This window comes from Dromiciops gliroides, chromosome 3 (genome assembly GCF_019393635.1).
Source record: "Dromiciops gliroides isolate mDroGli1 chromosome 3, mDroGli1.pri, whole genome shotgun sequence".
NCBI classification, from domain to species: domain Eukaryota; kingdom Metazoa; phylum Chordata; class Mammalia; order Microbiotheria; family Microbiotheriidae; genus Dromiciops; species Dromiciops gliroides.
In genome coordinates, this window is record NC_057863.1 from 435371181 (window position 1) to 435659538 (window position 288358).

A 288358-nucleotide genomic window follows, 5' to 3' on the forward strand; every position below is an offset into this window, starting at 1 on the left:
AATATATAAAGGAGAAATGGAAGAAGGGGTATGCTTGCTTAATAAATGTCTATTAATGGATTGATATTTAGGTTTTATTTGTATGATGTAGTGGAAAGAGTACTATATTTTGAATCATAGTATCATAGCTTTCAAAGTGAAAAAGACCTTAAAGATCCATTTTCATAATAATCATTTGTAAAAAGATCGACATGAAGATGATTTGTACTTGTGTGTGAGATCTGTCACTAAATATGTGACCCCAGACAAGTGACTTAACCTTTCTGGGCCTCGATGTCTTCATCTGTAGAATGAGACTGTGGAGGGATAGCTAGGTGGCGCAGTGGATAAAGCATAGGCCCTGGATTAAGGAGAACATGAGTTCAAATCCAGCCTCAGACACTTGATACCAGCCATGTGACCCTGGGCAAGTCACTTAACCCTCATTGCTTTGCAAAAACAAAACAAAAATCTATGTGTCATTGCTATGGAGGTTGTGTAGGAGAATCCAAAAGGAAGAGGGATTTCCTAGAGGTGATGAAGCCTTCAAATGCTTTTCTTTGGGGATGGAACTGTGCTGATTATATCAAGCTCTGGAATGTTGCAGTCTCCTAAATGAGATTTTTAATCACTCAGGATTTTGACATAACTATACACTCAGGAAAGAAAAAAATCAAATGGTGAGAGAATGCCTAATCATCCAAGATATGATATGCAATTGGATGGTCAACCCACACAGCTGGTTCATTGACATATATGTTGGATTTATACTTCATATGGACAGTGAACTGGGCACATAATGAAGGAATAGAGTGGGCAGGATTGCATTTGGAAATTACATTGTGAATTAAGACTTTGGGATTCACACTGTATTCTTCCAGTGATGGTTTTTATGGTTTTAAGTCATGGAATGGCACCTTCTTCAAAGAACTAATGGTCACACAAAGGGCACTGTAGAGGCCCAGGGTGTCATGAGAAAGCAGCCATATGTATTCCTTTCCCAGACCTGTTATTTCATCAGTGTGAGGAGCTCTTGTGAGACATTCATTCTACCAGTGCAGATCTGCACCTGGTCTGCAATTTATAATCTTAGAGAGTTGCTTGGTTGGGGGGAGGGGAGAAGCCTACTGCTTGCCCAGCATCACACAGCCAGTATGCATCAGAAGCAGGACTTGAACTCAGGTCTTCTTGATTCTGAAGCCAGCTTTCTGTCCACTATGCCATGATGCCCCTTGGTAGTATAGTATCAGTGAAAAATTGTCAGGGAGAAATGGTATAAAGGTCATTATTAGATAGCTGTATGGTAGGAAAAGGAAGGGAGCCAGTCATGAGATCAAGGGATAAGTGATGGACAACTCATGCACTCCATATAAATCCATACAATGTCAAGAGATCTAATGGAAGGCTACCACTCATCATATGGAGGATGGATGGAAGTACATGGCCAAGAGTTATAGGGAATGAGAAGACAGGGATGCATTGGATCAGCACTACTGGAAGGAGACCAAAACTGAGAATACAGATCAATCAAATAAATTCCTAGTAATTTCCCTTATGGACCTGGCCATCAGGAAGACCAGGGTATAGGTTCTTCCTCCAACACATACTAGCTCTGTCATCATAGGGAAGTAATTTAATCTCTTAAAATCCCAGACAACTCTTTAAATTATAAAAAATGCTATTTGCTTTGGTGGGGTAACTTTCTACACTAGGAGTGTAGAAAGATGGCACGGATTTCTCTATAGCAGATAAATCTTAAATCTTTAAAAGTGGTTCTTAAGAAACAGTCACCAAAAGCTTCTTAAAATGATCAATAGTTGTGACCCTGGGTAAGTCACTTAACCCCAATTGCCTCACTTTTAAAAAAATGGTCAACAGTCAATAAACATTTATTAAACACCAACTCTGTACCAGGCACTCTGCTTAGGGATAATCACTGTAGAAACAAATGAACAAAAACAACAACAGTTCCTGCCCTCAAGGACCTTACAATCTGTAAGAAACAGGTAAACTGAGGCAGGACCCCCAGTCTGGTGCAAAGCAGGAAGGCCATTTATTCTCAGTCTTGCAAGAATGGGCAAGCACCCCAAAAGGGTACTGTGATTTGTCCCAGTGAAGTCCTCCTTTTTATCCTAGATCTAACACAAGGTCCCTCCCCCATCTGGGTTCACATTCTTCACAACACTTCTAAACATGTAGACCACCCCCTCTCAGATGTGGCAACTCTGCTGCCCCCACCCCATGGGACAGCCAGACCCTGAGATTTTACAATCCTTTGCTCTCTAACTTTAGAAAATCTCTTTTGACTCAGCAGGGAAAAGGAAGGTAAATTTTGGGGAGTAGGAATAAGATTTTAGGGATTGGATTATGTAGTTTGTTTTTATCTGAGAGAAACATGCTCTACTGGTTAACTGTTAACTCAGCAGGAAAAAGGAAGGAATGGTGGAGATGGGGGGGGAGGGAAGCCCCCAGGACTTGAATAATGTGTCCTACCAACTGAAGCAGACACACCGTTCCTATCACAATCTGATGAAAGAAACCAGTATACAAAAGGAGGTTGAAAAGGTGGGGGAACATCAGAAGTTACCTGGTGTGAAGGCAGGTATGATTGGAGATGTGACATTCATGGAGTCAAAACCAAGCAGAGCAGCAGACAGAAAATGAAGTTAACTGGAAATATCTGAGTCTTCTATATAGGGAAGGTTCTAGGAAGAGTTCATTGCTCTGCCCCTCCAACCTCCAGTGAGAGGGGAGAGGCAACTGAAAGCTGCGTCAGTTTCCATGCTGATAAGATTTCAGGTGATGAGCTCATCCTGGGGGAGGCATGATGTTTCATGAAGTCAAAACCAAGCAAAGAAGCTGATGGAAAATGAAATTAAAAGAGAAAACATCATAAGTGGGAGTAGAAAATTAATGACAAACAGCCTCCTGGTTAATCTCCCTGTCTTAAATCTCTGTTCTCAGATGCATCTTTTTTCCAGCTGCCAATCAATGTTCCTGGGACTCAGGTCTGACTATGTTATTCTATTCCCTTGTTCACAAAGCTCTACTGGCACCCTTTTGCCTCTAGGATCCAATGCAAATACCTCTGGTATTTAAAGCCTTTTAAAATCTGACTCCTGCCTACATTGACAGCCTTGCTGGACATTATTCTCCTGTACACCCTGTATATTAAACCTAACTTGCCTGCTTACCGTTTTCTATATATTCCATTCCATCTTGAATCTCCATGCCTTTGCAGGGATGTCCCCAAGGCCTGGAATGCACTCCCTCCTTACCTCTCCCTCTGAGAATCCCCAGCTCCTTTCAAGGCTCAAAGGCAGCACCACTTCCTATGTGGCATCTCTTCCCAAAGTACTTTATATTTACCTTGCACATAATTTTATTTACTAATCTGTATTGTTTCTTCCCCAATAAGCAGTAAAACTCCTTTTAAGGGTTCACACTGTTTTGGTTTTTGTCTTTGAATCTCTAGCATCTAGAATAGTGCCTGTCCCATGGCAAATGAATTAATGAATGATCAAAATATATTAGACTTTGTACTCTAATGTAAAGGTAGTTTCAACATTTAAGAGTATGCTCTTGGGGCAGCTAGGTGGCGCAGTGATAGAGCACCAGCCCTGGAGTCAGGAGGACCTGAGTTCAAATATGACCTCAGACACTTAACACTTACTAGCTGTATGACCCTGGGCAAGTCACTTAACCCCAATTGCCTCACAAAAAAAAAAAAGAGTATGCTCTTCCCATTTTTATTTCTTACTACCTGAAGCAAGTGTTTACTGAGCCAGCTTCAACTGACTCATGAAAGATGGTTGTTAAATTTTTAGTATAAATATTTACACCTTAGAAATCAGCAAATGTCACAAATGAAGACTTGGTTTATTGTTTTGGTGATTGTCCAGCTTTAAAAAGTGATGAAGAAAAGGTTAATAATGCAGATTAAATTTGACTGTTTTGTACACTTTTTGGAGAGCTAATTGTTTTTTGTTTGTTTTTGTTTTGGGGGGAGCAGGGTAATGAGGGTTAAGTGACTTGCCCAGGGTCATACAGCCAGTGTCAAGTGTCTGAGGCCAGATTTGAACTCCGGTCCTCCTGAATCCAGGGCCAATGATTTATCTACTGTGCCACATAGCTGCCCCCAAAGAGCTAATTGTTAAACATTTACCAGCACACCCTGCCTCTAAGTCTCATGAATATCATATAATAGACTCACTGTTTAGTTTATTTTACCTTACCCAAACTAGAAGTAATTTGATGTTTGTATTACTATAAGCTCTCTTTCAAAAGGTATTGATACTTCAGTTATTGTCATTTTAATATGACTATATATGTGTGTGTATGTGTGTGTGTGTGTATATGTATGTATATATGTGTGGGGCAATAATGAGGGTTAAGTGACTTGCCCAGGGTCACACAGCTAGTAAGTGTCAAGTGTCTGAGGCTAGATTTGAACTCAGGTCCGCCTGAATACAGGGCAGGTGCTTTATCTACTGTGCCACCTAGCTTCCCCCAATATGACTATATTTTTCTCTAAAATTGGCTACTCATCTGGTCTATCAACAGAGGGGTAGATATTCCCATCAGTCTCTCAACACATTTTAATCACCAGGTGCTGCTGGTAGCCACTAGCCTGTGCTTATTCAACAGCACCAGTCACTGCACAGTGCCATATTACTCTGGAAATGATGTATTCTTTCTCACTAAATTCCTGTGGTTCTTAGGGAATAAATGTTCTTCTTTGCATTCATCTCTCTGATGGCTTCACCATCCAATCAATGGAGGAGCATGGTTAGTAGGAATTTACCCAATCATAATGAACTCTCTAGCCCCCATCCTAATGGCAAAACCCTACCTCTTTCCTGAATTTCTTCTGTCACTAAGCCTTCCTCATATGGCCTCATGGCCTCATCATAATAGTCTGACTCCTCACAGGAAAGGATAGAACATGGTGTTTTTTTTGGGGGGGGGGGGGAGGCAATGAGGGTTAAGTGACTTGCCCAGGGTCACACAGCTAGTAAGTGTCAAGTGTCTGAGGCTGGATTTGAACTCAGGTCCTCCTGAATCTAGGGCCAGTGCTTTATCCACTGCACCACCTAGCTGCCCCAGAACATGCTTAACTGTTTACAGTGCTTTACTCTGGGCAAACTCTTACCCTCGGAAACAATAAAAGGAATGAAACAATTCATGGTTAAATATATCTCACCTGGCTGCATGCCTGTAGCTTTTTTCTGTGTTCTTAAGCCTCTCAGACAGTGCATGGGCTGCTCTCAAACGTGGAATTCTAGGAAAGAGAACATCTGGTTCAGTTCTCAAAGCTGTTATTTCCAGAAGAAAAAGAACAGAGGAAACACAGTAGAGTTACCCCTTCCACATTGAGACTTTCTCTATTGTGGTTTTGATGCATTGTGCATTGGCATAAGAAATTAAATGGGAATTTTGGGGGAGTTTTGCAGAAGACACAGACAATTCTAAGTCTGTGAGCAGATACTTAACCCAAATTTTTACAATAAGGTATTGTAAACACCCCATAAAAGAAAAAGTCAGACTTCTCTGGTACAAAGGGACAGGCAAAAAAATTTTACATGGATTTTCCAGATCAAGAGGGGGCACTGTAACCTTAGCCCCCACTGTGTGGAAGGGATAACTGTATACTGCACCAGGAATGTTCGAATCATGCTTCCAAAAGATGACAAGTCAGGAGCCCTAGATTTAGGTCATGGTTCCTCCTCACGGTACAGGGCTTTGACATGGAAGCCATTGCTTTTCCATTGGGCATTCTGTTACCAGCAAGGACTTCTAAATTCATTTTTGCCATAAGTCCTTATAGAGCAATGGGGGTATACTCAACAGCAGGACATTTCACAGAGAACCCTACTGATGCCATCTCACCCTGGCACCTCTGATCTTGAGCCCTTCTATTTAAGTTTCTGATGGCTGAGACGTAGGTTAACTCCTGTTACAGTGTCTTCATCTTTGACCTTTATCTCTATTGTCTCTCCTGTGCTGCCCATTTCCTTATTATTTGTACTTGTACAATCATTCTCTTGCTTCCTGTATGCTATAGAGGGGGAGCCAAAGAGCCAGATGGGCAAACAACATGATCGTGCACATGGGCACATGCATCCCTTTGTTCTTTACACACACACACACACACAAACACACACACACACATCCCATTGTCCTTTACAGACAAAGTTCATGCACTTCAATTTGATTTTCTGATAATGATGACTTTGCACAAATCCACCTGCACTGTATTGCCTAATCATTAAGTACTGTTAGAAGTATTGTCAGTAGCTGCGGAAGACAGCAAGACAACTGGTCTTTGTCGGAATACGATTTTCAACCTTGGCCTCATTAGCACCAGTCTGTAACCAACAGAGCTAGCAAAGCAGTATGTTCCTTGCTTATAATCTTAGATAAACAAAAACACAAATACAAAATGGTGTCATGATCGACATGGAAAAAAAATGTACTAACCAATTTTTGAGCTTCCTTGATCTTGAATATCCATAAAAGGATGTTTCTGTAATGATAAAACACCACTAGAAGAAGAATTAAAAGCCATGATAATAATTATGTCTCTTTGTAGATTTAAGGTGTTAACAGGGAAGCACTCAGATTTCTTAAAAATGAGTATTAGTATGTGAACTGTATTATATCTGCTTTGCCCCTTTCCACTCATAAAGCTGGTTATAGAAGAACTCAATAAAAGATAAACAGTTTACCTCTTCCTGATAATTCCCCTTAGCACTACATTCCAATCTTGACTATGTGTGTATATGTTGAGACTTTGGCGGCTCGCTCTGAATTGTTGGCCAAGAGTGGTCTCTAAAGGGACCTCACAAGAAATTTTCTATTTCAAATTCAAACCCAATGGCACATATTACATCAGGGGATCCTTTTTATCAGCAGGATATTCAGAGGGGACAATTGATTTACTCACATAATCTCTTGAAATACCTACCAGGAGAGAATCTAGGGCTGAATTTATGGCTTTTTTCCCCATCTTTGAGCCCTCAAAAAAAAAAAAAGAGCAAATTCCTCTATGAAATCTGAAACTCTCATCACTGATTTTCTAGCTGATGCAATTTCAAAGGCATGTGTTGCCCTATGATAGGCACAGCAGGGCTCTGCCTCTCTTTGGGGGTTTCCATCTGTTTGCCATCAGAGAATACCTCTCTGGGGAGCCAAGTTAAATGCATAGCACCCATCCTTCCCACTTGGAAATCCTGGAGTCTTGTAGTAACCTCCCTTATAGTCTTTTAGGGCTGTGTTAGTTACTAGTCAAATTGGAGGATGCTCAAGGTTTTCAGGACAATATTTACTTGGATAAAAAACACTTATACCATTAAATTATCTTCACTCATGGTTCACATTCATGTCACTAAGTTTGAGTTATCTTTATAAAGTATTATATAAAAATCTTCTATATGTATGAGAGCAAGTATACTTAAGTAATAAAAACTGAGAAGGTAAGAACTGAGATTCTTTCTTTCTGAAGAAAATGTTTTTCTAAGTAAAATCTCTATCATCATTCATTTTTAAAGAGGTACCTTCCTTTGTTCCTTCCCTCCTTTCTTCCTCCTTTCCTTCCTTCCCTCCTTTTTTGTTTTTTTTTGTTTTTTTTCATTTGAGACCAGGTCTCCCTATATTGCCCAGATTGGAAGTACAGTATCTATTCAAACACAGATCCCTATGCTGATCAACGCAGAAGCTTTGACCTACTTTGTTTTTCCAATCTGGATATATTCACCCTTCCTTAGACAGCCGGGTTGCCTTCTCCTCCTGGGTATTCACCCTATTAGTGTGAGACAATGTGAATTATGGATCAGCTCCAGCCCTCCTGTAGCTAAGAACTCTAGAACTCAAGGAACTTACCATCTTCAGCCTTCCCATCAGCAAGGACTACAGAACATTCACCAGCACACTTGGCTTTAAACAAGTTGTTTTCAAAGCCATTTTCTCTGGCCCATTTAGTGGATTTTCCCCCTGCTGGCTAATCTGCTTCTTTTTCAGGGCCTGTTGGGCTGGAACTTCAATGATTCTTTGTTTTTGGTGATTGTTTTTGTTGTTGTTATTGTTGTTGGGTTTTTGGTTTTTGGTTTTTTTGTGGGGCAATGAGGGTTAAGTGATTTGCCCAGGGTCACACAGCTAGTAAGTGATTTCCCAAAATCCAAAAATAGGATAGGAGGAACCCATGACCTAAGACTCTAAAAGGGAAGTTGCTTAAAGATAATGGTGGGGATCTTAAAATAAACATTGACAACACAATCACAATTGATTCTGATATGGAGCAAAATGGGGAGGGAGGGTTATGTAAAAAGACAGATGCTACAAAGTGGGGCTGTCATCCATCAACTCAGATTTTAAGAGGATATATACACGAGATGGGTAAAAGGGCTAGGTAACTAAAGAATACAAAAAAAATATTGACTTACTATTGGGATAAAATCCAAAGCTTGAAATAATTTATAGAGACCTCAAAAAGGACTTTATCCTAAGGAAATGATCAAAGAAGAGAGAGGATTGCTGCTTGAATCAGATGGAAAGAAAACACACAATGGAAATAGGAAGTATTCAATATTTATTTTGCTTCTGTTTTCCATACCAAAGAGAATGATCTTCAGACTGGAAAGGCTAGAACAAAAAAAAAGGTAAACAGGGAATTAAAACTCAAGATTAGTGATGAGATAATGAGTACATTTCATTGTCCTTAATAAGCTCCAGTCACTGGGTCTGGACAAACTAGATCCCAAGGTACTGAAAGAATTTGTGGACGTGATTACTGAATTGGCATAGGTTATCTCTGAGGAATTGTTGAGAGCAAAGAGATCCTAGAGTCCTGGAGGGAGGAAAATGTCATTACAGCTTTCAAAAAAGGAAGAAAATGGATACATCAAACTATAGGCTACTGAACCTGACTGATTCCTGGTAAAAAATAAAAATTTAGAATTGGTTATTAAAGGGACAGTTTTTTATCCATAGAAAGGGAAGAGATGAAGAGATGACAGTATAAGGGAAAACTTTCTCATAATTAGTTATTAAAAAATGGAAATGGGGCAAGTTTTCCATTACTGGAAAACTTTACATTTAAGTATAGACAGTATGGTGCAGTGGGAAGAGTATAGGAATTAGAGTCATAGGACCGGGGTTCAGATCCTTGTCCTGCCACTTCCTGGATTACTTTAGTCATCATCTAATCTCTTTGGAATCTTATCTTTATCTATCTTATCTTTACTCATCCTTATCTTTAAAATGAAGGGATTGGACTATATGGCTCACATGTCTTCTCCAGCTCTAAATCAATGATCGTATGTTAAAGATTGGATTGATGAGTTGCCCAAGCAATAGATGGGGTGAGCTCTGGAGTCCTTCCTCATTCTAAAATTTTATGGCCCTTTGACTTATATAAAAATAGATTGGCTTTTTTCCCCTGTATTCCTTGGTAGCCAGTTTTTTGTTATTGCTAATGTTTGTTTTAAATCTGAATCAACTTTTCATGAATGTTAATAAAAGTGAAGATACTATGAACATCAAAACACTCTCTCACCTCTTTTCACCCCTACGTAGGCAGACATGCCAAAGTAAAACATAGTCACTATGACATACTTCACAAGATTCTTTAGAAATTGCAGCTGATAGAAGTACTGCTGTAGTGTTTACGGCAGCAGGGATGGTAGAGGGAGGGGGATAGGAAGGACAGCTGATAGAAGTTTGCCTGAAAAGGTAAAATAAAAAATAACTCAGCTTTGCAATATCCTTCAAGTCTTAATTCCTATGGGTAAAAAAGAGTAAGATAAGTACCTTTTTTATTTATTATGTCAAAAGCCAGTTTGTGTCAATATAGACTCCTGCCTATATTGACACAAGAATGAGATCCAGTTCCCAAGTGGGAAAGAAGGGGTAGAAGTTTCCATGATGGGATGAGAAAAATGGTATGTGAGTACCTGAGACTGAATGAAGCATAGTGAGTGGACAGGAAGGGGAAATGGAGAAAATTTGGGGGATAAAAGCAAAAGAAGAAAGAAAAAACTCAGAGAATGGTGCTTTTGTGCTTTCAAGGGAAATTCGAATTTACTATGTACATGTGGACTGACATTTCAGTCCTATTACCACTCACTTCTGAGCTCACATCCCTACTTCCAAAATGAAATACAAGATTTCACAGAAAAAAATTCATACCTTTTCCATCCATAGTTGTACGAATCAGTAAGTATTGAGTGCCTACTATTTATCTAGCATTGAGCAGAAAAACAGATATATGTGTTGCCGAGAGAGATGATAAAAACCAACCTCTCAAATCAGAATGTTAGTTCAGTTTAGTTTTGTTTGTTCAGCTTTTTCTTAACCTAGAAAAAATTACGTTGGTAAGGTACAAACTTCATGCAAATTATAAAGTCCTATTCTTTCCCCACAAATGCAAGAACTTCTGGCCTTTTTGTAGGATGGCTAGCTAATCTGTCCAGTAGAGGGAGTCTCACTCTGCTTTCTCAACATTCATCTATCTGAGGAGCACATCTGGACTTAGTTCCTGCAACTGGATGGCCCCTCCATCTCTTTGTTTAACTGGCAGCCCATCTTTTCTGTTAAAAAAAAATATGTAATCACAGGATTAGCCCCTGGCTTAATCAGGCAGCTGTGGTTGCACCATCACATTTCATAACCACATTCATTTGTAAAATATCTATCTTTAGGTTTGCCAAGGGCCTCTCCATAAATCACCTTGCTAAAGTTAAGAATCAGTGTATATTATGATCCCTACCTTAAGCTTATCACTATGTCTTTACTATTTCCTGTGCTGCCCACCCAGCAGGTCTTTTCAGTTGAATTCAGGGTGCTTTTCAGACTGTATTTATGAAAAGGAACCATTCCTACAAATGTTCATTGGCCTATTTTTATTCCAAGACTTATACTTGTATGCAGTGTTCTTTAAAATAGATGAGAGAGGGGGCAGCTAGGTGGTACAGTCGATAGAGCACTGGCCCTGTATTTAGATGGACCAGAGTTCAAATCCAGCCTCAGACACTTGACACTTACTAACTGTGTGACCCCGGGCAAGTCACTTAACCCCCATTGTCTCACCAAAACAAAACAAAACCAAAAAAACTAAAATAGATGAGAGGTTTAATTTGAATTTAAAAAAAAACACTTTTGCTTGTTTGAACTATTTTTAAATACTCTATGGCTAAATTTGACCTTAACTGAAGATATATGTAAGTGTGAACAAATATATGAAAGCATGAACATACACCTAGCTAAGAATTGGTGGATAGAAAGAAAATAAACTACAGACCCACAAGTTTATACGTACCTCTGGACCCCTTACCTGCACTTTCCGTCCTACCCTGTAATGCGTCTGCTTTGGCTTTTCAATAATAAAGCTTCCCATTTTTCAGGATATTGCATTTGAGTTCAGGAAAACCCAGACATCATGTAATCATGGATTGGAATAATAGTGTATCTAATAAAAGTCTACAGAACTTGCCAAAAAGAAAGAAAAAAATCCCCAGAATCTTATTAAGAGGCATGTGCTTGTTAAAAGAGAAAAATAAAAAAGAAACCTCATGAAAGTAAAATCTAATCATGAAACTCCATTGTCTCTAGACCCAGAGGTGCACAGGGTGTTCACATACGCTTATCATCAGCATGGCATAGTAGTGAAGTGAGCACCAGACTTAAAGGCAGGAACTCTGTCACTTACTCACTAACCATTTAACTTCTGGTGCTCTGCTTTCTTACTGGTAAAATTAGAAAAATATTAGTTGTACTGTCTACGTCATAGGGTTGTCTATAACAGAAGTGTCAAATATGTTACCCATTGACCAAACGCTGCCCACAATACTCCCAAACCAGATTAAAATGTAATTGACAAAGTAAATAAAAATACAATAAAATAAAGATAGTATAAATACGTGATTTTCTAATATGTAGCCTTTGGGAATCTTTATGTACTCCATTTCTATGTGAGTGTGACACCACTAGTCTGTAGAATAAGGGCTTTAGACTTGGTGATCTCAAAAGTCCTTTCCAACTCTATATCTATGATCCAATGGTCTTATAGTCCTCCAAATGTCCAGGTCATTCTTAAAGGACTCCTGTCTGTGGTAGAGACTAGAATGGAACAGAGTCACACTATTTCAAGGACCACAGATTGTTACCCTGGGATCCCTTTTCTTTGTAAATTATAAGGCTCTATTTAAATGAAAGTCATTGTTTAATCAGACCCGCAAGCATTTATTAAGTATTTACTGTATGCCAGGCATAGTGGTAGTAATACTCTCCCCAAATGAGAAAATCATCCTTTGAAGAGATCAAGAATAAGGACAGCAACAGACAACAAAAATGTGAGAAGTAGCTTTGTGAGAGACCAATTATTTCCAGAAACAAAGATCAAGAAGTCCTTAAGAGTGCAAATATTCCAGGGGCAGCTAGGTGGTGAAGAGGATGGAGCACCGGCCCTTGATTCAGGAAGACCTGAGTTCAGATCTGGCCTCAGACACTTAACAATTACTAGCTGTGCAACCCTGGGCAAGTCACTTAACCCCAATTGCCTCACCAAAAAAAAAAAAAAAGAGTACAAATATTCCAGTCCATTGCATCACCCCACCTTTTGTCAGCAGTTAAAACAGTTCAGAGATGATAACCTGTCTTTTTCTTAAGAATTTCCCTAGACAGAGATGACACAATCCCCACATAGTTATTTATGGTCAAAGGCAGGCCTATAAACTTAGTAACAGATTTCCTAATCTGAAAATTTTTGTTGTTTTTCTTTTTTTATTTAAAATTATTTTTCTCTCCTTCCCACTCCCCAAATTCTACCCCATTGAAAAAGAAAAAAGAAAAATAAAGCCACTGTAATAAATACATGGTCAAGCAAAACAAATTCCCATATTAGCCATGTCTAAAAAGGCATGTCTTATCCACATCTTAAGCCCACCACTTCTTTGTCAGGAGGTTGGGAACATGCATCGTCATAAGTCCTTTGGAATTCTGGTTGGTCATTGCATCGATTGGAGTTCTTAAGTCTTCCAGAGTTGTTTTTGTATATTTTTCTGCTCTCTTCATTGTGTACTAGTTCATACAAGTCTTCCCAGGTTTCTTTGAAACTGTGCCTTACAGTGCAATATTATTCTATTTTATTCGTGTATCATAATTTATTCTCCCACAGATGTCAATATTGATGTCTTAGAATCAAATAAACTCCAACTTTAGTATCAAGTTTATGCTTTTTTTTTTTCTCCAACTGTCCTAGTAGGAAAAAGAAAAACTGATTGCTACCCTCTTCATCACACTCTTTTTCAAACCTGAAGATTACCTTGTAGTCTGCACTCTAAGAAGCATCTAATGCTGTGAATATGACATTGGAATTAGGGCCAGGAAAACCTGGGTTCACTCCTGATATTTACTAGCTGTATGACCCTGGGTAAGTCATTTAATCTTAATGTGCTTCTGTTTCCTCATATGAAAAATGAAGGGGCTGGGCTCAATGACCTCTAAGATTCCTCCCAATTCTAAATCTATGATTCTCTTATTCTCTCCTAAGGTTAAGGAATCTCAGCACATGGTATCATACTGCTTACCTTCTCAATGAGGAGGGGCAGGGATGGAGAGAGAGAATTTGGAACTCAAAAGTTTTCAAAGAATGAATGGTCAAAATAAATCAGTTGGGAATCCCAGTTTACTTAGTCTTTTCTCGAGAATTTTCATGGTCTAATAAAGAGAATATTGCATGGGAGTCAGGTATCCAGAGATACAGACTAACTCCGTCATTTGGGTGTGACTTTCCTTGGACATATTTACGTTCCTGGGCCTTCTGTTTCCTCATCTATAAAATGATAGATTTGGGCTACATAATCTCTAAAATGCCTTTTAGCTTTATGATTCTACCTCTTAATCTATTATTTATTGGTGGTGGTGTTACTTTTATCAACAAAAATAATAACTAATATTCATAGAACTCTTTTAGGTTTGCAAAGTGATATATATAATATTATATATGTAATATATGATATACACATATTATATGTGTTTGTGTGTATTATATGTGTGTGTATACACATGTATATATACATGTGTGTATATATATATGTATGTATGTGTATATATAGATAGATAGATATAAAATTTTAAATCTGATTTACCTCTCCCAAGCCTTCTCTAGGATCTTCATGTTCCTCCTTGGCTGTGAAATTTGAAATTGAATAAAATCCTTAAAGGAAAAAATGCCCCGGAGTTCCTCAACCTAAATCAGCCGACGGCCTAATTCTAATGGTCTCTCCCCATTTCTCTTTTCCCCAGCCACTTCCCACCTTTCTCTCACAAAGAGTATTAGAGCTGAGAGTCCTTGGAATATTAATTTATTATTTAAGCCCTGGTGTTGACATTAGGTCTCCAGGACTCACTGAGGGGCAGGTTAGAGTTATAAATAATTGAAAGCCTGGGGATTCAGCATCTCCTGAAATATTCTTCAGGAAACATGAGAGTTATGCAAGGAATGCGTGAGCAGGGAGGCCTGTTTCCTGTTGGGCAGTGAGGGATGTGGAAGAAGTACCAAATCTCCTGTGAGAGCTCAATAAATTTTTATTGATTGACTAGGAAAAGCGAAGCAGTGTGGTAGGATTGGCCCTGCAGTCAAAGGCCCTACATTCAAATCCTGTCTCCGATGCTTACTACTTATATAAGCTAGGTCGAATTGCGTAGCCTCCACAGGCCTCAGTTTCCTACATCTGTAAAATGAAGGCATTAAACAAGATGGCTTCTGAGGTCCCTTCCAGCTGTACATCTATGATCTTATGCACAGAACTGAGACACAGGTTGAGTTTCTGATGTGTCTGTGTGAAGAAAGTCTATATCCATCCTAGACCAGCATCTAATGCTCTCCTCTACCAAAGTGCCTCCCATGCATATGCCAAAATCACACAAGATTCCTTGAAAGTACAACCGGAGATAATTTTGTCCAACAAACTTCCAAATAGCACTTTCAAGTGAGGCATAAGACAAGGCGATTTGTTTTCCAAAAGGGTTCATCATTGTCATAGAGGATCTCTTACCCAGAGTCCAAATGGAAGTAGGGTTCCCTATAGATACTGAGGGACCCTAGATGCTACATTTTGGAGATGACGGTGAGCTGCCTGCATCAAGGCCCAGAATACTATATGGTCTTCTCAACTAGATCTGCAACCATTCACCTGAGATGGGTCTAATAATCCATGCAGGGGAAAAAATAATAAATGGATGAAGAATGTTCATTGTCCAGATTGTGACATGCCATTAGAAAGGCAATCTATGGGGTCAGTCCATCAGTGCATATTATTTCAGGCTGGTATTACAAATGGCCTCAAATACAATAGGGAGAAGAGTATAGGATGGATTGTTTTGGGGAAACTATGTAGTATTGTCAACAGTTTTAAGCTGCCCTCTGGTGCATGAGCCCATTTTGAAAATTCCAATATTCTTTCAGTCAGGATTAATTCAGTCAGGTTTAATTCAGTCAGTCAACAAGTATTTATTAAGTATTTATTTAGTATGGGGCCAGGAACTATGCTGAGCACTGGAGATAGAAAGGCAAAAGATAGTCTTCACTCTAAGAAACTTACAAACTAATGGGGGAGATAACAAGCAAACAACTATGTACAAGAAAGATATGCATGAGATAAATTGGAGACATTCAATAGAAGGAAGACATAATTCAATAGTTGACAAATCATACAACACAGTTTCCAAGGTATAAGAATTGTGGGCCCACTAAAGAATGATGTAGAAATAAATGTATGACAGGCATAAACTTATGGCATTGTAATACTAATGATAACTTGTATAGGAGAAGTGGTATAAAAGATATTGACCAAGAAGAAGTTTATGCTTGGAAAAGGAAGTGGGCTGGTCATGTGATGGGGGGAAAATGGAAAAACCAATGCATAACTCAAGGACTGCTCTGGTGTTTCAGGATTGTTAAAAGAACTAGAGACAAGCCTTCAATATTTGGGCCACAACCCTGATGAAGGATTTATGGAAGGAAATGGACGAGAACCAGCTATGATCTATGACACTGGAAGGATCATATCATCATGATCATGGATCCATTGAAATACTGAAGCAAATTAGCAAAAAATGACTATTCTTTCATAAAAGGTTGCCAGTCCATGAGTGAGATTATTAGAAAGCGAAGCGTCTGGATCCTGTTCTCTTAGCTCCCAGGTTTAATGCTATGCCATCAACTTTTATAGAGGATCTGCATAATAAAGTCCAATTAGAAGTTATTTCCATGTCATTTACAAAAGGGTAGTTGAACAAATGCCTTGCCCATATTACAGCTGTCCCAAAAGTCTCAGAGCCGTCTTAAGCTTTCATAGTTTAAAACTGCATTGACTTTGGGGAGACCCTATATTAGGCAATGTCCTTTATATGTATAAGAATCTAACTAGCAAATCCTTTCTAGAATTCAGCAAATCAAGTATTTATTAAGTATGCATGTGCTAGGCACTGTGCTAAGCAAGGGTGGGGGGAGCAGAGTTTGTCTAAGCAGAGGAACATATTTACTTCCTTTCATCACATAATGAGAACTATATAAGCCAATGTATTTTCATTTCATTTTTTACTTAGCTCAAAGCTAGATTCAGTGCTCAGCTGCAGCAAAGTGTCTTGAAATCATAAAGAGCTCTGGAAGTGTGAACTATCCCAGGCACCTGGTGCAACTATTTCTCTGCTCCTTTTAACTGGTTTTAGTTTATTTTTTAATTGTCCTGCTTTATATTGTGCTTAATTTTTAATCCTCGGAAACAGTCAGGGTATAAATAAAATGTTTTAAAGAAATTTATTGTACAAGACGATGGAGGACCCTCTCCTTCTCAAGACCCCTTCCCTACCAATAAATTTTAACTAAGACTTTCTAGAAATGGCACCCTCACATTTGTTGTCTGATTCAAAAGTGGTAGCCTAATGATAGAGTTTCAAGTCTTGTTTGATACACAGCATAAAACATTTAGCTATAGGGGCGGCTAGGTGGCGCAGTGGATAAAGCACCGGCCCTGGATTCAGGAGTTCCTGAGTTCAAATCCAGCCTCAGACACTTGACACTTACTAGCTGTGTGACCTTGGGTAAGTCACTTAACCCCCATTGCCCAGCAAAAAAAAAAAAAAAATTTAGCTATAGTCAATGGAGAAGGGCAGCAAGCCCTAACAAGGGGCATACCCACCCCCAACCCCCACCAAATCTGGAAACAACTCAGGAAAATGTCACTGTTTGAAACAGAATCAGCATAAAATAAATATATGGCACTGGCCTGCTTCAAAATGAACTCACCCTAAGAGATTGGTGGAATAGCTGAGAATCATTAACTGAGCAAACAGACTCTGGTTTGATACACACAGAGGCAGCAGCAGGGCCAGTCTTGAGTCTGTTAACCAAATAAACAAGCCTGAGGTCACAAGGAAGAGGAGTCCAGAGAGTTGTTACCGTCAGTAATTGAGCAGCATTGAGTCATAGCACACACATGGCATTTTTTAATGCTTGTTTTTATTCTTTAATTTTTAAAATTAATATCTTAATGTTGCCATTGTGACCATTTTGAATATATTCCTCCTCCTGCAACTTCCACTGCCAACCCAGTGAACTCTTTCTTGTAACCAAGCAACTGAGAGAGTAACCAAATTGGCCATCATGGGCAGCATTTTGTACCTGTTGTCCCCCTTGACCCTTTTCTCCAAAGGAGGAAGCTACATTCCCTTGTAGCCAAGATTGGTCATTACAGTTATGTAGTGCTTGGGTTTATTGTAGTGTGCTTTTTATTTGCATTTGTTCTTCAGTCATTTTTTAGTTGTGTCTGATTCTTCATGACCCCATTTGGAATTTTCTTGGCAAAGATACTGGAGTGGTTTGCCATTTCCTTCTCCAGTTCATTTTACATATGAAGAAACTGAATGACTTGCCCAGGGTCACACAGCTAGTAAGTGTCAAGTGTCTGAGACCGCATTTGAACTCAAGTCCTCCTGAATCCAGGGCCGGTGCTTTATCCACTGTGCCACCTAGCTATCCCATGTCTCTGCTTTTAAGAAAGACTGGCCTAGGGGCAGCTAGGTGGCGCAGTGGATAGAGCACCGGCCCTGGAGTCAGGAGTACCTGAGTTCAAATTCGGCCTCAGACACTTAACACTTACTAGCTGTGTGACCCTGGGCAAGTCACTTAACCCCAATTGCCTCACTAAAAAAACAAAAATAAAAAACAAAAGAAAGGCTGGCCTAGTTTGGCTTATGCAAACTATGTTTATCTAATGTCACAGGCTGGTGGGTGCAGATAGATTGAGTGCTTTGTCACCTCCAGAAACCTCCTCATAGAGTATAATGCTGCTGACTGAAACTGGAGAAAATCACAAAACCGTTCTAGGTCCTCTACAAATTTCCATTATATAATCCCAACTGGGTTCTCACTGTGGCAAGGCACTCCTTTTTGCCTCCCTAATCAATTCACTATCCCATTCACCATTGCAGCTTTTACAAAGATTTTCATTCCTCATCAAACCTGCCATGGCTTCCCCTATCCCTACCCCTACCCTCTCAGCTGAGAACCTCATTTCATATTTCAGTGAAAAAAAAGAGTCCATTCACCAAGAGTAGCATCTTCTCCCCTCCTCCTCATCTCACATCACTCAGAAACCTTCTGCCACTATATCCTCCTTGACTTTCATTTTACATGAAGAGGTGCCCCTTCTCTTTGCCAAAGCAAACCTCTCTACATGTGCAAGTGACTCCAGTCCATCTCATTTCTTCTAGCACATTGCCCCTTCTATCATCTCCACTCTTTCAATTATCTGTAGTTTTTCCCTATTGGCTACTTCCCTACTGCCTAAAAACATGCCCACATCTCTCCCAATGTCAAAAAACCTTCATTTGGTCTGTCTATTCCCATTAGCTACCATCTCATATCTCTCCTCCCTTTTATGGCTTTAATCCTTGAGAGAGCTATCTACAATAGATGCCTCCACTTCCTTTTCTCCCACTCTCTTAATTCTATGCAATCTGGCTTCCAATTGCTCTTTCCAGAATTACCAATCTCTTGATTGCCAAATTTATGTTTTCTAAGTACTCATCCTTCTTGACCTCCCTACAGCCTTTGACACTGTTCATTGCACTCTGCTCCTATATATTATTTTCTCTCTAGGTTTCTGTAACACTGCTCTATCCTGGTTCTCTTCCTACCTGTTTGACCATTCCTTTTCAGTACCCTTTGCTGAATCTTCAGTTCATGCCTGTTAACCATAGATGTCCCCCCAGAGCTCTGTCCTGGGATCTTTTCTCCCTCTATGCTATTTTTCTTGGTGATCTTATCACTTCCCATGGTTTCATTGATCATCTTTAGGCTGACGATTCTCCCATCTACTTACCTAGTCCTAACCTCTATAGTAATATCTGCAATAGTCTATTAGATATCTTGAACTAGATGTCCCTTAGACATCTTAAATTCAATGTGTCCAAAGCTGAGCTCATTATCTTTCCCCTGAAACCTTCCATCCTAATGCACTTCTTTATTATTGTGGAGAGCACTCCCATTCTTCCTGGCTCAAAAGCTAGATGTCATCCTCTACTCCTCACTCTCTCTCACCTGTCATATCCAATCTGCTGCCATTCTGTCCATTTTGCCTTCCCAGCATCTCTCATATTTGTTCCCCTTCTTTCCTCTGACACCATCAGTATCCTCGTGCAAGCCTCCTCTACTTCATGCTTGAATTATTGCAAGAGTTTGCTGGTTAATCTCCTTGCTTAAGTCTCTCCCCAGTGGAACTCATCCTCCATTCAGTTGTCAAACCGATTGTCCAAAAGCACAGAACTGACAGTGTCACCATCACCGCTCCCCATCCAAGAGACTCCAGTGATTCCCTATCACCTCTATGATCAAATACAAAATCCTCAGTTTGACATTCAAAGGCTTTATAACCTGGCTTCCCCTTCCCTTTACAATCTTATTATACCCTACTCACCCCCATGTACTCTGTGATCTGGTGACACTGGCCTCTTTGCTATTCCTTGTAGAAGACACTTCACTTTCTGACTCTGGGCATTTTCACTGACTGTCCTATGCTTAGAACTCTCTCTGCCCCTTCTCTATTTCTTGGCTTCCTTCAAATCTCAGCTAAGTGTCCACCTTCTGCAGGAAGCCTTTCCTGATCCTCTTTAATATAGGGCCTACTTACTGTTCATTATCTCCAATTTATCCTATGTCTATGTTATTTTTATGTAGTTGTTTGCATGTTATCTCCTCTATTAGACTGTGAGAGTAGAGGCTGGTTTTTGTTTTGTCTTGTTTTCTTTTTTGCCCCTCTTTATATCCCAGCACTTATCCCAGTACCTGGTACATAGTAGGTGCTTAAGTAATGTTTGTTGACTTGACAAACAACTTGGGATCTAGTCAACTATATTGTTACATGAGATTATGTTACATTTGGGTGAATAACAACCTGTTGTCTACTCATTCAAGAAAATCCCTAGATCCTCCTGGATTTTCCCCCAAAGGGAGAACAATTCATCATGATACCCAAGCTCCTTGTGCATTAGCCTTAAGAACATCCATTTTCCTCAACTCAGATTCCATAATCATCAAACACACTTCTGGTGTTGTGGCCTCCCGGGTAGAAGGACAACCATGACTCCTCCCTCCACCCCTGAAGCACCTTTCTTTTATCAGTGAGATCTTCCTGGAGCCTCCATTTTGACGAAGGAACCAGATCAGCCATTCTTTATTCTCTGAAATTTGACACCTTGTCCCTGTCACCTCCATCCCAGACCTCCGATTTTAGTCCTCTCATATGTGTTGTCTTCTGCTATTGGAATGTAAACTCCTTGACTACCTTTCTTTTGCTTATATTTATTTTCCCAGTGCTTAGCACAATGCTGCCCATACTGGATGCTTACTAAATGCTTATGAAACTTGTGTAACTTGTAACTGTCAGGTGGGAGTGCCCAGTGCAAATGACCAGCACCTGTTCACTTGCATGTTTTCCCCCCCATTGCAAATTAATAAGCTAGCACTAAATCAATGTTTTAGTAGTTGCTTAGGTGGCACAGTGGATAGAGCACTGGCCCTGGATTCAGGAGGACCTGAGTTCAAATCTGGCCTCAGACCCTTGACACTTACTAGCTGTGTGACCCTGGGCAAGTCACTTAACCCCAATTACCTCACCAAAAAAAGCAAAACAAAATCAGGTTCCTGAACCCCGCAAGTTTTACAAACGGAGAAGCTTTCCACCATCTAGGTGCTGCCGGTACTGTCCCCTCTGCCATCCCTCCTCTTCTTTCTTTCTTTCTCTCTCTCCATTTTTATCTGTGACTCTGACCAAATGGGTAGTTAGTCAGTAACCATTCATGAAACACCTACTATGTGCCAGGTACCATGCTAAGTACTGAGGATACAAAGCAAGGTAAAAGATGGTCCCTGCTCTCAAGAAACTCTCAGAAGGCAAAGGGGCCTATTTGTCTCTGTGCATCCTCCTAGGTGATGCTGATAGTCAGTAGAAGAAAGGGTAGCACACAGAAAGAGAGAGCCTGTTATCAGCTACTATTCAGTCAACAACCAGGGAGTTTGAGGGTAAGAGCCTGGGTTGGCACTGTTCAGAGTGTTGTTCACCAGGTGTAGGCTGGTTTGATATCTAGCTCTAAATCAGGGTAGGCAGCTAGTGGTACAGTGGATATACTGCCATGTCTGGAGTCGGGAAGATTCATCTTCCTGAGTTCAAATCTGGCTCAGACACTTACTAGCTGTGTTACCCTGGACAAGTCACTTAACCCTGTCTGTCTCAGTCCGTCATCTGAAAACACGGGCTGGAGAAAGAAATGGCAAACCACCCAAAATATCTTTGCCAAGAAAACCCCAAATGGGGTCATGAAGAATTGGACATGACTGAAAATGATTCTTCAACAACATCTAAATCAAGGCTGGAGGGAAAGGGTCGGATGGAGGGAGCAGGATCCAAATTTTGGGAATATTCTCCCTTTGGCAGCTACAGAAAGAAACTTCAATTAACTCCAGGAGAAACACACCCATTTTCCTGCAGTACAAAGATGTCCACATGAGAATCCCCTTGTAATAAGGCTCAGGGCAGCAGCTGCTTTCCTGGACACAAACAAAAGGCCGGGTCTTAGGACCCAGCACGTCCTTTACTCCCTGTATTAGGATCCTACTTTGCATACAAGGCAAAGGGGCCTATTTGTCTCTGTGCATCCTCCTGCTTCACACCAAGACACTTCCCTTGAAGGACACTGAGAGGACTAATCTAAATGTCAAAAGCATCTTTCCCTAAAAGGGCTACAGATTCTTTCAATAAAGCTGCTTTCAAAATGAACAGGAGCCCCGAGGGTCTTGGAGAAGAGCCTCTTTCTGCCAGCTGCTATGCACAGGCAAAAGGGTTCAAGAACAGTTGAACCATATCTGAATTGCTTCCATCCCTGAAGAGCTCGGAAGAATAGGGAGACCTTGGGTTATCTCTATACCTTACTCTACTGTAGCATCAAAGCCCAGGGCTGCTGGGGCTGGAGCCCTCTGTTTAAAGTAAAAGAGCAGCTCAAATCAGGATCACACATTTAGAACTAGAACAGACCTCAGAGGCCTTCTAACTCAGGCCTCTCATTTTACCGAGGAGCATGAGGCCGGGTCACATAGAAAGTACCGGTCCTGGAGTCAGGAGGACCTGAGTTCAAATCCAGCCTCAGACACTTGACACTTACTAGCTGTGTGACCCTGGGCAAGTCACTTAACCCTCATTGCCCCATCAAAAAAACAAGATAATCAGACATTTATATTAAGAAGAAAACATCAGAAGTCATCTAGTCCCACTGTCTCATTTTACAAATGAAGACACTGCAGCCCATAGATGTCATGTCCGGCTCAAGGTCACAAAAGTGACCTTAGATTGGAATGTAGGTCCTCTGACTCCCCAATCCAATGTTCTCTCCACAGTTCCATGCTGCCTCCCAACCATGGAAAGTGTCCAACGGTAGCTATCTGGGGAGAGGGGAGGGAGAGAGAAAGACAGAGAGAGAGAGAGAGATCAAGGAAGAAAAAAAAAGAAATTTATATAACTTTATTATATATTTAAAAGTGATAGTAAATTGTACATAATAGATTTGTAGTTTCATGTTCAATCTTTTTTATTATAGTATGTTAAGCAAATTCTTGTTTTATTCAAAAATTTAAAATAAAATCAATAAATATGAGAAGAAAAAAGATAGTAATAAAAAAGCAAGAAAGAGCACAAGATTAGGAATTAGGAGAGCCCAGGAATTAGTCCTCTGGCCACCCACTAACTACCGCTATGAATTTGTACAAGTCCTAGGATTTTTGATTTAGAACTGAAAGGCACCTCTATGTTCACCACCTTTTCTTTGTCATGGACCCTTTGCAGTCTGGTGAAACCTATGGCTCCCTCATCAGAACAATGATTTTAAACGCAAAAATAAAATACATAAGATTGCAAAGAAAAGCAATTACATTGAAATTCAGTTATCAAAATATTTTTAAAACCAAGTTCACAGACCCCCAGGTTAAGAACCTATAGTCTAGTCCAAACCCTTCATTTTCCAGGTGATGAAATATAGACCCAGCAAGCTTAGTTGACTTGATTAATATCACATGGATTGTAAGTAGGGCGCCAGACTTCAGACCCAGGTGTTTGAATTCAAATCAGAAAGCATTCTACCGCACCACCCTGTCTCCCAACTCACTGATCTTCAGTTTCCTCGTCTGTAAAATGGGAGTAAACATACACTTTCTCTGCCTACCTCTAAGAACTGTTGTGAGGCTCAAATGAGAAAATGTAAATAAAGCATTTTAACCATTGTAAAGCACTCTATAAATACTTGGTACTATTATTATAAACCACACTACAAGGCTATTCTGTGATTTTTATGGCACTTCTGGTTGGAACTGCAGAAAGGGGAATCCCTCTGGTGATTTTTATTTTTGAAACAGGAGGACTTAAGTTTGCCTTCTTGCCAGGAATCTGATTCCTGGCAGCAGCTGTTTATTCCATTTCAGCAGCTATACACATATGGCAACACCCAGCCTCCTGCAGAGCTGACAATATGCACTATTTAGTTTGATCACATCAAGGAAAATCTTCCCCCTGCAGCCTCTATCCAATATTTTTCCTACTCATCTACCTTGCCAAGTATCACACCTAGGAAATAAAGACTTTCAACTGAAGCTCTGCAACATTATGTACATATATATGTGTATATATAGACATTTATATAATCACCTAGCAACCAGAAATAGCCCATCAAATTCCCACAACAAAAACAGCCTTCACTTCAGTGAATTTAAAAGACAGCTGCCTCTCTCTTTTTTTTAAGTTTTGTTATGGTTAAAATAAACAATGACATTAATATTTGTCCTCAGGCCAAGCTTTGGAGCAGTACTGACTCATTCGGCAACAGATAAATATTTCACTTTCCAATTTATTAGCTTAGAGACTGACCTGGCCCTAGTTCGACAGGGCCCAGCTCTCTGCAGAGATAGTGCTGGGTGCATCGATGGCTCTGCAGTTACCTGCATTGGGGCATTTCATGGCAGAGATGCAGGTTGCTGTTCCGATGAGTTCTTTGAGATCAAGACCCTAAGGAAGAAGTGCTACACACTTGTAAATGTCAAGAGGAATTACTGGTATTTATAGAAAAGTAACTGCTTTACCATTTCTAGTTCTGTGAAGCAAAATATGCTGTGTATTTAGAGTTCAGCACTGGTAGCTCCACTGTGTCTGCAGTCTTACAGATTATAAAATCAGAAATTAATTAGATGACCCAGAAAGTGTATCTCTGACTCTAGCATTTCTGAATGATTATAAAACCTTAGGAAAAGGCAAACATGTTCTAAGACTAAGGTAAGGCGTAATAGACCCACACAAATGGAGAAAAGAATACTGGACATGGCCCTGGGGGACATTGCCCAGTTGAAGACTTTTGCAGGCTTCATGCACCCTAAAAGAGACGGCAAGGCCAAGAAAAGGGAAATGGAGAAAACAGGTTAAGGTTTGACACTTGGAGAGAACTTGCTAGTCTCAGATCTGAGCTGAGACCAAGGAGAGGAAAGAAAAGAACTCATTGAGAAGGCTAGACCTGACAATAAACACATCCTTGCAAATCATGGTTGTCTAATTGAGTGCACCACCCGAAAGGCTTTGCATTTTAATTTATCTGTTTCTTTTTAATTGACCAGATTAATTATTTCCACCTTGCCACTTGGCAGGTAGGTCACTGCTCCTTTTCACAGCATTAATGAACTAATTCAGTTTTTCTCTATGTAATTAAGACTGTGAGTTACAGATCACATTTTAAAATTGGTTTAGTGTACAGCTAACGTGCTCTTTATTAAACAAAATATATGACATCAAGGATTTCTCATTGTAAAAGGGTGTTGAATTTCCACTGTTTATTTTCATCCTATAGGGGGAAAAATCTTTCATCTTTATTTTTTTCTTTCTTATCCTTTCTCTCTCTCTCTCTGAATATTTCTTTCTTCCATTCCTTTGTCTGTTTTTCCACTCTTTTTCTGATTATTTCTTTTTGGTTGTTTTCTTTCTCTCTGATGTTTTCTTTTTCTTTTTCTGATATTTTTAATTTCTCCATCACTTTTTCCTTCCTTTGATTCTTCCTTTTTGATTTTTTTCCGATGCTTTCTTCACTTTTTCTGGTCTTTCTAGTGATTCATTCTCTCGCAATGATTTTTCTCCCAGATTCATTTTTTTCTTTCTTTCTTTTTAGTAATAAATCCAGTCTGGAGAAAGTTATAACATTCCAAATGTGTGTTCCCTTCTTAATGTGCTCAAGGTCTGCAGATTTAAAGGGCAGCTGATGGATTCATGTTCAAACATTCCAAGTGCCGCCAAATTTCTGACCAAGGTCTTTCATGAACCATTTGAAAAGAAATAACTTTGAGTACACCATTAAGTTAGTTTAGTGAAATATATTGCTGTCTTCTGTTAGCTTTATTTTGAGGCCATTTAGAGGAAACTGGTGAAACATTAAGACTTGCTCCATTCAGTCAACATGGTAGCCGAACATAGTAGGGAAAGTTTGTGGTGTCTATAGCACCCTAGAGACCAAGCTTTAATTCACGGTAACCCAAGCTGTCCCCTAAAAGACAGAATCTTAGGAGGGATTTGTATGTCTCAACATGCTTTCCAGAGATGCCAAAGGTTAGGATGCCTTAATTGGGCAAGTACCTAAATGGGATTTTTCTCCTTTAAAATGCATCTGGTGGAGCCTGTACAAAGGGAAAGACTTCTTGGTCAAATAGAATGGCCAGATTTGACCCTGTTTTTATTTAAGCAATCAGTAGTTCCTTTTGACATTCCTACAGACAACTGATCAGAGGTGATCTTTGTTGTAGGCAGAAAAATAATAAATGAAATTTAATAATAGTGTACTATGTTTATTTTTAAAATATATGGAATGCCTATCAAGTCTGGATGAACGCAATGAGACTGGGAACAAAAGTAGAATGATAAATATTTCCCCAAATCTTATTCAGTTTCTCAGTGGAAAGCTTCTAGCAACAGCTAATAACTAAGAGGCACTAATCTGCTCTGTGACAAACTGCTAAAGTATGTGATATAACGTTGTTCCTGATTTTTTTTTTTTAATGGAAGCTACATGTTGCAATCTCCTCTACAGTTGTAAAATGTTATGGTGTTCTCCTTTTGTCTACTGAGAGTTCAGGTGGTTAACTGCTGGATTTCACCTAAACAAAACATGTGACTTGAATAATGACAACCATGTGCTTCAGGCAAAGCCTGGCTGCGGTTGCATTTTTAATAAACACACATGCATTCAGACTCACCCACACATATACACAAAGTCTTAGTAGCTGCAGTAAGTACAGCACTCTACCTTGTTGTATTGTAGGGCAGACACAGTATGGATGACAAAAAGCATGAGGGCAACCAACCTAAAGTAAAGCCCCTTCCCTGGGCTCTTTGAGGGAGCTTCCCAGGGACCCTTGCACAATCTTGAGATGTTCCCAGGGGCTCCCATGTAAATGATCTCTTTAGTTGTCCCAGGTGCCACAAGCCTTTCTGAGAAAGGGGCATGGTCAGAACAACTTTTGAAACTTCAAGTAATCGAAAGCCCATCATAGACTGATGGAGCCCCTCTGGGCTGGCTACCCTTGGATGACCCAAGACTGGGCAATCATAAGAGGTAAAACTGCCCCAGTGAAATGTGCCTGTGAACCTCCATGGTGCTCACTGACCCTGATAAGCAACAATGACTGAGCTTGGGGCTGACACTGATTCTGTTCCAGGGCCTAAGAATGGGTAGTCAGGAAGCTAAATCACATCTGCTATGGGGAAATCTTCACTGGCAAGAAAAGTTTTCTGCTTCCCCCTTTCAAGAGGCAGCTTGCACCAGCCAGCCACGGTATGAATGAAACTTGGGTTCTGTAATCGTAGATGCTCCGCAGGCTAGCGTTAACGGTCTGGTAAGGGGCTCAGTAACCACAGTCTATTCATTCTCTTTTGTCCCGTCTCCTCCCTCCCCTCACCACCACACCTTCCTCTTTAGCTTCCTTCCATTTCCAAGAAGGGTTGTTTTATTCACTGGACTGCAAAACCTCACTCCCACTCAGTGTATTCATCCAGACCATCAGGGGCTGGAGGAAGAAATAGGGAAGGGTGAGGAGGAGGTTTTGACAGAATTACAACTTCTTAAGAGATTATCTACTCCCTCCCACCCCACCCCCAAAAGTATGTTTAACCCTTTTTAAATGATATAAGATCCTCTCAGAATGAGTTGTCTTTCTTTATGGGGGGGGGGGGCAGATTCCAATTTTGAACGTGTAAATCAAAATTGATTTTCATCTCCAACAAAAACACAAGGATTGTCCCTGTTTAGCCTCATAAAATGCATGCTGCCAATTGGTCTGTTTGTAAATCTGCTCGAGGCATTACCTGGCATTGGTAGACGAGCACACAGAGCTGTCCATGGGAAGGGTTTGATCAGTACCACCAGGCTCTGCTACCCATCCCAACACTGATGCTACTGTTCACTAAATGTGAAATAAGCCTTGCAAATAGACTCGGAAATCAGTGTCAAGTCCACCTCAATTCTAACCAGATGGCCCACTTTTCATTAGACTTTCTGATATGTCTAGTATCCCAATAACTCAGTTTTCTTAAAAGAGTATGGGGGGCAGCTAGGTGGCGCAGGGGATAAAGCACCGTCCCTGGATTCAGGAGGACCTGAGTTCAAATCTGGCCTCAAACACTTGACACTTACTAGCTGTGTGACCCTGGGCAAGTCACTTAACCCCCATAGCCCTGCGCAAAAAAAAAAAAAAAAAAAAAAGAGTATGGTACCATTAGTAAGACTAGAGGTTTCCACTCGCATAAGAACTTAATCCACAACCACAGAGTGGTTTGGTGTCTGGTCAGGTTTGTCTTTATATCTGCTCTCTCTCAGGTCTGTGCCCACAAATGTGTGCTAAATATTTGGATATTTAGCAGCCATTACCCAAGGTCCATATCCTGTGTTAGGAACTCACTAATCCTTTAAGCCTGTCCCCTCTGGAGGCTTCCTGAGTAACAGAAGAGGCTGAGTAGATTTCTAGTAAAACCAGAAAACTAACCAGGGTAACTCTAAATACATTTTTCTCCCTTTGGATATTTTCCCTTTTCATTCTTTCTCTTTTTTAAAAATTAGTTTTCAATTTCCCTTTTTTCCCAACTTCCCAATTCCTCACTGGAGAAAAAAGCAAAAGGAAAACAAAGCCCCTGTAATAATCATTGATAGTCAAACAAAACAAATTTCAATATTAGCCATGTTTTGAGGCAGCCATCTTGAGGAGTAGAAAAAGCAATGATGTGAGAGACCTGGGTTCTAGTCCTATCTCTGTCGCATAAATAAGTCACTTCACATCTCTGGAACTGTTTTTTCATACATAAAATGAGAGGGTTGGACTGGATGGCGTTAAAGGTCCCTTCAACACTAATGATTAGATCCTATGATTCAAACAAAATGGTCAGTGATTCTCTCTAACTTTTTCAAAAAGCAATTCCATGCCCATTTAGACTGAAATGTTCCATACACACTCTCAAAACAGAAAGTAGTAAGAGAAAAAAGTGAAATGGGTATCACATATTTGGCACATGGTGTAGGTGATGGAGCTTTGATTACATTTTTGTCATAATGTGTCTGTCTTTCCAAATAATCATTTTTACAATTTGGAATGCTCACGAGGTGGAGGTAAGATAGAGGAGACCCTTTGTGATTGTATTATTGAAGTAATTCTTGTTAAAGGTCTGTTTTGAAAATCCAACCAATATGCAAGGATGAGAGAGGAGGGAATTCACTGTGTCATGCATAGAACAGAGTTATATAGTACTAGAATTAGAAAGTCAGGAAGACCTGGGGTTCAAATCCTGCTTAGATTCTTAGTGATGAGACTATGGGTAAGTCAGTGTCAGTTTCCTTGTCTGTAAAATGGAGATAATAATGCCTGCATTAAAATGTCCTCAAAGTTGACCATTGTCATGAGGTTTAAAGGAGATAATGAGTATAAAGTAATCTGAAAACCTTTCAGTGTTATTCAAATTTCAGTTATTATCATCTCAGACCAGATACTTTTCAGGAAGATTTAATAATGCCTTTCAATGACTGTTGGGAGTAGAATTCTGGGATGTCTGTCATATGGCACGAGGAACATTGGTACCAAGTATCTTCCCATTTCCTTACTGATGTTACATGAGAATTTTATAAGTATGCTCTGTGTAGAACATGGTCTAGATATCATCAGAGATCAGCTAAGAAATATGCATGATTCTTTCAGAGATTCCAGTGCACATTTAGCTCAGAGGCATCAAACATGCAGCCTATGGGCAGCAGGCAGCCCAGAACACTGTCAAGTGCTGCTTGAATTAGATTAAAATGTAATTTGGAAATATTTGACAAAAGAAATAAAAATACAATAAAATAGAGATCATTTTACATTTAAAAACTAAGTGAATATAAACCCTTCAGGGATCCTTAAGTTGTTTGTCCTTCATTCTGGAAGAGGACGATGAATGACATCCAGGTGCTGTCATGACTTGCACTGAATTGGATTTAAGTGAGGGAGGGCTGTGGAAGGTCACCACTCTTACTCTCTCCCCCAGAGCCATCTGGGTCCAGTGGCAAGATATATATCGGGATGACTGGAGATGGCCCCGGATGTTTAAGGCAATTGGAGCTAAGTGACTTCCCCAAGGTCACACAGACAGTAAGCATCTGAGGTGAAATTTGAACTCAGGTCCTCTAGACTCCAGGGCCAGTGCTCTCTATCTACTGTGCCACTTCACTGTCCCCTGGGATCCTTAAGTGGCCCCCATTTCTATTCAAGTTTGATGGCACTGATTTAACCAACAGCAATAGCTCTTTCAATTAGCCCATATTCAGATTCTGTGTTCACCTATGTGGTCAAATTTTGAGTGGTAACAGGAAAGTATACCAGAGATAGCATCTCTACCAAACTTTCACACTGCATAGAATTCCACTGTTAGTAATTCCTTCCTTTGGGTTAAGCATTTCAAGAAATGTAAATATTCCTGAGAGAAGTAATTTGATGTATGTAAGCTTCTTATCAGGGCAGCTAGGTGACACAGTGAATAGAGTGCTAGGCCTGGAGTCAGGAAGACTCATCTTCCTGAGTTCAAATTTGGTCTCAGACACAAATTAGTGGTGTGACCCTGGGCAAGTCACTTAACCCTTTTTTGCCTCAATTTCCTCATCTGTAAGAATGAGCTAGAGAGGGGCAGCTAAGGTGGCACAGTGGACAGAGCACCGGCCCTGGAGCCAGGAGGACCTGAGTTCAAACCTGGCCTCAGACACTTGACACTTACTAGCTGTGTGACCCTAGGCAAGTCACTTAACCCCAATTGCTTCACCAAAAAAAACCCAAACAAACAAAAAACAACAACAACAAAAGATTGAGCCAGAGAAGGAAATGATAAACCATTCCAGTATCTTTGCCAAAAAAAACCCAAATGGGGTCATAATGAATCAGACATAACTGAAAATGACTGAACAACAAAAGCTTTTATCAGCAACTAATTCCTTAATGTGAAATATGTAGTTTATTGATTTGATTTACTCTATGACAAAAGGGACTAGGGAAAGCATGAGTATCCTCTTCATTTATATGGAATGCTGTAGGAAGAAATAATAAGGAAGGGAAATTCCAAAAAGGACACCACCATCTATTTGGTTAACCATCCTCTTGGTTATCCAGGCTTGTAAGAAGAGTCATCAAAAAGAAAGAAAGAACAGTTTTGTTTTGTTTTTCCCCAGGGTCAGTACTGATTAGCAATAAGCTTTTCTCACTAGGATTTTGGAGTGGTAGTATGACACATAATGGGAGACTACATTTAGAGCCAGGGGTGAGCTCAAATCTTGGCTTAACTACTTATTACCCATGTGACCTGAAAAGTAAGAGCTCCCTGGGTCTTAGTTTTCTCTTATATAAAATAAAGGGGTTGAACTGAGTGATCTCAAAAGTCCCTTCTAACATTAAATCCTATGATCTTCTATGACCCTGGCTTTCTGATGGATACTGAAGTGAATTGCATTGGCTTCAATCCAACCAATATTCTTTATATAGGACCAACAACCCAGCCCAGAACTGGCCTTTAAAGCTCTAATCTGATCCAAAACCATCTGGAAACATGCCTCAGATGTCTGCATCTGACACCTAAAAGCAGATTCTGCCTTATTCTGTCTGTCACCAGACATTCTACTGTTGAGGGGAAAATTCAGTTAATCATCCAGATGTTTCTAAATATCTTAATGCTTGAGATCATGTAGTAAATCCAAAAGCAAGGTATAATTTTTCACTCTTCTCCTGGGTATTTTGTCACTGTCAAAGTACAACCTCTGATACCTGATGAAGCAAAACTGAAATTCCCAGGGTAAAGAATGGGAACTTGGGTCCCTGGAAATATGGGACCAAATTGCAGAGGTATATGCTGGTCTACTTATACTCACAATGTAACATGAGCAATGTTTTGAGGGGAAGCAGTAATATTAATTTATGACATGTTGGATTTTTACACTTAATACCTTCTTAACCCAAGACCACATGCGAACTGAAAGGTTCCCTACTCAAAGCCATTACAAGGTTTAGAGTGAAATCCATAGGAGCTGACTTAACAGATGTGGCACACTTTGCCCTCTCACCTCCTTGAAATGTGTGGGATCAACACATATAATAGAATTACAGTATCTCAGAATTTAGAATTGGAAGGAACCATAAAGGTCAACTAAGCCCAACTCATGCCATAAAAGAACCCACATTATAACATACCTGCCAATTGGTCACCTAGCCTTTGCTTGAAAATAGTCATAGAATAGTGGAAAGAGCATTGGGGGAGGAGAAAAAGAAGGGAAGGGAAGGGAAGGGAAGGGAAGGGAAGGGAAGGGAAGGGAAGGGAAGGGAAGGGAAGGGAAGGGAAGGGAAGGGAAGGGAAGGGAAGGGAAGGGAAGGGAAGGGAAGGGAAGGGAAGGGAAGGGAAGGGAAGGGAAGGGAAGGGAAGGGAAGGGAAGGGAAGGGAAGGGAAGGGAAGGGAAGGGAAGGGAAGGGAAGGGAAGGGAAGGGAAGGGAAGGGAAGGGAAGGGAAGGGAAGGGAAGGGAAGGGAAGGGAAGGGAAGGGAAGGGAAGGAAGGGAAGGGAAGGGAAGGGAAGGGAAGGGAAGGGAAGGGAAGGGAAGGGAAGGGAAGGGAAGGGAAGGGAAGGGAAGGGAAGGGAAGGGAAGGGAAGGGAAGGGAAGGGAAGGGAAGGGAAGGGAAGGGAAGGGAAGGGAAGGGAAGGGAAGGGAAGGGAAGGGAAGGGAAGGGAAGGGAAGGGAAGGGAAGGGAAGGGAAGGGAAGGGAAGGGAAGGGAAGGGAAGGGAAGGGAAGGGAAGGGAAGGGAAGGGAAGGGAAGGGAAGGGAAGGGAAGGGAGAAGGAGGAAGGAGAGGGGAAGAAAGGAAGGAAGGATCATCTTAACTTCTATGTGTTCAATTACTATCTTTATGCAGATGATTCCCAGATCTATGTATACAATTTTCATCTGTGTCTTGAACTACAGTTACACATCATCAACTACCTCTTGTACATCCAGAACTAGAATGCCTATGGGCATTTTGAATACAACATGTCCAAACAGAACTCATTATTTTCCCCAAAAGATTCTTCCTTCTTCCAAACTTCCTTATTTTAGTAGAGGACACCACCATCCGCTTGGTTAACCATCCTCTTGATTATAAAGGCTTGCAATCTTGATATCATCCTCCACTCCTCAGCCACCAAATCCTGTCATTTCTATCTTTACAACATCTGAAATCTATATGACCTTTTCTCTATTCATTTAGCCACATCCCTACTTCAAGCCCTTATCATCTCTCACTGGGACTCTTGCAATATCCTTCCAACTGATCTCCTTCCCTCAAGTCTTTCTCTATTCCAATCCATCCTCCATTCAGCCACTAAGGTTATTTCTAAAGTGTAGGACTAGAAGCAGCTAAGTGGTACAGTGGATAAAGCACTAGCCCTGAATTCAGGAGGACCTGAGTTCAAATTTGGCCTCAGACACCTGACACTTATTAGCTGTGTGACCCTGAGCAAGTCACTTAACCCTCATTGCCCTGCCCCCCACCTCAAAAAAAAGAAGAAAAGAAAAAAGAAAAGAAAGTACATGATTACCAAATAATAATTTAAAAAAATAAAGTGTAGGACTGACTATCTCACACGGCACCCCCATTCAATAAATTCCAGTGGCTCCCTATTACTTCCAAAACCAAAAATAAACTCTACTGTTTGGTATTCAAAACTCTTCATAACCTTTACTCTTTTTACTTTTATATTCTTATACTTTATACCATGCCCTCTTTGATCCAGCTTATACTGACCTACTGCAATGTAGACACAATGTTTTTCCCCATCACCTTCATGTTTGGGTTTTCCTGGCTTCGTTCAAGATTCAGAAAGTCCCACTTTCAGCAGGAGGCCTTTTCCAGTCTCCTTCAGCTACTAATGATTTCTCCTCTCAAGATTACCTTCCATTTACTCAGTGTATGGGCAACAAGGTGGTGCAGTGGATAGAGTATGGGGCCTGAAGTCAGGAAGACTCATCTTGCTGAGTTCTGTTAAGGGCTAAAATTCTAGCTAAACTGTCTAAAATATCTAAGGAGTGGTCGCCAATAAATTATAAGCTTTAGCAAGAGTTAGACTTTTAAGCATTTATTAAGGAGAATAAGAATTTGGTAAAGAGAGAGAGAAAGGCCTAGATTCCTATCTATTAAAGGGAGAGCACATTTCTCGCTCCCTTCTCCACCAGAGTCCAGAGGAAAGAAAGCCCGAGACTGAGCGCCAGTCTCTTCCTTCCTCCTCCCACTAGCCTGCGTCACTTCCTGACGCCAAAGAAAAGACTCCTGGTCTTGCCCTCAAAGACCTTCGCTTCATGGGCAGAACTCTTCTACAGTAAGTCTCCAGCAGGTGGCGTCATTCCAATCGTTACAGTTCAAATCTGGCCTCAGGCACTCACTAGCCTTGTGACCCTAGCCAAGTCTCTTAACCCTATTTGCCTCAGTTCCTTATCTATAAAATGAGCTGGAGAAGGAAATAACAAAGCACTCCAATATCTTTACCAAGAAAACCTTAAATGGGGTCCACAAAAAGTGAAATACGACTGAACAACTTACTCTAAACTGTTCCCTGGTAGGGTTAAGCTCAGGGCACATTAATCCACAGACAAAGAATTGAGGTAAAGACCCCAGATACTCTCACTGGCTGGAGAAATTCTGATTGTGCTATCAATAAGACTGTGAGCCTGAAAGGTCTTGCAAGGCAAAGCAAGACAGACTCTGCTAAGCAGGGGAATGGAAAGAATGATTTGAAATGAGAAAATGAAAAAAGCTATTGGTCAAACAGATGCTCCTCCTGAGCTCAGACAGATACTGCCAAAGCTTTTATCTCTTTTAAGGAGTCGTAAGTGAGAGGGTAATAAAGCTTGCTACCCAAAGTCCTTTGGCTCAGAGACACACTTGAAAAAAACAAAATATTACTTGCTACATTAATTTCTGTTGTCTTTGAATCCTTTGGCTCAACACATGCAAAGTTAAATAAATATTAGAGTTTCCTCAAGACCACACATGCTTTTGTAGTAGGTTCCCAAGTTCCTAAAAGGAGGAAACATGGCATAGGGGAGAGACTGACTTTGAATCCAGGCCTGTGTGACCCTGTGAAGGTCACTTATCTTTTAGGACTCACTCTCCTTAGTTGTCAAATGGGTATGTTGGACTAAATGACCTCTAAGGTCCTTTCCAGCTCTAAAACAATGATATTATGGCATTTCTTTGCTTTAAGACCATTTAAAAAGCTGGTTTTAAATTAATGGGATTAATGGCTTAAATACTCTCTTACTGGTATAATTTCAACCCCAGACAAGTCTGCATTAGCCAAAACAGGAAGAAGAGCCTTGAATTATAACAACTAAAGAAGCCAAGGACAAGCACTCCTACTGACCCTACCACAAAAGGCTAAATTTCTTTATTAACAGCAGTATGATCATAAGAAAAGTAGCAATTAAGGGTGGGATCAAATCAGAAGTCCTTGGAAAGTACAAAACTTTCCAAAAGAAAATGTATCAAACTGGTGCAGTTGGAGAGTGGCTCTTTGCAAAGAAAAGAATAATTCAGAAAAAAAAATAGCTAAGAGTATATGTATGTAAGTGCCATACACTGGATATTTTTCTCTAAATTTCAAGAAGTCCTGCTGACCCCTGGGATTTTCTTAGCTAAATCCATAACTCACTACTGTGCTGAGAAGCAAAAGGAAAAACAATCAAAGGGTAGCAAGGAATAGTGTGCTAATTTCAAAAAGGCAAGGAAAATGACTGATTAAAATCTATTCCAAAATGAACAGTTTCATACGTGCTTGGTCACGCCCACACGTAAACACATGCATATTTATGTCGACATTTCCTTCTAAATTAGACCTATCCACGGAGCCCAGCTAAGGCAAGGAGGAGCAAAGACGTGCTATTGTTCTAAGCATCCAAGGTCCAGATTCCTAGAGGGTAGGTCACAGAGATTGGGAATCTAGACTAGAAGACTAAAGAACAAAGTCTTCAGGCACTCAAACAAAGATACAGGGTCTTACCTGTGAAGTTTAAAATCTAAATTGTGGTCGCCTTATATTAGAAGCTTTAGCACCAGTCCTTGGGCATTAAACATTTATTAAAACATACAGATATCCCCATGGAGTTCAGAAAGTAAGAAAAAAGCCTATTTAGCCTAGAGTTCCAGCCTGGTCTGGTTCTTCCTCAAGTCCTCTGCCACAAGCCTGCTTCAATCATGAACTCTTTCTCTCTCACAAACTGATTGTGGAAGCTTTTTATAGGTCTGGAATAGAGGCGGTCCTTACACACTGCTTCAAGCTGATTGGTTGGCATCATCCAAATCCATTGGTTCTGAAGGTGTTCTCAAGGTGTGATTACAATCCAGTTAACTTGAAGTAGGCTAATCAGCAGTCAATCACTCTCACTTGATTCAATCAGTCTAGATTAATCTCCAGGTGGGTCTTTGAGTATCTGCTAAATCTCATTATTTCATCACATACCACAGTGAAGAAAACAGGGCAGGTGAGCCTATAACCCTGGTTTTTTTTATCTGCTGGAATTAAGCAACCTCACTATAGAAGGAGCTTTGTACCTTTGTCATATCTACTGGTAGTATTCACACTATGTAATGGAGAATTTTAGCAAATGAACACCGGAGAACCCTAATTGTATGCAACGGAGGGTGGGAAAGAAAAGGAAAGAAAGAGGGGGAGAGAAAGACTGCTATGAGCTGGAACTACAAACCCACACAAGTTGGACAGTTCCTAACCTCAAAGTGCTTATTCAAATGGGGGAAGACAACGCATAAAGGGGATCTGGAAAGGGGACAAGGGGTGCTACAGGTATTGGTTTTTGAGCTGGTGGGCAGCGAGTGAGAGAACAGGATGTCCTGGTTAGCCATGTTTAAGGGGTGGGGGGTGTGAGGGGGGGAAGAAGAAAGCCTTTTCATTGGCTTCCTTCATGCTATCCTTCCTCCTTGGTTAAATATAGTAAAAAGAGCTTTGGACCAAGTGTTAGAGGAAAAGGTTCTACCATGAATTTTTTGTGTAACCATGATCAAATCACTTCCCTTCCCTAGGCCTCTTCCAACATCTGTGAAATAAAGGCATTGAATGACATGACCTCTAAGGCCCTTTCCAGCTCAAAACATTCTTTGTCTCTGTCATTTTTTCCTTTTTCATTTATCTCAAGCATCTCCAGTTCTGCCATGCAGGAAATTGTTCTACTCATAAAATGAAGGGACCAGCTAATTCGACATTACAATTAGGATTTATCCTATAGCATTGGACAGTTCCAGGTTTCAGGTTTTTGTGGGAAAAGCTGGACAAACTCTTCCAAAACCTACTGAATATCCAGTGAAAGCTAGGTGGGATGTGTGTATGTATGTATATGTGTGTGTGTGTGTATTATATGTGTATATATATATGTATATGTATCTGTAGGTATTCATATATATATATGTATCTGTGTAGCTATGTGTGTATATGTATATATGTTCATTTGTGGGCATATTTTCTGTCAATTTATGTTTTTATTTTATGCCCGTCTCATACAGAAAAAAAAACAGATCAGAGAAATTATTTTCATTATGTCTCCTACAGGATAAACAAGATCAGAGACAGACAGAAAAAACATAGTATCAGTTTATTTGTCTCAAGAACAAGCAGGCATGCATCATGCAGAGACCCCTTCCAAAGAAGGAGCTCAAAGACTCCCTCTTTTTGAAGTATATAAGGTTTCTTTGTTCACTAGTTACAGGATATTATCAGTTTCATTAGCATAATACAAATCAACTTAAAAGCAAATACTATGACAAAAATGGACACAATGCAGATCAGTTTAACAATTTCAGTTATAACAAGAATGTAGGAAATACCAATCAGTTTGATAATTTGACTTAACAGAAACACTATGATAAGATTTTATGATTCCCAAAAGAGGTTTGGCAAGGAGGAGGATGCCCAGATGTTTTTATTGGGGTTTTTGTTTTGTTTTGTTTTTTGCAGGGCAATGAGGGTTAAGTGACTTGCCCAGGGTCACACAGCTAGTAAGTGTCAAGTGTCTGAGGCCGGATTTGAACTCAAGTCCTCCTGAATCCAGGGTTGGTGCTTTACCACTGCGCCATCTAGCTGCCCCGCCCAGATGTTTTTAAAAGATAGGGACTTAGGGGCAGCTAGGTGGCACAATGGATAGAGCACCGGCCCTGAATTCAGGAGGACCTGAGTTCAAATCTGGCCTCAGACACTTGACAATTACTAGCTGTGTGACCCTGGGCAAGTCATTTAACCCTCATGCCCTGCCCCCCACCTCAAAAAAAAGAAGAAAAGAAAAAAGAAAAGAAAGTACATGATTACCAAGTAATAACAATAACCAACATTTATGTAGCACTTTCAGATTTACAAAGTACTTTACATGTTATTTTATTCCATTCTCACCACAAACCTGGGAGGCAAGTGCTGTTATTATCCCCATTTTAAAGATGAAGAAACAGCTCAAAGAAGTTTTAAGTGACTTACTCCAAGGACAGACAGCTAGTAAGCACCTGAAGCAGGACTTGCACTCAGAGCTTCCTGATCCTAGATCCAGCACTCTATCATATTACCTAGCCACCTCAGACTTCTAGCTTGTATGTGTTTATGGCTTGTTCATTGAATCAGATTAATGAACTAGGTCATACAGCTGAGTTCTAAAATGGTCTTGGACCTGAGACATTTTTGCCATGCTGCAAAATTTGCATGGGACCTGTTTCCATTTCCTCATGGTGCCTTCTCACTCTCCACAAATGCACTCCTCATCCCTGCCCCTCAGGTGACTGGCAGAAAGACACAAACATCTGCCCAGAATAACAACGTCCCTGAGTTCCCTCATATGCCCAGAAACCCCCAAAGACAAGAGAACAGAAGTAGAGCCTGTGGGCACAAAGAAACTTCACTAATCCAGCCCATGAACATCTGAGGAAAGACCCATTTGAATTAGAGAAAGGCTGCATTCTGGGATGTTTTTATTGACATTTCAGCTGACACAGGGACTCTCTAGGACCACTGTCCTCACAGTCCTGCCCTTATTGACAAATAGCTAAAGCTCACCCATAACCAATGCTGACATTCAGCATATACACAACAAATATATTCCAAAAGCTTGGAAACAGTCTGCACTCTCAGGGAAATTACTACCCTCCTGCATCCTCTGATAAAATGTTCAGCAAATTCTTTCTTTAAGGTTAATCCACAGGTCAGCTTCAGCCCAGCCCAGGTTGAATGATAACAAATTCTGATTTAGGGGGATGCAAAATAATATGGGTTTTCATTATATTATATATTATTTTATATTTTATTATATTTACCCCATATGTCCATCAGGGCTGGGTCCAAACAGGGCAGTATGGCATTTTCATTCACCACCCCTACCTATCTAACCCCATCATGGGGAAGGGAGCAGGACAAGGGCTTAGTTGGGAGCATAGATTTCAGGATGGAAGGGGCTAGAGAAATTCCTGGGGGATCTCCAATGTGCTCCCTCCCAGTTGGTGGGTGCCATGGCTTTGATGAACTGAGTGGCCCCTCAGAGCCTGGAACTTTCTGCCACTTGCTTTATGTTCTAAACTCACAATCCTCTGACTTTTCTTTGGCTTCCCTTCCATGTCCAGCAAGAAAGCACAGGGATGTCCAGAGCTTCTGTTCCTGAGTAGTAGCATCTGCACTCTCTCTGTTTCAGAGCAGTGTCAGAGCTCGGTCCTCATCCCTATAATTTCCCAATGTCCCTTCTCTCTCCTTCCTACAAATCACTGATGCTAAGCAGAGAGCAAGATTTCACTAAGCCACACTAGAATAGTGACCAGATAGCTGTAATGGGCATTTTGCCACTTAGCTGGAGCCTTTGGGGATGTTCAAAACTAAATGTGAAAAGGATGTCACCTCCTCCGTGAAATGTTGAGGTTCCCACCCTTAGACAAAGGCTCCAGAGGCATAATTGGGGCAAAGGAATTGGTGCTTTGCACAAAGACACCCAAATTTAGAGGTTGTACAAATCTAAAATGATGATTTTTTTTAAAGACTGAAATTTTTCTTAATTGGCCACATTTACATTTTGATAGCATTTTCACTTCTTCAATAGAATTGAAACCATTAAGCTTACCACCTAGTTAGCAAGGATATTTAATTAAGCTAAGAAGCAACCAGATGGTATGCTTCCTTTCCTAGGTGGCCACATAAGAGAGAAACTCTTACCCAGTCTCACCTTGCCCTGTTTCCCCTATACAGTGGCTTCCCCAGCAATGGACTTCTGTTGGGAACTGTGTCTCCCCCAACAGAGCACAATATCCCGTGGGTCTCTGTCTTCCCACAAAAGGGTGGTATCATGGGATCTCTCCTCTCTCAAGGGAGAGAGGGAGGGGGAGGGGGAGGGGGAGGGGGAGGAGGAGGGGGAGGAGGAGGGGGAGGAGGAGGGGGAGGAGGAGGAGGAGGAGGAGGAGGAGGAGGAGGAGGAGAAAGAGGTCAGTCCCCCTACCCTGAAAGAGCTTACAATCTAACTGAAGGAAGATAACACACAAAAGGAAACCAGAAAGGGGAGAACAGTTAGGTACCCAATGGAGGGTATGATGGAGAAGTTGAAAGGTACATAGTTGGGTGGGAAATAAAGAGCTGATGGGTCCAAAGTCTCTCCTTAAATGAAGCTTTTGGGAGGAGCTCTTCACCCAGACCTCCAATCAAAGGCATCTCAGGGGCACAGGGTACTGAGGAGGTGTAAGTATCAAGGCTGATTCGATTTTGCAGAGTAATGAGATTCAAGGGACATGATGGAGAAATCCAAAGGAGTAGAGTGGGTGGGGAAAATGAGGTAAGGATTCTCCCTTCCTGCTAGGTGGCAAAGTGGCTAAGAGCACTGAACTTAGAGCCAGGATAGACACATTCAAATCCTGCTTTAGACACTTGCTAGTTATATGACCCTGGGCAAGTCATCTAACCCCTGTCTGCCTCAGTTTCTTCACCTGTAAAATAGGGGTAATAGCACCTACTTCCCAGGGTTTGTAGTGAGAATCAATTAAGATAATGCTTGTAAAGCAATGCACAAGCCTTAAAGTGCTATATAAATGTTGGCTCTTATGCCTGATTACTTTAAATGATGAATTATGAAGATTTGAAGTTATATTGAGTGTTCCTTACCCCAGACAAAAAATGGCTAAGAAGAGCTTGAAAGTCTTCTACAGCCTGACATCATCAGCATCATTTTTTCATCATGGCGTCTTTTTCAGTTGTGTCTGACTCTCCATGACTTCATTTGGGGTCTTCTTGGTAAAGATACTGGAGTGATTTGCCATTTCCTCCTCCAGCTCATTTTATAAATGAGGAAAACTGAGGCCAACAGGGTTTAGTGAATTGCCCAGGGTCACAAAGCTCATAAGTTTCAGAAGTAGAATTTGAATTCATGAGAATGAGTCTTTCTGATTCCAAGCCCAGTGCTCTAGAGTACTACATAAGCTGCCTACCTAATAATAATGTAATGTGTTGAATTTCAAAATGTAATGAGTAGCTTCTAGAACAACTTGAAGATAATCATTTTTCCCTTTAATACCTTTACATGGGAGAGGAGACTAACTGGTTCAATACTAGTTAGTTATCATTTTACATTTTTTCCCTTTTCCTTTCACAGCCTTTATTATTGCCAGATTAATAGAATCAGTCACCTTCTAGAAGCGTTGAAGATCATTAGAAACCCTAAAGTAGTAGGATTCATAGAAACCTTGGGTTTCCTGAATCAACTGTTACATCAATTAATAAATATTTTCTACTCCCCTCCTATGTGCAGGGCATCACTTCAGATGACACAAAGAAGTAGAAGACAGAGCCCCTTCCCTCCAGAAGCTTACAGTCTAGTTGAGGAGACAAGACATGAAGAAACAAAAGAATCAACAGTATTAGGTAGCAACCAGAAGGGGCTGAATGAGTGTTAGGTATTAAGGAAGATTCTCAGCTGACATTTTAGCCCTCAGCTCTTTGGGGATAGGATAGAGGCTGCCAGCTCATGGCTGTTCTTAACATCTGCTAATAGTACTTGTTATCTTGGCTTTTGTTATTTCTTTGTAGGAACACAGGACAAACATTTGCCCACTAATGTCCTCTGACAGACGATTTTTGGAATAGGGTTTGGAGGAGAAAACAGAAGTAAGCCGGGGGCTCTTTGTTTAAAGGAACCCTGAAGGTTTGGGAGGCTAGAAGTGAATCCTGATCCAGATATTATTGACAGATGTTCTGCAATTGCTCCTGGCGGGAGAAAGAAGGAGGACTCAGGTGGGGGTGACACAGTGTGGTTGCAATCTGAGGTGAATTTCTCTCTACCGAGCGAGAGAGGTCAGGTTTTTAACTTCCCACAGGGAGCTACTGACAGAGAATAGCCTTCTCGGAGCTGGGCCAGGCATTTCCACAAGTTCCACCTGTGCCACGGGGCCTGGGCAATTGCCTCAATGGCCTTGTTAATTTGGCAGAGACAAAAATGCAGAGATGTAATGCAAGCTGCTATTAGTGGCTGCATTTTAAATCAGCCTGGCACTCCCAGCCCAAGCTGGCTGGCATTTCAGATCACCCTGGCACTCAGGCCTGGCTGGCATTTCTGAAAGCTCTGGCACTAGAGCCCTGAAAAACAACAAAATGAGGGGGGATTGGAGGAGGTTTCAAATTCGATGCTGGTGACAGTCACTTGGTTCTGTCTCCACCGAGTCTTTCTCTCTCTTTATGACTTCCCTGTTCGTGTTGTCTTTATGATTCACTCATTCCTCTGTCCTAATCAGAAACTTCCAGTCTGCTGCCTTGCTTAGGCCACTTGTCAACTACCTCCTTCTCTCTCCAGTCTGGCCTCTGAGTAGGGCAGCTGAAGCCCGAGGCCCTAGAGAGTCATCAGCTCTCATATTCTTCAGCTGGTGGTCAGGCTGAGAGGGGAGGGGACTGTTGAGCCATCTGAGGTGCAACTCCCCACCACAGATGGGCTGATGAGCCTGGGCATAGCATATGGTGGCACAGGGCACCGCCATTATGGGGCTTTCGGGACCAGCCTTGTGTCTGTTCTGATGACCTAGGATGGTGCCTGTACACCAGCATGGCATAATGAAAAGCGCACTAGAAATGGAGTGAGGAGACCTGGCCGTGCCAATTGTCAACTCAGTGGTCTTGGGCAAGTTACATCATCTCAGGACCTCAGTTTCCTCATCTGTAAAATGAGGGGGTTGAACTTAATGACCTCTGAAATCCCTTCCAGCCCTAAATTTATGATTCTGTGATTTGATTACTGCCTGCAAGTATATGAAGGGTTTTATTAGGGGATCGCTGAAGAGCTATTCTCCAAGGTCTCAGATGACTGAACAAGAAGAAAATGAAATTAAATTAAAGCATGAGGGATTGCAGTGGGACATATGAAAGAACTGCCTAATAAGGTGAGGGAAAAAATATTAGAATGGGCATCAGGGGTGATTATGGCCTCTCTACCCTTAGAGAGCTTCAAGAAGAGACTGAACAACTATTTGTTCTGGAAAAGTATAAGTATTATTGTTTTGCATGCAATTGAGAAAAATAAAATATTTTTTAAAAATAAATTCATATTTAGAGAGATTATAGACAGGTTGAATTGATGACTCCAGGATCGTAGATTTAGAGCTGATTCATCCTCAAAAACCATCTAGTATGACTACAAAAAGATGGGTCTCTCTCACCTGAGTAGTATCATTCCATTTCTATTGAAACCTGTGTACACATGGATTGACAAGCACATACATATACACAGAGTAGGGAGAATCTTTAGAATGGGTTAATACCATAATCTGACATCTTACTCATGAATTCCATATTTTATGCCCTGGGCACAAGTCAAACAGACAGTTCAAAATTAACAGGGTCATGTGCTCTGCCTCTGTTTCTCTCTCTCTCTCTCTCTCTCTCTCTCTCTCTCTCTCTCTCTCTCTCTCTCTCTCTCTCTCTCCCTCTCTCCCTCTCTGCAAAAATCTGGACTGACTTCACTTCCTAACATAAACTATTTCCATTTTACAGAAGAGATAGGTGAAGTAACATGTGAACAGTTAGGTTAATGGAGTGGCAAAGTCTAGACTTGCGCTGAAATTTTCTGCATCCGTACTCTCTGAATGTAGGTTGTCTATTGGGAGACATTGTGTTAAATGAGAAAATGCCAAAAATCTTTCAGTGAATCATAGACTCTGAGTTAGAAGAGATCTTAGAATCATTTGCTCATTTTATAGATAAAAGTTGGTAGTATTTTTTATAGCTAGAAAATGGTGCTTTTCCCAGCTTCCTTACGGAAAAGAGGTCAGAGAAAGACACCTGTATGTGCTTCAGAAGAGAGTGGGACAGAAGCCAATAGGCTCTCTCAGAATCTTAGAGCCCACATAAGTAGTTGCTGTTGGGGGTAATGAGTTTGGAAAAATTTCCATACAACAACCTCTTAATCACTGTTCTATTTAAGGAAATAGATGCCTGAAAATATTTCCAGGGGAAGCTCTGATAAGTGAGTTTTGGTTTTTTTTTTTCTGACCCTCCATCTCACTAGATTACTACCAGCCGCTTTCCAAATCCCTTCCATGTATTGACTTCCTCCATTAGAAAGTAAACTCCTTGAGGTCAGGGACTGTCTTGTTTACTTGCATTCATATGCCCAGCATTTAACAAGTATCTGGCCTCATTTCTAACCTACCTTTAATCACTGGCACATGTAAATGTTCCATCAATACTTGATGAATCTACCAATGTCTAGCTAGCTTTCAGTCTCTCTCCTCTATCTCTGAAAAGTCATAAAATGATTCCAGAGAATCAGGGAAGGGCAGCCCAGTTCAGGTCAGGACTGAAGTGAACTCCCCTGCCCCCTTGCCTCTCCACACACCACCCCCACACACTATCCCCAGTGGATAGTGTATGTGGAAAAAAGAGCTGGTAAAAGAAGAGCAGGGTCGGGGGCAGCTAGGTGGTGCAGTGGATAGAGCACCGGCCCTGGATTCAGGAGGACCTGAGTTCAAATCCGACCTCAGACCTTTGACACTAGCTGTGTGACCCTGGGCAAGTCACTTAACCCCCAATTGCCTCACTTAAAAAAAAAAAAAGAAGAAGAAGAGCAGGGTAGAAGTTGACAATGAAAATTTCCAAAGTCTCTGGCCAACTGGAACCTTGGCAAGCCACATTTGTGATGGGGCAGGTCCATCTAAGAGCATCACAATGATGTCAGCAGCTTTGAAACATCGGAAGTACAAGTTGTCTACACCTCTATGGATATTCCCTGGTTTTATGTGTTCTCTGCCTGTGCAAGTGGCCAGTACACAGGTATTCACCTCTTTAAATATCCTTTGTGTGATTCCTATTAAGCTACACTCTTCCTACTGCATCAGGATATATTCGTGGGAGAGTAAGTTCACAGTTTGAGGGGACATTTAATATAATTACATTAATGACATTGCTATTTAATTTAAAATGTTTTATGTTATGAGCTGAGGGTGTTCCATAACTGACTAGTAAAAAAATAAATAAAACACAAATAGGGGTTCATGAGCAATGGTTTGGAGAGTTAACCTACAAAATACCTTGAACCTGACACACAACTCACAGCAAGGAGGGAGGGACCAAAAAATTGGGAACCTGGTCTGTTATACTTACTTTGGGGGTAGGGAAGGTTTGATGGGGAAAGAAGGGAAATAGATTTTATATTACTTTTGTATTATTGAATAGGAGCTTGGACCCACCACTGAGACTTAGCTCCCTAAACTTGGGAATAAAAAGCATTCCTATCCTGTGTCAGAACAAAACAGAGGCATCTACATATTTTTTTTAAAAAAGAAAAAGAAAGAAAGAAAATTCTAGGTGGTGAGACACACAATGCTCTGGGGCCATGTTCAATTAACTTACAACCTCTGATGTCAACAGTTTCCAAGGCTGACATGATCCATTAGTCAGCATGTTGCAGGAGGGTCAACAGGACACTGTGTTGACATAGCCTCACAACTGTCAGAGGCAGGAGTTTTCAATTTATGGATGCTGTAAAGCTTGGGCATTATGATTGCTACAACGTGGTGTGTTTGAAACGATAAGCAGGAGGTGGGAATTTGGGAGACATGCAGGGTCCACATTTGGCCAAGTCTTGGGCTCATGAGGTCAAACCCACTGTGAGTTCTGCTGTCACACTGTAGACTTTGTAATGGCCCCAAATGTTCTGTACCAAAAGGAACCTGATGTTTATGGTCCTTTGGTTAGCATGCCCCTCTTGGATAACTGGGTGCTTCTCCATCAAGTCCAAGGATGTTTCTTATCAGAAAGTGTAAAGAGTATGGCTTTACTCTTTATTTTACTTTATTGGAGGGGAGAATGCTTTACCACGATCTCTTACTTCACTCGCATTCCTTTTTTCCTCTCCCTCAGCTTCCTGACAATAACAAAGGGAAAGAGGACATACAGGGAGAGAAAGAAGAAAGAAGAATAGTGAGCCAGGGACATTCTGAATGAGTCAAAACAGTATTCAGACTTGCTTCCTACACTGCAATTATCAGAAAAACTTAGAATGGCATGATAATAATGGCTGAGTAATACACTGCTTTAAGGTTTGCAAAGCAAAATGTTGACCTCAACATTGAGAAGAAGTAGGTTTGGGTCCTGCTTCTGATGGAATCTGGCTGTGTGATTTGGGGCATATTTCTTAATCTCTCCAGGCCCCCAACAACTCTTCTGAGACTATAAAAGGCAGGATAGGTCACCATCTACATGAGTAGAAGAAGTTCCTCATTAGCAGCTCCACACAGCAATGAAATCACAAGTTTGGTTGAATAGCCAAACAAAGTAAGTCTTGTTGAGTGAGCCTTAGGGAACATTGCTAACAATAAGACTAGTGGAGGTGATGGAAATCCAGCTAAGCTCTTTAAAATCCTAAAAGATGATGCTGCATTCAACATGCTAGCAAATTTGGGAAACTCAACAGTGGATCAGAAAAGATCAGTTCATGTCCCAATCCTAAAGAAGGGAAATGACAAAGAATGTTCAAATTATAGGCCAAATTGCTCTCAAGTAGTGTCAGATTTTATATTCTTAGGCTCAAAGATCACTACAGATGGTGACTGCGGCCATGAAATTAAAAGATGCTTGCTTGCTCCTTGGAAGGAAATCTATGGCACATTTGGACAGTATACTAAAAAGCAGAGTCATCATCTTGCCAACAAAAGTCTGTATAGTCAAAGCCAACATTTTTCCAGTAGCAATGTATGGTTGCAAGAGTACAAGAGTATAAGGAGTACAGAATGAATGCTTCCAAATTGTGGGATTGGAGAAGACTTTTGAGAGTTTCTTGGACAGCCAGGAGGTCAAATCAGTCAATATTTAATAACTAGAAACTTAAACTCTTGAAGCTAAAGCTTAAATACTTTTAATTGAAGGTGAAGCTTAAGTACTTTGGCCATATAATGACTCACTGGAATAGACCTTGATGTTGGGAAAGATTTAAGGCAAAAGAAGAAGAGGATGGCAGAGGATGCGATGTATATATAGTGTCATGAAAGCAATTAGTATGATCTTAAAAAGACTTCTGGAAATAGTGGAGAACAGAAGGGCTTGGTGTGCTATGGTCCTTGGGATCACAAAGAGTTAGACACAACTGAACAATAACTATGTATATATATATATATATATATATATATATATATATATATGTGTGTGTGTGTGTGTGTGTGTGTGTGTGTGTATGTATACATATACATATATATGTATATGAATAGATAAATGAATGAATGACTAGATAGATAAATTGATTGATCCTACTCTGATCCTACTTTCCCTTGGTGAGCCTGAGTTCAAAATGGTTACCTCCATCAAGTATGATCTCTGTTAGATCCTACCAAGCTGGAAAGACTTCAGGGACAGGTCTGGCAGCAAACTGAATTTTCTTTAAGGGTCCATTTGTCTTTTTTAAGGGTTAGTTTAGCTAAATTCAGAGAGGTTCATCATCAAAGGGTTGATGGCAGAATGACTGATTTTTTTTTAGCCTATGGCAAGTTAAGAATGACCTGTTACTAAAGTACCAATCAACCTGGTAAGTAAGCTCTTGTAATGAGCCAGAGACTGTCTGAAGGTCAGGAGACACAAAGACAAAATAGAAATAGTCCCTGGCCTCAAGGAGTTTACATTCTATTGGAGAAAAAAACTTGTCCTTATATAAATTTTTTTTGTGAGGCAATTGGGGTTAAGTGACTTGCCCAGGGTCACACAGCTAGTAAGTGTTAAGTGTCTGAGGCTGGATTTGAACTCAGGTCCTCCTGACTCCAGGGCAGGTGCTCCATTCACTGTGCCACCTAGCTGCCCCTTTATATAAATTTAATAAGTGTGGAGGGGCTATGATCTGCCTGGGTGGGGGAGGTGAGTAGCCCCAACATTAGATTAATCATACCTTAAATCCCTGAAGCCAGAGACAGCTATATAATCTGGATATCTCATTTCTGATATTTACCAATCCAACATCCTGTGATCAGAAGGTATCTCAGTTCTGAGATTTACCAATCCATCATCCTGTGAGGCTTTGGGGCACACTTAGGTACAAAAGAGTTCCTTCATGACAAGCCAACCTAATTTGGAATAGAGAGGGTGTGAGGCATTGGGAATAAAGGAGAGGGGCCTGTAAGGATGAAGGTGAATTGAGGCATGAAATGAATCCTAGGCCGAATCCAAGCTAAAATGCCATATCTTTTTTTTTTTTTTTTAGTTCACAGCTCAGGCCCTTTTTAGAATGCTATAACCCTCAATACCAGCAAAGTCTTCCTAAGAGAAGAGTGTCTTGGAGAAATTAGAGCAGCCAGAGGAGATCAAAAGGGAGCCAAAGTGTTCCAGCTTTCATCATCAAAGGCCAAATTATTTGTGAATGGAAAGAAACAGTGCCCTGACTGCTCCCTTCCCCCACCCACACTCCCACCTAGAGTCATAAAACGTAAGAAAGAGCAGATCCCCAACAGAAAACAGGCATGAATAGGAGGCTCCAAGTCACAGCTGAAGGATTTAAATCTGAGGCAAGAGATTGATTGGGGTGAGATGGGGTGGGGGTGGGGAGGTGACAAGAGAGAAGGGAGAGAGAATGAACATCAACAACATTTGACTCAAAGCAGTCAGAAATTAAAACTGAACCTTAGCCACCCAATCTAACCCTAACACTGTGCTCTCCAGGAAAATCCTTCCAGAGACCTGTTAACACCTCATAATGATAAACCAACACCCAAGCAAGAAATACTTCCAGGAGAAAAACACAAAACAACCCCCACACCAAAAAGAGAACAAAGCCATCGGAGAAAACAGACAACCCCTTTGTGCAAGGATCAGACGCAGGATAAAGAGTATAAAAAACTGGCATTCTCCTAGAAAATGACCTCGAAAAGCTGGGCTGTGGTAGCCTATTTAGATGCTCCTGGCTTCTTTTATTTGGAGGAAGATTTCAGGCTAGATGAAGTGGAATATCCTATTCGCAGAACCTGCCTGAGTATTTGCATGTGAGGATAAAGTCAGGTTTTTAATTCCAAATGGAAGGAAGAGTTGTGATCTCTGCCATCCTAAATCACAGTACCCAGTACCTAATAATTGCTTGTTTAGTTATGACCACCTCTGACTGTTCATACCTCATCGGTTGATTGATATTAATACAGTGTTACTGCTAAAACCAGGAATTTTTCTCAACTAGACTGTCAGTAAGAAGTCAGACCTTCTTGGAGGTCAGTCAACAGCATCAATAATGGTGACAATAATTACAGCCAGCACCCATAGAGGACTTTAAGGTTTTCCAGGCACTTCACAAATATGATCTCATTTGATCCTCACAACAACCCTAGGAGGTAGGCACAATTGTAACTCCCGTTCTACAGAGGAGGAAACTGAGGCACAGAAGGTGAAGTGGCTTGCCCTGGGTTATACTACCAGTAAGGGGGAAGGGGGCAGCTAGGTGCACAGTAGATACAGCACTGGCCCTGGACTTGGGAGGACCTGGGTTTGAATCTCACTTCAGATACTTACTAGCTGTATGACCCTGAGCAAGTCACTTAATCTCAATTGCCTTAAACACCTGTGCCATCTCCAGTCCTCCTGATATCTATCTTGCCACTGGATCCAGATGGCTCTGGAGGAGAGAGTGAGGCTGGTGACTTTGCACATCCCTCCCTCACTTAATTGCAATTCACTACAAGTCATGACACCACCTCCCAATGTCACGGTCCTCTTTGAGAAAAGACAAAGGACAACAACAACAACCACCAGTAAGTGTCTGAGGCTGGAGTTGAACTCAGTCAATAAGCATTTTTAAGCACTTATTATGTAGCAGGGTAGCAATTCAACAAATAGTTATCAAGTGTCTGCTATGTATCAGGTGCTGTGGTATGTGCTAGGGATAAAATGACAGACAGACGGAAAGAAAGAAAGAGAGACAGAAAGATAGAAAGACAGAAAGAAAGACAGAAAGGAAGGAAGGAAGGAAGGAAGGAAGGAAGGAAGGAAGGAAGGAAGGAAGGAAGGAAGGAAGGAAGGAAGGAAGGAAGGAAGGAAGGAAGGAAGGAAGGAAGGAAGGAAGGAAGGAAGGAAGGAAGGAAGGAAGGAAGGAAAAGAAAGAAAGAAAGAGAGAGAGAGAGAGAAGGAGAGAAGAGAGAAGGAGAGAAAAAGGGGAGGAAAGAAAGAGACAAGGAAAAAAGAGAAATATAGAAAGAAAAAGAATGATTCCCCCATCCTCAAATTACATACACCTGAGAAGAAATGTATATGTTAGTGAATAAAAACTAAATATGTTAATAAACACAAAGTAATTTTGTCCATGAGCACTAACAACTAGGGGTATCAGGAAAGGCTTCTTTGAAGAAGTAGAACTTGAAAAGAGCTTTGAGGGAAATTGGAAACAGCACTAGTTCTAGTCTGAAGACCTGAGTTCAAATCCCACCTCTAAACATTTTACTTTTAAGTTTCCTGAGCTATAGTTTCTTTATCTGTAAAATGAGGGAGTCAGAATGGATGACCTCCCTTTCCAGCCCTATATCGCTCCTCCTTTGCTCCTAAGATGAGACAGCCTGTGTGGTTAACTGATGGAATGTCATACAAGGAGAACATCCAGCTGGGCAGTTTGATACATTGTGTGAGGGACATAATGGAAAATCAATCCAGAAATGTGTTGTTTATTCATCCTTCATTTTCAGGTCCTTCTGAATCCAGGGCCAGTGCTTTATCCACTACCCCCACCTAGCTGCTCCCTCTCCTTCATTTTCAAAGAGGACCAGAGACAACACGAGATGTCTTGACTTGTGCATGAATTGAATTGAAGTGAGGGAGAGTTGCACAAAGTCCTCACTGTCTTTTCCAGAGTCATCGAAGTCCAGCGGCAGGGCAAAAATCAGGATGACTGGTAATGGCCCAGGATGCAATGGATAACCTTGGTGTCTTCAGTGCCTGACCAAGCTCTAAACCGTCTACATTGCCTGCTTCAGCCACTTTCATGACCACTGGAACAAATTGTTTTCATCCGCCCTTTCCACCAGGGGAATTCATCACATTTGGGGTAGACATCCCCCTAACTCACAGGCGGGTGTGAGGACTGTCAGTTACCCTCAGCCTGGTTTGGCCAGTCAGTTGAGATGGTTTTACCAGAATGTGGCCCCTGTGCATGCAACAACTTCTTGGAGCCACAGGTGAGAGTTGGGTGACAGATAGACGTCAAAGGTGGATGAGCCAGATTGGAACTAGATCATGAGGGGCTTTAAATGCCACAGGAGCTGATATTTTATCAGAGACCCTAGGAACCAAAGTTGCCATCATCTGTTGTTTGTATTTGATAGATTCACTCACATCTTCACAAGTGGTACAATTAGCTAGTGTGTTATCTAGAATATTGTGGGACCAGGCTGGGGTTTCTAAAATATTGCTACTTATAAAGTAAAGGCTATTGCACCAGTTTTGGCAGTAAGCATTTATTATTAAGATCACATATTAATATAGTATTAACTACGTGTATCCCTGACTTCCCCACTGGTCACAGGTTTACAGGCCTATTCAATTACATACCCAACTTGAAAAGTAAGAGTCCCAGGAGGGGGGATGGGAAGAGAGAGACAGAGACAGAGAAAGACAGAGACAGAGAGACAGAGAGAGACAGAGAGGAAAGAAGACAGAGACAGAGAGAGTGCACGCGCACACGCACACGCACACACACGCACACACACGCGCGCCTCGTGTCCCTAAGGATTTTTTTCCTCTTTTTTGGTAGAGGCGGGTCACCACACATTGATCTTAGATGATTGGCTAGCATCATTCAGCTCCATTGATTGACATGACTTGGGAGGTGGTCTAAGAAATCCAATTCCAACCATCTAGGTGTGCTTCCTCCCCAGGCTAATCAGAACGGTCAATCTGCATTCCTTTTGGAAGGCTCATCCCAGGTTGGTTTCCCGGGAAGGGAAGAGAGCAGTTAACACTAACAAGTCTTAGGTTTCTTCTAGGAATTAATTATTAATAATTATTTTCCCACACTATGAATCTTCATATAGATTAGAATTAAGAAAATACATGAAAAGCCATACTTACAAATTCAACTGTTTTAATGAGGCTGCAGCAGAATATTGACCTCTATGAGATGTTAATAACCTCCCTTCTGAGTTTAGGATTAGCCGAAATAGTGGGCTACTCCCAACACCATCAAAACAAAATCCATGAAGCTAAATCTAGGGACTGCTCCATCTGACCCCTATCTTGACTTTTAGCTCTTTGGCTTTTACATATATTCTCCTGTCTAAGTGAAACAGAGATATCTAATATTGGAACTTGTCCAAATGGCTTCTGGTCAGAGAACTCCAGTGACTCTTAAATGACATTGTTTGGACCTAAGAAAGGAGGAAGATAGAACCATAGATTTAGAACTAGAAGGGAACTAGAAGCCATCCTATGCAACCCCTCATTTTACTGATGAGGAAACTGAGACACAAGGGGATGAAATTGACTTCAGGTTGAGACAGTCATCAAAAAGAGTTACAAAGGGCAGCTAGGTGGCACAGTAGATAGAGCACTGGCCCTGGATTGAGGAGGACCTGAGTTCAAATCTGGCCTCAGACACTTGACACTTAGTAGCTGTGTGACCCTGGGCAAGTCACTTAACCCCAATTGCCTCACCAAAAAAAAAAGTTACAAACTCTCATTGAGAACGGACTAAATTCTGGATTGTCTAGCATTAGATAACTTGGAATTATTGACAATTGAGGTGATGCACAGTACAGTGTTCCTGCTTATTTTTAGCCACCAGCAAAGGTGTGTTTCAAGGAGAGTGAAGGAGAAACTCAAGTAAACATTGCATCTGGAGGGCTGCCTTGATTAGTTTTCATAGGGACTTATCTCTTTCAGATCATTTATTCAAAGCAGCCCCTTCTGGCCACGAAGTTTGCTTCCTTTCAAAACAATTCTGTGGCTTCTTCTGGGTCACAACTTCAAATTAAGATTTACTGTGTTCCCAGACAACTTTTTAGCCAGTTATGGAGAAAATGGAGGCAATAGAGAGCTACTCGTCCAGTGTGTCATTTTAAACATGGTAGGCCAGTCGAGGGTGGCAGTTTTATTTATCACCTCATATTAGTTCAAGTGCTAGTCAATGGAATTGCCTGCTTGGCCAGGCTCAGAGGGAATAAGTGTGTTGTTGATGTTGGCCTTCCCAGCAGTTCTGTGATACTGAATTATGAAAGGATTAGACCAGGGTTTGAGAAGAAATTTTTGTCCCCTCCACGTTCCCCTATGTTTTGGAGGGAAGACCTGAAAAAGAGGAAAATCCCCCAAAGGCAAGTGCCAAAACTCTACCAGCTGATGATTATTTGGATAGGGGCTTAATAACTTATAATCACTTCTCCTATATTATTTATTAGATCTAAAACTATCAGGCAAGGAAGTAATGGTATATCTCCCTGGGTAGATGGTAGATGGATTCATTATGTCAAGCTATTAGGAGATACCCTGTTTTCCATAGCTAAGGCCCAGCAAGCAAGCTGTCCCCTGAGCTTGGCATTCTTGTGGGAAATTCCGACGGAGAAACCCAAACAGCACTGAGGAATAAGGAAGAGCAGTTTATTGATGCACCGGCCCAAAGCAGAGTCGCCTCTGATACTCTGGGCAGCCACCAAGTGTCCAAGCTGCAGTTTTTATATCTCTTAGGTGTGAAAATGCATGCAGGTTTTCACAGGTACATTGTGGTGAGCTACTTGGCAGACAGGAAGGCATATTTCAGTAAACAGAGGCATATTTCAGGAAGTTGGTACTAAACCACAGACTTCAGGGGAACAAACAGTATATTCTACTTTCATTTTGGGGGTCTCAGCTGAGTCTCAGTTTCATCCCCTGTATTTTCCCATATCAGCATAACAACAATCCTTTGCATTCACCCTCTGGATGATCTCATCCTCCGGAGAAATCATGCAATTATTGTATTGCTTTGATCAACACCAGGTGTTTTCTGAGCTCAGACAAGCACCAGACAAGCTTGGGCATGTTCCGGTCATGAAGGCCTGCTATGAACCAAATTTGTCTCATTGTTGCTGTTGTCAGGGTTACAGCTCGTTGAGTAGCCATTGGTATAAGTATTGAGATCTCCCCACACTGCCTCAGGTCTCACTACTAGGGTCAGGGCCCCAGCACATGTATCTAATCTGCCTCCTTGCTTACAAACTATTTCCCTCACTTTAAAACTAAACTTGGGGGGAGGGGAAGCTAGGTGGCACAGTAGATAAAGCACGGCCCTGGATTCACAAGGACTTGAGTTCAAATCCAGCTTCAGACACTTGACACTTACTAGCTATGTGACCCTGGTCAAGTCACTTAACCCTTGTTGCCCCACCAAAAACAAAACAACAACAACAAACCCAACAACTTCTGTTTGATCCCTGACTCTCCTGTCTCTAGCCTGCTCTGTTTGGCTCCAGCCATCCACAGGTTAGAGGCCAGTTTGGTACAGCTGACAATTATCTTAAGACCTAAAGGCCTGCCCATAGGTTAAGTGCTCCTTTCTGACAATCAGATAGAAACAGTGTACTTTATAAACTGTAAGATTCCATTTCCTGGCCTTGAGGATTTGAAGACCACATCTCTGTAAAAGCTATGCTGGGTTACATTTTTAGTCCTGATGTCTCTTTCTCTGTGGACCTATGCCATGGAAAATTCAATAGGTCAATAATCAGATGGTTTCCCTGGTCATAATTATACAGAACTTCGGAATCCTAGTAATCAGAGCTGAAAGAGACTTAGAGATGAAGCTGACCCAACTCTTTCATTTTAAAGATGAAGAAATTGTGGTTTTACATTCATGCTCTAATCTGGCTCTCCTCCTTTCTGACTGCTCCCTATAGGTTTCATCATTTATCTCCCACCCACCAGCCATGGGACTCCCCCAAAGCTGTGTACTGGGACTTCTTCTCCCTCCTCCTTCTTCTTCTTCTTCTCCTTATTTTTGTCTCCTCCGTCTTCTCCTTCTTTCTTTTTCTTCTCTTTCTTTCTTTTTCTTCTCCTTCTTTCTTCTTCCTCTTCTTCTCCTCCTCTTCCTCCTCTTCCTCTGCCTCCTTCTCCTCCTCCTCATTCATTGCTTCTATGCAGATGACTACCCACTCTAAATATCCACCTCTTGCCCTGCAAAGCCAACCTTCTTCCTAACTTTCCCACTTCTGCTGAGGGCATCACCATCTTTTTAGTGGCACAGAAAGGTTTACCTGGACTATTGAAATAACCCTCCTAATCGGTCTCCCTGCTTCCAGTCTCTTCCCACTCCCATCCATCCTCCACATAGCTGCCAAATTAATATTGCTATTTTGTAGATTTCTCTACATTCCTTCACTGTTCAAAAATTGTCAACGATTCTTCTTTACCTTTTCACCCTGGCATGTAAAGCCTTTCGCACTCTTTCTCCCACCTACATTTCCAGGACTGTTTCTTATTCCCCTTCATGTCTCATATGATGCCTCTTCATGTACTCTGTTCCAGCCAAAAGGACCTACCAGTTGCTCATCAAACTGTTTCTCAGAAGTTTCAACAGGACCTCAAATATCTATTGCCCTTTATACCACTTTGATAACTTTCGAAAGGCCCATGTACTAAAGGGAAAACACTATCCATCTGTTTCTGATTGACATTCATTAGATCACCAAAATGTTAACCTACAAGAATGGGTCTGTCTTAGAAACCTTATGAGGTTCTAAAAAAATTTTTATTTTGACCTACAATATTGGATTTTGTCAGAAGAAAATGAAACTGATCTTAAACTGTAGGTATATTGCCATGTATATTACTCAAATAAAGTGAATCAAAACATTTCTCCACTACCTCCCCAACACCGAACACTTTTACTATGGAATCCTGCTGGCCATTAAAAACAGAACATGTCTCTGATGGAGGTTTCCAGCTCCTTTCACTGATGTCCCTCAAAATAGACTGGGGGGGGGCCGAGGGGTGGAGGAGGTGGGGCAGGGAAACCATGCCCCGCCCCGTCTATATCCCTCCTCTCTCCCTCTAGCTCTCTCTTTGGTGGGATTTCTCTTTCTTGTTGCTAAATAGCCTGTGTGTGATGAGGAATATGGGACAGGTAGGGTGCATGGAACTGAAGGTGTTTTGCAAGTTATTAGGAGAGAAGGTCCTGAGGTCTGACTTTGTAATCGCTTTCTTCCACCAGTCATCTTCAACAAGCTGTATACCTTTCCTAAACCTGGAACCTGGGATTTTAAAAAATAATAAAAAAAAAACCTAGAAAAACTGTCTAAAGAGTCTTGCTTCTTCCTCTCCCCCATAGCCTAAAACAATATGTGAAGGTGGCCTTTTTGACCTTTAGGGGTTGGATCAGATGATTTTCCACATGGCTTATTGTGGAAGGTTTTATTGCACAATCACCCCACAGATTCCACCAACAATTTAATTGCCATTAAAATCACTAACATATGGGGTAGCTTTAAAAAATCTCCACCCACCAAATAGATTCTTTTTTCATATGACCACCCTGCTCTAGCAGGGTGGCTTTCACCTCTGTCTACCTCACCATTGGAATGAGTTATGGCCTTAAGGTCTTACTGATGTTGTCAGATGTGGGTCAGCTTGAGAGTGGAGACAAGTTCTGTCATCATATCCTTTAGGGAAGGGCTCTAGTCTCTATGACCGTGTGTGTGTGTGTGTGTGTGTGTGTGTGTGTCTATACCCTTTAGCATGAACTATAAAAATCTAATGGTCCCTGTGCATTTTTTGATGCTGGGAAGTCTAACATACTTGGGTTCAATTCTTGGCTATTTACTACTCATGTGACCTTGGGAAATGAACAAATGAATGGATGGACAAGCATTTATTGAGTGCCTATTATATACCTGGAATTGCCATAGGTGCCAGGGATACAAATATCAAAATCAGAAAGGCTCTTAATTCAAGGAATTTATATTCTAACAAGGAGAGACAACATATAGGGGACTTGTGGCCAGAGAAGGAAATGTTGTTCTGGGGAGGTCACAGAGATTTTTAATAGAGACACAGGAGTGTTAATTGTCATACTACCTAAGCTTTGTTCTAGGGAGTTTCTTGTAGTTAGTAAGGGGTTGGGATAGTACCAGGGAGAGAAGTCTAACTCAATTGCCCCTCTTTTGGGTCAGGGTCCCACCTCACAGGATTGAACCCAGATCCATGAAAGCCCAGAATCCCTTGTTTGGAGGGAACTTTGGCTTCCAGGATATCTGGGCATGCATTAATTCATACATTAGGCTATTGTCATGTTTTGGGAATCAGCGTACAGGGATTTTAGGAGACAGGACTGAGTATACTGATAATTTTTGTAGAAAAAAAGAGATTGTGGGAATGTCTTGATGTAGAGAGAGGGAAGGGGAACAGAAGACACTGACATAGAGAAAAGAGATGTTAAAAGCTTCAGTATAGCAGTATGTCTCTTTATTTAATGTCTGGGGAAGTCAAGAGCCAACTCTGTCCCTGGTCACAAGTTACCAGTCAGGGGACAACTAGGTGGCTCACTGGATAAAGCACCAGCCCAGGATTCAGAAGGACCTATGTTCAAATCAGTTCTCAGATACTTGACACTTACTAGCTGTCTGACCCTGGGCAAGTCACTTAACCCTCATTGCCCTGGGGGGAAAATACAGTTATCAGTCAGCAACTGGTCTGGCAAGAATGACCTGCTCCACCCTGTCTGAAATATCTCTGGGTACCAGCTTCCCTCTTTTGTCCCTTTGGGAGAAGTCAGAACCCCAAAGAGTATAAGCACAGAAAAGGATACAGGAACAAGAGAACAACAGGAGGACCCCAAATTTGAAGCGGAGAGTCAAGACAGATGTGAATCCTTATGGTTAATTCCTGGGACCACAAAACACTTCATCAATCTGTCTTTGGCTAAGTCTCAGTTACAGGATCATCTGCTTCATGGACTTTAGAACCAGAAAGGATCCCCTGAGAGAACTCCAGTGTCTCCTTACTGACTCTAGATTAACATACAAACTCATCAGCCTCACATTTCAACTATTCCACTACCCAGGCAGGTCCTGCTTACCTTTCCAGGCTTGTTTCATATCTCTCAACTCCATTCATTCTATATTCTAGCCAAACTCATCTACTAGTTGTTTTCCAAACTTGGTATTCCACCTCCTCTCTCAACGTTATCACACTCGCTATCCATTATGCTCGGCATGCACTCCTTCCTTCATCTCCACCTATTACAATCCTTAGCTTCCTCTAAGACTTAGCTCAGGTGCCACCTTCCCTTCTGATGTCCCCTCCCTCCTAGTAATTGTTCCTTCCTTCCTTCATCCTCTAATGAGCTTGTATTTATTTAATTGTGCAACTGATTCACTTCTCCAGTAGAATGGAAGCACCCCAAGGGCAGGAAATATTTTGTTTTTTTCTTTGCATCCCAAATACCTAGTACAGCACTTTGCATATAGTGTGCTCCTAATAAACATTATTGAACCAAATAAACATTGTTGAAGCTCTGGCTTCAACCAAATTTCATCAGTGAATGAGCAAAATAGACTGAAAAAGAATGATCAAATAAACAGGAAGGAAGGAAAAAAGTAAAGAGCCTAATCAGCAGTCATATGTGTTGTTGATGTCATTCATCCTTCATTCTTTAAGAGGACCAATGACATTAGGAGGGTGGTGTCTTGACTTGGAAGTGAATTGGATTTAAGTGAGGCTGGGCTGTGCAAAGTCCACAGCCTCACTTTCTCCTCCAGAGTTATCTGAGTCCAGTGGCAAGACACAGGTCAGGGTGACTGGTGATGGCCCCAATGCAGTGGGAGATCTTGGCTTTTAAGATAAGGTCTTTCCCAGGTCTCAGTTTGTCTAAGGCAATGCCCATTCAGTAATTAAAGGCTAGGTAAGAATTATAGAACAGTCAAGGATGAAGTCTAAGAATAGACCATTTGATCTGATGAACAAGGATTACAACTTGTTGACCTTGGAGAAAGCAGTTGGGGTACAGTGGTAACAGAAGGAAGCCCAGTTAGAGAGGGTTAAGGATCAAGTGAGAGGTGAGACACTATAGGCATTAAGAATAGCCTACTCTTAAAGAATTGGAAATTGAGGGGATGCCCGTCAATAGGGGAATAGCTGAACAAGTTGTGGTATGTGAATGAAATGAAATATTATTGTACTATGAGAAATGATGATCATGCAGATTTCAGAAAAATATAGAAAGATTTAAGTGGACCGATGCTAAGTGAAGTGAGCAGAACCAGGGAAAGATTGTACACAGTAATAGCAACATTGTGTGATGATCAGCTGTGATAGACTTGGCTCTTCTAGGCAGTGCAATGATCCAACACAATTCCAAAGGACTCATGATGGAAAATGCTCTCCATATCCAGAAAAAGAACTGTGGAATCTGAATGCAGACTGAACCATAATATTTTCACTTTTTGAGGGGTGGTTTTTTTTCTCTTTTGAGGTTTTTCCCTTTTGTTCTGATTCTTCTTTCACAACATGACTAATGTGGAAATATGTTTAATGTGATTGTACATATAGAACCTATATCAGATTGGTTGCTGTCTTGTTGAGGGGGGGAGGGAGGGAGGAAGGAAGAAATATTTGGAACTCAAAATATTATAAAAACAAATGTTGAAAACTATCTTTACATGTAACTAGAAAAAGTAAAATAGTATTAAAATATTTTTAAAAAAATAAAGCTATATATAGGTATAGTTATAAAAGAACAGCCTACCCTTTAATAGAAGATTAGCAATGAAAATTCATGATGGATGGTCTTTACAGAGTTAGAAGCTTAATGAGAGGTTTGGGGGAATGCAAGAGACAGACAGTCAAAGATGAATAGAAGGATTATTGGGCAGCAGTGAGAGACCATTGCAGGCTAAACAGCATGTCTTAGAGTCAGGCACCATGGTTTTGTTAGTTCTTCTAACAGCTGAGAAATAGGAATGGAGAAAACAGATGGTGGCGATGACCCAGGGTTGGGAGAGCAGGTACAGTGGAAGGATAAGACAGGGAGGGATTCAAGGGTAGAAGACAGTCAGTGCATTGTTGAAATGACTGGTTTTAGATTCAAGACAGTGGAATGAATGAAATGAAACCAAACGGGGGTGATGGCCTGGGAGTTAAGTTGGCTTGTGGAATTAGAACCTGATCTTCTACCCCAAATGCTCCCATCCCTCTTTGCACCATATCTGAATCTACTTTGCCTGGCTGCTAAGCACTGTTACTGCTGCCTAATGAGGGGAGGGAATCAAAGAATGAACAACGCCTTCCCTTGAGGTAAGAAGAAAGAATACTCACATGTAGCTAAGGCTTTAGACCCCTAATCCAGCAATATAAATATGTGTGTGTATGTGTATATATGTAATACACATATATGTATGTATACATACATATATCTATATCAGTATATTGATATATCTCTATCTATCTATCTATCTATCTATTTATTTATCTATCTATACCAGGGCACCTGAACATGCTTCCAGCTGAATAGCTCACATGCCTGAAGTACATTTTTCTAATTTTTCCTATTTGCACATCCACTCCATCCTGACAGTGTTCCCTATTGACACAAGGACCAGGCTCTCAAAGTACTTCATAAATATATGGAAAGATTCATTCAGCAATTTGGTCCTTTGAGATGCAGAATCCTGTTATGAGAACAACTTGTCATATCTAGACTGGTGTTGAAATGTAAATGTAGAATGTAAGCTCCTGGAGGTCAGGAACAGTTTAATTTTTAATTTTTGTTTTTGTATCCCCAGATCCTGGCATAGTGCCTTGCCTCTGTTGTTGTTATTGGTGGTGGTGGTGGTGGTGTTTGTTGAGTCATTCCAGTTGTGTCCAACTCTTCATGACTCCATTTTGAGTTTTCTTGGTAAAGATACTGAAGTGGTTTGCCATTTACTTCTCAAGTTCATTTTACAAATGAGGAAACTGAGGCAAACAAGGTTAAATGACCTGTCCAGGGACACACAGCTAGTAAGTGTCTGAGGCAGGATTTGAACTCAGGTCTTCCTGACTCCAAGCCCAATGCTCTCTCTATTGCACCACCTAGCTGCCTAGGAAGTGCTTAATCAATTTTTTGAGATGAAATAATTGAAAATCTTGGAGAGTTCCCACCTCCCCTATCCATTCCATACCTCCCTTTCCCAATATTCATCTCTGAAAAATCAGCTGCCCTATCTTCTATAAAGGGTGTAATTTTGTGGGTCCTTTTAGACTGTTGGAAAATGGAACTTACACAAAGTTAGGGACAGAGGGCAAGTGAGTCCAAGAAGTCCTACCAAACAGCTTCCTGTTCTCACAAAACACTCTACCTGATTCCCCAGGCCAATAAGGTACACTGGCCCTGAAGTTGAGAGGACCTGAGTTCAAATCTCACCTCAGATACTTACTATGTGACCTTGGACAAGTCACTTAACCCCAATTGCCTTAACATTTGGGGCCATCTCCAGTCATCCTGAGATATATATAAGTATATATATATATATATATATATATATATATATATATACACACACACACATACATATATATACACAATATATGTTTAGATGTATATATGTGTGTATACGTATATATACATATACACATATATGTGTATATGTATATGTATGTGTGTGTGTGTGTGTGTGTGTGTGTGTGTGTGTGTATATATATATATATATATTGCTACTGGACCCAAATGTCTTTGGAGGAGAAAATGATATTGGTGACCTTGCACAGCCCTCCCTCACTTAAATCCATTTCAGTGCAAGTCATGACATCGCCCCAATGTCATGATCCTCTTTGAGTACAAAGGACAGGGGGCAGCTAGGTGGCACAGTGGATAAGGCACTAGCCCTGTATTCAGAAGGACCTGAGTTCAAATCTGGCCTCAGACACTTGACACTTACTAGCTGTGTGACCCCGGGCAAGTCACTTAACCCTCATTTCCCCTCAAAAAAAAAAAAAGAGGGTACAAAGAACAAACAACAACCCCATGTCAGGTAACCACCACCAATAACCTAAATATCCAGATTGATAAAACACCAAAACCTCAACAGCAGACAAGCACAATAATGAGAAACAGTTTTCAATTGAAAGGCTTTTACAAGATTATTTTTTATTAAGTTGCTGCCTTAAAATAAAATGAAACTTGAGGAATCTGGTTGATTTTTATTAAAATTGAGCATCCAGCCCTGGTTTCTGTTCTCCGATCTTAATTTAGTCCCCTAGCCACTCTGAAAAAAAAAAAAGAATGCTATAGAACCAGATGTGGAGGACTCAACTACTGGAAAGAGTTGAAGAGGAAGCAACTGTTTTCCCTACAGAAACACTACTTCCCCTCAAGGGCAGTCCTCACTGGCCACATGAATCCCATGTCTTCAGGGTGGACTCCCACTCAACATCACTAATACAGCTTTTGTTCATGCTACTCCCTCTGTCTGAAATGTATTCCACTCCTACTGGCAGTGAGATACCTCAACTTAAAGAATAGATAGCTCACCCCGCCCCAAAATTTCCTGAAGTCCCTAAGGAGACAAGAGATGAGGAACATGTTGGAGGACCAACTTTTCCCCATGTGTTTTCCTTCCACAGTCTGTTCTCTTTCTCTCTGAATTTCTACCCCCAAATCTGGAACTACACATGTCCTCTCTTGAAGCGGGAAACAAGAAAAATGTTTCTCTTCTAAATTTGTGAGAATTTGGTGTGGACCAACTCTGGGCCTCATACAAGCCTTGACTATCATTCTCTCCACCAATGAAGAGAGTCTTTTGCAAATGATCCAAGTTTGAAGGCTGTGTTACATGACTTATTCCAATATTCCGAGTAATCCATTATCTTATTGCTAAGGATGTTTCCTCCATGAATCTAGCTGACAAGCCATCCATGACTGACCAACCTTTGTGATTTTTACCCTTGTTCTCCTAAGTCTTCCAGAAGCAGGGGACCTGCTTTTCTTTTTCTTCACAGGCTAATAAAAATCAATCACATATTTCTTGGACAATATCTTTTAATCTGTACTTCATTGATATTCCTTGTCTGCAATGTTTTGCAACCTATTTGTATTCACAATGCATCTCTTTTATTGCCCTAAAATACAGTATCATCAGCCCTAATAATTCCAATCATTTGTTTTTTCTTTTTAAAAAAATATTTTATTTCATTAAATATTTCCTAATTACATGTGAAAATGTTTCTAACAACTATTTAAAAATTTTTTCAATTCCAATTTCTCTCTCTTCCTCCCCCTTGCTTGAGAAGGCAAGTAATTTGATTTCAATTTTATATGAGGTCATGCAAAACATAATTTGATATTAGCCATGTTGCCAAAGAAAATACAAACAAAAATTTTTAAATAAAGAAGTTTTTTAAAAGTATGCTTCAACTTGCATTGAGAGTTCATCAGTTCTCTGGAGGTAGAGAACATTTTTCATCATGGGTCTGTTGGAATTACTTTGGATCATTGTCTTGATTAGAGTAGCTAGCTAAGTCTTTCACAGCTGATATCATTACAATATTGCTGTTGCTGTGTACAAAGATTTCCTAATTTTGCTTGCTTTGCTTTGGATGAGTTGATATGTCTCCCCAGGTTTTTCTGAAACCATCCTGCTTGTCATTTCTTATAACAAAATTACAATTGTATACCATATCTGGCAAAGAATTGAAAACTGAAGGAATGCCCATCAGTTGGGAAGTGGCTAAATGAGTTGTAGTATATGAATGTAATGGAATGCTATTGTGCTATAAAAAAATAATGAGCAGGGGTGGCTAGGTGGTGCAGTGAATGGAGCACAGACCCTGGATTCAGGAGTACATGGGTTCAGATCCAGCCTCAGACACTTAACACTTACTGGCTGTGTGACCCTGGGCAAGTCACTTAACCCCAATTGCCTCACTAAAAACAAAAACAAAAATAATGAGCAGACAGATTTCAGAAAAACCTGCAAAGACTTATATGAACTGATGCTGAGTGAAGTGAGCAAATCCAGGAGAACATTGTACACAGTATCAGTAATACTGAGCTTAGCTCTTCTCAGCAATACAATGATCCAAGACCATTTCAAAGGACTCATGATGGAAATGCTATCCACACCCAGAGAAAGAATTGTGGACTCTGAATGCAGATCAAAGCATACTATTCACTTTTAATTTTTTTTCATTTCCCCTTTGTCCTGTCCTTTCACAACATGACTAATATGGAAATATGTTTTACATGATTGCATATATATAGTTTATATAAATTACTTACAATCTCAGGAAGAAGGTGATAAAGGAGGGAGGGAGAAAGTTTGGAACTCAAATTTTTTTAAAAAATGAATGTTAAAAATTGGAAAAAAAGCAAATTCTATTTTTAAAAATCATATATCATAATGTGTTTATCTATTCCCCAATCAATGGCTATCCCCTTAATTTCCAGTTCTTTGGCACCACAAAGAGCTGCTATAAATGTTTTTATACAAATAGGTGCTTTCTTTTTTCTTTGATCTCTCTGGGATACAGATTTAGTGGTGGTATTGCTGAGTCAAAGGGTAAGCACGTTTCTATAGCCTTAGGGCATAGTTCCAAATTGCTCTCCAGAATGTTTGGACTAGTTCACAACTCCACCATTAGTGTCCCAATTTTCCCACATCCCCTCCAGCATTTGTCATTTTTCCTTTCTGTCATGTTATCCAGTCTGATATGTCTGATAGGTGAAGTGGTATCTCAGAGTTGTTTAATTTACATTTTTCTAATCAGAAGTGATTTAGAGCATTTTTTCATAAGACTATTGATAGCGTTGATTTCTTCTGAAAACTGCCTGTTCACATCCTTTGATTATTTATCGATTAGGGAAACTGCAATTTTTTTCTATTTCCTATTTTCCTTCTAATTTTGGCTGCATTTGGCTGTGATCAAAATTGTTTTGTAACCCCCTCTAAGAGCAGATAGATGGCACAGTGGATTGTAACGATTGGAATGACGCCACCTGCTGGAGACTTACTGTAGGAAAGCTCCAACATGAGGAGGGGGCCTCTGAAGACAGGACCATGCGTCTTTTCTTTGGCATCAGGAAGCAACGTTTGCTTGTGGGAGGAAGAAGGGGGAGGCTGGCGCACCGGCTCACTCTCTTTCCTGAGGACTCTAGTGGAGAAGGAAGCTACAAATGCGCTCTCCCTTTAATGGATAGAGGAATCTAGGCCTTTCTCTCTCTCTTTACCAAATTCTTATTCTCCTTAATAAATGCTTAAAAGTCTAATTCTTGCTAAAGCTTATAATTTATTGGTGACCACTCATTAGATATTTAAGACAGTATAGCTAGAATTTTAGTCCTTACAGGATAGAGTGCCAAGCCTGGAGTAGGAAAACCCATCTTCCCAAGTTCAAATCAGGCATCAGATATTTCCTAGCTGTGTGAGCCTGGGCAAGTTATTTAACTCTGTTTGCCTCAGTTTCCTCATCAGTAAAATGAGCTGGAGAAAGAAATGTCAAATCACTCCAGTATCTTTGTCAAGAAAACCCCAAAATCATGAAGAGGCAGACAACTGAAAAATGGCTCAAAAACAACAACAATCCTCTTTATCTCTTGTTTGATTGTAAACTTTTCCCTTATCCATAGATCTGACAGACACATTTTTCCATGCTCCCTTAATTTACTTATGATTTTACCCTTTATGTCTAAATCATTCATTCATTTTGACCTTATCTTGGTATAAGATGTGAGGTGTTGGTCTATGCCTAGTTTCTGCCAAACTACTTTCCAGTTTTCAAGAAATTTTTGTTAAATGTTGAGTTCTTACTCTATTTTGGATCTTTGGGTTTATCAAATACTGTTTTTGCTCTTCCTGGTTTAAACATCAGCATCATATTTGTTTCAGAAAAGGAATTTGGTAGGAGTCCACCTATTTTTTTTCAACTAGTTTATATAGTATTGGGATTAATTGTTCCCTAAATGTTTGGGAGAATTCATCTGAATTCTATTCTATCTGAATTTTTCTTAAGGAACTCATTGATGGCTTGTTCAATTGCTTTTTCTAAGATAGTTATTTAAGTATTCTATGTCCTCTTTTATTAAGCCAGTAAATTTATATTTTTGTAAACATTCATCCATTTCACTTAGATTGTCAGTTTTACAGGTACATACTTGGGCAAAATAGCTCCCATAATTGCCTTAATTTCATCTTCATTAGTGGTGCATTTGCCCTTTTCATTTTTGATACTAGTAATATGGTTTATTCTTTCTTTAAAAAAAATAATTAACTAATGGTTTATATTTTTTTCATAAAATTAGCTCCTAGCTTTATTTATTAGTTCATATTATTTTCTTTCATTTGAGTTTATTAATCTCTCCTTTAATTTTCAGGGTTTCTATTTTTGTGTTTAAAGGGGGGGGTTAGCTTGCTCTTTTTTGAGTTTTTTTAAAAAATTGTCTGCCCAATTCATTGATCTGTTCTTTCTCTCTTTTATTGATGTATGCAGTTAAGGATATAAATTTTTCCATAAGTACTGCTTTGGCTCCATTCCACAAATTTTGGAATGTTGTTTCATTGTTATCATTCTCTCTAATGAAATTGATTCTTTCTATGATTTGTTCTTTGACTCACTCATTCTTTAAGATTGGATTATTTTTCGTTTCCAATTAGCCTTTAATCTATACTTCCATGGCTCTTTATTGAATGTAATTTTTATTGCATTAAGGTCTGAAAAAGGTGCATTTAATATTTCTACTTTTCTTCATTTGTTTGTGAGGTTTTATGCCCCAAAACATGGTCAATTCTGGTCAAGGTGTCATGTACAACTGAGAAAAAAGGTAAACTCCTTTCTATTCCCATTCAGTTTTCTCCAGAGGTCTATAATATCTAACTTTTCTAAGATTCTATTCAGCTCCTTGACTTCTTTCTTATTTATTTGGTTAGATTTATCTAGCTCTGATGAGGTCCCTCACTAGTAGAGTTTTACTATTTCCTACTATAATTCATTTAACTTTTCCTTTAAGCATTTGGGTGCTTTGCTATTTGGTGTATATATGCTTAGTATTGCTATTTCTTCATTATCTATGGTTCCATTTTGTAAGATGTAGTTTCCCTACTTATCACTTTGATTTCAGTCTAGTTTTGCTTTTTCTTTGTCTGAGATTATGATTGCTACCCTTGCCTTTTTTACCTTAGCTGAAGCATAATAGATTCTGTTCCAGTTCCTTATTTTAACTCTGAGTCTCTCTCTTTTTAAGTGTGTTTCTTATAAACAGCATGTTGCTGGATTCTGGTTTCTAATCCATTCTGTTATCTATTTCCATTTCATGGGTGAGTTCAGCCTATCCACATTCAAAATTATGATTACTAACTGTGCAATTCCTTCCATCCTATTTTCTTTTGTTTATCCTTCTCTCTTTTTATCCTTTCTCTCCTCTAAAGTTTGGTTTACTTCTGACCACTGCCTTCTTTTATCTGCCCTTCTTTTTATCACCCCCGCTTTCTCTTATCCCCTTCCTCTTCTATTTCTCTTTTGGATAAGATATATTTCTATTACCAATTGAATATATATATATATATACACATATATATGTGTGTGTGTGTATATACACGTGTACATATATTTAATCGGTATTAGAAATATATATGTACACACACATATATACACACATACATATTTATATATTTTTCCTTTTTGAACCAATTTATATGAGTGAGTTTCAAATGTTTCCTGCCCCCCCATTTTTCTTTCTACCATAAAAGCTCTTCCTTGCACACTTCCTTTATGTGAGATGTTTCCCCATTTTCCCTCTCCCTTCCTCCTTTTCCCAAGGCATCTCTCTTTCTTGCCTATCCATTTTATTTACATCATCCCAACATAATTGACTCACTCCCTCAGCTCCTTTCTATATAGAATCTAACTATCCTCAATAATGATGTAGTTCTAAGAAGATACATATATTATCTTCCCATATAAAAATGTAAACAGTTTAATCTTATTGAGTCCCTTGTGATGTCTCTTTCATGTTTACCTTTTTATGCTTGAGTCTTGTATTTGAACGTCAATTTTTATATTCAGCTCTGGTCTTTTCATCAGAAGTGCTTGAAAGTCCTCTATTTTTTAAACATCCATTTTTCTTCTCTTGAAAGATTATATCCAATTTTTCTGGGTAGGTTATTCTTGGCTGTAATCCTAGCTATTTTACCTTCCAGAATATCATATTCCAAGCCCTTTGATTCATTATTGTGATAGCTGCTAATTTTATGGCTCCATGGTATTTGAGTGCTTGCTTTCTGGCTATTTGAAGTACTCTCTCTTTGACCTGGGAGCTTTGGAATTTGGCTATAATATTCCTGGGAGTTTTCATTTTGGGATCTCTTTCCAGGGGTAATTGGTGGATTCTTTTAATTTCTATTTTACCCTCTTTCTAGGATATTGGGGCAATTTTCCTTCATAATTTCTTAAAATGTGATGTCTATGCTCTTTTATCATGGTTTTCAAGTAAGCCAATAATTCTTAAATTATCTCTCCTTGATCTATTTTCCAGGCTGATTCTGCTTTTTTTAAGGAGTTATTTTCATTAGTGAATTTGTGTACTTTTTTCCATTTGGAAAATTCTGTTTTTAAGGTGTTATTTTCTTATTTTTGTGCATCTTTTACCAAGATATTAATTGTCTTTTCATACTTTTCTACCTTTGTTTTCATTTCTTTACCTATTTTTTCTTTTACTACTCTTGTTTGATTTTGAAGACAATTTTTTAGTGATCTCAGGAATTCTTGTTGGACTTGTGTTTAATTCACATTTTTCCCTTGATGCTTTGTTTGTAGCTGTTTTGACTTTATTGTCTTCTGAGTTTTTTCTTGATCTTCCCTGTTACCATAGTATTTTTTTATGGTCATGTTCTTTTTTGTTATTGTTGTTCATTTTCCCACATTGTTTCTTGATTCAGAACTTTATGCTAATGTTGTACTCTTTTCGTGGTGGAGGGCTAGTGGGAGGGAGACAGGGATTCTGTCACAAGTTTCAGGGTTTTTCATACTGCTCTTTTCAGAGCTAGTTTTGGGAGTTTGGAAGTTTGGGGATGCTTCCAAGGTAGTATGATCTGAGAAAAGTTGTGGTCATTACTTTCTTGTTCTGTAACCTAATCCTTATCCAAGAAGGGTTCCTAATTCCTTGGAAATGCCATTGATACTTCTTCTCATGGCCCCTCTTTCCTCGGGACCAGAAAGAATACTATTCTTCAGGATCCCTGATTCCTTGGTGCCAGAAATGATACTGTCCCTCAGAGCTTCCAGTCCCTTTTAACTGAAAATACTTCTCTCTGCCCTTGAACTATGACCCAGAGGAAAGTATAAGCAACAAAGTTGTTTAGTCAAGTGTCCAGTGCCAGGTCCCTTTATTGTCTCTGGCTTGAAAGCTCCTGAAGCTTCTACTGCATTTGTCACCACCACTAGTGTTTCATCCATGTGAGCTCTGGACTAGCCTCCTTCTCCTGTGTCACAAATCCCATTCTGACCTCTTATGTTGGCTTGGGCTCAAAGAATGTATCTCTCTGACCTTGCATCAACTCTGGCAATCCAGAATTCAATTTGAGGAATCTTTTTTTTTTTTTTAAGTGAGGCAATTGGGGTTAAGTGACTTGCCCAGAGTCACACAGCTAGTGAGTGTTAAGTGTCTGAGGCCGGATTTGAACTCGGGTACTCCTGATTCCAGGGCTGGTGCTCTATCCACTTGAGGAATCTTTTTGAAGTTGTTTGGAAGAGAATGTTTGGAGGGCTCATCTTTCTCTACTCCAACATCTTGGCTCCAGCCCTAAAAGTCTCCATAACTCCAATCATTTCCCGTTGAAGACCATAGATGTAAGACTACAATAGATCAACAAGAAGCTCTTTAGTTTCCTCCCCTCCTTTTACAGATCAGTAAACTGAGCCTCAGAGAAGTTCCATTATTTTTTCAGGATCACAAAAATAGTAAGAGACAAAGGCAAGACTCTCTCACCCACTCACCCACCCAAATGGGGTCATGAAGAGTCTGACACAACTGAAAAAAAGACTGAACAACAAAAATGTAAAAGGCACTGTGCTAATTAGATTACAAAGTTAATTCTGAAGATATGGTCCTCACCCTTGAGGAACTTTCATTCCATAATCGTAAAACAATAGTTTTATTTATATAATGGCTTCTTTGAAGAACCTGTGAGTGAAGTACCTCACCATAGTATCCCCATTTTATAGCTGAAAAAACAGACTTCGAGCTAGGAAGCATCAAATCAGGGTCTTCTGACTTAAAAGTACAGCACTTTCTCCACTGTACCAGTCTCAGAGGTAAAGTCTTAAGTGTCCTGTGTAAGACAGAAGTCTAGAAAGAAGGCTAGCAAAGATATGCTTTTTTTAAGAAAAGAGGCAGCTACAGATGCTTCTAGTGTTAACCTTTCACCATTCAAAAGTCAGAATGCTTGTCTGGCCATTTTGCTAAAACTGGAGTTTCATTCAGTTTGAGAGGCCATTTGAAGTAAAATTCTTCTTATTTTCCAGACCGCAGATTTGGGAAGTAAATGGATGGGATTTTATTTTTTAACAACCACACTTAGAGATCAGGGTTTTAGCTCGTTTCCTCTAAACCAAACAATTTTTTTTAAAGAAAACATCAGTGAAAATAATGTTAACAACCCAATTGCAAATGTTTTCCAGATTCCCTTTTGCAAAAAACTATAGCCTTTATTCAGCCACAATTTATTTACCCAGGTGCTGCATTTCAGTGGGGTGTGTGTGCAATTTAGCTTTTCAGAACATTAAAAAAAAAAAAAAAAGCTGTTCCGAGAGGCTTTTAACCCCCTTGCCGCTGGGTAGTCCGGGTTTCCGGGCTAGTAGTGCTAATGTACTTTGCATCAGGAAATCCTGACTGCTGGCTCCTACCAGTGAGTAGAGGAATAAAGGTCAATCAGAGCGTTTGTCCCCTTTCCTTACCCATGTCCCTAGGGAAACATTGACTCTGGCTTGATTGATTACTGGCGGGTGACAGCCCTGGCTCATGTATTCTCTCCCTCCAACGTCGGAAAGTTCCTTAGCATTCATAAGGGGTGGGAGTGGGAGCTGAATTAGGGACTCCTCAGTGTTTGCTCAAAGCAACCTTGTAACTTCTCTGAGAATGTAAGAAGCAAGCATCCTTACACAGCTTACCCCATCTTTCCCCATTTCTACTTATACAATTATGTAGATAAATGCTTCCATCATAAAAAATTGTAAAAGTTTTATAACAGTATTTTGGTGTACAAGTATCAAGGTACCAGGACTTTGGATACAAGTTACTATAAACAATTTGCCCCTTCTCTCCTTTTCTGAGTGTGTGTATATCTATATCTATCTATATGTATATGTATATATGTGTACATATGTATGTATACATGAATATGTGTGCTTGTATGTATAGATTTCATAATTTCTTAGATTTAGTACTGAAAGGAACCTTAAGAGGTTATCTAATCCAGTCCCCTTATTTTGTAGGTTAGGAAACTGAGGCCAGAGCACTTAAATGAGGTCACACAGGTAGTAAAAGAGCTAAGACTTGGACCAGGTCTCCTGACTTCAAACCCAGTTTTTTTCCCCGAATGTACCATAAGTATATCTATGTTTTTACACACACGGACAAATGTTATACTGTGGAAGGAGGGAGTAGCCATGATCAGTAGTCAAAACCAGAGCATTCACTATCAAACAAGTGCTCAGACTCCCTAAATCCCTCCAGAGTAAGGACAAAGCTCCCTCTCAATGGCTCTCTTAACAGTTGGCTGCTACACATCTGGATTCTGCCCATTTGTAGGAGGTGGTGGGTACTTTCTCTGTCGTGAGCAAGGGTTGAGTTTCTACCCATTGGAAATATCAAGTGATGGCTGAACTTGCCAAATTGGAAACAACCACTGCCATGATAGCTTCTGGCTGGTCACAAAGCTTCCATCCTCACCATACTCACACCAAAGAACAATATTGATGAAAAAATCTCACAGATTGTCTGGCATTTTTAGGGGTTGGCATTTCTTTTGCAACCTTTAATCTGTGTGCGAGCCCAAAAGAATTTTTCTATCATTCGTATTCATTATTCATAAGCGACTTCTCTGCTCAAACCCTTGAGGATCAAGGTGTGATACAAAGGTATGGGATTATATATGATCATGGATTTAGAGCTGGAAAGAATTTTAGGGACCATAAAGTCCAAGCCCCTCAGACACTTACTGTGTGACCCTAAGCAAGTCACTTAACCTCTCAGTGTCCCAGGAAGCTCCCTAAATCTGTAAGCTTCAAAGAGGGTGCTGACCTGCATTGGAAGAGGGAGTTCACCCACCAGGAGTTTTCTAAAACCAAAGGTCCTGACCTATGTAATGTGTATGCATACCTAACCTCTCTCCAAACATCACCTTACTTCTTTACTCATAACTCTAATCACTTACTTATTACTCTTAGGCCTTCTCTTGGGCTATCTGCCTGAGACTAAAGTGATTTGAGGTTTTCTGTGCTTTTTTCTTTATTAGGCTATGCAACACAAGCCATGAAAGAATAGAATGATGTCATTACCTCAAACGTAGTCTAAGACTAACAGCAGTTTGAAAGTTTTTTGTTCATGGTTAATCTGACCACATAATTGTCTTAGCTATAACTATCACATATTAAGCTTTTACTTTCTTTCCTGCTGAAAAATATCCAGACATTTTTAGTTCCTCCATAATCCTTAAACAACAGCCTCCAATCTGGAATAGCACTTTCAAAGAATTGTGGGTTCCTAATGTTCTTAAGACTTCCTATGGGACATAATCAAGTGTCTCTTTAATGTTAGCTCCTTTTCTGCTTCTTTCCTGGTAGGTTTGATATGAGATGGCATCTATCTTACAGAAAATGGATTGTTCTCAGCCTAAGCACAATTAATAAGAACACAATAATTAAAGATATAAAAATGAAAATTTATGAAGTCCATCAGATTCAGCATTTCCTTTTTATTAGTGTTAAATTAAATCTATAAACTTATTAGTGTAGGGCATTGTGGATTAAACATTTATAAACAAAGAACAGTATCTAAGTCAGAAGGCTGATAGATATCATTACCCTTTAGCTAGTAGTCTTGAGAAAAATCTGCTTTGAGTTTCTGTTCAGGTGAAATTTATTTATGTATTTTTCTAGGCCTACTCTTCAAGAATCCATGTAGTTACTTCTTCCTGCTATGTTCATCACAATTCTTCTATCTTTGCTATTATATCATCTTCATGGCTTCTGTGGCCAAAAATATTCATCACCTGGTGATTAAACCTTTCTGAACACAGCTAGGTCAGACCATGAATGGTAGAATGCACCATGGGACTTGTATCTGAAGCCTTTCCAGCTTGGTAGGCTCTGCTAGCATTGCTTTTGATGAACTAAGTCACCTCCATACCACGATGAGGCAGTGAGGAAGCCTTTAGCAAACATCTTTTATTTACCCAGACTTTTATTTAAAGAAGACCCAACCAATCTTACTCTTTAAAAAATGCAGAAGCTATAGAAGGGATGTCATACATAGTATATAATAACTACACTTCAGGCTAATGTGAGAACTCATGGTTACACCTTCCTGTGGTTTGTGCAATAGAAATAGCATGAGACATGGTCCAGAATATGTCAAAACTGAAATGGCAACGTGTTGGTCACGTCATGGTAACAGCTGACAGTGAAGGATGACCAAGATCTTGAGTGCTGAACTGGTAGCCATGTTTTATTTTTGTTTTTAAAGAGGAAAGCCTCCTGCACATTGGGTAGATTTTACTCTATGGATTGATGAAAAGACGTGACTAATTAGTGAACAAACATGGTGGAGTAGAAAGTACACTGAAATTGTAATCAGAAGACCTAGGCTAAAAATCTCATCTCTACCACTTAGAGTATGACTATGGGAAAGTCACTTAATTTCCCCTCCTGGGACTCATTTTCTTCAGGTGTCAAATGAGGGAGTGAGCTAAAATTTAGCCTTATGAGGTTCTTTCTAACTAGCTCTACTGTCCTCTGATCTAACATAAATGGATTACCATCAGCACTAGTGGAGGAAGAACACTGATGAAATCATGGATCCTATGAAATATGAAAAATATGTGGTAGAATGGAATACACTGGAGTCAGAAGGCCTAGGTTTGAATCCCAGGTCCTTCACTCATTAGCTGTGATTTTGGAATAATTAACAACCTCTCTGAATCTCAGTTACCTCACCTGTAAAACAGAAATACACACCCAACTTACCTCATTGGTTATTAGTGAATATAAAATGAGATGTTATATGTAATTCTACCCACCCCACCCCCTTGACGGCTAAATGTTATATAAATACAAGCTTTTATTATAATTATATGGCTCATCCACAAAGTCTATATTGAGTATATCTGTCTCCAGTGTTGCATGCACTATCTTTTCTGAAAGTAATGTTGATAGTCTTTTGAAAATTATTTCACATTTTTAGAGTACAAATTTCTGTATAGGGCAAAGGACATGAACATATATATATATATATATATACACACAGAGAGAGATATACATACACACACATATATACATATATACACACAAACATTATATATGTATATAATACCTTAATTTTAAAGTATGTTTTTTTTTTTAAATTCAGGAAACCAGCAAATCTGCATGCAGACAGCTTTGCTGCTCATCCACAGCTTAGCAGGCTACTTGTGCAGAGAATTAGTGTGGTTGTGATCACTAAAGGACCCTATGAGTGACTAGGGGCTGGTCCATGGATCCCTGCAAACACTAGGCTCAGCACATAAGGGACTGACCGTTTAAAGTTTGAGAATGTATAGAATTCACTGCTTCTTTTCTACTGGCCTACCAGAAAATGTCACAAGTGACCCATATTGATTGACTTTGGGGGTGTGGACACATGATTCCATTAATGTAGGCATTTCTATTGTCACCTTTACTCTCTTGTACATACTCTGTGATCTGGCAACATTGGCCGACTTGCCATTTGTCTCATACAACTCTCCATCTCTCTGGGCTATGCCTTTTTCCCTATTGGTCTCCTGTGTCTGGAATGTTCCCTCCTCTCTTCTACCTCAAATTCCACCTTCTGCAAGGTGCCTTTCCTGCTTGCCCCTCCCCTGCTTCCTTGCTAGTAGCTTATCTTTGAAATTACTTCCTGTTTACATAATACATTTCTATGGCATATATCTTGCATGTACACAATTGAATGTATGTTGTTTAACACCATTAGAAGGCAAGGTCCATGTTTTGGCCTTTCTTTGTATCCCTAGCCCATAGTAAGCACTTAATAAGTGCTTGTTGACCAACCAGCCCTCCACTGATGCAGAACTAATTGGGGCAATGAGATTAAGTGATTTGCCTGTGGTCACATAGCTAGTGTCAGAGGCTGGTCTTGAACTCTGGTCTTTGGAGCTCTTAGGTTGGCCATCTGTCACTTCAACCGGCTGATTCTTAATAAGTGTCAGTCAACTGATTCAAAGTTGTTTATTTTGCTTAACCTACAAAGTCTGAGCATGGTAGCGAACATAGCTGTTATGCTACTCCATTAAACATGCGGGCAAATAGGAACCAATATCAGGAACCAATTGTTTTGAAGTCACTCCGCAGCCACGATTTTTGCTTAGAGCTACAGGTAGGCAGATACTACATCATCAACACGGGAAAGAATCATTTGTTTCTATCACGATGGGAGTAGTTTTGGTATTGTTTTATTTTTCCAACATCATAGAAATCAGACATGGGTAATTGCTTTTAGAACCGTACAGTGTATGAAAATCAGAATCTGAACATACACCGAAAACACATACATAGACTGTGTATTGAGACCTTGTGTAAAAAGAAGGATCCGGTCGGAACCAGCTCAGTCTGAACCACTATGGCCGAACCTTTCCACCATTTGTCTTCCCACTACACAGCAAGTTATCTTTAAACTCATTATAAATGTGCACAGGAAAAAAAAAGAGCTTTATAGACATTAGCTATAATAGTATAATGGCTTATAAATAAATACTAATCCACTTGTAGCTCCCAGAAGATGGCTGCAGTACCGGCAGAAAATACTGCCTTGGAGGAAGACTTAGGGTGAGATATCACTTATGTCAAGATACGTTACATTATAGACAAACAGTATTTCACACAGGGTGGGGAGGGTAATGACATGGTAAGAATTATGAATAACCAATAAGTACACTTTTCATGAACAGTGTATTACTCTCATTCTCCAGGGGGTACAAATACTCATTTTATTCCAGGAGATACCATCACACAAAATGGGGCTGACATACAAGACACAACACAAACCCCCCTCTTGCAAGCTAGGCTCCAGAGAATTAGGTAAGCAGATATCCAAAGGAAAATACCATTGGACAAAGATAGCTTCCCCTAATCCCCAGATCTAGGATTAGTGGATTGGAAATGTCTTTGCTGTCTGGTGATAATATAGCCAAAAGAAAAAAAAAAGGAGACAGGAGGGGCGATGGCATGGATTATTGAATACAGGAATGAAAACACCGTATGTAATTTGGGTAACTGACTCTTAAGACATCTGGGAGAGCAATAGTCTATTATGCATTTTAATATCTATTATGGGAAATTTTAACCAACTATGGAAGAAAGGATATAACTGCATAAGATGATGTCTAACAAATTCTTAGTCTTTGGGCAATAAAGATATCATCTAAAAAGAAGTGCCCTTTCCTTCTCATTTTAAACAATGACTGTTTAGTGAGACTGAGTCCTAACAAGGCACTGTCAACATTTAAAGATAATCATTATTATTTTTTTAAGGGCAATTCTCTATTATAGGCACAGTGTATCAACTATTTCCCTTCTTGATGGCAGGGGGAGGGAAGTTTATGGGCAAATATGTTTTAAGCATTGACTATTCTTTTTGGTGATTTTTCAAATGAGTAAATTTTAGAAACATCTTGGCATTTATCTTTTAAAAAATTCAAATCATACATTTATAGCCTTTGCTTGAAAATCTGCTGTACCAAGAGGGATTCTCCCATTTCCATTCAATGCAGACCTCTTTAAGTTGGTAAGGGCATCAGTGCCTCTGAAAAGTCTTAACATTTCTGTTAATATAGTTGTAATTTTCCCTCCTTGCAAACCCTTTGTTTTGAGTGGGGTGGGAAGGGGAGGAAATTGGACAGAGAAGGAAGTGTTTTATTTCTGCAATCATAAAAATGCTTAATCCTATGATTGTTTCTGAGTTTGAATTCCCAGTATTAGTGTTGTTAATGGTGACTGACTTTATCAAAAAGTCAGTAAAGAGTAAGACAAATAAGATATAAGGGAAATGAATTACTTGAGGATATAAGGTGAATGCAGCTGCTCATGAAGCAAGATTATCAGGCTCAGGTCCACAGGAGATTGATTGTAGGATTAGGGCTCTATTTGTATTTAATATTTCAATTTTTGTAAAAATTAAGGAATGAAAACATTTAACTGAAACTGTAATTTAAGTGATGTAATAATTTCATAGCACATCAAATTATTAATCTAGAATAACCCACAGGTTTTCTAATGTCTCTTTCAAATCAGTGGAAAATAATGAAATTTAAAAACTCTAAATTGAAAAAAAGATCCATCTAATACAAGAGAACATTGAAATGGTTCACACACTCACTGAGGGGAAAAAAAAACCCAGTTCTTTTTTAGGCCCATGTCCTTTTTTATTAATAATATAAATTTCTATAATCTTTTGACATTACAATCGCTTTACAGTTAATCTCACACTAAAGACAAACACTGTGTTTGGCTTAGGTAGCAGAAAGTTTAGTATGTAACTTACATCCTTGATATCAGACACTAAATTTCAACAGTTTAAGAGAACCTTTTATACTTTCTGGATTTTAAATAAACATGTGTATGTGTGTGTGTGTGTGTGTGTGTGTGTGTGTGTGTATATATATATATATATATATATATATATATATATGTATACATATAGGTACACACACATACACATATATATGTATAGTTGTATTTTTTTAGGATGACAATTTAATACAACATGGAAGAACCAATTAACTTGACATCTGTTTGCAATGGTGGGAGAACAAAAGACATCTGTATATGTAGCAAAGCCAAGACCCAAATATCTCTAAAGCCGAGGATGCCATGTCCCTTTTGGGAGTCTCAAATTCTAACCCTGCACTTGCTACTCCTCTCTGCTTTTCCCATGAACTAGATCCCAATTAAAACTAATGTATTTGAAAATGAAAATTGAGTGGGAAAGAAAAAGTGGGAGGAATTTCCTTAATGAAGTCATATTTCCACAACTCTCATAATGAAAAAAATCCATACTTTCAAATACTGATATCCCCCCCCCATTATTTGATTTCTATTGCCTAAGGCACAGTAGAAAACAAGCACTTTGTTCTACTTTAATATAGGACAGTGGCTTGAGATAGGTCAACAGTAGGTTCTCTAATCAAGCAACAGTTAAGCAGTGATAACTACAAGTAAATATAATAAAGAAAAATTTGGAGTGAAATAGAGATGGAGCAAAATGTAGGATATGATCAGCATTATGATAGGAAACTCCCCACAGACACCCACAATTGGGGGAGGGCATTCACTTAAGGACACAGCCAAAGCACTTTTTTGCTTGGTACAATTTACCCAACAGAAGGTTAAATGTGCTTCAAACATATCTCTATCGATGAGTATGTATGGTCTGGTGAATTTTTAAAGGAGAAACTTTATTCTCTTAAGACTTTAATCAGACATTGGTTCAAGATTTCTTTTTCCTCTTCCTGTCAAATACAGCGCTAGGCACAATAAATTCTCAATGACAGATGCCATGCCCTGATTACCAAACTTAACCCAAAGTTTCTCTCGAGTGTCACCAAAGATTCAACTTAGGCACACACTGTAAATTACACCCAAACCTTTTGCAGGTAGAAATTCTAGTGTATTTACGACTCTGCCAAAAAAGCATTAAGGCAATAATTTCTTTATCAATTATATCTCTTTACATCAAGATCTTTGCATTTAATGCAAAGATCTCACATTAGCAGCATTATATTCCTGCCCCCAGCAAACCCTAACCCAAACATGATCTACTAAAATGTGTGTTGACGTCTTGAAAAAATTAAGTAGGTAAAGGGAAAGAAAGGCAGCACCATAGCAGCCCTGAAAACCACACAGGTTAAGGGATTTAGGTACTTTGTATAAACCTAATAAAGAATGGGATTAGATGGTCTCACAAAACCACATCTTCCTGGCTTTAGTTCTCATGCTACCATCAAATCCAGCTATTTCAGGGTTAATAAGTCTAAGTGCTTTCTGGGCATTAATTTGTAAATTCAGTCCTCCATGAGTACACCAAGTACAGAGACACATACCAAAAGTGTGAGGGGAAGGCTTTCTTATTGACTCAATCTGTTTCAAGCAGGACTGATGAAGATTGGTGTATTTCAGACTCATCCTGCAGGCAGGTTCCCAACTACAATCAGCAATCATCATGGCCAAAGAATGCAACGTGGGGAAGCCTTGCACACATGAAAAGGAAAAACGGAGACAAATCATGTGTTCCATAAGGTTCACATAGAATAAGAAGCACTTAACCTCAAGGTGTTAAAAATTAGAGTTCCCCAATGTCAAGTGCAGATTTCTGAGGTTGTTGAAATATGAACTCCCTGGGAAAGGATGTTATACCAATCAAATGCAAGAGACTGGATTCACTTGTGAATTATAAGTTTTATAAAAACAAAATATACTGGGAAACACATACATACATACATTTCCTATAGGCTATTAATACCATATTAATTTCATGTAATTAGATTCCCACATCAGAGAATGCTTTTAACTTATCTTTATGAATAGATTATTTAATAAAATTCTGTAGGGAGTTAGAGATGATTTTATTCAGGAAGTATCCAACTGGTTCGAAAACCAAAAGTTTTGAACAGAGCTCTGATGGAAAATTTACAATCTTTTAAAAAGAAATTGCTGATGAAGACAGGCAGTTTTTAATAAAGCAATTATTACTTTGTTGCTATAACACAAATATTTGATTTTGATTTGCTTAGAGATTTATATTCATTTATTTTAGGCCAATTTTAACAGTTAAAAATTATTAATCAGTTTGAAATTGTAAAAATAGCATATTCTCAAATTGTAAATTTTTACTTTTCTGGTTAAGGCTACTTCAGATATAAAAGGTATCAAACTGCCCAAAAACACTTTGGAGCCACTGCTACATAGACAGACAGTATGTCCTTTTAAAGGATAGTCTGCACATTGAGTTGCTATATGTGATCAAGTACTAATTAAAAAAAAAATTATCAAAAGTCAGGCATTGCATTAAGAAAAGAATCCATCTCAAAATGTGAATCATGAACCTTTGACAAGACAGTGATTCAAAGTTTTCAATTCACTTGTTTTTAAGATCCAGGTTTAAATGTAAAAATGTTTGTTAAATGTGATTAATGTTTGACCTACAATTTAAGAAATATGAAGTTTCAAACTTTTGATTATGGTATATGCATTTTATATATTACAACTGTGGCTACTGTTTAGGTTAAAGCAGTAATTCATAAAGACATTAAACCATTATTAAAAACTAAATTGAAAACTTCACTTTTAGATGAAAATTTGTCATCCAGTTTAGATTAATAAAAAGATTACAGCACTGAAACTGTTGAGACTTTCAAATAGAGTGCTGAATAATGCTTGACAGTGTTTGTTTAAATAGCCAAACCACTCATTCTGGCGAAGACATTAAATGTAGAGGGTTTTTTTTTTCCTTCTTCTGCATCTCAGCCACAAGAAAGTGAAACCAGATACATCAGGACTACAGGGTGGATGAAGGCATTCATTTTATGGTAAACCTGTTCTTCACATACAATATGAGCGATAAGTTAGCTTTTTCTATACAAAACGTATGATGAATGAACCAGGATATTACAACAGATTATCCCAATGATACAAATATAACTCAGACTTCAGCATAAATAGAAACACACAAAGAAAAAAAAGGTACTGTAACAGTATAATTTGTATACCAATTCAAACTTTTAGATTTCTAAAATAATTAGAAAGGAAAATGCAGGCAAAAAAAAAAAAACACCTTATACAAAATTCAGTGCATCTTTAAAATGCTAAGCTATCTTTATTCATTCAGGAATAATTACTCCTTCATAATCCCACCCATTCAGGCCTGCTCCCACTAAAAAAAAAAAAGAAAGAAAGAAAGAAAGAAAAAAAGACAGAAAAACCTTTTACATAGAAATGTTCCCTCAGTGGAATCCTCTAGTTATCTGCCTCCCAGAAACTTCCTTCTAAAAGCAAGTTGGATAATCAGTTTCACTAAATGATACCAATACCAGTCTTTGTTCTCCAGGCAGGGGTAGCTTCAATACAAAACAGCTGGTTGTATCTTCCACAGAAATTACAACCATAAGGTCTTTGCTGCCTAACTAAAACTTGGAATGACTTGCATCTCCAAGTTGGTTGTAAACTGATACCCCTTACAGTGCTAGAGATTTAGGAATACCACCTGTCAATCCACAGATGTACAAACAGAACAAAACTCAAGAATAAAAGATTTTTTTAAACCAAAAAACAAAATACACCCCAAATATAGTCCATGATATATTTGATTACTGGGATAACCATATAGTTGTAGACTAGAAAAGCATTTGTGTGTGATTTTTTTAAAGTATATAAGAGAATAATGAATTTATAAAAGGTTCTTGTTTCCAAAGATGTTATTGGGGTCCACATATTCCTTGATAGACTTCAGGATTCCAAAGCCGACATCGGAGATAGTTTCCTTCAGCCACTGCTTCCGCAACTTGCCCACTGGAAAAACAAAATCAAAAATGCTTCAATATACACCACAATGCCGGGAGCCAATCAATCTTGTGACCACGAATGAACAAACACTGTGTGATAAATGCTTTTATTCAAAAATGAGAAATGTTTTGCTTTATTTGATTTATTGAGCCCAGCAGACTATCAAGCTCATTAAGCTCAATGTATTCCCAGAGGAAGCCTGTGTTCCACACTGTCTCCTTCCTCTGTAAACTATGAAATGGAGATGAAGCTTAGGCTGAGATTAAGGGACCTTTTACAAGTAACAAAATGAAAAGTCTATGTGTTTCTTAAGAAATAAGCCTCTTAAAATTAACCATTTAAACACATCAAAATGTTAAGGAAGCGATTTTAAGATAAAAAGGCTTTAAACCGTGTGTCCCGTATAAGTTAGGTGACTTCATTTAAAGATGGTTTCTAACAAAAAGGCTATCATCTTTCAGAAGGGATAACATAAAAACTTTAGAAAATTGTAGGAACTGACTTAAATGTAATTTTCCAAAAAATAGACTTGACATAGGATATGACACCAAATTACTTTCAGACATTTCCATAGTACTGAATAACACATTTCCTCTACTAACTTAAGAATACCGGTGGCACCAATTTTTGTTTTTTATACCAAGTTAAAAAAAATACTGGTAAAGTTGTCAACGGAAAAGTCAATTTCTGCCCCCCTCCCCCCAATAAAGCTTGCTGACTTGTTCCAATTATAAAGAAGAGCTCAGTAATATAAATTATGCAGGGGACCCCTCCCCATTATTTACAAATAAGATCTGTGTAAGAGAGTATGTCCATTTGGTGTTTTTTTTAACCACTCTTAGAATAAACTCTGAATACAAAATTACCAGAGATATGTACTACTTTTATAAACATTTTGTAAGGAAATAGAGAAATCTCATAAATGTACTTTACTGAATTAGCAAAATACTTAGTAAGCAATTTTAAATGAGAATGGTCATTGAAATGGTCATTTTCCACAGATTCATTAATTAACTAAAGTCATCAAGAGTGACTTAATAGGTCAATCAAAATGGCCAACATTCTTTCATTAAAGACAATATAGTATTCAGCCTGTCATCCTAAAATGCAGTCCCATTTATCAGGCTGCAGTGATATACTGTAGCATCTGCCTTTTGGAAACCTTAAATACCATTTGAAACTAAACTCAAACCATCTTTTGTGCCCAGTTCTCAGGGTAACCATCAAACTGTCATCAGTATAATAAATGACAAGGACACTGCTGGAAAGCAGAATATTTTTGTTTATTCCTCTAAGGAATAAAGAGCACAAATGGTGCCGAGTGGAAAAAAATGTACAATAGAAGAAAAACCTTCAATTCGGTAAAAAAATTTAAAACGACCAATGTGTTGAGTGAACACTACAAATATATAATACTTCAGTCCTATAAAAACTCCTACTCATGCACACTTATTTGATCCCTCCCTAACTCTCTCAACGGCTCCAAAGTTTAGGAGGGGCAGGAGTTCCCCCAGATTCACTTGTGATTTTAGTTACATCACTACAGACAAGGTCTTCAGCTACTGAGGAGTTGGGGCAACCTGCAGCCCTTTAATCTACCCTACATTCAGGCTGCTAAAGTCAGAGGGGTGAAGAACAGTCAATGCCATTCTCAACTGTTATCTGTAATATAGTTTCACTGAAAGTGTCCTGTGGTTATGGATGTAATTGTCCTGAAAAGACTGCAAACAACTGCTCCAACAAGATGGAGCACATTAGAACCTCAGCAGGATGCCCAACAGCTAGCTTGTCTGCCTGGTTTTACACCTCTAGTAATAATGCAATTCCATGAGGAGCTGAACTAACGTCTGAGAAGCCACCCAACAGCCATTGCATATTTAATGAAGTCGCTCACCAAGTGCTGGAAAACAGAAGGTGCTTGGAGTGCATCATTAGTTCTGTCAGAGGGATAATTTACACATCTATCTTGTCAAATTTTCTATGGTTTATACTTTTACAATAATCAATCTAACATACATTTGATTAGTGAACTAGAAAGTTAAAAAAAGCTGTACAGCAGGCAAAGCCTCAGCCCTTCATAAACATATGTGATGGAAGATTTTAACCCGTTGGTGGCAGAGGTCTATGAGCTCCTGCTGTCACTCATGAAAAACTTGAACTGATGTCAAAAATTCCAGTTTACACCCACGGAAAAGATCTGGTTTGGTTTATAAGCTCAAACAGTTACAGGTCATGTTTGTTGCAATTACAAGAGCAAATAGGAAGCAAAACTCAAATAAAAGGCTAATTCAAAGGATTGAGTAATGACTGAGAAGTCTTCCTGAGGTCTAGTCACACGGCTAAGCAATTTAAAAAAAAGTCACCAAGAAAGGCCTACTATTTGAAATGGGAACAATTTTATTATGTTCTAATCCTCAGAAGTTGATACTGAATAAAAATGATTTTCTTTGTTTTGCAAAAATCCTTTCTGTAAGCCAAGGATGTATCTACTGAAACAAAGAATTTATATTCAGAAATGGGCTAATTATACTTATACACATGGCTAAAGAATGCCATGAAATTTCAAGCACTCAGAACTGAGAACCACCTGTCCCCAATGGCATACCAAGTGGAGAAAACATTTTGAAAAAAAGCAGCTAAAGCTCAAACATTAGAGATGCAACAAGCACAAGTGACCTTAGTCTAGATAATCTATCCCATGCCGCAACATTCTTTTAATGGGACCATGACAATATGAAATTGCAAATTCACATTCACAGGGAACACAGCCTTTGTGAAATCACTAGAAACAGGTTCCTTTGACCTACCAATCTCTTATTCTCTTGACTTCTGATTTAGCTATTTGGGAATAAAAGGTAGTGCTAGAAACAATAGGAAAATCTGCTATTAAAAAATGTAGCAGTAATTCAATGGCCTTAAACCTAGCCTGGAATGGGCTTTGTGACTTCCTTATCTGTATTTCACTGATGTTCAAATTATACCATATATTGCTGATATCTATTTAAAGTCTACGTACAATATATTGCTTATGAACATGATCATTCAGGTACCAATACCTATAACTTCACTGTTTTAAATACCAGATAGTTAGCTGTAGAGTAGGATTACATGTGTGACCTTGGATAAACAAACTTCTCTGGGTCCAAGTCTTTGATAAAACTGGAGCCTAATCACATTAAAATATTCTGAATCAATGACTATTGGTCATTGGGTAAAAAGATATTGGAAAATAATTTCTTACAGAATTCACTTATAGAAAAACGAAGAATGAAATAAATGGGTCCTTGAACTGGGAATATGACTCAAAGAAAAGCAGAGAAATAGAACTGAACCAAAGTACAATTTTTTTGGTACTTGTAGTTTATTATCCTGGATACTACTCATCATTATTCTCCCACACTGGCTATTCCACTCTGTCTCAAATATTGCCAAAAAATAGTAGTAATTGAACATCTTGTTATGGATAAAAGAGCTTATGGTTCAAAGCCGTCTTATGTAATTGGCCATTCAATTAAACCTAGATACCCAGTGGTTTTTTAAAGGGCCATACAGCCTCATCCCAATAAGGGTTATCTTTAGGTTCTGACAAAGAGGCAAAGAATGATGGGAACTTTCTGCTTCCTGACCCATGTGAAGAGCTGACATTTCCTCAGAGGGTTTTTAACCTATGCATTTGTTCATGCTGTAAAACACTGTCTTTGCTTGGAAGTACAAGCTGGACACAAGCCAACAGATCCATCAAATGAAAGATGCTAATGTTTAACCTTTAAGAAAAATGGGAATAAGACTGAGGTGTAATATGAGACTTGATGATAAGGTGATAATGAGCTTAAAAATCATGTTCTATCTCTTTGATTCAATTGTTCAACTTATCTACTTCTAAAGTCTTTATCATCACTTCATCAAGACAACAGCGTCACTGGGAACATAAAATACCAGTGAAGGTGTGAAAGTTGTGGATAAGTTTTCCAGCTATAAACAGCATCTAATATTTTTCCTCTTGCTACTAAATAATAATTCATTCTGTCCCATGCAACACATATGGCCATACTGATTATAAATGACTATAAAAAGGATCAGCTAATTAATGACCAATGCTTTGCTTTTCACTTACCAAAGGAGGAAAACCACTCATTCTTTTTTTTTTCTTTAAATTTTTTTCAAAGTACAGTAGCCACTCATTTCCATTCTGACAGTTATGGAAGCTGCTTCCTTTTTCCAACCTGCGACAGTTTGCACCGCCTCAGGCAACATATTTTTGGCCCTCTAGAAGCCACCTAGTTGGTGCTATACTTAGCATAGATAACCAGCTCAGAACTCCTAAACTCAAAACATTCACCAGCTTCAGCTAAAGTTGTTCATTGTTTCAACTAGTTTTTGAGTTGATTCTCTAAGTATACCACCACACCATATGCAAAGAGTGATAGTTGTTTCTTCATTGCTTATTCTGATTCTTTGATTTCTTTTTTTTTTTACTTATTGTTATAGTTAGCAGTACAATATTGAAAAAATAGTGGTGATATACAAAAAGGGGAAAGGACCTATTTGTATGAAAATATTTATAGCAGCTCTTTTGTGGTAGCTAAGAATTAGAAATTGAAGGGATGTCCATCACTTGGGGAAGGGCTAACAAGGCTGTGGTATATGGTTGTGATGGAATATTATTGTGCCATAAGAAATGACAAGGAGGATGATTTCAGAAAAACCTGCAAAGACTTACATGAACTGTTGCAAGTGAAGTGGGCAAAACCAGGAGAACGTTGTATGCAGTTATAACAATATTGTACAATGAAGAACCATCAATGATTTAGCTCTTCTCAGCAATAAAATAATCCGACAAGCCCAAAGGACTAATGATTAAGCATGCTATCCACTTCCAGAGAAAGAACTGATATTGTCTAATACAGACTGAAGCATGTTATTTTACACTTTCTTTCCATTTTGAAAATCAGTCTTCTTGTACAAAGTAACTAATATGGAAATGTTTAAAATGGTTGTACATGTAAAAAAAAAACAGTGGTGATAATGGGCATCTTTGTTTCAACTCTGATCGTATTTTGAAGGCTTCTAGCATGTCTCCATTACAGATGCCTGCTGATGGCTTTAGAGAGATACTACTTATCATTTTAAGGAAAGCTCCATTCATTCCTATGTTTTCTATAGAAATTGGTGCTGTACTTTTATCAAATGCCTTTTCAGTATCTACTGACAATCATATAATTTTTGTCATTGATATGGTCAATTATGCCGATAGTTTTCCTAATATTGAACCAACCCTGCATTCCTGGCATAAATCCCACTTGGACAAGGTGTGTGTGATCATTATGATATATTGCTGCGATCTTCTCAATATGATTTTATTTAATTTTTTTGCATCAATATTCATTAAGGAAATTGGTAGTTTTCTTTCTCTGTTTGTTTTTCCTGGTTTAGGTAACAGCATTATATTTGTCAGAAAAGGAATTTTGGACAAGGTATATGATCATTATGATATATTGCTGCAATCTCGATACAATTTTATTTAATTTTTTGCATCAATATTCATTAAGGAAATTGGTAGTTTTCTTCCTGTTTTTGTTTTTCCTGGTTTAGGTAACACCATTATATTTGTGTCAGAAAAGGAATTTGGTAGGATTCCTTCTTTACCTATTTTTCAAAGTAGCTCATATAGTGTTGGAATGAATTCTATAAATGTTTGGTAGAATTCACTTGTGAATCCATCTGGTCCTGGGGATTTTTTCTTAAGGAACTCATTGATGGCTTGTTGAATTTCTTTTTCTAAGATAGAATTATTTAAGTATTCTATGTCCTCTTCTATTAACCAGGGTAATTTATATTTTTGTAAATATTCATCCATTTCCCACTTAGATTGTCAGTTTTACAGTCACATATTTGGGCAAAATAGTTCCTAATAATTGCTTTAATTTCATCTTCACCGGCAGCGCATTGGCCCTTTTCATTTCTGATACTAGTAATTTGATTTTCTTTTTTTTCTTAAACATATTAACTAATAGTTTATCTATTTTATTGATTTTTTTTTCATAAAATCAGCACCTAGTTTTATTTATTAGGTCAATTTTTTTTTAACTTTTAAATCTCTCCTTTCATTTTCAAGATTTCCGATTTGGTGTTTAATTGGGAGTTTTTAATTTTTCTAGTTTTTTAAACACTGCCTGCCCAATTCATTGCTCTGCTCTTCCTCTATTTTATTGATGTAAGCATTCAGAGATACAAATTTTTTCCTAAGTACTGCTTTGGCTGAAATCACAAATTTTGGAATGTTGTTTCATTGTTGTCATTCTCTCTAATGAAATTACTGATTCTTTCTATGATTTGTTCTTTGACCCAGTCATTGTTTAATAATAGATTTTTTGTGTGTTTCCAATTTAGCTTTTAATCTAGCTTCCATGGCCCCTTACAGAATGCAATTTTTATTGCATTATGGTTTGAAAAGGATGCATTTAATATTTCTGCTTTTTTGCATTTGTTTATGAGGTTTTTATGCCCAAAGACATGGCCAATTTTTGTCAAGGTGCCATGTACAGCTGAGAAAAAGGTAAACTCCTTTCCATTTCCATACAGTTTTCTCCAGGTCTATAATATCTATCTTTTCTAAAATTCTATTCATTTCCTTAAAACTTCTTTATTTATTTTATGGTTAGATATATCTAGCTCTGAGAGGGGAAAGTTAAGGTTCCCCACTAGTATAGTTTTACTGTCTATTTCTTCCTGTAATTCATTTAATTCTTCCTTTTAACATTTGGATGCTATACCATTTGGTGCATATATGTTTAGCAGTGATATTGCATCATCTATGGTACCTTTTAGCAAAATTAGTTTCCCAGCTTACCTCTTTTAATTACGTCTACTTTTTCTTTGTCTGAGATCATGGTTGCTACTCCTGCCTTTTTTACTTCAGAGATCACCATGCTTTGGAATGCTAATTATAAGCCACTGTAGAATGATATGAGAAGATGAGGTGGCTTTTCTACATCTAGTTAGATTGTTAGATATTGTTAGTCAATTCCATAAAATACCATGTTAGGTGAAATGACACGGGAAAAAGCTTCTTAGGAACAATTTCATAGTAATAGCAGCTCATATCTATATATTTTAAGGTTTATACAGCACTTTCCCAACAGAAACCCTGCAAGGATACAAGCAACAGCATTCCCTTTTTACAGATGGAGAAACTAAGGCTCAAAAAGGTACAGTTACTTTACCGAAAAGTCACAAAACTAGTAACTGCTGCAGTAAAGATTCAAAACCAGGTTTTCTGACTCAAGGTCTGGAACTCTTCATGACAACATTCTGCCACAACTGTGGGATCAAGTAGATCTTAACAACTTTACAGTGAGTTTGGGCAGTTATAAAATAATGTGTTGAGGGGGCAGAGCCAAGATGGCATAGGAAAGGCAGGGATTCACTTGGGTTCTCCCCCAAAACTTTAAAATAATACCATAAGATAATTCCTGAAGCAGCAGAACCCATCAAAGGACAGGGTGAAATAATTTTCCAGCCAAAGACAACTTAGAATGTCAGCAGGAAAGGTCTGTCGCACCAGGGTGAGAGTGGAGCACAGTCCAGAACAGGTCATGCTAGGATAGACCTGGCCCTAGCAAACAAGGAGAAGGCCTTGGAAGTCACTGAATCATCGTCATCAGCTACTGCTGCTTCTGGAACTCTTAGCCCACGGATGGTAAGGGGTCAAATTGGTCAGAAGGAGCTCACAGAGGTCTCTGCTAGTACTGAGGCAAGACTCTATTGCTTTGACCATATTTAGACCCTGGTTGCAGTTGGGGTTTGGGGGATGGGGGTTTAGGGGGGGGGGGGTCCCAGGGCAAGGAGTGCTAGCACACCAGAGCTTGTGACCACAATGGATCAGGGACCCTCATCATATTTCCAAGGCAGAAAAGAAAGCTTGTGATCTCTCACAGACCAGAAGAGTAGTAAATACACCTTTCCTTAGATCACACCACCTTGGAAGAACTGAAAACTTACAGTTTCCGAGAAGTATCTCTGAAAACAGCTACACAAAAATTCTGGAACTTGGGACAGTGTGCCCTCCACCCTGGAGGCAGAGCACCACTTTAAAAAGAGTTAAAAGTCAAGAAGCAGGCTGGGAAAATGAGCAAACAGAAAAAAAATCTGACCATAGAAAATTGTGGTAACAAGAAGCTCAAAACACACACTCAGAAGATAACAAAGTCAAAGGTCCTACATCCAAAGCCTCCAAGAAAAAATATGAATGGTCTCAGTCCATGGAAGAGCTGAAAGAGGACTTTGAAAATAAAGTAGGAGATGTAGAGGAAAAATTGGGGGCGGGGGAGGAGAGGGTGGTGGGGTAGATGAGAGCAATGCAAGAAAACCATGAAAAAAGAATAAACAGCTTGGTAAAGGAGTCATAAAAAAAATACTGAAGAAAATAACACCTTAAAAAAAGACATGGGGGGAGGGGCAGCTAGATGGAGCAGTGGATAAAGCACCAGCCCTGGATTCAGGAGGACCTGAGTTAAAATGTGGCCTCAGACACTTGACACTTACTAGCTTCATGATCCTGGGCAAGTCACTTAACCCTCGCTGCCCCGAAAAACAAAAACAAAAACAAAAACAAAAGATTAGGACAAATGGTAAAAGATATTTAAAAAAAAAAAAAGCCAATGCCTTGAAAAGTTGAACTGGTCAAATGGAAAAAGAGGCACACAAATTCACTGAAGAAAAAAAAGACTCCTTAAAAAGTAGAATTGGCTGAATGGAAAAGGAGATACAAAAACCTTACTGAAGAAAATAATTCCTTAAAAATTAGAATTGAGGAAATGGAAGCTAATGACTTTATATGAAATCAAGAAACAATAAAACAAAACCAAAAGAATGAAAAAATAGAAGGCAATGTGAAATATCTCACTGAAAAAACAACAAATCTGGAAAATAGATTCAGGAGAGATAATTTAAAAATTATTGGACTACCTGAAAGACACAATAAAAAAAAAAGTCTAGACAACATCTTTGAAGAAATTATCATGTGGTACAACATATTTTGGAATAGAAAATATGATGCATATAGAAATGCCTTAAGAATATCTGGAAAAACTTGGGATTTGTATCTTAATGCTATGAGGCCTTTGTGACAGCAGCACCATTTTTCTCATTTTTCTAATGGGAACAAACAATCTTCATGCTAATGAGAGAAGTTGTCTCTAGACCATTAAACATTGGGAAATTTCAAAAGACATTTTTAGGCCTCGTGAAGGGTTTTAAATGCCAAAAAGAGTATTTTATATTTGATAATGGAGGTGATGGGGAGCCACTGGAATTTACTGAGTAGGGGTGTGACAGGATCAGACCTGCATTTTAGGAAAAATCACTGTCAGCTGGAGGATGGATTAGAATGGGTCAGGCAGAACTACCAGTAGGCTATTTCAATAGACCAAGCATGAGGTGATAAGGGCCTACACCGGGGTGGTGACAGTATTAGAACAGAGAAAGCAGTAAACAGACATGTTGGAGAGATGGTTCAAAGCTGAAATTGACAGTCATTGGCAACAGAATGAATAGCAGGGAGGAGGAGGTGTGTGGTGAGTGATAGTAAGAAGTCACAGATGACACCTAGGTTGTGAGCCTAAGGGATTAGGAGGAGGATGGTACCCTAGACAATAATAAAGAAATTCAGAAGAGAAGAGGGCTTAAGGGGAAAAATGAGCTGCTTTGGTCATGGTAAGTTTAAGGCATCTATTAGAACTTCAATTCAAGGGGCAGCTAGGTTGCACAGTGGATAGAGCACTGGCCCTGGAGTCAGGAGGACCTGAGTTCAAATCTGACCTCAGACACGTGACACTTACTAGCTGTGTGATCTTGGGCAAGTCACTTAACCCCAATTGCCTCACCAAAAAAAACAAAAAAAAACCCCTTCAAGATATCTGAAAAACAGTTAGAAATACAAGACTGGAGGTCAACAGAGAAGTCAGAGATGTGAAAATCATCAGTTTAAATTAAATCCACAGAAACTGATGAAATTACCAAATGAAGCAGCACAGAGAAAGAAAAGAGCCCAGGACAGAACCCTGGGGACATCTATGGTTAGAGGGGATAACTTGAATGAGATACTAGCAGACTAAGAAGGAGCTACCTGGTAAGAGAATCAGGAGAGTGGTACCCTAAGAACCTAGAGAGGGGGCAGCTAGGCAGTGCAGTGGATAAAGCACCGGCCCTGGATTTAGGAGAACTTGAGTTCAAATCCAGTCTCAGACACTTAACACTTACTAGCTGTATGACCCTGGGCAAGTCATTTAACCCCAATTGCCTCACAAACAAAACAAAACCCAACCCTAGAGAGAAGAGTGTCAAGGAGGAGAAAAACAATGTCCAAAACTGCAGAGAGGTTGAGGAGAATGAGGATTGATGAGGCCATTGGATTTGATAACTAAGCAATCACTGCTAACTTCGGAGAAAGCCGTTTTGGGGGAATAAAGTCAGAAGCCAGATTGTAAGGGGTTAAGAAGTGAGTGAGGGGGCAGCTAGGTGGCGCAGTGGATAGAACACCAGCCCTGGAGTCAGGAGTACCTGAGTTCAAATCCAGCCTCAGACACTTAACACTTACTAGCTGTGTGACCCTGGGCAAGTCACTTAACCCCAATTGCCTCACTAAAAAAAAAAAATTAAAAAAAAAAAAAGAAGTGAGTGAGAAGAGAGGAGAGAAAAGGGGGGGGGTGTACCTATTGTAGATGGCCTTTTCAAAAAGTCTGATTATAAAGGACAGAAGAAATATTGGACAAACATTGGCAGTAGAGAAGAAGCCAACAGACAGGAAGAGATTAAAGATAAGAGAAAATGGGATAATAGAGGGGACAGCCTGTTTGAAGCAGACAAGATGGAATGGGACCTCCTGAGCAGATAAGAGGTCAGTTTTAGTAAGGAGGAAGACTACTTCATTAAGTGACACAAGGGTGAAGGAGGAGAAAGTGGCAGAAGGCATCAGAGTGAAAGGAGATGAGGAGGCGGGGAGAAGAGGGAGCTCTTGTTGAATGGCCTCAATTTTTTTTTGTTCTCTAGAATATGAGGCAAGTTCTCCATTGAGAGGGTAGGGGGAGGAAGACTTATGGAAAGTCTGAGGAGGGATGAAATGTTTTGGAAGAGCCATTGTGGAGAGCCACTTTAGCTTTTATTTCTACACCACCCTCCCCCCCGCCCCCGCAAAAAAAACAAAACAAAACAAACCACCCCCAAAATCTACACCACCCTCACTTCTTGCACAGTCTGTAACTAAAGGATTATATGGGGAGTAAGGGCAATGAGAAAGGACTAGAAGAATGGGGAGAAAAATGCAATACTGTTTATTGAGGTAAATCCAGCTGCTGTAAGCTTAAAAGTGTAATTTCCTTCCCAACCTCATTCAACAGTAATGATTCCCTTACAATCAGAGTGACAGAAAGCTAGATAAGAACAGTGGAGAAAGTATGAAACAGAATTCAGTATCTTTGCATTTCTAGTAGCAGCCTTTATACAGAGTTTACCTCTCTTTAACTAGAGAAACATGGTACATATAGCAAATAAAGGGCTGGGCCATCTCCAGTTCTCCTGATGTATATCTTGCCACTAAACCCAGATGACTCTGGAGGAGAGTGAGGTTAGTGACTTGGCACAGCGCTTCCTCACTTAAATCCAATTCAGTACAAGTCATGATATCACCTGCCTGATATCATGGTCTTCTTCAAGAATAAAGGACAAACAACAAGCAGATAAAGGCCCCATAATAATAGCTCCCATTTATACAGCACTACATTTTGCTATGTAAGTGGGAGCTATTATTAATTACCATGGGGGGAATGGGAGGAGGCAAGGGTTGAAGGGAGATTATGTTTTTGAAAAATAATTTATGCTGACCCTTCAGAACTGGAAGACTATAAAGGATAAGGACAGCTAGGTGGTACAGTGGATAAATTGCTGGACCTAGAGTTAAGAAGATTCATCTTTCTGAATTCAAATCTAGCCTCAGACACTAGCTGTGTGACCCTGGGCAAGTCACTTAACCCTATTTGCCTCAGTTTCCTCATCTGTAAAATGAGCAGAAAGAAATGGCAAACCATTTCATATCTTTGCCAAGAAAACCCCAAATGGGGTCATGAAGAGTTGGACACAGATGAAACAACCAAAAAATTACAAGAAAAGAAGGATAACATTAAATAATACGTAGGTTATTATTCTACCTTGGATATTCATCGTTTCTATGTTGGATATTGTATTGTAACAGATAAAGCCATATTAGAAACAGAAACTCTACTTTAAAACCATTACAGTTTCTTCAAATTCATTTCAACAAGCCTGCATTAAATGCCTGCTATGGACACTCTTCCCTCAAAATTGTCACGGTAAATATACATCAATATGCTTTTATATTTTAAATGGGGTTATATAACTTGTTTGAAGTTTCATTTCTGAATTTTGACATTTCTTTAGTTAATAGATGAATTAAAATGGCTACTATTACATTTCTAACTACCAGCTGGGAATATTCACAACAAGTAACTAAGATCAGAGACTGCAGTCCTGAAGCAGACGAAGGTTCCTCCTTCTTGAATTTCCTTAATCTTCCTTTCCTATATCTACCTCACATACCTCTGGCATACCTGTTCGCTAGATACCAGATACAACGATGAATTAGTTCCTGTTAGGAAGCAGAAATGCTATGTAACTGCTACAAGAATGAGTAGTAAATGATGAGAGCTTCCAACTCATAGTTTCACTTAAGTAGTCAACATCTTTACCTGTTTCCAAGGCTCCACTTCCTGGGAGAAAAAACAGTTTGCCATTGTGGCAACTAACTGGACTAGGCTGTGATTTCCAAGTTATTCTTCAGATCTCAGGTTTGCTTAGGCTTCATGGAGTCTAGTAACATTTTTAGGACAGTGATAATTAGATAAATACCTCATTTAGAAATTAGTAAAAATCTGATAACTTCAGTTGAATAATGATAACTTCCAAAGGCTAGTGATTGATTAAAGAACTGAATCTAGCATCTATTAAAATTTACTGATATAGTCATCTTTCTAATTGAGAATTCTAATGCACCATATGATAATTTACATGACATAACCTTTTTTGAGTACACTAGAGATGATGGCCATATTAGGCCATAATTAGGACACACAAACTGACTTTTCACAGGTCAGAGACCATCTGTTAGAAATGATCTGCTAGCTACTGCATCACTGCATGAAAGGTCATGAGAAGTCAATTATAATACCCTTACAGTAATGTAGGGTAGGCATTTCTTAAAGCGTAATCATTCAATGTTCAAATATCCTTTATATACCAATGGTCAGTCTTATTCACACCAGGGATATGCTTTCCTGTCATTCTGGAGAGCAAAAAGTGCTTTTTTTGCATTCACCCAGGTACTGGCCTCTTCTCAGAGGAGACAGGTCAGATGTCCCATCTCCTGCTTTTTCACCTAAGAAGCTGACACTATGGTATGATTGGCAAAGTGGAACAAAAGGAGAGAAATACATGATCATGGTACTCTCTCCTTTACTCTCTTGTTGCTGTAGGACACAGACCCCATCACTCCACAGGAAAAATTGTCATATTGGGTACTCAGGTTTCCAGCTCAGGTCAAACCTCCCAAAATCTATTTACTGTATAATGTAGTGGAAAATGCAGAGATAAAGGTGGTGAGCTCTCATGTGGAGAATAATGGTACATTAAATGGCACATTATAAGAAACTGCATAAAAAGTAAGGGCTATCATTTACTTATCATTGATACTCTTTTCTTACTTTAAATTAAGGCTTTTTGTTATCTTTGGATCACAGAGGATTAAAAGTTTCCCTCTACTAATTTTTTTTGATGATCAGGAAAGATTATGTGAGATATCAATATATCTGAAAAAAGAAACTATTTCCAAAGGAGATAAGGAAAAATAAGGGCTTGGACTCTAACTTAGGGACAAGGAATAATCACTGATGGCCTATATTTAAAAAAATGCAACTTTTAAACTTAATTAAACAAGAGAGCAAAGAATATTTTAACAACTATTTGGTTCATGTTTTATGAAAATTTCTAATTCTTGACAAGCAATTTTATGCCTTGTTTCAGAAGATTAATAATTAATTAAAAAACCTAGCCATAAATTAAATATGCTTCTAGTATAAACTTTGTTGTTTAAACTGACCAGTTCTTCATTTACAAAAACAAGCTCCATGAAGATTAAGTTAAGCAGGCTTTATATTTCCTATAGCCTCGAGTCCCAGACTACATCTGTTTTCTTTGATACACAAAACCAGAGTTAAAATAGCTCCATTTATCACAGCATGATTGTAGGCAGACAAACCAGCCTGTCTGTTTCCAGATAGTGAAAGCAACTGTTATTAATCACAATTACAGGCCAAACACAACAAGAGAAATTGCATCAATATTCTCCCAACCCCCAATGCTACTTCTCAAAAGTGGCACTTAGAATGTCATGACAGGGGCTGAAGGTCAGTAAATAAAGAGGATACTATGAGGTTAATTCCAAGTAGCAAGTTTATGACACATTATATAAAACCTTGCCATATAGTCAAAAAAATGTTTTCCTTCCAGATAAATCATATTCAACAGTTTAGCTGTAGTACTATCAGTCCCTGCTATCTAAAAATCAAAATACAAATTTCATATTAGGACAAATATTTTCTATTTTAAGTATCTGCAATTTTGGCAATAATCAATACTATATACATTAAAATGAATACACAAGCAGCAATTCTGAAGAATAATGTACATTTAGAATTTTAATTACAAAATTGCTAATGATTTTTAGAGTTAAAGAATGAAAGTTTTTTAAATTTGTGTTTTCCAATAGTAGTTTCATTTCTAGTAATGTAACAGGAATCCACTTTTTACTGAATGAGAATTACTGTTGGTAACAATTTGTGAAAAAATATTAATGGATGACAACTAAATCTCTTATCCCTTGAGTGTTTTAATCTTTCATATAAATTGGATCTATTTCCTCAATAGTTACAGTGATATACAGTATATTGATTTACTTCTTAGTTTTTGTTTAAGAAAACAAAAGCAACAGTTTGGGATGAAGGCACTCGTAAATATGAAGTATTTCTATTTAAAGCAAAAGTGAACAGGCGATCATGTAGACATTAAACTGCAGAATAACACTGAACTGGCTGGTACTTTAAGGGTGTGTGTGGGGGAAATTACTACTTCTTTTTACTTATCCAGTGTTGATTTCATTTTTAATAAATCAATATCAGCATTTTCTCATATATATTTGGGAATAAGGCCACTTTTCCATGATAAAATTCCATGGTGCATACAATAACTGCCTAATTAAGCTCTTAAAGCCAAGTTAATAAATGTATTACTCTTATTCTACTACAGAGCAACAAACCAATTTGTTTGTTTCAAATACAATTGAAAAATGACAGGTAATAAAGAGAAAAAACTTTTTCAAATATATTCTAGCATGGATTTACATTTAGCTTCAGATTTATTTAATATTTTTTAAAGCAAGACATAGAAACAGCAATCTATGCATATGTACATATCTTCAGACTTTCAGATTGGTACCTAAATTATATCATACAATTTAAACAGCATTATATTTTTAAAAAGGTTTTCTACTTAATTTATATTTTAAATAGAACGAAAACTCTTTCTTGGTATATTGTTATGTAAGTAGGAATTCTACTACAATCATCCTCCAATATATAACTAAATTAAATTATTTCATTATACCTAAATATATCAAATGATGTTCAAAAAGGTAAGTCATCAGCTGAGGCCTGAAAATAGTTTTGTTCCACAGGAAATTTTACTGTAATCTGATCTAACCAGCAGTTGCTTTATTAATAACCCTGAGAAACAGGAATCCAAACCAAAATGGTTCTGTCAGTACAAAACAACCAGAAAATAAGATCATTCATATCAGTAACTGATACATGGAAATATGTTATGTGTATACGTAATCACTAAAACGAACTAAAAGCTTCTAATCTACATCCATTCACATTGTAGCACTTTACTCATTCACAACGTACTTCAAAAATGTGACTTTTATGACAAGGTTCCTTTCACATAACCCTGAGGCATATTAATTCTCATGCTTAAAATAAGAAAATATGGCATTCTAGACTCCCTCGTCTACTAAACAAAAACTGGAGAGCTCTTGGCTGTAATGTATAATATACCATGTTAGAGAGGGCTCAGAAAGACCTACATTCATATCTCACTTGGGATAGTTGGTAGCTAAGTAAACCTGGGCAGGTTATTTTATCTGAGTCTCAGTTTCCTCATCTATAAAATAAAATCTGTAGTAGCTATCTAATAGGATTGTTGGGAGACTCCAACAAAGTGACTATTAAAAGCATTTTCCAAACAATAAAGCACTGTGTAAATGTCATTTACAATTCTCGTTAGGTAATATTTTGAATACAAAGCAGAGAGGGACAATTTAACATTTATCTTTAGACAACAAAATAAATTTTATCAATGTATGTAACATGATTGAAGTACTGTTTAACTTGGCTCAAAGGACATGAAATGTTTTCAAGATTACTTGTTTATACTACTGCACGAAACAATTTTGCTTTGGCATTTATCTTCACTTGGAAGATGAAGAACGGCTTACTTGTAGCTACGTCAGTAAATAAATTATCTATTATTTCCATACTCATGAAGATAGATGTCACTGAGATTAACACATACCCAGCAAAGCTTGGCATATATACACATAAAATATATGTCATGGAAATATTCCTAAACTTCATGGTAACAGTCTCTGTTATAAAAACAAAAAAACTGCTTCTTTGTCTAATATAGTCAGTCAATGCAATGGTTTTCCAAACAATTATATAACATGGAGAAAACATTTTTTTAAATTCATGTGGCTAAAATATCTAAACATCTGTAAATGTTGAGTTACACACAATTTTATGAAAGCATAAGCCTAAAATTGCAACATAAGAGCAAAATTAGGATTTGACTCTTGGTTTATTACAAAGCTGCTTCTATACCTTGAAAGTAATTTAAATATCTCTGCTCCTCTCTTCTCCTCAATTCTGTTGATTGCCTTTTGGTCATTCTAATGTTTCTAAGCACTTAAGAACAGAAGATAGACAAGAAAGAGGAGGAGATGCTCACTCTGATACTTATTAGCAGTTTTCTTAAAAATATTTGATGGTGAGGATAGCATAGAATAAAATATTAAAAGTTGAGGAGAATAATTCTTTTATCCAAACTTCTATTCTAGAAGCAGAGACAATCAGGAGTCAGCTTTGATAAACTAACATAACATGCTTTCTTCACAAAATCTCTTTTCCTTCTCTAACCTAAATTTCTTTTAGAAAAAAATCACATTTCAATTATAAAAATAAAGACACTACTTTCCATCTTGTTCAAGGATAATTAAAAAGGAAATATTTAAAGTAATTTTAATGGAAAGAATAAGGAGGTATGTCTAAATGAACATCTCACTGGGCTCTTCAACCTCCTGCTGTATACTTGGTGCCATCGTGACACTTCTCCTCTTCAGACTACTTCTTGGCAGTACAAGAAGTACTTCCCCAAATAGGTAAAAAGATAGGAATAACTATCCATTGTAAACTGGGATAGGTCCTCTTGATTCCATACTATGGGTCTTCAATGAGTTACATGAATTGGTCTGATAGGAACTTTATCTTTATTTAATAGGGTCAGACTCCCCTTGTTATACACTAATATCAAAATCCTGAAAATTAACTAAGTGATGAGAATGGTTGATCAAATTATGGTACATGCATGTTATAGAATATCACTGCATCAAAATAATGACTATGAAGAATTCAAAGAAATACGACTTAAAAGAAATGATGGAAAAGGAAAAGCAGAACAAAAAGAACAATATATTCACTACAATTATATCTTTAAAGACAATGATAACACATCCATGGTAAATACAAAGATTATCTTCAAAAAGGGTCATGGAAACAAGCAAAATGATTTTAACATTACTGTTTTAAAAACAATAGACAATTTGGGGGATTAAATAACTGATTAATAATTTTTAAATTGTAGACAAGTTTATAATCTCATACAATACTGTTTTGATCATTTCTATCTTTTTTATTAACATATTTGAATTTGTACTTTCAGTGGAAGCTAAGTAATTTTTTTAAATTAATAAAGTATTTTATTTTTTTTTCCGTTACATGTAAAGATAGTTCTCAACCTTTGTTTATACAAGCTTTACAATTTCAGATTTTTCTCCCTCCCTCCCCTCCCCCCTCCCCTAGACAGCAGGTAATCTGATATAGGTTTTTATATATATATATATATATATATATATACACACACACACACACACACACACACCACACACACACACACACACTAACATTAATCCTATTTCTGCATTACTCATGTTATAAGAGAAAAAAATCAGAGCAATGATGGAAAACCTCAAATAGAAAAAAAAACAACAGCATCAAAAAACAAAAGAAATAGTATGGTTCATTTAGCATCTATACTCCGCAGTTCTTTTTTTTTTTTTTTTCCCCTGGATTTGGAGATCCTCTTCCATCACGAGTTCCCTGGAAGTCTTCTGTGCCATTGCATTGGTGAGAAGAATATAGTCCATCACAGTAGATCAACACTCAATGTTGATGTTACTGTGTACAGTGTTCTTCTGGTTCTGCTCATCTCACTCATCATCAGCTCACGTAAGACCCTCCAGGTTTCTCTGAACTCCTCCTGCTCATCATTTCTTATAGCACAATAGCATTGTATTCATATACCACAACTTGTCCAGCCATTCCCCAATTGATGGGCACCCCCTCAACTTCCAATTCCTTGCTACCACGTAAAGAGCAGCTATAAATATTTTTGTACATGTGGGTCCCTTTCCCCCTTCCATGATTTCTTTGGGAAAAAGACCCAAAAGTGGTATTGCTGGGTCAAAGGGTTGCACAGAAGCTAAGTAATTTTTAAAGAAAGAAAGCATGGGACTTGAAATTAAACAACTTGGGGCTACTGCCCTTTTCTTCATGAGACTCAGTTTCCTCATCTGTAAAATGGAAGATATAAAAAATTGCCTTATGTAGTTGTTTTCTGAAGAAATTCCTTGTAAATAGAACTACATAAATGAAGATAATGATGATTTTTCTAAACAAAAAAACCTCTACACCAATTCGATATGTCTAAAGAAATTCTTGGTCCATCATTATGTAATTTTATCACTAACATTAAAAGAATAGAACCATTTAATGTAAAAATGCATGTACAGATTGAGAATATTATAAATTCTAAACAAAATTATTACCTCCATGATGATGTGACAGGCCTGCCTCCATTGGCAAGGATTTCTTCTCTAGCAGCTGCCTGAATTTGAAAAAATAAAATAATCTTTACATAACCTTTACTTTGCAAAATTAAGACAGAAAAGACCCAAGTTCTAATGAAAGCACATATTTCCTGTATAAACCTCAAGACTCAGAATTCCTGTCTTATAACCTCAACTATACCAAGAACTTTGAAATATTGTACAATAAAACTGCCCTATGCAAATGACAACTATCAAACACAACATAATTTTTATGTGTTCCCTCATTAAACCCTATAATCTCCACAAGTATTCTGAACACATAAAATGACAAAGGAGGTAATAATATCTATTTACTAGCTCTAGATTATGAGATAGGCCACCTGCAAATAACAGTAAGTAAAAGGTTATCATACCAAGTCTGCATTAAATTCATGCCTATGCCTGCACGAAAGAGGATTATTCACAAAAACTTCAGACTAGTCATAAATGTCTAAGAGTTTTGCTAATGTGTTTCACTAGCTGAATTGTTTTGAAAGGTCAAAGTATCTTTGGGTGACTCCTCATATTTATTTTATAAATTTTTTAGCCCGACCTCAGACTTCATTAAATCAATCAATAAGTATTTATTAAGCACCTACTACATGCCTGGGGCTGAGGATACAAAGATCAAAGTAAAGCGGTCTCTGTTGTCAAGAACTAACATCCTATCAGGGTGGATGGCATATACATATAATAAGGCTATACAATATAAATACAAGGTAACGAGGAGGCGGATTAACAGGTGTCAGGGAATAAGGTTTTATTTAAAAGGTGGTGCTTAGGCAAAGTCAAGAAAGAAGTGCATTACAGCAAAGAGAAAGGAGATCGAAGGCTTTGTGCAGGAAGAATAGTGAGAAGGCCAGCTTGACTGGACCAGAATATCTGGGAAGGGGAATGGTGTGTGATAAGACTAGAAAGCTATCCTAGGGTCAAGTTATAAAGGGCTCTTTAAAAGCCAAACAGAGGAGTTCAGAATTGATCTTAGAAGCAAGAGGGAGACATTGGAGTTTGCTGTGTAAGTGCTGTGACAAGACCCATGCTTTTGGAAAATCATTAGCAGCTATGTGGAGGACAACTTGGCATGGGGAGACTTCAGGTAGGGAGGCCAATTAAGAGGCTTTTGCAATAGTAAAAGCAAGGAGTGAAGACGATTTGACTTAGTCTGGTGGCTGTGAGAGTTGAGAGAAAGGAATGGATGTGACAGATATAATAGAGGAAAAAATGATGACTTGGCAACTGATAAGATACATAGGAAAAGAAGTGAGCAAGTTGAGATAATGCTGAGGTTCTGAACCTGAATGACTATAAGGATGGTGGTACCTTTGACAGAAATGACTAAGTCTGAGAAAGGGGCAAGTTCTAGAGGAAAGAGTAATGCTTTAGACATGCTGAATTGAGAAGTCTATAGGACATCAATAGTATAGGAAATTTCTGATGAATTTTGACACCTTCTCTGTATCTTAATCTTAGAGAGATGCTTACATACACAAGCCTTATGAATATAAGCATCTCTCTAAGATAAAGATTTAAAATTTGATTTAATATATTACTTTCTCAAAATAGCACAGGCAGCTAGGTGGTATAATGGATAGACTGCTGAAAGACCTGGCCTCAAATCCTGCCTCAGAAATTTACTAGCTGCAGTAACCTTAGGCAAGTCACTTAACCTCTCTCAAGTCTCAGGTTTTTTTTTATCTGTAAAATGGAAATAATGATGCTTACTTCACAGAGCTGTTATCAGAATCAAAAGAAATAAAATATGAAGAGTGCTTTGAAAAACTCAGTGTTTTATAAATGTTAGCAATTATTATTATTTGGAAGTACAGTAAACAGTAACCTTGAAGTAATCCTCCTCCTATATTAGGGCCCAAACTCTTTGAAATTCTATATCTAGGTATGTGTGAAAAGCCTGAAAGATAAATACAGTGAGAAGCAAACAACTGGAATAAATGAAGTATCAGAAAACTAAGGTTGCAGAAATTGTGATCACAGCCATCCTTCAATTACTCATGATTGAATTATCCTTGGTACCCGGCAATATGATTAAATCAATAAACACTTACTAAGTGCCTACTATGCACCAGGCACTGTGAAAAGTACTAGAACTCTCAGTATGGCCCAGCTGTATATTAAAGCTGCCAAAATTCAGATCAGGTTAGGAAAAGGTACCCAATATAAGTTACACATGTGTACGCACACACAGTGGACACACACATGAAATGACATTTCTTTTAAATCTAAATGAAAAACTCTTCCCCATTTTCAGTTCAAGATTTGGGTGTCTGAATATTCATGCTGTGATGTGCTATCCCTGCTTAGAGATGTGACACTAACAGCAGAAATGTCCCTGAAAGCCATCTATTTAGCTTACCACATATTTAGTATTTAAACTGGAGGCCTGTAAAGACCAAAATAAGGCATCCAAACTAATTTGAAAGGCTGCAAATCTTAGCCTTCTTCAAGTATGGCTGAGCCTCCCCAGTTCATGCCATCCAACCTAACTGCTTCCCCTCTTGCATCGGGAGGAGGTAAAAGAAAAACGGAGAAGGTAACACAGAACACAGGCAGCCTTATGCTCCCTCTTTCTACTGGTAGAAGATAGCCAGGCTTTCTCAATTTATGAGTACTTCTAGAACTTATCCGTGCAATTGCTAAAGATATCCAGTACAGTACTGGATTATTTGTTTGCCACTTTCCAAGAGCATATATAATTAGGAGCTGATTCTACTTTTCTTGGGAAAAAATGATGGTCAATAATAACTTAACTAAACTCAAATATGTAGGAAAAAATGAGATATAATGATATAATGGAAAGAAAATTGGATTTGGAGTCAGAAGACCTGAGTTTGAATCCTCACTGATTGTCATCACTTTTGTGACTTCAGGCAAGTCCCCTAATTTTTCTGGACCTCAGTTTCCTTAAGGAGGTTGTGTATAAAACCTCAACAGGAAAAATGTTTATGATTACCACTAAGGCAGGGTATATAAAAAACATTTACATCTATCTGGCTAACCTCTAAGCAATTACCATCTGGATACATTCCATTGCAAAGTAATATCATGGGGCTCCAGAGCCCTTTGTGTTATTCTTTTGCATCCAATTGCTATATCTTAAAATAAGACCAAAGAATTTAGAGCCTGCATATAAGAATGGTACTATTATTCTGCAACCAAGCTATAACACTAGAAAACCAATACAAGGGAATGTTTACATTGTTTCTATGGACTAGCAACTGAGATAAAAATTTATGACTAAAGACCATCAAGTTAAGCATCACAAATTTGTATTACAAGTTAAGAAAATAAGTTCTTTACTTGCAATTACCTCAGTGTGTTCAAAGACAGTCAGAGGATCACTAATTCCTCTGTAGTTAAAGGCAAAATAGAAGTAGATACATGCACCTGCATCATATGTCTGGGTCACCCTAGAAGACAAGAGAAAATCAAAAGAACTTTAGTATTACATGAAATAAAGGATCAAAACATATAAAACTACTAGATGTTTAAACCTAAGATCATTTTTAAGATTGGTTTAGGCCATTTTCTCATTCCCTATCCAATTTCCTTCTCTGCTGCAGAATTTTTTAAATTACTTTTTCATCTAAAAGTCCCCTTTAGTGCTAGTGCCAAAAACTGGTAAACTAAAAAAACATTGGGAGAGAAAAGGATCTTATTTTAAGTGTAACTTTAGTCAGTATTAGCCAACACAAATTTAGTCATCATTTTTCTGTTTAATCTCATACCGCTAAAGAATATACTGGAAAATAACACAAAAGCCTCCCTTTATACATTTCATCAGTGGCATTGTTGTTTTTATTGCTTTTATTCAGAAATAATAGGAATGAACTATTAGCTATACCTGTGAACATACATTGGCATACAGTCAAATTTTTTTGTTAATTAAACAATCAAAATGATGACAGAAAAACTGAATAGTGTGTGCATAATTTGAGAGAAATGTGTTAAACTAAAAGTAATAGATATCAACAACTAAGGAGCACTATACAATTTCTTATTCCTTCATTCAACTAAATATATGCAATTATTTCCTCATGATAATGGTATAAAAAAAATTCAGACCTATTTACACTATAAACACCACACTGGCATTCCTGACGAAGGAAAGGAAGAAAATACCTACCAATGACAAATAATTATATGGTGAAAGAGTAATCTGACATGAAATAAATTTTCCTCCTATAGAAATAAGAAGTTCTAGGAAGAAAATGTAGCCATGTAGGAAAAACCCTAAATAGAAAAGAAGCTAAGCACAATGTAATGTATTGGCTCTGCCACTGTTCCAGGCATAGCTTAGGGGACCAACGTAGAACCTAATGGGCAAAACTCCCAATGACTGAGAAACACTTGTGCAAGGTACAAACTTTTCAAAGCTGTTCTCTTTCCCAATTTATGGAACCTTCATATATATATAAAGTGCTTTGAGTTCTTTGGGAAAGGGCATACTTTAAAGGAAGATATAATTGTTGGTATTTGCCATTATAAAAAGATAAATTTAGGGGCGGCTAGGTGGCGCAGTGGATAAAGCACTGGCCCTGGAGTCAGGAGGACCTGAGTTCAAATCTGGCCTCAGACACTTAACACTTATTAGCTGTGTGATCCTGGGCAAGTCACTTAACCCTAATTGCCTCACTAAAAAACAAACCAAAAAAAAAAAAAGATAATTTATAAATATTTAAAATATATGTATAATGGGGGCAAGCTAGGTGGCACAGTGGATAAAGCACCAGCCCTGGATTCAGGAGGGCCTGAGTTCAAATCCAGCCTCAGATACTTGACACTTATTGGCTGTGTGACCTTAGGCAAGTCACTTAACCCTCACTGCTCCCCCCCACCCCGTGTGTGTGTGTGTGTGTGTGTGTGTGTGTGTGTGTGTGTGTGTATGTGTAATATATGTATATCAACAAACATAAAAGTGTCTTTTTTGGAGATATTTCAGGATTAAGAAAATTAAATATTCTGGGAAAATGTCAATAGAAGAAGCTGATGCTGAATGTAAACTAAAAGAACCTGTTTGTAAAAATAATTTAAAATAATTTTAATGGATAGTTATAAAATCAGAGTTGTTCTGCTCTAGTCATGTCTTTTCCTCTCATTCTCTTCAAAATCCTCTGCAATTGATTTAGCTACTGATTTCATAATTCAACTAAAAATATTTTCTCCACAACTACTAATAATCTTATTAATTGAAAAGTTTAATGGCCTTTTCTCAATCTTCAACTTTTTTGGCCCCTCTGCAACATTTCACACTAGAATACTTTTTGCCTTTTAGATGCATTTTCCTCTCTGGATTTTTGTGATGCTACTCTTTTCATTCTCTTTTGCTTGCTCATCATTTATGTCAAGGTCACTAAACTATGAGTCCTTCCAAATCCTCCCAAGATTCTGTCCTAGACCCTTTTCTCTCCAAATGTGGTGGTCTCATTGGCTTCCATGAGTTATATATTACCTCTATGCAAAAGATTCCAAGATCTACTTATCTAGCCCTAGTCTCTCTCATGATGTACATTATTATAACCACCAAATGTGCCTATAAAACATTTCAAACTGGATGTCCTATAGTCATCTCAAACTCTCAATATGCCCAGAAAAGAACTCACCTTTCCCTCCAAATGCAAGGCTGTTATTGTCAAGAGCACCATCTTTCCAGTCACACAAGACCATCTCAGTCTTGACTCCCCTCTGTCTTCCCTTTCATCTCATATATCCAACATATTGCCAAATCTTTTTTTCTCTACATCATCTCTTGAACACATCCCTTTCTCTCAACTCAAATAGGGCCTCATTCCCTCTTGTCTAGGCTATTTGAATAGTCTTCTAATTAATCTCCCTGATTCAAGTCTCTCAATTCAACCAATTGTCAATTCAGTTTCCAAGCTGATTTCCCCTAAGCACAGGTCTGAACATATCACGTATCTACTCACCAGTGACTCACCATAACCTACAGGATCAAATTCAAAGTACTCTATTTGTCATTTTAAACTCTTCAAAACCCTATCCCTTCCTCCTACCTTTCTAGTCTTCTTATATTCTACTCACATAAACTCCACAATTCAGACATATTTGAACTATTAATTATTCCTTACATATGACACTCCACTTCTCATCTCAGTGTCTTTGTACTGGATGTTTCTTATGCCTGTAATACTCTTTCTCAACTTTCAGATTTGATCAAGATCAGGGACTACCTCCTATAAAAGGCACCTCCTGGTATTTTCAGGTGACAGTATCATTCTCTCTAAGATTACCTTCCATCTACTTTCTATTCTTCTTGTATGTACTGGTTCATATGTTATCTCCTTCATTAGAATGTTTTTGCTCGGGGCAGCTAGATGGCGCAGTGGATAGAGCACCGGCCCTGGAGTCAGGAGTACCTGAGTTCAAATCCGGCCTCAGACACTTAACACTTACTAGCTGTGTGACCATGGGCAAGTCACTTAACCCCAATTGCCTCACTGAAAAAAAAAAAAAGTTTTTGCTCATTGTATTCCCAGCACTTAGGGCAGTGACTAGTACTTCTTAAGTGTTTAATAAAATTTGATTGTTGGTTGAATGATATACTGAAATGGTATTATCCACTACTACCACCCAATTTTAAAAGACCCAGATGAAAGCCTTCAACCTAGAAGGACATGGAAAAGAATCAAGGAGGAGCTGCAAGAAAATTGAAGTGATAACACAATTTCTAGTATAAAGTTTCCATAAAATTTACTGTACTTTTATTTCTTAGAGAATTACAAAAAAAAAAATTAGACTGTTTGAATTTTTACTAGGTTTTTTTTTCTGATTTTACTAGTCTTTCTGAAAAGTAGATAAGAGGTTTTATTCACAGGCAATGAATAAAAACAACACGGTATCTTTCTTCTTTTAATTTTGACAAATATTTTTAAAAGACTAATTGGTTCAGAGAAGAGAAAACATATGCCTTTAAAGTATAGCTAGTGCTGCAATGCGTTCTGAGTCTGAATTAGTTCAATGGCCTAGCTAAGAATATTTAAGTAATAGCTATGCATCTTTTAGAACTTGCCCCTACTCTTAAAAGGTTCATAAAATAACAACAGAAGACGATCCTAGGTTATATAAAATAAAGGCATTGCAGCACTAGCTAAACTTCAAAGTAGGAAAAGCATCATGGAGAAGTTGCTTTGAGTTGGAGCTTTAACTTAATTTAAAACTTTATTGTCGGGGGCAGCTAGGTGGCGCAGTGGATAAAGCACTGGCCTTGGATTCAGGAGGACCTGAGTTCAAATCCAGCCTCAGACACTTGACACTAGCTGTGTGACCCTGGGCAAATCACTTAACCCTCATTTCCCTGCCCCCTCCCCAAAAAAAATATTGTTGGGGGAGCTAGGTGGTGCAGTGGATAGAGTACCAGCCCTGGAGTCAGGAGGACTTGAGTTCAAATCCAGCCTCAGACACTTGACACACTTCTTAGCTGTGTGACCCTGGGCAAATCACTTAGCTCTCATTGCCCGGCAAACACACACACACACACACACACACACACACACACACACACACACACACGTACATACTGGCTTAGAGAGGAAAAGTAATGCCAGAAGGAAAGAAGAGCAGAAGTAGACATGATTTTGTTCTGTAAGAGAGTAAAGGCCAAACTAAATGGACTAAAAGATTCCAGGTTGAAAAACATACACTCACATAAAATAAAGTTGGATAAGTAAAATAGGCCTCAATAATGCACAGTCTATAAATTCCAAGCTGAGTACTTTGGGCTTGATTGAAAAGGTAGCAGAGGAGCTATTGTAATCTCTGGTGCAAGGGAGCGATGTGAGAAAAACAGAATTTTAAGGGAGATTAATCTGGCATTAGTATGTAGGATAGCCTGAAACAGGGAGAGACAAAGTAAACTAGTTAGATTGCTCTTGAATGAACCCATGCAAGGTGATAAAGAGAACAGAGACAGATCTAAAGTGACATTTCCAAGAGAAAAAGGACATGATGGTGACTTCCCAACTCTCCAGATGAGGTACAAAATTCAGAATAAGGATTTTAGGTCTAAAGTTTAGGAATGATGAAAACCATCAATCAAACTGTGTGGCATAACCAACTTATTCATTTCAATGACCTTTAGCACTGCTTTGACTTTATTGGTTTAAAATAGGCTGTGAAGCACTTTGAAATGAACATATCAATTGCATCATGATTTAGTACACATGGACATGGCATTAAATTTCAAATAACTTTTTTTGGTACAGAAGAAATTAAATATTTGTCTAACAAATCTCACATCTTCCTATCTTTTATAAAATACAAGTCACCCAGGCTATGCAAATGCAATTAGCTGAGGAGTTTAAATGAAAGCAAAGGTAATCATACTCGAATCTGCAAACCCAATTAGCAAGGTTCCCGCAACGAATTCAATTTAGCAGAAGTAACAAATACAGAGGAAATACCCCTTTTACTACATAATACAAATAGAATCTAATCGAAAATTTTAATGGTCTTTTAGGCCAAATGTTAGGTGCCTTGCAAGAGAAGAAATAAGCTGTTCAACAATGTTTAATTTCTTCTGTGCTGCCAATTTGCCAGCTGTGCCTTTTTCTAATGTTAATTCACTCATCAAAAAGATCCACTGAATTTATAAATTTTTAAACAAAAATTTATAAAGTATAAGAAAAACGGTAGATACAGTACAAACAGTTGGGCTTCTTTTCCTTTTGGGAATATAGGAGAGGGAAGGTGAAGGGAAGGATACTAATTTCTATCAGAAGCTACTGAATGTAAACAAAATCTGAAGTAACTGATATAAACTACATACAAATTAATTAAGATAGGTATGGCATCCCTATTTGACATGTACCAATAAATATTAAAACACATAAAAGAAAAAGAAGATGAATATGATTAAGATATTCAAAAAGACTACTTTCATTATTAAAAAAAACCTCAACCTTTGCTGCAAAGCCTAGTGGACTTGGGCTTTGTACAATACACTGAGTTCAATTTTCAATAAATAAATAGGCGATGAAGTTTTACACTGGGGTATGACAAGTTTTTGATAACATACTTGGCCAAAGACCATGTTCACATGATAGAAAACATCTGATAAAAAAAGAAGTCAATCCTGAATTTTTGATTCAGTTCACAACATATGAGCACCTCAAAGCATAATGAAAAGTCCCCAAATCATCTGGAAAAGTTGACATAATGGCTGTCAAAAACCAAAGCCTATTCTTTAATTTCCAAAAGAACTGTGAGCTCCAATATATCAACTATAAGTTCTGAATTAGTGTATTTTCTACCAAAGAATTCTATGCCATAGGACTTTAAGGCGGAAAAAATGTCTATAGTTCAAGTGAGAATTTGTATTCAAATATGGGAGATAGTTTTTGATAAAATGCTGAATAAAACAAATGAATCATCATACATTGAAAATAGAGCCCACAATTAAATTATTGTCTTTCTTCTATACTTGGATTTTTAAGGTAAATTTATTTTATTTTATTTAGTTTTAAAAGGCTTGGGGCAGCTAGGTGGCGCAGTGGATAAAGCACCAGCCCTGGAGTCAGGAGTACCTGAGTTCAAATCCAGCCTCAGACACTTAACACTTACTAACTGTGTGATCCTGGGCAAGTCACTTAACCCCAATTGCCTTACTGGAAAAAAAAAAGGCTTGCCCCCAAATACATATATACATTTAGGTGTATAATTATTGAGAATTATCTTTTTTCATTATATTACAATGGAACTCAATAAAGTAAACCAACCATGGTTAAAAAGTGAACAAGTAAGTCAAAATAAGCAAAGACATAAAGCATGGATTCACTAAGGCACTGCAAAATCTAAAAGTACCTTCTGACTAAGTTTAAATTAAGCTGTTTGTTTTCAGTATTAAAAAAGTATACTTTACTATATTAACTAGACACCTAATTAACTCAACCATTTCATTTCCTGGCATTCTGAATATATTAAAACTTGCTATAATTTTCTTTTTTCAATTTTAATTTTTTGAGAGTTGCAGGGATAGAGATATATATTTTTCTTGCCAGGTAAAATCTAAGTTGCTCTTTGGAGGGGAAAAAAGGCAAAAAGACTTGTAGAAAAAAATATACCCTGAAATAAAAATTGCTAATTTCAATTGTCAAAGTTTTCTAAACTTTTAATAAGGATATAAGAAATCTCTAGATAGCTAGATATGATAAATGAACCTTAATATCTAAGGTATTTTCAATACTAAAATAAAACAGTACTGACAGCCTAGGGTTTAAGTCTCTTGTGGAAGTAAAATTTAAGAAGAGCTCCTAAACGGGGCAGCTAGGTGGCACAGTGGATAGAGCACTGGCCCTGGATTCAGGAGGACCTGAGTTCAAATCCAACCTCAGACACTTGACACTTACTAGCTGTGTTACCCTATGCAAGTCACTTAACCCCAATTGACTCACCAAAAAAAAAAGAAGAAGATGAGCTCCCAGAACTTTTAACACATTAAGGACAAGTTATTTAAAAAACTTCGAGGTACAAAGTCAATACCATCATCCTTTTATGTCAGCCCATTCTCATGACAATTTTGTCAAAGCCTCAAGTGGTATTTTTAAAAGTGAAATTGTAGTAAGGGGGGGGATGTAATAATTTTTTTTTGCATTTAACTGAAAATTAGAAAAAATAATTTATCAAAAAGCTATCCTTCAGAAGTCACTGAGAACATTTTTTAATATAACAAATGACAAAGTAGATGCTCAACAAATAGCCCTCTATTTCCACTGATAATATTGGACTCAAATAATTCAGGAGTCACCTATGGCTCATCCCTTTCCTTTATCAAAACGAAAAGATCCTATGAATTCTCCCATGTCTTTCTCTTTCCCCCTCTCATTCCCACTGCTGGTAACTCAGTCCAGACCATCATTACTTTACCTTGCTTGACTGCAACAAACTTCTTCCTGGTGGCCTTGCATCTCAACGGTCTGCATTCATCCAGCCTACACAATTTTACCAGGATCAACTTTCCTAAAACATAGCTCTTTATTATTTCTCTACACAAAAACCTTTAATGACATTCCGTTGCATAAAGAATAAAGATCAAATGCCCAGGTCTTACATTCGAACTTCTACATCACTAGTTTCTCTCTTCACTTTCTGCTCTTATCACTCTCTGATCTTTTCCTTTTGGTCTACACCTATGATTTCAATGATGTAGGGATCTCCTAGTGAGGGAAGCACCTTTCACTTATACAGAACAGTAACTGTTACTAGCCCTAAAAGCTTTATTGAGCTTCCTAGGGCACTTTGGTCAAATGACTTGCCCAGAATCACATAGCCAGTGCACACAGGAGATAGGATTGAACCCAGGCCTTTTAGAAGCCAGCTCTCCATCTTCTCATTTCACATTTTACTCTCTTAACAAACATATAATGTACTGAGATATATACATATGTGTGTGTGTATACACATATCACATATGGATATATGTGTATACATAACAATCAATGCATAAATGTTTATTATGGTAACAAGTAATTATCTTGTAAGAGAATAAACAGAAAAAGAATGACAGATGCAAAAAAATCATAAAAATAGTGAAGTTACTTTCAGAATAACAAATATAAAACACCAAATCGCAAATACATGCAAATCACCATACCACAAAACAGAACAAAAAACCTAGAAAGCCCTTACAAATGGGTATTCTCCCTTGTATATCTAGTACTCACCACTAGTAAAAAAATCATTGAGAATCAATGTTTTAATGATTTATTAGCACTGGACTGGAGATATGAAGCTGAACAATAGTTTGAAGATCATTTTGCTATATATGTGGTCTTTTCACCTCAAACGAATAAAAAGAATAATGAAATGAAATACACTAGGAAGTTACACATGCAGGATGTTTCAATGGGTTTTTAAGTGTTAAAGTACTACCATTTCAATTATCATAAGATCCTTTTCTCAAAGTCTGACCTGCTTTCCATTCACTCTCCATGCCAATCAATGCTATGACTTTTTAGAGAGGTCAAATGCTCAAATCAATCTTGTTATACTTGGTTGCCTGGTGGGTAACACAGAAAATAAATGTCAGAAGGCTAAGTGAGTACAATAGTAGTTTTTCTCTACCACTGATAAGATTACCTTTTGATGCCACTTTTAAAACTTTTAAGTTGAACCAAAAAGTCAAGTTCACTAATTAATTTTTGTCTGAAACATTCTTCCCTTATTCCATCCCTCCCCCCCCCCAATTGATTTAATCAACAAATGATTAAATGGTTAATGGGTGAATATCTGCAAAGAAAAAAAATTCCGTTGGCTGTATGGTCAACTTCCCCCTACTATCTATGGTGTAGAAACTGTCCTCACTGTCAGGAAGAGGACAGAACCTTGGCCCTGACCTCAGGGCAAGATTTCTTGCTCCTATTATTACTACTACCTGGGCTACAGCTCCATTCTGCTGTCCAGGAAGTTTAGGGCCAAAGCAACAATGAGACATCCTGGCCGGAAATGTGTGGTAGATGAGGTAGGAAAGCATGCCAGGTAAAGTGGCACTGAGGGCTCTACAGAGGGGCAAATTATGCTTCCCTTCCACTGACAATATAATATTGAATTGACTGGCTAGAAAAAAGGATCAAAGAATAGAAAAACGTACCTGCACGTAGAAAGAGGCGCGAACTGGACACCTTTCTCTTTGCACTCTCTTGCTATTCTTTCCTTTACATTTCCTACAGAGATCTATAACCCTGAAAAGAAGCATAATTGCAGAAAATATTAAGTTTTCTAATGAACTTCAGAAATTCACATAAATGCTGATTAAGTTGGCAATCTTTCAACTAGAATTCTCTTTAGCAGAATTCTATACCATGATGACCCTAAAATACTCTAAAGTCCTGAAATACCTTCTTAATCATCAAGGAAAGAAAAATTATGGTTAAACATAATTTTATTAAGCATAGTTGTATTATATTATGCTTTGATGGGATTTTATTGTATCAATGTAAGTAACTCCTTCAATAGAATAGATTTCAAGTCATCATTCTGTAAACTCTTGCCCATGTACTCCTAGAAATCTATTTCTGGGAAAGAGGAAAATCTATGTCTCTTGACATTTTGAAGAAACAAAAATAACAAAGGGTCTCCACTGGGTTACTTCTCATCCTTTACTGCCTGACTAGCCTCCTTCCTCTCCTTCCTGTCTCACTTTCCTCTCTCTCTCTCTCTAGTATTATACTTTCCTCCTGTTGTTTTTCACGAGGCTTACTAGTAAAGGGTCTGGGCTTCCTAACTGACTAGTAATATGTTAAGGCCCACTTATCCTTACCTTTTCACTGTCTCTCGAGTGATACTCAGCTGCAATTCTTCAACAACAACCATATGATACCACAAGGAAAAATACTTATGTAAAAATGTGGACCTTTGGTTCCAGGAGAAGTTCAGTCATTAAAAGTATTGCAGTTTTCTAAGAAGCACTCCAGTTCACTCTCTCTGCTCTTACTTAATTCCAGGCCAGTTCACTGTGCATTCTCAGTAGCTGTCAAAAATGTGTATACTGATAGACTAGCTTCATAAGTTGGCTTCTCAACTGTGTATCAAAGTCTGAACAACAGTTACTCATTTGCTTATCTTTTAAAAAAACCCTGGATAATTAGGCTAAACAGAACCCTTTTGAATGCTTGTGGATTTCACTTAGAATGTTCTATGGTTGATGCCATCAGCACAATGTCATCTACATACGTGATTATTGGGAAGGACCTTGCTATATACAGGAAATGCTCTCATTTGGACTTTGGTGCTTTATATGCCTACAACAGCAACAACTTGTGGCCTGCACGTAGCTCCTCTACTTTATACTTAGTTCACGTTTTTTTTTGGGTGGGGCAATGAGGGTTAAGTGACTTTGCCCAGGGTCACACTGCTAGTAATGTGTCAACTGTCTGAGGCCAGATTGAACTCAGTCCTCCTGAATCCAGGGCCAGTGCTTTATCCACTGTGCCACCTAGCTGCCCCCTCCCTTAGTTCACTTTTAATAATCCAAGGCTTCTTCAACAAAGTTATCTGTAGTTAAAATTTCAAGCAGTACAGTTTGATGCGTGCGCTGGCGCGCGTGTGTGTAGGATTCAGTATAATCCTACTACCATGCATATTCCTTTCTACAGTATATTTGCTACAACAAGTAATTTGCAGGCACCTAGTAGAGGACTGTCTCTACAGTGATATTTTTGTTCTACTTAAGATAAAATACATTTTATAGTCAACAAAAAAAAGAAGCACAGTGCCATCTGTATGTTCTATCCCTCCTTTAGTTAATTGTATAATAGTGAAAATGTGGTTCTGCTGTGGATTTTTGTAAAAAATTAAAACCCTTCCGGTTTCCTTGGTCATACCTTTAATGAGGATATCTTTAGAGACAAGAAAATTATCCTCATAAAGACTTTGTGGGGATGGATAGTAGGTAGTACTGGTCTAAGTTACTGATACTTTCTCATTTGCCTAATGTGGTAATAAGATCCATCACTTTTCCAAATATTTGATATCTTACTCACTTTCACATATCTCAAAAACAGAATCCTCAACACTCTGGAGACTGTTTTGGTTCTATCAAGAAGACCCTATGTATTCTTTTGTTTCCATTCCATCTGATTCTTCCCATTTCTATTTTCTCTAATATAATTTCTAATTCATTGTTAAGTCCATACATTGAGAACTGTCATTCTGAAGTTCAAATGTGAGAGTTCCATGGTCATCAATGCAGAAAACAAGTATTTTATAGAAAGCTTGACATATCTCTTCCTTTTTTCATCTGTTTGTTGTCTTCTTTTTAAGTGTTTATATCATAAATCTTTGAAAATTGGCAATCTATCTAGCATTTATATTTAGCATCTATTTGAATCCTTGGTGAACCAATTCAGCTACACACTGTCCTCCATTCTTAAATTACTTATCAATCACCAATTAAACCCAGCCAAGCTCAATCTTAGATTTGCTCCCACCATTCACTGCATTCTTTCCTACACAAGTGCTACTGAACAAAAGGTGGAGAAGCATATGTGGCAATTATCTATTAACCGTTAACCAGAGTATCTGATGAGCCAAAAGTCTTCTTACACCTTCCATTCTCTGCATTTATTCTTCATTCCAGAGACATTGGCCTCTTTGCTGTCCCTCAAACAAGGTGTTCTATCTCTCATCTTTGGGTATTTTCTCTGACTATCCCCTATGCCTAGATGCTCTTCTTCCTCATCTCCACCCCCTGACTTTCTTCAAGTCCCAGCTAAAATTCCACATTTTACAAAAAACTCTTCACTAATCTCTCTTAATTCATTGTCTTCTTTCTGTTGAATATTTCCCATTTATCCTGTATACAGAATATACATAGTTGTTTGCATGTTTCCCCATTAGACTGTAACCTCTCTGAGAGCAGGGATTGTCTTTTGCCTTTCTGTCATCTCCAGTGCTGAGCACAGTGCCTGGCACTTAATTGGTACTTTAATAAATGCTTACTGACTAAGGAAAAGACCTTATTCTCTGGACAATTACAAACACAAAGTATTCACTATAATTCTGTAATGTGCAACATACATATTCATTCCTATGCTAGCTTTCCTAACATGAGAAACCTGCAAGAACATTGTTTAAATCTGCATTTTGAGTACTAATTAAAATGAAAAGTTTTCCTCTCATGAAATTTCATTGAAAAATCTACTATTAGGGCACCTAGGTGGCGCAGTGGATAAGCACAGGCGCTGAATTCAGGAGGACCTGAGTTCAAATCCAGCCTCAGACTCTTGACGCTTACTAGCTGTGTAACCCTGGCAAGTCACTTAACCCTCATTGCCCTGCTCCCCCCACCCCCCAAATCTTAAAGCCTTGTGGTAGAAGTTGCATTATGGTGGTTTAGGTTTTAATCCAATCTCCCATTCTAAGGTCAGAACAATCTGGAAAAAACTTTGTTTAAAAAAAATGAGGTCTATATTAATTACTTCAAAAGACATCGATGTACTATTATTCATAGTCATAATACATAATACATAAGAAAACTACATGCTTTGGTTTTACCTGCAAGTAAAATCCTGCTTTCCTATCACTCACTTCTCCCCACCTTCCACTCTCCTTTAACAATGATTCAGATCCTGGATTGAAAATACCCTAACAAGTCAAGTACTTAGTTTAAGAGCCACAATAATTTTATAAAGATTCTAAACTGAATTTTTAAAAGAACATTTAGACTATGAATTCATCTAGTTCAAATCTTTCATTTTACAGATAGGGAGCTAAGGCCAGGACAAATTAAATATTTGCCCCAAATCATGCAACTAGCAGGATCATTAAAAGGTTTTCTAATTTGAAATATACCATGTTGCCTCTCACTTCAAGCATGCATATGCAGGACAAAATACTGACCTGGGAATCAGGAGAAGAACTGGGTTTCCAATGGGCACTCATTAGTAAGAAAATTCATTTCTCAAAGGTTACTCACCTATAAAACAAATAGATTGGACTATAGATCTCAGGGGGCAGCTAGGTTGCACAGTGGATAAAGACCAGGCCTGGGGTCAGGAAGACTCATCTTCCTGGGTTCAAATCTGGCCTCACACACTTACTAGCCATGTGACCCTGGGTAAGTCACTTAGACTCTATTTGCCTTAGTTCCTCATATGTAAAATGAGCTGGAGAAGGAAATGGCAAACCACTCCAATATCTTTGCCAAGAAAACCCAAAACAGGGTCACCAAGAGTTGGACACAACTGGAAATGACTCAACAACAACAGGAGCCTTGAAGTTCCAAATGGAGAGAAAAAGGAGAAAGGATGAGGGGCAGTACTCAGCAACAGGGATCAACCACAGTGAGTTAATAATGATGATGATGATAGCAATTTCTCATGTTGATACAAGTTTACACAGTGCTTTCCTCACATCAAATCTATGCATTAAGTAGGAATAGGCAGTCTTATCCTTGTTTTATAGATGGTGAAATTGAGGCAGCCAATTCCTAATCCACCCTCTGGCTACGCTCTTCTGGGATTCATTGTACTACCCAGGAAACTCATCCCCCTGCAAGATCACATTCCCCATGACACAAGCACCTATGTGGGCCTCCATCTGTGGCAGGCAAGCTCTTCCTAGATCCTCCATTTAAGGAGGGTGCCTGGGCCAACCATCTCTTCATGTCTCACCGTCTGCACTCCTCTAGACTTCATCATACCCCTGGCTAATAATGCTCCCCCCTGCCACTTCTTTTCAACTTCTTTCGAGTGTGTCATCTCCCCCATATGATTATGAGCTTTTCAAGGGCAGGGACGGTCTTTTGCCTTTTTTGTATCCCCAGGGCTTGGTATGGTTCCTGGTCACCATAGGTGCTTGTCAAATGTTAATTGACTTAATGAGGTCACAAAGTCAATATATGGAAAAGTAAAGAATTAAACCTAGGTTCAAGACCAGTAGTGTTCTTTTCCATTCCACTGCCTCAAGTGAAAAACCAGAGCAATGGTCCTGAAGAGAAGAATATGTCATCATGTGTGGGGCGAAACCCAGAGTAGTAACAAAGGGGAAGAAGAAAATCTCCCCTCCCTAGCTATGGTTGCCACACTGAAATAAAACAGGGTAGAGACAGGTCTCTGAATAAAGAAGGGGGTGGGAGAAACCTAAGGTAGTGTCTCTCAGCTAAAAGGAGAACATAGATTAAGCCTTGAAAAAAACTCTGATATTTTAGTTTATCTTCCTCATTTTATGGGATTGGGAACAAAAGGCCATAAGTGAATGGAGGGGTTTGCCAGGGTCATAGGCAAGGTCCTCCAGCTACATATAGAAGACAGTTTCCACTGTCCTACAAAGCCAGAAGCTCCTTACCACTGTACTTTTTAACACAACAGAGCCTTGATAAGGTTTCCTATAGTATTACTTCTTGTAGTACTATCTCACAGAGCTGTTATGAGGATTAAAAGAAAGTGTACGTGGGGGACGTAAAACTGTGCTTTACATAAAAGGTGCTAGGGGGTTCTACTTCAATAGTATTTTGAAAGGATTATAACATGGAAGTGGGCTCCAGAAGACAAAAACAGAAGATATGAGTGTAAAGAGGCAGGTTTAGGCTAGGTATAAATAAGGAAAGAGCCTCCTAAATAGTAGAGCTATCCAAAAGTGGAATGGGCTGTTTCACTTCACTGAAGATTCTCAAGAAAAGACTAGATAGCCATTTCTCTTCTATGTTGGAAAAGAGATTCGTGGACAGGTAAGTTTCTTCCAACTCTTGAGATTCTATGATTCTCTGATCAGACTGGAAATAGTCACAAATCCATAAATAATCCAATGACTTGATTCTATTTCAAGATTCTTTTCTCAAGTTTTAAAAATTAAAGCCACTAAAAAGGAGCCAAAAATATCTAATGTACAAGAATACCATCTATCCCAACTGCTTGTCAAGGATGAATTCTTTCTCATCTTTGGTGAAATCTTCAATTTTTATTAGTGATAAAGAAGTATGTTTACTCATTTTTTATAATCATATCAAAGTTTCTATTAAAGCTGTTTTAAGTATAATGCTGGGTTTTTATTTTGAGTGAACAAAATTGTAGGATCCTATGTTCACAGATTTGGGACTAGACCAGATGAGGCCATCTAATCCAATGCCCTAATTTTACTGAGAGAATCATGAAGCCTAGAGAAGTGATGTGACTTGCCCCAAGTCATCTAAGCAGTAAAAGGGCAGGGCTGACTGAGGTTCAAAGGTTGATTCTCGCTAATGCCAAGCTGAGCAAGCACTCTTCACTGCAATACAATGCTTCTCCCAATCCTTAACTCACATTTTAAAGATAATACTGTATATCTGTAGCACCAAGAAACCAAAAAGAATTTGATGTTTTGTTTTGTCCTCATAATAACATTGTATAGACAAGGAAACCAAAGATATAGAGAAGCTAAATAACTTCCAAAAATAATGCCCAACTGGAAATAATAAGTTAAAAAAATTCTATTGGTTATACTATCAAAACAAAGGTTGTTTTCAACATATTCTTAACATATTCTTTATTTGTTTGTTTGTGGGGCAATGAGTGTTTAAGGACTTGCCCAGGGTCACAAAGCTAGTAAGTGTCAAGTGTCTGAGGCCACATTTGAACTCAGGTCCTTCTGAATCTAGGGCCAGTGCTTTAGCCACTGCGCCACCTAGCTGACCCCCACATATTCTTAATATATATATTCTTAAATGTTTTGGCCATTAAACTACAAAAATCTGCAACTTACCTTTCCATCCTTATTTCACAAAACTTCCCTTCTTTTTATTTACGTGTGTGTGTGTGTGTGTGTGTGTGTGTGTGTGTGTGATAAAGCCAGATTACTAAAAATCTTGAGATACCATTTACTCTAGAATTAGAGCTAGAAGGATAGAAAATATCTAGAACTAGAAGGGATAGGAAAAATTAGTAAACCTAATATAGGGAAGAACAATTTATATATAAATTTTAAAAACTGAGGCCTAGAAAGCTAAAGTAACTTACCCAAAGAGCATATGATGAATTTTTAGACTAAAGCTCCAGAATTTGATAACTATTTGTAGCTACTGAATAACTAAGGCCACTCACCCTTAAGCATAGTAGCATATAAAGTCATTAAACCTTCTGGTGCTCAGTCATGTTCAACTCTTGTGATCCCATGACCACAGCACGCCAATGCTGTCCATGGGGTTTTCTTGGCAAAGATATTGGAGTGGGTTTATATTTCCTTCTCCAGTAGACTAAGGCAAACAGAATTAAGTGACTTGCCCAGGGTCCACAGCAGCGACTAAGTGTCTCAGGCTTTCCTGATTCCTGGCCCAGAGTTCTATCCGCTGAGCCACTAGTTGCCTCACAAACTATCTTCTAGGAACCCTAAATTATTTAACTTTATAAAATTTTTTGAAAGATCTTATTTTCAAGCTAATATTGCTTTCAAAAATTGCTAAGAAACAAATATATGTGTATATATATTATATATATATATATGCTCACACAGATTATATCTGAAGGTATATTTTAAGTTCTGATTAACCATTAACCTCAAAATCTTGATGTCTATGAAAGAATTAAGAATTTCTCACTTCTTGGATTCTTCATACCTCTTCGATCTATACCTACAACTGTAGAAAAATTGTTTTAATCTAATTTTCTTAATTAGGAAACTAATATCCTGAAGACTTATGCAAAGTAACATCATATTATCCTCAACAAATTCTGACAAGCCCTTTACAAATGCATTCAAATGCATGATTTACTTTTAAGGCATTTTATATTTTACCTATCCCAAGGAGCAGAAGTCCTCAAAGGATTCTCCTAATTACATAGTATTCCAAGCCCAGGTCCTGTTAACACACACATTAAAAAAAAAATTAATCAACTGTAATTTATGCTATAGGCCTAGTTCTAATTGTAGGCTACTTGTTACTATCTATGCTATCATAGCACTGCAAAACACACAAATTGAGTGATCTCTGGAAACCCATTGAGCAGTCCTGCAGGTGAGTGTCCACACTACCAGAACACTCGCTGGTACCTTTTTAACATGGCACACACCAGATAGAAGGATGAGGTCATTTGAAGCTTAGACTACTGTTAACATGTCTCAGCTGTACCTATTTTATTGCTGTAAAGGTTCTAGCACTTTTGAAACCATCACTTATTGAAATGTTAAATTGCTTAAAACCCTTTTAGTCAAGCAAGCCAAAATTTAAAAGATCACACAAAGTTTAAAACATGGAGAGAAGACAGAAAAAGGAAAGTCACTGGAGACAGAGGTTGTGATTTAACTGTACTTATGAAATTGACCTCATTTTTCTGATGCAAACCATTATACACCTTCCACAGATTAATCAATTTCTATGTACAAAGTGTGAGAAAAATACTGGGTTTCTCCCTTCCGTCAGCCATTCATATCGATGTCTTTAATAAATATTACATGCTTCAAAGTGACTGCTAAGCTGTTGTTTAGTTCTTAGGGCAAGTGATTATTAAAAAGCACTAAAACAGTTGAGTTTCCTCATGCAGTTAAAAAAATAGTTTTTCTTTACTCAAATAGTCAAAATAGTATTTCCCTCAAAAAGCTTTTGAAATAGAAATGTGAAAAGTGAGAGGAAAATATTAAAGAATTCTGAAAACAGCAAAAATTTAGAAGTTTATAAATTAATTTTTAAAAGTCTTTAAGTTAAATATAAGAATATTTTCAAAATAAAAACTGTTAAAAGTTCATTAAAGCCCCAGAACTAAATAAAAAAAAATCTGGCTGAGTTAAAAACAAAAACAAATCCAAAGACATGAAAGCAGATAAAATATTTATCCAGAGCCAAGCATTCATACAAACAAGTTACAGCAGAGTTTCCAGGTTAACAGGGTTAATGAGGCATAGAAGAAACAGAAATCCATAACAAAGGATGTAGAAAATTAGAAATAATTAAAAGCACAATTTTATGACAAAAAGTTCTATAGCAAAAAGATCAACCTTTAGGTCTAATAACTTTTAATAGTGTCTCATGTATATGAAGTCTATCATTCTTAGAAAAACACTTATGAAATTAAAGGAAATGGCAGGTGAGAAATAAAAACTACTTGAAGAAAAGGGTTATATTTCCTAGTTTTAAGTCACAAACAACAAAAAATCAACACTACTTCCCCAACATTAAAAAAAAAGTCTAAGGCATCACACCGAAAAACATATACCTGTTACTAACAGGAAAAAGGACAAAAAATAATCAAGGGGGTTGCTTTTAGACCAATTTAAGAAAAGAAGAAAGAGCTTTTTTTCTGCAAAGACCTTCCTAATGAAAAACAGATTAGAAAGAGAATACTACACAAAGAAACAGGGATCAGGGACAATATCTTGACCACAAGTTCAATAGAAATCAATATAAAGCATTAGATAGTAGAGTATTGCAAATAATTCACGGCAGCTACCCTAGAAGGGTCAAGACCCAAAAGAAAAAAAGCATGCAATCTTAAAAACAAACAAACAAACAAACAACCATGGAACAGGTAAAGTGTTTTTATTCACACATAAGCAATATTAATCTTATGGTCAGCAATCAGTGAAAGGGTAAATCCAACTAGAGAACTGTTGTTAAAGCAGCAATCTGAAAAAGAACACTAATTGCACTCTTCAGTTCATAATGATAAATCTCCCAGTACTATGAATCAGGGTAGCTTTATGACAAAATATTACACTCATCATGAGACAAACAATTTCTTGTTTGCATAAATACTATGAGAACATGTAAAATAACTAATTCTTAAGAACAAAGTTTAATACATTAATAGTGTATCACTAAGAAAGGAAGACACCCTCATTATCCATTCAGATATTCACTAAAAATTATACCTTCCATTAATCATTTTCATTTACAAGCTTTTATCAACATTCCCAAGACTGCTTTAAATCAGTCACAAATAATGATTTCAATTTTTAACCTGAAATATGCCAATGTCTATTTTTAATGGATAATTTAAGATAGTATTTAATATATTTAAAGCATGTTAAAGGATTAGGTTAGTTAACTTTTTAAATAAAAATCAGTTATATTTTTTATAACATTGACTTCTGATTATGTATCAATAGTATATAGGAAGGGAATGTTTAATTTTGAGGTGGACAGAATACTTTATTATTTGAGAGACCCAAAAGTCTTGATTACTAGATGATCTTTTAAGAGAGTTAATTTTTAGTTGCTGACATCTGAAGTGAGAATGGAAATACAAACTTATGAAAACAATTGTGATATGAGGTCAAAATAAAACAAACAAAAGAAAAAAACCACCTGTGGACTATGGCTAGGTTCAATAAGATAATTAGTTAAAACAATGATCGCAGAACCTTTCTGCTTAAAATTGGAGTCTGGTATAATGATAACCAACATAAAAAATGAGAAGCTGAAAAACAGAGGAAAACAAAAAGCACAATAAATAAAGAATAACTTTCATTGAAACTTGGGGAAAAGAGGATATATTTGGCTACTCTCAGTTGCATTACTGCCTAAACTACAATGAGTGATCAGGGGATTAGGGAGAGGTGGGTTTTGGAACAGGCAATGAATGGATCAATGAAAGGTGACTTACCCGAAGATATGCAATGACATAAGTCAGCAAATAACCTCTCTGGTCCATTGTCTTCTCCAGCTGCCAAGGCCACTGTAAGAGTAAATTATTCATATGCATTTCAAAAATGAATTATACACAATTTATTTATATATTTATGGCCTGATTCTATTATTTCATTAACATAAGGAACTCATAGCAAGGAAATTTGCTTTCTTAATGCAAATCTGTGCCTCCTCTACAACTTTCTAGTCTAGCGGTGAGGTCAGAGGAACAGAGCATGATTAATGGAAGTTTACTGGTAAACTTTTAGATCTTACTTTAAGGAATTAATTTCAATCTCCTCTACATTCCCATAAATAACAAATTCATAAAACTAAAGCCAATAGACTCCCTTGAGCTTACTAATTCTTTCCCCCAACCCTACTTTTACAAATAGATTTTTATTTTAAAGGTCAGCAAAGAAAAAAAAATTAATGAAGAACAAAGAGTCTACTTACATAATCTCTATCTTACATAATTATTTCATGGTAATCGAGCTACCTATATACAAATACTAATCATCTAAGGACACCACATACACTTATTCATTCATCAGGTATTTATCAACCACCTATCTGTAGAACACTAGTTACTTTTAAGCAGTAAAAAAAAAAAAAGAAGCAAAAATACGGCCCCTATATTTAAATAGTTTATACGTTTTGTGAGGAAGCAAACATGTACATTAAACATTGCATGAAAGGGGCAGCTAGGTGGCGCAGTAGATAAGGCATCAGCCTTGGATTCAGGAGGACCTGAGTTCAAACCCAGCCTCAAACATTTACTAGCTGTGTGACCCTGGGCAAGTCACTTAACCCCCATTGCCCTGCCCCCCCCCATATTATTTTTTTTTTAAATTGCACAAAAGCCTACAAAACAATATACAGACAAATGCAAGGCAACATACAGGTGAGATGCTACTATTATAAATACAACAAAGGAAGGTTCTGAATATGTCATTATGAATAAAGATGGCCATTGAATATCTTCAAAAATTTTGTTATAATTCATTTCCTACAACTAACTGTACAAATGTTTTTTCTGGCTCTTCTCTAAGCAAGTAGACCCTATGCCAAAAATAAAAGGCAAAACCTCCTCAATTTAGTGTAGTTTTTACATGCACAGAGAAGAAAAAACTAATGCTGTGAAAGGGTTCTGGGCTACTCTGTCTTAACTCTATAACTGTCTAGCTGCAACAGCCATGAGCAAGTCTTTCTCTAGGCCTGAGCTCCCTCATGTGGAAAAATGTCTCGCCTGGGTCTCTTGTTCTCCAGCCCCACATCACCAGCACTCCTATCTCAAATTCATCCTATCTTAAACCCAATTATTTTTTTTCTCACAAGCCTATTCTTATTACAAACTTTCTTTTTTTTGTTGAAGGTTGATCCTTCCAGCACTCGGCTTTGCTTCCTGATGCCTCACTCTCCCTCACTGTTTATCCAACCATGTGACAAATTTTATCCATTTTACCTTCACAACATCTACTGCCTATACCCGCTTCTATCTCCCCACTTACATGGCCAACCTCCCTGGTTTAAGCCCTCATCATCTCTGACCTGGACTGTTACGGCAGCTTTCTAATCAGTCCTCTTCCTCATGTCTAGTCCTCCTCCATACTACTGTCAAAGTCATACTCCCAAAGCACAGGAACAAAAATGTCATTCCCCTGCTTTGGGGACTCCTTATTAACACTAGGACCCAATACAAACTACCTTGCACCTAAAGTCTTTTAAAACTCATTCTGACTTATCTTTCCAGATTCATTACACACTATTCTTTCTCTGGTAAACTTGAGGCCAGTCAAACTGGCTTCTTCCCATCTCTTACATACAAAACTCCACCTATATCTCCATGTCTCTGTCCCTCTCTTCCCACTCCTTGCCTAGAATACATTCTGTCTTCATTTTCGTCTTTTGAGCTCAGTTCAAAAGTTACTTCTTACATGAGACCTTTCCTGATCCTCCTAAGCTTCAGTGTCTGTCCTGCATTGATTAAATGATTGATTGTGTGTGTGAACTGTCTCCCCTCAAGCACATGGGAACAACTTTTAGTGCTGAAATTAAAACTTTAAATTTGAGTAACATGCAGATTCATTACTGGTTTGCATGGCAATTAGTCAAAAACAAAAAGGCTCACATAAATGAAAATAATTACTATTTCTACATAGCTAAATCAATTATTTTTGAAGTCAATTGGTGAAAGAAGTGGAGAGGCAAGGAGAGTTTTTCATTCTTATGGGTCTTCCACCAGGTTATGAGCAATGGAAATTATTTCAGTGCTGCTTCCAACTAACCCCAGCACTCCGATCTCTATATTGACTCAGTTTCCAAAACTTGGGGGCAAAATGACAAGATAAAACACCCTAGTTATGGCATAAAGTAATCAACAACCATTTAATAAGTGCCTAATAGGCATTAGGCACTATGTTAGGTACAGGGTTAGAGAGATGAATGTGAAATGTCCTTGTCCTCAAAGAGGTTATATTCTAACAGGAGAGATAGCATGCATATATTTAGGTAAAGAAAGAAAACATACAAAACAAATATAAGGTAACTTGGGGTGGAGGCTGGAGAATTATTACTAATGGCAGCAAGGATCAGAGAAGATCATAGGCAGAAGGTTGCTAAAAGAGAAAGATGTCAGAGGAAGGCAGATCATTTGGCCCATAGGTTCCCTAAAGTGAAAGGTAAAAACCTCTGATAAAATAAATAGCAAGAGAAAAGTGAGCCTGTAGCCTTTTAACACAGAGATGCTGCAGATAGGAAATGACCTCTATTTTCAGCCCTTTACTTGGCAGGAAATGACCTGATGATTTGTGTAAAAGTTGTAAGGTCTTCAATGGCAGGGACTGTTATTTTTTATCTTTCTAGCACAGAACCTCATGTATATTATTTAAGAAAACTTCATTAAACTGAATTTAAGCAAGAAGTATGGAATTAGCTCTTAAATTCAAGTAATTTCATTTGAATCTTTGTGGGACTAAATGACTAAAATTAGCACCCATTATCTCTTATTCTCCTACTAGGAAGAAAAGAGAAGACAAAAGACAACCCAAGACAAAAAAATAAGAAAGATACAGGAATAGCTGGGTGTGCTGTGTCTCAAAACTATAGAATGGGCAAGACAAGAAGTTAAAATCTGGCTTATGGTTCTTGAAAGTTGTGCTGACTCGATGACCCATGGTATCGTTCCCAGTCCAGCTGTCAATCAGTCCTGGGAGAAGCTCTGTTATGAAGGCATCACTCAGTCTGCAGCCTTTGTATTACCTGCTATTTATCCAACAGCTCCTCCTATCTCCAGCCTTTCTCTATGGGCAACTGGGGTGGTGCTGGGGTACAATGGCCCATGCCCTTTTGCTGACGCAGACTTATCTAAACTGTCTTTATCTCATTATGAAAGTTACCGATAGAAGCTGGCTCCATCTTGAATCCCCTGCTGATCCCCAGTGATCAGTCCATCAACATACTGCCACCTTGATATATTTTAATAACCTCCTTTTAATTATTTTTGTCCTGAGTTTTGTCTCATTAATCGGGGGAAAGCCCAAACAAAAAAATTTTCTTTTTAACACTGCCATTCACATTTTGAAAATTATCAAGAGCAACTATTACTAGAAGGTTTTTGTAGCTTTTCCATAACAATGTAATTTCCCAATGGTTATTGTTTTTCAGCCTTTATATTTGTTAAAAAGCTCTTAGGAAAAACACTCAGAAAGCATTGTGTACTTCTCTGGGGACCAAAGGAATGAGAAAAGAAGGAAACTGTGAAACTTCATTTCATTCCATAATGGAAATCTGAGTGAATGAAAAGATGAATCAAAAACCATTTTCCAGCAATTTTTTATTATGTGCCAAACATCATGCTAAGCACTGGGAATACAAATACAAAAGAGAGACAGTTTCTACCCTCAAGCAGTTTACATTCTCTTCAGAGGAGTAGCCCAGGAGTGCTGTTTTAGTTTGGGAGATCAAAGGGATCGTGAGTGGAGCTATGGAGAAGCTGACTGACACTTTTAAATAGCAATGAGGGGATTGGTTTGATTGTAGTTCTAGAACTGGAGAAGGGTAGAGAACACAGCTAGTCAAAGATCCCACAGGAGATTATGTATCCATAATTTGCTATTTGATTATCTGGAAGCCCAGGTCACCTACAGAAATTTGTTGGATCACTTCCTTAACACTTACCACTTGATTGTTCTGTTATGGGTGAGGGAATACAGAGACACCATGAGAGCACAGAGCTTCTACTTATAGCTGACCCTATTCCTTCCTTTCCTAAGGGCCAAATAAGTCAGACCTTAACTGTTTACATTTTCATCCCAAAGCCAGACAAGTGTCATGGGGGAAATTATCAAGGGCAGATGGTTCAGAGACATTCTCTGAGATACCTATCTCCTTGAACAGGAGAAAGGCAAAAGCTTTTATAGATGATAGATGGGGTGACCACCTGACAATGGAAAGTTCCCTTTAGGGGTGGGGATACCTTGAGTGAGAGGTAGTGGTCAGGACTTCTGGAGTTAACTGTGCCCCTATCCCCCATCAGGCAGCAGCCACGCCTAATGGGCTTATCTTCCTTACTTCTCAAGATGTGTTTGTCCTTCAATTTAGCTGGCCAGTTTAAACTTTAATAATCCCAAATTCCTTGATATGTCCCAACCCCATAAAAACAAGCATCAGTCACAGTGAGCTAGCTCCATGATAATATTTAAACAAAAATAAACCATGCCCTACAAAAAGGGCTGTGCCTTGAAATATTTATAATCAGTATCACCATACTAGATTGCAGAAACAAGATCAATGATTTTAGGTCACAATATAAGGAAACATTACCATAAAGTGGTAACTAACTGGAACAGCACTCAAACCGCAGAGCAATAGTACTCTGGTCCCCCCAGCACTGGCAAAACTATTCAATTCTATATACATTGACTTCAATACTACAGTAATACAGTCTAGGATTCATAGTACAGGATTTTAAGGTTTCAGCTACATAAATTCTAACATGTTTTACAAGGTAATTCAATTTGTAAGGATTCTGAAGTCTCAATATTTTAGGCTAAATTGGTTATATGCTATCTAAAACTAGAATTTCATCTTTGCTTTTCAGTCACTACATATGAATTATCTGACTAAAGACCAAAATAATGAACCCAAGGAAATGGACACAGAGTGGTTAAAGCCTTTGCCAGTGGTCACATGAAATCTAAGCAAAAGATTGCAAGCACAACTGAAACCCAGTCCCACCATTTAGTCACTAAACTTTCCTTTCTGTAGCAATTATCTTTTTAGGTAAAACTCAACCAACACACCAGTGGCTTTTTCTGATGAGGAAATGGAGCAGCAAAAATAAGGTGGTGAGGGTGAGGGTGTGTGGAAAGTTAGAGATTATTGAATTTTATTTTTTTCCCTGATAAAAATTATACATGCTAGTTTCAGATAGTACCTCCCCCACACAAAAAAAATTAGTTTGCAATAAGTAAGGCCTGTACAATAATAAACATTACTCCAAAAGCTTGGCCTTGGTTAAGATTAATTAGATCACTTCCTCAAGAACATAACACTTTCATCACCACTCAATCCCTTTAAACCTAGCAATAAAAAGTAAAAGTTTATTCATGATATATATATATATATATATATATATATACGAAAAATACATAAAACCGGGTATTCTAAGACCTTTGTTTCCATAGCAAATACTAATGTGCCTTCAGTGACGTAAAGTAAAATACAGAGGACAATAAATATTTACAAAGATTATTTCGAACTGAATAGTACAGTGTATATTGCTAAAGATTAAGTTCTAGTAATATAATTTAAAGATACATGAAGAATTTACTGGGAAATAGATTACAAATATGAATAATTTCAATGTATATTCAACAGTAAACAATAGTTCCTGGAAAATTGTCGGTTTATGTTTTCAAGTAGGACAGAAAAAAAAATGTTACTGGGACAAATGACATTTTCACTATGGTTTTCATTGATCAGTCTTGTAATCCATCAAACCAGACAGACAGAAACCACCCTATCATTACTCAGCCTGTTACAGAAGTGAAATGTTTTCTGTTCCTTTGTACCAACATAAAACAATCAGTGACAGGGGGTGGGCTATAGATAATTTATCAAATGCCTTTGATTAAACACAATTTCCTTTTAAAAACATACTAATAGCTTATTTTATTCATATGTTATTGTCAATACTGTCCACTAAATATTAACCTAACAATATGGACCTCTCCTTCCATGTGGCACACTATGGTACAACTTTTAGATACACATATTTTGTAAACACAAACACTAATTCAAAGACAAAGAAAAATATTTAAAATGCTATGTCTGGTCAGATAAATGGACACAACAGAACAATGCAACTTTCTGTATAACTGATAAAAGCTCGTGAAGCAACTAAAATCAAGAATTAAATATCCTATCATTCAAAATACATTACTGTATAACTACAAATTCAGTAACACAGACAGAACAAAATAAACCAATTTATGTATTTTAGAGAGAATAAATGGATATAATTTTAATTTTAACTTCTGTTTTGCATTGATACATGTTTCTCTAAGAATTATAAACATTTTTAAAAGTCATACCCAAATTTGGCAGCTATATCATACACTTGCTTTTCATGTTGAAGAACCTTCTCTCGATCCCCCTCAAAGAGTAACGTAGCTACACTTAGCTGGTTGGGATCAAATCCTTTAAACTGAAATGAAAATATTTTTATTAGAACAAATCATACCATACAAAAGAAATAACCAAGGTACATTGTTCTCTTCCATTCCTGTCCTCCCCCAATACAACTATTATTAGCTTTAATAGTATACTTTACATATGAAGACCTTTGTAAAGAATCTGTTATGTGCTGAACAGTATGGGGAAAAAACCCCAAACAAACAACAAGCTAAAGCCATGTAAGATTATTCAGTAAATTCCTGGGTTTTTGTTCTATTATTTATTTCATTAGTGTTTATTAATCAGAATGTAGTGAATAAATGAAGAAACAAGTTTCATAAATTACAGCCACTATGTAGACATGCATATGGAGAGGCAGAATCCCTATAAAAAACTTGTTGTTTCATTCTGTTTTGCCTTTGGGACATTCTTTGTAGAAGATGCCTGTACCGGCAACTTGTTCTGCTTCTCAAGCACAAAGACTATTTTCTAAGTTCCTTTACTGTAGTTTCAATCCACTGACATGTCTAGTAAAGCAGTGTGAAGCAAGACAAGAATATGCATGTTCCTCCACAACTGCCAAAGAAAACTAAATAAAATATATTAACTAGCAGTGAAGAATTATTGAATGTAGTAAAAAAAAATGTTGCTAAAAAGATGAATGTTTCCATATTTCATCCTTCTGGTAATATGGCTACTAAAAGAAAAAGAACCAAAGACTAAGTCTAGCAAAGCAGAGATAAATAAAAACATTCATAGCAGAACAAAAAGCTGGAAAAGATTGAATGACAAAACAAGACTAGGAGGAGATATTATAAAATCGAGTAAATGGACAGCTAGGTAGCTCAGTGGATAGAGTGCTGAACCTAGAGTCAGGAAGACTCACCTCCCTAAGTTCAAATCTGGTCACACCTACCAGCTGTGTGACCCTGGGCAAGTCACTTAATCCTGTCTCCTCATCTATAAAAAGAGCTGGAGAAGAAAATGTTAAACTACTCCAGTATCTTTGCCAAGAAAACCCCAAATGGAGTCACAAAGAGTGAAACATGACTGAGAACAACTGAACAACATTCAAGTAAATACTGCTGGGTTTGGAAACATAGGACAATGGTTTAAAATCCTGTTCTGCTGCTATATATTGTCTGACCTTGGACTGGTAAAAACTTCTCTGAGCCTCAATTTCCTCATCTATAAAATGGGTATAACAATAACTGGCCTGCCTGCCTCCCAGGGTTGTTGAGAAGATCAAATGAAATAACTTATTTAAAGTGCAACATCTCTAGTCTAGTGTCCACTCAAGCCAAATACCTTAATTCCCTGCCCATTAGAAACTTGTCGTCATCCCTTCAACCTACCCAGGCTTTGATAGGATAGCTTTGACTTTGATCTTTCCCAGTACCAGGTCTCCACAGAACATCCCTGCCACCTTGGTTTCTCCCTCCCAATTATGCATTGTCTTCCTCCATTAGAATGAAAGCTTTTTGAGGGCAGGGAAAGTCTGACAAGCTTTTATTTGTAACCTTGGCACTTAGCACAGTACCTAAAACATAGTGCTTAATAAATGCTTTAGTTAGCTAGCTAGCTTATAAGTATCATAAAGTAGCAGTAGCAGTACTAATTACTTTGAAAAATACGTGCAAGTAGTAGCATTACTCTGAAGAATAAAAATAAATCTTAGTTCTATCTCAGTTGTAAGAACAGCTAATATAAAAAATCAAGCATCAACAACTCAAAGACAGAACCTCAGGAGCCCCAAGGAGCTACAGAAAAATGAACTTCAGGCCCTGGGAAACTCAAAAGGTTCCTAAACTTTGATTCATATGGAAAAATATCAAAGGTGAAGCAAGAATCTACCATACAGCTCCTACATCCTTAAAAACTAAAATTATTAACAGAATTATAACAATGAGGTTGCTATACTTTGGGAATTTATTAAAATGCTCCTCTAGTAAAGTCCTACTTTGACATTTAAGGCCAAGGCTTATGCCACAGTAATAAGCCCTTACAATTCCAGCAAAACTGGAAAGGCTTTGAATAGATGAAAGTAAGGGATTATGTATATTAATTAAGGACTAATCTAGATAAACCTGTAGAAGCTTATCACAAGAAAGGGATGGCTGCTGCCAGCAATAAATTGTTTAAGCCACAGCAACTCACTATACTCTACTACAAGGTGAAGCAAATGTATGATCTACATTCCTAGAAAAAGTACTCCTGTAGATATCATGGGTCTTAGAACTATTAAATAACAATAAGGATCTTTCACCAAAAGTTTTGAATGGGTCTAGGAGTGTATGTGTATGACTAAAACACGCTGACACTAAAATTCCAAATATTATGTGACTAGTAATTCCTTCCAGAAAACCTTTAGGATAAATGTACAAAATGCATACAAATTAACTCAGAAAAGAGTCTTTTTCAAGTTCAGGTTGTATTAAACAGTAAGTATAAGATCCTTTTTTTGATTTTAGTCTTATGAAAATAAAATTTCCTGCTTTCCTGGAAGCCTCAAAACTGACAATATTGGTAACCAAAAATCTATATTCTGCATGGAATAAAATCTACCTTAATATCACAAAGAAATTAAAAACAACGAAAAAGGTTTTTTTAGGGTCAAAGTATGGGTTATATTCAATTGGACTATTTTTAGTAATATCAAAAGCTCAACAAAGAAATGTCAACAATTAGTAGTAACAACAAAATACTATGGCTATAACTAAAGAAATCTTATCATAAACAATACAGGACTTCCTAATGGTGAGTTCATATAAGATATGCAGTAAATTAGCAAATGAAAAGGAGATGGAAAAGTTCCATTAAGGACTAAAGCTAAAATATATAACAATAAAAAATTACCAGTCTTTTGTCTTTAGAGCAGTTATGTCCTAATATAACCCCTATCCTTGCCACTGAACCCTCTCTTCTAACAAAGAAAAAAAGTTAAACATAAGCAACAGACAAAGTGACTCCATTCTGCCTCCACCATCCACCAACTTTCTACGATTCTTCAACTATTCTTCAGAACCAAGCCTGATTACTATTCTATTTCACAAATAATACTCAACCAAAGCATACAAAATAAGCAGTACCACTGGCAATTTCCTGCTTGACAGGATTCCTCCTGAACCTAAGAAGCCTCTCTTATAAGACATCAGCTAGATGGTATGTAGCAATGCTACATGAAAAATCAAAAGATCAATGAAAGACAGATCTTGATAGCAACCCAAAGTAAGCCACAACTTCAAGAAAGGATTGCACAGAAGGAAATTTCTTCCATACTCATGTTCCATAGAAAATTTAAATTATTTTGTATGCTACTGATAAACTTTAATGTTAATAACTGAAACCAAATTAAAATACACATTTCAGCTAATGTCATCTTGACAATACAAGGAAATAGAAGCAAATAATTTATAATATAAAGAAGCTTCATCTAAATTAAGCAGAAAGAATGCAAATCTGTTGCCTGGCCTATTAAAAAAAATGTTCTGGCTCAGTTTCAGTAATCATGAAGGGATATGGAACTTTGATGATTCACAACAATGCAAGATTATCACTGGCCTAGACAAAATCATATTGGATAAAAAGCAAAATCAAGTTGGAATTACAATAGCTATTCCTCCTATAGGACAAAAAAATATTATGTAGATAATCACCAAAAGGTATCTGAGTTTTGCTGTCAGCATTGGAATGCTATTTACCCAGTTTAAATTGTTTTAGTCTAAGGCAAACCAAGAATGCATATTCTCTTCTTATACTATCTGAACTTAACTCTGTTTTTCAGCAAGAAGAAATTTATAGTCAGGTGAGCAATACAAATTTTAAGCTCCATCTACCTAAATAATATTGTACAAAGAAAGCAAATTCTGACAGCATATTTATTTCTAACCTGGAAAAGTGCCCCACAAAGAGCAAAATGAGACCTCCAACACCTCCAACCTCAATATGAGCAATAAGCGTATTAATAAAGAATATAAAATGTTATAAGGAAGTAAATGTATTTGCTCTGAAGAAAAAAAAACACTTGAAAACAAAAAAGCAGAACTGTTCTTAATATTATCAAATTTTACCTTGTACAGCATATGCAATTTTCAGAAAGTGCTCTAAGTGGTTCTATGGGCTTTTTACAATTTCCAAAATACATGGCATTAACACTTTTATAAAATTTGTACAAATAAATACCTTTGTGATGTAAAATTTTTTCAATCCATCCAAAAATGATGTAAAAATAGAGGAAACCTGAGGTTTAAGAGCAAGACCTAAAGTAGGGGAAAATAATTGTATACTTTAAAACAATCGCAAAATTTGTAATTTTCAAGCAGCAAAAATTTGTAATTTTAGTATTTTTGAATTTTAAATTTTAAAAAATCCCCATAGAACTGACACTACTTAATCAAAAGAAAACAAGAAGAATCTTAAATTTTCAAAGCCCCTTTTTAGATTAAACAAAAACAAAACCAAAAAAGATCAATAACTAAATGTAATTATTATTAAATCTAGGTTGGGTTATCTTCCAGTGACATGGTATATACACAATAAAAGCAACTTAATTTTTATTTCATTAAGATCAGTCAATGGTAACTGGTATCATTTATATTTTTTAAATTATTCAGAAACCATTTAGATCAACTGCCAAACATGGAGTCAATATCAAGTTTAGTTTAGTTTTGTTTTTTTCTTAACGGTTATGCCACTCATGCAGAATTCTTGGCATAAAACTAGTAATTGCTTCTTTAATTACACGCAGAGAATTAAAATTGCCAGAATAGCATAAATGGTGTCTCAGAGTCTGTTAAATTAACATCTTTGCCTCAGGACAGAGCTTAATTGAGATGAAAGCCTTTTACTGGTTTTCCATTGTTTTCTGTTAGCAGCAACTTCTAAAAACTCCCATGACTGCTCCATTTTAAGGACCATGCATCTGGCCTTCATGCTATGAGCCCAATTCATAAAAAGGTTGAGCACCATTTACATGGTATTTTTAAGTCCTATTAAAACTACTTTAAAAGCTTAAATCCTTAAAATCAGAAAACAGAAATCCAGCAGAAGTATTCTACCCAACTACAAAAAGTTCTCTGCAACAACGGATTAAAAATCTTTTCATTCACCAATACTTTTACATTGACATCAAATTACTGCTTCTCTTGGTCATGTGAATCTTAAACTCAAAGACCCAATGATATCCCTTTATCTAATATATTTCTATTGATTTTCAATAAGACATCTTGTGAAATTAAAAGATCAACAAAACGATATTGTGTGGTAACTAAGTGAATTCTTATAGTTCAATATATCAAGACCCGCGATTTCACCATTTTAGGTAATCCCCCTAGCAACACAGATCATCACCTTTCTATGAGTTAATAGCTGGTCTTTGAAAGTTGATGTGACCCCGCCCCCCCCCAAATCCATCATCACTCAATCAATTTGTTGAAGAACCTGATTATAACTAAGCTCGTTCTCAGACAACAGATAGCCCTTTACTGAAACCTGCGGACAAAGCCTTTCCAACTTTACCGGATCTTCCAGAACTCCACAAGCATAGCCCTAAGGGTCACCTCAAGGCCACAATAAGAACACAGAGAAAAGTATCTGTTTCTTATGATACTTTGAGTTCCTGAATCATTAATAAGGAAAATTCTGTTTTTAAACTGTCTACACTGATGTTCCTTTTAAATAAATTACATTTTTTCCAGCATATATCTTCTTGATAGGTAGCATAAGGCAGAGACTGAATTAAAAGACCTACTTGATATTAAAGTGGAACTTTGATTTGGAAACATTTCTTCTCCCTAATCTCTATTCCAAAAGGATAATAAAAACAATTTAGAAGAGCTACACCTATACTTGGGAGAAATTAACTTTTGCTGACTGGTATTTCAGTCAGTCAAGCAACTGTATTTATCTTTGTTTCTAAATTAATGTTACCTATCTGAAAATACTCATTTTATAGATACTGTTTTATCTCACTTGGTCAACAAAGGAAATATTTCCTAATTACAGTGTCCATACACTGCTGCCTTAGTGAATCAATATAAATTTATTGATTATCTTCATTTAGCTAAGGCCTGCAATACAAATTATCCACAATTTCCTCTCATTTTTGTTAGTTTTTAATTAGGGTAAAAGACAGAGGGCAAAAATTCCAAAGCAGACAAAAATAAGGCAAATGATAGCAACCTTACACATCTGTGACATGATTGGAGGAGGATAAATTAGAAGATGGCCAGGGATATTTCTAAAAGGTTGGGAAATCCTTCTACATGGTACCGCAAAAACTGGGCATGTGTCATTGTTTATTTTGTACTCCCAAAGTTGGTTCACTGTCCTTTTTGGACTTTATAGTTTTGTTATTGAGGATGGAAATGAGTTGTTCTGACTAAAGATATGTGTGGGAAATGGAAGTTGCTGCCCTCAGATAATTTCAAAAGATTGTAGGGTAAAGAAAAAATGGAAATGCTCAGCGCTAAGCTTCATCTAGCTAGATCTGTTTGTAATTCTGTTTTGACAAAACAGGTACTTGCAACAAATCCCAAACAGAACCATATTCACAGAGAAGGAGCATAGCTTAATAGAGAGAAAGCTGGCCTCAGAAGTGTTGTGCCAACCTGGGCAAGTCTGTGATAGGCTTTCATTGCCCTAGGCAACATTTTAAGAACATTGTTACAGAGCACTGGAATTTTCCTAACACTGATAAAATCACAGGTTCAGTTTTTTTAAGTTTTATTTTTATCTGAACATTCAAAATACCTAAGAAAGGATTTTTATTTCTGAAGAGAAAAATCGAGTTTAAAAGCCTCTGTCTTTTAAATGACAGTGGAAAAATGATTTTATAAATGCAACATGATGACTGATAAAAGAAATCATACCTTATAAAAGTGGCAAGTCTATTTACTCTCTCAATTAAATAATTAATAAAATGTACAGGAACAGAATATAGTTACTGTTCTTGAATAATGCTAAAAGTAGCTTGGAAATTTCTCAATGCCATTTACTTCATGATTCCCTGGGATGATAATAACATTTTCTGTCCTAAGAATTTTCAAAAGGCATATTTATTTTATTTTAAACATTTATTTTGGATTGAATTACATTTTTATCACAAAAATCTACTAAAATAACACACACACACACACACACACATATAAAAAGCATTTTCACCAACAAATCTAATGACTGATGTTATACTGGAGATACTATTTATGAAAACAATACCTAACCTGGCAAAATTCATACTGATATCTGGCGTACATAACTCAGAGGGTTCTATTAAATATTATCTAAACAAAATGAGAGACAAATGGATAACAATGAAACGCAGAAAAGTGAAATGGAAATTAAGTTTCTTTCAGATACTAAATTATTGAATAAGTAAGTCAAAGAAATAATCATTTCTATGTAGCTAAAAGAAATTTTTTTAAACTTTTATATATTATATATTAGGTCCAAATAGTTACACATCAATTCTGTATGCCTTTGACCCTTCCCCCAGCAAATTCATCTAACATCCCTCCACATATGATACAAAGCCTTATCCTGTCTTTCAGTGCTTTGGCTTCTTTCTAATGAATATATTTGTTTTAGGGTAAGGGTTCCAAAACTTTTTTGTACTATGAACCCTTTTTCAGAAAATTTTGCTGCCTACATCCCTAACTGAAAGAAATGCTGAATGTTTTTCCCCATCCAAGTTCACAGACTCACAAAAATCTAACCTGAGGCTAAGAACCCTGGATTTACAAGAATTAGAATGTGTGATCTAATATGCTAAAATTTTAATAAACCAAACATTTCTTATATAAACATCATAGAAACAACAAAAAATAGGGAAGGTCAGTGACTGAAATTTTGTAGAACATTTTTAAACAAAGAAGGGGACAAGTGAATTTTAAGAATGAATTAAGTTGACAAATAACTTTACAAATTAGTATTCCTTAACTTACCAAACTGAAATTGCATATTGTCCATGAGACGAATGGATGCAGGAGCACATCTCTGTTCAAAAAGAAAGACATAAAAATGGATTTTAAAATGTTCACCACCCAAAGGTAGGGATACAGAGACTATTAGGCCTGAGAGGAAACTTATTTGTCCAAATATATTATGTCAAGTAAATAAGACCTTCATTAATATTAGAGAAGTTTTCTAGTATTTTGTACAAAGTCAAATAAAGCATGATGAAAATATATGCAAGAAAGGAAGAAGATAAAATGAAAGGGAGGAAAAAAAAAACCTGGATGAATTATCCAAGGCAGAGGGGGGCAATGCTAGCTCATTTTTGTTGTGTTTCTTTTTAAACAAGAAGGTTGGCCTAATGCTATTAAAATAAAACAGTAATAGCCCAGAGGGCAAAATCCTAAAAGAGATTACTCTAAAATTAACCCATGACATGAGTACGAAGTTTAATAAAAATTGAGTAAGTTTCCTAGAGTATAACACTCAATCACAACTGCATTTCTGTCATCTGGTACATATCGTTCCTAAAATATTGGCATGCATAAGAATTGCTGAGTTTTTGTGAAGAAAAACATTTTAATTCTTTTAAACTTATCTGCAATAAATACCATTATAAAATATTATATTCTATACATTTCAAACTAATAATGCGAAATACATGACCTATTATTAATCCCCCTTTGGACTTACTTTAGTTCATTTAAAATAGGAAAACCACACCTAAAATTTCTAGAATTTACTGGGGGACACTGAGGCATCGAAGTAAATATTAGTGTTCTAAAACAAACAAAAAGCATATATCCACTAAAATAAACTCAAAAACTACTACATATTAACGCAATGATATATTATTTCCTTTGCTGGAGAAAAATAAGTGGATAGCTTTTCATCTTTGTGACACTTAAAGAAAAAACAACCCAACATGTTACTCAATCATGAAGGTCCAAAGTTAGCTAAATTCTCTACATTGAAACAAAATTAACTGCATTACAAATGAACTTTTTAGCTTTTGCATAAATTCTGAAGTAACCAAATTTTTATTAATTAACTTTTTTAATTCACAAAATTTTAACGCTAAATAACTATAAATTTTTATAATTTAAAGCAAAGTCATTTGTCAGTCACCTTTCTTTAACTAATGGCTTAATTTTTTTTAATCCATTAGCCAACTATACCACATGAAAAAGAAAACATGAAGATCTTGTCAATAGTAATACTAAAGAACATATGTATTGCAGAAATTACTTCAGACCTTTAGAATCAAAATGACAAAGTTTATTGTTATTTTACATTAAAAAGTTTATTTCTTAAGTTTTCAAACTAACTGCCAAAATTTGGTGAGCATTTACAAAATCATAATACCTTTTATTCACATAGGACCACAGGACAACCCTTTTAAATAAGCAGAATGGGCATCATCATACCTATTTTATCCATTAAGGAACTGTGGCTCAGAAAGAGTTAAAAGGTTCAAAGTCACATAGTTGGTCATCAAGACCTGAGAATTAAGCAGGTTTTCCCACTCTAAGTTAGTTCTTTTACTAGTGTACTATGCTGCCTTTTTATATGCACACTAAAAATCTAAAAGTAAAATTACAAAGTATTTGGTACATACAATAATGTTTTGAGAAATGCTTTAAATGAAAGGTAACCATCTGATATTTTAACATTTTTAAGCAATTAAGTTTAACTATATTGGTAAATATGCAAATAATTAAGGAACTGCTATTTCCTCAGAATGGGGAAACTCAGAGTGGGAAGAACCTCCATTAAATCACCACCACTCTATGACTTAAGAGATGAGTCCTGAAACAAAGAGGTTGAATGACTTATCCAGGATCACACACCTATTAAAGAGGTAAGCTTGAGCCTATTGACGCATAAATTTATTTTGGATAATTTACTATATTTTATCCTATGTATACAAATGTAATTTAAATATAATTACATGGAGATATTAGAATTTTACTTTGAAATAAAAATGTTCATCCTGCTATCTCTATTTTCTTTGCCTCTTGGATAAAAAAATAAATTACCGTATCAATCAGTTTGGTTCTTCAAAGAATTCTCAAATCCCAATATTTCTAGTGTTAAATGCCAGATCTGAAACTAGGCCTTCCTGATTCCAAGCTCACCATTCTAACTACTTACTAAGCTGCCTCTATGTTACCTAAGTGGATAATGAAAAAAACATTTTGGTTTAACTTTATTAATACTGATGACAATAAAAGATCACTTTTACATATTATTTTATAGTTCATGAAACATATTTTCCACAATAACCTTCTAAAGAATGAATGAAAAAACCATTTATTAAGCATTTACTATGTGCAAAGCTCTGTGCTAAGTATTAGGGATAAAAACAGAAAAGCAAGACAGTTCCTGCTCTTAAGAAAAGAAAGATAATACTTTCAGCTACAAGTCAGAGGAAAGGCCCAGTGGTCCTTATGCTGCAAATGTTTTTTGTTTTTGCTGGGCAATTGGGGTTAAGTGACTTGCCCAGGGTCCCACAGCTAGTAAGTGTTAAGTGTCTGTGGCCGGATTTGAACCCAGGTCCTCCTGACTCCAGGGCCGGTACTCTATCCACTGTGCCACCTAGCTGCCCCCTTATGCTTCAAATGTAAAGCAGATGGCCATGCATCTTCTTCAGTATCATTTCAATTATAAAAACCTTATCTGTTTCTGAAATTCAATCACTTGACAATGCTCGGCACTTGGTGTTGAGTATTTCCCTTCTGGGTCTACATTAGCTGTGGCTGCAAAGGAGGCCAGGACTGTGCCCCTGCGAAAGCAGTTACCAGGTCACATCTTTACAGGATTAATTTCTAAATGGCTATAAAGGCTTGACTAATATAGCAGAGTTGTTCAATTCCCAGCTCTCCTGAACTCGGGGTCCTAGGCTATCACCACCAGGATTGCAGGGGGCATTACGGTCAGAGTGGTAGCAGAAGACTGACGAAGTATATGCTGCTTCCCGTCATCAGTCTGCTGCCCAGGATGATGGTTGGTGGGGCCAGGATGGGAGCATGACTAGTGGTCTGGGGGACAATGATATTTCTGAGCTTCCTGTTAAATAGGAATTATAAGTTATTAATATACATTTGTATAGATAAGGAAACAAAAAGATTAGAGTAGTTTAAGTGCCCCACAGGCATATGATTATAAAATATATAATCCAAGACTTTGAGTTAGGAGACTTGGATCCAAATTTTAGTGTTCATTTCAAGATACAAATCTCAAAGTAAGTACAAAAATATATGCTTTAAGCTGGACAAAGTAACACTTGGACCAGTTTCCCAAACACCAAAGGAAGACAAATTTTCCCTGTATCTAGTTATTTAAATACCTTCTCAGTACTTAATAATAAAACCTAGACAATATAATAAAAACAGTTAGATAATGCACAATAGTCAAAACCCTATTCGTATGTTGATTTCAATAGTATTATAATTACTTTTCATTAAAAGGTAAAACCCAGTAAAACACCCTTTATATTAGCAATTCATTTCATATCTAAAAAATCTGAAATAACTTAATGCTTTACTAATCTCTTATCCTTTTGTTCTGCTCAGGCTTTTTTATCCTTTTGATATGAATATCCCAAATTGGAAACAATAAATGTTTCCAAAGAGGAGAAACAGTAGAAAAACATTTTATCATAAGTTTGTTTGGCACATACTTTTTATCATTTAGGTTTTTTCTCCTTCACTTAGAGGTCTGAGTTTTATTTTAATTTGAGAGACAAGGTAATTAAGTATTTACTCTGACACAAACCCCAGTAAATTTTTTTTTCAAATTAAAAATAGCAAAAATACTAACTGGTGCTTTAAATTCAATCTCATACTCTTTACTCAAGCAAAGGTCAAAAATATAGGAGAGATGAACATGAAAAAAAAACCGTCAAAGTTATTTGCTTTAAGTGACCTCTGCTGGTAGGTGTGCAGAACCAACTTGAAAGGTTGAACCTGGTTTTTTACGTGTTCAGAGAAAAAAGGACCTGACATAGTAACCAGAATGTCAGAGGCTCTGGAACAGTTAAACAAAACAAGTTTATGTTTAATCTGTACACTAAATGATAACATTTTTTTTCTAGTTTAATAGAAATGAGACCTTCACATAGTTACTTCAACATTACCAATTTGTACTCTATACTTAAATGATCAGTAATAAAAAGTTATGGGAAATGTGTTAATAATAAATACCAAAATGTTAACATCTGTATTTTTCTTGTAAGCAAAGAAAGCATAAATAGATTTGCATGAGTCCCCTAAAACTTGAACATTAATATAACCATATACAATTGCTAGAATCTTCTTATAGTTCTTTTCAAGATAGCAAAGCTAAGTGGCTGACTTCATCAGAGTGCCAGAAAAATACAGATAGCAATTTATTAATATTTTTAAGACTCAGAATCAACATTTTTATAACAAGTAACAAAGTTATGTGTCAAACTCAAAAAAATCATTAGCAAAAATTTTTAGAATACATACTTTACTGTTAAACATCAAAAGATTCTGATAAAACTGATGACAAAAGTCCATCTCAACACTTAACCACACATTTCTGCTCCTCAATTGTTAAAATGAGAAACAGAACTGGGCCAAGTGAACTATCTTCAAACAGAACATCAAGAATGGGAGATTGCTACTAGTAGTGGGAGATTGGAGTGGGGTGGGGAGGGGGGGGCTGCAATCTTACTGTAAAAATATTTTTCAGTTTGGTTACTCAAGTCATCTAATTCAAGCATATACTTAAAACAAATTAACATAATAGTAAGTGATTTAAATTATAATCTCCTAGAGGGCAGGAACCATGTCCATTTAACTTGCACAGAATTGATAACATACTGTCAGATGTTAGATTTAAAAATAATTCAATAATAAATATCCTTAGCTATAACTTCTAAAGTCAATATAAAATATTTTTCCTACTCTAATAATTTGAGGTATCTGAATTTTGGGATGGAATAAAATGAATACATAGTGACCATGAGTTCTTCTTGCTAACAAACTGTTATTGTTGCCACTGATTTTTAAAGCTAAAATCTAGATTCATAATAAAAACTATGGTGTGCCTAAGGCTATTAGTACCTCTATGTTAAATTCATTTGTAAATGTTATTTTATCTTATATTTATTATACAAGAACAAAAAAAAAGTAGTTTTCATTTAGTGGTTGAGTTCCCTACTTGCCTTTGAATAGTTTGAAAAATAAAATCTCTTCTCACAAAAAGCTGTGTGTGACTAAAATAATCCAGAGTGGGAGGAAAATGATTAAAATATTTTCCTCCTTATGAAAGGAAACATGACATGTTATATAAAGAGTTATTAGCTCTCATAAACTTAAAGTTGCATAAATAAGAATCTCATAGTCAGAAGCCTGGCTTTAAGATTAATCCATGTTATTGGGTAGGGTTCATAAAAATAAGAGGTGTAAACAGAGTATCTAGGTAATGAAGAGAATATTAATATAGCAAATGGACATATAGCTAAGTTAATTTGAGGGCTAGATAACACCTCTGCTTTAGACAAAAAGGGTGAGAGAAAAAAACCCCGGTTTCCTGTAAAAAGCCAACTGCTTCCAAAATTTCATACTTTGCCTGAGATAGAATTAAATATCCCAACAAAGGATTTAACTTTAATTTTTCTCCGGCATGCCAGGGACACTGGCAACACCTGTAGGGAACTGGACTTTAAAAAAAAAAAAAGAAAGAAAGAAAAGAAAAGAAAGAAAATCAGTGAATTTCTACTCCTCTACATCTAACTGAATACCAACAGTAAAGCTCTGTAAGATTTTTTTCAGTGAAAAGAACAATCTACCACTACCTCTACAAATCCTAACCTTAAGCTTTTCTGTTTTATTTTGTGTTGGGGCAAAGCAAGTGGACAGTTTGGGGAATACACACACCCATGAAAATATAAAGAATCCCTGATGTGGAAATTCTCTCTGTGCTACATATTTGCAGTTTCTTTGTAACTTACAGTCAGTTTCCTGGAGCACTGAGAGGTCTAGTATTTTGCCCACAGTCACAAAGCCAGTGTGTGCCATGGGTATGACTTGAACCCAGATCATTCCAACTCTAAGGTTGATATTCTAGCCATGCTTACTAAAAGAAAAATTTAGTTAGCTAAACTGTGAAGTTCACAGTAGGTACCAAGAAATCCCAATTTAGCCCAGTTAGGCAGAAACAAAGTTTTATATATTCTAATAACTTATATTCTAAGAAATGTATTCTAATACTGGTTTTAACTATTTAATGTAATATATTCTTATAATTTATATTCTAACAATAGTTGTTAATAATTTATATTTTCTAATACTTTAGCTAATTTAATTTTGTATATAATTTTGTTTTATGAATAAAAATAATTTACTTTTATGTATATTAGAATCTCAAGAATTTTCAAAAAAGAGAATACAAAAAATAATATATTGCAGCACATGGGGACTTTATATTTTATCGAAATGAATGGCCTCACTAATAATGCATGGCACAATTTGCTAGCTTTGTTTATAGGTTTAAAAAAATTAAATCTTCTCTACTCAACTTAGTTAAATTTTTTCCCTATTTTTCCTAAAAACCAAAACCAAAACAAACCAAATCAAAAAACCTCTCCAAAAGGTACAGCACTACCATTACAACAAAAGTCAATGGAATCAGTAAGTTACAAAATATTATGCCTGGTAATATTAGGATTAGTGGATGAATATCTAAAGTACTGTCATAATTACCTTGGCATGAGAAGTGGGAGGACAGGGAAGGTAAGGGATACAGGCATTTCATAAGAAAGAAAAGCCTTAAGAATCAATCACTTACCAATCTACTTGAGCAAAGTTGGTCACTGTACTGGACTGCCATTTATCAGATATAATCACATTAATCTTCTACTGCATCTTCCTTTCTACCTCCTCATAGGCAGTAGGGTATTGAAAGAGGCTATTTCCTCATGCAGAGAAGAAAGAATTTAGTAGAATTCTTCTGCAGTCAGCAGAGTTTGTTAATATAATTCCTTTAGTGATGAAGATGTACACTTTGCTATTTGTGAAAAATGGATTCTTCTTCCCAAGAGGTACTCATCCAAAATATAGGTTGCCATTTCCAATGCAACTTGAGTGTGAAAAGTATTACAAAATGGAAGTGTTAAGAAATGACAGTGAAGGATTACAAGCAGCCAACTCATTATTCAATCAGGAATTTGGCACAATTATAAACCATGTGCCATCTATTTTAATTGATCTTAATTCTTTTGCTATCAATTGAAATTCTAAATCCCAGATTGAATGATTAGGGTTTAAAACCTTTTAACTACTATTCTCTATCTAACAGTACTAACACTAAGGATAATTTCTAATTGTGAGTCATAACACAAGAGGAAAGGTCTATATATCTTGGAAATTAATGAACAAATGTACATTTGTTATTACATGTTATATAGGTGTACATTTTATATTAAATAATGTCTTTTGAATATGTCTGAAAAAGAAACTTACAGTAAGCTGAAACTGTCTGAATTGAACATGTAGTCCTTTTTCTTGTGGCCCATAAGGAAAACAGGGCAATATACCCAATATATTTTACAGTGATATTCTGAGAGAGAATAATGACATATAGCATATTAGGCAGTGTTATTTTTAATGAAATTCGATCCACTGAACATGCTCAGGGCCTTCCTCAAGGTCTCTGGCCCTACACAGATAACTAATAACAGCATATGATCTATCTGTAGTCCTCTTCATGTCACTCATCTTTCTGAGTATATCTTTTACACTATTTTTTGTATGTAATAATTAGTTGTTGGTGACATGCCTCAACCTACTTATATGCCCATCATGTACTTTTCCATTGTTTTTGGATGACTCATAATTTTAATTCATCAGAGACTGTTTTTCAGTGACACAGTATTAATGGAAAAATAATGATGTCAAAACGACTTATTTCAGAAAGAAATCTTAAATCTTTAAAACTGCTATACCACTTTGAAAAAGTTAAACTTGTGGGGGCAGCTAGGTGGTGCAGTGGATAGAGCACCAGCCCTGGATTCAGGAGGACCTGAGTTCAAATCCTCCCTCAGACACTTAACAATTACTAGCTGTGTGACCCTAGGCAAGTCACTCAACCCCAATTGCCTCACCAAAAAAAAAAAAAGTTGAACTTGTAAGCTTGGCTTTCTTTCTTCCATTCAATTTTGGGCCTAGTTCATTTTCTATCTACGTTATCTTTCCAGTGAGGTCAACTTAATACCTTGCTCTGGACAACTAGAATTCTTCATTCATTTGGTTTTTCCTGTGTAGGTAATTAGGTCAGACCTTTTTAAAGATTATGAATTTTATTAAAGAGGCAATACCTCTAAAACATCAAGTGTGTCTTTAAAAAAAAGATGAAGCTAAAATAATGCATAAACTTCTCAACAGAAAATTAATTTAATGATCTTCTAATTGGTAAGTACTTCCAGTCTCCCTATCAAAATGTCATATTCTGCTACAGTCTCTTTTCAGTGGCTGTCCATAATGTTTTCTCTCCTCATCTTCAAATTTTGGCTTTTCTGGCTTCCTTTAAAGTCCCAGCTAAAATCCCACCTTCTATGGGAAGCCTCTCCTAATTCCTCTTAATTCTAGTACCTTTGTTAGTTATCTCCAATTTATCTGTAAATGGTTTGTTTTTACATAGTTGTTTAGATTTGGTGCAATCAGCAAAATGCCAACCACAAAAACTTTGACATCTCAGTAAGTCAGTCAATAAAAATGTATTTTCAAGTGTTTACTATGTCCCAGGCACTGTGCTAAGTACAGGGGATATAAAGGCAAAAACCAGTCCCTGCTCTCAAGGAGTTCACAATGTGGTAGAAGAGACAACATGCAAATAAGTAAGCACAAACATGATATGTAGAGAATAAATAGGAAATAATTAATGGAGGAAAAACAATAGACCTAAGAGGAATTGCGAAAGGCTTCCTGTAGAAAGTGGGATTTTAGTTGGGGCTTGATGGAAGTCAGGAAGCAGAAAGAAGGAAGGGATATCAAGGATGGAGGACAGCCAGAGAAAATGCCCAGAGCCTAGAAATGAAAGGTCTTGTTTGGCCAGTGTCACTGCACTGAAGAGCACGTGGTGCGGAGTAAAGTGCAACCTAAGACTGGAAAGGAGGCAACATTATGAAGGGCTTTGAACACCAAAGAGAGGATTCTGTAGGTTATAGGGAACCATTGGAGTTAACCTGTGCTTATGGAAAATCACTTTGTTACTAAATGGTGGAAGGACTGGAGTAGGGAGATACTAAAATCAGGCAGACCAATGAGGCAATCTTCCAGTTGACCTCTTGTCAACTGAGAGGATGACTCAAATACATTTTGGAGAAATATCCCATAATTTACACAAAAATATAATTACTAAGACCTCTAAAACATTAGGTTTATTTGTCTTTAAAAAAAGATGAAGCTAAAATAATGTATAAACTTCTAATAATATAAATTCATTTAATGTTTTTCTAGTTAGTAAGTGCCTCCAGTCTCCCTATCAAAATGTCATATTCTTTTACAGTTTCTTTTCAATGGCTGTCCATGATGCTTAGAATGTTCTCTCTCCTCATCTCCAAATTTGGGGTTCCCTGGTTTCCTTGAGGTCCCAGCTAAAAGCCCACCTTCTATAGGAAGTCTTTCCTAATTTCTCTTAATTCTAGTACCTTCTCTTTGTTAGTTATCTCCAATTTATCTGTATATGGTTTGTTTTTTATATAGTTGTTTAGATGTAGTCTCTCCCATTAGACTGTGAGCTCCTTGAAAGCAGGAACTGTCTTTTAACTTTCTTCATATCTTCAGCACTCAGTAAAGTGCCTGTCAATAGTAGGAATTTAATGTTTCCTGACTGTGATCTTTTATGTTGAAGTATTTACATCTATTATATACATTTTTTCCTAGCAGAATTTATTGGAATTTTAGTGGTTAAAGTTTCTGTCCAAATCCATGATCACTGGGGAATGCAGCAAAACTCTCACTTTGACATTGTGTGTAAAAACTCCTTAATTTTCAATGCTATTTATTATCTCAAGTATACTCTTATAATTTTTTGTACTTCTCAATACTGTCTTAATGGAATTAAAAAAACTAGATATTGCCTTAAAATCTTTGAAATCTTCAAATACCAGAGCAAATTCATTTTTCTTCTCAAACCATCCTGAACTACCCATTTTTGTTTTGTTTCTTTCTACTTGTTAGTTAACAAGAACTTACTGGATACTCTCAGGTTATATTCAATTAAATATAGCTTAAAATACACTCAGATAAAAAATATAGCAGTCATCAGAACCAGAGGCAATTTTTTTAAATCTTAAAAGCCCAATCTTTGTTTAATATGGTGCTATGAGAAAAACTGTCATCTTTCTATTTCTAGATCTTTCATCTATCCATTTTTGTTAGGTTGACAAAAACAAAATATTCAGGTTCTCAGGCAAGTAAATAAACTTGGTAGGTAAACAAGTCTCTTGCTTGAGAAAAACGTGATTCCATGTACAGTAATCAAAACTATCTAGTTTATGTCTATCCTTTGTTAGGTTAAGAATTCATCTTCTACCCATAGCTATGAAAGGTGAGGGTATTTTGATATTAAATTGAAATGTTTTTTGTACATAGTTAATGTATCTAAGATAAGAAGGGAAACACCTGCCTGGCGGGTGGGAGGGGGTGGGGGAGAAATCTTAGTATCAAATAACTCTGATAAGGGTTTCATATGGGAAATATATGTATTTATACACACACACACACAATTTAACCTTACAGAAATATATAAGACCAAAGTCAGTGGACAGGAACAGGAGTTCTTAAAAAGAGAATTGTAAGCTATTGTAATTGTAAGCAACCATATGAAAACATATTCCAAATCATTAATAACAGAAATGCAAATAACAACTCTAAGATTTAACTCAGGCAGCAAACTGCCTGTTTCAATAATTTGTCATCTTTGTCAATGTAAGAGGAATTATGGAAAAAATAAGGAAGTTAATGCATTGTTGGTGGAGCTGCAAACTGTTTCAACTATTCTGGAAAGCAATTTGGAATTATGCAAATAAACTGGCTAAAAAAAAATCCATATTCTTTGACCCAGAGACTCTATCCACTAGGCATATACTCAGTAGTCACTCACAAAAAAAAAGAAAGGCTCCATATATACCAAAATATTTATAGCAGTACTTTCTGTGACAACAAAGAAATGGAAACAAGTAGGTGTCCATAAATTTGGGAAAAGCTTATAAATAAACTGTGGTACATGAATGTAATCGAACATTACTATAATAAACAACAAGCATGATGAATACAGAGAAGCAGAGAAAGATTTACATAAACTGATATAAAGTAAGCAAATTCAGAAGAATAATATAGAATGAATATCACAAAAAAAACATCAGAAACTCAATGTTATGTTAGTAAAAAATGAGCTTGACCTCTTTTGCACAGAATGAAGAACAATATGTCAAATGTTTTCCATAGGTGCATTGGTTTTATTGAATTATTTTTCTCTTGTTTTCTTTTTTAAAAAATTCTTTGTTATAAGGGATGGCTCTTGAGGGAAAGAAAAGGATAAAAACAGAAATCTAGGCAATGTAAAAACTAAAAATATAAACAAGTTATTTTAAAAAAATACAGAAAATATGATGTCCAAATAAAAGTGATTAAAGATAAAATAATGTCAATCTTACTTGGACTTAAAATAATGCAGAATTCTTTAACTTAAGAAATGTCACAATTACAAAAATGAGTTAGGAATGAAACAATAAGAGATCTGGGGAAAATTTTCCAAAATGAAATGAAACAGAACATAGAAAAGGAAAAATGTTATTAAAATATCATCTAGTTTCAAAATGTAAAAGTTATTCATACATACAAGGCTTTATATTATGAAGTAGAACTGAGGAAGAATATTTTACCTGCTTTGCGATTTCTCTTAAGCAGGCTACTCCTAGCTCGAAATTAGGGAAGGCTACTGAGCCATACTTTTGGTATTCAGGGACTGGTCTAATTTTTATTGTAGCTTCTGTAACCACACCAAGAGTTCCTATAAAAGAAGTAAGGGTAAAATTCAATTAATCATCATGCCACTTTTAATGTCATTTTTTAAAAAATCTTTTATATCTGGAAGAAGGAATATCTAAGTAAATATATAAATAAAACACTTAAAATTCTTATGAAAATACTCCAGTAGTTCCCATAATGTTCTATAATATTTAGCAATATATTCATCATGCTTATATGTGTATATTATTCACATATGCATGGATGCAGTGTGTGTGTGTGTCTGTATGTATGTATATATGTATAAGTGTTTTAAAATTTTTTCACTATAACCTTCATTCAGAGTAACTGAGTCACTTTTTCTTCTGTTAAGTGATTTCTAATACAAATTAGTAACTCAGCTGTAATGTACATCTCAGAGGATTTCCTAAAACATTGAGAGATTAAGTGACTTGCTGATGATTACAAAGCTATTATGTGTTAAAGTCAAGACTTGCATTCAAGTCTCCCTAACTTGAATCTTATATGAAAATATTGAAATGTTTTATGCATATGAAATTCATTAAATACCTAACAACATGAAGCACAAGAGGTAAAGAGAAATATGGAGAAATTTTTACAAGATGTATTTTTTAAAACTAAAGAATTCTATACCTATGGGTGGATGGAGAGAAGTAAGTGTGTGCAAGCACACACACACACACACACAATAGGTAAACAGATATAATGCAGAATTTGTGGAAGTAACAAAATTAAGAATAGAATTTGTAGAGAATACTTCCATCCACCCTTTATCTGATTATTCATACATAGAAAAGCCAAAGACCATCTTACATAAACTCCAGGGACTCCCTATTATCACTAGGTACATTCTAGGATCATTCTCCTATTCTCTTGCTACTGAACAGAGCTGGGAAAAAATCATTTAACCTTCCAAGTGGGTTAATTACACATCTGTCATCCAATTCCAATTGGGTTCTCAATGCAGCAAAGAAATCCATCTTTCACTCACTTCCCAACACTGCAGTAGTCTTTCATCTTGGATTTAATGATACTGCTCTTTCTTGGTGTATCTCTCACCTATGTGACCACTCCTAAACCTCCTTTGCTGAATCATCATCTACATCACATCCTCAAATTGTGACATATACCACAGGGCTCTGTCCTATGTCCCTCTTTCTTCTCTCTCTAAACCTGCCTACTTAATGACTTCATCAGTCCTACGGATTTAATTATCATTTCTACAGAGATGACTCCAGATCTATGTATCTAGCCACGGTCTTTCTCCTGAGTGCCATGAACTGAACAAATCTTTTCCTTTTTTTTTTTTTGGGGGGGGGGGAGGGGCAGGGCAGTAAGGGTTAAGTAACTTGCCCAGGGTCACACAGCGAATAAGTGTCAAGTGTCTGAGGCCATATTTGAACTCAGGTCCTCCCAAATCCAGGGCCAGTAGTCTATCCACTGTGCCACCTAGCTGCCCCTAAATCTTTTTATTTCTAATATCACAGCATGCCTCACACTCATCCCCTTCTCTCCACCCATGTAACCACCGACAGTTCAAGCCCTCATCATTTCTTTTTGCCTGGTCAATTACAATAGTTTCCTAATTGAACAGTCTTCTTCAAGTGTTTTCCTATTCCAATTCTTCTTTGCACACAGTTGCCAAAGTGATTTTCCTAAAGTACAGGTGTGAACAAGTCATTCCCCTATGCAGTAAACTCCCTATTGCTTCTAAGAATAAAAATAAACTCCTCTGTTGAGCATTTAAAGCCCTTCACAATCTGTCCCCACTCTACTTTTCTAACTTTATTACATATTGCTCCCCTTTACATACTCCATAGTCTAGTCAATCTGACCTTTGTATTGTACCTCCTGTCTCTGCATTTCTATACAAAGTATTGTTAGGAATATACTCTCATGAATTCACCACCAGGACTCTGAGAATCCCTAGGTTCCTTCAGGTTTAAGCTTGAGTGCCAACTTCTATAATGAAGCCTTTTCTGTTCTCCAAAGCAGCTAGTATACACCACCATCACTGTGCTTTGTACACGTACACGTACACGTACACACACACACACACACACACACACACACACACACACACACACCCCTCCCCTGAGAGAATGTAATGTAAGCTCCTTGAAGGTAGTCGACATTTCACTTTTGTCTTTGTATCTGCAGCAACAAATACAGTAATCTGGCCCAGAGGAGGGTATTAACAAATGCTTTTGAATAACTTAATCTCTATATTATAAAAGACAATGTTTAGGGGGCAGCTAGGTGGCGCAGTGATTAAAGCAAAGGCCCTGGATTCAGGAGGACCTGAATTCAAATGTGGCCTCAGACACTTGACACTTGCTAGCTGTGTGACCCAGAGCAAGTCATTTAACCCTCATTGCCCCGCCAAAAGTAAAAAAAAAAAAAAGAAATAAAAAAAGAAAAGGCAATTTTCCAGCTTTTGTTCTTCTGGTCCTTGTGATTTCATATGCGCTGAGGAGAAAAAAGCCTATTTCTCCCGATACTTTCATTTCTCTCTAGCTTGGCCTAATCCTTCCAAAATCAATTTCTTCTATTCTCCCATTTCTTCGGAACTCCCTGCTGCACTGTTAACAAATCTCGTTTCTTATCTCTTTACTACCCACTTACTCAGTCTTCTTGCTGGAATTAAAAATTGGCTCTCTCCAGAGGATACTGAATACCAGACCACCTTCTTAAGTAGTAGGTTCTCCTTTATTTATGTACTCTGTAGTGTTGGCCCACAAGGGAAAAAAAGGTATATTTCTTGTTCCCTTCTCTCATTTCCAGATTATGCTTTTATCATCATCAATCAATAGTCTGTCTACCTTCAGGGTTTTTTCACCAATTCCAAATCCTTTCTGCAGTCACCTTCCAAACTCCAAACCATTTTCTCTACTTTTTTCCAAGGAGTTAAATATTTGGCTCATGGTATCTCTCCATCTAAAACCCTGTTCTAATAGTTGGGAATTTCAATATACATTTTGCTATTCCTTCCAATAATCAGGCCTCCCAAATTCATCACTCTTCTCGTTTTAATTTTTCTCTATCTACTGGTTTCTTCCTTGCCTTCAACAAAGATACAAAGATCACCCCCACAGCTAACAAACTTTCACTTAATCTTGCCATCACCTCCAACTATCTAGTTTTAAAAAAGGTTATTTGTCCTTTGTTTTCAAAGAGGACCAATGACAGCACAGGGTGATGTCTCAACTTGCAGGAGAACTGAATATAAGTGAGGCAGAACTCCACGTCTTCAGCCTCACTCTCTCTTCTAGAGTCACTGAAATCCAGTGGCAAGACAAAAGTCAGGACTGGTGCTGACCGGGGATGCAATGGATGACCTTAACTTCTTAAATGTCTGATCAAGCTGTAACACTCCACACAGCCGGCTTCGACTGCCTTCATGGTTGTTAGAACAATTTGTTCTCATCCTCCTAATTCACCAGGGGAAGTCATCACATGCTTGGGGTAGGCATCCCCCTAACTTACCAATGGGTTTGAGGCCTTTCAGTTACTCTCAACCTAGTTTAGCCCATCAGCTGAGACCGTTTTACTGGGGCGTGGCCACTATGCATACTACAACTTCTTGGAGCCACAGGTGAGAGTTGGGTAACATGGAAACCGAAGGAATGTTGAGTATATGGAGCAGCAAGTGGGCCAGCTTGAAATCTAGAGTACATGAATGGGAGTAAGACGGAAGTTTCTTGAGGGCAGGAGATATTTGTCTTTCTCCCTTTGATCCCCAGTATATCCTTACTGCTACCCTGGAATTTCTCTTGCTTTAAGATGAAGCTCAAAAATCACTTTGTGCATGAAGCTTTTCCTGATCCTCTCAACTACTGTGCTCTCCCTCCCAAACCACCGTGTATTAAACTACTTTGTATTTTTTTTATTTACTCACTTATTTTTATGGTGCACATGGTTTTGAATGTACTTCTGAGTAGTGATTATTTCATTCTTTGTATAGACAGTTCTCACTTTACATAAATTCACATTATGTAAAATTTTATTTCTAGCAAGTTCCCAGCAGGGAGTGACAGGAGCTGTGGTGGTAGTGGCAGCAGCACTGTTGCAGCCCCACACCAGGGGTCCTCTGTTCCAGGCACTGAAGCTACTCCATTTGCCTGGAGGGCCAGAGAGATGGAAGAGATAAGGGCCCTTGGAACCCTGCACAGGAAAAGAGAGATCTGCAGAACAGCCCACTTCAGTTAAGTGAGAACTGGTTCTATTTGTAACACTAGCACCTAGCACACTTCCTGGCATGTGCTTTCAAAAGGAACAGAAGCCAAGAAGGAAACAGATAAAAAAGGTCTACAATTGATTTAAAATTTAAATTATACAGAGACTTAACTAATCCTGTAGTAAATCAAATTAAAAATTCAACAAATATCAAATGCCTACTAAAGCACAAGGCAGAGCACTAACTGAAATATCAATCGATTAGTATTTTTTCTGTAACTGATGATATATTTAAAACCTACCAGGGATCATTTGACACTTAACCGTAAAAATAACAGTACCTTAGTTAAGAAATTTATAAGTCTTTTAGACAGGAAAATTACTACAACCAAATATTTATTAGATAAGAAGATCCGCATTATTTTGGAAGACTGAAAGTTTTCTGGTAAGCTAAAGAACAAAGTTCAACTCACACTTGCATTAAGTTCACTCAGTAAAGAATAGTATTTGTGTCACAACAAAATAGTAACCAATAAAAATAAATGTCAAGAGAGGGAGGAAAAAGGATACTTGAAAACAGATGATAACCTGTCCATAATAGCATCTTCATTTTATAAGTCTGAATGATATACAAAAGTGTTTCAGGGTGAGTACTCTCGCATAAAGTGAATTTTTTTTCTTTTTTTGTATAATATCTGTACAGTAACCCTTGACTCTTTTGTCAACTCTTAAGTATTAAAAGAAATGTTCAGAAATTCTTAAAACAGAAATTTTTATCTAAAAAACACATCTTTCTCTAAAATAGCAGGTATAAAGTTTCAAAAGAAAATTAAATAAAAGCAAAAAGATGAAGTTTTGTCATTTGAAACAGAAGCAGCAAAATGTCTAAAAGAAACTTAATAAGATGTGTTAATAGACAAAAACTTCATATCAAAATTAAAATTATATCACTAAAATTAGAATACATGCCCTTTGTCTAACTTTTTATTTTCTATAAATAAAATAGACCTTTTATCCAAAGTGTTCTGATACTATAATTCTAGATTTAAAAAACAAAACAAAAACAAAAACACCTGAATCACTAGCTTAGGTCTCTATATAAAATATTTACTTCTACATTTACCTTCAGATCCCAGAATGAAGTGATGAATATCAGGGCCTGTTGACATGCGAGGTACTTGACAGCTTTTTTCTATTATGCCTTTTGGTGTTACCATTTTTATATGAACCACCTGTTTTAGTACATTACACAATGTCAATTTTATACATTTATTTTAAATTACATATAAATTCACATGGCAATAAAATCTACATGATTTTTACAAAATATTGTGAAAAATATTGGCTATGAATGTGGCTTTGAAATGTTTAGGATAGAATCACCCATCTCACTGCCAGACCTTATTCTAACCATCAGCCTTTACTGCTAGCAGAGAATGAAGAATGGAGAAGAGGGGTGAATTAGCTGTTGTGGCCAAGTAAGAATGCTTAGTGATGAAAGCAATAAATGTGCAATGTGCACAACTGTGAGAGAAGACAGAAAGAGAAGCACCAATCTAAAATAGGCAATATGAATAAGTCCTCAGCTTAGCAAAAGCTGTAAATACACAGGAAGCATTAATCCTTGGAATGGTTTTTTTTGATAGATACAATAAACAGTTGAAAGATGTTTACTTATTTAATCACTGCATATAGCTTTATATACTTTACCAACAAAGGTACAAGCATTTTCTAAATTGTCTTAATTTTTTTTTTACATTTCCCATTTCAGTTCCTTTGATCCAAGTATAAAACAGACTTAGTTATGGTGTCTTATGGAAGCATCTTTTTGTTCTGTTCAAATAAAATGCTTAATAAGTGACTAGCAAGTGTAACAAGAACACTTTTTTACACTAATAGTTGGGAAAGACACAGGAACTGGGCCAGTGATTTTAATGGTATACTGAATTATCAGATGAGGAAATTCCCTATAGCAATACAACTCAACATCTCTGTAACATATAGTCTTAGAGAGCTGCCCAGAGCACTGGAAGGTTAAAGAACTTGCCAAGAGACACAAAGCCACTATGTGCTGTAGACAGAACTTGAATCCAGATCTTCAACAAGATCTGGGTGATCACAATTAGAACTATGTCCTTTAACTTTTCAGTAGTGGATGCCTTTGCCTCTCGGACAGCTAGGGAATGGCTGAACAAATTGTCATATGATTATAACGAAATATTATTGTGCCATGAATGACAAGGGAAATTTCAGAGAACTTTGGAAAGAATGAATTCAGGCAGAGTAAAGTGAGCAAAACCAGGAAAATAATTAATACAAGGATAGCAACACCATTTTTAGATTTAAATTTATTTTATTTATTTGTTTATTTATTTATTGCGGAGCAATGAGGGTTAAGTGACTTGCCCAGGGTCACACAGCTAGTGTCAAGTGTCTGAGGCTGGATTTGAACTCAGGTCCTCAGCAACACCATTTTTTTAAAAAGCAATTTTAAAAGAACTCTGATCAATGAAATGATCCACCACATCTCCAGAGGACCTACAGTAAAGCATAACATATATAGTCTCTTTGTTAGACTCTTTTGCTGGAGAGATGACATACACAAGGGATAAAAACAGATACATTTCTGGACACTTCCACTCTGGATTCATTTTTCTTAACTAGACTCATTTGTTATAAGAAATTTTGTTTTTCTTTCTCTAGATTTTTTTTTTGGGGGGGGATTCTTAAGAAATAAATAAGCACAGAAGGAAGTCTAGAGAGAAGCAAAGACAAGCAAGAGTTTTTTAAAGTAATGAGTGAAATTTATTATATACTTCAAAAAATGAAATGGAGAAATACAATGTCATACAGAATCCGCTATTTATGTTCTAATGTATATATGGAAATGCTCAGTTTGGGGTGTTTTAGGTTCAATCTTTTTTTAAAAGTTAAAATGGATAAACTGACTAAATCAGCAGCAGCACTAATAGAGCATTCTAAGATTTGCAGAGTGCTTTAAAATATCTCATTTTGTCTGGACAATCCCGGAAAACCAGGTGCTGTTATCATCCCCATTTTATAGATGAAGTAACTGAGGCAGAAGTTAAATGACCTGCCCAGGGTCACATGGCTAGTATCTGACAAGATCTGAACTCATCTCCCTAACTCCAGGTCCAGCATACCACCTAACTTCCAACTACTATTATGTATCTGAGTCTTCTAAAGATCATCTGATTGTTAAATACTTCCTAACAGTTAAAATGCTTGAAATTATGGCTAAACAACTATTAGCTTTTCACAAACCAATTAATTCAGGCATTCAATGATTCAATTCAAGCAAATATTAAAAGTATCTATTACAAAGCAAGGCACTGTACTAAATGGTAAAATACAAAGAAAATGGAAAATGGTCCCTGACCCCAAGGAGATTACATTTGCCTGGGGGGGGGGAGGCGCGTTGGGGGAGAGACACAAAACATGAGTTAATTTAAGGATGGAGTAAACACTAACAAACTAAGAGGATTAGAAAGGGTTTCCAAGAGGAAGGAGAGGGAAATGGAGGAGGGAGGAGAGGGTGAAGTGTATTGGGGTAGGAGAGTTCCCAGTCATGAGGTCTAACCTATATAAATGTTTGGAAGCAAGAAACAGAATGCCAAGTTTGGGGAACAAAAGCTTAGCCCCATGTTGAGTGCATTAAGGGAGTAAAATAAGTCTAGAGCGGTCAGTTAGAGCCAGACTGCAGCAGACTTTAAGTGCTAGGCTGAGAAATTTGAATTTTATTCTAGCGACAATAGGGACATGGTCAAGCCCATGTTAGAACAATAATTGTGTCGGCTGTGTTTTACATGGGTTGGAGGAAGAAGGCAAAGGAGGAAAACCCATTAGGAGGCTACTGCATTCTATCAGCCAAGAAATAATAAGAGGCTGGACAAGCAAGGGTTTAGCCACTTCACCTAAAGGAGGAGGACATGTAGATAGGGAAAGCTGGAGTGACTGATGAATATCCATGAATGCAGACATTGATACTGAAGGAATTTTACTACTTTCTGCTTTTAAGCTTATTTAGCTTTTTAATAAGAGTATTCAAAGATGGCTGGGGATCCTTTAGTGGAGTACCTCAGGAGAAAACCCCAAAGCTCCCTACCAGTTGGTTGTCTGAAGCAACTGCAAGTAATCAGCTTGGTCCCTAACTTCAAATAAGTTAACATTTAAAATATGTAGTTTTGGGGCGGCTAGGTGGCGCAGTGGATAGAGCACCGACCCTGGATTCAGGAGGACCTGAGTTCAAATCTGGCCTCAGACACTTAACAATTACTAGCTGTGTGACCCTGGGCACGTCACTTAACCCCAATTGCCTCACCAAAAAATAAATAAATAAATGAGTAAGTAAATAAATAAATAAATGAAAAAATGTGTGTGTGTGTGTGTGTATTAAAAAAATGTAGTTTTGATGTAGTTTTAAGGTTAATGTAAATATAAGAATAAGACCACAACATAAAGATTTAGAGGGAAAAAAAATTCAATAGGCAAATTAAAACTATTTGCTACTTAAAGGAAAAAAAGTAATTGCTAAAAAATGTATAATTTAAAGACTTCAAAATTGGAGGCAAAGTTGCCACAAGACACCACCCCCATAATCTTAGAAATTAAAAGCACTATAAAAATGCTCTCAAAAGTTAACAGCTAGGTGGCATAGTGGATAAAGCATCAACCCTGGATTCAGGAGGACCTGAATTCAAATCTAACTTCAGACACTTGACACTTACTAGCCGTGTGACCCTAAGCAAGTCAAGTCACTTAACCCTCATTGCTCCCCCCCAAAAAAAGGTTTAAAAAAGTCAATAAATTAAAAATATGGAACTCACCAAGTTATGTTGAGAGTATCACAATGATACTTAATTTAAATCTGAGATAACAGTTTTGCATAGAGAGAAAGATTTCATTTCATAAAATCAGAAAACAATTCTTCCCTTTCTTATTTTAGAAGAATGGGAATGCTTTTTAAAAAGTCATCTAAATAACTGAAAGAAAATATTTTTAGACTTGGAGATTGAGTTTTTGTGAACAGTTTTGAAATTATTTCAAATACTCAAATATTTTGAAAATAAAATTCTCTTAAGGAAATGTCTTTTTAATAATGCTGATGAATCCCAGATAATATCCCTCAAAGGAGGGGAATCTGAACCTGAAGCCAAAGCCAGTTTCAAAGCCAAAAGCTATGTTGCTTCCATTTACAAATATACAAATTTTGCTACATCAAAAAGGCTACATTACTCCCTCTTCACTATCTACTTCCAAGGAATTGGTTTTTAAGATTCTTTTTCATATGTTAATGAAATGTGTGTAATAAGAATAAAAAATTTACCAAGTCTTCAATATTGCCATAGATGTTTTTTTTCATGCCTGATGCTCGAGTTGATACCCATCCTCCCACGGTGCTGAATTCCAGGGAATCTGGTTCATGACCCGTGCAATAACCACTTTCTTTAAGCTGAAGAACACAAAGGTAAGGCTACATTGGTGAAAACGGGCTAGTTTCATATTATACTCAAGACATCAAGGTTGCCTATTTAAAAAATGGAATCTCATGTTTTCTTTGGTATTTTGTTTTTTTCACATCTAAGCAGAAAAACAAAAGAACACAGTATTTTACCATTCCAGTCATATTAAACTTCTAACAGGGAAATACCAGTAAAAATGTGAAGAAAAATAGAGTGCTGAAAAATTCTCCGTTTCTATTGTGTCACCTAAAAATCTTCCTTTCTCTCTCCCTACTCATTTCTCCCTTTCATTTTAAATACAAGACTCCTTTTGTTTGTAAAGGTACAATTTAAATACATATGGAAAAAAGATTATGTTTAAATAACTGCCAACTTCACCTAAACACTTCCAATAAATAAAGCACTTAATCTCTCATTCTTTCTACCTTAATGTGATATGCAGCAAGTCTGCAGAAAATTTGAGCAAATTGCCTGTACTTAATTCTCTCAAGGAGTGATGTGTTTTAATGTACAACCATCTGGCCAGGTTTCCTGCATGCAATATCATCATCTACTTGTGATGCAGATCATGCATTCCTGTACATTCAATAGTCACTTGTTTCTCATTTTTCTATATTAGCTTGGCTTTGCCATCTGTACTGCACCTGAGGTTGAATGGATGCCCTTAAACTGCAGCAAAACCAAAGCAGTCCCAATGAAATAATTTTAGTGTCTCCGTAGTCCCATGTCAAATGGTACAGACACCACCATCTGCAGTATTCACTATCTACCATACTCAAGACCATCAATCTGTGTTGATCAATTTGATAAAAGTCCAGTTAAGTAAGTGTTCCTATTTTTCAAATAAGTCATGCAGAGATGTAGAATGTGTCAGCTAGGTCTGCAGACATGAATTTAAACATACAATAGACAGCATAATCTAAAACTTAAGGAATCAACTAGGTTAACTATAATTTATTAGATTTTGCAAGCCAGCAATGCAAACAATTTATCTTTTCCAATTTTGTTGATAGGAAAAAATGTCTGGAAAAGATATCACTTGCTACATACAATTCTTCATTAACTAAGCAATCCTTAGATTTTATACAGGACTTATCACCATCCATGCGGTACCTTAAATAGATGCCTGACCTGGTAAACAGTAGAGGTAATTCATAAACATAATTTTAATTTTTTCTCATGCAACTCTGTATTGGTTTTCTATGCAATACATTTTTCTATTTACATAAAACAAGTATCACAATATATTATGATCCTCATTAAGCCTATGCCAGAAGCAGAAGGTAGGGTGGTACACTATAAATGCTATACACTCAGAGCTCAAAATCAGTTCCTGGAAGATAGAGAACAGGGATGAACAAAATTTTATGACCTGGAATATCAGAGGTACCCGCATGGAGGGAGGGAGGAAGAGAAGGAAATTAGGATAGAGAGAGAAAGTACAGTAGAGAGAGGAGAGGAAGGAGGAGGAAAGTTCAAAGTTGTGAAGTAGCAGGAAGCAAGGCAGCTGAGCTCCAATCCACAATCATCCAAACAGATCTAGAAAGATGTAACAATCAGAAACCTAATGGGAAAAATAAGAAAAAGTCAAAGTGAGTGCTTTGCCTGGACCAGATCAGCACAAGACAAAGAAGTCTGCAGACCCTGGGGACTAAGTCAGTGGAGCACCAAGGAGAAGCTGTGTACTAGGGCAAGAAGTGGTCCCATACCCACAGTATGGCACTACAATAGGAACAGGTGCTAACTGGTGCAGCTTTGTCACTCTACCTAGTTCTGGGCCCCAGATCCAGGGCAGACTGAGGAGACCTGCACACATAGGTGTCATTCCCAGGGAGGGAAGCCCTGAGTGTTATATGCAAAAAAGAGTAAGTTCAGAAAGCAGTAGCAGCAATTTGGCTCATACACCAGGGGCAGAGTGAGATCTCAGTTCCAGCACCCAGCCTAAGTTACAGAAGAATAACGAGGACAGATACCCCATACCAAGAAGGAGACCACAGAACTTCCTGGCTGGGTAAGAGGGCCTGACTCAAGCAGCATCTACTTGTTGCTGACCAAAACCAAGGTTAAGAACTCACAGAGCTCAGACCATGGTAACAATCACACTTTACCTTGGACCTGAGCATTCTGGAAGTACTGAGTGACTGCAGATCCCTAGCCTGTCCTCTAAGGTCCCACAATAACATAACACTCACCCCAAGAAAGCAGCAACAAGACCAGTTCAAACCTTCCCTGCAAAAGGGTGGCAGAGTACAGCCCTAACATGAAGTCCTAAATCAGGAAGTATGCTGGAGGAATGAGCAAAGAAAAAAGAACACCAACACATAGTGACAGGGAAGCTCAAGATACAAATGTCAAAGAAGAGAATGACTAAAATATCTGCAAGCAAAAACTCAAAGAAAATCACAGACTGGGCACAGATTCAAATAGAATTCCTGGGGAAAAAACCATGAAGCAAGAGTTTAAAAATGTGTTTATAACTGAAATGAGAGTCCTTTAAGAAAAAATTAGAAAAGAAATGAGAGCTACAGAAGGACTGGAAAGAGAATTAACAACTTGGCACAAAAGGTACAAAACTTTATCCCATCAACGAACTTCCTGAAAATCAGAATGAACTAAGTAGAAACCAATGACTCCATGAGATATAAAATATGAAAACAAAGTGAAAAGTCTTGGGGGGGGGGGCAGGCAGGAATGGAAGGTATTTCAAAAGAAGAAAAAGAATTGATATAGAAAACAGATAAAGAATTTTTTAAACGTAAGAATCATTAGACTATCTGAATGATATGAACAATAAAAAGCAGATTAAACACCTTTTACATGATACTTTCAAGATCTCCTAACTGCTCTCCTAAATGTGTAGTTACTTTGTATTTATTTATGTTTCTTTTATTAATATTTCTTTGAGGGCAGTTAGATGGCACAGTGGATAGAGGACTGAACCTGGAGTCAGGAGGGCATGAGTTCAAATCCAGCCTCAGACATTTAATAAGTGCATGATGGTGGGCACATCACTTAACCCTGTTGCTTCAGTTTCCTCACTATAAAATGAGCTGGGGAAGGAAATGGCAAACAACTCCAGTGTCTCTGCCAACAAAATCCCAAATCAGGTCAACAATATTTATTTGATATATACTTCTCTATGTACCAGTCTTCCCCATTAGAATGTAACCATCTCTAGAGTAGAATTTGTCTCATTTTTTATCCATTTGTCCTGGCTCTTAGCACAATGCCTTTAAAACAGTAGGTGCTACAGGGCAGCTAGGTGGCACAGTGGATAAAGCACGAGCCCTTGATTCAGGAGGACCTGAGTTCAAGTCCGGCCTCAGACACCTGACACTTGCTAGCTGTGTGACCCTGGGCAAGTCACTTAACCCCCATTGCCCAGCAAAAAACAAAAACAAAAAACAAACAAAAAACAGTAGGTGCTTAATAAATACTGATTAACTAGTTGATTTTTTTAAGCTAAAGAATTCTTTTTCTTTTTTTTTTTTGTTTTTTTTTGTTTTTGGTTTTTTTTGCGGGGCAATGGGGGTTAAGTGACTTGCCCATGGTCACACAGCTAGTAAGTGTCAAGTGTCTGAGGCCGGATTTGGACTCAGGTACTCCTGAATCCAGGGCCAGCACTTTATCCACTGCGCCATCTAGTTGCCCTCGAATTCTCTTTTTCTAAAAGAGTTTAATTATCACCAGATAACTTGATATATGTATTGGATAAAGGAAGAATTAAATTAATTTTGTTATGCTTAGATTCTCTTTTGATATCTTAAATTTTTTTGCCCTGTAAAAATGACAGCAGGTGGGTGAGGGAGGGGGTTGAGAGTAGACCTGTGGCTTCATCTGTGTGGAGATATTCTGGTTCGGAAACATTTACACTGATGCAGGTTTGTATTCACTGACAGTTTAATGTTTTAAAGAGCGCCTGTCCAATAAAGCTAGGGAGATAGGTTGGAGCCAGATTGTAAGGGGGCTTTAAACACTTAAAGAGATGATTTTATTCTTCATCCTAGAGGCAACAGGTGGGAAGTCAATGGAGCTTAACAGGGAATGACATGTCTGATGTGTGCTTAAGGAAAAATGATTCAACAGCAGCAGTGCTGAGGACTGGAATGGTGAGAAATTTGTGGTAAGGAGAACAATCAGGGGAAGCAGTTGCAATAATCCAGCCACCATCCCTAATAAAACTATGGATGCCATACTAATATGTACATATTAGATCAACAATACTGCAGGAGATCATTCTGTTTGAATAGTGTCAATTCCTAAACAAATGGAAAATTACGTGATCCTAACAGTTAAATTCCTTCCTAGGGAAAAACAGTAACAGACTGTATGACTCTATTAATTGGGGCTAGTTGGGTACAATGGGTTATGGAGAGCTGGACTTGGGATCAGGAAGACTAAGTTCAAATTCCAGGTACTTACTAGCTTGAAATTTTTAGGTTAAAAGCTCCTAAGAATTAAAGGGTGAGCCCTGAAGTTCAAAGTGAACAACACATAAATCTAATGTAGATCATCAACAAAAATCAAACACTTGCTGAAAGAGATATTATGGCATACTAAAAAGAAAAGGAAAATTGTCTACACTGGCAATTTTAAGAAAATAAGCTAGGTAGGGTAAAATAGCTCAAGTTTCTAGTCTAAGGAAATGTCATTTAAGTTTAAGGAAAATAATTCTTTGAATTTTAATTTTAACCTTTTAAAAAGATGAAAACCCAGTAAAGGTTAAATACTATACTCAAATGCTATCATAAAAGAGATAAAACTACATAGACATGAAAGGCCATCCTTTGTTATCAAAAATTGCTGTATTGGTAATGTATCAAGTCAAGCATGTTTGAGAACCCTTATTTTCTAAAGAGTTTTGTTATAAGCACATTTTTAGGCATCTTTAGCCTCCATAATGTGAAGTGTGTTATAAAGAACAGCTCAAAAACAAACGTACTTGTTTAAGGTAAACAATTCTTTCAGTATCTCTTTATAAAGTCCATATTATCAACTACAAATGGACCCAAACAACTATCACAATAGTAACCACTAAAATAAAGATATACTCATAAGTAAAAAAGGAATGTGAAAAAAAATGTCAGTAGGAGCAAAAGTCAAATAGAAGCTGTGAGGGTATTTTTTGCTACCCTTTTTCTTACTTTCTTTGTATGAAGATAAAGAAATACTAAAAGTACTAGCTAAAAACATCAAAACAAATACACTTTTAAACACTTGTTTTATTTGTGTATTTGTCCTATAGGTTTTGAAGTATAAAGTACATTTGCTTTTGACATGTTAAAAGTGGCAGCTAGGTGGCGCAGTAGATAGAGCACCGGCCCTGGAGTCAGGAGTACTTGAGTTCAAATCCAGCCTCAGACACTTAATACTTACTAGCTGTGTGACCCTGGGCAAGTCACTTAACCCCAATTGCCTCACTTAAAAAAAAAAAAGTGTGAAGACAGTACTTAACACTATAAATTGTAAGTTTTAGAGATGAGTTTGAAAATTTGCTTTATTTAAAGATGCTGCTCAATCTTCAAGTCATTCCACTATAATGGGTACAATAATAATAATGTCTAGCATTCATGGAATGCCTTAAGGTTGACAAAGCACTGAACACGTTATCTTATTTGATCATCACAACAATGCTATTAAGGCAGATGCTCTCATTATCCTCATTTTGCTGATGAAGAATTCATTAGAAGTAGACAAACTACAAAGTTTGATATGCCATGATATAAGATCTACAGAAAGCTTCTCAACCTTGGATCACTGCTGTATTCTAGTGAACTCCATGGAGGCTTTAAGTCTGCCCTCTGCAAATTTAAGTAATCATATTCTTCACATGGTTCAGTTTCTGGAATAATTTACAACTTATATTCCCAGATTGGACAAATTGAAGGAAAGGCTAATAATCACAGTGCTACTTGTCCCCACAAAAATAAGGTTTTCTCCATTAAAAGAGAGATTACTGAAAGAATAGAGAAATAGGTTCCAACTAGATGTGGCCTGGTAGATGTGAACTTATCTGAAGAAATATAGAAAGAAAAATCCTACCTCTTGGATGATTGAAAGAAATAGATTATTTTGTGAAAACACACATGCTTAGGTTCCTTGAAGGAAGCTTAAATGTCCTCAATAATTCATTAGAAGGCTAGTCTAGCCTAATTCTGAAAAATTACAGAAGATAATAAGTCATTCAAATGATGACAGCTTTTGAAGATGTATAGTTAAATATGATATAAACAGTGCCTCACCACCAAAGACTGAGCAGCAGCACAAAAAGCAACATCAATACAATGTGGTTAACAAAGTTAAAAAGACAAACTGGCAGAGAAATAGGAAGTACACGGAGTTCCCTCCAAAACTTTTCCAAAGTTAGAAAATGCACCAGAACAAATCCTACCAGAGAAATCTAGATGGGGAAAAAAAAAAATCAGTGACTCATTTGTGCAGCCTAGGATGACATAAACAGACAGACAGAGAGGTCTATAGACAATGAGGACCAGGTCTGGCCAGGAGCACAGTGCAAGGAGCACTCAAGGACCCAAGGACTGTTTTCAAGGGCATTACAAAGTTCCAGACCCATAGAGGGACACCTAGACCATGCACAAGGTGGGGAAACAGATGCCAACTGGCAGCTTTATCATTCACACTCTAATTCTGAGTCACAGATCCCAGGCAGAATGAAAAAGGGCCCTGTACCCAGGGATGACATTCTGAGAAGTAGTTATAGAGGCCTTAGACTGTGTATCCACAAGAAGGAAGTGGGAGATCTCAGTTTAAGCTACTAGTACAATGTAAAGCCCAAAGAGGCATAATTAAGAAAGAAATCTTGAATTCCGGACCAAAAAGAAGCTACAGTTGTCACTGAACCAGCAGAGCTTTCCAGCTAGCTGATAAGGCTGAATCCAGCAGCAGTCTACTGTTGCTCAAACCCAACACAAGGACTTGCAGAGCTCAGCCCAGGCAGGCAGTGATAAGACTTTATATCTGGCCTGAGCACCTGGAGTAACACAACACTCAATACCCTAAAGAAAGCAACACAGGATCTTCCCTGCAGAAGTACCCAGAGGCTGGCTCTATTAAAGTCTTAAGTCAAGAAGAAGGAGGAATGAGCAAACAAAAAAGAATCCCACCATAAAAAGCTATTATGATGACAGGGTAACTTAAGACACATGTAACTTTGAAACACCTACAATCAAAGCCTCACAGCACAAACCAGACTAAAATTAGGTACAAAAACTTGCCCAAGCAATAAATATCCTGAAAATGAGAAAGGATAAAATAGAAGCCAATGGCTCCATGAAACAATAAGAAACATTAAAACAAGGTCAAAAGGCTGAAAAACTAGAAGAAAACATAAGGTATCTCATAGAAAAAACAACTGCCTTGGAGATCAAGGAGAAAAAATTGAAGAATCATTGGACTACTTGAAAGCCATGACCGAAATATGAGTCTAGACATCATATTTGAAGAAATTTTAAAAGAAAACTTCCCAAGTCTTTGAACCAGAAGGCAAAATGGAAATACAAAGAAGCCACTGGTCACTTCCTGAAAGAAATACCCAAATGAATACCCATAGCAACATTACAGTCAAAATCATGAGCTTCCAGGCCAAAGTATAGTGAGAAATCAGAAAAAAAGAATTTAAGTACCAAGATGCCACAATCAGGATGACACACAATTTAGCAGCCAGCACTCTGTAGGAGTAGAGAACTTGAAATATGATATTCCAGAAAATAAAAGTCTAATTAGACTGAAAACCTAAGAGTGATTGCTTCATCTATTGTATCTTGATGATCATAAAAGAAGAGTAGGAAAGAAAGGGAAGAAAAATGAAGGTTAGGATAAATCACCTCATATAATAAGAGTGCACAAGTAGACAGCTACACAAACAAGGAGAAGGGGACAAAGTAAGTAGCTTACACTTTAACCTCACTCTCAACTGATCAAAGGAGAGAAAAACACACACAATCATTTGAGTAAAGAAATATATTTCACTCAACAGGGAAATAGGAACGGGAAGAAGAAAAAAGGGAAGGGATTTAGAGAGGGATTAGTCTTAAGAAAAACAAACTCTACAGATATACAAAATATTTGTAGCTTTTTTGAGGTGGGAAAGAATAGGAATATGAAGGAGCGGGAAATAGTTGAACTGATTATGGATATGATGAGGATGATTTCAAAGAAACCTTGAGATACTTGATTGAACTGAGGCAAAGCGATGTAAACAAAATCAAAAGAACAATTTATACAAAGACAAAAATACTGTAAAGAAAGACTTAGGTACTATGATCATCATAATGAAGAACGATGATTCCAAAGGACTAATGAGGAAGTATGTTTTTCACCTCCTGATAGAGAGCTTAAAGACAAACAGCAGAATGAGATATAATGTATGTAAATACATTTCTTTTAGAAGCTGTCAATGCATAAATTTGTTTTGCTTAACTATACATGTTTGTAACAGACATTTTGTTTTTCTTTCATTCTCAGTTGGGGAGAGAACAGATTTGCACTGATTAAAAAAAATTAAAGTAATTTTTTAAAAAGGTACCATACCTGTCTCTCCAGTTCTTGTCCTGTTATACCAGCTTCTACATGAGCAGTCAGATTGTTTTCATCAATCCACAGGATTCGCTTCTGTTAAAAAAAAAAAAAAAAAGGAAGATGGATTGGAATCCCATAACTATGCAGTCTGTTAACCTAGTTCTGAAGGAATATAATTTCTCAAGTAGGATAAGGCAGAAAAGTGACTACATATTATCAGTACTATATTTTCCTCAGTTTTTTCCAGGTTTTAAAAAGCTCTACTTACTCATGACAATTAAGCCTTCCTGAAAGACAATGTTATGTTACTAAATTTCAATTTCCAGGCAAATAATGGAAATTTATCTTTTCATTACAAAAAGCAAAAGGACAAACCACTTCTTTTTGAAATTTATTTTTGTTGACACATTTTGGTTTTGTATCACATTCATTTCTGAAAGTATTTCCTCCCTCAAATCTAGCGAACTACTCCTTGGCCCAAAGATTAAATGAGAAAGAAAAAAAAGCAGTTCAGTCTGCCAAGATTTGCAATGTTCCACAGCATTCCTCCTCTACAATGAAGGGAAAGAGGTATATTTTCTCAACTTTTCTCTGAGAACAAACTTCAGACCACTTACCTCTAACTTCATGCATCCATGATTCCATTAGTATACTCTCTCCATAAAAACTTTCCAGAACTTGGTCTATTATCTAGTGAATTGTCATAGCTCTCAAAGTGTGGCAGCCAACCTGCTGATCTTGGGACACTCCCAAACTTAGTTAAATCAATCCTCAGATGAATTCTATTCAAACCATATTCAAAACCTTGCAAGATTGGTAGAAGCTGCCAAACCTTCTGTCTTTCAGACAGAGCCCTTAAGAATCACTACAGCTATACTGCTGACACAGACCAAACTTAATTAGCTGCAATACCACCATCCACAAGATTAAAGTTAGCTGAGACAATTTCAAACATGCCTTCTTAGGTCTCTGACCTTATCATAGAATCTCAGGGCAACCATTACTCCAATGAAACCACCTAAAGGAGACCACTACCAAAGGCCCAGCTCCAGCTCAGTTTTCTCCTGCCCTTCACCACACCTCAGGCAAAAACCATGTTAAAGGAATCCATGAGTTTAAGCTATCTAAACGTGTCCTTTTAAACCTTTTTATTCATCTCTTCTTGACTTCCTTTCACATTCTCTACAATGGCTGTTCCAAATCTTTGCTTCAAGCCCCCAACTTCAACCCAGATCCCGTTACACACACATATACATACACACACACACAGGCATGCATGCAACACACACACAGAAAATAACCTTGTCTAAAGAAAATGAGGTCATCTTATATGCCAATAAATCTAACAATTTAAGTGAAATGAAAGAATAATTACAAAAATATAAACTACCTAGATTAACAGAAGAGGAAATAGAATAAATAAATCTATTTTAGAAAAAGAAATTGAACAGGTCATAAATGAGCTTCTTAAGAAAAAAGCACCAGGATCAGATGGATTTACAAGTAAATTCTACCAAACATTTAAAGATCAACTAATTCCAATATTAAATAATTTGGGAAAATAAGCAAAGAGGGAATCCTACCAAACTCCTTTAAGAAACAAATAAGGGGCTAGTATTTAAACCAGGAAGAGCAAAAACAGAGGGGAAAAAAAGTACAGACCAACTTCACTTAATCAATATGGATACAAAAATCGTAAATAAAAATACTAGCTAGAGATTATAATATAACAATAAAGATCATCCATTGCGACCACATGTGCTGTATAACAGGAATATAGGGGTGATTTACTGTAAGGAGAAGTATTAATATAATTGATTATATCATAATAAAAAATAAATAATAATAAATAATAAAAACCATATGATTACAATAGATGTAGAAAAAGCTTCTGACAAAATATAGCACTCATTCTTATGAATGAAAGCACTGATATAAAAAGATTTTTACTTAAAATAATAAGAAGCATCTACCTAAAACCATCAGCAAGCATTATGAGTAATGAGGACAAGGTAGAAGCCTTCCCAGTAAGATCAGGTGTGAAACAAGGATACCCATTATCACTAATATTGTTCTATATTTTATTGAAAATGCTAACAATAACCATGAGAAGAAAGATAAATTGAAGGAATCAGAAAGGGCTATGAGGTAATAAAATACTTAGAAAATCCTAGAGATTCAACTAAAAAGTTAGTAGAAGCAATAATTTTAGCAAAGTAACTGAATATAAAATAAATGTACATAAATCATCAGCATTTTTGATATCACCAACAAAACCCTGCAATAGTAAGAGATACCTCATTTAAAATAACCATACACAGCTTAAAATACCTGGGAGTTTATCTGCCAAGAAAAACCCAGGAACTATATGAACATAATTATAAAATACTTTTTATACAAATAAAGTCAGATTTAAATAATTGGAGAAATATTAATTGTTCATAGGTGGGCAGAGCCAATATAATAAAAATGACAATTCTACTTAAACTGATCTACTTACTTAATACCATACCAAATAAATTACCAAAAAGTTATTTTATTGAGCTAGAAAAAATAATAACAAAATTCATTTAAAAGGTCAAGAAGATCAAAGGAATTAATGGGGGGGAAATTAAAGATAGGATGTCTAGCAGTACCAGATTTCAATTACAAAATTAAAAGAGAATCTAGAAATCCAATCTAATTCCCTCTTTTTACAGATGAGGCAACTGAGATACACTGTTTCTGTCTATAAAAAACCATATTATGCATACTTCTGTTTATCAGTTCTTTCTCTGGAGATGGACAGCATCTTCATAGGTCCTTTGTAGTTGATTTGAGAATTTATAATACTCAGAATAGCTTAGTCGTTCACAGTTATTCTTTGAAGAATATTGCTGTGACTATGTCCAATGTGCTCTTGGTTCTGATAATGTAAAGAATTAATTGTTATTTGAGGTTTTTATGACCCCATCTTTTGGCTAGAATTTAAAAAAGAAAATATCAGCTCGCACACCGGCTTCTGGGGCTCCGCAAACAGCATGGTGCTCCATCCACTGGTTGTAGCTGCCATGGCACTGGCACCTCACGTCATCACCACTTGCTGACACCTACACGAGCCTGGCAAAATTATAATGATTGGAAGCCTAGTGAGGGCAGTCATGTGACTGTCAGAGCAGCCAGCCAATTGGCTGGGGGCTGCCTGGGGTTTGCTGGGAAGAGGGAGGAGAATTCACCATTCTAGCAGGAAGCTAGGACAGGAGCGCTGCTGTGTATTCTCAGCTGATTCCTGGGCGGTGGTGTTTTTCAGGTTGTTTAATTTCCCTTTCCCCATTTTATTTTCTTTCCCTTGATCCTACTGATCCTGTTTGTGTTGTTTTTGTTTTTGTTTTTGTCTTGTTAAAATAACTCCTGCTCTGTTTTGAGGGAGGCTGCTGGTCTCCTTCCTTGCCCCAATATTGCGGCAAGCCGCTTAGCTAACACTCCCCAATTAAAAATTGGTCCCCACAATAATTTCACTCTTCATTATTTCATGCAAGTTTTTAACTCTCAAATTCTGATTTCAAGTCAACCATGTAAATCAAGAAAACAAACAAAAAAACCAAAACCCAAATCTTGATTTATCACATACAATAGGAATAGCCCACAACTCTACCTGTCAGACTGAAAATGTTCAATTTTGATTAAAGACAAAATTACAGGTCTTTGATATATACATATATTCACATAAATTTAAATTAAGCATATATACTTGCAAGAAATACTACGATGTTTCAAAGCTTGAAAACAAGCCAATTTATTATGTTTATATGTTTTTAAAAGACCATGACAAATGCTCTAAAGTTCTATAATTAAAACTTTGACTATAATTCAATTACTTGTGCAAAACTTAATCCTGCTTCTTTGAATAAGATTTTTACTTTAAAAGTTAAATAGAAACTTTAACATTTAAAAACACAGGAGGGGAACTGTGTATGTCAACTTCTGTATATCTATTCTCTCTTACTTTTTCTTGAACTTTTAATTCATCTGATTTCAATGTTGACATTTGCAAAACTATTTTTAATTGTTTTTATACAATTGGAAATAATCCCATATATCTTTATTTATAATTTTTATTTTTATTTATTTTTTTAATAATTTTTAAAAGAGAAAAACATAGCATGTCAAGGCTATAATCAACCTTGCAACATGGGGGAAGTCCTTCTATTTGTTTTATAATAATCACCTATTCTCAAAATTCCTTAATTCAAATCCCTATAATAAAATCCTTCCCTTCAATATATTACCTTACCATAAAAACTTAGGGTTTTTTCTTTTTTAAAAAAAAAAAGGTTTTTTTTTTAGTGAGGCAATTGGGGTTAAGTGACTTGCCCAGGGTCACACAGCTAGTAAGTGTGTCAAGTGTCTGAGGCTGGATTTGAACTCAGGTACTCCTGACTCCAGGGCCAGTGCTCTATCCACTGCGCCACCTAGCTGCCCCCAGGGTTTTTTTTCTTAACTTTCCTGCTCACAAGTCTCACAAATTATGAATTCTATAGCAAGGAGGACAAGAATAGCAAATCCACTGCCACAACAACAACAACAACAAAAAAGCAGAGAAAGCATATTAATATGCAAATACTTAACTTATTTGCAAAGGGGATGGCCATTTTGGAGCATGAACATGTTGGTGAAATCTTATAAAGAAGGATGAACAGTTATGAGCAGTATCATCTCAAAAGCAAAGAGAAACAGCAGAGGGAAAAACCAGTTTAAAGAAAGCTTGGCAAAAGATTCTCTGAAAATGCCTCCTTTCTGCTCTAGTCATACTACCTCTAGAGACCATCACCTGTACCTCTTCCCAACTGGAACCTGGACTACTCCCCGTGTCTCTTGGCTCCAGTGGGTTAGCCTTTGCCTTTCTATCTTTAATATTAAATGGTTACAGTCAAACGATGAAACTATATTCATTTCAAAGTTTTTATTTCCCAAAAAAGAAGACAAAAAATACACTACTCTAGCAACCCCACAGATTCACGAACTGTTTAAACTCTCTGGTATTCAGGTTTCTCATCTGCAAAATGAAGCTGACACTTTAACTTTTAAAGTCCCTCCCAGCTCTAAATCTATACAGTAAAGGCATTCTTTTCAACCTTATAAGTCAAAAAACAGAATGTCTTGGAAATACTTTTAGACTACGTTCTGCTCAAATAAAGTTTTTGTAGCTTATAATTATAGTCATAGATATTGCCCTACAACTCAATGAAGTCAAAGGATACTTCAATACCACCACTTCTTTAAATTTCATTACCTAAATGTGCAGTTAACTACATTTTAGAGTTTGGGAGGAATCATAAATCAACTAAGTAATTCTTACTAAATACTGTTCAAGTAACATACTACTCAAGTGTTGAATCTACAATGGCAAGAGGTCTAGTTAATCAGATTTAAAACAAATGCTAAGACAACATGTTTATAAAGGTAATAAAAGTCTAAATTAAGGGTGAGCAGACCAGGAACCAAAAAGTGGTAGCAAATCTGGCCACTTCCCTGTAATTTGTACAGCCCGCAAGCTAAGAATGGTTTTATATTTTTAAATAAAGTTTTAGTTCATTTAAAAATATAAAAACCACTCAGCTCAGCCATCAAGGCAGATTTCCTAACCCTGGTCTACATAATGAATAATTTTAATAGGGAAGAAAGGAGTTCTGAATTAAGTAGTATTTTCCATAGTTGTCCCCAAATAATAACGGGCATAACAGAGTTTAGGCTGATAGCAATTCAAACTAGGCAATCAAATGTAGTTAAGCAAGACATCAACAGATAACTATGACATGAGAAAAGAATACTTAGAAACAGGTTTGAATGAAGACTATGGAAGCCCTGGAATTATTTCCCATTTAAAGGAGACTCTTGATCAGATTAGAAGGAAGGCAACATATATCTTCTTTATGTTCAAAAATGAAATACCTTTTGGCAGTACATACCAAAGTTATGACTTCTAAAATAATTAAAGTAAAAACACTCCCATTTGACCCAATCTTTATATAAAGTCCATATTCAGAAGTTTTTGATTAATTGTTGAACTGGTACCTGTCAAATAACATTTAGAACCTTCCGGTTCCACACACAAAAAGTTTGCATAATATCTGTACTAGTTATTCTAACTGTTAACAAAGAGAAGAAAGTAGAAGAAACATTATAAACTCTGATCTATGGAAATACAGAAGTTTGCACTCCAAAGGGTATAAGACCTTGAAAAGGGAAAAAAAAAAAACTTCTCTAGATCAAGTGCTTTCCTAAAACCCTTTGCATAGCACTACCCCAGAATCCTTAACCAATGTCTTCCTCAACAAAAAATACCAACTCCATTCTGCAACAGTGGAACATTAGGTTTAAAATGACAGGCCCTGAGCTCAATCCCAGGTGTACTACTTGCTAACCTTGAGCAAATCATTTGATTTCTCTAGCCTCAATTTCCTTGTCCATAAAATGATGGCATTTGCTTAGATGACCTCTGATGTGCCTCTCAAGTTCTAAACCTATAAAATATATGAATCAGTCTTTGATTTTTTTTTTTAAGTGAGGCAATTGGGGTTAAGTGACTTGCCCAGGGTCACACAGCTAGTAAGTGTTAAGTGTCTGAGGCCGGATTTGAACTCAGGTACTCCTTACTCCAGAGCCAGTGCTCTATCCACTGTGCCATCTAGCTGCCCCAGTCTTTGGTTTTTTTAAAAGAAAGAATCAATTAGAGGGACACTATTTAGAGAGAATCCTAAGACTGGAAATAAGTTTTGAGGTACACCAAATCCATCTCAATAGAAAATAAACAAATAATTGCTGGTATTTTATATAACAGCAATTTATAAACATTTGATTCTAACAAATAACCTGGTACCATAAGTATTAGCCTCATTTTACAGATGAGGAAACTAAGATTACGTTAAACGAACTGTTCATGGCCACTGGTTAGTTCAGAGAATGCATCCAAACCCAGACTTCTCCCAACTCCAAATCCAGCATTTTTTCTCACAATACCTTGTGTTAAAATGCACCAATTTGGGGGCAGCAAGATGGCACAGCGAATAGAGCACTGGCCCTGGATTCAGGAATACCTGAGTTCAGATCTGGCCTCAGGCACTTAACACTAGCTGTGTGATCCTGGGCAAGTCACTTAACCCCAATTGCCTCCCCCCCCCCCCTCAAAAAAAGAAATATTAAAAATGCACCAATATGGCAGCCATTTTTGGAGGACTTTAAGGGGAGAGAACTTACAAACACTAGACCTTAGGCACTTGGAGACAGCATCCTATTTCAGTAAAAGATCAGTTATTTAAGTATCATACTATCTTATACTATCTAGTATTTTAATTATTTAATAATGATACTAATAATGATAAACTAGCATTTATGGTGATAGACATATATTATCTCATTGGATCCTCACAACAAGCCAGATACTAATATTAGCCCTATTGTACAAACAAGGAAACTAAGATGAAAAGTAAACTAACTTGCCCAAGGTTACAAAGTTAGTATCTGAACACAGGGCTCCCTGACTCCAAGCCCAGTGTTCTATCCACTGTACCACTTAGCTGACTCTTAAGGCGAATGTCTATGTACACTACTAGAAAGTAAACTCATTAAGAGAGCTTATGTCATCATTTCCTCAAATTCAATGTGTCAAAGAAAATATCATTGTCATGGCACTCAAATATAAATATCTGATGATTTACAAGTTACCTAATCACATCAAGTGGAGAATACTCAATTACAATTAGCAATAAACAGAAAAACCATTAAGTCCCGGAAACATGATGCAACCTAACACACAAAAAAATCTTAATTCCAATTCCTATTATATTTCAAATTCTAGTTTATTTGTGAATATACTATACATATGGCAGATTATATGCAAAGAATCAGTTATAGACATAAATACTGCTTTCAATGGAAACAAGAGTAGACAAAGAACACAATAAGGCTGAAGCCTAGACATGGGATATTTGAAAAAAAAAAACCAACAAATTTATTTACGGTGCTAAATTTTAATTTATAGGAATTGAATATGTAAAAACTAGAGAAATGGTTCATCCCATAGAAATTCTAACACAAAATTAATATACATTCAATTACTCAATAAGTAAGCACGTATTTTGTTTGTTTGTTTTTTTAGTGAGGCAATTGGGGTTAAGTGACTTGCCCAGGGTCACACAGCTAGTAAGTGTTAAGTGTCTGAGGCCGGACTTAGGTCCTCCTAAATCCAGGGCCAGTGCTCTATCCACTGCGCCACCTAGCTGCCCCTAAAATACTCTTAAACAACTCACTGCAACATCCAATTCCAGATAACCCATAAAGAAATGTTTAAACATACTAGAAAGGCAAGTTATAAATGGGACTTTGTTTTTGATTCTAGAGTTAACAGAGGGCCACTAAAGTTTATTTATTGAGCAAGGGAATGTCACGGATACTTCATGAATATAACTTTGGCAGCTGTTTAGTGGGCAGACTGGAGAGGGCAAGACTTGAAGCAGGGAGCCAAATTAGCAGGGTATTTCCAAAAATAAAAAAATTAAAATTAGCAGGGTATTTCAATAATCCCAGTCAGAAGTGGAGAGGGTCATGACCATTACAGTGGTTGTGTGGGTGGAGAGAAGGAATCACAGATTTTAGAGCTGGGACTTCAAAGGCCATCAAGACCAACTCTCTCATTTTAAAAAGGTGAGGAAAGCAAGATACAGCAAGAGTAATTGACTCAACCAGGGTCACAAAGCTATTATCTGAGGTGGAATTTGAACTAAGGATTTCATGACTCTGAATCAATACTATAGTAACAAAAAATACTTGGCAACTAACTGGATATAAAGGTATGAGAATGTGAGGAATCAAGGAGAATTCTATGGTTCTCAACCTGGGTGGCTGGAAGGATGGTGGCAGCCACTACAGAAAGTGGAAAGTTCTGAAGAGTAGTGGGTTCCAAAGGAATAAGCTCCATTTTGGGACATATTAAGAGTGAATTTTAACTTGAGACTGTCCCCTTTTATCCGATTATGTAGTAAGATTATATGTACAAATAGTAACAGCAACATTGTGTGATGAACAATGGCGATAAACTTGGCTCTTCTTAGCAGTGCAATGATCCAAAACCGTTTCAAAGAACTCATGATAAAAAATGTTCTCAACATCCAGAAAAAAGAATTGTGAATTATAAATGCAGATTGAACCATAATGTTGCTACTTTTGGACTGTTTTTTTTTTCCCTTCTTTTCTGAGGTTTTTCCCTTGTGCTCTGATTCTTCTTTCCCAAGATGACTAATGTAGAAATATGTTTAATGTGATTGTACATATACAACCTGTATCAGACTGCTTTCAGGGAGGAGGGAGGAAAGGGAGGGTGGGAGAAAAATTTGAAACTAAAAATCCTGTGAAAACTATCCTTATATGTAACTGAAAAATAATAAAATACTTTTTAAAAAGATTATATGTACAAATATAAGTTAAAAAAGATATGCAATATTACTTTAATACTCTGTGTGTGTTTGTGTGCACCCATCTACACCATCTTAGCCAAAAGTATAGGAAGCTGATGATGATGATGTGCTTAATGAGGAGTTTTCATTACGGTGACTTCATTCAGGAAATCTGAATGCTATAATCTTTCTGAATACTCTGGCACTTATTTTTATAATATTTAAATATATCACATAGATTTGTTATTTTAAATAAAACATTGCAAATATCATACCTTATTAATACAAACCTCTACTTATCCCACTGTTTCCTAATCGTTTTAATCCTGTGACATATGCGTGTCAAAATCTGGTTTAAAATTACAGATGATGGGGGCAGCTAGGTGGCACAGTGGATAGAACACCAGCCCTGGAGTCAGGAGTACCTGAGTTCAAATCCGGCCTCAGACACTTGACACTTACTAGCTGTGTGACCCTGGGCAAGTCGCTTAACCCCAATTGCCTCACTAAAAAAACAAAATTACAGATGATGGTCATATAAAAAGGGTAGGAATAGGTCTTTTAAAAATACACTTACTTGTCTAAGATAAAAGAAAAAGGCAAAGGACAATAAAAACAGTATGAAAAATAAAAGGAAAAAATAGAAGATAGAAAAATGATGAGGAGAGAGAAGAAAGGGAAAGGAGAATTCAAGTAAATAAACATTTCTTATAGGAAAAAAGAACATTAATTATAAACAAAATTTGTGATGTAATACATAGGGTTTTTTTTTACTCTGTTTTGAAAGAATAGGAAATAAAGGGGAGAAAAGGGCATTTAAACAATTGTAAGCTGCTTGTAAATGTTATATTGAATAATATTTTTCTGAAACTCATACCATTTGTGAAGTATCCAATGAAACAATTGTTCTTTTCTCATCTACAGGACATGACAATCCAGATGAAACACTTGTTCCTCCTGTCAAAACAAGAAATATAAATGAAGATATTTAAATATGACTTTAACTCTGTTATCTATGTAAAACAAAGCAATTCCTTGAGATATAACACACAAATGTGCCTGCTAAGAAGTAGGCCACTACTTACTATACTTTGTTAATTGTTCACACTTATAAAGAACTAGGTATTATATATCAATGAGAACACCAAGAAGCTGAATAAAAAAGGAATATGCTTTCATCTACCTCCTTCTCTGCAGGTCATGGCACACATCCAAACTGGGGTCTCCCCAGTAGTTTAAATAACCCTTAATATGGTTAAAAGACTTGTGACCTATTGATCATTATGAGACAAGCATTTGGAATTGTAGATCACATTTTTCCCTTCTCTAATCTACTTCATGGGATCTGTTCTTCTAATAAAGGCAAGAATTGTTTTTACATTGCTCTAATAAAAGGGTTTGATGAAATTCATGTATACAAACACAGATATACATATACACACGCTATATATAATATACATACACACATATATATCTGTAAAGACAAACACACAATTTTAAATGTACATATATGTTTTACTTATCACAAGGTAAAACATTTAAATAACTGTTACTTTTCTATGCAATTGTCTAAAAGAATAAGCGTGTCACAGTGTAAAAAAACAAACAAAACTTTTCAATGCTAATCAAATAAAACACTGGCTCCTCAGCTGGAATTAGTCTATTTTCCAGGCTACTTCTTTAAGGCTAGAACCAAATGAGTGTCACTGAGATTCAAAACCAGAGAGGAAAACAAACCATCATCTTTAACTTTCCAGTGAGAGTATTCCAAAAATATAACCAATTTAATTTTTAACGAATGTATGCAATGTCATGCAAGAAAACCATGCCTTCTATAACTAATTTCAGCCTTCTTTTTCTCATAGCCATTTGGAGCCCCTGAAAAGTTTCACAATAAAAAGTGGCAAATTTTGCATCTTTTTGAATTAGCTAAACGTGCAAAATATATTGGCAGAAAAAATGATAGTCAGTCCATAGACATTGATGAAATGTCTGTTATGTGCCAGGCTAGCACAGGTTGATTTTAAGATGTCTACAAAAAAATTCTATTCAAGATATCTAATAGGTATTTGGTGATAGGCGACAAGAGTCTAGGAAAAAGGTTAAAGCTGATAAATGAATCTAGGGGAGCTAATGAGATCACCAAGCCAAAAAAAAAGGGAGAGGGAGAGGAAGACCCAGGATAGAGGCTTGGAGCATTCAGGTTATTAGACATGAGCTAGATGAAGATCCACAAAGGACACTGAGAAGATCAGATAGGCAGAAGAGGTACAAAGAGAGAACTGAGTCCCAAAAACCTAGAGAGAAGAGGGTATAGAGGGTATCAAGAGGGTGACTGCCGGTGTCAAAGGCTGCAAAGGTCAGGAAGAATGAGGACTGGAAAAAAACCAACTGCATTTGGTGATTAAGAAATCACTAGTGGGGCAGTTAGGTGGCGCAGTGGATAGAGCACCGGCCCTGGAGTCAGGAATACCTGAGTTCAAATCCGGCCTCAGACACTTAACACTTACTAGCTGTGTGACCCTGGGCAAGTCACTTAACCCCAATTGCCTCACTAAAAAAAAAAAAAAAGAAAGAAAGAAATCACTAGTAACTTCAGAGAGGGCAGTTTCAGGTGAATGGTTAAGTCAGAAGCCAAGCTGCAGAGTTAAGAAGACAGTGAAAGGAGAGTAAATGGAGTAACTGATTGTAGACAGCTTTCTCAAGTTCAGCCACAAAAGGCAGGAGAGATAAGGGATGATGGCTGGTGGGAATGGAAGGATCAAATATGAGTTTTCTGAGGATGGGGGAGACATGACCATATTTGAAAGCAGTAGGGAAACAGCCAGCAGACATGGAGAAATTGAATATAAATGAGAGTGGGGATCACAGACAGGGCAATCTGTTGGAAGAGGTGAGAGAAGGGGATCCCCTGTGCATGAAGAGGAATTGATCTCGGCAAGGAAAAAGGGTGAAGGTGGTAGGGGCAAAAGTATATGATGAATTGAAAAGGAATCTTTTGGTGAATGGCCTCATTTTTTTCAGTAAAATATGACACAAAGTTTTCAGCTATGAGGAGAGAGCAAAGGAGGACCATGAGAAGTTTCAGGAGTTTTCAAGAAAAAGTTTTTAAGAGCTATTGTAATGAGCTGGGAAGTGGTCTTGTAGCACTGAGGGCCCCGTTGAGGTTACATAATATAAATCTGTAGCAGACCCAGTCAGGACAGATGCATTTTCTCTACCTTATTTCAGCAGTACATTTGTGAAAACAAAGGTTCCCACAGGGATGGTGGGAGGGACTCAAGGCTAAAGCCTGGCAGAACACAATCAGTGATACAAGAGGGCAAGATGTACACTTAACCTTTTTTTGGCTCATAGTATACCCACACCTTACCAAATGTTACTAGCCTTCACAAAAAGCAAATGTTTGGCCAAATGCCACCTGAAAAAGAATGCTTATGCTTATACAAGAATATTTGGGGAGTGCGATAAAGAATGGCAGACATGGTTCCAAGTGATAGTGAATTATTTTTAACTAAAGGTATATAAAGTCACTATTAAAGTATTAAAAAATTAAAAACATTAAATGTGCTTCATGTCACCAACAAAAAATACTACACTCTGTATAATTTATTAGTTAACCTAAATTTAACTTTTTAAACAACTTTCATAGATTATTACAGTGACACAACAACCATGTGAATTTTCAATGTTAAGGAACAAAATTACTTAAATTAACATTTTAAAAGATTAATGTTTAACATCTTTAAAAAAAGAAGAAATCAATTTTATGTTAAAGTTCAAAAGACATAATACCTACCACCAAATGGGATGATACAAAGATTATATTTGCAGGCCAAATCCACAATCTTAACTACATCATCATGACACGCTATTAAAGAATAAAAAGAAAATTAATGAATCACCTCAATCACATCTCAATAACACCTGAGTTGTCCAGAAATGACTTATTACCAACAAAAATTTATTTGGTATCTATTATCCAAAAGACACTATGGCATAAGCAACATCTCACACTCTAGTAAAATTCTACCACATTAAAAATTTTTGGAATTTTTAAAAAACCTCTAATATATTTTAAATAATTAAGAATATAATGCAAAAGTAGATAAACAACAGAAAAGGTTCTGTCTTTAATTACAGACAGAAGACTTTTAACTTGACCTCATGGTCAACAACAAACCAATGTAGGTTCTTAATGAAAGTGGTCATTTTGAAGCATAAAGTACGAAGACGTATTGGAAATCAAAACATTAGAGAAAAGGAGATCACTTAAGAAGCTGCTAGTGTCTAAGTGATTAAGTCCTGACCTAGGATTGTGGAAGTGATAATGGAAAGGAAGAGTTAGATGCAAGAGAGAATAGTTTCTACATTTAGTGACTAAATTTTTTCATCTCCCAAAGTACCCAAAATATTGTTAAACATTTAATACGTAGTCAACTAATACTTGTTGATTACTATTATATTTGGAGTTTGTGTAAAATCGTATACATGTATTTCAGCATTTTTCATAATTTAGGGGATATCTTCTATTCAAATTATCATAAGGCTTTAATAATAGTTTGTAAAATCTGATATGAGTGTAATTTACTACATGAAATAACGTAAAATAACTAAGAACTCTTAAAACTTTCTGCTCCATTTGGCATAATGGACAGCTCTCTAATCTTTAACAAGCTTCCCTTTGCAAAAAAAAAAAAAGGTATTTCATGAGGAAAAAAATTCATCTCTATTGAACTCAATTGTTTACAAAAGAGCTTTCTCAAAATTACCCTATGAATAAGACAGGTGCTACTCTCAGCCCTACTTTATGAGAAAACAATATAGTCAAGAAGGTTGAGAACTGGGAACTGAAACCCAGGTCCTCTGCCTCCAAGTCCAGGGCTCTTTCCATAGCACTATGTTGACCATATTTAAAAATGTGTTAGTGTTTATATGATTATATGACTATAGATTCTCCAGGAGAGAGACTGTATTATCCTAATTTTATATGACCTATGCTGTGAAAGAATGGCATGTTTCTCAATCCCAAATTTACTTAAAGTTCTAATGGCATCAAACCAAAATCCAAAATTATAATCATCACATAGTGCTACATGCACACGCACACTCAAACACACCATACATACACACACACACACACACACACACACACACACACACACAACTTACTTGGCCATAATACTATATCAGGAATTCGTTGAAACATTCCTTCCCTGAGCAAAAATATCTCATGTAGACAATGGCCTGGTTTAAAATAAAACAAACAATTAAAAAAACCCTTAAGGTAAAAAGAAATTTTAAGCAAGAATTTGAAAATAAGATTTCATGCTCAGGGATCTTACCATGAGCTCTGAATACCCTATCATCTGCTTCTTGAGAATATGAAATCCTAGTTTCTTTAAGGTCATCAAGAAAATCTTCTTTTACAACAGAAGGAGGTACATCACTAGCATTTAAAGATGCCTAGAAAACAAAATAAGTTACTTCTACTTATAGTATTCATTTTTAAAAGCTGAAGTATACTTTAATAATAATAATAACAATAATAATAATAATAATAATAAAGCAGCTAGCATTTATATAGCGCTTTGGAGGAGTTAGGTGGTGCAATGGATAGAACATATAGCTGGAGTGTGGAAAACTCATCTTCCTATGTTCAAATCTGGCCTCAGACACTTACTAGCTCTGTGACCCTGGGCAAGTCACTTAACTGTTTGCCTAAGTTTTGTCATTTATAAAATTAACTGGAGAAGAAAATGGCAAACCACACCAGTAACTTTGCCACAAAAACCCCCAAATGGGGGTGACAAAGAGTCAGATAAAAACTGAAATACAACTTGAATAACAACATATAGTGCTTAAGGTTTGGAACACACTTACAAAAATACTCCTTTTATACTCAAAATAACCATGGAAAGTAGGTGCTATTATCCCCATTACAGATGATAAAATTGAAGCCAGTGGAAGTTAAGTGACTTGCCCAGGATCATACAGCTGATGGCAGATTTTGAACTCAGGTTTTCCTGACTCCAAGTCCAGTGGTCCTTGTTACTGTGCCACCTAACTGCTTTGGTCTTACAAAGTCCAGAAAAAAATCTAACCGAAAAATCTCAGTACATAAAAACTTGAAAGGAAGCTGAAGTAAAGCTGCTTTATAGTTCCCAGTTATCCATTAGACTACAGTCAATGTATCGATCACTTCCCTGCACTGCCTCTCTTCTTTATTCTTTCTTATCAGGGAAGATGAGTTAATATCAATTCTATTCAGTTAGTTCCATTATTAGAAAATTAAGTGATATTTGGTAAGAGGCAAAGAGGAATTTCTGGGATCTCATGCACAATGTCACCTAAGCTATTAAATCAAGTCAACTTAGTAGCATTTATTAAGCACCTACTATATGCCAGGATTGTGCTAAGTACTAAGGTAGCAAGAAAAGCAAAAGACAGTCCCTAATCTTGAGGAGTTCACAGTCTATGGGGAAAACAACATACAAACAAGTAAGCATAAATAGGGAAGGCACTAAAATTAAGAAGGGCTAGGAAAGGCTTTGTTGCAAAGGGTGGGAATATAGCTGAAATACCAAAGAAGCCTAGAAGGATTCAGGAGGATGAGAAGGAAGAGCATTCTAAGCATAAGGGACAGGCAGTGAAAATGCCAAGCTGGGAGGTGAAATGTCATGTGTGAGGAACAATGAGGTCAGTGTCACTGAATGACAGAGAGAATGACAGAGAGACAGAGAAAGAGAGAGAATGTTTCTCTTTGAGGGAGGGGGGAGGTTGTTTATAAGGGGAAGGTTTATAAGTGTAAGGCTAGAAAGGTAGAAAGGGAACAAGTTATAAAGGGGTTTAAAAGCCAAATAGAAGATTTTATGTTTGATACTGTAGGAAATAATATTGAATGGAGGGGGTGGTGTGGTCAGATCTGTTTTACTAGAAAACCATTTTAACAACTGAATGGGAAGACTCTTGAGGTAGGGAGATCAAATAGCAGCTACTGCAAAAGTCCAGGTGAGAGATGAGTGACTACACCAGGGTGATAGCAGTTTCAAAGAGAAGATGACATTTTATAAAGGTAAAACCTACAGGTCTTCACAACACAATTAACATTGTGGGGGAGGGAGGAGAAGAGATATTAAGGGGTCAAAGACAACATTTAAATTGTAAGCATTAGAAACTGAAAGGATGGCAGTGTCCTCAACAAGAACAGGGATGTTAGGAAGATGGGAGGGTTTAGGGGAGAAGAGAACGAGTTTAGTGTTGGACCTGCCGGGTTAAGATGTCTATAGGATATTCAGGTCAAGATGTCAAATAGACAGTTGAAGATGTGAGACTGGAAGGTTGAGAAACAGGTTAGAGTCTGACAAATATATCTAAGAATCATTAGCACAGACGAGATAATGTCTATGCTACACTATGAGAGCTGGTGAGAATACTAGTGAAAAGAATAAAGAGGGAGAGGAGGGCCAGTTAAGTGCCTTCAGAGTACAACCTGGATGAAGATCCAACAAAGAAGGCTCAAATGGAGCAGTAAAGGGAAAACCTATCACATGTCATGAAAATGACCAGAAAAGAGAATGTCAAGGAGATATATCCTCTAGAGAGAAGAGAACAGCAAAAGGATATATAGATAATCCAGTATCTAAGGCTGCAGAGAAAGATCAAAAAGCATAAAGATTAAGAAAATGTCAAGAGATTTGACAATTAAGAGGTCATTATAACTTTGGAGAGCAGTTTCAGTTGAATGATGAGGTCAGAAGCCAGAATACAAAGAGAGTTAAGGGAAGAAGAAAATTAAAATTAAAACTTGTTTACATTTTTATTTTTACTTCCATAGTCCTTAAGAAATCCCACTCTTCCATGCATTTCTATAATTTATCTTTAAAAGTTATATAGGAAGGGGCAGCTAGGTGGCACATTGGATAAAGTACCAGCCTTGGATTCAGGAGGACCTGAGTTCAAATCCGACCTCAGACACTTGAAACTTACTAGCTGTGTGACCCTGGGTAAGTCACTTAACCCTCGTTGCCCCATCAAAAAAATAAAAATAAAATAAAAAAGTTACATAGGACAGATAATCAATCGATTTTCAGTCTCCAACTCATATGGGGGGGGGGGGGAGTTTTACAAGATAAATAAGAGATTCCTTTCATTTTCCTTTTCCTTTAAGCCCTCTTCAATTTTTTCTTTATCTTAAAAAAGCTAGTGGGGTGGCTAGGTGGCACAGTGGATAAAGTACCAGCCCTGGATTCAGGAGGACCTGAGTTCAAATCCGGCCTCAGACACTTGACACTTACTAGCTGTGTGACCCTGGACAAGTCACTTAACCCCCACTGCCCCGCAAAAAAAAACAAAAAAACAAAAAACAAAAAAAAGCTAGTAAAGAAATGTTGCTTCCTGGACACCATATCATTCTGAATACCTGCTATTCTTATCATTTTATTTTTTCTAAGCAATGTTACCTTGCTAAACAACTGGTGTTTTCTATATTGTGAGAGAACATGCAAAATTGCTTCTCTTAAATCCTGTATGATGAAACACATTTCAAAATCATCCCAAAAAGAATATTACTGCTCAAGAATTATGGATGTATTTTACACATACTTCTACCAATACAGAAAACAATAATATAATCTCAACAATGGGCATTAAATATAAATTATCAACCAATCAATAAAGATCTGTAAGTGCCTGTCTGCCAGACACTGTGATGGGCTCTGGGCATACAAATACAAAAAATGGAAAAAAAAAATCCTTCCTTGGCACTCTGCATTTAGACATACCCCTATTAGTACACTGTTCTATACCACTAAGTACTTCCTGCACAATTAATCTCTATTACTTGGCACAGGGGGAAAAACATAAAAAGTTCCTTGAAGGCAGCAGACTTTAGATGGGTAGGATATATATATATATCTGTGTGTGTTATATATACACACACATGAAATTATAAACGTGATATACAATTTTTTTGATAGGGATATCAGAGAATAAGGGAGTGGGACTTCAGTAATGCCAAGAAGAGGAGGAAGCAAGTCCAAGTATTCATATGGGAATGAACATAGTATATTCATGGGATAGTAAAAAGACAATCCTATGAGAAAATACATGCCTCTCCCTTTTTTGCAGAGATGGGAGCTATACATGTGGAACATAGCATATTCTATGTGTTCCTTACAGCATTTATAATATGCTTCCTACTTTTGTTCAACTGTTTTTTCTCTATTTTTAATTGTGTTACTGGGGATGGTTCTGGAGGGGAGGTATAGATTTGGAAATAAAAATTATATAAAAACAAAAAGAGGGGACAGCTAGATGGCACAATGGATAAAGCACTGGCCCTGGATTCAGGAGGACCTGAGTTCAAATCTGGCCTCAGACCCTTGACACTCACTAGCTGTGTGACCCTGGGCAAATCACTTAACCCTTATTGCCCCACCAACAAAAAAAAAATTAAATTAAAAACAAAAACAAAACAAAACAAAACAAGAGAGACTGTCCTGAATAGAATATAGGAAATACTGGAGTGGTGGGAAATAAAAGTTGGACAAGTAGAATAGTACCAAATTATGAAGGGTCTTGAAAGCCAAGTGGAAGAATTTTGATTTGATGACAGGAAATCGAACTTTTTTTAAGCAGAAGAATGTCATGATAAAAGCCATAGTCTGTAAACAATATTCATTTTGGAATGGAGAGAAGATTGAATATGGGGAAGCCAGCTAAGAAGCTACTGTAGTGATGCAGACATGAGGTAATAAAGGCCTACATTATTATAAGAAGAGTTTTTAATGCGAAGGATGCTGAACAGTTTTTTTCTTCCTGTCCAAGGAATAGCATATAATAAAAACTTACAGCAGAGAGATAAAGGGATAAACAGTTATCAAGATTCCTTGATCCTTTTGTGATTCTTAAAGTTTTCTCTCAAATTATGAATTTTAAAAAACAAAATGGTGGGGGGGGGGGGCTAGGTGGCGCAGTGGATAAAGCACCGGCCCTGGATTCAGGAGTACCTGAGTTCAAATCCGGCCTCAGACACTTGACACTTACTAGCTGTGTGACCCTGGGCAAGTCACTTAACCCCCACTACCCCACAAAAAAAAAAATTTTTAAAGGGCAATAAATATTTTAGACAATCTGTGACAATATGATCAAAATTAATGTACTACCCAAATATTTAAAAGGTCACATTGAAAAGAAAAAAATTAGAAGACTATGTAATCAGGTACCTCTCCCAGCATGGCTAGGGAAAGAATTACAACCAAACAATAGATAAAAGAGACCACAGAAAAAAAGAAATAGGTAGTTTCAGTCACACCATATCAAAAAAAGCTTCTGTACAAACAAAATCAGGGCAACTAGGATAAGAAGCTCGGTGGCACAATGGATAAAATGCCTGGCCTGAAGTTGGGAAGATTCATCTTCCTGAGCTCAAATCTGGCCTCAAACACTTAAGTAGCTGTATGACCCTGGGAAGTCACTTAACTCTGTCTGCCCCAGTAAAATATGCCTTGAGGAAGAAGTGGCTGAACCAATCCAGTATCTTTGCCAAAAAACACCACCAGGAAGGGGCAGCTAGATGGTGCAGTGGATAGAGCACTGGCCCTGAGTCAGAAGGATCTGAGTTCACATCCAGCTTCAAAGACTTGACACTTACTAGCTGTGTGACCCTGGGTAAGTCACTTAACCCCCATTGCCTCATACACACACACAAAAAAAACAAAACCAAAAACACCCAAATGGGGTCGAGAAGAGTTGGGCACAATTGAACAACACAAAAAGAAAAAGAAAAAGAAGAGAAACCATTGCATAAAGGGGAAAAAATGCCTTTGAAGGGGGGCAGCTAGGTGGTGCAGTGGATAAAGCACCAGCCATGGATTCAGGAGGACCTGAGTTCAAATCCAGTCTCAGACACTTACTTGACACTTACTAGCTGTGTGACCCTGGACAAGTCACTTAACCCTCACTGCCCCACCCAAAAAAAAGAAGCCTTTGAAGCCAATGTTTCTGACAAGGGGATAAATATCCAAGATGTATAGGGAATTTACACAAATATATAAGACCAAGTGCCAATCTTTAATGAATAAGGAGTAAAAAGGCCACAAAAAAATACTACTTTAAAAAGGAATTACAAACAACCAGCAAATTGGTAAAGGTGTCAAAACGTGAAAATTATTAATGTTAGAAGAGCTGAGCTATGGAAAGAAAGGCGCATGAATACACTGTTACTGGAGTTCTGAAATAGTCCAAATTTTCTGGAAAACAATTTTGAATGATGCTAACAGTAACTAAAATGCCCATACTCTTTGACTCAGAAATGGCCAACGCTAAGCATATACCCCAAGGTATATATATACATATACACACACACACACATATATATATATATGTGTGTATGTATGTGTATATATACACCAAAAAATTCAGAACAGCACAGCACTCTTTGTGGTAGTGAAAAAAAAAAAAAAACAGAAATAAAGTAGGTGCTCACTATCTGGGAAATGTCTCAATAAATTGTTCTATTTAAATAATATACTGTTCTGCCATTAGAAATAACAAAAGGGAAGAATTCAGAGAGACATGAAAGAAAATGATCTAAGTACAATCATGAAAACAATATACACAATTACAATGCCACTTCCATCATCAAAATATTTGACATTCCTCAGTTTAATCAAAACCTATTCTTTCTATCTCTGCTTCAGCTTAAGCCCCCCTAAATCTATTCTTTGGCCTCATTTTAACCTCCAGTGGTTTCTGCCACCAGTACCTCTACAGCTATTACCCCAGCTTTGACTTAACTGCCTAATCCAATAGCCTTTTCTCAATCCTCACTCACCTTTGACACTGTTGATAACCCTCTCCTCCTAAAGAGCTCCTTCTCTCTAGGTTTTCAGGGAATTGCTCTTATCTGGTTCTCTTCTTACTATCTGATCACTCCTAGATCCTCAACCAGATCATGTTCTCTAACCCCAGATGTCCCAGAGGGCTCTATTCTCAGCCTCTTCTTCCTCTATATTATTTCATTTGCTGATCTCATTAGGTTTCATGGATTCAATTAATATGTTGATGCTGATAATTCTCTGATCCTTCTTGGTCCAGTCCTAATCTCTCTCCCAACCTCCAGTCTCACATCACCAACTGCTTATTAGACATTTCAAACCAGATGTCCTGTAGACATCTTAAACTAAACATGTCCAAAACTGAACTCCTTATTTTCCCCACCAAACTCTCCCCTCTTCCTAACTTCTATATTACTGTTGAGAATATAACAGCAGCATCATCCCAGTCACAAGGCTTACAACCTAGGTATCACCCTTGAGTCCTTGCTCTCTCATCTTCTCCCCCATGATCTGTTATGAAGCCTATAGATATACCTTTGTAATGTGAAAAGATAGAAAATAATATTTCCTCTGATTTCTACTGTATTGATTTTGCAATGTAATTGATTGTAGGTGCATTGATTTTTTATAACAGTTAGCATCTGCCAGAACTCACCCTCTCAAAATAGGTCTCTCAGCCTGAATTGACTTAAAGGTCTGGGTGAAAGGGAATGAGGTTATCATTGGTGCACTAAGCCCCTGGGCATCTATTTCTTCACCCATTTTAACCTGGGATCTCTGTTTGATGTCTGAAAATAACAATCATTTTAGGCTGAAGTCCTGCTAAAAGACAATTCTTCTGCCCTATTCTCTCCCTAGTGAAATCAGGGAAAGTTGATTCCCCCCTTGGAAAAGAGTCAAAATGGATGGTTCTGGTCTCCTAGGCAAGATTATAAGAGGCAGATGAATTCTCTTAAAGTCATTATATATTCCTTGATTGTCAGAGAAGGGCATGATCAGCCACACCTGAAAAACCAGCCACTTTCCCCAGCTGCAGCCAATCATAAGCTCCCCAACGCACCCCCACCCCTCCCTTCCTACATCTCAATAAAGAGCTTTTTCCCCTTCTTGTCCACTGGCCTAAGGGGGCCTGTCTGACCCACTTTATTAACAGCTATACGAATCACTGTCAATAAACTGATCCTTGCTCAGAGAAACATGCCTCAGTTTCCCTGTTATTGCATTTTACTCAGCACTCCCTCCTCTAATGACAATAACAACAACAATAATAGTATCTACTATGAATCAGGTTACTATTCTAAGAGTTTTACCAATATATCTCATTTGATCCTCAGAACAACTCTGATAGATGCTATTTTTATTCCTCATTTTATGGTTGAAAAGACTGAAGCAAACAAGTTTGGACCTGCCCCACATCATACTGATAATAAATGTCTGAAGCCAGAGATTTCTGTGTTTCAGGCCTGTTCTATACAATAAATTACCTAGCTGTTCTCCAAGCTACTTTGACACTGCAGGCACCCTGGACCAGGGCCTCATCGCCTCATGCTGGTGGGTCTCCTGTTTCAATGATCTCCCCATTACAGTCCCGTCTTCACTTTGCTGTTAAATTGATTTTCCAAAAGCATAGATGTGACCATATCACCCCTCCATTCAATAAACTCCAATGGCTCCCCATCCCCTCCAGGACCAGATAAAAAATCCTGACTTTCAAATCCCTTCATGACCTGATTCCTTTCCCACCTTTCTAATCTTAGACCTTACATCCCATATTCTCAAACTACTGAAGGTCTTTGACCTTCTTTCTATATCCTTCTCTGAGCTCACTGAGACTATTACAGATTAATGTAACTGACCTCAAATGGGTCTTCACTGCAAGAAAGCAATGTTTTTATACCTTCCTGATTCTCTAGCCCACTCTCAAAAGTAGCTGTTCCAGACTTTCTCTCCTCAAACTCCCCCCACATCCTTTGCACTAGTCATCCCTCAGCTTCTTAATTTACCAAGAAAATAGAAGCCACTCACCATGAAGTTTCTCTTTATCTTCCAAACTCTTGACACATCTTCTATATCAACATTACTCTAGTCTCTGATAATAAAGTGGCCCTTATCTTTGACAAGGCCAACCTCTCTACAAGGGCCCTTCTCCAGCAGATAGTTCCCCAAATCACCTTTCTTTTAATAATCAATAAGTACCTATCTCTATTTCTTCCCTTTCTGCCTACAAACATGCCCATGTCTCTCAAACTTAAAAGACCTTCCTGAGACACTACCATCCTCTCACGTATCATCTTAATTTCTACTCTCTTTTTCAGCTAAACTCCTAGAAAAAGCTGGATATTCTTATTGACCCTTTTCTCATTCACCTCTCAAAACTTTGCAATTGGACTGTGACCTCATCATGACCTGAGTTCGAATCTCACCTCAGACACTTACTAGCTGAATGACCCTGGGCAAGTCACTTAACCCCAACTGCCTCCTGTTATTCTGATCTATATCTTGTCACTGGACCCAGATGACTCTGGAGGAGAGAGTGAGATTGGTGACCTTGCATAGTCCTCCCTCACTTAAATCCAATTCACTGCAAGTCATGACATCACCCTGATGTCATGGTCTTCTTTGAGATTGAAGGACAAACAACATAACAGTGATCAAGCATTTATTTTTTGTTTGTTTGTTTGTTTTTGTGAGGCAATTGGGGTTAAGTGACTTGCCCAGGGTCACACAGCTAGTAAGTGTCTGAGGTCGGATCTGAACTCAGGTACTCCTGAATCCAGGGCTGGTGCTTATCCACTGCGCCATCTAGCTGCCCCGATCCAGCATTTATTAAGTGCTTATGGTGTATTAGGCACTATGCTAGGGATATGAAGAAATATAAAAAGAAAAACAAAACAGTCTGATCTCAACAAGCTCATATTCTCATGAGATTAAAAAAAACAAGCAAAAAAATTTACATAACAAGATATAAACAGTGTAAATGAAAAGTAATTTCAGAAGGAAGGCAATAACTTGTAGGGGAGGAGTGGGGGGGATTATATAAGGGACCAAGAAAAGGTCTCCTGTAGGAAGGGGGATCTAAGTTGAGTACTGAAGGAAGACAAAAAAAGACCAGAAAGCAGAGTGAGGGAGAGCATTCCAGGCATGAGGTGCAAAGTGCAAAGTGCAAAGGCACACTTTCAAGAGAGATGGTGTGAGTGTAGTGCCGAGAAACAACAAGAAAGCTAGTGTTGCTAGATCAAAGAGTAAAAGTCAAGGAGTAAAGTTTAAGAAGACAGTATACAAGTAGGAAGAGGCCAGGTTGTAAAGGGTTTTAAAAGTCAGCAAATGTTAGATTTTATTCCAGAGGTAAAAGGGAGCCACTGGAGTTTTACTGAGTAGAGGATGGAATGGGGAGAAGGGACGAAGTGTTGTTGACATGGTCAGACCTGGGCTTTAGAAAAATCATGTTTGGAAGCTTGCTCCCTGCAAAGTTGACAATGATAGCTTAATTACCTCATCTCGTGATCTTTTCTTTTGTTCTGTAGCATCTGACACTGTTGAAATTCCCTTCCTTCTGGATATTATCTCTTTTCTGGGTTTTTCACGACACTACTTCTCTTGGTTCTGTCAGACCACTCCTTAGATTCCTTTACTGGAATATCCTCCGTATTATGCCACTTTAACAATAAGTATACCCCAAGATTTTATCCAGCACCTTCTTCTCTACTCTCTTTCTCTTGGTGGCATCATCAACTCCAAATGGTTTGTCACCTCTAGACAAATGACTCCCTCTCCCTGAGCTACAGTCCCACATCATGAACTGCCTACTGGAAATTTTGAATAGCAAGTCCCAAAGATATCTCAAGCTCAACAAGTGTAAAACAGAAATCATTATCTTTCCCCCACAACTGACCCCTCTTCCAAACTTCCCCATTACTCTTGAGAGCACCACCATCCTCTTATTCTCAAAAGCTCACAAGCTCAAATAAGCACTCATTCTATCACCTCTCATACCCAATTAGTTGCCAATCTTGTTTCTACCTTCACAACATCTCCTAAATCTATCACCTTTCCACCTAAGTTCAGGCCCTTATCACCTCTTGCCTGAACAACAGGCAAACCTCCTAATGGGTTATCCTACCTCAAATCTTTCCTCACTCCAAACTATCCTAAATGCAGATAATAAAGTAACTTTCCTAAAGTACTGGTCAAAGTAAATCACTCCCCTACTGAATAAACTTACCCCTAAGATTAAATATAAGCTCTGTCTGGCTTGTAAAGTTTTGCCCAACCTGGTCCCAGATTACTTCTACAACCTCATTACACACTGCTCCCACTCCCCAATTCTATAGTCTAACAAATTTGCCTTTCCATTCCTCACACAGACATTCTTTGTACTGGCCATCTTCTAAGCCTCCACTTTAAAAACAGATTACTTCCTCAGACCAATTCAGTACCACCTTCTACATTCAGCCTTTCCCGATTCCCCTCCAACTGCTAGTTCCTAAGCTACTATAGTGATTCTATATTTAATCTCTGTATTATGTTTATATGTGGTTCACTGTCTCTCTCAACAAAACGTAATCTCCTCAGAAAGAAAGGACTTTCCTTTTTGGGCTTTGTATCTCTAGCAGAGTACATAGTAGAAGCAGCAGCAGCAGCAGCAGAACAGCAGCAATGACAAGTAGGAGTGAGAGAAGGATGAGGAGCAGTCATAGTAGCTAACCTTCTATAGCACCTTACATCTATTAACTCATATAATGTGAACATAGTAGATGCTTAAAAATAAATTTTGACCTGACTAATTTTGTGACTTCTTTGGCACCATTCATGATTCTAGGAATGGCAAGGGACAATACAATACATTCAAAAGGAATAAGGGAATAGAAAAGGTGGCAGGAGGAAAAACTGGTCAGACAGTCCCAGAGTTCAGGGTTCTAACAATATCAAATTGTAGCCATGCTCAAGGCACTGGTGATTGGCTAAAGCAGAATGGAGATGGTGGCCACAAATTGAGCTCTTAAACTAAAAGAGAATGCTATATTTAATACTAATCATCTAGCCAAATTTAACCTAGATCATGGCTTCCCTAATGGACGGACCACAATCTAGCCACAAAGTATAGCAGAAAAAACCCTGGGCTAGAATTTCGAACATCTGGTGTTTTACCCCACCCCAGCCCCACCACTTACTAGCTAGCTGTGTGTTACTCAGTCCCTCTGGGACTCAGCTTCCTCGTCTGCAAAATGAAGGAGCTGGATTAAATCATCTCCAAGTTACCTTCCAGCTATAACACTCTATGATTCTACAGTGGGCCTAGCAAAGCCAATATATTCTTAATAGACTTAAAAAAAAACTAAAACATGCAATTAATCTACTTTAAATAACCGTAAAGCTTATTCAAAAGATAGTTTATGAAGTTATATCAAAAAGAATCAAAATATTCACTTGGTTTAAAAAAAAAATCACACTCACTGGTCATTTACTTACTTTAGAGGTAGTTCTGTGGTCCACATTTACTCCAAGGACATTTTGTAGCCATTCTCTCAACGTTGGCAAAATCATGCCACTAAGAGGATACCTGAAATACAGGGGAGGCAAAATTACATTCTTAACATCTCTCAGAAAGATTTTAACACTCTTCCACAAAATGGCTTCACCTACAAACAAAATACTGACGAAGAGGACCAGGAAAACAGATAGGATGGGAAAGTCAATGTTGCTGCACCTTGTGATTTTTTGCGAATTCTTTCTCCCAAAGAAGATGAGCAATGGTTATGAAATTTCAAGGCTTAGAGAGTTGCCTGGGCACGAAGAGATCTTGATTTGCCAGGAGACAACCGGAATATAAAAAAGGTAGAATGTGAACCCATGTCTTCTTGACCTCACTGTGTTGTGCTTCCCCTGTAATAAGACTAACTAGAACAGTACATAAACATCTAAACTGAAGAAGAGGAGATGACTTTTTCTGTTGGAAGGAAAGAGGAAATCAGGAAAGCTTCCTGGAAGAGGTAACATCTAATTTAGCTCTTAAAGAAAAGAATGATTTCAATAAAGAGATCAGAAAAGAGGACATTCCAAGAATTGTAGAAGCAACAAAAAATGTAAGGCTCCTGATGCTTCAGGGAAGCATACATTTATTGGAAAGCTCATTCTGGTAGATGTGTGAAGGGCAAATTGGAGAATAAAGGAGACTGACAGCAAGAAGAGACACTGGGTAGTTAACTGACCAGACAATATTAAGGAACTGATCTGGGATGGTACAGTGTGAAAAGGGAAGAGAGGATGAACTTTCGATATTATAGGAAAAAAGATGTCAAGGTGGTGAGGTAGCCTAGTCACTGTAGCACCGGGTCAGAAGTCAGGAAGACCTAAATCCAAATCCTGCCTCAGATAGTTACTAGTTGTGTGACCCTGGATAAGACTCTCAACCTTTCTCCACTTTCTCATCTGTAAAATAAGGAAGGTAGATTCAGTAGCCCACAGCCCCTCCCAGGTTTATCTTTATGGGAAAGAGGGAGAGGAAACAGTAAGAGATTCCATAATTAGGAAAGTGGTGATACTATCAACAGAAATAGGGAAACTGGAAAGAAAAGCAAGATTTTGTTGTTCTTCTTGCTGCTACTGTCCTTAACGTGAGCTTAATTTTAGATATGCTAAGTTAAGGTGCTGAAATATCCAGGCAGAGATGTTCAGCAAAACAGATGGAAATATAGGCCTAGAACTCAGAAAGTAATGGGAACTAGGTGAATGGATTTAGAACTTACCTGCAAAGAGGTGATAACTGAAGCTATGGGAATGGATGAAATTCCCAAGAAATACAAGAGGAAAAGAGGGTTAGGGGTAGAGATAGATGGAGCAGGAGAGGGGAGGGAAAGGGAGATTCTCAATTTTAAAAAGATTTTCACTTCAAATGGTTCAAAGGAAATAAGAGTTTCTATTTATTTAAGCTTCAATTATCTAGAAAATTTGCTTATATTGATTTATTCATTAAATTATGTACTATTTATTAAACATTTACTATATTCTGAACCCTGTGTTAAATACTGGGGAAATAAAATATAAAATAAAAATATGCTAGACAGTCTGTGCCCTCAGGAAGCTTACATTCCAATGGGGGAAGATGGCACAGAAAGGAGAGTAGATATGTGCAATGGCATGACTAACAATGTCTAGACAGTGCTGTCAAGGCTTGGAAACAAGCAAGATAAGGTAAAGTATGGCCTATCAAACCCCAGAGTTGTTCCAGGGATGGAATCTAATTTTCTAAGTAGAAACGGTTTAAATGGGATAGCTCAAATATAGACAACATAGCTGGAAATGTCCTGAAAGTGGCCTGGAACCAAGCAAGGTAAAACCAAAGAAAATAATAACAATTTATTTGCAGTTGTACAATAATAAAAATAGTAATATTACAATGTATTATATTGTACTGTATCATATTGTATATATCATACTTATATTTATTATATATACTGTACTATATATGAGTTAGAATAATAGTTAGAATCTTAAGACTTGCAAAGTCTTAAGATTGTGTGCGCACACACATATATATATGTATGTACATGTACACACACAGACAGCTCTCACTTTATGTAAGTGAACCATTTCACAGACCTCTACAGAAAGCAATTTTTACATAAAGCAAATTTGCCCCTGGATGAAGGGAAGGGAGGCAGGCAGGCAGGCAGGCAGGCAGGCAGGCAGGAAGCCAGCACATGGTTCAAAGACAGGTGGCAGGAAGGCAGGAGGAAGAACAAGGTGCAGAGAGACAGAAGACAGGCATGGAGGCAGATATTTGGGCTAAGCAAGGCAAAGGTCTCCTCTTTTCAGTGCCTGAGGTCTCAAGACAACCCTCAATCTGGTGCCAGCAGTGGTGGTGATCTCTGCTACATCCATTCCTCTGCTTTCACTTGGAGGACTGGGGTTTTTAGTAGGATTTGGGGTTTTCGGGGGGAGGTATAGGGGTAATGGATCACTGAACCAGAGGCCGGAATGCAGAGAGTGCAGTATTGTATACTAAAGTTAACAAGTGTTTTTTTTGGAATGTGGATTTCTTTCAAAATTCTTTAGATAAAGTTGAATTTGTATGATGTGAATTTACATAAAGTAAGAACTGTGTATGTGTGTGTACATATAGAAAAATTATTTTTTTATCTTCATTAGAACCTTGGGAGATAAGTACTATTATTATTTCCATTTTACAAATAAGGAAACTGAGACAGATAGGAGTTAAGTGACTTATATAGCTAAGTATCCAAGCTAAAATTTGAACTTGGGTCATTCTGACTCCAAGTCCACCAAACCACCTAACTGCCTTTCAAAAGTACAGAAGTGTTCCAGGGCTAGAATCTGGTGGGGAGAGAAGAGGGGTAATATCTAAAGTGGAGCTTTCACTATTCTACTTAAAACTGCCGCACAGTTTTGATTACACTAATGGATGATTAGAACAGAGATTTTCCTAACCAGTGGATCATAACCTAACAGAAGATCACAAAGATTTCCAAGGACAGCCCCTAAGCCAATCTCTGCCATCACATCTTCCTCTCTGTGGCTTGAAGACATTATCCTTGTCAATGAGGTGAGCAATCTAACCAATCAGTAACTAATAATACTCTTAGCAACCAAGTCAACACAAGATTTATCACATACCCTCACCCAAAATAATAAAAATTAAGGAAGATCAGAGATTAGTTCTTGTCAGGAAAAAGTTGAATATCCTTGAACTACAACATACTCCTATTATTGATTATATATGAAATTTCCTCTCTTTTGGACCTAACAAAGGACATACTTTCTATTTCCTTGGACTTGTACTCCACCACCTTGGATTCCCAGGAAACATCTTTCCCACTAAATTCAACATCCTGTGAGACTGCAAAGGCTTTGATGTTTGTACTTCTTGTGGATCCTGGATACCCTTGGCCCCTCTGATTGGAGGGTGGTACAATGAACTCCTTCCAAAGCTTCCATTGTAAAGAAGTCTAACAGACCAGGCAAAGCTTCATTTCTCACCAGCTGCACTTCCTGGACTATACTTCACCGTGCCCCATGCCAGGTATCTTCTCTCCCTGCCCTCCTATGCCCCACTTTTCAGCTTTCTTTTCTATGTTGTCTTTCCTCATTAGATTATAAGATCCTTGAGGGAAGGGAGTGTCCCTTTTTTCTTATTTGCATTTCCAACACTTAGTTACAAAGTACTTGGTATATAATAGCTTAAATGTTGACTGAGTAACTGACATACTCCATGATAAAAGTGATTTTCTTTGGCAAGCATGTCTCCTTGCTTTATGCATTACTTAATGTTAATACACAAGAGAACTGTTGAATAAAATTATCAAGAAATGTTATTTTATCTTAACATATTTATTAGAGATGCCTAATGATGGACAAGAGTCTTTGAAGTTGCACTTTGTTCTACTGAATCAAATGTTTTATTTGTAAACAACAAACAACTAAAGCAGGGGGATGTGGCCTTTCTCTTTATGTCAAATTGTGCAACCAAAGATATGTTCCATAATAGAAACAGTCTATAAAAGCCTGAGTGAACCTTTTTAAAACTTTTAAGTATTTAAGCGATGCTTTTTAACATCATCACTTGTCCCAACACCAATACTAAAAATTCTCCCTAATAACCAAAAAAAGTAGTCAAGAAAAACAAATCAAAAGATTGGCTATGTCTGAAAATACATTCATAATTTGTTCCTATAGTATACCACCTCTCTGACAAACCATGCTGTACCATCAGTCCATTTAGTTCTTTAAGCATAATTGGGGGCAGCTAGGTGGCACAGTGGATAGAGCACCGGCCCTGGATTCAGGAGGACCTGAGTTCAAATCCAGCCTCAGACACTTAACACATACTAGCTGTGTGACCCTGGGCAAGTCACTTAACCCCAATTGCCTCACCAAAAAAAAAAATCATAATTGAATATTGAATATTACTATGACCAAAATTCTGAAGACTTTCATTGTTGTTTTCCTTTACATTACTCTGGTCGTCATGTAAATTGTTCTTCCAGTTCTGTTTTGCTCTACATCAGTATAAAGAATCATACATTCAAAGGGAAAGAGACCTGAGGTAATCTAATTCAATCCTTTATTTTTCTAGTTATAAGTGGAGAGGTTATATGACTTGTCTAAGGTCATTAGGAATGTATGGCAGAGTTGGAAGTTTAAAAAAAAATCTTCATATTTCTCTAGATAGTTCATATTCATCATTTCTTATAGACTACTACATTTATGTACCATAAATGGCTTATCCATTTCCCAAATCAATATTACATGTTACTTCCCCATGTTTTCATCAATGATATTCTCAATATGTCCAAAAGATCACAGTCATAAAATTCTAGCAAGAGATATTTCCCTGCATAAAGAGAGGGTCTTGAGATACTAAATTGAAGAAAAAACTGTGCCAGTAGCCTCAAAGCATCACAGAGATTACTCACCAAAACAAGTGTTCATTCAAAACAGATTAATTTAGCAATACACATAGGAAAAACCATATGGGTGAAGAATGCATTTTTCCCCAGATTATGGCATCCAATCAATCAATCAAACAAACAAGCACTTATTAAGTGTCTACTATGTGCCAGGATCTGGTGTACAATACAAAGTACAAAGACAAAAATGAAACAGCTCCTGCCCTCAAGATGCTTCTATTACATGGAGGGAGAAAACATATGGTATGCATCTATGTGGTATATGTGTGTGTGAATAGACATGCACAAGAGATGTTATATAGTTATATAACTATAGCTATACATATAGGTATTGTAAGGGGCTAAAATTCTAGCTATACTATCTAAAATCTAATGAGTGATCACCAATAAATTATAAGCTTTAGCAAGAGTATTTAAATGTTTAGGTATTTCTTAAAGAGCATTAGGATCAGAGAGAAAGGTAAAAAATCTAACTATTTCTAAGAGACCCTATCATCTGACCCACCATGGCGAGGTCAGGAACCAAAAAGAGACCGAACCCCTCTGCCAGTGTCCACTTCCTACTTTATGTCCTGCTCCCAGAAATGGGAGACTCTTCAAATTGATTGGCTGGTAGCCTTGACAGACAGTACCCACAAGCAAACGTCACTTCTTGACACCAAGGACCCTGACCGCGTGGCTTGCCGTCAGAGGACTTCTCCTCATGGCAGAGCCTTTCTACAGTAAGTCTCCAGTAGGTTGCACCATTCCAATAGTTACAGTCCCCCCTTTGTTTCACTGGAAAACCCAAATGGGTTTGCTCAATGAAACAGTATCTCACATAAAGCATTTATCACCCTATTTATCTTGGACATTCATTACAGATGAACAATAACCTGAGCCTAGAAGTGAATGCAGAGAATGGACTGAATTTCATTTGAAGAATTATGCAGTGCTTTCAATGACACCAAAATGCTCCCTGACACAAAACTCTATATTTTTTAAGTAGTATATATTATCCAGATGTAAGAATGTATATACACATACATACCCCCCCACACACACACAAAAACACATATATGGCAATGAATCATTTAGGTCACAGTCTCTAAAGAATCAAAATTACATGTAGCCCAGTGCATAATGGAAAGATATAAACAGGTTGCAAAATATTTAGACAAAAATTCAAAAGCACAAAAGACATCACTGATAAAAAGAGAATGAATAAAAATGAAGACAGGTCAATCAGATAGCAAGAACAAGAGTTAACAGAAACAGCTGGTGGTACAGCATATGGAGCACTAGACCTGGAAACAGAAGACCTGAGTTCAAATTTGGTCTCAGACACATACTCACTATGTGACCCTGAACAAGTTACTTAACCCTTATTTGCTTCACTTTCCTCATCTGTAAAATGAGCTGGAGAAGGAAATGGCAAGAAATCCCCAAATGGGGTCACAAAGAGGTAGCCACAACTGAAATAACTGAATAACAACAAAAATGGATGTATGTTTATCCCTTAGACATAGTGGTAAATACAACCATTTCTACTGCCTAGTCCTATGGAATTTATACCCTGTCAATACAATACCATTGAGTAGTATTCTAAGATGCCTCATTTGCAACCACATTCTCCAGTTAATTCATTTTTTTCAGCTTCCAGCATTTTTCATATTAGTATACATGTATTTTAGCTGCGTTGGTTTTTTTCCCCTGTAATTTCCCATCATATTTATCATTTTTAGATGGATCAACTACCACCATAGCTATTTTTCCTCAAGCATGCAAATTCCCTCCTGATTATGGAATATCAATTTTTTATTTAAAAACCACTCCAATTTTTAGTACCAATATCCTGGTACCATTATGGTCTATCCTATTCCAAAAGGTTCCTCAGTTCATGCATATTCTACAACCCGTGCCCTTTCAAAAGCCACACCAAAAAATCCAGTAAAATTACTCTGTACATAATACTTTCTATTTGATCTAAAGAAATTTAGGATTTAAAAGTTTCCAAAAGAATCTTGCCTGGAGATAGAGAAAATCATATCACAATTACCCTAGTGTTATATACTTCCTATTTTCTTATAGTTAACAGTAATGAACAGTGTGTCTCACCAAGCTACAATAAAATACAATTATTCTTTGGATTTTTTTCACAAAAAATCTTTATACCTTATCTTAGAGACAAGCCTAACACCAGCACTAGTTCAGGTTTACTGTCAGGACTAAAAGAAGGACCCACAAGCCTTACAACAGTTAACAAAAGGAATTGTCCTTCCACACAACAAAGATGCAACGAGAATGAACTCAACTGCTCTGGATAAAGCCTTCCTGTCTACATATGTAGACTCAGGTCAATAGGGCAAGGCATAGTAACTACTGTGAGCTTCAGAAACCCAACAACTTAGGGATTGTTTATACCCCTTGTATGACCAGGAAATTGTGTTAAGGGAAGCAGAGGCCAATCAGGTCCCAAGCTCAGCTTTGCTGTTTTTTAGGGAAACTAATTCCTACTGTGGAGAAACAAGGAAAAACTGGTCCTATCACACTTTAGAAACCTTGGGCAAACCAAATGTTATTTGTACCTCACTGCTAAATCTTCAGACTTACCTTTCTTCATAATTTCCCTTTAAAATATAAGGTCCTTGAGGGCAGGGACTATTTTTTTCATTTTTGTCTTTGTATCCCTGGGGTTTAGCACAGCGCCTTGTACATTGTTAGTAGTCAATAAATGCTTTGAAATTGAATGATTATTTCCTCCCAAAATACATATGAATATTATTTAGATTACCAACACTCATAATATCCAGGTTATATTACATATTAGTGCACAAATATATATTCCCTTTTAAAAAATAAATGAATTTTACCTTTTCCCAGTCAATTCAACTTGGCCCTTCTTATTAAAGATGAACTTGGAATCATTATATCCCCATCCATTCCACTTCATAAGTTCTTGCCTAAATGAAAAAGGGAAATATATGAGATCCCAGTTCAACAGCCCCCATATGAACAAATCCTTGACAGTTTTAAAGAACAGTCTTTATAGTTACTAACATTAGTTTACTAGAAAGACTAATGTGAACTGATACAAAGTGATGTGAGTGCAACCAGAAAAATATTATACACAGTAACAGAAATATTGCAGTGATGATCAACTGTAAAAGACTTAGCTACTCTGATCAAAACAATGATCCAGAGACAATTCCAAAAGACTTAGAATGAAAAATGCCATTCATCTCCAGAGAGAGAACAGATGAACTCTTGAATATAGATTGAAGCATACTTTTTTTTGCCTTATTTTTCTTGAGGCTTTTTTGTGTGTGCTTTCTTTTGCAATAGGGCTAATATGGGAATGTTTTGTATGACTTCACATGTCTAACCAATTTGTATGATTTCATATGACTTCACATTTCAAACTACTTGCTTTCTCAAGGGGTAGGGAAGAGGTGGGAGGGGAGAAGAGAACATGAAACTCAAAAAAAATTTTTAAAGGGTTAATTTTTTACATACAATTGGGATATATTTAATGAAATAAAAATATATTTAAAAAGATAATAGTTTAGATGAAATGGGGGCAGCTAGGTGGCACAGTGGATAGAGCACCAGCCCTAAATTCAAAAAGCCCTGAGTTCAAATCTGGCCTCACATGCTTGACACTTACTAGCTGTGTGACCCTGGGCAAGTCACTTAACCCCAATTGCCTCACCAAAAAAGAAAGAAAGAAAAGTTTAGATGAAATGAAATACACAGAAAATACCTTACTAACAATATTTGTAAATTATTTCACCCTTAATAATTTACTTCAAATTGATATTAAGATAGACCTTGTATTATTTTCTTATTGATCTTATTTACGAGTAATTGGTTTTAACTTTGGGGTATCACCTCACACCTATCAGTGGCAAATATAAGAAAAACGGAAAATGTTGGATGTTGGAAGGGATGTCGGAAAACTGGGACTTGTGAACTAATCCAACCATTCTGGAGAGCAATTTGGAATTATGCCCAAAGGGCTATCAAACTGTGCATACCCTTTGATATAGCAATACCACTAAGTTTATATCCCAAAGACATCCAGAAAAAAAAACCGATTTGTACAAAAATATTTATGGCAGCTCTTTTTGTGGTGGCTAAGAATTGGAAATCAAAGAAATGTCCATGAGTTGGGGAATGGCTAAACAAGTTGTGGTATATGATTGTGATGGAATATTATTGTGCTAGAAGAAATGACAAACAGGATGATTTCAGAAAGGCCTGGAAAGACTTATATGAACCAATGTATAGTGAAATAAGCAAAACCAGGAGAACATTGTGCACAGTTGACAGCAATATTGTTGGATAAAGACTATAAACGACTTAACTATTCTCAGCAATACAATGATTCAAGACAATCCCAAAGGACAATAATAAAGCATTGTGAGAAAACAGAACTCCAAAAACTTCTGGAACTTGGTGATATGTCAAAGGCTTATTTATTGTCATTCTCACGAGAACGGGCCATTCCCTAGTGGAATGGGCAAAAAAATGTAGGCTCAAAGCCTTTTTATCTCTTAATGCAACTGGCCCCTCCCTTTCTTCCCCAATTACAATCCGGGTGCTAAAAACTAGCCAATTGGAACTCGGTGTAGCCAGTAGGGGAGGCAACACAGGGACAACCCTTCAACTCCTCCCCCATATGACCAGAGTAGGGTTTCCCTGAATCATGTGATGGGGGGGGGGGAGGCTTTTAATGCAGTTGAGAGGAGCCCAACCCCCATTTCCTCAAAAGCATACTATCCACCTCCAAAGAAAGAACTAATATTGATTGAACACAGACTAAGTTTCACTTTCTTTCATTTTTTTCTTTTATTCAAGTTTTCTTATACAAAATTGCTAATATGATGTTTTATATAATTGCACATATATAACCTATATCTGATTGCTTACCACCTCAGGGAGGGGGGAGGGGAAAGAAGTAATGATAGAATTTGGAACTCAAAACTTTAAATTAAAATGTTTGTTATTATTTTTTTAAACTATTGTTTTTGTTCTGTAACAGCTTAAGTCATATTTCTTTGTCTCTGAACTTAGTTCAGAGTTCAGTTGGCCTATGATGGGTTAAGTTTAAAAATCCAGCATTCTTGCCTCAAGAAATTTAACTGACCTTGGAGAATGTGTGTGAACAAATACGGAGTTTGGGCCTAATATCTTTATGCCACCAAGCTATCCTTCCAGGATGTGTGGTCTGCTGTCCAAAAATCTGGGCCACTATTTCACACCTGGACTCAAACAAAGAGCATTTATTAGTCTCATGAAAGAACAGGCTGGGGGGGGGGGTGTAAGGAGCTGGGGGAGGGGTTCGCTGCTAGCCCCCATTACCAAACTTCCAACCAATCATGTTGTTTCCTGTACCTCGTCTTTGTAAATGAGCATGTTGCCTTCAATTCCATGTCACTTTCCCGGTTCTGTTATTTGTTCCATATTCCTCAAACCCTATATAAGGGGAACTGTCCTCAGGGTCTTTAGCATTAATGAAGGCAAGCCACAGCTGGCCCCTATGAATAAATGTTATCTTGCTCAATTTATCCTTTTCTTACAATTCAATCCTGACACTATATACTGAATTGCACTCTAAACAGATTATAGGATTTGCAACTGAAAGGACACTTTTAAAGATTATCTAGTCCAAGGATAGGCAAACTATAGCCCCAGGGTCAAATACTACCTTCGGTTTTCTACTAGGCTTGAATTTATCTAACCACCTCCACTTACTGAAGAGGAACTAGGCGAGAAACTGAGGGGAGGGGTTCAGTCCTCTCACCATCCACAGGTGAGGGTTAGCCTGGGAATACACCCACAGGTGACTACTGTGTATTCAGATTAAGAGATTTCCGGCTGGGAAAGCGGATTCAGATTGTATATTCAGTTTGAGAATAGAAGCAGATACTCAAATGCTAAAGTCCACAAATGGGGGTTAATTCAAATAGAAAAGAACTTCCCAAGGAAGTTTTAGGAGAAACAACTTCCCAAGAGAAAATAGCTGTGCAATCACCATTAGGGATGGGAAGAGATAAAAAGGCCGTCGAGCCTCCATTTTCTGGTTCACTCCACTAGGGGTGACCCATTCTCGCGAGAATGACAAATAATGCTGAGTTCCGGAAGTTATTGTAGTGATATTTCTCACAAACTTGAAATCTAGAATGATAAACTGATGGGCCCAAGATCCCAAAGCTCAGTGTATACCCGATTGAAGGTAATACTATTAAGGCTCTCCTTCACAGTCACAGGGATTTATCCTGTGCACTACTAAAGGTGTCCCTCAAATTCTCTTTACTCAATTAATCAAAAAAAGTATTTATTAGGTGCCTAATATATGTCTGGCTCTGTGCTGGGCCCATTAGGAAACAAAGACAAAAGTAAAAGTCCTTGCACCCTTTGGGAGTTCATAATCCAAATGAACAAGTCAGCAGTAGGTATAAAGGCATAAACCAAAAAAAATAAATAAATAAAAGATAATTGTGAAGAAAAGCACCAGCTGTTAGGGGTAGGAGATAGGAAATCTGGAAAGGTTTCATGTAGAAAGGTGCTTGAAATGAGCTTTAAAGTAAACTAGAAATCCTAAGAACATGTTTTCGGTATGGGGGAAAGTCAGTGCAAAGGTATGGAATGCCACATCTCAAGCACAGTAGGAAAGCAAGGTTACACAGGGCTTTACTTGCCAACTAGGAGTTTATATTTTATCTAAGGGGAAGTTTGGTGGCACAGTGGATAGAGTGCTGGGCCTAAAGGCAGGAAGGCTTCTTCCTGAGTAATTTGGCCTCAGATACTTACTAGCTGTGTGACCCTGCACAAGTCACTTAACCCCATTTGCTTCAGTTTCCTCCTCTGTAAAATGAGCTGGAGAAGGAAATGGCAAACCATCCCAGTATCTTTGCCAAGAAAACTCCAAATGGGGCCACTAAGAGTCAGACACAAATGAAATGACTAAACAGCAACAATTTGATCTAGAAGTACTAGGGAGCCACTGGAGTTTATTGCGTTTAGGAAGGACATAGTCAGACCTGAGCTTTGGTAGCTCGGTGAAGGATAGACTGAGGGGAGAGACTCAAGGAAGAGCGAAAGAAAATATAAAGATACTGGGGAGATAGAAACGAGATTACATAGTTATCCCTGGCTCTCATTTAATACAAAAATTCAGCAGCAGGGTAGTTACTAGGTAAAGAATTCTTTGGTCATGGAAACCCATGAAACAAAGAGACAAACAATAAACCAGCAAACCAACAAGTTTGTTTTATTAGTAACAGATATCTCAGGGAAATGAGGAGGAGGGAAAGGAGGTACTCATTTAAAGAAAAAAACAAGGTCAAATTCTTAGGATTTATGGTAGGTTGGTTGTTTTGTTTTGTTTTGTTTTTATACACACCATAAAAGTTTCATGGTCAAATGAAATGTAAAAGAATACAACCTTTAGTACACATCCGAAAGATTCTTGTTGTGCCAGAGAGCGTTATACTATTATCGTGTTTTTATGTAAGAGAAACTTCATATAGATAGGAGAAATCTTAGGAATCTTCTAACCCAAACCTTTCTTTTTTAAAAAATTTTATGTATATTTTGCTTTTAAATCATCTCAATTTCCAAATATATGGATCCTTTCTCTCATACCTAGGGAAGATAAAAAGCAATTCAACAAAATGGACCATCACTTTGACCAAGCTATACATTATATGCATTATTCCACACCCATGGTTTCCCCCTAAACCCTTTAGCAAAAAAAAAGAGGGAGTTGCATTTCCTTATCTCTACTCAGGAGCCAAGGCTGAACATTTTAATTATACATTATTCAGTTTCTTTTTTGTATTTTTTTTTGCATTAAAACTATTATTTACTTTTCTGGTTCTGCTTATTTCACTCTGCATTAATTTAAATAAGTCTTCCCATACTTCCAAAGAATTTTTCAGTGAATCTGTTCTTACAGTAATATCATATTATATTTATGTACTACAATTTGTTTACCATTGCCCAATCATTCCCTAATTGCTTCCAATTCTACAATTACTACCCCCCAAAAAAGTGTTGCAATAGATATATTTATACTCCTGTGGAGTATATGTCTTAACAGTGGAATCTCTAAATCAAAGAGGACGTTCATTTTAATCATTTTTTAAAAATCATAATTCCCTAATTCCTTTGGAGAATCCAATCCTTTCATTTTACCAATGAGGAAACTGAGGCCTGGAGGCTGATTTGTGCAATGCCACGCTGCAAAATAAATGGTGGTAATGTAGGTCTCCTGCTCAACTTCAGTGTAACGTTCTTCCCATTACACGAGGCTGCTAATCTGATTACAATCTGACCAACTAAAAGCATCAATTAAACCACAATACATCCTTTTAAAAAATCTTACTAAAATGGTTCAGAGCTCTTTAGTGCCTATCAACTCATTTGATCTTGACTTTCAGAAGAAAAAGACAAACAGGAAAACAAGCCACTTAAACATAGTAGGTCAAAACACAGACTAACACTCAGGTTCTCCTTTTTCAACTGACACCAGCTATTATTCTATTATATTGTGAAAATGCACAACAAAAGAAAATGGTGACAATAAATGGCAACATATGGACACAAGGTGGCAGTATTCTCCCACCATAATATAATACCATTTATATAGTCTTCGTTTCTTTATCCAATGGTAGCCAATTTTTTATTGAAAGGTTTAACAGAGGTTATTGTGTTACGGACATACATTTTTTTTTCCTTTTTCCCTCAAATTGTAAACTTTTCATTATCATAACAGTCCTGGTAACTGGTTTATCCGTACAGTATTTTTCAGACTATATTTCCTATTGACTTTGTTAATCTCTGGATATTCATGTTTTGTCACAAATTTAAATTATATTTTAACTGAAACTCTAGCACTGATAGTTCCAAAGAATAAATAGCTAGATAGTTAACACAGTTTTTATGAAGAAAGCACTATATAAGTGTTATTTTTGCTTAGCGGTTTCCAGTCGTGTCAACTCTTTGTGACCCCATTTAGGGTTTTCTTGGCAAAAATATTGGAGTGGTTTGTCATTTTCTTCCTTCTCCAGCTCATTTTGTAGATAAGGAAACTCAGGCAAACAGGAGAAAATTATTTGCCCAGGGTCACACAGCCAAGTAAATATCCACATTTGAACTCAGGTCTTCTTGACTGGAGTCCCAGCACTCTATCTTCTGTGCCACCTAGCTGCCTCATATAAATGTAATTATGATTATTAATGAATGTGGATACTTTCACTATATCGCCAGAAAAAAAGATTTTTTAAATTTAGCTTCATACCATGTTAAACTGAAATAAATCCAGTATGGTTAGTGAATAATGAATATGTAAAGTAAGACATTAAGATTAATTTTAAATATATAATAAAGTTGGGAGATTTAAATGAAGACTTTGAAAGAGTCCATCTCACCAAATAAGAGGAAAAAACATTATACTGTCACAGCCAATCAAAATCAAATTTAAAAAAAATTATGAGAATTTTCAGAGATTCTAATAAATGAAAAGGAAACAAGACCTCAGCTATGTTATTTTGATTTGTACTTGTTCAGCGCTAACAGATGTTTAATCATTTCTTTCATAAATAACATTAAAAATTACAAGTATTGCTATATTTGATTTACAAAGAGAAATATAAATTTATATTCAGGCACTGGGAATCTAGTTCTAATTCTCTAACCATTCAGTAGCAATTTAAACCAAGTCAAGTCAATATCTTGTATGTCAAACTCTAAATAAGTAACCTTTCATATCAGGAAAAATTTTTATGACTTAAAAGACTTGAACTACTCAAAAGAGAACATGGGAAAAATGAGTCAATGAAATTGTTATTTATTCTGGAGAAAAAGTAAATTGAAGATTATTTTCAACTATACCAAGATAATTATTCATTTGCTGTTTACCTATCTATTTGGAAGTAAATATAAGCAAATAATATATGTATGTGTGTACACACACAGACACAGGCACACATACATAAGTATTTTCCTGATTGGTAAGATTACCCTGAGATAATCTATCCCATCTGTCCATTAACAAAAGTTGAAAGTTAAACCAAATGACCTTTCAAGATATATAAAAGAACCTTATCACCCCAATAATATAGCTCTAAAAGCATTTAAAGCTCTCTGACTTCCTCAAACAAAATATCTTCTAAAAGAATTCAAATTAAGCAAATTGAATATACCACTTCATCTTTATAAAATCTTTTCAATAGAAAGGTTCTTGCAAGAAGAAAAAATAACTTTCTGAGAATATAAGTGAAACAAGTATGGGAGACTTCAATAAAACATGAAGAATTTTGTAATCAGTCAATCCATCTCTCCATGATCTCTGAATCCGCAACAGTAAAAGAGAAAAGTACAAAGTAATAAGATTCCAAGTTGTTGCATTTTATTTGATTACAATACAAGCAATACTTTGAGGACTAGATCCCCCCCTGACCCTGGCAATGAGGGTTAAGTGACTTGCCCAGGGTCACACAGCCAGTAAGTGTCAAGTGTCTGAGGCCAGATTTGAACTCCAGTCCTCCTGAATCTAGATTTATCCACTGTGCCACCTAGGACTAGATTTTGAAAAGTATTTTTCAATGTTGCCAATTTTCAGGTGTTTGGTAAAGGAAACTGGTGTATTCTGCCTCTGATCCTTCTATTCCTGATTCAGCTTCTTCCATCTTAAATAGTATGCAAGGAAAAAAAAACAAAAACCTGGTAAACTCAAATGGAACTCAATGTAAACTCAAAAATAATAACGGAAAAAAAGTTTAAATATCTTGTCTCGGGGCAGCTAGGTGACACAGTGAACAGAGCACTGGCCCTGGAGTCAGGAGTACCTGAGGTTCAAATGCAGCCTCAGATACTTAACACTTACTAGCTGTGTGACCCTGGGCAAATCACTTAACCCCAATTGCCTCACTTAAAAAAAAAAAAAATCTTGTCTCAATCTGGATAAGCTTTTTAACTTTAATAATGAGTTGATGGGCAGCTAGGTGGCGCAGTGGATAAAGCACCAGCCCTGGATTCAGGAGTACCTGAGTTCAAATCCAGCCTCAGACACTTGACACTTACTAGCTGTGTGACCCTGGGCAAGTCACTTAACCCAAACTGCCTCACTAAAAAAAAAAAAAAAATGAGTTGATGAAGATTATACAAATGCAGTTTCAACAGTACTGATAAACAGAATGAACAGAGTTTCACAAGGAGGTTTGTTTTCCATAGAGATTTCCTAAAAAAGGGTGCTTCTATGTATTATTTGTTTGTTTGTTTGTTTTGCCAGGCAATGGGGGTTAAGTGACTTGCCCAGGGTCTCACAGCTAGTAACTGTCAAGTGTCTGAGGCTGGATTTGAACTCAGGTATTCCTGAATCCAGGGTCAGTGCTTTACACACTGAGCCACCTAGCTGCTCCCTAGGGTGCTTCTATGTAAACACAACATTGAATTCTGAATCCAAAAGACATAACTTCTTTGTTTTACCAAAATGATATTTTCTTCTTTTAAGATTTTGCCTGATTCTCATAAACTGGGAAAGTTAAACACTCTTTAATATAAAGTTTAGCAATTCATAGCTCCACAGCAATAATAATAATAGCAATAACTTTTTAAAGTCAATTTGCAAATGTCTAAAATTTTAATTTTAAATGTAATAAATCAATCAGTGAATAAGCATTTATTGAGCACTTACTATGCCAGATATTGTGCTAGGTTCTAGCAATACAAAGGGGAAAAATAAAAAGAAAAAATTCCTACTCTGAAGGAGCTTACATTTTAATAAACATAATTTTATGATCCAACCAAGTCATACATTGTATACTTTTATGTAAAGAGGAAAGAGAAAAAATAATCATGTCCCAGGGAGGAATTCAATGTGTCACCTCAAATTGTCTAATAAAAAATTTTATGATATAATTCAACATAAAAACCTCACAACTACAGTTTCATGTTTTGTTATCAAATAATTATTGTTAATTTCTAGCCAGCATAGGAAGTTGTGCATGTGACCTGTTTAGTCCCATCAAAGCCATGTCTCCTTAGCAAAATCATGTTTTCCTCATGAATATTAATGACTATAAGCTCTACCTAAAATGATTAGTGTAAAATGACTTTTGCAAATTCTATAGCAACTATGACCTTATCAGTGTGGGCATTCCCTCCAATAATATACTCAAAGCTCATCCACAAATGTTCATCCCACCAATTTTTATTTATGACCTCCCATAAATCTGTCACAGGTCTGCTAAAGTACCTGCTGAGTTTAGCATTCAGTGAAAATGTGTTAATTTCTGGGTCAAATTTTTAAATATAGTATTGTCTCTCTCTCTCTCTTTTTTTTTTTTTGGTGAGGCAATTGGGGGTTAAGTGACTTGCCCAGGGTCACACAGCTAGTAAGTGTTAAGTGTCTGAGGCTAGATTTGAACTCAGGTCCTCCAGAATCCAGGGCTGGTGCTCTATCCACTGTGCCACCTAGCTGCCCTCTTCTATATCAAAAGCATTTTATCTTTTCTCTAACTTAAAAATTAAAATATAAACATACAAAGCATTTTGCAAACCTTATAAATATTATTATTGCTAGAAAGCTAAAAGGTGAGGTTTTACATTTCTAAAATCATCATACTGTAATGACACAAAAGTTTTAAATTATATATTTTTTTAAGTTCCAGAAAAAAAAAACACACCACAGGATGGTTTTGATTACTTGGTTTTCTCACCAATCTTTCTTTAAATTCTACCAACACCACCCCTTCGAGTACCCCTCCCCTTTAAAAAAAGTAATACTGCTTATTATTTTCATCCACCCTTATTCATAAGATTTTAGAAATGACCTCATATTTGCCACCTTTGGCTGTCACAATGTCCCCATTAGGCAGGCAGTCAGTCAATTAACAAGACATAAGTGCTTAACATATAATCAGCCATTGTGCTAATTCAGGAGATAGAAAGGCAAAAATAGCCCCTATTCTCCAGAAACTTACAATCTAATGTGAATCAAGTAACTCAAATGTTTTTTCCCCCAAATTATTTTGAATGAATGAATTAAGCACTGACTAAATGCAAAGCACTGTGCTAAGCCCTGGGGATACAAACAGAAAAGCAGCACAGTCCCTGCTCTCTAGAAGGTCACATTCTAATGGGGGAGACAACACATGGAAGGTTTCAGTTGCAAGACAAATGAAAAACATCAAGATCTTTAGGTTATGACAAGATATTAATTTCTCTTCTATGATGTCATTATTTAACGTCATTCTTCCTATAGTTCTTGGGTTTAGGGTCCTGGGCTGTCACCATCAAGGCCTATGGGGAAATGGTTGTCAAGGTGGTGAGAGTGGTGGTTTGATTTGTCTGGCAAATGCTGCCTCCTGTTAGCAACTCAGGGTGCGCTCTCTCACTTTCAGGGCACCTTCCTCTTTCAGCTAGGTCAGCCTACCCGCCCTGGGTATAGTGATTGGTTGGGAGTTAGATGGGATGCTAGCCCTTTCTCCACAGAAGCTGGCTGCTTCCCCAAATGATGGCTGCAAACGCTGGGCTAGAAGCAAGAATGGGTACTGTGACCCCCAGGCTTTCTTTGCCCGTCTTCATGTTGGTGGCAGCTAATCAGCAGTTGGTGGTGGTGGTGAGGAAGGTGGGCCTCATCAGCACAATGACTTCTCCCTTTAATTATGGCTGTGGGTGTTGGGTTAGAAGCAGTCCTGGTGGTTTGAAGGCACTTTGAGTTCAGGGTCCTAGGCTACGTTCATGAGAGTCTAAAGAGAGATGGTTTGACTTGCCTGGCACATGCTGCCTCTGGTCTTTCCCTTGGGGTGTGTTGCTACTCAGCTTTTGATTTCCTTGTTATGGTAACTGGTTTACATTAGTTAAACTTGGGCATGAAATGGGATAACCAATGTCAATGTTGTTATATCCATTCTCCCTAGGCCACAAACCACCCCCCCTCCCACTTTGCATCAATAACTTGTTTAAGTAAATCAGGCTAGATTTGGTTTAGAAACTATATCTTTAAAAAAAAAAAAGAAACTATACCTTTTTTTACATTTTTGTACCTTTCCAATTCCCCTTAATTTTCTTACCTTCTCTCTTTTGCTGATCTCCACTTTATCTCATATATATGTGTATGTTTCTGTGTATGTATGCACAAATATATATGCATAGTTTATAAATAGTTGTTTGCATGTTGTCTCCCCCTTTGAGCTCCTTGAGTGCAGAAATCTGTTGTTTTTCTTTAAGTTTTCAACATTTGTTTTTATAAGATTTTGAGTTCCAAATTTTTCTCCCTCCCTCCCTTCCCTCCCCCTCCCCGAGACAGAAAGCATATATATATGTATATGTGTATATATATATATACACATACACACACACATATAATGTATATGTATATATACATATATATGTACATATACATACACACATACACACAATCATATTAAACATATTTCTGCATTAGCCATGTTGTGAAAGAAGAATCAGAACAAAAGGAAAAACTTCAAAAAAACAACAACAAAAAGTTGAAACAATATGTTTCCATCTTCATTCAGATTCCACAGTTCTTTTTTCTGGATTTGGAGAGCTTTTTCTATCATGAGTCCTCTGGAACTGTCTTGGATCATTGTATTGCTCTATTACAGTTGATCATTGCACAATGTTGCTGTTGCTGAGTACAATGTTCTCCTGATTCTGCTCACTTCACTCAGCATCAGTACAATTAAATCTTTCCAAGTTTTTCTGAAATCTACACACTCATCATTTCTTATAGCACAACAGTATTCCATGACATTCATATACCACAACTTGTTCAGCCATTCCCCAATTGATGGGCATTCCCTCAATTTCCAATTCTTTTGTTGCCTTTCTTTGTATACTCAGTGCTTAGCACAGTGACTGACACATAGATGCTTAATAATGCTTACTGATTGACTGAAAGTTCTTGCTTTCAGGTAGCACACAGTCTAATTAGTAAGAACAACACTTAGAGGAAAGTTCAACTACAGAGCAAATGGAAAAGAGATCCTAAGGGTACAACAGCAAGGTAAATGGCAAGATCCAGGTACAGGGAACATTGGGGGGGAGGAGAGTGGGTAGGAGATAGTATCTGGGCAAATGGTAAGGTACTGGAAGGCATAATAGCAGGGCATGTGTGTTGTTGATCATTAGCTGTTCATCACATTACTGTGAGTAGCTATCTCATCTTGACAAAAGAGAAGGGAAACCTGGAGAGGTTTGGGAGAGTGAGCAATGGGGCTATTACTCTAGCTAGGTCTACCAGATTTGATCTGAGACTGGGCAGGCATCGGAGGCAAGGTCAAAAAGGGAAGTACTTAACCAGTTATTTTGGGACATCGGAGAAAAAAAACAGGATGAAATAAGTTGCCTCATCTTTACAATGGTTTGTGACACTGCAACGTCGTAATACAGAAATGTTGACATGCTAGGCTACCTTTTGGGGTGCTATAGCTGGGGAAGGTACTATAAGAACAAAAGCCAGGATATTTGCTCATACTCTATAGGAACCACTAAGTGTGCACTGCCATACATCCCCAAACCCCATACCCACCCTCTCCACTACCAAGTATAACAGGGAGAAAGAGTAGACCTTTAATGATAACTCCCATATGAAGCAGAAACTCCCTCTACTCACATGTCACCTCCTTCTCTGCAACATATATTCTAGAGTTGTCCTAAGAGTCTGAGTGAATTGCCCAGGGGAACACACTCAATATGTGGCAGAGGTAGGATTTGAATCCAGGTCTTCCTGGCTTTGGGGCCAGCTCTTTATCTGCTATGCCAGTCACCCAATTTTGATCTACTTCACTATGTAGCTGTCTAATCCTGAGCAAGTAGTCTCTAAAAACTCAGAGCCATGGATAGCCAGGGATAAGTTTCTGGGGATACAAATAGCTAGTATTTTTTAATTTAAAAAAAATAGCTACCTTTTAAAGGCAATTTAAGGTTTACAAAGTGCTTTATATACATTATCTCACTGGATCCTAATAACAACCCTAGGATCTAGGTACTATTTTTCTCCCCATTTTATAGACGGGGGAATTGAGACAGAGAGAAGTTAAGTGAATTGCCCAGAGTCAACAGAGCTAAAAATTGTCTGAAGCTGGATTTGAACTCAGGTATTTCTAACTCCAGGCCCAGCACTCTATCCATTGTACTATCTAGCTGCCCCAAAGGATCCATTAATTTGGGTAGAAAAAAATTAGCATCTCCTTCAATTATTAATGTAGGAGAGAAATTATAGTATCAGCAATACCTGTGATTTAGTCACCAATAGAAATCACGGGTATTTTCATATCATATTACATAGTTTTCAGATATCTCAAAATACCATTTACCCTTATCACTATTTTGAAGTCTATTTCAATATAATTGCTTTCCTTTGTAACTCCATGTAATTTGTTTTATGCCTTTAAAAATATCATTGTGAGGGGCAGCTAGGTGGCGCAGTGGATAGAGCACCAGCCCTGGAGTCAGGAAGATGTGAGTTCAAATTTGACCTCAGACACTTGACACTTACTGGCTGTGTGACCCTGGGCAAGTCACTTAACCCCAATTGCCTCACAAAACAAAACAAAAATATTGTGAGAAGTGCATAGGCTTCACCATCCAGAAAAGGGCCCAACACATAAAAAGGGTTCTGAAAACCCGCATTAGATGGTTTCTAACATCCCTTATGTGAATGTACTGTAAAGTCTGTGGTTTGAGTCGATTTTGGGAAGGGCACAGACGCAAAGTTACTCTCTAAGTTATAACAAATCATACATTGTTCATTACCCCAACTGTGAAGGAAGAACGGAGCAGAACAATTACATTATTTCAAAGAATACAACATAAATACCCCTATATCTTCCCACCTTTGCTCAGCTGTTCCCTATGCCTGTAATACCCTCCTCTCCACAACATCCTACACCTGTTGCTAAGTACATTCCCAATCATCTTTTAGAAGCCAACTCAAACACTACTCTCTTCCAGCAAACCTGACCTAATTTCCCCTACCATAGCTGATCTGCCTCCTACCCAGAGCCAAGCATCACAAAGTATACTCACAAGTACACAAAAATTATCTGTGTATTGCTATATCCCCAGATAAATGGTAAGCTCCTTGAGGGCAAGGGATGTTTCATCTAAACTTTGCATCTCACCCACTGTCTAGCAGAGTTCTGTACACCTGGCAGGAGCTTTAAAATGCTTGCTTAATGACTACTGTGTAAAACCTATATCAAATTGCTTGCCTTCTCAATGAGGAGGTGGGGAGAAAGGGAGAGAATCTGAAACTCAAAATCTTTAAATGAATGTTTTAAACTGTTTTTACATGTAATTGGGGGGAAATAAAATACTATTTTTTTAAATGTTTGCTTAGTTAAATAATGAAAACTATTTGAATCACAGCCAACACTGAAGTGAGAAACCTTTGTGGCAAAGGGGCTCACCTTCCTCATCACCACCAGGAACAACCAGCTGCCATGAACAGGCAGATAGACACAGGCACCCTGGCAGTGGCCATACTACCCCATCATTCCAGAAGAAGAAAAACTCTGGTAAATAACCCAATTTAGCTCAAGTGAAGGGGAAGAGAGCAGTGGAAAATAAAGTTGAAAAGGTAGGCTGAAGAGTTTACTATGCCAGGCATTGTGCTAAGTACAGAAGATACAAAGAAAGTCAAAACAGGATCCTTACCCTCAAAGAACTCACATTCTAACAGTACGGGAGTATGCAGAAACAAATATGTACAAACAAAAGTAATACAATGTAAATGGGCAGTAATCTCTGAGGGAAAGCACGGGGGGGGGGGGGGGGGGGGGGGGCAGGGCCCCGCACAGGTATGATAATATGGACCTAAACTAGAGTAGTGGCAATGGAATTGAATAGACATACAAGAAACACTGAAAAGGAAAATCAGAAGAGACTTACTGAATGGATGAAGAGGTAAAAGGATAATATATAAAAAGAGTTAAAGAGAACCCAAAAGGCCACCAAGTTCAACCCATTCTTGACCATAAATCATCTCTGAATATTGCTGACAGGTGATCATGCAGCCTCTGCTTGAAAGCAGAAAAGGGAGATTCTACAACCATCCAAGGCAGCCAATTCCACTTTTGTTAAAAGCCATCAATTCTTAAAATTTGCTTACCTACACAATTGTTCCACTTCTCAGAAGGCAAAGGAAGAAGCAACAGGAGTTTTTAACTCTGAACTTAAATTCTGACAAATAAGAAACAACTGATCAATGAAGTAAGTGGGAGTGATTGGAATCTTAGGAAAAAGTGACAATGCGTCTTTGAAGGTGAGCATGTGGCATTTCTTACGAATTCAAGAAATGAAGTCTGACTGCATGGCCTGAGATCATAAAAAGACAGTTAAAAAGAACTGGTGATGAGGAGGTGCTACAAGACAAACTACTGATTATTGTGATAATAAATTATCTTAATAAAGAGGAGAAAAACAAAAGACACTGAAATAAATTAGTTCATTTGGATCTAAACTGAGCTAGTTAGTAAATCTGAGAGTAAGAAGGAAAAGTCAGTCAAGTAAACAAGCAATTGTGTGCCAGGCACTGTTAATAAGCAGTGGGGATACAAAGAAAGACAACAAATAATCTCTGCTCTCAAGGAACTCATAGTCTAAAGGGGGAGACAACATGAAAACAATTATGTACAAAGAAGATATACAAAGGTTAGAAATACACAACAGAGGGAAGATACTAAGATTAAGACTGCCCAGGGGGCAGCTAGATGGCGCAGTGGATAGAGCACTGGCCTTGGAGTCAGGAGTACCTGAGTTCAAATCTGGCCTCAGACACTTAACACTTACTAGCTCTGTGACCCTGGGCAAAGTCACTTAACCCCAATTGCCTCACCAAAAAAGCAAAACAAAATCAGGTTCCTGAACCTGGCAAGTTTTACAAAAAAAAAAAAAAAGATGATAAATGAAACCATGGGAACTAATGAGATCACCATGCAAAATGGTACAGAGGTAGAAAAGAAGAGGACCAAGAGTCCCAGGGGATGACCAAGATTATCGGACATGATCTGGATGAAGATCCAGACAGGGAGACTAAGAACCAGTAGTCAGAGAACCAAAGAGTAGTGTCATGAAAACCTAAAAATAAAAGTTTTGGGGGCAGCTAGGTAGTGCAGTGGATAAAGCACTGGCCCTGGATTCAGGAGGACCTGAATTCAAATCTAGACTCAGACACTTGACAAGAACTAACTGTGTGACCCTGGGCAAGTCACTTAACCCTCACTGCCCGCCCCCCCCCCCAAAACAAACAAACAAAAAAACCACAAAGAGTTTTCAAGGAGAACAGAGTAAATGTTAGTGTCAAAGGCTGTAGAAAGACATAGATGGATAATGATTGAGTATGGCAACTGGTAACTTTGAAAAGAATTGCTTCAGCTGAATGATGAGGTCAGAAGCAAAGAAATTAAAAGATGCCTGTGCCCACAGGAGTGTTGTCAGGGCCAACTAACTGACTCACATTTATCACTATAGTATGATCCTTGATCAAATATAACATGTTTCTTTTAAGAAGCAGAATGGCAAAGTAAATAGGGTGCTAAACTTGGAGTCAGGTACACCTAAGTTCAAATCAAATCTCTAATACCTAGCAGCTGTGTGAACCTACTCAATAAATTCCAGTGGCTCCCTATTATTAGTTCTAGGGGCAAGTTCTTTTTCCCATTTAAAGAGCTAACAACTTGCTCCAACCATTCTGGAGAACAATTTGGAACCAAGGCCAAAAGGCTATAAAACTGTGCATACTCTTTGACCAAGCAATACCACAACTAGGTTTATATCCCAAAGAGATCATAAAAATGGGAAAAGGACCCACATATACAAATATATTTATAGCAGCTCTTTTTGTGGTGGCAAAGAATTGGAAATTGAGGGGATGCCCATCAATTAGGGAATGGCTATGGATCCCAAGCATTTCTCAAGTGCCCCAGGCAAATCTCTCAATTGCAGGAAAAGAAAGAGTGTGCAAGATAGAAGTTTCTCCCTAAATGCATGAACAAGTTGTGGTATATGAATGTAATGGAATGCCACTGTACTATAAAAAATGATGAGCAGGTGGATTTCAGAAAAACCTGGAAAGATTTACATGAACTGATGCTAAGTGAAATGAGCAGGACCAGAAGAACACTGTACACAGTAACAGCAATATTGTACAATGATCAACTATGATAGAATTAGCTCTTCTCAGCAATATAATGATCCAAGACAATTCCAAAAGACTCATGATGGAAAATGTTCTCCAAAAATAAGTTCATCCGTAGAAGCTCCCCACACCAATGAAATTCATGGTCCAGTCAAAAATAAAAATTAAGTAAGTGGGTTGACATGATAAGCTCTATGTTTCCTTCAAGCTCTAAAAGTCTGTCAATTCAGAACCCTTATAATTTTGTGGAATTTGTTTTGCATATTTCTTTCAAGGGTTTTGTTTTTCTTCCTTCCTCCCCTCCCCCTCCCTCCCTTCCCCCCCACCCCCATGGGAGGGAGAAAAATCAATGCTCATTGGAAAAAAAGTAATTAGATTTAAGAGTATTATGGTGGTGGTTAATAAAGTGACAGAGCACTGTTAACTTGAAAAGATTTGGTCTACATTTTTTTTATTAATATTCTTGTTTTTCATTTAGATCCAGCCTAATTCCTTTTAAAAGCTACAACTGTGCCACATATTGAATCATATCACTATCAATGCCACTACCAAGATATATACGAGTATTCAGTCCAATGTCATTAACTAGTTCTGGGAAAACACAATTTTGAGAAAAAGGTGCCAATATGAAAAAGACCTCACAATTTTAGTGGGCAATAAACTCAAAATAAATGAGTCAACAACAGTAGTAAATGACTTTAGTAACGTACTGTTTGATAAACCCAAAGACTCCAGCTTCTGGGATAGGAACTCAGTATTTGACAAAAACTGCTGGGAAAACTGGAAGGTAGTATGGCAGAAACCAGGCATAGACCAACATCTTACACCTTATACTAAAATAAGGTCAAAATGGGTACATGATTTAGACATAAAAGGTGATACTATAGGTAAATTAGGAGAGGAAGGAATAGTCTACCTTTCAGATCTTTGGAAAGGAGAACAGTTTATGAGCAAACAAGAGATAGAGAATATTATGAAATGCAAAATGGATGATTTTGATTTCATTAAATTGAAAAGTTTTTGTACAAACAGAAGCAATGCATCCAAAATTAGAAGGGAGGCAGAGAGCTGGGAAACAATTTTTATGGCCAGTACTTCTAATAAAGGTCTCATTTCTAAAATATATGGAGAACTAAATCAAATTTATAAGAATCCAAGTCATTCCCCAATTGAGAAATGGTCAAAGGATATTTTCTGATGAAGAAATCAAAGCTATCTATTCCCATATGAAAAAATGCTCTAAATCACTATTGATTAGAGAGATACAAATTAAAACAACTCTGAGGTACCACCTGACACCTATCAGATTGGCTAATATGACAAAAAAGGAAAATAATAAATGTTGGAAAAGCTGTGGAAAAATTGGAACACTAATGCATTGTTGGTGGAGCTGTGAACTGATCCAACCATTCTGGAGAGCAATTTGGAATTATGCCCAAAGGGCTATAAAGCTGTGCATACCCTTTGACCCAGCAATACCACTTTTGGGTCTTTTTCCCCAAAGAGATCATAAAAAAAGGGAAAGGACCCACATGTACAAAAATATTTACAGCTGCTCTTTTTGTGGTGACAAGGAATTGGAAATTGAGGAGCTACACATCAATTGGGGAATGGCTGAACAAGTTGTGGTATATGAATGTAATGGAATTCTATTGTGCTGAAAGAAATGATGAGCAGGAGGAATTCAGAGAAACCTGGAAGGACTTGCGTGAATTGATGATGAGTGAGATGAACATCATACACAGTATCATCAACATGTGTTTGACCAACTGTGATAGACTAGATTCTTCTCACCAATACAATGGTACAAGAGACTCATGATGGAAGGGGCTCTCCAAATCCAGAAAAAAAAAAAAAAGAACCATACTATTTCTTCTGTTTTGCTGAACTGTTATTTTTTCCTCTTGTGTAGCCTCACTTATAAAGGATGGCTCTCTAGGAAGAGGAAAGGGGTATATTGGGAAATTTAAGTGATGTAAAAACAAAATATTAATAAAAATTAAAAACAAACAAAATATACAAAAGTCAATACAAGCCTCATCTTACATAAAGGTTATAATCCAAGCAAGGAATTTCCTTTTAGAACTTTAATAAAAATTATAAACACACAAAAAAATCTAAACTATCATAATAAAAACAGCAGCTAGGTGGCACAGTAAATAGAGCACCAGGCCTGGTGTCAGTAAGATCTGAGATCAAATTCAGCCTTAGACACTTATTAGCTGTGTGACCCTGGATGAGTCACTTCATCACTGTTTGCCTTAGCTTCCTCATCTGTAAAGTGGGGATAAGAACTTATTTCACAGGGTTGTTGTGAGGATCAAATGAAAGAATGATTGTAAAGCTCTTCACTGTGGTTAGCAGATAGCAAGTACTACATAAAAGTTAGTTGCTGGTACACTATTACTTCTACTTCTTCTACTACTACCACTACTACCACTGCTACTACTACTACACTTCAGAGATATGCTAGACATTATTTAGCCCCTATGAGAAAAAGTCCCAAACTCACAAAACTATAAAGTATTTCCCAGACTTCTCATTACTACCACACCTCTGACTTTAGGTGTGCTATAAAACTGAAGAGAAAAAAATTATTTTCTTGCACAAACATTTACCAAAATAATAATTCCTATACGTGTGTGTGTGTGTGTGTGTGTGTGTGTGTGTAGATAAAGAGGGCAAACAGAACCAAATTATTTCAGTACTTAATGAATGTTTAAAAATTGTTATAATAATGCACATTTTAAATTGACATGAAAAAGGATTTGTAAGGCCATGAAATACCCATCACATGTCTATAAGTAAAATTAATTGAAGCTAATTTTTCATTAACAGGAAGTGAAAGGGTTATGTTTGTCATGTCATCTGCTTAACAATCTGTTTTATAATATGTACTGCTTTTTTATACAATTTGAATAGTAATCAATGTTTTATTCATCAAAAAATATTCTGGGTACAAAGAGAACAAAGTATCCTTCCAAACATGTTCAGATAAAGGTCTTATATTCAAGCTAAATGAGGAATAGTAAGAGCCATTCTTCAATACATAAAATGAACAGTTTTCAAAGAAATATAAACTATAAACATTTTTCATTACAAATAAATTACTCTACTGCAGTTAACAGTAGAGCCTTGAACTGATACCACCATTCTGGAAAGTAATATGGAACTATGCCCAAAAGCTAATAAACTATGTATAACCTTCAATCTAAGGTCTATATGTTCAGTAATAATGTACAGCAGTTCTTTTTGTAGTAGCCAAAAATTAGAAACAAAGAGACTATCCTTCCTACTGGGGAATGGCTAAGCAAATTTTGGCTATATGAAAAGGAACAGACATGGATGGATGATCGCCCTTTGGGAAATTATTCAGTGCTTTCAAGGAATCATAATTTCTCCCTGAAAGATTCACCTTTTGAACAACAATACTCTTCTAATAAAACTATGTGGCTGCATGATTACCATAGTCTCCAAAAAATAAAAGTTGAGGGTCACCCAAAAGGTGATGAAGTTACCTGTACTTGTATATTGCACAAGTTACCATCTAAATACCACATTCAAATTGAATCGTGTAGACAATTAAGTACTATGGATTGAGTAGAGGGAAAAATTACCACAACTTAAAGTTAGGGAACTATGTAGAGTATCATGCTTTATTGAGGAGGTAAATCATAGAGTTTTTAAAGCCAGGGGAAAGAAATACAGACTTCTTTGATAGTCAAGGAATACTTTAGAGCATGGAATGAAAATATGCAAAAGCAATATTTTAGGACAGTGTATCTTAATACGTGTCTGAGGAACAATACTTGTCCTCAGCAAGGTTTACTGGCCTAAGAAATTTTTACCAAAAAAAAATACATCAATAAAATAAAATTAAGAAATTTTTACTACCAAAAGGTCTTTATTTCTGGTTCTCTCCTCTCCTGGGCCCTTATGAAAGCCTCTATGCTGAGGACACAAAAAAGGGCAGCAAGTAGGGCTATTTCAGATACTTTACTTACAAATACAAATGTACTTTGACAAAGTTTGTTAAAGTCTGTTTTCAGAAAACTAACCTTTGAAATAGACTAGGGAAGGTGATTCTATATAAAAGATTACTCAAGAGGGACTAATATCCTGAAATGAAAGGCTCTGTATTAAGGTGGTACTAGTGTAAATTGGAAGCAATCAGGGAACATTAAACCAGGGAAGATCTTTAGAGATCACCTAACCCAACCTCTTCATTTTACAGATGAAGCAACTCTGGGAGAAAAAGTTTAAGTGGGTTTCCAAAGGTATAATTTAAACCCAGATTCTCAAACTCCAAATCTGAGGTCCTTTGAATGAACCTTGTATCCATGCAGGATATGAAAGATATTTTTGAAGAGAAATGAACAGCATTTAATGCCTGACTGTATTAGGGGAGGAGAAGGAAGTGAAAAATTAAAGGACATCAAAGCTGAGTACAGGGACTACAAGATTGGTGATTGAACTGATAGAAATAGAGAAGCAGAGAACAAACTGGGTTTGCAGAAAAGTGGGTTTTAGGGAAGCAAAAAGACCTTGAGTTAGGTTTTAATCATAAAATTATATGATTTAGAACCAGAAAGAAATTAAGAAATTCTCTCACTCTTTCTTTGTTCTACTTCCCCCCAAACTACTCCTCCTCCACTTCATTTTTTTCCACCAAGATAATTAGCTTATTCACAAAAATAATTTTTTAAACTAACCTATCTTCTGAATTTATGCTTTTCCTTATTTCTTAGACTATGAACTCCCAAATTGGTAAGAAGGACCATGTAACATTTTGCACACATGCACACATATACACACAAGGTTTAAAACAATAAGATTCCAGTCCTATGCATAAACTTCAAGAAGGACTTGCCAAAAAGAGAGGATGTATGTATGTATGTATGTATGTATGTGTATATGAATATTTATAGCACCATTTTTTGTAAAAGTAAATCACTGTCAACAAAGTAGATGCCTACTGAATGAAGAAAGGCTAAACAAATTGTGGCACATGAATATAATGGAATTACTATGCTATAAGGAACAATGAACATGATGAACACAATCATAGAAAGATTTATGTGAACTGATGCAAACTAAAATAATCAGAGCCAAGTAAACAATATACAAAATGACCAACCACAACAATGTAAATAGAAAGAATAACCGCCACAAACAATTGACAATGAAGTTTGCAAAATTGCAAAGAACAAGTTTAGCCCCAAAGAAGAAATATGAGGAAACATCTCCCTCCAGTCCTTTGCAGAATGAAGGAAAGAAATATGTACTTACTATGGTGCCAAGAACTGTGCTAAGTAATTTACAAATATCATTTCATTTGATCCTTATAACAATTCTGAGAGGTAGGTGCTATTATTATCCTCATTTTACACTTGAGGAAACTGAGGCAAAACAGGTTTTAATGATTTGCCCAGGGTCACACAGCTGCTGTCTAAAGTGATATCTGAACGATGATCTTCCTGACTCCAGGCCCAGCAAGCACTCTCATCTACAAAAGTGGAAAAGTAGGGAAATGGAGAGGGCTCACCAGTATGAAGCATTCCACATAATGTAAGATTAGTTCAACAAATTGACCATTTTGCTTAATTTTTCTCTTCCTCTTTTTCTTAAAAAAAAAATTGTTTTTGTTATTGCAGGATAGTTCTCTGGGAAATGAAGGACAGAAAACACTGGGAAAAATCTAAATGATGGGGAAAAGATTAATTAAAATGTATTTAATTTTTTAAAAGAATTCAATAGCCTTTTTAAAAACAAAAATTTATCTTTTACCAGGGTCTCGGGAAACATGCTAACAATTACATATTGATAATAAACATCTGTACTAGAATTATGCATTAAAAGAACTATTTTCATACAGCTGTTTATTTGATTTTGAAACAAGGAGACATAACTTCTCAACTAAGACTGCAACAGGATTTCTATGATCAATAGAAACAAACTGAAGCTAGAACAAAAGTTGGAGTCCATAACATACCAGGGGAAAAATGGAAAGGAGCTCTCTCTCTCTCTTGTCCATAAGGGTACAAAAGCTTTAGAAATAGGCCTTTTGAAATAATTAAAATACAAAATAAGTTGTTACATAAAAATGTGTTTCCTGGTATCATCATGTGCTCTTTATTCATTCAACATTTATTAAGTACCTAATAGGTGCTAGGTACTGCTAGGCTTTGGGAAGGATACAAAATCTCACAGATGGCAGATATGATCTGTGGAAGGGTCCCTTACTGATCAAGTATCAATCAATAAGCTTTTATTAAGTCCTCACTAAATGGCCTTTAAGTGCTAGATGCTGGGGAATAGTCCCTGACCTCAAGAAGCATACAGTCTGTAAGGGGAAATATTATGCCCATATATAGGTATATACATGGAGGATCTTAGGGAGGAGAGCACTAGCAGCTGGGAGGAAATCAGGGAAGGCCTCACTAAGAAAGTTGAGATTAGACAATCTTGTTCAACCACATCAAAGAATGACTTAATAGACTGAAGACCTGGGTTCAAATCTTGCCTCAAACACTACCTATTCAACCTGTAGATAAAGTCACTTAATCTCTCTGAATCTGTTTCTTCATCTATAAAACAGGGATAAGAATGGCCAGAACCTCACTTCACTGGGTAGTTGTGAGAATCTAATGAGATGATATATAAAGCACTTTTGCAAACTTTTAAATCACTATGTAAATGTAAGCAATCAAGAAAGTGAGGCTTAAAGAATGAAGAGATATGCTTTACTCAAACAGTCAATAAGCAACAAATAGACCAGGGACATGAACATGGGCTTTCTGACTCCTAGTCCATTATAATCCTTCCCAAGAGCTGAAAACCAAAGCTAGGTAAGATGAAATAGAAAGTTCCTCTGTCAAAGAGTACTACGCACTTTTAAACAGGGTAAAAAGCCAGAGAAGGACTAGAAGCAGTCTGACAACCTAAAATCTGCCCAATGTCTCAACCAAGTACAAATTAACTGGATCTGAGCAGAGAGGTAGTCAGATCATCATCACGGGTCACTAGTAAAAGGCAAGCAAACTGGAATTGTTCAGTAGTCTTGGAGATACAGGTGATGAGGGCTAAAAGGGGCCTCAAAGACAGATGACAGAGAAACTGAGACCAAGAGAAGTAAAGTTACTTGCTTTGAATTTTACAGGTAGAAAAAGTGCCAAGATTAGAACCCCAACAGTCTATTAGAATCCAACAGTCTATCCAACACACAGTGCTGCATTTTCCAAATTTGTCAGTTATTCTGATGATATGCTATATGAGGAAAATACAAAAAACAAAAAAAAAGATGAGGATTCACAGAAGCAGCCATCATTGCTGGTCTAAGATAAATTTAACCATAGCTAGTAACCAGATAAATCAGTAAGAACACAAAAGATTCAGTCAACTTGAATATTCATGCCAACAGAAGGAAGAAAAGTTTCAGCTAATACTAAACAATGAATAAACCTCAAGATATTTTGGTTGTGGAATTAAAACACAATCATACTCAGACATATGTAAGTAAGTGGAAGCAAGGCATCAATTCACCACAAATATAATCTACAAAAATAGATTACATGGAACAACAATAACTCACATTTACATAGCTCATATTTCTAAAGCATTTTAAAATTTACAATGCCCCTGAAACAGGTAATGAACATGTTATCTCTATTTTACTGATGAAGAAATTGAAACTCTGAAAGGCTAAGTGACTGGCCCATTGTCACAAATCTCGTAAATGTCAGGAGGCAGAATTAAAAGCAGTGGCAGAAAAGCAGTTCATATCCAGGTTTCTTTACAACAAAGTGCAGAATACTTTCTACTACACAATACTTAATTCTAGGCCAGACACCTAATCTAGACTCAGCATCTAGTGTCCCTAGCCACGGAGAATGGTTAGAAAAGGTGATTATATATGAATCATCACCAACTGTGATTCAAACCTCACAAAACTTTTATGTAATTGGTTTTTACCACTAGCCAACTAATACAAATTACCAGGCACCAAGAAGACACTCCCTACAGCTCACAGGGAAGAAAATGAAGTCCAAAAGTTATGGAAATTTGTATGAAGAAAAATCTATGACAAGTTAACCAGGTCACCGAAGATTTAATAAAGTCTTTAACTAGAGGACACATACACACATTGAAACTTCAATCCAATAAACCTACCAGCTATACACATTTCCTAATAAAAAATTAGGGTCCCCTTTTAAACTGTTTGGATCCCTTTCCCAACTCTAGGTCAAGTTTCCTCCAACAATGTCCAATTATAAAGACATAACCTGTGCCACCTATTTAACATAGTTTTTGTTAGGATCAAATGAGACAACTTATGTGAAAACACTGAAAAGCATAAGACTACAAGCATTAGGTACTCCACTATGTCCCTGAAAGACTTGAATATAGCTACCCTAGCTGATCCCTATACCAAGGGGTCACTGCAGAACTGGCTCCATTTAAACTCAGAGACCAAAATTTCCCTACATCCATTCTTCATGCATAGTTACACAAGAGACTCCCAGGTTCTACCTTCCACCAAACCACCACACAGATTTCAAAGTCCCCTATAGCCATCTCCTCCTGTAGAAACTAGGAGTCCTAGATCACTATTTATACTTGTATTGGTTCTCTTCGAGTCAAAATTCATCCCCACTAAAACGCAGAGAACAGCTCATGAGCAGAATCCAATATTTTTTTTTCCACTAAGCCCCACTACCCATCATCAATCCCCTTCCCCTAGCCATTACCTACTAAATCAAGGTCTACTATCTAAGTAAAAAAGAAGGGTCCCACCACAATAGTTCCCTGACAGGCAGACAAACATCCTTTGGATACTTCTCATGGTAAACTAAGGGAGCCCCCAACTATTTAGGAAAACAATACAACCCAGTCCACCCACAGCCCAAGGTGCCCCCAAATCCACCCAGACTCCAGCTCCCACAGAGACTCTAGCTAGGTATCCCTCCACAGTAGCTCTCCTGCCTCAACACAGGGGGAGGAGGGAAATGTGAAGGGAATAGGCATTTATTAAGTGTCCACCATGTGCCAGGCATTGTACTAAGCGCTTTACAAATGCCATCTCATTTGATCTTCACAGCCCTGTGAGGTAGGTACTATTATTTTCTCCATTTTACAATTGAGGAAACTGAGGCAGGCAAAAGTCAAATGACTTGACCAAAGTCTTGTTTCAATGATTGAAGCCAAATTTGAACTCAGATCTTCCTGTCTCCAAGGTGCAGAGTTTGATCCACTGCACCACCTAGCTGGTCCTGAGTCCACCATCAGTACCCCCAGCTCCCCAGTCCTGGCCAAGCCTAAGTTGTTCCTAGCTCTCAGACTCCGGCCAAACACCTCCAGAGGTCCAGCCCAGCATGTCCGCCCCCCTCCCTAGCCCCAACCAAGCCCAAGGGGGCCCCAGGTCTCAGACTCCGGCCGGACGGAGGCAGAGATCCAGCCCGGAATGTCCCCCAACCCTGACCAAGCCCAAGGTGGCCCTAGGGTGTCAGACTCCGGCCGGAGGCAGCCAGAGGTCCAGCCCGACACAGGCAGAGGTCCAGCCCAGAATGTCTCCCCACCCCCGACCCCAAATCAGAAACCAGTCTGGGCACCTCAGAGTCCACCTGCCTGCATTCCCCAGCGGAGAACGCCTAGCCCCGGGCCCCCCGACACTGCCCTGTCACCACGCAGGCTGGTCCCTCTTCGCGGCCCTTGCCTCCATCTCCCGGGCCCCTTCTCCCGGCGCCGCCGCCACTACCTACCGCTTCTTGGGGATGCTGCTGGACTCGGGAGCCGCAGGCGGAGGCGCTGCCGGTGCTGCCGCCGCCGCCGCCGGAACCCGGCCTCTGCACTCGCTGGGAACGAGCGCCGCCGGGGCCCGGCCCCGCAGATGGCCCGAGAGTACCCGAAGCCTCCGCCCGGCACGGTCCCGCTCCCGCTCCGGGAACGAGCCCGAGCCGGGGCCCGCCCCGCCGGTCGCTGCGGCTGCCGCTGCCTCCGCCATGGCTTCCGCCTTGTGCAGCCTGAGGCTGCTGGGCGCAGGTGAAAGGTCATTCGCTATGGCGCATCCCGGCAGCCACCGCGGCGTCTGGGGCAGCGGGTGCCCCGCCCGCCTAGCGCCCCCAAGGCAGGTGAGTCGCGCGCACGCGCAGGCGGGGGTGGGAGCTGGGGGCTGGCGACGCCTGCCCACGTGCCACCACCCGAGGTGGTAACAGGTGGACCAGCCAGTCCAGCACGCCCCTGGCACTCCCAAATCCTAGGGAAACTTACTTTTGAGTCGGTTGAGATCTCCTTAGCGTTGACCGGTAAAGACTTTTTCTGGCGCTGGAGGCAAGAATTCTTATAAATGAATTTGCTTTAAAAATGAGGACGTTCAACGCCCCCCCCCCAATCTCCCTCCCGCCCTCCCATGTCACTCCACCCCACCCCCGCCGTCTCCCATCTCCAAGCCTTTGCCTTTACCCACGGCCAAAATTAATCCCCTCCACACTCCCGCTCCGTGTCTTGGTTTCCTTTAAGACCCAGCCCAAATCCCACCTAATGCAGGAGGCCTTCCCTGGTATTCCCTGCTGCTAAGGGCTGTGATTCTGGCACTACCCTCCATCTCCTATCTCGCATGTGCCTGGTGATTTTCATGTTTGTTCTCCAGGGAAGGGCCCATTTTTTGCTTTTCTTTGTATAGGTGCTTAGGACAGTGTGTACATAGTGAACACTTAATAACTTTCTACAGGAATTTTTCCCCAACCACTCATAATTCCAGGGCTTTCCCTTTGCTGATTATTTCCTATTTATCCTGTATGTTGTTGGCTTTGTGTATGTTATGTGTATGTTGTCTCCCTTATTAGATTGTAAACTCCTTAGGGGCGGGCAGTGCCTCATTTTGTATCCCAGCACTTAGCACAGTGCCTGGCACACAGCACTAAATAAATGGTTATTGATTGATTAATGAATGCTTATTGACTAATTTGTTTTAACATCTTGCGCACAACTATATGGGGAAAAAAAGCAAGTACTTGACCTTCAGATTGACTCAGAAATGAACTGGAGCAAATATATTTGTTGTTTACTCATTAGATTCATGTTAATATACTTGCCCTACATTAAGGGTTTTTACCATTTTGTTCCTTATTTTTCCATGTTTAATTGGTTTTGTTGGTCATTTTTAAGTATATGATTTCTAAATATTTTAGATTGCACTAACATGATTTTTTTTTAGAAAAATAGCCTTCACAAATTATTTGCAAACTTTTAGGATTCTGCATCATGCTCTAGTATAATTATGAAATAGCATTGTCCCGTTTTTTCATAGCTATGCACTTGTCTTCCCAACTGCCCCATTCCTCTCACCCTCCCCCATAACCACAAGCTAGCCACCTTTACTCTGCATTTTCTGAGTCTGCAAAGGAGAAGAGAGGGGTAGCAAAGAGCATTGAGGAAACCCACAGACTCAGTATGTTGAAAATGTCCTTATAAGTAATTTCCAAAACATACCATATTGATGAAGCAACACTAGCCTTTGTTCCAGTAAACAGTAGTTGGGCTACTGCTTCCCTGTGACATTTTTCATTTGAGGATAAATGGGAAAGGATTTAAAGTTAAAAGGTTGAATATGTTCCTTTCAGAAAACACAGTGATATATAGCTCCTATCACACCCTATCTGGAATGATGTTTTTCTTTGTGCTTGCCATATCCATCCACCCACTCCACAAAGTTGTAGCTTGCCAAAAAGACTCTAAACTTCTTCATGGTATGGCTCTTGTCATGTAGCTCCTGACTTTAAAACACTCAAATTTGGAATTTCCTCGCAGCTAAAGACCAAAAATTGGTGTTCAGAATCCATAGCTCGACTCGACTTTTAGATATCTTCTAGTTACTAAAAAGTTATTTTTTTTAAAGTTTTTGCTTAAATCAAACCTAAATCTGCCTCCACCTAATTTCTACCCATTGTTCCTGGTTCCTCCTTAAGAAAGCAAACAGAACAGGCCTTGATATATTGATATATTTAAAAACAGTTGTCTTGCTCCCTCTGAGTCTTCTTTTTTCCAAGCTACCCATTCGCTAAGATACACATACACATTCTTCTGCCAGTTTTCACGTAGCATGAACTCAAAGCCTTATTTGGTCGATCTAATTAAACAAAGATTTTTTTTTTTAAGCAGCTCTTTTCTGTGTGCTAAACACTGTGCAAAGTGCTTGGATACAAAAATTTAATTATACTATGGTTGTTTGTCCTTCAATCTCAAAGAAGACCATGACATCAGGGTAATGTCATGACTTGCAGTGAGGGAGGATTTAAGTGAGGGAGGGCTGTGCAAGGTCACCAACCTCACTCTCTCCACCAGAACCATCTGGGTCCAGTGGCAAGATATATATCAGGATGACTGGAAATGGCCCCAGATGTTTAAGGCAATTGGGGTTAAGTAACTTGCCCAGAGTCACTCATCTAGTAAGTAAGTGCCTAAGGTGAGATTTAAACTCAGGTCCTCTTGACTACAGGGCCAGTGCTCTATCCACTGTGCCACCTAGGTACCCTAACTATATTATCATAATGAATCAATGAAAAAGATGTATTAAGCACTTACCATGCACCAAGCCAAACACTGTGGGATACAAATTTGGGGTACAAGCTAAATGCTGCTGATTTAAATACAAAAAATTAGACAGGTTCCTGCTCTCAACAAGGCCCCTGGGTCCTTATAGTACACAAGTTATTCAGATAACAGCACTGGGGGAAGGTCAGAAAAGATGGTAAGGCCTGGTGATCCTCCATCTCATCACAAAGACTAGAATTGTGGACTTCCATCTCATCCCATGCAAACCCTAAGAACAGTTGTCCAGCCCTGGTGGAGATGTGAGGGCTCTCCTGGTAGGAGGGAATTCCCACAGCCTTCAGGGATGGGTTTGGGGTCAATGCGAAAGAAGGGAGCAGAAAAATAAAGGAGGGGAGAAAGCCCCCCTAGCAGTGGCAGATCTTCCTGCTCTTCATGGATTCTAGCATCTAACCTACACATGTACTTCATATTTATTCCTGTTCATGTCATCCCCTAACGAACAGTGACTTACTCATCCTTTTATTCAATTCATAAACATTTATTAAGTACCTAATGTGTGAGCACATTATACTAATCATAGGGAGATACAAAGTTTAGATAAGTCCCTACCCTCATGGAGCCTATATCTAGTAGGAGTTTGGCACACAACTACAATGTAAGATTGTGCTTTGCACTCAATAAATATTTGCTGACTGAATGAATGAAAGTATGAACTGAATTTTAGAACCCAACCTGTGTATAAATTGGGTGCTACCTCTGCTCTGCATATGATCTTTCCCTCTCATTTTTACAAAGCCTATTGGCACTGCTTTTTTTTTTTTTTTAGTGAGGCAATTGGGGTCAAGTGACTTGCCCAGGGTCACACAGCTAGTAAGTGTCAAGTGTCTGAGGCCGGACCCAAACTCAGGTACTCCTGACTCCAGGGCCGGCGCTCTACCCATTGTGCCACCTAGCTGCCCTATTGGCACTGCTTTTTATCTCTACCCTTCTCAGTCCGGGTTATCTTCCTCAAACTTTGTATTGATTAGCTTTTGGTTTAGTAACTCCTAATTGCTTCTTACATCAAATACAAACTCCTAATAAAAGTCCTCAGGTATTTCCTCTCATTGTTCCTTATCTAAAATGCCCTTGAGCCTTCTATGGCAAGAAGCAGGGGCGGGGCAGAGTTGGCAGGTCAGATGTTGGCCCAGTAATTTCCCTTATGTGGGGAATTCTTGGTGAGGAAATGTCCTCCTACTGGAGTGGTTTACCATTTCCTTCTTCAGCTAGTTTTACAAATGAGGAAACTGAGGCAAACAGGGTTAAGGGATTTGCCCAGGGTCACAGAGCTAATAAATGTCTGAGGTTATATTTGAGCTCAAGAAGACAAATCTTCCTGATTCTGGGTTGAGTACTCTATCCACTGTATTACCTAGCCGCCTATTTTTTATTCTAAGCTTAGGAGTGTATTCTGCCTCACTTAAATTCAATTCATGTGCAAGTCAAGAGATCATCCCATATGTCATAGGTTTTCTTAGAAAACAAAGGACCAACACCAAAAACCTCCAAATAATGCCATAAGACAATTCCTGGAGCAGCAGAAACCACAAAAGGATGGTGTGAGATCACTCTCCAGCCAAAGATGGCTTAGAAGGTCTGCAGGAAAGGTCTGTTGTACTGAGGTGGCACAACCCCGCTGCCACATGTAGATTCAGCCCCAGGTGGCACCAGAGAAAGAGAACCCCAGAGCCTCTAAATCGGCTGCAGCAGCAGCTTCTTCTGCAACTAAGCTCACGGTCTGGTGAGAGGGCTGAGCGGCTGGCCAGGGGGAGATTACAGGGGTCTCTGCTGGCACTGAGGCAGAACTTGGTTGTTTTACCCATGCTGGGATTCAGGAAGCAGTCACAAATGGTGGGCCCAGGTAGGGAAGGGGCACAGGCTGGCCTGAAGCATGCAACCATAGCAAAACAGATTTTTGTTTCTGGGTTAAAGAGCAAGTAAGCCTGGGGTTATTTACAGACCAGAGCACAAGCCAGGCAAATGTAGAACATGCCTCTCCTTAAATCATACCACGTGGAACCCCCCTGAAGCTTGGGTCAGTATGTCCTGGAAGCAGTGCCCCACTTTAAGAAAGAGTCAAAAATCAAAAAATAGGCCAGCAAAATGAATAGACAGAAAAAGATACAGACCATAGAAAGTTTCTTTGGTGACAAGGAAGATCAAAATACACCCTTAGAAGTAGATAACAAAGTCAAAGCTCCTACATCCAAAGCTTCCAAGAAAAATATGAATTGGTCTCAGGCCATAGAAGAGCTCAAAAAGGACTTTGAAAGATAAAGTAAGAGAGATAGAGGGAAAAGTAAGAGAGATAGAGGGAAAAATGGAAAGAGCAATGAGAGTAATGCAGGAAAGTCATGAAAAAAAGTCAACAGCTTGAAAAGCCAAATGGAAAAGATCTCTGAAGAAAATAATTGCTTAAGAATTTGGATTGAAAAAATAGAAGCTAATGAGTCTATGAGAAATCAAGACACAATAAAGCAAATCCAAATGAATAAAACAAAAATAGAGGGCAATATGAACTATCTCCTTGGAAAAATAGCTCACCTGGAAAATAGATCCAGGAGAGATAATTTGAAAATTATTGGACTACCTGAAAACTATGATCAAAAAAAGAACTTAGGCATCATCTTCTAAGAGATTGTCAGGGAAAATTGCCCTCATATTCTAGAAGCAGAAAGTAAAATAGAAATTGAAAGAATCCACTGATCATCTCCTGAAAGAAATCCCAAAATGAAAACTTCCAGGAATATTCTAGCCGAATTTCAGACCTTGGGGATAGCTAGGTGGCACAGTGGATAAAGTACCAGCTCTGTATTCAGGAGGACCTGAGTTCAAATCCATCCTTAGACGCTTGACACTTACTAGTTGTGTGACCCCGTGCAAGTCACTTAACCCTCATTGCCCCACAAAAACAAAAACAAAAACAAAAAAAACCTAAACAAATCCTAGAACTCCCAAGTCAAGGAGAAAAAATCACAAGTAGCCAAAAGGAAACAATTCAAGTACTGTGGAGCCACAGTCAGGATAACACAAGATCTGGCAGCTTCTACATTAAAGTATCAGAGGGCATGGAATATGATATTCCAGAGGGCAAAGGAATTGGGATTACAACCAAATATCACCTACCCAGCAAAACTGACTATAATCTTTCAGGGGGAAAAATGGGACTTCAGTGAAAAAGAGGACCTTCAGGCATTCATGAAGAAAAGACCTGAACTGAATAGAAAATTTGATTTTGGGGGGCAGCTAGGTGGCACAGTGGATAAAGCACTGGCCCTGAATTCAGGAGTATCTGAGTTCAAATCCGGCCTCAGACACTTGACACTTACCAGCTGTGTGACCCTGGGCAAGTCATTTAACCTTCATTGCCCCACACAAGAAAGAAAGAAAGAGAGAGAAAAAGAAAATTTGACTTTCAAATACAAGACCCTACAGAAGCATAAAAAGATAAACAGGAAAAAGAAATAATGAAGGAGATTAAAAGGCTAAACTGTTTACATTACTATATGGCAAGATGATACTTCTAACTCATTAGAACTTTCTCAGTATTAGGGCAGCTGAAGGGAATAAATTTAGAGGGCACAAGCGGGAATTGATTATGAAGGTGTAAGGATAAGGGCCTAAAATTGTAGCTATGATGTCTAAAATCTAATGAGTGGGCACCTTAAATTAGAAGCTTTAGCAAGAGTTTAGACTTTTAAGTATTTATTAAAGTGCATGAGAAGTTGGTGAGGAGAGAGAGAGAGAAAGAGGTAAAAATCTAACTATCTCTAAGAGCACCCCATATCTCACCGCCAAAGCCGAGGTCAGGAACCAAAAAGAACTTGTTCCTCCCTCCTTCTCCCAGAAGCCTCCTGTGAAACAGGAAATAGGGCCATCTACACACACACACACACACACACACACACACACAGCTCCAAGCTAATTGGTTGGTAGCACTGTTTGACAGCTACCCACAGACGGCAGACACAACTAACAGGCAATAACTTCTGGATGCCAAAGTCACATGGTTTCTAAGTCACATGCTTTCTCCTCACGGTAGAGCTTCCCTGCAATATCTTTCTCAACAGGTTGGTAGCGCTCTAAATCTCACAAAGGGAGATCTATAAAGCATTTATTTTTTTAATTTATCTTTTTTTTTTTTTTTTGGTGGTGGTGCAATTGGGGTTGGGTGGCATTCCCAGGGTCAGGCAGCTAGTGAGTGTCTTGTGTCTGAAGCCGGATTTGGGCTCAGGGCCTCCTAGGTCCAGGACAGGTGCTTTGTTCACTGTGTTAATTAGCTACCCCATGATGACATCTTTAAAATAAAATTAAGGGGTGAGAGGATTGTACTGAGAGAAAGGGAAAGGGAGAGGTGGAATAGAGTAAAGTATTTCACATAAAAGAAGCAAGAAAAAACTATGAGTGGAGGGAAAGATGGGGGGGGGAGGGAGCAGGAGAATGAATGAGCCTTACTCTCATCAGAATTGGCTCAAAGAGGGAATAACATACACACTCAAGTGGGCATAGTAATATATCTTTCCCTGTGGGGAAGTGGGAGGGGAAGGGGATAAGTGGGGAGGGGTGAAGGAAGGGAGGGCAGATTGGGGGAGGGGCAGTCAGAAGCAAAACACTTTTGAGGAGGAAAAGGATTAAAGAAGATAAAAAATAGAGTAAATATCATGGGGAGTGAATAGGATGAAGGGAAACAGCAATAATAACTGGAGGAAAAATTTAAAGCAGAGGCAAGAGCAATGTAAGATGATGACTGTGGTGGTGGTGGTACTTTGCTGGGCTATTGTGAAGAAAATTCTTGGTCAGGTATAAGGTACTATATAAATGTTAGCTATTATCATTGTTGCAATAATCAACCTCATGGGCATTCTGTAAGGAAATCACCCTTTAAAGTACTATATAGGGGGGCAGCTAGGTGGCATAGTGGATAAAGCACCAGCCCTGGATTCAGAAGGACCTGAGTTCAAATCCGGCCTCAGACACTTGACACTCACTAGCTGTGTGACCCTGGGCAAATCACTTAACCCTCATTGCCCTGCAAAAAAACAAAAAAACAAAGCAAAACAAAATAAAGTACTATATAAATGTAGTTTACTATTAAAAAACGTGAGCAGAATGCTATCAGAAAAACTTAGAAAGACTTACATGAGCTGATGTAAAGTGAAACATACTGTATACAAAATAACAGCAATATTGTAAGATGATCTGCTGCAAATCACTTAGTTATTTTCAGCAATTCAGTGATCCAAGACAATTCTGAAGGACTTATGAAAAATGCAGTCCATCTACAGGAAAAGAACTGATGGTATCTGAATACAGATGGAAATATATTTTGTTGTTGTTAGTTCCTTTTTCTAAAGTTTTTTGTCTGCTATGTTTTGCATGACTGCACATGTATAACTTATATTGAATTGCTTAAGTTCTTAAGGGGGGATAGGGAGGAAGGAAGAAAATTTGGAACAGAAAGTTTTAAAAATTGATGTTACAATTTGTTTTTACATGTAAGGTGGGGAAAATTCTAAATAAAGAAAAAGAAAACAAAGGACCAATAGCAACAATTCTAATCTTAGGCAAATTGCTTTACTTTTCAGACTTAGTTTACTCTTATGAAAAATCAAGATTAAAAATACTTGTGTGGCCTACCTACCGTGCTTGTTGTGAGGATCAAATGAGAAAATTTATATAAAACAATTCCATGACCCATCAAACACTACATAAATGTAGGCTTTTATTTATATGTTCCTCTCTTCCCAACTCAGATGCTACCCCCTCTACAAACTGTTATCTGATCCCCACAATGGGAAATAAACTTAACAACCTGGGGCCTTGTACTACAGAAAGTTTTTTTTCTTGATCTTATCACGTTCTAATTTACATTAGGATTTTTATGTAGTTGTGTTTATCTGTTTAAATATTATATTCCAGCCTCCCAGATAGATGATAATCTCCATGAAGGCAAGATCTGTGTCTCATTTTTCTTCCTTATTTCTCCAGCACCTAATACAAGGCTTTGCACATAGTAGGCATATAATAAATAGTGGATGAATGAATGAATGAAATTAAACTTACTTAATATCCCTATAAACATAACTCTCTTATTTCACCTCAGAGTCTTTATTGGAATCATTCCATGTCTTTCCCCTCCTTCAAACTCTAATTTATCTATTTAATTGGGTTGTCCTGAGCTGTGCAACTTCCTGTGTTGACCTTGAGCAAATCTCTTAAACTCTGAGCCTCAGTTTCCTAATCTGTAAAATCAAACTGTTGGACTAGATGACCTCTCAAGTCCCTTCAGTTCTATGGCTTATGAGCATAGAATCTTAGCTTCCAGCCTCACTTCTGTCTACTCTTTTATATAGTTCCAGTCCACAGCAGGTATACAATGTAATGAGAGAAATAGGATGTATGTGAAACAATTGGTGAGGAAGCCTACATATATCTATTTCCATATACACACATATACATACATATCATTTACCCCATCCATACAATATTATTTTGACATATACATAATGTAACACATGTGTATATATGCATACACATGTTTAAAGATGCACACATGCATATATACTATATATTGTTGCTCATCATTTTCAAAGAGGACCAATGACATTAGCGGGTAATGTCTTGACTTGGATTTAAGTGAGGCAGAGTTGCACAAAATCATCAGCCTCACTCTCTCTTCCAGAGTCATCAAATTCCAGTGGTAAGACAAAAGTCAGGACAACTGGCAATGGCCTGGGATGCAGTGCATGACTTTGGCATCTTCAATATCTGACCAGGCTCTATGCAATCCAAGGCCCCTGCTTTAGCCACCTTCATGGCCATTGGAATAAACTGTTCTTATCTGCCCATTCACATGCATGGGGTAGACTCCCCACCTAATTCATCAGTGAGTTTGAGGCCTGTTGGGTACTCAGAAAGGACTAGCACCTCTGGTGTGAGAGCTTGTGGAACACTTTTCAGGGCTGCTTATCCACTGTTGGTATCCACCTTCACCCAACTCTCACCTGTGGCTACAAGAAGTTATAGCATTCACAGCAGCCAAATCTAAGTAAATTGTCTCAGCAGATGGGCTAAACCAGGTTAAGGGTAATACTATATGTACATATAGTGTGTGTGTGTGTGTGTGTGTGTGTGTGTGTGTGTGTGTGTGTGTGTGTGTGTGTAAAGGTACTTCTTACTGTTCCTACTACAGCAGGAACAAACAGCATGAACATAGGACCCTACAAGCTAACTCTCTGTAGCAACAACAAGCATTTATTAAGCATCAATATACTAAGTGCTTGGCTTAAAAAGACAAAGAAGTAAACAACCTCAGCCCAAGCCATGAGAGGCATGGAATTCCCACTGAAATGACAGATTATCATGAGTCAGTAAGTTAATAAGTGTTTATTAAGCATCTATCATATGCCAGGTGGTGTGCTAAGTGCCAGGGATACAAAAAAAAAAAAGGCAAAAGACAGCCACTGCCTTCAAGGAGCTTATAGGCTAATGGGGAAACAATATGAAAACTATGTACAAACAACATATGTACCAGACAAATTAGAGACAATCAACAGAGGAAAGGCACTAGCATTAAGGGGGAACTAGAAAGGCTTTTTATACAACATAGGACTTTAGGTGAGACTTGAAGGGAACCAGAGAATACTGGAGGTGGGAATGAAGAGTAAGGGAGTTCCAGTCAATGGGGACAGCAATAGAAAATGTCCAGTCAAAAGATAGAGGTTCATGTGGTTAAGGAACAGCAAAGAGACCAGTGTTACTGGATCACAGATGTAAGGGATGTAAGGATGTAAGACTGACAAGGTAAGAAAGGGAAGGGTTATGGAGGGCTTTAAAAGTCAAGCAGAGGATTTTATATTTGATCCTGGAAACAACAGAGAATCACTGGAGTTGACTGAATAGCAGAGTGACAAGGTCAGATTTGCACTCTAGGAAGATCAATTTGATAGCTGAGTGGAGGTTGGCTTGGAGTCAGGAGAGACTTGAGGCAGGAAGACCAACCAGTGGGTAATTGCAATAGTCTTAAGTGTGAGATTGATGAGGACCTGAACTAGAGCCATGGCAGTATCAGAATAGAGAAAGGGATATATACAAAGAAATGTTATGAAAGTAGAACCCACAGGACTTATCAACTGATTGGATATGGTGGGTAAGAAAGAGTGAGGAGTTGAGAGTGATACGGAGACTGAGCCCTAGTGACTGAAAGATAACTCCACAGGAATAAAGAAATTAGGAAGAGGAGAGGATTTACCCTGAGGGATCAATTCTCCTAGAAACACTGCCGCCCCCCCCCCCATTCAGGAGATGCCTGGATGCCTGACCTTTTAGAACTGTAACCTTAGACTAGGGTTTAACCTTTTCCTCTGTACACTGACCGGTCTAGTACCCTTCAGCTTCTAGACAGTATGGGGGCAAACGAAAGGTCAAAATTGACCTTCAGAACTCTAGAATTAAGCAATGACTTTTATTCCCCCTTACACAATACCTCTTCTTTAGTGACACACTGCAGAAGACAAGAACAAATTCATCTCTTGGCCAAACTGTATTTGATTGCACTAGGTTTCACCATTCTGCGTTTAGCATTCCAGAGTGATTCCCTAAATAAGGGACATCCTGATCTTTTTTCATTTTTAGAAATTACAACAGATGTGTGTGTTAATATCACTAAAAGCACAACAGACCTATGTTAACCTCACTACAGACTTTTTTTTACAGGAGTTTCTCAAAGCTGACTCCATTTTTCCCTCCTAGAGAACAGAAATATTTTTCCCCATTGCTTTTTGTATTTCCAGTTCTTTGCACATAGTAAGTGTTTAATAAATGCTGAATTGAATTTGCTTAATTTAATATACCTTTCGTTCTTTCTTTCTTTCTTTTTTGCAGGGTAATGAGGGTTAAGTGTCTTGCCCAGGGTCACACAGCTAGTAAGTGTCAAGTGTTTGAGGCCAGATTTGAACTCAGGTCCTCCTGAATCCAGAGCCAGAGCTCTATCTACTGCACCATTTAGCTGCCCCTGTTTAATATACCTTTACATTATAATAAAGTCATGGAGTTTAGAATCAACAGATCTGGGCTTAAATCCCCATTTTGACCCTTACTATGATCTTGGATCAGCCTTCCATGATTGGAACTCTCATCTCTTAATTTCTTCACATGTCATCCTCCTCATATATAAAATGGGCATAGACTGTTGTGAGGAGAAGAGTTTTGCAAACCTTATATAAATGTCAGTTATTATGATTACTATCAGTCTAGCTAAGTTTAGAAAGGTTCATCACTATACCAACACATTACAATGGCTACTAAGGCAGGAAAGGGCTTCCTTTAAGGACATAATCAGTCACAAAGTTCTAAAACATATCATCTTCAAATGCAACACTCTGTTCCTAGTGGCTCTGAATAGGATCCAAGTAACTTTTACAAGTTCTCTTAACATTCCAAGATGAACATGAGATATTTTTCCCCTTTCTACACATAGCCCCTAACACTTAGGCAACTTCTACCTACAAAAACTGCATAATGCATAAGAGGACCCTGCCAAGACCTGAGGGTCTGGTGGCCCAATGTCCTTTTTTTTTTTTTTAAGTGAGGCAATTGGGGTTAAGTGACTTGCCCAGGGTCACACAGCTAGTAAGTGTTAAGTGTCTGAGGCTGGATTTGAACTCAGGTCCTCCTGACTCCAGGGCTCTATCCACTTCGCCACCTAGCTGCCCCCTGTCCAATGTCCTTTTAACTCATTTATTAATGCAAGTGCTTGGTATTATTTCAAAGGCTTAAAGCTGAGTAGATGAACTCTAAATATAACCATTTACTATGGTACAGACAATACTAGAACAAAAGTATATCAAGGAAACAGTTGGTCAATAAACATTTATTAAGTGCCTACTATGTGCCAGGCATTATGCTAAGGGCTAGGGATATAGATGATGGGGTGGGGGGAACAGTCCCTACCCTCAAGGAGTTTACAATCTAATGCTGACAAACAACACTCAGAAGGATGCTGAAGAGGGAGGTGGAAGGGAAGGTTACCCTGAAGGGGTAGGGTATCATGAAGTACAGCCCCAAGGGAGGACATCTTTGCTCTAGCCCCCAACCCTCCAGTAACAGGGGCAGAGGTTACCCAGGGTGCTGAGGAGGCCTCAAATCTGATGCATACCTGCAGGATGATGAGTTTCCTGATGATGAAGTTTCTGTGGGTGTGATGGAGTCCAGTCCAAAGGACTGCAGCCAGGTGTAAACCGAACATGAACAAAGAAGGCATAACCTAGGTTCCAGCTAGAAGTCGGCTTAGAGGTAAGCTAGTCCACTTGCTTCATTTAAGGAAATTACAATGGCAGAAGCAGTATTTGGGCCAAGGTTCTCTGATACCCATTTCAATTTTCTTTCCTCAACACTTTATAGCATTTGGAGAGGACAGTGAGGAGACTTGACCTGAATAGAGGAGAGGGTTTGTATTTGGGGAGTATTGAGAAATAGGTTGTATAAGACCTAGGATGGTAGGGAGCAATTAGAAAACATCGAAACCTAGACAGAACAGAAAATCTAATAAGATCAATAATAATAATAATAATAATTTGTTCAGTTGTATCTAATTCTTCATGACCCCGTGGACTATAGCATGCAAATACTGTACATAGGGTTTTCTTGGCAAAGATACTAGAGTGGTTTGACATTTCCTTCTCCAGTGAATTAAGGCAAACAGAGGTTAAGTGACTTGCCCAGAGTCACACAGCTACTAAGTGTCTGAGGCCTGATTTGAGCTCAGATCTTCCTGACTCCAGGTCAGGAGTCACAGAACCAATCAACAAGCACTTATTTAGTGCATTCTATATGTCATGCATATAAACACAACATTCTAATCCTTAAAAAACTACCCCAGTTCATTTTGTAATATCTCTGGTATTACATTCAATAGCATTTATTTTGTATTTACCATGTATAAAATGAAAGGCAATGGTCTTGGGCTCATGAAGACCTGGATACAAGCCCTCTTACTGACACATACTACTCAGAACCTTGGACAAGTGCCCCAACTTTTCAGTGCCCTGGACAACATTCTCAGACCATTAAGTTAGAGATAAATCGTCAATTTGTATTAGTGGAAGTAATTGCTACACTGGGAATTGCCCATACTGATGAAACCATAGCTCTGAAGCCAAAAAATTGTACTGGGAATTTTGTTTGGCACTAAGTACATAAAAATGAAACAGTCTCAAGCCTTTAGGAGTTTACATTCTATTGAAAGGATATGAATTGTAGGGATACATCAAAGTTTTGTAATGGCCAAAATGTAGCAAAAAAGCCAAGGATTTTCTCCTTAACAATTATAGGTAGAGGCAGGAACTCTGGTAATATGGGTTCTTAGAACAGGCTCCTTCATGCATATTCCTTGGCTATACATGCTCCCTGTACATGTGCCCCTCAATGTGTGTTCCTTGGTCACATATATTTTCTGCCTGTGTTCTCTCTGCCACTGGTGGCATAGTAACTTGTGGGAGAATATATCCCATTTGTTTTGTTTTGTTTTGTTTTTTTAGTGAGGCAATTGGGGTTAAGTGACTTGCCCAGGGTCACACAGCTAGTAAGTGTTAAGTGACTGAGGCCAGATTTGAACTCAGGTCCTCCTGACTCCAGGGCCAGTGCTCTATCCACTGCGCCACCTAGCTGCCCCCAATATATCCCATTTGTACATGGGGGAGAATCTTTTCTTCTTGTTTTTCTTGCTAGGCTTCATTTGACTGAATGTCTTCTGTTTGAAATAGGATAAGAGAACCAGAACTGATCTAGAAGCCAAAGCTGAGAGGCAAATGACACACAGAAGTAAGACTTAGATTCCCAGGGGATAAAGTCTGCACATTTACACAGGTCCTCAGCGAATTCTTCAGCCACAGAAAAAGCAACTGTGAACTTCATCCCTAAGGAATCTCTCTTTAGCTTAGACTCTCTGCTTAATCTCCTCTACCATAATGACAAGCACATTTGGTTTGGTTCAAGAACTTGGTACTGTGTAGGAATTATTCTATTGCATTGATACCACCATTTCTAGGACCACATTCTTCTCCCTCTCCCAGGGCCATGTGATTATGAAAAAGAACCTCCTAAATGAACAAGATCTCCCTCCACACCCTTCTTTCTGAGTTTCTCAACCATGGTTTTTTCATATCCCTAACTCACCCTTTTAAAGACTTAAGGGCCATTAAAGGCCCATTGATCTGAAACTACCTATGAATTAACCAGCCATTCTCAACATGATGTCCCTTCTTCTCTACAACTGCTGTCTTTCTGGTCACCCAGTTTTTTGGGGTTTTTTTTGTTTGGTTGGTTTTTGGTTTTTTTTTTTTTTTTAGTGAGGCAATTGGGGTCAAGTGACTTGCCCAGGGTCACACAGCTAGTAAGTGTTAAGTGTCTGAGGCCGGATTTGAACCCAGGTACTCCTGACTCCAGGGCTGGTGCTCTATCCACTGCGCCACCTAGCTGCCCCTGGTCACCCAGTTTTAAAATCTGGAGTCATCCTGAACTCTCTTCTCCCCTTCTATCCAATCATTTGCCTCATCTTATTGACTATACCTCCACAACTGTTCTCCTGTTCATCCTCTTCTCTGTATTCACATCTCAACCACCCTAATCCACATCCTCATTACCTCTTGCCTAGACTGTTGCAATAACCAATTATGGTTTTTCTACCTCAAGTCTTTTCTCTCCCCAATCCATTATTATGACATCCATAACATATCATTCTAACCTTGTTACTCCTGTGCTAACGAAGCTTCGGAGACTCTCTGCTGACTATATGATAAAATACAAGTGCTTCTGTTTGGTATTTAAAACCCTTCAAAATCATTTTGCTTGACAAACATACATGTTTGTGACATGTTTTATCTTTCTTGCTTTTTCAAAGGAAGAGGAGGGGAAGGAGAAGGTGGAATGGAGAAGATACAAACCTAAAAATAAAATAAAATTGAATTTTTAAAAAAGACATTGTGTAAGCCCCTGAGCAGGGCATTGAACAGAGCTAGGGATCCCAGAATGTAGGGGTGAAATGAGATGAATGCCATCCTGTGCTAAGGCAATGAGGTGAATAAGCCAGTTTGCTTGAAAGGGGACTTTCATGAGGGCTAGTGAAGTAAGTCTGATAAGATAGGCTAGAGTCAGATAATGAAAAGCTTTAAGTGATTAAAGAAAGAATCTGTATGTTCTTTCCTTCCCTCCACCCCCCTCCCCAAGGGACTGTAAAAGCCATTAAAGCCAGACCTATCCTTTAGTATTACCCATTTGGCAAGCTTCTAAAGGAAGAATTGGAAAGAATTACTTAAGAATTACTTCCTTGTTGAGGGAAAAAGAGAGACTGAGCAAAGCAAATATCCAGGACTTAAAAACCACTTTTACATGTCACCTCTGAGTGGAAAAAAAATTTAAATTAAATATAACTTTCCAAGTGATTCAACTACTAAGGCTGTTCCTACTAAAGGCTGTTAATGGCAGACATTCAGATATAAGCTTTCAACTGAACGTACTATACTTATGTATATGAGAGCAATAATGTGAAAGTATTTAATAGTTGTGACTCAAATGATCTCCTATTGTTACAAAAATTTATTTCAGTGGTGCATCCCAACTATAATACAAAGTGTTTGGTCACCTGAAATGAACTTAGAGTGTAAAGAAGCCAGAGTCATACCACCCCAAGTTCTAATTCCAGCTCTTCCATAAGTCCAGTTGCTTAGATTTTCTATTGACTTCCGTTTTCAGTATTCCCCTCTTGGCAGGACCATCAAAATGCAAAGTGGGTAAAGAGAATTATTGGAGTATCATCCCTTAGTTCAAAGGAGTCCTTCAAGAAAAAGGGAAAAACAAACTGTTCCAGAAAGCAAGTGATGGGCTTGAAAGCCTTGAGATGTGTAATGCCAGTCTTTCATTGCTTTCAACAACTGATAATGAAGGATTTGTAGAATCAACAACAGACTCCTGGTAGATTCGTTGTCAACTGTGTTATAAGGAGCATAGGAAGATATCCATGCCGTTGCAGATGTGAACTTGTTCTCCACACATAGTGATCAAGAGTACAAGTCACAGGAAAAGAGCAGTGAGGAAGGAAAGCATTCCAGTCATGAGAAAGAGCAGGTGCAAAGGCTCACACAATCAGAAGATGGCATATTGTGTGATGCAACAGGAAAATCACTGGATTTGATATCAGAGGACAAGGATTTAAAATCCTGGCTCTGCTACTTAAAACTGTGACCTGGAGTTAGTAAAGTAATCTCTCTGTGCCTCAGTTTCCTCATCTGTAAAATGGAAAGTTGGAATAGATTGTCTCTAAGGCCCTTTCTAAATCCTATGATTTGTGACTTCTGTTTGGATAAGCAATACAGGTTAGGTGAAATTAGCTACCTGTGTAAATTTGGCTGTATGTCTGTACTTCTATGTTGTTAGTATCTCTGGGGATGAATTTTGAAGTAGGCTGTGCCTCAAATAATAAAGATATTGAAGGGTTTGGATGACGATAATGACTTTTGAGTCACAAGGTCAACAGCTTTTCCCTGGAAAACATCTTCTGAGTCCTTCCTTATTAATAGCACCCTCAAACCAGGTAAACAGTTTCCCTTGAGACCATGAATTATGCTAGCGTATTATTGATTGGCTCATCACAGGGTTTAGTCATTCTCTGACCAACAAGAATGGGCTAAAGTTGTAGCAATATATTTAGAAGATAAAATCTGGGATCTGCAAAGCCCTATTCCACATCTCCAAGGTAAGTTGAGATTTCTGCCTTTGGGTAGAATAGTAGGGGTACCATGGGTGAGTACTCACTACTCCATTCTCCTATCACAAAGAGAGGTATTGGACTAGAATTATATCTATATACCATTCATCAGCTATTTTCAGTCTAGGGGTAAAATAGTCTTTTGAGGGGTTCAGAATAAAAATAACTTTTCCTGGTTTTTCTTTGTTAGATGTATTTCTGCCCCAGACTGGGAGGGTACTAGTTAGTTTACTTATGTCCAACTTAGCTCCCTGGTAGTTACACAGAAGACAACAATGGACAACTAACAGGCATTTATCCAAAGCAGTAAGACAGAAATTGGGGAAATTATATGGACTAGAGGAGACAATAGAATGCACAAGTGTAAATGGTTCTTCAGGCCAGGAGCATGATACAATCTCAGGTCAACTTAAGAAGAGAACAATCTCACAAGAGAAGCCTGTTCTTACCAGTGTCTGGGGTTACAGGGGCTTGGAATGAAGGGACATATTGGGGGCTTGGCTTTCTCCATATGTGTGCAGCCCTAGCAATTCTCACTAGCCATTTCAAAATTGTCTCCTCTCTTGCCCTATCTCTATCAAACCCCACTTTTCTTCCTTGTTCCAACCTGGTTTCACATTGGCAGGCCTAGCTTTCAAAAGAACCACCGCTACATGGCCCTAGCTAAAACCCTGTTGAGGGGAGATACACACTTCCTATTTGCCACTCTGGCTCTTGAACTGTCTACTAATGTGCTTCTATTTAAACAAAACCAGGCACTCATAATAATGACACGTCTATCTCTTAAGCATTACCTAACAATAAGGAAAAAATAAATAATATATCACAAGGACTCATATATTAAAGTAGATGCAGGAAAATTAAATATATCACAATCTACACATAAACCTGGGTCACTATTTGGAGGGGAGTGGGCACACACAGAAATCTGCCAAGGAAGTACATGAGTGAGGAACATCCATGTGCTCTGGATAACCATAACACCAGAACTTTGGTGTCCTCTTTCTGTCTCAGGTACTATTCATGAAAGTTCTTTGATCAATACAGCCCTGTGCTAAACAGATGCTTCTGCTGCTAAACTGAATTTCTCATTGATCTTGAAATCTCAGTCCAATTAGTCAATCTTGTTCTTTGCTTTCAAGTTATTCCTTTCCTTGGGAATTACTTCTCAACAGCAACTGCTGTATTCATCATTTGTAGCTTCAAATTTAGCTTAGAGTGCCGATTCTGGGGTCTAATCCTGCTTTAGATAATTATTAGCAGTATGGATCCTGTCGGTCTCAGTAGTTTCATCTGTAAAACAGGGATAATGATATTACCTCTGGAACTTTCCTTTGTTGTTGCAAGGATCAGATGGGATAATGTGGGGAAAGGACTTTGCAAATTGTAAATGTGATACAAATGTCAGTTGTTATTTTTCATATTAAGCAGCATGAGGCAGTGTCTAGAAAGCTGACCTCAAAGCCAGGAAGACCTGGGTTCAAGTCATGCTTAAGAAACATACTGACCATGTAACACTGGAGGAATGACCTAGCTTCTCAGGGCCCTCAGGCAACTCTCTTAAGACTTTAAGTCCCTAATACTTTAAGGTGCTGATCTGCACTGGTTAGAGGGGATTCCTCACCAAGAGCTCCTTGTACCAATAAAATCACTGACCTGATCCAAAAATTACTAATGTCATCTTATTTTCATGTTTTTGGTGGATTTTAGAGAGAAATGCTCTAAAGATAAATCACTATCTTGTCACTACTATTTTATATTTAATGTTCTATGGTCTTGGATAGGTGGACAGCATGACTGTTTTTTGTAGTGTAAGAAGAGTTTTGATAGGTAAACTCCTCTTCTATACATTCATTGATAGCATCTTTGAGACAACTCCAGGAGGATACAAATGACTGGAATAACACACTCCTCATCCTGTTTCCACATAGTTTTAATTTCTTCAGCTATATCTCTATATTCTGAGAGTTTTTCATTTAGTGTGATTTAGAGATTAACAATATTTGGTATGGTGACACCTATTAAAATGTTGTTCTTATATTTTTATGGGTCAATGGTCAATAACTAGGTGGTTAATAGCAATAGTGTTGTGTGTCAAGAAGGCAGAGTTCCAGTAGAATTTATTTTTTGAATCCTTGATGATATTTTGGGGTAGGTATTTATAGTATGGAGATTTGTCATCTGTTGATTTATAAAGGACAGATCTGGTATGTATTTCTAGCCATCTGATTATGCCTTTCTATGTCTCTAGTGGAGGCTACAAATTTACAATTTGCAGTGATATGTTGTACAGTTTCTACTATCTCATTGCATAATTGTCAATCGATAAGTCTGGATTCCATAATAATAAACCATCTATAATTTCTATTGGCAATCATTAATAACTCCTATCATAAACTCCTCTGTTTCTATAAACAAATCTGGGTGGCTTGTTTGGCCATTTGTCTATACTAATTTATCATGATTCATGTGGATGTTGCCCATGGAGTACAGTTAGGCGGTGCACTTGGCCTGGAGAAGACAAGTTCAAATTAAGCCTTGGACACTTACTAGTTGTGTGACCTGGGGCAAGTCACTTAATGTCTGTTTGCCACAGTTGTAAAATAAGGAATAGTGATGGCACCTACCTCCAGAGTTGTTGTAAGGAACAAATGAGATAAGATTTGTAAAGTGCTTAGCATAGCACCTGACACTTTTAGGTGTTATATAAATGCTAGCTATTATCACTTTTTTTGGATCTTACAGGCCCTGTCCAGATATGAACCATTTTCCATGATATTCAACTAAACCTCTTTTCAAATAAATCTCTTTTTAGCCGTTACTATTCTTTGTGAAGTAAGACCTTTTTGTAAAATATTTTTTGTAAATGTTTAACCTGCTTGTTGTGTACTCTTAAAAACATCTATCAATTCTCTTTCTCTTTTTCTAAATCTATCTTAGGATAACGTGCCCTTTGTTTCATTAACATTATGTGAGTTTTTATTTAGATACCTTCTTGCTTTCTTGTCATACATTTTACTGGGCCAAAAGTATTCATTAAGCCTGGTAGTGAGTAACTATTAATTACTCTAAATGTGCTCTTCCTGTTGAGCTTTGACTTCAGGATGTCAGTCATTCTCTTAACATACACAGCCTTGGTTTTCTCCTTGACAACCTTATGATCAATGTGCTTTGCCTGAAGAAGACCAAAAGTTTTTGTAAGTACTGCATTTGTCTTTTGGTTCAATTTGACCTCCAAATTCAAGATCAAAGCCTGCAATCTCTATTCTTCCTTGGTGAATAAGAATTTTATACTTATCAAGTCCAAAGGATAATTAATATCTTTGGTGAAGATTTCCACAAGATAAAGTAGCTACTTAATGTGGTTTTTGGTGAAGCCATATAACTTGAAGTCATCCATGTATGTCAATTGAGTAGTATGATGCTTTGGTACAATTGCTTCTTTGATTTGAAAGCCATACTCAGCTCTATTCAGGAGTGATGGTGTTGGGTTTTTAAGGCCAAACAGAACCATGTTAGTCTTAAAGTGCCTTTCTTAAAGATGCTATGTTTGCTACCAATTGTTCTTGACATTATTGTATTGAGATTGTTTTAAATAAAGAATGTTTTTTCAGGGCAGCTAGATGGTGCAGTAGATAGAGCACCGGCCCTGGATTCAGGAGTACCTGACTTCAAATCTGACCTCAGACATTTAACACTTACTAGCTGTGTGATTCTGGGCAAGTCAATTAACCTCAATTGCCTCACCAAAAAAAAAAAAATTATAAAGACATTTACAAACAAGAATGTTTTTTCACGTGAATAACATACTCTAATATTCTCACTTTGCTTGGATCTATTTATATATTCACAATACATGAGGAAGCCATAATTGCCAAATTAAATCAAAGGTTTTATGCTAAACCAGTAAAAGCAACATAAATTTTATGGCATTTTCAGACAGCTTATTCAGTAATCACTGAATCAATAACAAGTTGTTCTTTACACTCTTAGGCTTTGGGGCACACTCTTCTTGCTTCTTAGTCAGCATATTATTTTCTTGTATTTATGGATTTTTTTTTTAGTGATTCACACCATCTAACTGTAGGTAAACACCAATGCTCTGTCCTGAGCCCCCTTCTTTTTTCCCCTCTATACTTTCTCCCTTGATAAAGTCATCACCTCCCATGTATTGAATTATTACTTCCATGTAAATGATTCCTACCTCTATATATCCATTCCTAATCTCTCTTTTCAGCTTCAGTCCCACACCACCAACCGCTTACTGGATATTTCAATCAGGATGTCCCGCAGATATCTCAAATTCAACATGTCCAAAGCAGAACTCATTTTCTTTTCCCTCAAACCCTCCCCTCTTCTAAATTTTCCTTTCCAGTCACCCAGATTTGGAGCCTCAGTATCATCCTCAAGGCCTCACTCTCAGTTACCCCACAGAGCTGGAAAAAAGCATTGAGAATTGCAAAAAGTTCTATGTATGTTATCTCATTTGAGCCTTACATCAACACTGTGAGGTAGGTGTTATTATTATCCCTATTTTACAAGTGACTTGCCCAGGGCCACAAAGCTAAGTAAGTGTCTAAGATAGGATCTGAACTCAGGTCTTCCTGATTCTAAGTCTAGCACTCTACCCACCTTAGCACCTTCCTGCCTCATAGCCAATCAGTTGCCTAGTTTTGTAATTTCTACCTTCACTACATTTCCCATGATGTCCTCCTGTAAGCATCCCACTAGATCTAGTTCCCTGTATGTTTGGTGAGGTTATTTGACTCTATATACAAAAGTCAATAACCTTGAGAAGGTTTAAAAGGGAATCACAGTTCTCAAATGGTTGAAAAACCACTGATTAAATCCACCCTCTTATCTACAGATAATACTTTAAACCATCTCAAACTGATGGATGTAATATAACTTAGCACATTACCTGATACCCAGTGATTAATAAATGCCAGTTGATTTATGCCTTCTTAGAGTTATTCATTCATGGTCCATTTTTGTGACTCATCACATGCTGATATCAATATAAATTACTGATTTTATGGTTACATATAGGCAATGGCATCTTCTTTCAGATAGGTCAGGTCTCATGAGTACGTGCATAAGTAGTGGATGGTAGAAGTTAAATGCTTATTCTAACCAAAAAAATTGCAAATATTCAAGTCCAAGTCCATAAACAATTTAAACAATTATATTCCTCTTTCCTGAGGGTATCCATCTCTCAGGGAACTATGTACTCTTCTAAACTTATAATACAATCATGGGATATTAAACCTAATCTGAGTCACTCCTCCAAACCTGCACATTCCACATAACTTGCAGTGTCAATGAAGGGAAGGGTGTGGTTTTGTTCTCTCACCGCAACATCATGTGGAGGAAGGAGGTGTTATCATTTGTTTGGGGATTTTAGCTATATTGGGAGGAAAGGAGAGACTCAAAGAAGCCAAGGACTACAAATCTGTGTGGATAGCACAATGATCACAAGATCTCTGCATCGTGGATGTAGAGCTTCAAGGGATGGCTGACAACAAAGAGAAGGTTGAGCTGCTTTGTTTTTGTTTCCTCAGCTAAGAAGAATGACCTCTGTACTGGAAAGAACAGAATAAAAATAGCTAATAGGGATTTGATACCCAAGATAAGTAGGGTGATAGCAAGAGGATACTTATCAGCCATTAGTGAATTCAAGTTAATTGGCTCAGATGAATATCTTTAGATATTGAAAGAATTGGGGGATGTGATTATTAAAACATTATCAGGGGCAGCTAGATGGCATGGTGGATAGAGCACCGGCCCTGGAGTCAGGAGTACCTGGGTTCAAATCTGGCCTCAGACACTTAACACTTACTAGCTATGTGACCCTGGACAAGTCGCTTAACCCCAATTGCCTCACTAAAAAAAACAAAAAACAAACAAACAAACAAAAAATTATCAGTGATACTTGAAAAATTGTAAAGAATAAGAGAGGTTCCCCAACACTGGAGAAGTGCTGATATTCAAAAAAGGAAAGAGAATGGCATCTACAAACCAAAAGTCAGAAAGCTTGAATTTGATTCCTGAGAAAATTCTAGAGATGGTTAATGAACATCTAGAAAAGAAAGTATTCATCATAAAGAACCAGTAGGACTTTATCAAGATAAGGTCATGGCAGACTTTGTCAACTTTTATTCCTTTCTTTTTTTTGACAGAGATTCTAGATTGGTACATCCAGACAATGTGGTAAATAGAGTTTACTTAAATTTAAGGTTGGGAAAGGAGTACAACAAAGCTATATATTGTCATTTATTTAACTTATATGTAGAATATATCGTACAAGATACCAAGTTGGATGAATCAAAAGCCAGAATTAAGGTTACCAGGAGATATATCAATAATCTCAGATATGCAGATAATACCACTCTGATGACAGAAAGTGAAAAATAATTTTAAAATCTGTTGATGGGGGTGGGGGTAGCTAGGTGGCACAGTGGATAAAGCACCTGCCCTGGATTCAGGAGGACCTAAGTTCAAATCCTGCCTCAGACAATTTACACTTACTAGTTGTATGACCCTGGGCAAGTCACATAACCCTCATTGCCCTGGAAAAAAAACCAGCTCACTTGAAGCTTAACATTAAAAAACAAAACAAAACCAAGATCATGGTAATTGATCCTATCACTTTCTAGCAAAAAAGAGGGAGAAGAAATGAAAGCCGTGTCAGGTTATATATTCTTGGGCTCAAAGATCACTTCAGACAGTGACTATAGCCATAAAATTAAAAGACACTTGCTCCTTGGAAAGAAAGCTGGGGCAGCTAGGTGACGAAGTGGATAAAGCACCCCCTGGATTCAGGAAGACCTGAGTTCAAATCCAGCCTCAGGCACTTGACACTAGCTGTGTGACCCTGAGCAAGTCACTTAACCCGCATTGCCCTGCAAAAAAAAAGAAAGAAAAGAAAGAAACAAAGAAAGCTATGGCGAATCTGTATAGCATACTAAAAAGCAGAGATATCACCTTGCTAACAAAGGTCAATGTCATCAAACTATGTTTTTCCCAGTAGTAAAGTATGGCTGTAAGAGTTGGATTATAAAGAAAGCTGAGCACCACAGAATTGATGCTTTCAAATTGTGGGGCTGGAGAAGGCTTTTGAGAGTCCCTTGGACAGTCAGGAGATCAAATCAGTCAATACTATAAGAAATTAAGATTATTCACTGGAAGGTCAAATCCTAAAGATGAAGGTTAAATATTTTGGCCACATAATGAAAAGACAGGACTCATTGGGAAAGACCCTAATGTTGGAAAAGTTTGAAGGCAAAAGGAAAGGGGGACAGCAGAGGATAAGATGGATAGATAGTGTTATAGAAGCAATGAACGTGAGAATGGACAGACTGGGAAATAGCAGAGAGAAAGGCCTGGCATGCTGTGGTACATGGAGTCATGAAGAATCAGACGTGATTGAATGACTGAATAACAACAAGAAAGATTTTAGTAAACCATTTGAGAAAGCCACTCATGCTCTTCTTATAGAGACAATTAGGTGGGTTTGAAATTGGTTGAATGACCAGCTCCAAAGAGTAGTCAATAAGGGGTAGCAGCCAGGGCAGGTAGGTGCCTGACTGGATAGAGCACTGGACCTGGAATCAGGAAGACCTGAGTTCAATTCCAGTTTTAGACACTTAATAGTTATGTCATTTGGTTCTGTTTGACTTGGTTTCCTAGGGTTAGGGTTAGGGTTAGGGTTAGGGTTAGGGTTAGGGTTAGGGTTAGGTTTAGGGTTAGGGTTAGGGTTAGGGATCGCAGCTAAGTGGCGCTGTGGATAAAGCACTGTACCTGGATTCAGGAGGACCTGAGTTCAAATCCAGCCTCAGACACTTGATACTCACTAGCTGTGTGACCCTGGGCAAGTCACTTAACCCTTATTGCCCTGCAAAAAAAAAGGAGGTGTGATAATAGCACCTACCTCTCAGGGTTGTTGTGAAGATCAACTTAGAGAATGATAAATTAATTAATTAATGATAAATAGCTCTTTGCTATTTAATTCTTATCAGTAACTTGGATAAAGAATTGGAAGGACACTCTTATTACATTTACAGGTGATCTTGGTCTATAATGTTAATCAGAATGAACTAGAATACAGTTAATGCATTGTATGACAAAGTCACAATACCAAAAAACATCTTGACAGGCTAGAAAATTGGGCTGAATCTAATAAGATGAAATTCAACAGGGACATATTTAAAGTCTTATACTTGGGTTCAAGAAATCAACTTCATAAATACCAGATGGGGAGCCATGGTCATAGAGCAGTTTTTCTGGGGAAAATAACACATAGGAGTTTTAAAGGATTGACAATTCAGTATTCTATGTTGGACTGCATTGAGAAAGGCATAGATTCCAGGAAGAAATAAATTAATGTGTTGCAGTAATCCTCTGTGATCTACCATATCTACAGTATTATTTTCAGCTCTAAGTGCCCTAGGACAGACACTGATAAGCTAGAGAGCTTCTTTCCCAAGGTTATCATCATTTTTACCTGAAGATCACCTGGCAAGATAAGGTACAGGACACTGAGACAGCTGAACTGCCAGGCATTCAAACTCTACTGCAGAGAGGGGATCTCTGATGGGCCGGCTGTGTTGTTTGCATGTCAAACATATGTTTGCCTAAAAGACTATTTTTTGGTGAACTCACACAAGGCAAGCACTCACATGAAGGTCAGAAGAAGAAATACAAGGACACTCTCAAAGTCTCTCTGAAGAACTTTGTAATTGATTGTGAGACATGAGAGACTGGCACAGGACTACCTAGCGTGATGTGCCCTCATCAAAGAAGGTGCTGTGCTCTATGCGCAAAGCAAAATTCCAGTAGCTCAGATGTGAGATGTGTACATTGAATCATCTCCACTCCAAATGTTCATATGGACTATTTGTGCCCAACTTGTGGTAGAGCCTCCTGAGTTCATGTTGGTCAGATTAGTCACAGTCAGAACCACTATACCTTGATACCAACGTAGTGATGTCATTTTGGTTTTCTTCAAGAATAAAGGACAATAGGGGGCAGCTTGGTGGTGTAGTGGATAAAGCACCTGCCCTGGATTCAAGAGAACCTGAGTTCAAATCCAGCCTTAGACACTTGATACTAGCTGTGTGACCCTGGGCAAGTCACTTAACCCTCATTGCCCTGCCCCCCCCCCAAAAGAATAAAGGACAACAACCAATCATCATTTTTACCTTAGCAACTAGTTCCTCCCTTTTAGTTAAAATGAAATCCATTATATAATCACCTTTTATTAATTCCTCAACTTTTTAAAGGACGTAATTATTATTATGACAGACCAAGGAGATATTATCCATATCCTAGACAACTACTAAAGTGATTTTCCTAAAGTGCAGGTCTGACCATATCACCCTTTTACTTAATAAACTCCAGTGGCTTCCTACTACATCTAAGGATCTAGGGCCATATAAAAGTTATGAAGAGATATGAATATTTAGGCATGTTTAGCCAAGAGAAGTTCGTGGAGATATTATTGCTATCTTTAAGTTCATGAAAGATTGTCTTTTGCAAGAAGGATCAGAATTGTTCCATTTGGTCCCAGAGAGTAAAAATAGAATGAGTTGCCTCAGGTAGTAGAAACTCCCTCCTCACTGGAGGTCTTAAAACAGTTGTCAAGCAGATAAAGCAGGTCTGCTGTAGCCCTAGGATTGGCTAGCTACAAATTCCCTTCACTATTCTAGATGTGCCCCTAAGGCATAATGGGGTTCTTCATTGGCTTGAGCTATTGGCTTGAGCAGTGTTTTTTTGCCAATATCTATCACTAGTGCCAATGAACATCTCCTCAATATCACTGATATTAGTGATTATCCCACACTATCAACTTGGCCAATGAATATCAATTAGCTTTTACAAAGGAATATTAATCAAAAAAATGTAGCAAGGACAAAAATGCAAACATAGACCTCCAAATTGACAAGCACATATTCCTCTCTACCACCGCAGTCCATAGGGACAGTGAGCTCAAACTTAAAACATTGCTACAAATCAATTGCCCACACCAAAATAACTTTTAAATATGGCATAGCTGACAAAGTCATTTCCTTGCATGCAGGATAGTGTCTCACTTCTGGGTCAGTCTACTGCTGGGTCAGGTCAAGGAGGTGGCTCCTCAGGGCTGGCTCCTTTATGGACTCAGTTGCTAGACATATACTGGTTCTTCAACCTTTAGAAATCTCACCAAGGGCAGCTAGGTGGCACAGTGGATAGAGCACCAGCCCTGGAGTCAGGAGTACCTGAGTTCAAATCTGGCCTCAGACACTTAACACTTACTAGCTGTGTGACCCTGGGCAAGTCACTTAACCCCAATTGCCTCACTAAAAAAAAAACAAAACAAAACAAAAACCTCACCAAAGGGGAAAAAAGAAAAAGCACAAACCAGTCAGGCCTCTTTATTTCCTGTCAGCCTGCATTTCCAGCAATAGGCTCAACAGATTCCCAAGACTGGGCCCCATTGGGCATTCCTGCATTACATTCATACATGGCATTCCATTGCCCACCTCCATATGTGCCTTTGCATAGGCTGTCCCTTGTCTCTGGAATGTCTTCTTCCCCTCCAACTTGTAGAGTCCCTTGCTTCCTTTATGGCTCAGCTGAAGCGACACATCCGACTTGTAGCCTGTTCTGATTTCCCAGATGCTAGTACTCTCCTCCCTAGAAATTACTTTGTGTTTCCTTTATATATGTGAGGGGGAGTTTAAGTGGGGAGCCCCTAGCACAACTGAAGAGGTGATAGAACGTGGTCCTTTCCCTGAAGGTCACCTTCCATAAAGATGGCATAGCATCATGAGATGATAGACTTAGCTAAAAGGTACCTTAGAGGTCATCAGGTCCTCCTTGCTCAGAAGATATTGGAAACTCCTCTGACTGGTGGCAACTGAAAATAACGGGGAGATAGATTCTTGCCAGAGGAACCACCCTTTCCTTATAGACTATAAAAGATCTTCCCCTTTCTTTTCTTTTCTTTAAAAAAAAAATTTTTTTAATGGTGAGGCAATTGGGGTTAAGTGACTTGCCCAGAGTCACACAGCTAGTATGGGTCAAGTTTCTGACGCTGGATTTGAACTCGGGTCCTCCTGACTCCAGGGCCAGTGCTCTATCCATTGTGCCACCTAGCTGCCCCCCCCCTTTCTTTTCTAATGATTTCTGCCCCCTTGAGCTCCCAGAACAGAGCACAGGTGTGAGGGATGGGGCCATCAATAGAGGGAATTTCTCCTTCCCCTCCCACCCCCAGGAGCAGCAATTGTGACTCTCAAGGGGAGCGCACGATAATACTAAGGGGAAAGTTTCTGAACCTCCAATTTCCTGGCTACCTGCTGTCTTTCTGTTTCCTCTTCAGTAAGAAATTTTTCTGAGAATGGACTTGCCATGCAAGTTTGAGAGCCTAAGTTCAATAATTTCTGAGTAATGGACACTAGACTTCTTAGAACAAGGATTCTTAACCTGGGGGGAGGAGGCCTATAAAGGTTTGAATATAAACATATAAATATATATATATATGTACACACATACATACACATACATATACATACATACATATATATTAATATAATTGGTTAATTTAAACTTTGAATTCTATTTTATGCATTTAAAACATTATTTGGAGAAGGGGCCTCTAGGTTTCACAAGATTACCCAAGAGATCCATGACACAGAAAAAATTAAGTACCCATATTCTAGAGAAAGAAAATTTTCTCAACAGCAGCATCCTGAGGAGGAAAAGTATCACACAGCGCTTTTCTTTCCTTTTCTTTCATTTTATTAAAAAGCCATGCCATGGGGAACTCATCCCCTGATCAACATTTCTAATTTGTATTTACTTATCTATAATCTATAATGGGGCAGCTAGGTGGCAAAGTGGATAGAGGTCTGGGCCTGGAGTCAGAAAAACTCATCTTCATAAGTTGAAAGCTGGCCTCAGATACTTACTAGCTGTGTGACCTTGGGCAAGTCACTAAAACCTGTTTGCTGTAGTTTCCTCATCTGTAAAATGAGCTGGAGAAGGAAATGGCAAACTACTTCAGTATCTTTGCCAAGAAAATCCCAAATGGGGTCATGAAGAATTGAACACAACTGAACAACAACATTTGTCATCTCCTTGAGGGTGAGGTCTTTTTGTTGTCATCATATCTCTGGTGTCTAGCATGGTGTCTAGGTGCTTAATAAATGTTTACCAAATGAGTGATTTCATGACATTCAATGACTGGTGTTTGTCCAGCCATGAATTAGTATATAAATCCCATAATCACATAAAAAAATATTTCCTGAGGTAATTTTTAAAATTGGTGAATCATACTAGCTCATTTTAGATTCCATCTTATGGAAAAGGAAAGGGTGAGTGACAGCTTTACATTCTTTAACTATAGGATAATGGCTGCTATGAACAAAATGGGTTTTATAATCATTTTACTCATTGGTAAAAGAGAAATTTAATCATTCATTATTACAATCCGTGTAATGTAATAAATTAAATCTCCTAAGTGGAGTTTGATGCGTAAGATCATTCACTCTGAGCCTAATAGTCACTATCAATCATTATCTCCTCTGTGCCCAATCAATGCTCTTAATAGCCCCAAAGTAGTGATCATTTCTATAACTATTCTTTTTTGATGTTATCAGAACGTATGGGATTGTGCTGTTTAAAGAAGTACTAAGTTGTTTTCCCTGTCAGAGTAATTCACTAGGACCTCTTTAAAAAGGATATGTTAAAAAACAAAATGTATTTTCCCTATCCCAGGCATTAATAGCAGTTTGGGGACTTAAAAGGAATTTTCATAAAAGAAATAGGCCAATGGATGTTTGAAGCAAGGGGCTTTTATTTTTTTTTCTTTTTTTTTTCTTTTTTTTTATGAGATATTTTATTTTTTCCGTTACATGTAAAGATAGTTCTCAACTTTTGTTTATACAAGCTTTACAATTTCAGATTTTTCTCCCTCCCTCCCCTCCCTCCCCCCTCCCCTAGACAGCAGGTAATCTGATATAGGTTATATCTATATATCTCTATACATATACATATAGATATATAGATATATACACACATATATATACACATAATAACATTAATCCTATTTCTGCATTAATCCTGTTACAAGAGAAAGAATCAGAGCAGTGATGCAAAACCTCAAAATAGAAAAAAAAAAAACAACAGCACCCAAAACAAAAGAAATAATATGGTTCAATCAGCATCTATACTCCACAGTTCTTTCTTTCTTTTTTTTTTCTTGGATTTGGAGATCCTCTTCTATCATGAGTTCCCTGGAACTCTTCTGTACCATTGCATTGGTGAGAAGAATATAGTCCATCACAGTAGGTCAACACTCAATGTTGATGATACTGTGTACAATGTTCTTCTGGTTCTGCTCATCTCACTCATCATCAGCTCACGTAAGACCCTCCAGGTTTCTCTGAACTCTCCCTGCTCATCATTTCTTACAGCACAATAGTATTCCATTGTATTCATATACCACAACTTGTCCAGCCATTCCCCAATTGATGGGCACCCCCTCAACTTCCAATTCCTTGCTACCACGTAAAGAGCAGCTATAAATATTTTTGTACATGTGGGTCCCTTTCCCCCTTCCATGATTTCTTTGGGCAAAAGACCTAAAAGTGGGATTGCTGGGTCAAAGGGTATGCACAGCTTTATCGCCCTTTGGGCATAATTCCAAATTGCTCTCCAGAATGGTTGGATCAGCTCACAGCTCCACCAACAATGCATTAGTGTTCCAATTTTCCCACAGCCTCTCCAACATTTATTATCTTCCTTTTTTGTCATTTTAGCCAATCTGATAGGTGTCAGGTGGTACCTCAGAGTTGTTTTAATTTGCATCTCTCTAATCATTAGAGATTTAGAGCATTTTTTCATATGGGAATAGATAGCTTTGGTTTCTTCATCAGAAAACTGCCTGTTCATATCCTTTGACCATTTCTCAATTGGGGAATGACTTGGATTCTTATAAATTTGATTTAATTCCCTATATATTTTAGAGATGAGGCCTTTATCAGAAGCACTGGCCTCAAAAATTGTTTCCCAGCTTTCTGCCTCCACAAGGGGCTTTTATTACAGGGTGTTTTTACTCACACAAAGGAAAGCTTAAGGAGATACTGGAGTGTGGAATATGGGGTGGGAATATAGCCACAGGAACAACAAAGGAAAGATATCAACCAGAAAACACATTGACACCTTCAAGCCACTGCAGAGACCCATACTTCCATGGTGGCAAGCACCAACACTTTTATGGGAGGGCCAAGAAAGGTATATATTTAAGGTTGAGTGTCACGAATTGCAGAGAGGAGTAGGTCATGGTCTTGAGCTTTCTGTTGTTGTTGGGTCATTTTTCAGTCGTGTCTGATTCTTTGTGACCCCATTTGGGGTTTTCTTGGCAAAGATACTGGAGTGGTTGGCAATTTCCTTCTCCAGCTCATTTTACAGATGAGGAAACTGAGGCAAACAGGGTTAAGTGACTTGCCCAGGCTCACACAGCTAGTAAGTGTCTGAGGCCAGATTTGAACTCAGGAAGGTGAGTCTTCCTGACTCCAGGCCTGGCACTCTATGCACTATGATGCCACTTAGCTGCTCTTGTTCTTGAACAGATGTAGCCTGATGGCTTCCCTTCTCTCTGATGTCTCAGGCAGAAAAACATTGGAATTGTCTGGCTAAGCCCTGGCTATATGTACACAAGATACGGAACTTTCCAGAAAAGGGATATGTGCCTAGAGTCATAGCAACCAGCCAGAAAAGTAGTTAGGCTTCTCAAAACAGGTATTTCAAACTCTCTTCCTTCTGCTCAATCCCCAGAAAAACTCCCTGCTCTACTTGCAGTAGAGAATAAACAAGGTTTGTAATAAATGCTTACTCTCCAGGTCATGCTGGGCACACTTCTACTATAATTTGGGGAGTGGACCTATATCTCTCACACCTGTTCATTCAATGCCTATAATTGCTTCAACAAAACACAAAGACTTTTAGTCACAATTAGAGATTAAGTTCACTATAAAAAGATCCAATGGAGAGGTTACGTTTTAACATAGTAAAGCTATAAAGGACTTGGTGGATAGCTCCTTGCTGGGGGTGCTATAAAAGAAAGCTCATGTTTCCGGAAGGAGGCATCTGAGATACCTTCCATCTTTCAAATTTAGCGACTGGATGATCTTCCCCAGGCCGGCAAGCCAGCCTAGCTGAAGCAGCAGGACACCCTGAGGGAAAAACAGAAGGCAGCATGTGTTGGGTAAGTCACCCCACCAACTGTCACCTCCATCTCAATCTCCCCATGGACCATGATGGAGACAGCTCCTGAACCCAAGAGCCTTGGGAATGATGATACTTCCAGCCCACAGCCATCATCCAGGAAAGCAGCCCCTGTGGAGATGCAGCCTGGCAACTGCTCCTGCAGGTGCTACAGTAAAAAACCCAGGAAAGTTTCTTGCCAGCAAACTCCTTGGCAATGTCAAATGGTTCAGCATCATTCTGATGTTTAATATGATTCTATCAGTGGAAATGATCTTGAAAGATTCATTAACATCTGCTTTGCTACTACTCTCTAAGGACCATGGGACCTCACTAAGACTTATGTATTGTCTTCCCCATTAGAATGTGAGCTTCTTGACAGCAGAGACTCTTACTTTCCTATTTGAATCCGGCTGAGATCCTGCTCTGCTCCTAGGATCTGAGACACACAACTGCTACTTGCTTCCAAAACTGCCCTGGGGAAAGAGGGAGGGAAATGTGCATGTGGTCATGGTCCCCTTCTCAGACTGCCCTGGATCTGTGACCTAGAACTGGCTAGTAGGCAACAAAAGTGCTAGTTTGCATTTGTCCCTATTGTGGTGTCTCGGTATGGATCCACTTGCCCTGTGCACAACCTCTCCCTCAGCTGGAGTGTTTCATGTGGTGTTCCTGGCCACAACCTTTCCCCAGTATCCAAAGACCCCTCTGTCTGTATCCCTATGCTGCTCTAGATGGGGAAAATGACTCCCTGTGACTTTTTCTTGGATTTCACCATCATGATTTGGTTTGGTACATTTTCTAGATTTGTTTGGAGGAGTTTTGTGGGAGAGCTCACTGTATGGTTTCTTGCTACTCTGCCATCTTGGCTCTGCCCTCCCGGAAAACACTTACTTATCCTTATTAATCGAACATTCTGTTGAGACGAAGCATGGTGTAATGTGTAGTAAGCTGGCCTCAGAGAGGGAGATCTATGTCTAAGTCCTTCCTTTGACACATCAGTTGTTACCTTGGAAAAATCATTTTACTTCTCAATGTCCCAGACCTTTATAGAATAGTTATTGATATTTGTTACTAAACAGTTTCTTAACTAGGCATTACCTTAGTTAATTTTGTTTTGGTTATCATACTGTGGACTTGTTCTGAACTCACACAGAATCAGAATAAGGTAACAAGGCATTTTGAGGGCAAGACAGAAGGTGGTATGTGCCAAGCAAGTCAAACTAATACCAGTATTTCAATCACCATCTCTTCTCAAAGCCCCATAGAGATAGCCCTGGACGCTAAGCCCAAGGACCTTAGGAGTAGTACCACTAGTCGCGCTTTTAGCCTAGACCCCATAGTCATCATTGATGGGAGCAATCACTGTAGAGAGACACACCACATTCCTTACCACCATGAATACCAGCTGCTTACCAACTTCTACCAACAGTCAGGTAAGGTCCAGAGCCCTAGAGTGGTAGCACCTCCCCATACAACTGGCCCCATAGCCATCCTCTGAGAAAGCAGCTCCTGTAGAGAAGGGGACAACAATCCCCACCAACTGCTGACCAACTACTTACAAGGTATCCTGAGGGAGAGACCACAGGTAGCATTTCAAGACAGGTCAAGCCACCATTAACTACCTCCATCACCACCTCCCCTCATACCCAATGGAGATAGCCCAGGACCCTGAACCCAGGGACCTTGGGAGTTGCAGTGTCCCCAGACCAGCAATGTCCATGGAGTTGCAGCCTGGCAACTGCTTAAGTGAATGCTATAGCTGGGGATGATGAAGACCCAGAAAAAAATGTTCTTGCCACCAAAGTTATTGGCAATGTCAAATAGTTCAATATCAGAAAATGGTATGATTTTATTAGTGGAAAATTACAGTAAGGAAGAAATTTGGCCTCTGAATCTTGAGGACTATAGGGTCTTTCCATCTGATTTGCAGCTAAAACCTTCTCTGTGCATTGTAAGAGCTTAATAAATGGGTCCCCCCAATTTATCTAATTGATTAACATTCAGTTCACTAAAATGTCTATATCTCTATCAGTTGAATTACTATTAAAACACAAGTCTTTCACCTTGTACTTACTACTTAGTGGATTTTTTAAGCACAGTATTTTACATTTATACTTATAGAATCATAGAATATTAGCTCTGAAAGGGACTATCAAGATGAGTGAACAAATAAAACATTTATTAAATGCTTGCTGTTTTCAAAGCACTGTGCTAGTCATGCATGTTTCTCTCCCTCTTTCCCCACAGCAGTTTCAGAAGCAAGTAGCAGTTGCATGGCTCAGATCCTAGGAGCAGAGCAGGATCTCAGTTCCAGCTTCTAGTCTAGTTTGAAGCCTGCAGAGAAAACCAGGGCAGAAGTCTCAGATCAAAGAAGAAGCTGCAGTTCTGTCCTCTGTATCAACAGTTTCCCATGTGGATAATAGTACCTGAGTCTGGTAGCAGATCCAAAGTTAGATCAGGAACTGGCAGAGCTTAGACAAGGAGACAACAACCAGACTTTGCCCTGTATCAGACCACTTTGAGAACACTGAAAGCTTTTGGGTCTCTAGCCTGAGCTGTCCTTAAGAACCTAGAACAACACTATACTCAATATCCCAAGAAAGTAGCAATAAAACCAGTTCAGACCTTCCCTCCAGTAGTAGTGCATGGAGCCCAGCCCTAGTAGCATCAAGTCTGAAGTCAGGAAGTAGACTAGAAAAAATGAGCAAACAACAAAAACAACAAAGAATTCCACCATAAAAATCAGTATGGTGAAAGGGATACTCAAGACACAAACCCAGAAGAAGAGAATGGCTCGAAACATCAAAAGGAAAGTCTCAAGCTAAAACACAGCTTGGGCACAAATTCAACTAGAATTTCTGGAAGAGACAAAACAAGAATTTTTAAAAGAAGTTTTTTATCACAAAAATGAAAGCACTCAAGAAAAAACTTGGAAAAGAAATGAGAGTTATGGAAGAATAAATTGAAAAGGGAATTAAAAGCTTATCATGAGAGGCACAAAACCTTGCTCAAGCAATAAACTCCCTGAAAATTAGAATGAACCAAATTGAAAGCAAAGCTGTATAAAAACCTTGAAGTTCAAACATGGGAGCTAAAAGAACATAAAAAGGTGGCTGATAGCTTGTTACTTCTTCACTAGTTGAACAACAAAAGAGATATGCCTTTGCCCAGCAGGAGTGTGATAAGGACTGACTGCGAGTAGCTGGCAGAGAAGAGGCTTCATGTGTTCCCCAAGGAACAAAGGGAATCAAGTCCTGAAGTCTAGAGTTGTGAATTGCCCAGGGAACAAGCACTTCTTTGCTAGGTTCTTTTAAAGGTGTGTCCACTCTCCCCATAGACACTATGCGTATTGGTGTATGAATGTAACCTCAGGTTATGGGTGAACAGTGGAGCTTTGATTATTCCTGATTTGAGTAAATGTTATGATCATTCTTGTTTTTGCCTTTTGATGAATACATGTTATGCTTATTCCTGGAATAAAAAAAGGAATGTCCCCAATGAGGTCCTGCTGTACTAAGTCCTGGTCAGACCACAGCGAAAGAATAATATGTTCATTTCTGAGGGAATCACATTTTAAGGGACACACTGACAATTTTGAGCAGGTCTAGAAAAAGGGCAACTAGGATAATGAAAGGACTTGAAACAAATCCATATAAATGGATTAAAGCAGAGGTGATATGAGGCTCAAATAAAATGATAGATACAAAGTACTTTGCAAACCTTAAAGTGCTACATAAACATCTATTATTATTGGTTTATTATTATTATTATTATCATTATTATTAGCCTCCAGTCATTGGGTCCCCAGTCTGGTGATGACTTTGTTCCCTGAGCATTGTACTGCACTTCTGCTGAATTTAAACAATATTTATAGTACTATACATAGGAGTATCCTGGTAAATGTTTAATAGACTCTCTGGAGGGGAAATGCATATACACACTTTTAATCTGCATTATTATCACTTTCTTAAGTCCAGACAATAAAACAATAAACCAAATCTTAATAACAGCTGATTTCTGAGGTGTAAATGGGAAACCAACTCCAGTGTCTTTGCAAAGAAGAAAACAGCAACATGGGAACACAAAGAGTCAGATACAAATGAAATGACTCAACAACAAAACAATAAAATGCTCACACTGAAAATGTAAACAATTGATCCAGCAAACTCCTTAGAGCTGACTCTAGCCCACCCCTGGATTAAAGGAACTGGAGATGTTTAGTACAATACAAAGGAGAGAAGACTGGGTAGGGGGTAGGAGGTGGGGAGTCACATATATGAAGAGTCATATATGTGACATATTTCCACATATATGAAGAGTCATCATGGAGAAAGAGAGAGACAATGTAGGATTGTGGGGAAAAAACATTGTACTTGGTGTTACACCTGAATTTCATTCCTCCATGCATATTAAAAACATCCTTTTTAGGTCTACAAAAATACTAGGAAATAATATTTCTCCAGCCCCTTCCCAGACTTTTCCCTTTAAGAAAGTGAGTAAAACAACAGCTAAGGACTTTCTTATTGGTAATGGAACTTAACTCTTAATCTAATTAAGATCATTGCCTCCTTACCTTTCTGAAAGTAATTGGACCACTTGAGGGCATCTTAGATAAGCTATTGATTCTGGAAAGAAGCCATTTTCTATGATTGACTGCATTGTTCCTGGGAGTAAATGAGTAGTGAATCTTCTGTAATGTTACCCCCAAACTATATTTTTACATATTTTTATCTTTACCTTGTTCGATATTCCCACAAAGGTTGCCTCAAATCATCTTGGGGTAGAGAGAAGTCCAAGATCATGAGAGGACTATGCCAGCTTGGATATTTTAGATGCATTTGGAAATAAAGATAAATGAAATAAAATTGTCCCTAAAATGGAGAGTACCTTATTAATTTTTTTCTTAAACATCAGATAGGACAGAAGCCCCTTGAAGGTAGCATTTCTTTTGTTTTTCTCTTTGTATTTCCAGCTCCTAGCATAGTGCCTGGCAAATAGCATTTCCTAATGCTGATTGATTGATCACTGATACACTGAGTAAGCAAATCACCTGCATCATCAACTTCTCAAAGAAGAAACTCCAGAATTTGTTTTAACTCATCACTATCCCTTTTGCAAATTCAATTTCTCATGAATTTTTGTGGTGTTTTCTTCCCATGGACAAAATCTTTGCCTTCTGCTTGATTTCTAAAATAGGGGTTGGTTCTCAAACTTTTTGGTTTCAGGTCTCATAAAAGTTATTGAGCACCCCAAAGAGCTGTTGTTTATGTGGGCCATATGTATCAATATTTACTATGTTAGAAATTAAAACTGGCAAAAATTTGAAATCTGTATTTGTTTTAAAATAATAACAAATCCATTGTATATTGACATAAATAGCATATTTTATGAAAATAACTATTTTTAAAAACAAAAAAAATCAACAGGAAGAGGGTCGATTTTACATATATTTTGGCAAATCTTTTTTTTTTTTTTTTAGTGAGGCAATTGGGGTTAAGTGACTTGCCCAGGGTCACACAGCTAGTAAGTGTTAAGTGTCTGAGGCCGGATTTGAACTCAGGTACTCCTGAATCCAGGGCCGGTGCTTTATCCACTGCGCCACCTAGCCGCCCCTTGGCAAATCTTTTTAATGCTTGTTTTAGTAAAAGACAGCTTCTCATATCCACTTCTGCATTAGATCTGTTGTGATGCCAGTCTCACAAAGATAGGTAGTTGGAAACAAGAGGCAAATAACATCTTATTGTTATCATGAAAATTATTTTATCATCACAAACCCCTGAAATGTCCTCAGGGACCCCAGAAGTCCACAGATCACACTTTGAGAACTGTTCTAAGCCATTGATTATGTCCTCTTTGCCTCCTCTTCTCTGTATTCCTTACTTTTGGCCAAAGGCACATATAAGAATATGCAAAACAGGCCTATACACAATGGTTAGAAGCCATATTTGGAAGAATATAGTAGCAGCCAGGGAGGATCAGGAGGGACTTCATGTAGAAGGTGGAACTTGAACTGATTATCAAGTGAAGGAGTTCAGATAAATTAGAGGAGAGAACCAAGGGGGAGAACCATGTTTAAAGTATAGAAGGAGGATAAGCAGATGGCAGTGAAGACAAAAGAAGAAGTAGAAAGAGGAGCTGGTTGGGGATCAGAGGACCTGAATGCTAATCCCAGCTCTGCCACCTACTAACTTTCTCTTTGGTCAAGTGGATTCCCCTCTGTGAGCCTGTTTGCTTATCTGTAAAATGAGGGGGGTGATTAGAGATGAATTCTAAGATCCATTTCCCCTGTAAATCATAGGCAGATAGAACCATGTGAATGAATTGTCCTAGATGCCAACAGAGAAAAAGGTATGGAGAAGGTAGGGCTAGCCCACAGTGTCAAATGAAAAGCTGAGGAAACTGAGGTTAGAAAAGAAGCCATGGAATTATTGATTAAACATCATTTGTGACCTAGGAATACGCTTTCATTCCAGTGGCAGGAAGGAAAGGCTAATTGCATAAGACAAAGGAGAAAGTGGGTGGTGAGGCCGTGGAGGCAGTAAGAAAGGTAGCATTCTGTCCCTAAGTTTGGGAAAGACTATTGTGAATGTTAGTATATAATGCTTGATGTTTTACAATGATTTTCTTACATAACCCAACTTTTAAGGAGATTATTTCAGTTCATCACAGCTTCACTTTTTCTAAATCAATACTTGATTATTTTGCTAGGACAATTAAATTATTCTGTTTGTCTCTTTTTTGTTTTAATTTGCTAACATGACACACATAGCCCATCAATATGATTGAAAGTAAACCCTGATTTTTCTATACATCTCTAGACTTGAGATATGCTATTCTAACAGTAGGATCATGCTACTGGTTTCATCTTCAAAGTGTTGGCATAATGGTAACAATTTTATACTTCAATAGTCTCTTTTATACTCTCTTTTCTCTAGATTTTCAAGACATGGCTCTCTTGTTTTTTCTTCCGCCTACCTGTCCACTATTTTAAATTTCCTTTGCTGAATCACTATCAGTAGTATCATGTCTCCTATTTGTCTCTCTTATGGTTTTGTCCGAAGCACTTTTTTTTCTATCTTTTCCCTCTCTATCTCCCTGTGCCTTCATCAGTTCCCATGGGATTATTTATCACCTGTATACCGATGACTCCAAATTTAAAGGCAGCTACAGGGAGCAGTCAGTATGGCACTGAACTTTAAATAAGGCAAACATAAATCCAAATCTAGTTTCAGACCCTTCCTAGCTGTGTGAACCTGGACAAGTCACATAGCCTCTTTTGATCTCAGTTTTCTCAACTTCCTCAAAATGGGAATAATAATAATAGCATCTACATACCAAGGTTGTTGTAAAGATCAAAGAAGACAATATTTTTAATGTGCTTAGCATAAAACTGTAAATATGTGTTCCTTCCCTCTTTCCTTCCCACAATATTATATTTATTATACTATGTTATAGTATACTATATTATACTCTACTCTGCTATTCTATGTGTATATATGTATTAAATATAATCCATATGTAGCATAGCATATGTAATATATGCCATTATATGTAATATAATTCTATGTATTAGTATTATTTGTAAATGTGGATATGCAAATACTACATATTTATACCTTATAATATAATGTGATAGATGTACATATTCTATATATTTAGTCTCCATCAGCTAGATTGTAAATTCATTTAGGACAGAGCCTGGGTAATTTTTTTTTCTCTCCAGTATTTATTCTAGTGCTTTAAATAAAGTTGTTGTTTAATTGTTTAAAAAAAAAAGAAAGAAAGGTAGCATACTAAAGTTCTGGAAATGAATGGGAAACAACAAAGACAACAGAGAGGCAGGTCAAGATAAAATGGGTTGTAGATTTGTTTGTTTTTTAAGAATTAGGAAGACTCTGTGCTAGGTGCTGTGTTAAATACTTTATACATATTATCTCATTTGATCCTCACAACAACCCTAGGAGAGATGCCTGATTACTATCCCCATTGTACGGTTGGGGAAACTAAGGCAAACAGAGGTTTGACTTGCCCAAGGTCATACAACTAATAGCTATCTGAGGCCAGATTTGAACTCAGGTCTAATTGACTCCAGGCCCATTATCCTATCCACTGTACCACCCAGCTGTACAATTTCTGACGTCTCAGGAAGTAGGGAGGAAAGAATGATCAGCAGATTATCAAATTCCCACTGCCTAAGAAAATAAAGAAATTAAGAAGTAGATTGATTTGACATCTCAGGGGCAGCTAGGTGGCAGAGTGGTTAAAGCACAGGCTCTGGATTCAGGAGTTCCTGAGTTCAAATCCAGATTCAGACACTTGACACTTACTAGCTGTGTGACCCTGGGCAAGTCACTTAACCCTCATTGCCCCGCCAAAAAAAAAAAAAAAGATTTGACATCTCCATAAAGTGGAAGATTTTCTTCCTCCCTCAAAACCAACATATTTTAACAGCTCCCCCCAGACACTCTCCTCAAAAAGGAAAGAAGGTTCAGTGTTTGTTGGATTTTCCTTCTTAGAATGTGGAGGCCCAGCCTTGTACCTTTGGCATGTTCTGTGTAAGTGTGGTAAGCACATCTTGGGTGTTGCATAAATGATGACAAAGTTGCTTATGGGATACTAGAGCAAAGGTACTACAAACAGATTAAAAATTCATAACTTCTGACCTTTCATTTCTATTCAAAACTAATATGTGCAAGACACTGAGGAAGATAACAAAGATGAATGACATGGTTCCTTTCTTTAAGGAACTTAAAGTCCATTGGATAATTCATAATCAAGGGTAAAGAACTCCAACTGCAGAAATTAGCACCACAAATATAGCTAAGTTATTCAGCTATAATATATAATCTTAGGGAGTTACCTTGGGCACAAAGAGATTTGTCTGGGGGCAGCTAGGTGGCACAGTGGATAGAGCACCAGCCCTGATTTCAGGAGGACCTGAGTTCAAATCTGACCTCAGACACTTGACATTTACTAGCTGTGTGACCCTGGGCAAGTCACTTAACCCTTATTACCCTGAAAGAGAGAGAGAGAGAGAGAGAGAGAGAGAGAGAGAGAGAGACTTGTTTGTGGTCACACAGGTCGTATGTATCCAAAGCCCCACTCCCTCCCGTTCTCTATCTACAATACCACTATTTCTCATTTAGGGAAAACAAGATATTCCAATATATCAATATGTCAGCACTCTGATTTTGTTGGCATGATTATTCATTCTATCAATACAGATCCTATACCAACTATAGTTTAATTGATAAAATTAGACATGATGACAGAGTATAGGATAGTGGGTAGAATACAGGACTTGATGTCAGGAAGACCCACGTTCAAATTCTGCCTCTGGAATTTTTCCTGCCTGTGTAACTCTAGAAAAGTCACTTACCCTCAGTGGGCCTCAGGGCCCTCATCTATAATATTAGGCAGCTGGACTTAATGACTCTAAGGTCCCATCAAACCTAGGTGATTCCATAATCCTATGCAGATGGATACATGTAATACAAAGGAAAAAGGCAGCAGAGTAAATAGAGTGCTGAACTTGGAATCAGGAAGACCTGAGTTCAAATTCAGCTTCAGATACTTAGTGTCTGTGTGGCCCTGAGCAAGTCACTTAATCCTGTTTTCCAGAGTTTCCTCATCTGTAAAATCAGCTGGGGAAGGAAATGGCAAACCATTCCAGTATCTCTACCAAGAAAACCACAAATGAGGTCACAAAGAATCAGACACAACTAATGGATCAAATACAAAGGAAAGCATGAAAGTACATAAAGATATGAACAAAATATTATGCCATTCCAGAGGAGGAAGGAATCTCCTCTGGCTGGGAAGATCAGGGAAAACCAAAAGGAAGAGATGGCATTTGAACCAGAATTTGAAGAATAGATCAGATTTCAACTGGCAGAAATGTGGGGAGCAGGCATTTCAGCTATAAGGAGCATCATGTGTCTAAAGGAAAGAAAACATGGGAGAAAGTGAGTAGTTTGGTTTGACTGATAGATAAAAGTAATGAATGTAAAGTAATGTAAAATAAAGCAAGAAAGTTTGTTGGGATCAAATTGTAGAGGCCCTTGTGGATCAAACTAAATGTATTTGGTTGTTCTCTGTATAAAAAGGATTGTTGAAGCTGGTAGAGGGAAGACCCTTGGAAGAAACCAGAATACAGAATTTAGATCATATCCCTATTCCCAATTTGCTGCACTGGTGGCTTCGGGAAATTTTCCCCTTTGGGTGAGATCTGGGACTCTCTTGTGGGCGATCTGATTTACTTCATTCCCAATGAGAGAGCTCCTTCGACTTGTATTGTCTGGTATGTATTCTCATATGTGTATTTTCTCTGCTTTCTATTTTGCTATTGACTTGGATAATTGGGTTTCTTTGCTATTTCCTATGTAAGCTCATTGTGGAACTGATATTTAGTGAGCAGGGAATCAAGTTTTGGATAAAAGCTTGCAGCCCCCTTTCCCCATTAAAGAATGGCTATCGAGCTATTAGCTTAAACCTTAAAATTATATCCCTTATACTATGCAAGAGAGCAGGTAGATACAAATCTATCCTAGCACCCCCTTTCTCAGAGGAAAGTAAAGGGTCAGCCTCCGGCCCCCAACCTCCTGCTTCCCATCCTGGCAGCAATTAACATCTCCCTTGGAAAAGGGTGGGAAGAAGAAATGGTAGAGATATCTATTCTTGCTTCCCCGTGAGCCAAATCAAGATAGCTTCAGCATATATATGCAAATGGGTATACAAATATATGCATATGTTCATACATATTTATATATTCATATTCATATATAGTTTATGTAGATTCACATTTATGTATATCTAGATTCATCTCTACATTTAAATATGTATAGCTAGACATTCATACCTATGTGTGTATGTTTTATGCATGTATATATGTATGTATTGAATGCACAAATAATACAAAATTAATGAAAAGTAGTTTGGGGAAGGAATGTACTAACAGCTGGGGCGGGGATCAGAATAGGAAAGACTTCATGTAGAAGGTGACATTTGAGCTGAGTGTTAAAGGATAGCATGGGTTCTGAGGAGCAAAGGTGTGGATAGAATATGTTCTAGGCTGGGGGATAAACCAGTAAAAAGGTAGAGCAGCAATGAGAGATGGAAGAGAATACAGAAGAGATGCCAGGCAAGTGGTCAGAGAGGTAGCAGACAAATCAAATGAAAACTGGATTAAAGAAATCAGAGAAGGAAAGTGAGTTAAGGAAGGCATGGTCAATAGCATCAAATGCTGTTGAAACATCAACAAAGGTGAAGACTGGCTAAAGGCCATTGGGTTTAGTGGTTAGCAGTTTTCATAAAGCAGCAGCATAGAATTTTAGAGCCTCAAAGGATCTTAGAGATTCATCTGCCTTTGAGAGAACAATTTCAGAAGAATTCTAAGGACAGAAATCAAATTGCAAAGGATTGAAGAATAAGTGAGAGACAAAGAAGTGGAGGCAGCAAGCACTCTTCTCAGAAGTACAACAGGGTAAGGGAGAAGAGAGAGGAAATAGTAGTTCTGGGACATTACTAGGTCAAGAAGGCTTTTGGGGAAATAGGAAAAACCTCATCATACTTATAAGCAGAGGGAAAGGAGTCTGTAGAAAGAGTAAGATACAAAAGAGGTAGATTATAAGAGATAGATTATTTCTGGACAGAGAGGGGAATTTTGCACCTGGATATCTTGGAGGTATTTTTGAATGATGGAATCTATTTGGTGGTGCTAATGGGTAACTGAAATAAAGGGGAGGTAAAAGTCTTCTGAGCACAGAGTTTGAAGAACTATGAAGCCAGGATGCTGGGCCAATTTGCCAGCTCTCAACTAGCTCAGTACCTCCTCCCTCAGAGGAAAGTAGAGGGTCAGTTTCTGGTCCCCAACCCCTTGCTTCCCCTCCTGGCAGGAATTAAAGTCTTTCTTGGAAAAGGTTGGGGTAAAGAGATGCTAGAGATGCCTCTTCTTTGCCTCCCTGTGAGCCAAATCAAGATAGCCTCGGTATATACACATATATAAAAATATGTGTACAAATATATGCACATGTTCATACATATATATATATCAATATATATTATCTGGATACATACATCTGTATACACGTGTGTATGTGTATTGTGTATATACACAGTACATACATACACACACACACACACACACACACAGACACACACACACGAACTTAATAAAATCTCAGGAGATTGGATCCTAGGAGTTCCTTCATCCTTGCCCAATACAAAATAAAGTGTCATTAGAAGCTTTCTGACAGATCTACAGAATCTTGTGTTGCCAGACAAGGCATGAGGATTGTCAGTAGGCAGGTGCCCTCTGACATATTTATGTTATATGTATATATATAAAACATCCTTCTATATGTGTCCAAGTTTGTGTTCTATATATATTGAATTTATTACGATTTTTAAAAAGATATTTTCCTAGTTTTATAAATACAGGACTGACTTTCAGTGATAGGAATCCATATTGTTTTTTTAATTTTTTTTTTTTTTGGTGAGGCAATTGGGGTTAAGTGACTTGCCTAGGGTCATACAGCTGGTAAATGTTTAGTGTCCATATTGTTATGAATCAGAATGGAAGCACCAAATGAATTGAAGATCTATACCGGCAAAGTCTAGCTCTCTTTAGTCTCTTTTCTATCTATCCTCCCTCCCCTTTCTCACTCTCACTGTCTTGCTCAGAATAAAACTCTTGGAAAGAAGTCCTTTACTAGAAGGAGTTCCATAAGAAATATTAGTCAATATGTTTAAAGTGATTGTACATATATAACCCACATCAAATTTCTGTCTTGGGGAGGGGAGAGGGAGGGAAAGGAGGAAGAAAAATTTGGAAATCAAAATGTTATAAAAACAAATGTTGAAAACTATATTTACATGTAACTGGAAAAAATTAAATACTATTGAGATTAATAATGATGATGATGATGATAATAATAATGAAATATTAGTGGATTGCCAAGTGAGTCAATAGTCAGTGAACAGTGTTTGAAATCCCAAAGTTTTCTTTTTGATCTATGTACTTTTGATCTATGTAAAATGTAGAACATTTTAAGCAAGTCCAAATCAGTTCTTTTTTTTTTTTCATTCCCTTACATTTAAAATCCAAATGTTGACATACTCTATCTCCTGACTGGACATTTTCTCTGACTGCCCTCCCTTGCCTGGCATGTGCTCTCTCCTCATCTTTGCCTCCTGGTTTCCCTGACTTCCTTCAAATCCTAGTTAAAAACCCACTTTTTACAAGAAGCCTTTGTTCTTGCTTCATGCTTTCGATTCTGGAGCCTGACTCAAGAAAGTGATCTTGTCACTTACCTCCTCAGTCAACTCCAGTAACTCACTATTACCTATAAGAGCAAATATAAACCCATCTGTTTTAAAGTCTTTCACAATCTAGTCCCAACCTAGTTTTCTAAGCATATGACACATTATTTTCTTTCATACACACTGTGGTCCAACCAAACTCAATCTTTTTTCCTCATATATGAGTATGTCATCTCCCATCTCCATTATATACTAACTCTTAGAAAGCCTTCTTTAGTGATCTCCACCTTACATAAGAGACAGCTTGTTGGAACAATGGGTAGAGTACCGGGCCTGAAGTCAGGAAGACTCATCTTCATGAGTTCAAATCCTGCCTCAGACACTTAGTAGCTATGTGACCCTGGGCAAGTCACTTAATCCTGTTTGCCTCAGTTTCCTCGTGTGTAAAATGAGCTGGAGAAGAAAATGGCAAATCTTTCCTAGCATCCTTGCCAAGAAAACCCCAAATGGGGTCACGAGGAGTCAGATGTGACTGAACAACAACTTTTTATAGTCCCTGGTATCCTTGAAGGTTCAATTAAAGCACTTCTACGTGAAATATCTCATTATCCCTCAGCTGCTAGTACCTTAACATTCCCGACCCACAAATAATTTTGTATCTACTTTACAAAAACTCAGATACATACAAGTTGTTTTCCGTTGGTAAGATTGCAAGTTTCTGGAAGGTGGGAGACCATTCACTTTTTTTATTATTAATTAATTTGTTTATTTATTCATTCATTTATTTGTGGGGCAACAGGGGTTAAGTGACTTGTCCAGGGTAACACAGCTAGTAAAGTGTCAAGTGTCTGAGACTGGATTTGAACTCAGGTCCTCCTGAATCTAGGGCCCATGCTTTATCCTCTGCGCCACCTAGCTGCCCCCAAGACCATTCACTTTTACATTTTTATCTCCAGTGGGTACATAGGAGGTGCTTTTAAAAAATGATTGTTGATTGACTGATTGATAAATGCAAAGTTAATTGTTTGGGGTAAGACCTCTAACAACTGAGGAGATCAGGAAAGGTATTGTGTAGGACATTACTGATGAGATGAGGCTTGAGGGGAGCTAAGAAGTCCAAAAGGTGTGAATGAGGAGAGAGAACATTCCCAGGTCACTCAGTGAAAAGGTTGCCTACAGCATATTTGAATCAGACATCTTTTGGGTTCTTTCTCATTTTAAATGGGTAAGACACTACCTGGGGTTATGGGTGTTGACAGGCATAAGGTGACTTAGGACACTGGGACCTTGCAACAGCAATGGAAAATAAGGTAGCAATTCACAGTGGCAATAATACAGTAGACAGGGATATTTACATCTTGACCTAAATCAGAGTGCCCTGGGGAAATAATATAGTCTTCCTTTCACCTTTTTTCCCACCCCTATTTTCTCTGTTGTTTTTTCTAACCTGATGCTTACCTCCACTGCAGCTGTCTTTCATTCTAAAATGTGTTTTCAGTGCTAAGAAAAATCCAGAATGGCAACGTTCACAAACTGTTGCTTGATGTTTGGCTTTCTAAGGTTAGGAAGCATGCCCACGGCTGCTCTCTAGCCCATCCATAGACTTCCTCAGGATTCTTCTTCATTTATGATTACATGCTCTGCAATCTACAGAAAGCCTGTCTAGTCTCCTGCAAAGTATATACCGGCAGCCTTCCTTTCGTGAGACTTTCTCCTTTAAATTATGCTAGTAAAAAAAAAAAAAGTAAAAATATTAAAAAAAAAAATCAAACAGGGGCAGCTAGATGGCGCAGTGGATAGAGCACCGGCCCTGGAGTCAGGAGTACCTGAGTTCAAATCCGGCCTCAGACACTTAACACTTACTAGCTGTGTGACCCTGGGCAAGTCACTTAACCCCAATTGCCTCACTAAAAAACAAACAAACAAACAAACAAAATCAAACAAACAAAAACCAAAACAAAACAAAAAACAACTATGCTAGTTACACCAGATCCAGGCAAAAGGGCCCCCCCCCCCCACAAGAGTAACCTCAGCAGGCCAGGGGCCTCTTGAGGCTGCTTGCCACACCTACATGTCTCCTTGCCCCAACTATTCCCCTGGCATAGAAGTGTCCCAAGATGTTTCCGGAGCAAAAAGGGAAGGCTTGACTGTCAACTGCAGGCCAGTCTTCTTACTCTTAATCACCATTTATTAAATACGAGCAATGTGTGCCAGGCACTGTGCTAGGTACTACAGATATGACTATAGAAATGAAATAATCAAAAAAAAAAAAAGAAATGAAATAATCCCTCTTTTCAAGGAACTTACATTTTAACAGGGGGAAATAACAAGGCTATATCTATATCTACATAAACATATATATACACGCATATATATTTTCTAATTATACATATAATTATATACAAAATAAATAGAAACAGGAAATAAATACAAAACAGCTCAATACAACGTATTTTGAGGAGGGCATTATCCACTGGGAGGCTCAAGAAAGGTTTGTCAAAGAAAATGGTGCTTGACAGGGGCAGCTAGGTGGCACAGTCGATAAAGCATTGGCCCTGGATTCAGGAGGACCTGAGTTCAATCTGGCCTTGGACACTTACTAGTTGTGTGACCCTGGGCAAGTCACTTAACCCTTATTGCCCTACCCCCCCAAAAATGGTGCTTGAGCTGTGTATTGAAAGAAGAGAGGGATTCGAGGAGGCAGAGATGAGGAGGCAGTGTATTCCAGGCAGGGGCGACAGCCAGTGCAAAAAGAACAGACTTGGGGGATGATGAGTCAAATAGGAGGCCACATTTTCACCAATTTATCAAATTCACCAATCAGTTGTTTTTTTCAGTTGTGTTCTACTCTTCCTGACTCTACTTGGGGTTTTCTTGGCAAAAATACTGGAATGGTTTGCCATTTCCTTCTCCAGCTCATTTTATAAATGAGGAAACTGAGGAAAACAGGGTGAAGTAACTTGGCCAGGGTCACATAGCTAGTAAGTGTTTGGGGCCAGATAAGACTTAGGAAGGGGCCTCCAGTTCTGACTCTCTACCTACTGTGCCACCTAGCTGCTCCTGGGCATAATTGTTATTGTTATTGCTATAATATGAAGTATTGTAACATAAATGTAAATTGTAGTCTTCCTTAAATACAGGATTAGATGCAAAAAACTCCTTCTGAGGGAATTTAGCTTTGAGAAAGATCTAATTATAAAACACCGTTCTCCAACATGGTCATATAGAATGGCTTCAAAGAATGATAATTATAAGGGAGCCTCTATTACTATATACCGTAATCCTGAGGTATCAAAACACACAGGCCACAATACTCCAAAGGGCCATCAAACAAGATTAAAATGTAATTAGGAAATACTTAACACAATAAATTAAAAGACAATAAACCACATATTACTTTGGGAGGGTGGAGCAATAAGGGTTAAGTGACTTGCCCAGGGTCACACAGCTAGTAAGTGTCAAGTGTCTGAGGTTAGATTTGAACTCAGGTCCTCCTGAATCCAGGGCTGGTGCTTTATCCACTGTGCCACCTAGCTGCCCCCAAATATTAAAGTTAATAATGCAGTCAGTGGGGATCCTTATGTATAGATTAGTGGCCCTGGGTTCTAGTTGAGTTTTAACACCACTGCTTTCATCTATAGGCTCATAGAACCTATTGGTAATTGGGTCTGAGTAATCATCTGGTCCATCCCTCTATTTTATGGATGAAGAAATAGGCCCAGAGATGACAAGTGACTTGCCTAATCACTTGCTAGTAAATAGCAGAGCAGATATTCAAACCAAGGTCTTCTAACTCCATATGCAGTACTCTTGCTCAGAAATATTCCTATTTCTATTGCAGACCTGAAATATACATTAGATTTTTGTTATATGGGATGGCTGTATGAGGGGGGGGATAAGAAGAGGCATACAGGAAGATGCTAGGTGATTCCATAGTAGATAGAGTACTTGGGCCTGGAGTCAGTAAGATCTGAGTTCGAATCTGTCCTCAAAATACTTACTAGCTAGCTGTGTGACCCTGAGCAAGTCACTTCACGCTTTGTCTCATTTTCCTCATCTGTAAAATTAGCTTGAGAAGAAAATGGACACACTGTCCTGATGGAATTGAAGACAGATATAAATAATTTCTGATGCAAGGAGTGGAGAATGAAAAGGTCTGGGGCCACAAGCCCTGCAAGGGAAGGAAGTTGTTGATAAGATTACACAATGAAGGGTTGTGGGCAGACAAGAGGCAGCACAAAGCTGTTGAGACATTGAGCACCCGGAGGAAAGTGGAGAAAAAAGCAAAGGGAAGCAAATGCCACTCTCCCATAGCTCAGTTTCCTCATCAAAAAATGAAGGGGTTGGAAAACATAGCCTCCAAGGCCTTTTTCAGTTCTAGATCCAAGGACAGTGAATATGTGGTAAGTGTCATGCCCCAGAATTGGAAGGAACCTCAGAGGTCAATTTGTCTGGTGGTATCAAATTCAAATAGAAATGGTAATCTGTGCATAAGGATCCTTGTGGGCTGCAAATTGACTTAGTTTTTAAATGTAATATTATCTGTTTCATTGTACTTTTATTTATTTGATTAAGTTTTATTTTCTTTTTTAATTTAATGTTTTTCCCAATTACATTTTAATCTGGCTCAGCTATACTTGGGAGTGTTTTCCGTGGGCCTTTTTGGCACTTCTGATCTAATCCTAGCTCCTCATTTTCCAGATGTGGAAATGAAAGCACAGATTTATGAAATGATTTGCTAGTGGTCATGCAGGTGACTTGTCAAGTTAGGATTTGAACCGCTTATGATACAGAGCTCTTTCCCCCTTCTAACACATCATTGTGGGCCCAAAGTACCCCAGAAATTCTCTCTCTTCAGGACACAAAGGCTGCAGCCACAACCAAACTTATCTCCCCAGGGGTAAGGGAGATCAGAGTGAAGGGTGGAAGTCCAGAAGCTAGCTCAGCCCCATCTGGTTCTGCTTATCTCTCTAGGCATATCTGTCCTCTAGTTTAGTTTCTCAAGGTCAAGATTCCTTGATGTGCCCCAGAGAACTTCTGGGGTACTGTAATGGTAGGAAATGGGGTACGGGTTGGGGTAGGAGTTGGGGTTCTTGGGAATTCCTCTTTAAAGAATTACACCCTCTTGCACACAAAACTTAGTTAGAATAAGGTGGTAGTTTATTTAGGAGAAAGGGAAGGGAAGGGTGGGGGGAGGGAAACCATGAAAGAAATCCTTGGACTTTCATGGGGAGATTGGCATAAAGCACATGGCTCAGAGGTACCAAATCTCTTCGAACAGGAGACTGGAAGGTACTTTTATAGAGGACTGATGGGGGTGGACCATCTGCCCGTGAAAAGTTCATTTAGTGAGAGAGGACCATCCCCCACTGGTGGTAGCTGGGTGAATTGGGTGAGGAATGGAGGACCATCCCCCACTGGTAGTGACTAGAGGAATTGGGTGAGGGGTGGCTACGGATCCCTCTTCCGAACACAAAGGCTACAGCCACACCCAAATTTATCTCCCCAGGATAAGGGAAACCAGAATGAAGTGTAGGAATCCCAAGCTAGCTCAGTCTGATTTGGTTCAGCTTATCTCTCTAGGTGTTATCTGTCCTCTGGTTTAGTTTCTCAAGGAGAAGATTCCTTGGTGTGCCCCAGAGAACTTCTGGGGTGCTCTGCACCCCATGACAGTACTTTGGGCCCACAACAACATCCTGTCCTAATTCAATGACTTAAAGAATTATCTGTGTCCCATTACCCCTACACCTATGATTGTTGTCTTCTGTGGGGAAATTTAGCAGCTGAGCCCTAACCCTGAACTCTCCTCCAGAATGATGCTGATCTGGCCCTAAATTGACTCTGGCCACAGTCTAAATTTTAATCCTGGACCACTGATTAATGATGATGGTGTATAACATTCTACATTTCCTCTCCTATGAAAGTAACTTCAAAATTTAAATTAGGTTCTGTTGTGGTTTGTTGTTTTTTTTTTAAATAAGCTACCACTAGTCTATTTTCCATCACATAGGTGGTTTACTAAATTATTTTTTCCTTGCTTGCAAAAGTAATTTTATTAAATACAAATGTCATGGTGATTACCCTGGTCCCCACTGCCTGAAGACCAGGTGAGTTACATTTGAACTCTTCGCCTGGAGTGTTTAGGCTCTCTGCCATTGGTTTCAGCCCCCATTGAAGGGGTTCCCTCAATTTTAGGGGGAACTCTTGCATTTCAATTCCACTTAACTACTTAATGGTCAATTAGCTTTTACAAAAGAATATCTACTGCTAAGGTAATGTAATAATAAGCATACAAATATCCTCCTCTAACTACCCCCTCCCCATCACTTCATACTCTGGGGAGAAGGGGATTAAGTGCCCAGTTTAGCTCAGTTCCTGTACAACACAGTCCCAAGTTCTAAAGCTCCCCCTTAGGCCTGACTCCCCAAATTTCTCAGGGCTCTCCTGCTGGCCTGACTGATAGCAGCCAAAGTTTCCACCCTTTAGCTCATCCAATGGGAATTCCACTGCCTGGGGCTAGAACAAAAAAGGACAAATGAAACCAATTCCGACAGAACCCTAAACCCATTTCTCAGATCCACAGGTAAAAATCTGAGAGAAGGGGAAAATGGGCTTTCCCTTCTTATCAGTTTAGTTCATGGAACCTATGCTATGGGTGAGTTTAGATCTTCATCTTCTCTGTCCTTCTCAATGACAGAGTGACAGAGACAGAGACACAGAGAGAGACAGAGAGAATGTCCCAGTCTGCTAATTAAAAAAAAAATACAGCCTATTCCAGCTGTGCAGCCAACAAAAGAGACTATTTCCACCCACATGATATGGGAATGCAGGGTGCCTATTCCTGAAATCAGGGTGCTCCCATGTTAGGTGATCTGGAAAAGCCTCTATTACACAAAATAAAACAGAAACACTGCACTGTGCATGTAATGTGATAAGATCATCTTGAATGTACTCCTCTTGCTAGGGATCTGTACCTGTAATCCCTGATCCTGGGGTGGATGAGGTTAGTAGATGTTTTAGGCCCTGGAGTTCTGAGCACCAGTAAGGCTAGAGATTGTTGAGTGTCCATACTGTTAATATGAATATATGGATCACCTGGATTTGATGGAGGTGCCTTATTTTCCAAAAGTATTTTTTATGAAACCCTGAGTTAATAAGAGAAAAATGTCCTGAACCTAGATAGCTAGCAGATAAAAGTCCTTACCTGGTGGCTTCTTTCCTCAGGATAGTGTATGGAGCAAACTGCCTCAGTTTGCCCAAATAACTCGAGGAGACCACCAAGTCAAGCAGAGACAGATTTATTACATTCCCATAGGAATGGGCAAGCTCAATACCTGAGCCGCACTAGCTAATACATGCCTTGACCTTTTATAGGGGTGTCCCCATGCACACTAGGTCGAGCTCACAATCTAACATCCAATCCTGTCTCACCCAGGGTGCGTGTTCAGCTCGTGATCAATGTATGGAGACATGCATACGTGTTCCAGGAACAAGGAGGAAAAGGGGAGGGGGAACAAGGTCAAACCAAAGGAAGAGGAAACAGGGGAGTGACAGATGTTTCAGATCTCACAGTTCCCACTGACTCCCCTCTCCTGACCCCTGTCTCTAAAGATATTCAACCTGAATAACAGGAAGAGTCACTCAGGTGCTTCAGCATTGTTCTGTAGTTGTGTTAATTCTAGAAGGATGACAGGGTTAAAATTTATCTTTGGTTATGTTGGGAAGAAAAGAATAATCCATTGTTGGGACCCCAGGGCCAAGGGGATTCTGCTCTGAGAAAAAGAGACATGTCACTTAACATCTCGTCTCACCTTAATTGCTGCATCCTGTGCCGAGCCCTGTCCTTTCTTCTTGAGTCCTGAGTATTGAATTGGTGGGCAAACTCCCTGACCCACTCAATAGGGACTGGGGTTCTGACACATGATGGATTGCAGACAAAACTAATATGTAGCTGACAAGTGGGGAGACTGAGCAGAAGTAAAAAATACTGTTAATTGGCAATAAAACTTAAAGGAGATAGTGAGAATTTGACAAGCAATAAACTTCTACACGAACTATACTGGGGCAGGTCTGGGTACCTTCCAGACCCCATCCTCAGAGTTTAATCTGACTCAAATCCATAATCATATCATACAATAGTAAGTCCCTATCTTGTGGGGACATTTCGGTATCCTCATTCTTGCCAAACTCCTTTTTGGAATCCTCTAATCTTATCATGGTGTTTCTATATTTCTTCCATACTTGTTATAACTGAAATTGTTAAAAATGCTTTGTTATTACATTCATTCTTGTTATAGTATTTGCTTTTGGGTTGATTTGTATCATGCTAATGAAACTGACAACACCCTGTAACCAGTAAACAACAACAACAAAAAAAAACTTATATACCCTCAGAAAGGGGGAGTCTCTAAGGTTCTTCTTAGGAAGGGGTCTCCAGCATGAATCATGTTTGTTTCTTCTTGGGACAAATAAACTAGTACTATGTTTTTCCTGCCTGTCTCTGATCTGGGTTTTCTTGTAGGACATTATGTTCTCTGATCTGTTTTTTTCATAGGAGGACAGGTGTGGAAACTGATAGGAACAGGTGTGTCTGCCTCAGTTGGCAGGATACATTATTCAAGTCCTGAGGGCTGCTCCCCTCATCTCCACCATTCCTTCCTTTTTCCTGCTGAGTTAACAGTTAACCAGTAGAGCATGTTTCTCTCAGATAAGAACAAACTACGGAATCCAAGCCCTAAAAGCTTATTCCCATTCCCCAAAATTTCCCTTCCCTTTCCCTGCCAAGTCAACAGAGGTTTTCTAAAGTTAGAACAAAGGATTGTAAAATCTCAGGGTCTGGCTGTCCCATGGGGTGGGGGCAGCAGTGGTGCCACATCTGGGGGGGGGTCTACATGTTTAGAAGTGTCGTGAAGAATGTGAACCCAGATGGGGGAGGGACCTTGTGTTAGATCTAGGATAAAAAGGAGGACTTCACTGGGACAAATTGCAGTACTCCTTTGGGGTGTTTACCCATTCTTGCAAGACCAAGAATAAATGGCCTTCCTTCTTTGTACCAGACCAGTAGTTGTGCCTAGGTTTACCCATTTCTCACAGAAACAAATTGTAGGAGATATTAGAAAATTAATTTCTTTGATCTGTTTATTATTATTTTTTGTAGGAGACAGGCAAATAAAAACTATATTTAATTTTTGACAATAACTAAGTCTGACATCCATATGGTGAGCTCCACAGAACAGGTCTCTTAAGGAGGGCCAGGTCTGAAATAGAGCAGGTCAAAGATTCTGAATTGATCAGTAGCGGGGTCAAGATTTCGGACCTCAAGCATCCTTGAATACTACAGATTTATTGGATACCCACTATGTGTTACACACTATGTTAGGCACTGGCAATGTAAAGGAAAAGGTTAAACAGTTCTTGCCCTCAAGGAGTGTCCATTGTGTCATAGAAACACATATATATATAAATATAAGCAAGGTAGTGGGGGGGGGGCATTAGTGGCTGGATACTCAGGAAAGTCTTCATGTAGCAAGTGGCCTTTGAAGTGAATTTTGGAGAGAACTGCAGCTTTGATGAGGTGAAGATTAGGAGAGAGTGCATCCCAAGCATGGGGGACAGTGAGTGCAAAGACATAGAAATGGGAGTGTCCTACATGAGAAGTGTCCTATATGAGAAACAGTAAAAAGACCAGTTTGGCTGGAAGATAGGACAAAGGGGAGGCTGGGAAGACATGATTTCCTTCTTTCCTTTTTGTAGCGCATCTTTACCGATAGATCAAATAGGACCCACTTTTATATTCCTTCCAGACATTGACATCCGGGGGCGGCTAGGTGGCGCAGTGGATAAAGCACCGGCCCTGGATTCAGGAGTACCTGAGTTCAAATCTGGCCTCAGACACTTAACACTTACTAGCTGTGTGACCCTGGGCAAGTCACTTAACCCCCATTGCCCTTCAAAAAAAAAAAAAACCAACAAAAAAAACCCAGACATTGACATCCTGCAGGGAGCCATATTAGGTAGTTTCATCTTTTCATAGGTAGTTTCTTCCAGCAAATCTTTGTCTCCAAATTGCTTATTTTATATGAACAGCCACAAAGAGGCCAAGTGTCATAGAGGATAATGTTACTAAACCAGGGCCTTGAAAAGAGGTAGAGAATGGCCCCACCTTCCTTGCCACCATTTAATACCAACAATTGACCGACTACCAACAACAGTGAGGTCCAAGAGTTCTGAGAGAATCCACATCTCCCAGAGCACAATACTTGCTTCTTTCATCCCAGGCTATCCAGTCATTAACCAGGGGAGCAACTCCTATAGAGAAGGACTGTCTCTCCTTAGCAATCAGTGATCAAATGCTATCTACAGGGAAGGCAAGCCAGTGTTTCTGAAGATGGAAGGCACCCTGAGGCAGAGACAGGAAGCCATATATGCCAGGGACACCAAACCATCACCTCCTACCTTCCCTTGGAGGCCTTGAACGCTGGAGCCTTTGGAATAGCAAAGCTAACTAGACCAGCAACCCTTCTACATATCCCTTACTTCAGTCATCCTGGGAAACAACCCCCTGTTGGGATTCTATCTGGCAACTGCTTCTGTGGGTGCTGAAGGCCCATCCCCATAGCATCCACAGCTACTGAAAAAAGTATTCTTGCTTCCCAGAGACCTTGGCACCATCCGATGGTTCAATATCAGAAAGAGTAGATTTTATCAGAAGAAATAACATTAAACACGTTTTACTATCTGTTTTGCCTCTGTACTATAAAGGATCATAGGATTTTTCTGTTTGATTTGCAGTCTAGAAGACAGAATGCATGTAAGGCTTTATGGGCACAAAAAGAGCCACCTTGAAACATATCTTTGCAGGTCGATCAAACAGAATGCACTCTTTTATATTCTGTCCAGACATTAACATCTCTCAATGGGAAGACAGAGGTCAAGTGATTTGCCCAGGGTCACCCAGCTAATAAATGTCTGAGACAGGATTTTGTGTAATTTAAATTTCTAAATGTAGGTTCTAATCTGTCCCCCCAGTTTTGGGGGGAAACTGACTAAAATCACTGATAAACAAGTTTAGGTTTTTAAGGGTTTA

At 37.9% G+C, this 288358-nt stretch overlaps 1 protein-coding gene across 1 annotated transcript; it reads right to left on the reverse strand.

The window, feature by feature from the left end:
• Positions 1-78434: 78434 nt before the first annotated feature.
• On the reverse strand, positions 78435-231429 carry AGPS (alkylglycerone phosphate synthase). The gene is given in 24 exon segments (XM_043993254.1): positions 78435-82327; positions 101610-101631; positions 101633-101668; positions 104977-105076; positions 114271-114341; positions 114343-114361; positions 121887-121921; positions 121924-121950; positions 124691-124732; positions 124734-124762; positions 131293-131422; positions 135574-135650; positions 139332-139383; positions 151259-151386; positions 156664-156772; positions 160888-161013; positions 169574-169654; positions 179870-179949; positions 182792-182863; positions 184165-184239; positions 184338-184458; positions 196302-196392; positions 204112-204201; positions 231173-231429. Coding segments are annotated over 24 exon segments (1977 nt in total). The 5' UTR covers positions 231415-231429; the 3' UTR covers positions 78435-82205.
• Positions 231430-288358: the final 56929 nt, after the last annotated feature.